Below are 230,856 nucleotides of genomic sequence, written 5' to 3'. Positions count from 1 at the left end.
CTGTCATTTTTAATCAGATCAGCCTGTATTTAATAAAGTCCTATAAACAGATTCCAAATGTATCTGACTTAAGAGCCAGCAGAGGCTCCCATTTTAAACTATAATCCACATATGAGATGTATGAAAACTGAAGTGATGAAATAGAGCAAAGGGTTGGACAGAAGCAGTGTCTAAACATTGTGGTAAGTAAGGAGATTCAGAGATCTAGCACCCAAGTACCCAAATACTCAGTATTTCAAATGCTGTTGGAGTGAGGGAGGGTATAGCTCAGTGGTAGAGTACGTGCTTAACATGCATGAGGTTCTGGGTTCAATCCCTAGTACCTCCATGAAAAATTAAATGAATTAACCTAATTACCTCCCTCCCCCCTCAGAAAAAAGTAGAAATAAATGCTATTGGAGTCCACTTTAGTAACATCACTGACACTGGTCTTAAACTCATCCCTGTTATTACTTGCTGTGTCTGGGTGGAAATGCTACTACCCTCCTTTGGACCTAGGATTCCGCATCTGTAGATCAAAAGATGGGACTAAACGATTTGCAAAATTTCTTCCAGCTCTAGCACTTTGTTATAACTCATTTTATCTTCATCTGTTCATTCCAAGGCATGACAATATTAAAATCGCTGACTTCTGTGCTACATAAAGACAAAGAATTCCCCTACCAAGAGGTGTTTGACCCTGCCCACTTCTTGGATGTTAGTAGCAGCTTTAAGAAGGGTGACTGCCTCGTGGCTTTCTCAGCAGGTAATAAAAGTTACTTTCCTAAGGTACTCTAGGGGACAAGTTACCTTTTGGGGATCACTTGGAACTTAGATAATGACCATTCTGGGGCTGGTAAAATTGCTCGTTTCCCATAATCACAGGTACCACTCTCCTCTCTCATCATCCATCACCAATATTAGAACTTTGAGGAGGTGACCCAGTTCTCCTAAAGTGAGAAAGCTCAAAAATAAGTTGGTTGAATTCTGCCTCTAGATGTATCACTGAGCTACCCACGGGCTCCTCTTAGCAGGTGAAACTCATTTAGACTTCTTTTGCCTGCCATGAGTAAGGTATATAGGTTAACAAGTTTGAGTATTTTCTGTGTGATATCCCTCACTTTCCAGGCTGAGCTCTGGGGTTGCAAGTATCCAAAGCACAGAATGGCACCAAAGTGGCTCACATCCTACTTAGGGAAGCAGGTTAGTAAACAGATCAATGTAATTCATTAAGCATAGTGTTGTGAGAGAGGAGAGCACAGGCTGCCAGGAGACCAGAGGGGAAGCTGCCTGCTTTCTCATCACTCGTACCCCACAGTGAGGCCTCAAATGGATAAGCAGCATTCTAATAGCAGAAAGATAGCTGCCTCAGAGGAACAAGGAAAGAAGAGAGGACAGGGCACTTTTACAGGAACAGGACTTTTCCTGTAGATTGAGAAGATTGGAAACTATCATGGTAGTGTCAGGAAGTTCTTGGGAATGTGGCAGGATACTGTGCAGTGGTTCCAGAGCACCGTGATCTTCCTCCACTCTTGATCAGAGGTCTTGGATGTTGGGTCTTCACAGCTACAGTGTGTGCTGATTTCTGGCTACAGAGCCACCTTCATTTATTCAGTGGTTTTTGATGCCTGCTTTGGGTCTTGCTCTGAGTATACCGAGATGTCAAGGACTGAGCCCTCTCCAAGGAATGCACATTTCAGCATAGCAGAAAATAAATAAGCAGAGAATTTCAACTCAAGGTGATCCATGCTTCAGTTGAAGTGTGAGAGTGATGCTGAGGAAACCCAGGGTGGGCAAAATTCTGTTGCCTGTGAAGATCACAAAGATCATAAAGAGGAAATGACACGGGACCTAGGTCCTGAAGGAAGTATAAGAGAAGTGCATCTTAGCCAAATGGAACAGCACAAGACAAAGCTAGAAACTCCGTGGTATGTTAGGAATTGATGAGTGGATATGGCTAGTGCTGAGACTAGAGGGTATGAAGAATGGAAGGAATGATAGGGAGCATCAGACTGGGAACAAAATATGAAGGACCAGTTTAATCCATATTTGGACCTCATCCCATGGAACAGATGGGAGAGACATTTAATATTTTAAAGTGGGAGAGTGACACATTTCGACACATGCTTTTAAAAGCACAGGAAGGAAAAGAATCTTTGGCTGAGTTTCGTGCCAGAGGTAGAAAGGGAAACAGATAACACAACTTCCCTCCCCTCAGTCCTTCTATCTTCAACCCACCTGGACAAGCAGAGTTGGGGGGGGTGTTTCTACGAAGATTGATGGAAATTGGAAATGGAAAAGAGCAGTTACAATGTGGGAATACATAATGAAGTGCTTGATGTAGAGCTGATATTCAAATATTTGTTGAATTTAATGTTCAGCATATTAGGTGACTAGTGAGTGGCTCCATCCTTCTGTCCATCTGTCTCTTAAACCATCCTTCCAGCCCTCTGTCTAGTCAGTCATTCATTAAATAGTTACTGTGTACATTTTGTTACAGTTCCAAACATACTGGTCTAGGAACAAAACCCCTCTGTGTGTTATTTTCAAGAAAATGAATGTATCTTGGAGAGGGCCTGGCCCAAATGGAGCTGTTTTTATACCTGACCAGTATTTTAAAGAAATTTACCCTGGAATCTGTGGTTGTCCCAAAGGTTATCAACACCACTGTGATTTCTAGCAGGTTTGGCCATGTGCCGCCCTTGTACCAGTACTGCTTCACCAATCCGGCTGCTCCTGTGCTGTTGTCTCTAACTCCCCCTTTTCTTTCTTTCAACCAGGAGTGCTTTCGCTGACCTCCCATCTCATATCTCCTCATTCCATCAATATCCAGTGAACATCCAGCCTCCATTGTAGGTGAGATTCCTGAATTTTATTGAATAAATATATGCGCTAACACTTCTTTTGGCCACCACAAATGCTAACACTTATCTAATACTGACTTAGTACTATGTTATCACTGTGAAACACAGAAGAATGAGGAGTATAAGCCACTACTCAGCCATTTGTCCTCTGCATGTTCTAAATAAAAAACCTCAGTATTTGCTGAGCCTGTTCTCAGACTTTCCTTCTTTGTACGTAATACAGGTAAGAAATGGAAGAAAATAGAGTCCAAAGAGGCCTTACTTCTCCTTAATGGTGAGCACTGAGGTACATAGGGAAAGAGGCCAGAAAAACTCCCTTGGCTGAGTGTCTCCTACAGTTACTTGAGGTTTGGATTTGAAAGTGAGAGAAATTGTATTCAGGAGCAGCTCCAACCTGTAGGGAAACAATGAGAAGATCAGCAGTGGGAGAAATGAACAATAAGGGTTGGAACTCATTTCTTGGCTTTGGTGTCACTGTGAATGCTAATTAAAGACATACCATGTTCTCATTACTACATGTTTCAAGGTTACAGTCAAATATTAACATATGCTTTCATTTTCCTAATCATGTGTTCTAAGTGTTACTCTTTTCTCTGTGAACAAGAACAAAATTTCTGAAAGGCATTACCAAATTCTGTTTTTTTCTATATCCACCAGATTGTTAAGTGTGATAGCAATTTGATGCTATGATCCTGAAGTCTCTAGTTTCATATCATCGTTAAAGCGTAGACAACTGGTAGATAAAGGATATCTTTGGGACTTCTCCCGGAAACACCAGTGGAAATGAGACTTAGAAATTCCTATGGCATTGGTATTAATTTCTTGATTTTGAAGGTTTTATTATTATATGGGAGATTTGCCTTGTTTGAACAAAGTAGGTACTGAAATAATTCAGGTCTTTGGAATCAGGTCAGCAGTTTGCCCTGAAATGTTTCAAAGTAAAATAATTCTTTGTGCATACCACCGAGTTCCCTCTCTGACACATGTGTTTGTTTAAAAAATGTGTGAAGCCAACTATTGGCTCATATCCAGAATAAACTAGTTTTTCGTATACAAAGACTCAGTAACATTAAGTTTCATGGAAATGCAATTAAAAATTTTAATGAGCTATTCTTATACAGCCAACAAAATGGTTAAAATGAAAAAGACTATACTACAGGCTGACAAGAAAGCAAAGCATCTGAAATTCTCAGAGTAAAACTGTAAATTGGCCTAATCATTTGGATAATTTTTTGGCAGTGTTTACTGGAAGTAAACACATGCATGTCTAGCAGTTCCATTTGTAGGGCTGTACTTAACAGAAAAGCAATACATTGGGATCTGAAGAAGACATGTATAGGAATATACTTAATAGCAGCAGTCAGAATAGCCACACATGGGAAGAAACTAAAACGTCCATCACAGTACAATGGAAAAAAGAAATAGAGTCCAAACAGGCCATATTCAGGAAACTTGGAGAACATCAAATAGGAAAAGTACCTCAAAGTCTACATGTAGGCACATCATGTTCAAAGGCAGAATATAAAGACAAAGAAAATACCTTGAAAGAAGCCAGAGGAAGAAGCAACCTAAATGTCCACTGACAGATGACTGGATAAAGAAGATACAATGCAAGATACAATAAACCTCCTAGAAGAAAATATAGGCAAAACATTATCTCACATACGTTTCAAAAATGTTCTCCTAGGGCAGTCTACCCAGACAATAGAAATAAAAGCAAGAATAGACAAATGGGACCTAATGAAACTTACAGGCTTCTGCACAGCAAAGGAAACCATAAGTAAAACAAAACACAACCTATGGAATGGGGGAAAATTTCTGCAAATGAAACCAACAAAGGCTTGATCTCCAGAATATATAAGCAGCTCATATGACTTAATAAGAAAAAAACAAACAAACAAATGGGCAGAAGACTTAAACAAGCAATTATCCAAGGAAGACATACAAATGATCAATAGGCATGTGAAAAAATGCTCAATATCACTAATTATCAGAGAATTGCAAATCAAAACTACAATGAGGTATCGCCTCACACCAGTCAGAATGGCCATCATTCAAAAGTCCACAAATGACAAATGCTGGAGAGGCTGTGGAGAAAAGGGAACCCTCCTACACTGCTGGTGGGAATGCAGTTTGGTGCAGCCACTGTGGAAAACAGTATGGAGATTCCTCAAAAGCCTAGGAATAGACTTACCATATGACCAGGAATCCCACTCCTGGGCATATGTCCAGAAGGAACCCTACTTCAGGATGACACCTGCACCCCAATGTTCACAGCAGCATTATTTACAATAGCCAAGACATGGAAACAGCTTAAATGTCCATCAGTAGCTGACTGGATAAAGAAGATATATATTTAGACAATGGAATACTATTCAGCCATATAAACTGACAACATAACGCCATTTGCAGCAACTTGGATGTTCCTGGAGAATGTTATTCTAAGTGAAGTAAGCCAGAAAGAGAAAGAAAAATACCATATGAGATTGCTCATAAGCGAATCTAAATAAATAAATAAATAAATAAATAAATAAATAAATAAATAAATAAATAAATAAATAAATAAATAAATAAATAAATAAATACAAAACAGAAACATACCCATAGACATAGAATACAAACTTGTGGTTGCCAAGGGGGCGGGGGGTGGCAAGGGACAGACTGGGATTTCAAAATTGTAGAATAGATAAACAAGATTATACTGTATAGCACAGGGAGATAATATACAAGATCCTATGGTAGCTCACAGCGAAAAGAAAGTGACAATATATGTATGTTCATGTATAACTGAAAAATTGTGCTCTAAACTGGAATTTGACACAACGTTGTGAAATGACTATAACTCAATAAAAAATGTAAAAAAAAAGAAAAATAAGACAAAAATAATATTTATTTTTACTTTGGATGCAGAGAATGAGGGTTAGGTCAGACTGTTAGAAGGATCATTGCAGATTCTAAAGAATGGAATATAAAAATATTTTAAGATCAAGAAAAAAATAAATAAATAAAAACTGTCTCTGTTTTCAGATAATATATCTATCTAGGTAGGAAATCCCCCAAACTGAACCCCTTCCCCACCAAAAATCCTCCTAGAGTTAATCAACAATTGCAGCAAGGTTGTAGGATCCATTTTTTGTGTAATAGTCAATTGGTATTCTGTATATCAGCAATGAACATTTGGGGTTTGAAATTTAAATCAGTATTATTTACCTTAACAGAAAAATGAAATACTTAGATATAAAAATGGACAAAATATATATACATGATCTATATGAAGAAACCCACAAACCTCTGATTAAAGAAACCAAACATCTAAATAAATGGAGAGCTGTTCCGTTTTCATGGATAGGAAGACTTAATATTGCCAAGTTGTCAGTTCTCAATTTGAACTATAGATTCAATGCAATCGAATAAAAATTCTTTATAAAGTTTTTTTTAGATACTGACATTTTGATTCTAATTTTAACAGGGAGAAGTGAACATCCCAAAATCATCAATGAAATATTGAAGGAGAATTATTAAGTCAGGGTACTGATTCTTTCTTACCTCAAGGTTTTTTTTTTTATAAAGCTACAGTAATAAAAAAAAAAAGGTACAGTAATGAAAACATGTGGTATTCATGGAAGAATAAGCAAATGGATCAGTGAACCAAAACAGCCCAGAAATAGATCCAGACAAATATAGTCAACTGATGTTTGAGAAAGGAGCATAGGCAATACAATGGATAAAAGGTAGGCCTTTCAAGAAAAGGTAATCCTTTCAAGAAATGTTTATGAAACAACCGAACACCTACTTGCAAAAAAAGAAAAGAAAAAATCTACACACAGATCTTAACTGCCTTTACAAAAATTAACTTAAAATGGATCTCAGGACTACATGTAGAATGCAAAATATCAAAACTCTTAGAAAATAAACTGATAAAAAATATAGATTACATTGAGCCTGTTCATGACTTTTTAAATATATCACCAAAGCATAATCTATTTTAAAAAGGAACCCTCCTATACTGTTAGTGGGAATGTAATTTGGTGCAGCCATTATGGAAAACAGTAAGGAGATTCCTCAAAAAACTAAAAATAGACTTACCATATGATCCAGCAATCCCACTCCTGGGTATATATCCAGAAGAAACTAATTCGAAAAGATGCATGCACCCCAGTATTCATAGTATATACAATAGCCAAGACATGGAACCAACCTAGATGTCCATCAACAGAAGACTGAGTAAAGAAACTGTGGTGTGTGTGTGTGTGTGTGTGTGTGTGTGTGTGTGTGTGTGTAAAATATATATATAATGGAATACTACTCAGCCATAAAGCAGAATAAAATTTGCAGCAACATGGATAGACCTGGAGATTGTCATTTTAAGTGAAGTAAGCCAAAATGAGAAAGAATAATACCATATGATATTACTTATATGTGGAATCTAAAAAAAAGACATAAATGAACTTATTTACAAAAGAGAAACAGACTTGCAGACAAAGAAAACAAACTTATGGTTACCAGGAGGGAAAGGGGATGGACAGAGATAAATTGGAAATTTTAGATTTTCAGATGCTAAGTACTATGTGTAAAATAGATAACAAGTTTATACTGTGTAGCACAGGGAACCATATTCAGTATCTTGTGGTAACCTATAATGAAAAAGAATATGAAAAGGAATATATCTATGTATATGTGTCACTGAAATATGTGTACACCAGAAATTGACACAATATTGTAAACTAACTGTACTTCAACTAAAAAAAAATTTTAAATAAAAATAAAATAAAATTGCTTCAGAAAAATAGTAAAATACTTAGAAATAAACCTGACCAAGGATGTGAAAGATTTATAGCTGAGAGTTATAAAACATAGATGAAGGAAATTAAAGATAATTTAAAGAAATGGAAAGATATCCCATGCTCTTGGATTGGAATAAATATTGTTGCAGTAGCCATAGTACCCAAAAGCAATCTACAGATTTAATGCAATCCCTATCAAATTACACAGGACATTTGCAGATACTAACTACTATATATAAAATAGATAAACAGCAAGGTCCTGTATAGCACAGGGTACTATATTCAATACCTTGTAATAGCTTATTGTGAAAAGGAAAAAAAAATATATATATAAAACTGAATCACTGTGCTGTACACCAGAAACTTACACAGCATTGTATTCTGACTATACTTCAATTTTAAAAGAAAGAAATGAGCTTCATCAGAAGGAAAGTGGAGTAAAGCAGGGACACTCTTTTCTCAAGGAATAAAAGTGTTGCTCTAAAGAAAGTGATGGCATTTACTTTACCTAGAGTAAGCTGGTTGGCTCTTTTAGATTTTAGAGCTCTGTGACAGTGGCAGCAATTACTGCTTCTCTTTGTTCTAAATAAAGGTTACACTGAGTCTTGGACTCGCTCAAGTTTAAAGATTATGAAACTAAATTCTTTGATCCCCATTTTAATCAATTGATACTGTAGCTATTAACTAAATCAGTACATTTGGAAATTCACTGACTAGCATGAGTGAGAAAACATTGGATCATAAAGCACCTTCAGCAGATGTGGTGACCTTGGTGAACTGAATGATTCAGGAGACGCAAGTCCCAGTCTCAGATCTACCACCTACTGTGTCCTTGACACAAGTACTGAATCTCCAAGGCCCAGTTTCCTCATCCATAAGTGGAAATAATTTTACCTTACTCAAAGGAAATTGAGAGACTTTTCAAAAGAGATATGGGTTTGAAAATTCTCTGTTACATGAAGAATAAAACATGAATCCATGTACATATGAGGAATAAAATATTTTGTAATTAGGTCTTGACAAAATCTTATTTTTCCTTACTAAAAGAGCTTAGAAATAACTTCACTAATCAGTTTAGAACAAATAGGATGATATCTCTGTAGAATACATGTTTTGTAAAGCATTGTCATTAGTGATGTATATCATTCCAGTCGTATTTAGATTCTCATCATCACTAAATGTCATCTGTCAGGTCTGCTTGTTGTGGTGGTTCTGTGAGGTAGGTTAGTTTATTGAAGTCCTTGTCCCCCATGCTTCACTGAATCCACACCTACAGTTCAGGCCTATAGAAGTGGAGTCAGGTGGCCATTAAGGATCTGGTCTCAGGCACGTCTCTGCACCAGTGAGAACATGAACTTTCTTTGACCTGTACCAGACCCAAGGACACCACCAGGCATATTCAGAACTACACCTGCCAGCTGCATTCTCTGGTCTCAAAGTCTTCTCCTGGTAACTATGCAACCATTTTGGAATCCAGCCAGTCCTTACTTAACAGGAACCCTTACTTGCCAGCTCCACATATAACTTTTGATAAACAACTCATGTAACTAACTGTAACCTTGCAGTTTTCCCATGTAGAAGCCTCCACAATTTTGTAGTCCAGTGGAACACAATTCAGGTTCTTCTCAAGTCTGTATATTCCAGTCTGCAGTCCTAACAAACTCGCAATAAACACGTTTTATTTATTTATTAAGGTGTTTAAACACTTGAAGCAATTGGGTCTCCATTTTCTAAAATTTTGGTCAACACAGTATATACTTCATTCCATTATTTCTGACAATTGGAGGTTCCAAAAGACGACAGAAGCAATTGTGTCTGGAGGCAACTGGGAGGTTTGAGCCACAGTTTCTTGAGCCTTCCACACTAAATTCTTGTGGTTGGCTCTCCCCTCAGCTACCTGAGCAAGTTTTACCTCTGCAGTGATGGAGAGCGGTGAATCCCTGTCATTTATTCCTTCTCTTGAGAATCTATGACCCTTTTATACTTGGAGTTTTGAAATCAGCTGGTAGAGTCCTTAAGTTCAGAATTGAAGTTCTCAGTGATGCAGAAACATGTCAGAAACCCCATTCATAATGACCATCTGGATTCATTTTGGATCCCTGAACCATAGTTACTCCACCTTGATTTGTAAATGATCTTAGAAATGTCATCACTATTTTATGTATGGGCACATGTAATGTTCGTGAAACAGCCTGGGACCTGGGACCTTTACTGCAGTGCTTGCACCTAGACAAACATCTCTTCGAGCAACACAATACAATGAAACTATAAAAGACTGAAAGTAACTGCATATACTTATAACTGCATAATTGCAGTCAGGGCAATTATGAACAGTAAGATACATAAAGGCAAAAACCCATCTACCAGTTCAGAGCTGCCAGGAGCAAAAGCACAGTACTACACATGACTCCTGCACACAGCACCACCGAGGAGATGGGTAGGCTACCTAAGTCACCCCTCTGGCTCAACCCACTGTTCCACCCCTACCCTCACCTTGCTTAAGGAGCCAGCTTGCCCCTCCTTGGGAAGTGAGCAAGGGAACCAGCTTCTTGTTCTTGCTCCCTTGTTCTGCAGCACAAGTCCCAGTAAAGCCTTGCCTGAATTTCTTGTCTGGCCTCATATCAACTTCTGTTGATTAAACAGTCCAAGAACCTGAGTCTGTAACCTTAGTACAGTGAATTAAAATACTTTAACATCTTTCATTTTCAAGGGAAAAGTAACCAAGTGTTAGATATAGCATTGGAAAATAAACTTTGTAGAATAAATAACAGAGGCATACAAAACACTGTTGTCCTCGAAATCATACATTCCCAACTGGTCATTGATTTGAATCCAGAGTTATGAGCCTTTTTTGGTATCAAATTATTTATGTCAGTGATTCTCAATCCTGGCTGCACAGTGAAACCACTTCTTTAAAAATTATTAGTACCTACACCACAGCCCAGTACAGTTAAGAATCTTCAGAGAGTTGTTACTGAACACAGAGAAAACAAGACTAAAGGACACTTTCTTTTCGTTGTTAACAGTGGGACAAAGTCCACACAGAATAGCATACAAAGTGGGTGTAACTGATTGGTGTCTCCTTATACCTCAGAGGCACAGGCTGAATTAGCAGGGACTGTTATAAAAGCGTTAGATTTCAGGCCCACAGCTGTCTCAGAAGAGGAGGGGGAGGAGGTGTTCATGGATCCAGTTGTGGTCCTGGTGCTCTGTCTCTCCTGTTTGCTTCTCCTTTCACTCTAGATACAGAGCTCTCGGAATGGGAAGCTCCCGCCTGGCCCCACTCCTCTCCCAATTCTTGGAAACATTGTACAATTAGATGTTAAGAACATCAGCAAATCCTTGAGCAATGTAAGTAGGTTTTATGCTCCTCCAGTGTCTTTTAAAGGGTAAGTAAATTCAGTTCAATTTTAAAAATAATACATATTCCTATGGGCACACAGTCAAAATAGGTCATTATGTAGGAAATTATCCCAGCAAATTTTGATATTTCTATTGCCGTTTCAGGTATGTCATTGTCATAAATACAGAACAAAATAGTGTGTTTTGTGGGTAGAGAAACCTTTGGGTCTTCTTAGGATCTTTGTATTTCTACCTCTTCCCCTTTTTATGGATGGGAAACAACATAGTTGGCAAAAAATGACTCCTATCCATTGTGCCCTTTGCTAACTCTGTGTTTCATTTCATTGTCTTTGAGATAAGTTGTGGAATAATAATGGTAATGTGAATGATTCTTTATAGAAATGCGATTTGTATCTTTAGAAGATGCAGTTACTTATTGCCCTCAGGGTATGGACCAGTTTTGTGTTTGTTAAGAATCTCATTTTCTGCATCCTTGATGGCATATGTTTTGATTCTTTGAACTGGTTGTAAATCCCACCAGTTCCCTCATTTATGAGTTAAAGGAAATCATTGACACATGTGTTAATATTTGTGTGAGTTGTGATTTTCCCCTTTTGCTGGCCAAATCTTTGTGTAACTTCGCATATGCCTATTCCTACTCTCTTGGGTCTTTTGTTACTGTTATATTTTTTCTTTTATAGGCCCATGTGATAACCTTCCATTATAGTATTCTCACTCCTGGTACAGGATTTGACCTTGTCTTTATCCCTGCTGCTTTATACAGTGCTTTGGCATGTTGTCAGGCACTTGTGTTGAGTGAGATGTGGGGGGAGGATGGAATCTTGAGCTCTCCAGGTTTCTGGATTCAAGGACGAGAGGGCACATCTTCCTCAAAATAATAAAAGTGGCAAAAGCGGTGAATGTTGCTTCCTTTCTTTGTTCCACAGCCACTTGCTGTGATTTGGGGTTGAAGGTAGTTGGTAAGTGAAGTGTTTTGTGATTAGAGATCTCCTTTTAGGTATTATCTACTGTATAAGCTGTATGTTTTGTTCAGATGGCCACGAAAGTAGAACTTTTCTGAAGAGGCAAATTGTGCCCCATGTTAAGGAAACAGCTTGGGATCAGGACCAGCATAAGTGAATGGAAGAGAGGAGCAATCAGTCAGAGCCCAACTGGTGGTAACAGCGTTCCCGTGGACTCTGCATGAAGCTGCCATTTGTACCCTATGAAGGCTACAGGATGGAAGATACTGTTATTCCATGAGACACTACGTGTCCTGCAGGGCCTCTGTGATGCTTGATCTCTTTCTGTGTTAGTAATACCAGCGGATCTCAGACTAGGCTGGGCATTAGAATTATCTGAATTTATTTTTTTAAACACAGAATTATAGTATTCATCATAGGGCAAGGGAATCAGAATTCTCATCACTGCTACAGGTGATTCTGAAGAAGTCATTTGGGTGTTGATCCAAAGTTGGGCCTTGAGGATTGGTGTATTGATCAAGGATCAGAGGTTGAATAAGAGTTTCAAATTTGAATCCTCTATATAGTAGCCATGGAACGCTGGAAGTGAATTGGAATTCCCTGACCTCAGTTTATTTATAAGTGGGACAAGTAAACCTGCTAAAGGTGCTAATATAAGGATCGATTGTAATCTGTGTACTAATCACTCCGGCCATTGCCTGGGACATCGCAAGTGGGCTCTCTAACAATCACCATCATATTTATGTATTAAGTTCAGAAATATTTTAGGTTGTCTGTGGCAGAATAAAACCACAGAAGTAGGATGATAATACATTCCACATCAGGCACAGTATATTATCGAATATTGACTTCTCTTCTTCTTCCATGCATCTTCATTCCTAGCTCTCAAAAGTCTATGGCCCTGTGTTCACTGTGTATTTTGGCATGAAGCCCACGGTGGTATTGTATGGATATGAAGCAGTGAAGGAAGCTCTGATTGATCTGGGAGAGGAGTTTTCTGGAAGAGGCAGTTTCCCAGTGATTGAAAGAATTAATAAAGGACTTGGTAAATGTGTTTGTGTTTAGGTTCAGCACTGGTAATGGAGGTGAGGAGGGTGGAAAACAGGAATTTGAAGAGCCTCTCCTGCCAAGTGTCAGCTCACTCTTGCTTCCCTAGGACCTCCCTCCTAGTCTCTGTTTCCTTTCCTGGTAGGGATCGTGTTCAGCAATGGAAAGAGATGGAAGGAGATCCGTCGCTTCTCCCTCATGACCCTGCGGAATTTCGGGATGGGGAAGAGGAGCATTGAGGACCGTGTTCAAGAAGAAGCCTGCTGTCTCGTGGAGGAGTTGAGAAAAACCAATGGTGGGTGATTCTGTACTCTGTAACTCTGACTTTAACAGAGTGCTCTCTCCTCCAGTGACGTCCTTAGAACATTTCAGGGGCAGCCACATCTTCCACATGGGTGTGGAGGAGGGAGGGTGTGAAGAAGAGAGAGCCACGGGGGCTTTTGTGTGTTTGTGCTTGTTGTGTGTGTACCCCATGATAGTGCACAGTGTGGGTATGAAGGTCATTTGCTCCTACTGTCTCCTGAACGTTGTTTTCCCATCAGAAATCACAAGGAATACTTTTGAGTCACTTCCTGAGTGAGTAGAGAACAATTTTTTTTTTATAGCATAAATGAGAATTATATATTCCTGAGCACTTCACCAGGGAATACTTGTTCAGTGGACATGGTAGGAATGACACACCCTTACAAAGCATGAAACAAGTGACATGTGCCTTCATTTAATTGGACTATATTTATATGTTCCGTCTCACAGACATGTTAGAGTTACTTCCAGGGCTCAGGCCTACAAATACTAATGCCATTTGTGGTTTTAATTATTTAGGCATATCTTAATGTAATTATCACCAATAGAGATTTCTCTATAAAGACAGCACTATTTAAAAAATACCAGCATTCATTGTTTCCTGTTAACTCAGAAGTCACTGGACTGATTTATATATTTTGAATAAAAATTTACTATGTCATAATTCTGCAAAATGCCAAGTTATAAAATGTTTTATTTAACTAGATTTGAACATTGTCAACACATGCTTACCCTGTTTTCTCTAGGGAGAATTTGGCTCTCTTTAGTTTGCCATCTTTGCCCCATCTTTATTGAATTTTGGTAATAAATGTGTGGTAATTATTTACCTCCCATTGCCAGGTGTGGTAACTTGTAAAGTGTTTGTCACAATGACTCTGATTTTCAGCTCATATTACAACCTACCCTGTTTTTAAATTCTTCCATATTAAGTGAAAGGAAAGACAAAATCAGATTTTACCTATGTATCACAAATACATAAAGAAATACCAAAGGCCTTCTAAGACACCCTCTACCAATCCAGTGAAAATAAAAGTTGTTTTAACACTTCAAGCCCTGGAACATTTAAGAGCCTGGGATAGAAGACACAAACTACACGTGTTTCTTTTATTCTAACTTTTACCATTTCTTCCCAGCACTTTTCGAAAATTTATAGTAAAAAAATACATATAACATGAGGTCTACCCTCCTAACAAATTATTAAGTGAACAGTATAGTATTGAGTATTGTTAACTGTAATCACATTGTTGGACAGCAGGCCTCTAGGACTTTTCATCTTGCATGACTGATACTCTACATCCACTGAACTGGGACTCTCTGTTAGGGAACCAAAAGGCATTCACTTCTTGATGAGTTTTTAATCAGGAACAACACCAAGAGTAACTGTTAAAGTGAAGTTTTAATTTGCAGCAAATAAGGAAACCATGGGGAGTCATTTCTCAAAGCTGTGGCTGCTTCAACATGGAAAGATTAGTAGTTTTATTGGGGCAGGGGATGAATATTCAAGCAGGAAGATTTTGTCATGTGTAAAGGCAGAAGTAATCTCACAGAAGCGCAGTTTGGGGACATATTTCTTCACACATCACATAGTATGTTAACGGGGCTTGAGCTCTGCCTGGGGAGGAGAATTTAACATTCAAATGAAGCAAAGGTAACTTCTGCATGATTTTTGGTTTGTCTGCTCAGGCTCTAGTCTTGTGGTTGGGCCCAAGCTGATTTGAGCTGTTTTTTGAAAATGTATCTCTACCTGGAACCCTCCAAACCTTGAAAAAACAACTGAAAACCACCACCGTCACCAACACTGGGTATTTCCAAATGAGTTCCCTAGGAACACAGTGAGGTTTCTAGATCTCATTCTTTGCATGAGGTGCTCAAGGCCAGGGGTGACTGGTGACATATCCATTTCCTCTTCCTCAGACCCTGGAAACTAGCATTCTACTTTCTGTGTCTATCAGTTTGACTACTGTAGATAATTCATATGTAAGTGAAATCATGCAACATTTGTTCTTCTGTGATCATTTTTTTTCCACTTAGCACACGGTTCTCAAGGTTCATCCGTGCTGTAGCATATGACCAGATTTCTTTCATTTTTATAGCTGAATAATATTTCAGTGTATGTATTTATCACATTTTCTTTTTTTTTAACAGCTTTATCTAGCTTGACATTTTAAGTCACATTGTACATCATCTAGTAAAGCACAGAGGTTCCATGATTTGAGGGTTCAGAAAAATTCTAACATAAATATAATTTATTCATGCAACTGATACCATGAGATTGCATTTGATTGCTGTCTGGATATATCCTCTCTTATGTACCTATATTCTTAACATTCATTAATAGGAAATAGTTTTCTAGTAAAGCCTCTTTAACTTTGGGTGGCAAAACTTTTAGCATTATCAGACCATTATATTCAAGTTATCTGACTCTGAGCCATGCAATTGTAATTATTCTCCCATTTGTGTGTTCCCCACCTGTGGGCATGGGACTTCAGTATATTGTGACTCTGCCCTTCATACTTGCCTCTTTGTGGTTCCTTCTTTATATCTTATTTGTAGGTCTTTTCTGGTAGATTCTGGTCTTTTTCCATTCATGATTGTTCTATAAGTTGCTGTAATTTTGGTGTGCCTGTGGGAGAAGGAGAACTCATGGTTTTTCTGCTCTGCCATCTTCATCAATCTCCTCTCACATTTTCTTTTCTTTTCTTTTTTATTTTCTTTATTTATTTTACTGAAGTGTAGTCAGTTACCATGTGTCAATTTCTGGTCTTGTAGTAATCTTTAATGGAAAAGAATATGAAAACGAATATATGTATATATATGCATAACTGAGACATTATGCTGTACACCAGAAGTTGACACATTTTCTTTTTATCATAATTGTTGGTGGACATCTAGGTTGTTTCCATCTCTTGGCTATTGTTAACATGGGACTTCAGATATCTCTTTGAGATCATGATTCAGCTATTTTGAATAAAAATTGAGATTGCCCAAAAGTGAGATTGCTGGATAATATAGTATATTCTTTTTATTTTTTGAGGAACTTCCATACTGGTTTTCATATTAAACAGTTTGACATTCCACTAACTATATACAAGGGTTCAATTTCTCCACTCCCTCACCAATATTTGTTATTTTCTTCCTTTCTTTCTTCCTTCCTCCCTTTTCCCTCCCTCTGTTCCTCCATTTCTTTCCTTTTTTGCCACGATAATGGCCATTCTAATAGATGTGACATGATACCACTTTGCTTTTGATTTGCATTTTCTAATGTGTACTGTAAACCCAGACAGTTATATTGTTTTTTCTTTTTCATAATGCAGATGCCTAATTTAATCTTTGATTGCCAAGGCATCCATTTTAAAGAGGCATCTCCCTCAAAAATCGCTATCTCAAATAAACACATGCTAGCCGCAGAACTAGATAAAGAGCTTCCACCATTGAGGCTCCTTTATCCTTGGTTATTTCAATTACTGACCATTTGGCCTATTTATTTTATTTCTCTTGTTCTTTAAATTCCCACTCTTATGTTTTAAATTCACCAATAGTGAGCCCTCAAAACCCTAGGCCCCAGCCTTTCCCCCCAGTGAGAGCAGAACCCCAGGCCCGTGTATGAGTAGTCTCTCTCTCCACTCACAGCCTTACGGTGTGTCCTCAGATATGCTGGCAATTTCCAAGTCTCCTGAGTTATAAACTATTTTCTAAAGTTTCTTGATGGTTATTGCTAAAGGGCTTTTTGCATTCCTAATAAGCATCACCAGGTCTGGTCAAACCACACCATTGGTTATTGATAGTCTGAGACCAGTGCAGAACATAATGATTAGAGATGTTGAGCATCTTTTCCTACATGTGTATATATGATTGATCGTTTTTATTTCTTCTTATACTTTTTTAAATGAGCACAAGTTAAAGATATTATTTAATTTATTAATGAGAAAAATCAATTACAACCAGTTGTAATAAGGTGTTACTATCAATTCAAAGGAGAAGGGTAAAAAAGTGCAAACTTACAGTAAAGGAATGTTGATGTGAATGTGCAAATGAAGACAAAACTAGCTTAGGAAAGTCAACTAAACTTCTGCTGGACAGAACTGAGTTTGTATGTCAATAGACAAGAATTATTTTGCATTGCTATCAGTTACTGATAATTTATAAGTTGTTGCATACAGCTCCAAGAAAATTCTGTCAGATAAAGCACAAGGGTGAACTATGGAGAATGTATAGTTTTCTGCTGGAGCACACATTTTCCATACAATGTAGCTGAACTACACCTCTATATCCAAATTTTGAAAAATACACTTTCTTCAAAGGATGTGCTCTAGACTCAGTTTTTTCCCTCATCTTTATTGAATTATAATTGATTATAACATTTTGTAAGTTTAAAATATATATGTTGATTTATGTTTATATTGTACAATATATTTACTACCATAGTACTGTCTAACCACTCCATCAGGTCACATAACTATTATTTCTTTTGAAAACATTTAAGATCGACTTCTTTAGCAACTTGTAGGTATATGACACAGTAATGTTTTCTGTAATCACAATCCTGTGCATTAGCTCCCCAGAACTACTTCTTCTAACTGGAAGTTTATACTCATTTGACTGGTATGTCCCCATCTCCCACACTCCCCAGCTCCTGGTAACCACCCTTCTATTCCTTGTTTCTATGAGTTTGCTTTTTTTAGATTCCACATGTAAGTGAGATCATAGGGTATTCGTCTTTTTATGTTTAACTTATTTCACTCAGCATAATGCCCTGAAGTTCCATCCATGTTTTTGCAAATGCAAGCATTTCCTCCTTTCTGAATGCTGAATGATATTTCATTGGGTATGTGTATGTGGTTGACCCTTGAACAACATGGGTTTGAACTGTGCAGGTCCAATTATATTCGGATTTTTAAAATAAATATATACTACATTACTACATGTTTTATGGTTAGTTGAATCCTTGGATGCAAGAATGTGGATGTGGAGGACTGACTGTAAAGTTATACATGGATTTTTGACTGTGCAGGGGGTCAGTGCCCCAACTCCCATATTGTTCAAGGATCAACTGTATGTAAGTGACAAATATACATCTGTTTATCAGTGGATAATAGGAATAATAATAGGAATATAAAATAATTTTATTTAACCAAACTGAGACTATAGCCTGGGAGACACAGATTCAAGAAGCACTTGAATTGTGTTCTGTCAGGCTTCAAAATGGGGGAGGTTTATAAAGGCAAAACCCATACATAAGAGGTTTGTTAAGAATTATAATTGAAGATGGCAGGAAGTAAGGGTACTTGTTAAGGAAGGACTGGTTTGGGTCTGAAATGGTTGAAGAGACCTTGAGACCATAAGGTTCCAACTGACAGCTGCTAGCAGTTAACTGTGTTCAGAATGGCTGGTGGGTGATAAACTTCAGAAAATTCAGTTCTCAGTAATAAGGATTGTGTCTAAAACTACATCCACAATAGCCACCCAGTCCCATTTTGAAATCCTTAACTACAGTTACTGCATTTTAATGTTTAAATGCATTATATTCTTTAATGGTTAAAGCGTATGTACAGCGTATGTTTAAGACCACAAAAAGCTGTTCTCGGTATTATAAAATTCAAGCCAAATTATGTATAAGCCAGAATGACTTCCCCATACTTCAATATGTGAAAATTTCTTCCATTATGTTACGGACACGTAGGTTGTGTCCACATCTTGGATATTGTGAATACTGCTGCAATTAACATGGCAGCACAGAAATCTCTTTTATATCCTGCTTTCATTTTCTTCAGATACATAGCCAGCAGTTGGATTGCTGGATAATATGTTGGTTCTATTTTTAATATGTGTAGGAAACTGCATACTGTTTTACATAGTGGCTGTACCAGTTCACGTTCATACCAACAGTGGACAAGTATTCCCTTTTCTTCAGAACCCAGCCAACACTGTTACCTTTAGACTTTTTGATAATAGCTATTCTAAAAGGTCTGAGTGATGTCTTATATTTTTGATTTGCACTTCTCTAATGATTATTGATTTTGAGAAACTTTTTGTGTACCCGTAAGCCATCTGTGTCTTTGAAAAAATGTCTATTCAGTCCCTCTGCCCATTTTTTAAAAATTGAAATATAGTCAGTTTACAATGTTGTGTTAATTTGTGGTGTACAGCACAGTGGTTCAGGTATACATATACTATTTTACATATAGTAGTTTCTGTCTGCAAATCCTGAACTCCCAATATGTCCCTCCACCCCCACCTTTCCCCTCTGGTAACTGTAAGGTTTTTTGCTGTCTGAGTCTGTTTCTGTTTTGTAAATAAGTTCTTTTGTGCCATTTGTTTTAGATGTGCCATTTGTTTTAGATTCCACAGATAAGTGATATTGTGTGGTATTTTTCTTTCTCTTTCTGGCTTATCACACTTAGTATGACAGTCTCCAGGTCCTTCCATGTTGCTGCCAGTGGCATTATTTTATTCTTTTTAATGGCTGGGTAGTATTCCATTGTGTGTGTGTGTGTGTGTGTGTGTGTGTAATCACAGCTTCTTTATCCAGTCATCTGTTGATGGACATTTAGGCTGTTTCCATGTCTTGGCTATTGTAAATAGTGCTGCTATGAACATTGGTGTGAATGTATCTTTTTGAATTAGAGTTCCCTCTGGATATATGCCCAGGAGTTGGATTGCTGGATCATATGGTAAGACTAATTTTTGTTTTTAAAGGAATCTCCTTATTGTTTTCCATAATGGCTGCACCAAACTATGTTCCCACCAATATTTTAGGAGGGTTATCTTTTCTCCACACCCTCTCCAGCATTTATCATTTGTGAACTTTTCAGTGATGGCTATTTCTGAGTGGTATAAGTTGATAATTCCTTGTAGTCGTGATTTGCATTTCTCTGATAATTAGTGATATTGAGCATTTTTTCATGTGTCTATTGGCCAATTGAATGTTTTCATTGGAGAGATGTTTGTTTAGGTCTTTTGTACATTTTTTGATTGGGTTTTTTTTGTTACTGTTATTGGGTTGTATGAGCTGCTTGTAATATTCTAGAAAGTAAGCCTTTGTTAGTAGCATCATTTGCAAATATTTTCTCCCATTCCATAGGTTGTCTTTTTGTTTATAGTTTATATGTTTATGTAGTATGTTTATAGTTTCCTTTGCTATAAGGCTTACAAGTTTAACCAGGTCCCATTTGTTTATTTTTGTTTTTGTTTCTATTGTCTGGGTAGACTGCCCTAGGAGAATGTTGCTGAGATTTATGTCAAAGGGTACTTTGCCTATGTTTTCTTCTAGTAGGTTTATAGTGTCTTGTCTTATGTTTTTAAGCCATTTTGAGTTTATATCTGTATATGGTGTAAGGGAGTGTTCTAACTTCATTGACTTACATGCAGCTGTCCAGCTTTCCCAACACTGCTTGCCAAAGAGGCTGTCTTACCTCCATTGTATTCTTGCCTCCTTTGTCAAAGATTAGTTGACCATAGGTGTGTGGGTGTATTTCTGGGCTCTCTATTCTGATCAGTTGATCTGTATGTCTGTTTATGTGCCAGTGCCATGCGGTTTTGATTACTGTAGCTCTCTAGTATTGTCTGAAGTCTGGAAGGGATATTCCTCTAGCTTCATTCTTTTTCTTTGGTATTTCTTTGGCAATTCTGGGTCTTGTGATTCCATGTAAATTTTAGGATTATTTGCTCTAGTTCTGTGAAAAATGTCCTGGGTTATTTGATAGGGATTACATTTAATTTGTAGATTGCTTTGGGTACTGTGGTCATCTCAGCAGTATTAATTCTCCAAATCCAAGAACATAGGATTTCTTTCCATTTCTTTAAGTCATCTTTAATTTCCTTAATCAATGTTTTATAGTTCTCCATGTGTAAGTCTTTCACCTCCTTGGTTAGGTTTATTCCTAAGCATTTTATTAATTTGGGGGATTTTTTTTTTACTTCCCTTTTCTGATGTTTTATTGTTAGTGTAGATAAATACAAGACATTTCTGTGTCCTCTGCCCATTTTCAATTGGATTATTTTTATCCTGTTAAGTTGTATGAATTTTTAAAAATGTATTTTAGGTTTTAACCTCTTATCAGATATATGATTTGTAAATATTTTCTCTCATTTTGTAGGTTGCCATCATTTTGTTGATCATTTTGTTTTGCTATGCAGTAAATCTTGTTTGATGTAGTCTCCTTATTTTTGCTTTTATTTCTTGTGCTTTTGGTGTTGTATTAAAAAAATCCATTGCCAAGACCAATGTCAAGAAATGTTTTCCCTAAGTTTTCTCCTAGGAGTTTTATAGTTTAATGTCTTATATTTAAGTCTTTAGTCAATTTAGAGTTAACTTTTGTGAGAAGTATAAGATAGGTATTATATTTTATTCTCTTGCATGTGAATATCCAGTTTTCCCAACACACTTATTGAAGAGAGTATCCTTTCCATAATGTGTTTTCTTGACTCTTGTCAAATAATAGTTCATAGTATATGTATGGGTTTACTTCTTGGCTCTCAATTCCATTCATTGGTCTATATACTGTTTTTACACCAGTATGATTTTTTTTAGCTTTGTAATATAATTTGAAATCAGAAAATTTAATGTGTCCAGCTTTTTTCTTTGTTATCAGGACTTCTTTGTGTATTTGGGGCTTTTTGTCTTTCCATTTTAATTTTAGGATTTTTTTAATTTCTGTAAATAATGTTATTAGAATTTTGACCAAAATCACATTGAATCTGTAGATGAGTTTGTGTAATAAGAACATATTAACATTGCTGATCTGTGAACACTGTATATCTTCCCATTTATTCATGCCTTCTTTTTTTTTTTGAAGTATAGTGAATTACAGTGTATCAATTTCTGGTGTACAGCACAATGTCCCAGTCATATTCATATCTTCTCTATTTCATCAGTGTCTTACAAGGAAACAGTGTACAGAGCTTTTACTTCTTTGGGTAAATTTAGTCCCAAGTATTCTATTGTTTTTGTTGCTATTTAAATTGGGATTAATTTTTTGTTTGTTTTTCATAAAGTTTGTTGATAATATATAGAAATGTGTGTTTTTTGTATTCTGCAACCTTACTAAATTCATTGAGTATTTCTATCAATTTCTGGTTGAATCTTTAGGGGTTGTTAATATATAAGATCATTGCATCTGCAAACAGATTTTTTTACATTTTACTTTTATTTGGATACCTTTTATTTTTTGTGTGTGATTGTTCTTGCTAGGATTTCCATCACTGTGTTCAGTAGGAGTTGTAAAAGTGAGCACAATCGTATTGTTTCTGATCTTAAGGAAACACTTCTACTCTTTCACCTTTGAGTATGATGTTAGCTGTGGTCTTATCATATATGGCCTTTACTATGTTAAGTAAAGGGATATGGAAGTGTTTTTATCATGAAAGAATTTTGGATTTTATCAAATGCTTCTTCTTCTTCTATTGAGATAATCATATGATTTTTACTTTTAATTCAGTTAATGTGGTGAATCACATTTATTGATTTACAAAAGTTTGAAAGAGTTGGTGAAGGATTGCAAATATTTGCCAGTCCTTAAATGTTTGTAGAATTCACCAGTGAAACCATCTGGTTTGGGATTTTTGTTTTGTTTTGTTTTTTGTTGGGAGTTATTACTGATTTGACAACCTTATTGTTTGGTTTGTCAGATTTTCTGTTTCTTTATGATTCAGTCTTAACAGACTGTGTGTTTCTAGAAATGTATTTCTTCTAGTTTATCTATTCCATTGGTGTATAGTGGTTCATAGTAGTCTCTTCTTTTTTTGTATTTCTCTGGTAACAGTTGTAATGTCTCCTCCTGATTTCTGATTTTATTCTTCGGAGTCTTCTTTCTTTCTTAGTCTAGGTAAAGGTTTGTCAGTTTTGTCTGTTAACTTCTGTACTAGAAGTAGTAGTGGTTTACGTACCACCTCTACATCATTAAAGTATTCTGATTTTGTCTATATATTTACCTATATCAGCTAGCTTTATACGTACAAATGCTTTTGTATTGCTGTTCAGTGTCCTATTGTTTCAACTTTATGGAGTCCTTTTAGCATTTCTTTTAAGATATGTCTAATGGTGATGAACTCCCTTAGCATTTGTTTATCTGAGAAAATATTTATTTGTCCATTATTTTTGAAGAATTGTTTTGCCAGATATAATATTCTTGGTTGGCAGCTTTTTTTCTTTCTTTTTCTCTCTCTCTCTCTCTTTCTTTCTTCATTTTGAATTATTTCATCCCACTGCTTTCTGGCCTGCAATATTTATTCTTAGTAATCTGTTGTTAGTCTTAACGATGCTTCTGTTGAATGTGACAAGTCACTTTTGTCTTGTGGCTATCAAAATTCTTCTTGTCTTTGATTTTCACAAATGATTATAATATAGCTCACTGTATATTTCTTTTGTTCATCATAGCTAGTTTGTGTATTGGCCTTCTAGAATCTGGGTGTCACTTTTCTCCCCAGATATGGGAAGTGTTTTCCATTATTTCTTCAAATAAGCTTCCTACCCACCTCCTTCTTTTTCTGTAATGTATATATTGATCCACTGGTTGGTGTCCCAAAAATCCCTTATTGTCTCTTCACTCTTCTTCATTTTTTTCCTTTTGTTCTTCTGATTAATATCAAATGAGCAAAAATTTTGTGGTATATTGTGCTCTTCAACCTGCCACATTTCAGTTGTTATTTCTAATGTGTTCTGTCTTTGTTGACAGTCTCATTTTGTTCATGCATCATTTTCTTGAGTTTGTGGAGGAGCATCTTTATCACTTTTTAATAAAATTCTGTGTTCAGATAAGTGATGTTGCTTCATTTCTATAGGATTAGTTCCAGAGGTTTATTTTGTTCATTGTTTGAACCATTTTTCCTGCTTCTTTGTTTCATGACTGTGTGTTGGGATCCATAAATTAGAAAAAAATAGCTATCTCTCTCAGTCTTTATGGACCAGATTTACATAGGGCAAAACATTAGCGGTTATCTTGGCCAGAGACTTCTGGGGGCCTCTGAAGCTTTTTTCTTTTGGTGGATGCAACTTCTCTGGGCTTGTGTGTATAATTTCACAACTAGAAAAGCTTGTCAATTTCTTTTTCAGGAGCTGAGAATCTCTTGCTCTATTTGTTGTCTGTCTGTACATTGCAATTTTTCTGATTCAACAGGAGCAAGCTATCCCATCCTCCCTTTTCTCAGTGGCATCCAGCGTTTGTGAGCTCCCCCTCAACAACCTGAGCCAGGGTAGGCATATACCAATCCTTTGGGTAGTCCTCCGAAAAGCCAGAACACCAGATGAAGCTCCACTCCTCTCCCTTCCCCTTGAAGGAACAGTCTCTAGAGCACCTTTTTTAGATTGTGCTAAGCTATGCTGGCCATAGCAAATCACTACTCCCACCCTCTTTTATTCTCAGAGGTCCCAGACATCCAGACTGTTCCAGTCTTATCAGCCCTCCAAGTGAGATAGGACAGAAAACATTTCCTGAATCAGCCCTGGGGTTCACTGGATGGGTGCTTCATCGTTCTCTTCCCTATGATGGAGTAATCACACCTGGGACGTTCTTTTCTAGCATTGAGTTGTCCCATCTTGGGGGAGGTACTGATGAAGGTAAAGTGAAATTGCACTTCTTATCAGTTTCATTGTATCTGTTTTCAGCTTTGTGCTCGCCTATGGTACTGTGACTTCTTAAAGGATTCTAATCAGTGTTTCTGTGGAGGAATGAGGGCTGGGACCTCCTGTTTCACCATCTTTCGGATATCCCTCTCCACTGTACTTTTGATTTAAGTAGTCCTCACTTACATTTATAGATGGGAATATGGGGTCTCTCTCTATATAATGAATTTTCTTTGATGATTTGGTTGCAACAAATTTATTTTACAGACCTCCTACCAAAAGAGAAAACCTTTCCTCTAATATAATTTCTTTACTGGAAATATGATTAACTTGATTTCATTGATGGGAATTTTAAAATTTATTAGATCATACTGTTCTAGCTATACAGGACAGTCAGTATCCCAGAAGTCTACATAGGGTAGCTTTGCTTAAATAAATTAATTTTTGATGATTATTGGAAATGGTGGACATTAATTCTTTTTTCTTTTCTTTTTTTAAAAGAGCTCAGATTTTTATGGAATGTGCTACTAAAGGTTTAGTCAGAAAGACCAGAGCCCATGTCATCATCAGACTCCTTGGATTCTTCTTTCTTTTCTCCCACTTTCTTCCCCTCAGCTGGGTCAGCAGTGGTAGGGGGGGCAGGACCTCCTGCTGGTGCAGCACCGGCTGCTGGGGCAGGTCTGCCAGCCCCTATGTTGCAGATGGAAGCTCCCAATTTTAACATTGGCCAGAGTCTTTGCAAACAAGCCTTGTCAGAAAGGTTCCACATTTACACTGGCTGCTTTAATGAGGGCATTGATCTTACCCTCCATGACTGTCACGTCATCGTTGTGCAGAATGAGGACCGAATAGATGCATGTGAGCTTGGAGACCAAGGCCGTGGCGCGGGAGAGCTCTTAGGTGGGTGCTACTGGGCGCGGTGTTAGTCACCAGATGAAGTGAGGGCCTCACCCCAACGTACCCTTAGCTCCCTTGGAAGTACCGAGCACCTTGGCGACTGCTGAGGAAAGAGGGTAGACATTTAATTCCTTTTTTTTTTTTAGACATTCAATTCTTAAAGTTTCTTTAGCATTGAAATAAAAAAATGAAAGAACCTCAGTTACCAATTTACCTTCACTTATTTGAGATTTTACGTTTTATATTTGGTTTAGAAAAATTCAATTTATAATAATTATTCACTCATATTACATTTTATTGTTCATACAGTATGGATACTTACTGCTTTTGTACATTTGTTTTTTTCAAATACTTGAATTCACCTACAATCCCTTCCTCTCTTTAGCTTTTCCTCTACTAATTCTAACATCATTCTTTCAACCATTCATTATACAAAACCACTTTGAGGTATCTAATTATTCTTTTTCTCTCTTTATCAGTGCCTAATTTTCTATAGGCTTTCCAGACAGATGATATTCAGCCTTGCCACCTTTAGTTATGAAATGATATGAAAGTGCCCTATTAAGTGTTTCTGTCATTTTCCTTGCAAATTAGCAGGCACCTTGAGTGAAAAGGGTACAAGTAAAGGTAGAGGATATGACTTGAATTAAAAAAAAAAAACTATCATTTAACTAGTTAGGTTGAAATGGTGTACTCAGCCTAAGGTAAAAGTGATGTGTCGATTTTATGCTTGTTAAATATTTTGTGGTTAAGAGAATTTGTAGGCGAGAGATTGATTTAAAGTTTCTAACATCATCTTGACCTGTTACCGCAAAGACAGTATGTTTCATATGTATGTTTTAATGGGGTGTTTAAATTGTTTGTTATTCCTTAGCTTCACCCTGTGATCCCACTTTCATCCTGGGCTGTGCTCCCTGCAATGTGATCTGCTCCATTATTTTCCAGAATCGTTTTGATTATAAAAATCAGACTTTTCTAGACATAATGGAAAAAATGAATGAAAATCTCAAGATTCTGAGCTCCCCATGGTTGCAGGTGAGGCCAAGATCCTTTTTTCTCGAGAAATCATTTGTGCTCTTTTCTCCATGAAGTCCAAATCTCTGTGTGCACCACACTGTGAAGTGAATGTGTGCACACCACAGTCCTGCCCAGAGCTTAGCATCCTGGAGTGCTCATCTGGGAAAGATGGCTGAGCCCTTTAATGATGGGTAGGAATATGCATGCCCAGGATTCAGAACTGAAATTTAATGCTATTGACCCTGTTCAATTGTTCTTCCACTAAATTCCAAAGCCCAATTTCCATAAAATACTTTGCTAATTTCCTCAAAGCATGTCTACAGCAATAAAAGTCTTTCCAGGCCCTTCGGAAAAGGCTCCCATTACACACAAGTCTTGTTTTCCAGTCCCCACTTAAGGACTTCTTCAGCCCAATGGTTGGCAGAAATATCCACATTTAGGAAAGAAGAGAATGTCTCCTTCAAGGAGAGAGAATGCTGCCAGGGGACACTGACTAGGTTAGGAGTGTTTGATGTTTCAGTTGGTATCCTAACTGGCAAGGGAATTGTTTTAGAGATGATAAAATGATTGGGTTTTTTTTGGTGTATGAACCATAAACAGGTATCATAGTTGTACCCTGTGCTGAGCTGATGTTCTGCACTCTGCCTAAAAAGATAGTGGTGTGATCTTAGGGAAGTCCCTTACTTGCTCTGCTACATAGTTACTTTATACATAAAATGTTGAGCTGTGTTTCATGGTGATTTTAGGACCCTCTCAGTTCTAAAATACTGATTTCACATTTGAAGCTACTAAACAGAAATAGGAACATCAGGGACCAGCTTTGTGCTCTATGTCAGGTTGTCCAAACTCCCTTAACATCTGTTGACATCTACAACATGTGAATCATGGTATTTCATTCCCTCCTATATTTCATGGTTGCAAGAAAGAATTGATGTAAAAAATGAGATAATTTATGTAAAGATGCTTTTGTACTGTAAACATGATGTATTAGTATAGGAAATAATTATCATCTTTGATCCCCAGTCAGAATTTTCTTCCTCACATATATGTATCAGCATAGAAAATGATGTATTTGTGAAGCAGAGATTCCCCTCAATACAGATATCATATTATATTAATATTTATACCACAGTTTCCAACCAGGGCTTGGTGTATAGTATATAAGTCTTCATTAAGTGTTTTATATTTAATAGACTACTGTTTTCTCTTCTAGATCTGCAATACTTTCCCTGCTCTCCTTGACTATTTCCCAGGGAGTCATAATAAATTATTTAAAAATGTTACTCATGTAACAGGTTATGTTTTGGAGCAAATAAGGGAACACCAAACATCCCTGGACATTAACAATCCTCGGGACTTAATTGATTGTTTCCTGATCAAGATGGAGCAGGTAAAATGTTCATGATGGCTCAGTTGTTTCATTGCTTATGCATTTTATGGGTCATTGAATAGTTCTGTATTTACCAGAGATGTTTTCAGTGTTCAGGCAAACAATGGTGACAAGATTTTAAGTACTCATTGTGTGCGTGAAGCTACACTAATCATTATGGAAGCTATAATATCTAATTGTTAAATAAGTTGAATATATTGATCTTCCTCTTGGGTGTTAATATCTACCCAAGGAGAGACAGCATGACACCTCAGGTGAAATGTAAACAATTACATACAAGTTAGAAAATACAAAATACCATTCCACAATATGAATACGGGCTTTATCACTGCATACACTGTGTGAAAGAATGGAAAAGAATGACTTAATCTAGCTGGGCTTTTTGCATGTCTGTTGGTTGGAAATAAGTGTTAATAAATTTGCGCTGAAGCAAAAGGAAGGGTATTTCAGGTGTGTGCATACTGTACATAGCACTGCAGAGAGATGTGATAGGAAAGAGTTGGTGGATGGAAGAGAAAAGCCTTAGTTGAGTGTAAAATAAAATGAATTGGCATAAATGTGGAGATGGAGTTACATATCTATATGCATGAGTCCTTTATCATTCATTGAAAAGAGTATTTTTCCCACATGAAACATCTTGGCACCCTTGTCAAAAATAAATTGACTGAAATTGTGTGGGTATATTTGTGTATTGTCAAATCTATTCCAATAATCTATATGTCACTTGTTATACCAGTAGTATATCATCTGGTAGCCTTAATTACTAGCTTTGTAGTTAGTTTTGAAATTGAGAAGTTTGAGTTATCTAATTTCGTTGTTAATTTTTAAAGTTGTTTTGTCTATTTTGGGGCCTTTGAATTTTCAGATCAATTTTAGGTTATACTTGTCACTTTATGCAAAGAAATCAGTAGTGATTTTGCTAGGGATTGCAAGAAATCTATAGATCAATTTGCAGTTAACATCATTTAACAAATTGGAGTGAAATTCACATACCATACAATTAACCATTTTAAAGTGTACAGCTTATTGGTATTTAGTGTATTCACAGTGCTGTATAACTACTAGCTTTCTCATTTCAAAACTTTTCCATTACTTTGCAGAAGTATTCAATATCCATTAAATGATCATTATTCCCTCCACCCCATCATGTGTTAACCTGTAATCTGCTTTATGTGTCCGTGGATTTGCCTCTTATGAATGTGTCATATAAAAGGACTCATAGCATTGTCCCTACTGCTTCTGGATTCTTTCACCTAGTATAATGTTTTGGAAACTTAGCTAAGTTTAGTATCTATTAGTACTTTGCTTTTCTCTTTCATGGCTGAATAATACTCCATTTTATGTACATATTATAACTTTTATGCATTTGTCTGTTGGTGGACATTTGTGTTGTTTCTAATTTTTGGTCTTAGGAATGATGTTGCTATAAGCATTTGTGTACAAGTTTCTTCACGGGCATGTTTCCATTTTTGTTGGGTATATTCCTAGGTGCTTAATTGTCAGGACATATAGTAATTTTATTTCTAACATTTTGAGGAACAGCCAAGCTTTTCTGCAATGACTGCAGCATTTATATTCCCACCAGCAATGTACAAGGATTACTATTTTCCCACGTAATTGCCAATACTTACTTTCTAATTTCTTGTAATTGTTAAAGCTAGTCTAGTTAATGTGAAGTTGTATTTCACTGTGGATTTAATTTGCGTTTCCTTAATGAACAATGAGGTTGAATTTATTTTCTTGTGCTGTTCCTCATTTTAATATTTTTTTTGAGAAATGTTATTTAAGTCCTTTGCCTTTTTAAAATTGGGTTGCTTGTCTTTGTTGTTGAGCTGTGAAAGTTGATAGTTCAGGCATCATACCCTTACATATGCATAAAATGGAAATATTTTCCCCCGACATGTAGGTTTGTCATTTCACATCTTTGACTGACTTTTGATACACAAACATTTTTATTTTGATGAAGATAATATGTATCAGGCAACTAGACATACACACACACACACATTTGTTACTTTGGTATCAAATCTAAGAATCTGTTGCCAAATGTGAGTTCATGAAGATTTACCATGACTTCTTCTAAGTGTTTTATAGGTTTACCTCTTATATTTAAGTTTTTCATCTATTTTGAGTTATATTTTGTATATGGAGTGAGGCAGAGATCCAACTTCATTCATTTCCATGTGGTTACCTAGTTGTTCCAACACCATTTTACAGTTAATGTATCTCATAGTAACGAAGTAATTCCAATCCTTCCCTTCCATCCCTTCTATCATGCTGTCATTCATTCCACTTACATAAAAGCGTATATATTTATAGGTAGTATATTCATAAATATTACTTAATCAAATACATTGCTGTTAATATTTTGAACAAACTTTTAGCTGTCAGATCAATTAAGAATAAGTAAAAACTTTTTTTACCTTTACTCATTCTTTCTTTGTAATTTTTCACCTCTTTATGTAGATATATTTCTGACCTATATGATCGTCCTTCTCTCTGAAGAATTTCTTTTAACACTTCTTTCAGGGCATTTCTGCTGGCAACAGATTTCCTCTTTTTTTCTTTTCCTGAGAAAGTCTTCATTTCTCTTTCCCTTTTGAAGCATCATTTGTAGGATACGCAGTCTTGAGTGATGATTTCTTTTTCTTAACACTTTAAATGTTTCACTTCACTCTCATCTTGCTTGCAAGATACATGAGGAGAAATAGGAATAATTCATATCTTTGTTCCTTTATCAGTATGGTGTTTTTTTACCTTTGGCTTTTTCAGAAGTTTTAAGTTTATCTTTGATTTTTTTGTAGTTTGAAATGTATGCCTAGTTGTAGAGTTTTGGGGTTTAGTTTTGTTATTTGGCATTTATATTTAGTGTTCTTTGAGTTTCTTTGATCTGCAGTTTGATGTGTGATATTAATTTGGGTAAATTCTCAGCCGTTATTTTTCAAATATTTCTTCTATTCCTTTCTCTTTTTTTTCTCCTTCTGGTATTTCCATCATGCATATGTTATACATTTTGTATTTCTCCCATAATCTTTATATATGCTTTTTGGTTTTCTTTCCTCTGTTTTTAAAACTCTTTGTTCTCTTTGTTTTGGAGGATATCTCTATCCTCAGGATCAGAGATTCTTTACTCAGCTGTGTCCAGTGTACTAATAAGCTCACCAAAGGCATTCTTTATTTCTGTTACAATGTTTTGATCATAGCATTTTGGGGGGTTCTTTTGGAGGACTTTTTTTCTCTCTCCTTACATTGCCCATCTGCTCTTGCATGCTTTCTACTTCATCCACTGACTTATGAGCATATTATCCATAGTTTTATGTCCTAGTCTAGTAATTCCACATCCCTCTCATGTCAGTTTCTGATGCTTGCTCTGTCAAATTCTTTTTTCTTTTTTGTCTTTTTGTATGCCTTGCAAATTTGTCTTGAACACTGGACATGATGTACTAGGTAAAAGGAACTGTTGTAAGTAGGCATTTAGTGAAATGAGGGTGACATGTGGGAGGAGGGGAAGCATTCTATAGTCCTATGATTTGGTCTCAGATATTTGATGACCTTATGCCTTTGGACTATGAATTTGACACGTGATTCTCACTGTTTTTTCTCCCTTCTTAGGTGGGACAAGATAGGGTGAGTGGACTGGAGTGGATATTTCAATTCTCTCACATGGAATGCTAGAGTTGACTGAATTAAATGTTTCCCTTCCCCCATGTTCCCCCAGGCTCTGATAATACCCTAGCAGGTGAGGCTATTGGTTAACTAGTTTCTCTTGATGGCAGGCCGTATTACAAAGAATACAGTGCCCTGGTATATTTAAAAAGCATTCCTTTTGCCTTCCCTCTTTTGGAAACATGAGGAGATTTTTCTGCAGATTTAACTGCAAGAACTTGCTCAAGCTCCGAGAGGTAAATCTCAAAAAATTGTGGTGGTCCCTGGAAGACAGGGTCACTCTGTAGATTTTCTCTCAGAGTTGTCCACACTAGGTTTTAGGAATTTCTCAATTATAATTCACATTTTCCTCCCCTGACACTGGTTCTTATGGTTGTTTCCACTCGTGAGTCTTCTTTCCTGGTAAGTCTGACCTCCCGTATTCCCCTGTCAATCTTTCCAACCTTGGAGGCAGTGGTTTTCCCTTTGAGTTCACATCTCTTAGGAATCCTTGAAGAGTTGTCAGTATTTCAGTCTGTTCAGCTTTTTACTTGTTCTTAGAAGTGGAAACTTCCAAGCTCTTCATCTGTGAAACTATCAGATTTATTTTTCTATGCTTATGTATTTGTGAGTGTTTGAGTTTTCACTCTGTTACTGATTCCTAGCCTCATTTTATTTCAGTCAGAGAAGACAGTTTGTATTATTTTCATATTTTTCATTTTATTGAGAATTGTTTACAACCTAACATATGGTCTACCATGGGGAAGGTTGTACGTGCACTGGAGAAGAGTATGTTCTGCTGTTGTTGAGTCAAGTATTCTTTATATATTTGTTAGTATATTTGATTCTAGTGTTGTTTAAGTTTTATATTTGTTCATTGATCTTTTGTCTAGATGTACTAACCATTATGAAAAGTTGGGTATTGAAGTCTCCCACTGTTACTGTGGGACTCTCCATTTATCCTTTCAATTCTTTTAATATTTGCTTCATATATTTTGGCTCATACATATATAAAATTATATAGCTTCTGAAAGAATTTACCTCTTTATCCAGTATAAAACATTCCATTCTTATTTGTTCCTTTTAAACTATTTTTCATTAAAATCTATTTTTTTTCTAACATTAGTATAGACATTCCTGCTTTATTTGGCTACTCATTGCTTGCCCAATCTCTTTCCTTTTTTCTCTTTCAACATATTTGTGTCACTGGGTCTCAAATGAGTTTCTTGTAGATAATATAGTTTTCTCACTGAAAATAATTGACATATAGCATATTAGTTACAGCTGTACAACATAATGATTCAGCATATGTGTGTATTGCAAAATGATTATCACAATAAGTATAGTTACCATCCATTACAATAAGTAGTTACAGATTTTATTTATTGTAATGAGAAATTTTAAGATTTACTCTCTACACTGGAATTTGACACAACATTGTAAAAGGACTATAACTCAATAAAAAATGTGAAAAAAAAAGATTTACTCTCCTAGCAACTTTCAAATATACTATACAGTATTATCCATAGTCATCAGGCTGTACAGTACGTCCTGAGGTCTTATTTACTTTATAGCTGGAAGTTTGTGCCTTTTGATTCCCTTCTTACATATTGACCACCTTTCATCTCTGGTAGCCACCAGTGTATTCTGTGTATTTATGAGATCAGGTTTTTAAAATATTTCACATATAAGTTTGATCATATGGTATTTGTCTTTCTGTGTCTGATTTATTTCATTTAGGATAATAACTACAAGGCCCATCCATGTTGTCAAAATGTCAGAATTCCCTTCTTTTTTATGGCTGAATTATATTCTATACATTTATGGATATATGTATATATATGTAATGGAATATTTTATACAAATTTAAATATTGGTTCTTTTAATGTCTGCCTTAAAATGTGAATTTTAATCAAAGCAATTAGTTATATTGAAGGATTTATTTCTTTTCTGTTATTTTTAGCTCTAATGCATTTTATGGTTTTAATTTCTCAATTCTTCCAATATAGCCTTATTTTTTGTTTCATCAGTTTTTTCCTTAGTGTACCTTTTTTATTTCCTCTTCAAATTTTAGTGTATTTTTAAGTTAACTTCCTAGTACTTTTAATGGGGATTACTGTTAACATCCTAAATTTATAAGAACTCAGTATGAATTGACTACACAGTAGCTTCAAATTGCATGCGTTAACTCTGCTCTTATCAAACTTCATTCCCCTTTATTTAACTGGTGTCACAAATTACATTTTTATATATAGTTTTGTGCCTGGGGACATATTTATAATGATTGTTTTATGCATTTTTCTTTAAATAATACAGAAAATAAAAAAGATGTTTTTATACTAGAATACATAATATTAGCATTTCTACTTACTTACATTCTTTTAGAAAATTTATTTAATTGATGTATAGTTGATTTACAATGTTGTATTAGTTTCTGGTGTATAGCACAGTGATTCATCTCTTCAGGTACATATACTCTTTTTCAAATTCTTCTTTATTATAGATTATTACAAGCTACTGAATATAGTTCCTTGTGCTATACGATAGGACCTTGTTGTTTATCTATTCTGTATATAGTAGTTTGTATCTCTTATCATGAACTCCCAATTTCTCCCTTCTCCCCTTTCCTCTTTGGTAACCATTAGTTTGTTTTCTGTCTGTGACTCTGTTTCTGTTTTGTAAATAAGTTTACTTGTGTCATTTTTTTGATTCCACACATAAGTCAGATATGTCTTTCTCTGTCTGATTTACTCCACTTAGTGTGATCATCTCTAGGCCCATCCATGTTGCTGCAAATAGCATTTTTCATTCTTTTTTATGTCTGAGTAGTATTCCATTGTATACCATTGTATACCACAACTACTTTATACAGTCATCTGCCAGTGGACATTTAGTTTTCTCTTATGTCTTGACTATTGTAAATAGTGCTGCCATGAACATTGGGGTGCATGTATCTTTTTGAATTAGCATTTCCTCTAGATATATGCACAGGAGCACTTGATCATAAGGTACATCTATTTGAGGTTTTGTTTTTTTTTTTTTGAGATGGTTTTCTTTTTTTCTTTTAAAATACTTCATTTTATTTCTTTTTCTATTTTATTTTTAGTTTTAATTTTTAAAATGGAGATACTGGAGACTGAACCCAGGACCTCGTGCATGCTGAGAATGAGCTTTACCACTGAGCTATATCCCCAGTCCCCTATTTTTAGTTTTGCAAGGAATCTTCATACTGTCCTTCACAGTGGCTGCACCAATTTACATTCCCACCAACAGCTGTAGGTGGGTTCCCTTCTCTCCACAGCCTGTTCAGTATTTATTATTTGCAGACTTTTAAATGATGGCCATCTGACTTTTGATTTGCATTTCCCTAGTAATTAGCAATATCGAGCATCTTTTTGTGTGTCTGTTGGCCATCTGTCACTTACACACATATTTTTTAAAAGAATATTTATTTACTAATATGCTTTTGAATTTTCATATAGTGCCTTTGATTTTAACCTGAAAGCTGACTCCATTTAGCAGTTTTTGTATGGCTGATCTACTAACCAGGAACCCCTTATCTTTATTTGGGGAGTATCTCGATATCTCCTATTTTATGGAAGGATAGTTGTGCCAGATATAGAATTCTTGGTTGACATTTTTACATTCAGGACTTTAAAATATCTTTCCACTGATTTTTGATCTCCATAGCTTCTGTTGAAAAATGAGCTGTTATTCAATTGTGGACCCTTTTTTCATGATAATTCACTTCCTCTTGATGTTTTAAACATTCTCTCTTTTGCTTTGGCTTTTGGCAGTTTGAATAAAATATGCCTTGCTGTGGGTCTTTTTGGCTTTATTCTTCTTATAGTTTGTCTTGCTTCTTGGATTTGAAGTAAATTCACATACTTCACCAAATTTTGGAAGTTTTCTACCACTCTTTGTCAAGAATTTATTTTCCCTTCCTTCCTTCTCTCTTTTCTGGGACTCCCATAAAGTAGATGATAGTACACTTGATTAAGTTCCATGCACCCCTTAGGCTCTGTTCATTTTTCTTTATTCCTTTTTCTTTTTGATATTCACAGAGGAAATTTCTGTTGTCCTATCTTCAGGTTTGCTGTTTCTTTTTTGGGTTTCCTCAAATCTGCTGTTGATACATTCTGGTAATTTTTTTTTTTTTAATTTCAGGTATTGTACCTTTTAGCTCTAAAATTTCTGTTTGGTTCCTTTTTATAATATCTTTCTTATCATTCCCCATGATTCTTCCACTTCTTTAATTTTCTTTAGTTCTTGTACAACAATTTGAGCATGTTTAAGACATGTATCTTAAAGTATTTATCAAGTCCAATGCCTGGGCTTCCTCAGGAATGATTCCTATCAACTTCTTTTTTTAGCTGTTAATGGTCCATACTTACCTGCTTTTTTGTATGTTTTGTAATGTTTTAATCAAATCATTCCTAGGAAAAGCACAATCAAAAGTTGGCATATACATTTGAAAACTTGGCATTCACTATATCTGATTTGTTTGGAGCTGGGACAGAGACAACAAGCACCACTCTGAGATATGGTCTCCTCCTCCTGCTCAAGCACCCAGAGGCCACAGGTATGACCAACATGGTGGGCAGAGTGATTTCAGAAGAGATATTGCAAAGAGACTGGGAGTGCTTCCTACCTTGTTTCTCCTAGAGAAGTATGTAAATCTCTATTTGAGCAGCTTAATTTTTTCAAATTGAATGAAGGAAGACTAATGGGACGTCTTTACATAATATGAGAGAATGACTGAGAAGAGTGAATACACTGTGGGCAGTAGCAAAATCAACAAAGCAGCATCTGGATTTCATGGGAAGTTATTAGTAGCAGACACAACCTGCATGACTTGGCCTGAAAGTACATCTTGGTTTTATTATAAAGGTCACTTTGATCTTTACTTATTCTCAAAATGCAGTGTCCCAACGCCAAGGCAGGGAAAATGAAATCTCTCCTTCTTGAAGCATAAGTGGAAATCCTAGAATTTTAGTGAGGCTTCCTGAGATAATTTGTACAGCATGGTAAATGCTTTAAAATTTTAGATTCACAAAAAAACTGATGTGTGTATAAAGGAATTTTATTACTCCAGAAGGTTGCTTCCAGAAAAGTGGTTATTGCCAAAATAAGAATTTTGAGAGGTCAATAATTTTGTCTTTCACAAAGAACTTTTTGTTATAAAATAACTTTTAAAGAGTTATGGTCATACACAGCTGATTAGAAACATCCATTATCCTGCCCTGTGTCAGGATCTCACTGCAATGATTATAACCTATGACAAATGAGAATTAGTCTTTTAAAGTTAGAGGGAGGAGGTCAGGAAGCAGCCAACAAATCAACAAATTTTTGAAACACAGAGAGCATATTGAGGGGTGATAATGAAGTCAGCAGAGAGGATGAAGCTGTGACCTTAATGTCAGAAGAGGAGGTTCCACAGTGAGGAAAAGTCACTTGTGTCCTTGCAATCCTGTAAGGCTCAGCATTTGTAAGTATCAAGTTTCAGAGGTGGCAGAGGGAGAAATAGGCTGATAAAGGTAGCTCTCCCCAACATGTCCCTTTGACAACCCTTTTCATCAGGTGACTTTTCCCCCAGTAGAATGAGAGAGGTTTACTCTCTAGAGAAACTGAACCTAAGAGGTCCTACATGCAGGGACACTGGGCAGAGGTAGTGGAAAGTGTGAGGTATACAGCTGGAAAAAAAAAAAAAGATTAGGTAAGAATCCATTTCTTGAATTCAGAGACTCTTAGCTCCTTTCTCCATCCTGCTTCCTAAAATTCAGCAGCCAGACAAAAAACTCCAGAGAGTGAACACTATGGAGAAAAGACCTCCAAATGTACAAATGTACGGCAGAGTGAATGAAACAAAAACATCCACCCCAAGACACAGGGTCATGAAATTTCAAAACACCAGGATAAAAGAGACAATCAGAAAATCTTTTAGAGATACACATCAGGTCGTGCATATAGGATTAGGGTTCGGAACAGTATTGGAAATCTCAAGAGCAACTACCAAATTGCATACTAATATAAACAAGCTATTTTCAGGCCTGTAAGTTTGACAAAACTTTCCCCCTGTTTTCCTTTTCTTATCCAAATGCCTGAAGCCATGTTAGAGGAAGTCATGGGCTCCAGGATTAAAAAACTCATGGAGAATCAAACTGTCAGGGCAGCTGCTAGATACCAGGCCTTGAAAATATCCAGTTCAAATTACATTAGGTACATAAAACAGGTATGAGGGGAGACACCATGACCAAAAGAGAAGGGATCGATTATCTGTGGCTCCCTAATAATAGAGAAATTATTATTAGGAGTTAGAAATATCTACCTCAGCATTTGGAAAAATTCTAAATAAAGATGTATAATTTTGTGAATTGAACAGAGAGACATGGTTAAGTACAAGAAAGTACCAAAAATGAAGATTAATCACTGTTGTCTTAACAGGGAGTATTATAGTTCTATATACACAGGATGAGATTCAGTACCTTGAATTAGCCTATAATGAAAAAGAGTTTGAAAAGGAACACATATATGTGTGTGTGTAATTTATTCAGTATGCTGTACACCAGAAATTACACGGCAGTGTAAGTCAACTATACTTCAATAAAAAAAATGAATATTTTAACAACAAAAAATTGTGGTCTAAATATGTTGGGGAAATGGACTAAGGGGATTTGTGTGTGTGTCTGGGTATATATATTGTATGAAGTGTGGATGAAGATGTGGATTCCAACTCTCATACCAGGAAATCAGGTACTGTTTAAAATCTGGAAGTAAGAAATAGAAACAGAGTCATTATTTAGAAATATAGCATAAATTTCATAAGAAACTGCTAGAATGTTGAAAGTGGTGGCATTTGGCAATTGGAAGAGAGTACCATTGCACACTGCACACACACAATACACAAATACATGAAAACATATATGTTATCATTTGACTTTTCAACTCATGTATTATTCAGAAAGAAAAGTAATATTTGATTCCTGTTTTTCTTTCTGCAGGGACTATAATTCCTTGACATTATGTTTGGTTTATATTTGAAATATTTCATCATTTCTCTTTGTATTATCTTGTATGCTGATACAGAGGTATGTGTAGATGTATCTGAAGCCTAGCTTGTAGGAGACTTATATGTATCTGTAGTATGGCAATTATCTCTATGTCTAGGTGCACTTCTGGTCACATAACTGATGTTTTTAATGATGTTGGGACACCTTCCTGAGGTTTCATGTATTCCTGAATTGGTATGCAAGTGTGTACTTTTCTCTTTTTTCATCAGTCTTAATTGTCTCTTAAATCAGCTAAGGTCCAGGAAGAGATTGACCGAGTGATTGGCAGACACCGGAGCCCCTGCATGCAGGACAGGAGCCGCATGCCCTACACGGATGCTGTGGTGCACGAGATCCAGAGATACATCGACCTGGTGCCCAGCAGCGTGCCTCATGCCGTGACCTGTGACGTTAAATTCAGAAACTACCTCATCCCCAAGGTAAGACTGGTTTCACTTATACTGACCGCAGTGGTCTTGAAGTTCCCTTTTCACAGTATGGGTGCAGTCCTCTGGGAACACAAGATGGAGAAATGAAAAAAAAAAGTCATACATGTGGGTTGTATGCGGTTTCCAGTTTAGTCTATAAAGCTTTATAGCAGGTTTGAGAACTGGCAGTGTAAGTATTCGAAATTTGTTCTGATTCTTTTATATTGTTTAGCTAATCTTAGCTGTTTATATTTCCAAATGAATGTTAGTACCACTTTGCCAATTTACCAAAACACACTACTGGGATTTTTATCAGGTGACATTGGATCAGTTTAGAAAGACTTACTGTGACACATTGAATGTTTTAATGAATGAATATGAAATATGCTTCTAATTTTGAAAGGCTTTCTTTAATTTTCCTAATAATGTTTTCTTTATTTTCAGTGCATTAGCTTCCATATCTTTTGTTTATTTTTCCTTAGGGGTTTATTGTTGTTGTTATAAATATTTTAAAATGCTTTTTCCATTCTTTTAACTGGAATATGGAAATATAATTGAGTATATCATTTGATGACTTTATATGTAGCAACCTTGATAAATTTAAAATAAAATAATTGCTAAAAATATGTCTCTAGAATAATTGCAGTTTCTGCATACATTGTCCTGTTATCTGGGTCAATATATTTTTTCCCCCTTATTTCATTTCTGGTCCCCAGGAGAGTGGAGGTTAACATCTCACTATTGAGAATGATGTTTTGTGTACATTTTGTTATTTTTTTAATCAGATTAGGGAAGTTTACTTTCATTTTTAATGATTTTTTTTTGGTCATGAACATACATTAATTTTTTCATATTGATATCTGTATTTACTTGTATGATTGTATATACTGTCCTCACTTTTTCCAATAAATATATGTATTGTAAGTATGTACATACTCAGCTGGATTTGATTTGTTACATCTTGTTCAGGACCTCTCTGTCCATAGTCATAAGAGAATTTTGGTCTAGAATTTTTTTTCCTCAAATTTTTCTCATTAGATTTCTGTTATCTAGGTAGTGCTAGTATCATAAAACTAGGTGGAAAATGTCTTCCCCTCTTCTTACTTGTGGCCACTTACTTGCATCTTCGAAATGCCTGACTACTTTTTGTTAAATATCAGTTATTACATATGAAGAAATGTAGAATTTCAGAGATATGTATCTTCTTCCAGAAAGGGTTCATCCCTCTCCCACTGGGGAGGTAGAATGATGTAACACCTTCTGTTTTGAGTACAGTTTGGACATTGGCACAGACTAAAATTAACTTTAGATGTCAGCTTGTCTCTCTGAGAACTCATAACCATGGAATATTGAGACACATTTTTGTCTTAGCAGATTTTTTTTTTGTCTTAGCAGATTTCTAATGCTTTCCAACACAATTTCTCTATATATTCAGACTTTCTAGTTAGTGTACTGTGAGCTACTCTTACTCACTTGAAGCCAAGACATTACTATTAAAATTGAAACTAATACAACTGATGTTTGTATTTTGTTGAGGGAAGTAAGTAATGAGATTTTTAAGGCTGCAAGTTAATGCCAGTATTTGGAGAAAACGGTATTGATGACGTTAAGTAAGAGATTATGGGACTTGTCTCAGTGATCACAGATTTGGCATAAAGGGTTAACACTTTAAGTCCACTATTTTTTGACCAAAGGACACAATGGGAGAAAGATTTTTCTTTTCTAACATTGTAGTCTAAGGTAATAATTACTCAAACTTATTTCTCCTCTTATTTCTTCATAAATGGGAAGCAATGTGGTAGAAATCAGAATGGGATTGCCTACCTCTTACAACCACTGAATCAGGAAATGACCATCATATTGTCCTATTCCCAATGTGTATAATGGAAATGGCCATTTCCTTCTGCATGGATATTCCAGGGTATAAATTGGAACACTGGGTGGCTAATTCTACCTTTTTACAAATGGATAAGTGATTTATTTTACCTAAGGCTAAAGCCACAGAGCTAGGTAGAGATAATAGTCTAAGACAGGAGTTTGTAAACTTTTTCAGTAAAGGGCCAGAGTATAAATATTTCAGACTTTGAAGTCTTAGAGTGTATGATTCTAGTACTCATTTGTATTCTTGTAGCATGGAATCTGTCATATGACATATTTAAATAAATGTGAGAATGGCTATATCCCAATCTTTGTGGAAGCTGAAATTTAGATTTCATATAATTTTCATATGTCACAAAATGTTATTCTTCCTTGATTTTTTTCAGTTTAAAATGCTTATTAGCTCATTGTACAAAAACAGGTGGTAGGGTATATTTGCATGTGTTGTTATTTGTCTGTATCTAAAACTGTCTGTCTAATAGAACATTTGCAATGCTGTGGGGTTGATTTGTGGGGTTTTGGGGGGTTTTTTGTTTGTTTATATAAAGAACATTTCCCAGTGCAGGATCCCAAAGATTTACCCTTATCTATTTCTAAAACTTTATGTTCTTAGTGTTTACATTTAAATCATTGATCCATTCGGATCATTTTTATTTATGATAGGAAGTAATAGTTTTCTTTTTTCTATATGAACATTTAGTTGTTGGAACAACATTTGATGAAAAGTATATTGTGTTTTGTATGTTTTTTGTATCTTAAAGATTTTTATCACTTTTATAAAAATATACAAGGAAATAATTAGAAAAATAGAGTAATAGACCTTTTTACATGTTAATGTTAGGGGATGGAAGTTTTCCCCTAATATTAAAATGTTTTAAAACTTACAAATATTAATAACATGTATATGTAAGTAATATATGAATTTGTTTATATATATACTTTTGCAACGTGGGTGGAAAAAATCAATAAGCAATCTATAAAAATAGGAAAGAGTTTTATTTGAGCCAAACTGAGAATTATAGTCCAGGAGACAGCCTCTCAGGTAACTGAGGAACTGCTCTGGAGAAGCATGGTTTTCAGCACAGTTTTGTATCTTTTCAGAACAAAGAACATCACAAGTCAGGGACACATTCGTTCAAGGTCTCAAAAAAAAAAAAAAAAAAAACAGATCAGCATGTACACGGTGAGTCAGTATGACCATGGCACCTGCAAAGGGAGTCATATTGTTGTAGGACTTCCAGCATTGCCATCCCAGGAAGGGAGGAATTTAATCTTTTATTTTTAACATGGACATTCTTTATTTCTGGTCAGTGAACCCTTTAATGATTAGAGGAGATGTACAGTGTATGTTTGATAGGCTACAGACAGGCTATTTTACTTAACATAAAATTTAAGTTAAATTTATGTATAAGCCAGAATGACTTTTCCGTAACTCATTATGTGAAAACTCCCATTAATATCCATTTATTGATCTATCCATCAACACCTCCTTATTTCAGTATGTATATCTCAATGTTTTTGTATGCAGAACAATAAATCATTTATATTCAAGAGTTATCATGGATAAAATAATATTATCTAATGTATAGTCTGTATATAAAATTTCCCAATTTTCCTGAAATAACATTTATAGCATTTTTTTTTCTTTGCAAATCAATATCCAGCCCAGGAACAAGCATGTGATTTGGTTACCTTTCCCTTAGTCTCCTGTTATCAGTTCTCTTTGTTTCCTTTTAGTACATTTAACTTTGTGAAGAGTTCAGTTTAGTGGTCATATAAAATATTCCTTTCATTTTTTGGATTGTATTCTAGAGATAGATTCCAGTTCTGATTTGCAAGAGAACCTCATGGGTGCTTTGTATGTCCCACCGAAATTCACTGAGGAGGTGGAAGGCACATAATATCACTTATCCCATTATTTGTTATGCAGTGCTGTTCACATGATAAAGTAAAATATGCCAGATTTCTCCCTGACAGAAGTCTTTTTTTTTATGTTTCATTAATAAAAATCAATTGCATGGTACTTTAGGGCTTTGTGAGTATCACACTTCTCAGTTATTGACCTAACAGTTTTAGCATTAACAGATAAAACTTGCTTGAAGATCCTAAGCTTAATTGTTGTAAGATGATTTTTCTAATTTTATCATTCTTCCGTTTTCAAATCTGGGATTAACTGTAATGAAATCTACCTTATATTTTTAAATTAAGACAAACAATCTGCTTGGCAATGATAAACACTAATCTTTGTTACTATATTTATTGTTATCACAGAAGGTTATTTTTCATTAGATCAGAAGTCTATTTACAATAGCACTGTGAGCAGATAACTTCAGACATTTCAAGTCCTGTAGAGACTTCCATTTGAAACCATAATCCACATATGAGATGAGAGAAAATTGAAGTGATAATACAAAACAGATGGTGGGAAATACGCCAGTGTCCAAATGTGGTGATAAGCAGAATGAATTCATGAGGTCTGGCACCCTAGGACCCCTGTTCTCAGTACTGCAAATGCTACTGAAGTCTACTTTAGCAACATCCCTGCCACTAGTCTTAAACTTACCCTTGTTTATTACTGAGTATGTCTGGCTCAAAATGCCACTGCCTTTCTATGGACCTAGGACTCCTCATTTATAGATCAGTTGACTGGGGGAAAAAAAAAAGACAAGGTGAGAGTTATGTGTGAAGGTTTATTTTGGGTAAAATGAGGACTACAGTCCAGGAGATAGCTCTGAAGTTCTGATAGCTTTGAGGAACTGATCCCAAGAGGTGAGAGGGGAGATATATATATACACATACATACACACACACACACACACACACACACACACACACACACATACACACACACATACACATACACACACACACGAATTTGGTGAAGTGGGGTACATGGAATGAAGCACACATTTTGGCAGAGGCTTGCTTGCTGCTCGTCACGAGGAACAGATGTCTGCATTAATGATTTTAGTGCTTTTCTAGATATAAGAAGATGCAAGAAAAAGGGCTCATAAGATTTCTTCTTAAAATATCTAACTATCTGCCTGTTTTTCCCAGAGCACAGAGTCCTTCATTCCTGATCTCCACCCTTAACTCTTTTTATGGTGTGTTGAAGGTCACCGACTATAGTGGCTAGGGACTTCATTCTGACAGAACCAGATGGCAAGCGATCAGAAGATTGGGCAAATGATTTGCAGCATTTCTTTTAGCTCCATGACTTTTTCATAATTCAGTTTCTCTTCATCTGTTCTTTCCAGGGCACAGACATACTAACGTTGCTGACTTCTGTACTGCATGATGACAAAGAATTCCCCAACCCAGAGGTGTTTGACCCTGGCCACTTCCTGGATGACAATGGCAACTTTAAGAAGAGTGATTACTTCATGGCTTTCTCAGCAGGTAAAAAAAATTCATTTCCTTCAGTACTTCAGAGGATAAGATGCCTTTTGGAGATCAGGTGGGACTTACATAATTCTGACTCTGGGGCTGGTAGAAATGCTTTTTGTCCACAATGAGGGCCACCAGTCCCAATAAACACACAGTTTCCCATCCATGATACAGCCTCATTATTGGGCTACGTTACTGGAGCTTTGGAGAGGTGGCCCAGCTGTTTCAAATTCACAAACTTTGAGATAGGTCCTCAAAATATACGAAAACTGTATCTTAGCCGAAAGGAACTGTGTGTTATAAAACTTGAAACTTCAGGGTATGTTGGAGATTGATGTAGAGTAGGTATACTTAGAGCAAAGAACAGAGGCTGTGAGGAATGGAAAGAAAGATGTTGGGACCATCAGACCGGGAACAGAAAGTACAGTGAATGTATGTGTGTTCCTAGAAAAAGATTGATGGAAACTTGAAAATGTCAAATTGCAGTTATACTGTGAGAATACTTAATGTAGTGCATGGCATTTTACTGATATTCAATAAATACTTGTTGAAAGAAGGATACCTGTTTAGAGGAGATGTCAGGTGCATAGCATGTGTGTCCACCCTTTGTCCATGTGTCTATTCAATAATCCTGCCTTCCATTCAACCACCCATGAAATAGTTACTTTATCATCTTTTTCTAATAGCCAGAAATCAAAGATATGTATTCTCTGTGTTTGTTATTTTCAGGAAAATGTATTTGTGTAGGAGAGAGCCTGGCCCGCATGGAGCTGTTTTTATTCCTAACCACAATTTTACAAAACTTTACCTTGAAATCTGTGGTTGACTCAAAGGACATTGACATCACCCCAGTTGTCAATGGGCTGGCTTCTGTGCCACCTCCTTACGAGCTCTGCTTCATTCCTGTGTGAGAAAAGGTAGATCATATGGCTTTTTCAGTGCTGTTGTTTTCAACTCCCTCACATCTGGGGTATTATTCACCTTTTCCCAATCAGTCTTTCCTGAGAATGCCTTCTCTGATCAATCCTTTTCTCATCATGTAGTTTCACCACTGAAATGTATCTGCTATTCTTCATACTCTGTAACATCTGTATTGGCCACCACACATGCTGGTACTTCTCTAATACTGAGCAGTACTATATACATAGTACTGTGTACTCAATACAAAATAGAACAAGATAAGTAGTTGATGCCAGTGCAAGCCATTTCTCTTGTTTATATTCTTAATAAAAATTATAATTTGATGAGCCAGTTCTCAGACTTTCCTTCTTTTGTGCATATTGCAGTTAAGAAAAGAAAGAAAAAAATGCAAAGAAGTCATGCTTATCCTCCAAATGATAAGCACAGAGAAGACAAAGGAAATGAGAATAGAAAAGCTCCCTTGGCTGCATGCCTTCTAGAGTTACTTGAGGTTTGGATTTGAAAGTGAGAGAAATTGTTTTCAGGAACAGCTTCACCCTGTAGGGAAATACTGAAATCAGTGATGGTGAGAAATTAAATTCAAAGTAAGCCTCAGAATGTACAAATGAAAATCAGAACTGAAAGCATTGAAATTGTATGCAGGAAATCACTAGAAAAAAAAATCAATGAAACCAGAGCAGATTCTTTGAAAAGTTCAATAGAATTGATAAACCCCAACCCAGGCTACCCCCCAAAAAGCAAAAGGACAAATTATGCAAGTTGTAATTAAGAGAGGGGCTATCTGCTGTAGATATAAAAAGGATAATGAAGGACAATTATTCACAACTCTTATGTCCACCAACTTGATAACTTAATGGAAATGGAACAATTCCTTAAGTACATGGTCTTACAAGAAGCAGTAACATCAGTAATATGGCATAATATTAACCTCTGAACTCTCCTTCCCCCAGTGGGCTCACTGATTCAAAGCAACACATGAATCAATTTCCTAGTAAAAAAAAATCCAGAGATTAGTTGAAAGCCTTCTGTACTCTCAGTGAATGTGAATCCAGCCACATCAAAGCCAGAAAGAAAATCAGAGACACAGTCTCAACATAACTACTAACTCCAGCAAAGTGCTGTATATTGAGAAGGAACCCCTAGCTCCCAGATTCTGCCTGAGGAGCGAATGAATTGGCATGTTCCTCTGGCATTCCAAACGTTAACAGCTTTTGGGGGAGTTACATGAGGAGCTGGCTTCTGTCTTACATATTTTGGAACATTGACAGGACTCAGCATACTCGAGACACTTGGGGATGGCTAGAACAAAAAGAGCAGGCTGGATAGCGTGCAAGTTTGAGAGATCTTCAGAATCTTTGGCTGAGCTGATTGGTGGGTTTCTTCTGTAAGAGACTAGTCAGTGAAGACTATGAGAAGTGACTGTCCATTGAGCAGACAGTAATGCAGTGTGTCAAGGAAAATGAAGAAACAAGAGATATATGATTTAACTGAAAGATAAGTCAAAATAACAGTCATAAAGTTCATCACTGGGGTCAGATGAACAATTAAAAATGATGCAGGAATTTCAACAAAAACACATACAATTTAAATGTCCCAAACAGAAATAGAGCTAAGGAATACAACAATTGAATTGAAAAGTCATCAGAGTGTTCACAACAGACTAGGTCAATAAGAAAGGATCAGTGAACTAAAACATAGGTCATTGGAAATTAGTCAGGGAATGAAAAAGGAAGAAGAGAAAAAGAAAGGAAATTGAAGGGACATGAAGGGGACCAATATATGCAGTATAGGAATACTAAAGGGAAGAGAGAAAGAGAAGAGACTAGAACGCTTATTCAAATAATGGTAGAATGCTTCCTAAATCTGGGAAAGGAAGTGGACATTAAAATCCTCATGTATAAAGAACTTCAAATAGAAAAGAGGAAAAATCCACACTGAGATACACCATAAACAAGTTGTCAAAAGTCAATGACATCAAGAGAATTTTGAAAGCAGCAAGGGAGAGAAATTTGTCACATACAATGGAACCCCCTCAATACTATCAGATTTTTTAGCAGAAACTTTGCAGAAAAGACAAGAATGAGAAAATATACTCAAAGTTCTGAATGAAAAAACCACCAACCTAGAACGTACTCATCAAAACCTTCTTTCAAAAATGGAGAGGTAAAATGTCCACAAACAAACAAAACAAAGTATTCCTCAGCACTTGAACTGCCTCACGGGAAATTCTAAAGGGAGCTCTTCAACCTGAAGTGAAAACACAATAAACAACAAAACGATAGTATAAGAAGGAACAAAACCATTTTGCAGAGGAAAACATACAGAAAAATACAGAATACTATACTGCTGTGATGGTGGTACAAAAATGACATTTCTAGTATAAAGGTAAACAACAGAGTATTAAAATTAAGGATAAGTAAAAATATGTAAATTGTGACATTCATAACAAACTTTAGGGGATTAAAAGTGTAGAGATTTGTATATGATTAAAATTAAGTTGTTATCAGCTTAAAATAGACTGTTATAAGATATTTTACATAAGCCCTATAGTATATAGTAACCACAAAAACCCTGTAGATGTTACATAAAGGAAAAAAATAAAGGAATCAAAGTAGCCAAAAAAGAAGAAAAAACAAAGAAGACAATAGGATAGGAAAACAGGAACAAAAAACTCTAAGACAAACAAAAAACAATGAACAAAATGACAATAGTAAGTCAGTTGCTAGCAATAGTTACTTTAAATGTGAATGGATTAAACTCGCCAGAGACTTAGAATCGCTGAATGGATTTACAAAATAAGATCCACTTTGTGCTCTCTAAAGGAGACTCACTTGAGATTTAATGACACACATAGGCTGAAAGTATATGAATGGAAAAAGTTACGCCAAGCAAATGGTAGCCACAAGAGAGGGATCACTATACTTAGACAAAATAGACTTTAAGTCATTAATAGTTACAAGAGACAGGAAGAATATGATACAGTCATAAAAGGATCAATCCACCATGAATAGATAACAATTATAAATATATATGTACTGAATGCCAGAGCACAAAATATATAAAATAAACATTGACAAAATGGTCAATTAATCTTCAACACAGGAGTCAAGAATATACAATGGAGAAAAGACAGCCTCTTGAGCAAGTGATGCTGGGAAAGGTGGACAGCCACATGTAAATCAGTGAACTTGGAACACTCCCAAACACTACAGAAAAAAATAACCTCAAAGTGCTTTAGACTTAAACATAAGACAAGACACTATAAAACTCTTAGAAGAAAACATAGGCGAAACATTCTCTGACATAAATCTCAGCAGTGTTCTCCTAGGGCAGTCTACACAGGCAATAGAAATAAAAGTAAAAATAAACAGGGAGCCTCATTAAATCTACAAGTTATTACACAACAAAGAAAACTAGAAACAAAACAAAAAGACAACCTATGCGTCAGGAGAAAATATTTGCAAAGGATATGACTAACTAGGGCTTAATTTCCAAATTATACAAGCAGCTCATGTAACTCAATAGCAATAACAACAAAAAAAAAAACAGTCAAAACTGGGCAGAATACTTAAACACCTCTCCAATGAAGACATACAAATGGCCAATAGGCACATGAAAAATGCTCAATATCACTAATTATCAGAGAAATACAAATCAAAACTACAATGAGGTATCACCTCAAACCAGTGAGAATGGCCCATAATTAAAAAGTCCACAAATGACAAATGCTGGAGAGGGTGTGGAGAAAAGGGAACACTCCTACGTTGTTGGTGGGAATGTAGCTTGGTGCAGCCATTATGGAAAACACTATGAAGATTCCTTAAAAAACTAAAAATAGACTTGCTGTATGATCCGGTAAACGCACTCCTGGACATATAACCAGAGGGAACTCTAATTTGAAAAAATTTATGCAACACTGTGTTCATACTAGTACTATTTACAATAGCCAAGATACGGAAACAACCTAAATGTCCATCCACAAATGACTGGATAAAAAAGTTGTGTTAGAAACACACACGCACACGCACACACACAATGGAATACTACTCAGGCATAAAAAAGAATAAAATAATATCATTTGCAGCAACATGGATGTCCCTGGAGATCGTCATTCTAAGTGAAGTAAGCCAGAAAGAGAAAGAAAAATACCATATAATGTCAGTTATATGCGGAATCTTTTTTAAAAAAACACAAATGAACTTATTTGTAAGACAGAAACAGACTTTCAGACATAGAAAACAAACTTACAGTTACCAGGGAGGCAACCATAAAGGGATAAATTATTGAGGGAAAGGATAAATTGGGAGTTTGAGATTTACAGATACTAACTACTATATATAAAATACATAAACAGCGTATTTATACTGTATAGCACAGGGAACTGTATTCAATCTTGTAGTAACCTATGACAAAAAGGAATATGAAAAGGAATATGTATATACAGATGTATGGCTGAAACATTATGCTGTACACCAGAAATAGAAAATTGGAAACTGACTATACTTTAATTAAAAAAAAGTTTTATTGTCTATTTAGGTCTTCTGCCCATTTTTGGATTGGGTTGCTTGTTTTTTTATATTAAGCCGTATGAGCTGTTTGTATATTTTGGAAATTAGTCCCTTAACAGTTATATCATTTGCAAATATTTTCTCCCATTCTATAGGTTGTCTTTGCTTTTTGTTGATGGTATCCATAGCTGTGCAAAACCTTTTAAGTTTAATTGGATCCCATTTGTTTATTTTTGCTTTTATTTCCATTATTCTAGGAGCTGGTTCAAAAAAATGTTGCTGTGATTTATACGTCAGTGTTGTGCCTATGTCTTCCTCTAGGAGTTTTATAGTATCTGGTCCTACATTTAGATCTTTAATCATTTTCAGTTTTTGTGTATGGTGTTAGAGAATGTTCTAGTTTCATTTTTTTACAGGTGGCTGTCCAGTTTTTCCCAGACTGTCTTTTCTCCATTGTATATTCTTGTTCCCTTTGTCATAGATTAACATAGACCATAAGTGTGTGTGTTTAATTTCCGGATTTTCTATCATGTTACATTAATCTCTATGTCAGTTTTTGTGCCAGTACCATACTGTTTTATTACTGTAGCTTTGTATAGTCTGAAGTCAGGGAGCAAGATTCCCCCAACTCCATTCTTCTTTTTCAAGACTGTTTTGGCTATTCAGCATCTTCTGTATTTTCATATAAAGTTCAACATTTTTTTTGTTCTAGCTCTGTGAAAAATGTCATTGGTAATTTGATAGGGATTGCATTGAATCTGTATATTGCTGTGTGTAGTACGGCCATTTTAACAATATTCATTCTTCCAATCCAGGAACACGGTATATCTTTCCATTTGTTTATGTTGTCTTCAGTTTCTTTCATCAGTGTCTTACAGTTTTCAGAGTACAGGTCCTTTGCCTCCTTGGGTAGGTTTGTTCCTAGGTATTTTATTCTTTTTCATGCAATGGTAAATGGGATTCTTTCTTTCTCTGCTATTTCATTGTTAGTGTATAGAAATGCAAGTGATTTCTGTATATTAATATTGATTTAATTAAAAGTTAAATTAAAATTGCACCAATAAAAAAACTACAAATAAACCTGATCAAGGAAGTGAAAGACTTATAGCTGAGAACTATAAAACATTGATAAAGGAAAATAAAGGTGATTTTAAAAAATGGAAAGTTATACCATGCTCTTGGATTAGAATAATTAATATTGTTAAAATAGCCATAATACCCAAAGCAATCCACAGATTTAATGCAGTCCCTATAAAAATTAACCAGGACATTTTCAGATACTAACTACTATATATAAAATAAACAGCTAGGTCCACTGTATAGCAGAGGGAACTATATTCAATACCTTTTAATAGTGTATTGTGAAAAGGCATATATGTGTGTGTGTGTATCTGAATCACTACACTGTATACCAGAAACTAACACAACATTGTATTCTGACTATACTTCAATTTTATTAAAAAAAAAAAAAAAAAAGAGAGAAATGGGCTTCATAAGTAAAGTGGAGTAAAGCTGGGACACTCTTTTCTCAAGGAATGAAACTGTTGCTCTAAAGAAAGTGATGGCATTTACTTTATCTAGAGTAAGCTGGTTGGCTCTTTTAGATTTTAGAGCTCTGTGACAGTGGCAGCAAATTACTGCTTCTCTTTGTTCTAAATAAAGGTTACACTGAGTCTTGGACTCACTCAAGTTTAAAGATTATAAAACTAATCTTTTTGACCCCCAGTTTAATTAATTGATACTGTAACTATTAACTAAGTCAATATATTTGGAAATTCATTGACTAGGATGAATGAGAAAACACTGGGTCACAGAACACATTCAGCAGATGTGGTGACCCTGGTGAACTGAATGTTTGCTTGGAGGGAAGCACCCATGATCCAGGAGACATGAGTCCCAGTCTCTGCTCTACCACCTGCAGGACTGTGTCCTTGACACAAGTACTCAATCTCCAAGGCCCAGTTTCCTCATCCATAAATGGAAATAATTTTACCTTGCTCAAAGGAAATTGAGAGACTTTTCAAAAGAGATATCATGGATTTGAAAATTCTCTGTTACATGAGGAATAAAACATGAATCCATGTAAATATGAGGAATAAAATATTTTGTAATTAGGTCTTGACAAAAACTTACTTTTCCTTACTAAAAGAGCTTAGAAAGAACTTCACTAATCAGTTTAGAACAAACAGGATGATATCTTTGTAGAATACATGTTTTGTAAAGCATTGTCATTAGTATTGTATATCATTCCAGTTGTATTTAGGTCCTCATCATCACTAAATGTCATCTCCTGTTCAGGTCTGATTGTGGTGGTGGTTCTGTGCTGTGGGTCACTTTAATGAAGTCCCTGACTCCCATCCTCCACTGAATACACACCTGTTGCTCTGTGTGAAAATCTCCCTTCCTTGCTGTTGATGACACATTGAAATGAACATGGATTAACCACAGTTCAGGCTTACAGATGTGGAGTCAGGCAGCCATTGAGGATCTGGTGTCAGGCACATCTCTGCACCAGTGAGAACTTGAACTTTCTTTGACCTGTACCAGACCCAAGGACACCACCAGCCATATTCAGAACAACACCTGCCAACTGTACCCTATGGTCTCAAGGTCTCCCCTGGTAACAATGCAACCATTTTGGACCCAAACCATCCTTACTTAACAGGAACCCTCACTTGTCTGATCCAGTTATAATTCTTGCCAAACAGTTTATGTAATTTTGCAGGTTTTGCCCTTATAAGCCTCCCCCAATTTGTAGTCCAGAGGAACACAATCCAGAGTAACATTTGTTGGGAGGGGGTTGGTTTGGTTTTTCTGAACTTGTTCTTGAGGCAGCTGTGGTGTAAGAGTGCATCACGATGGACATCAGAAGATCTCAGTTTCTATTCTAGTTTTATTAATTTCGAGCCATGTGACACCAGAGAGATCTGTTCACCCAGAATCTCCCTTTTCTCCATTTGAAAAACACAGAATTACAATCTCTACCTTTGGATGTTTATTTTGCTGGGGAGAAAGAGGAGATTTCAAGGTAAAAGTTATACAGATTTACTTAGACAAATTATATGTGTTTGGCCATTCAAGATGTTTGAATTATGTTAGTGTTAACCAAGAATTACAAGAATGGAGATCTGGTTGAAACCACGGGGTGTTTATTTGGGGTTTGTTAGGATTGCAGTCCGGGAGACACATATCCAGAAACATTTGAATTCTGTTCCTGGACTGCAAAATTGTGTTCTTCAGACAACAAAAAGTTTATTATAAAGGCCAAAACCATCAAGGGTACATCAGTTTTTATCAAGAATTAGGAATGGAGATGGCAAAAAGAAGGGTGCTTATTAAGCAAGAATTGGTTGGGATTTGAAATGATTATGCAGTTATAAAGCGTGGAAACTGAATATATTTAAGATTTCAGGTAGCAGCTGCTGGAATATGCTGTTTTGAAAATGGCTGTTGGAGTTCCTGAGTCTGAGACAGTTCAGAATTCAAGTTCTCAGTGATGCAGGAACAGGTCTGAAACCACATCCATAACTACCAACTGGCTTCGTTTTGGATACCTGAACCATCGTTACTCCATTTTGATTTTAAATGACCTTAAATATGTCATCATTAACTGTTTTATGTATAGAGAACTATAATTTTAGTACAGTACATTAAAATATTTTAAAATCTTTCATTTTCAAGGACAAAGTATTCTAGTGTTAGATGTAGCATGAAAGACAAACTTTTTTAATTTAAAAAAACAGCATAGAATACACTGATCATTCTCAAAGTTATAAATTGCCAACTCATCATTGATTCTAATCCAGAGTTATGGGCCCTTTTTGGCATCAGATTATTGATGTCAGTGGTTCTCAATCCTGGCTATACAGTGGAACCACTTTTTTTTTTTTAAATTATCTATACCTGGACCCCAACCCAGTACATTTAAACCAGAATCTCCAGAGTGGTCATTGGACACAGAGAAAACAAGACTAAAGGACACTTTATTTTTATCCTCATCAGCAGACAAAGTCCACTCAGAACAGCACACAAAACAGATGTAATTGATTGGTCTCTTTGTACCTCTGAGAGGCACAGGTTGAATTAGCCGGACTGTTATAAAAGCTTTAGATTCCATGCTCACAGCTGTCTAAGTAAGAAGAGGAGGCAACCATGGATCCAGTTGTGGTCCTGGTGCTCTGTCTCTCCTGTTTGCTTCTCCTTTCACTCTGGATCCAGAGCTCTCAGAAAGGAAAGCTCCCGCCTGGCCCCACTCCTCTCCCAATTCTTGGAAATATCCTATAGTTAGATGTTAAGAACATCAGCAAGTCCTTGAACAACATAAGTAGGTTTTTTGCTCCTCAGTGTCATGTAAAAGGTAAGTAAATTAAGCCCAAGTTAAAAAGTAGTATATATTCCTTTGGGCACACTGTCAGAATAGATCATTGTGAAACAAACTACTCCCTGTAAATTAAATTATGGTATTTCTTACTTTTCAGGACTGTCATTGTCATAAAAAGGAATGAAATAATGTGTTTTGTGAGTAGAGAAACATTCAGGTCTTTGTGTGGTAGAATCAAAATAATATACAGTGGCAAAATCTGGGAATGTTGCTTCCCTTCCTTGTTTCACAGCTTTTTGCTGTTTTGGGGCCGAAGGTAAATGGTAAGTGCAGTGTTTGTGCTTAGAGATTTTCTTGCACAAGTCTTTTACTATATAAGCTGTGTGTTTTGTTCAGATGGCCCTGACAATAAAACTTTCCTGAAGAAGCAAATTGTGCCTGATGTTAAGGAAGTAGCTTGGGATCAGGACCAGCATGAGTGAATGGAAGAGAGGAGTAATCAGTCAGGGCCCAATTGGTGGTAACAGTGTTCATGTGGATTCTGCACGAAGCTGCCGCCTGTACCCCATGAAGGCTGCAGGATGGAAGATACTGTTGTTCCATGAGATGCTGCATGTCCTGCATGGCTTCTTTGATGCTTGCTGTCTTTCTATGTTAGTAATGCCAGCAGATCTCAGACTAGGCTGAGCATTAGAATTATCTGAATTTATTTTTTTAAACATAGTATTCTGGCGTCACCATAGGGCGAGGAAATCAGAATCCTCAGGGGTGAGCTGTACAGGTGATTCTGAAGCAGTCAGCTGGGTGTTGGTCCAAAGCTGGGCCTTGAGGATTGATGTGTTGTTTAAGAATCAGAGGTTGAGTAAGATTTTAGATTTGAATCTTCTGTATGGTAGCCATGGGACGCTGGAAATGAACCGGAATTCCCTGGCCTCAGTTGTTTATTTATAAGTGGGATAAGTAAACCTGTAAGGATTAATTGTAATCTATGACCCGGTTACTCTGGTCATTGCCTAGGACACTGAGGCCACATATAAGTAGGATCTGTAATAACCACTATCATATTTACAGATTCAGAAATATTTTAGATTGTATGTGGCGATATAAAACATAAAAGTAGTATGATAATATGTTCTGCATCATGCCCAATATATTATCAAATAGTGACTTCTGTTATTGTTATATCTTCATTCCCAGCTCTCAAAAGTCTTGGCCCTGTGTTCACTGTGTATTTAGGCATGAAGCCCACTGTGGTGGTGCTTGGATACAAAGCCATGAAGGAAACTGACTGATCTGGGAGAGGGGTTTTCTGGAAGAGGTAGTCACCCAGTGATTGAAAGAACTGGTAAAGGACTTGGTAGGTGTGCACGTTCAGCACTGATAATGGGTGTGGGGAGGGTATAAAAGAGGAATTTGAAGAGCCCCCCAGCAGAGCTTGGCACAACCACAAGGCTGGCAAGTGTCAGCTCACTCCTCCTTCCCTAGGACCTCCCTCCTAGTAGGAATCGTGTTCATCAATGGAAAGAGATGGAAGAAGATACGGCGGTTCTCCCTTACGACCCTGTGGAATTTTGGGATAGGGAAGAGGAGCATTGAGGACCATGTTCAGGAGGAAGCCCACTGCCTTGTGGAGGAGTTGAGAAAAACCAGTGGTGGGTGATTTCTGTGCTAACTCTGATGAATGCTCTATCCTCCAGTGACGTCCTTGGAAACATTTCAGAGGCAGCCATATCTTTCATATGGGTAGTGGTTGTCAGCACTTGTGTGGAGGAGGGAAAGAGTTGAGAGCACCAAGGGGGCTTTTGTGTGTCTGTGCTTGTTGTGTGTGTCCACTATGACAGTGCACACAGTGTGGATATAAAGGTCATTTAATCATACTCTCTCTTGCACTTTGGTTGTGTTCAAATCAGAAATCACAAGGAAAGTTTGAGTCATTTCCTGAATTAATTAGAGAACAATGTTTTTCCTATAGCATAAATGTAGGTTATCTATTCCAGAGCATTTCACCAGGGAATACTTATTAAATGGACATGGTAGAAATGACCTCCTCACACTCTTATGGAGCATGAAACAAGTGACATGTGCCTTCACTTAATTGGACTGTATTTACATGTTCTGCCTCACAGGCACATTTCAGAGTTATTTCCAGGGACCAGGCCTATTGTGCTGGTCAGTACTAATGCCATCTGTGGTTTTAATCTGTTCGGCATACCTTAGTGCAATTCTCATCAATTATGATTTCTCTATAAGGACAGCACTATTTTTTAAATATCAGTATTTATTATTTCCTGTAACTCAGTACTCACTGTATTGATTTATACATTTTGAATAAACTCTTGCTACATCATAATTCTGCAAAGTAGCAAGTTATAAAATATTTTATTTAACTAGATTTAAACCTTACCTGCTTACCTTAGCCTTTGCTAAGTGAAATTTGGCTCTGTTTTCAATTTGGGAACTTTGCCCAATCTTACTGGATTATGGTAACAAATGTATGGTAATCATGTACCTCTCATTGCCAGGTGTAATGACCTGTAACGTGTTTGTCACAATGACTGATTTTCAGCTTATGTTACAAATTAACCTGCTTTAAAATTCCTTAAAAGTAAAGGAAAAATAGCAAAGCAGATTTTATCTGTCAGTCAATACAGACTAAGAAATATCCAAGGATTTCCTAATTAGCCTCTACCAATCTAGCTAAAATGAAAGTTCATTTGGTCCTTCTGTGGCTTTATCTTGTTGCTTCGTTTGGAACATGATCCTCTGTCACTTCATTTTCCCCAACTTGCTGCTTTTCTCTCTGTGTGTCTGGTAGGTTGATTATATTTCCTGACGTTGAAGAAATGGCCTTTTGAAGGAGGTGTCCAAAGTGTCCCAGCAGCACACTGCATTTTGTCACTAGAGCTGCATAGTTCCCCTTAGGTAGGCTGCGTTGGTCCTTTAGTTGTGGTGGGCTGACTTACGGTCTGTCTGTTGGGCTTGGTTGCCCCTCAGTCTAGTTGGTTGCCTGTCCCTGCCTTGTGCAGAGGCTATCGGCCATGGTTGGCTGGGCTTTATCAGGAGGTGGCTTGCTGTGGACCCCTGGTGTCTCCGGTGCTAGTGCCGGCCGAGTGGTGGGCAGAATGGGGGTTCAGGAGATTTCAGGCTGGCGCCCAGCACTGGAGGGTGAAGCCAGGTCCTGAGGCTACTGCTGTGCCCCTAGGGGGGCAGAGCTGGGTCCTGCGGACTGGTTATGGGCACCAGGAATCGCAGAGCTGGTGTGGGAATGCTGGTAGGTGGGGCTGGTTCCTGACACAGCAGGTTGTGGGTTCTGGGGTGTCCTGAAGCTTGTGGTGGCCTACTGGTGGGCAGGGCTGGGGCCCAGCCTTTCCCAGGGTTGGTGCTGGCCTGCTGGTGTGTGAGCTGGGTCTGCATGCTGTCGGGCTGTCAGTGTCCTACAGCAGAGTTCACTCTCTGGCAGGTAAGGCTGATCCTGAGGCTAGAGGAGGCTTGCTGGTGGATAGGGCCAGGGATTCTGGGACTGGTGCCTGATCCTTGTGGGTTTGCTTGGTCCTGTGGTCTCTGGCTGCAGGGCCCTGGGGTTCTGGGTTTAGTGCCAGTGCACTGGTGTACGGGGCCAGGTCCATGGCCCTCTGGTGGGCAGGGCTGTATCCAGGGGCAGCTGTGGGGTCCAGGGGTCTTCAGGCAGCTTCTCTACTGGATGGTGAGGCATTGATTTCTGGTCTCCACAGTATCTGTAGAAAAATGAGCTATTATCCTATTGAGGATCCTTTGTACACAATGAGTCACTTCTCTCTTGATGCTTTAAACATTGTTTTGCTTTGGCTTTTGAGAGTTTAAAATATGCCTTCCTTTGAGTCTGCTTGGATTTATCCTCCTCGGAGTTTGTTTAGCTTCTTGGAGCCATAGATTCATATATTTCACCAAATTTTGGAAATTCCCAGCCACTCTTTTTTCAAATATTTATTTTCTGTTCCTTCCCTCTCTCTTTTCTTGGATTCCCATAAAGTGGATGTTGGTACTCTTGATTGAGTTCCATAGATCCCTTAAGCTCTTTTCATTTTTCTTCATTCCTTCTCCTTTCTGATATTCACACAGGAAATTTCTGTTGTCCTGTCTTTAGGTTTGCTGAAAAACTAGCAAACCTGATTCTTAGGCTTCCTCAAGTGTTGTTGATACTTTCTGGTAATTTTTTTTTTTTCTATTTTAGGTATTGTGTTTTTTAGCTCCAGATTTTGTTTGATTTCCTTTTTTAATACTTTTCTCATTATTCCCCACTTTTTCTTTTTTTGAAGTATAGTCAGTTACAATGTGTCAATTTCTGGTGTGCAGCATAATGTCCCTGTCATGCATATATATATTTTTGTTTTCATATTATTTTACATTGAAGACTATTAAGAGATATTGAATTTAGTTCCCTGTGCTATACAGAATAAATTTGTTTTTTAATCTACTTTTATATATAGTGGTTAACGTTTGCAAATCTCAAATTCCCAAATTTATCCCTTCCCACTCCCTCTTTCCCGGTAACCATAAAATTGTTTACTATGTCTGTGAGTCTGTTTCTGTTTTGTAGATGAGTTCATTAGTGTCCTCTTATTTCTTTGCTTCTTTTTGTTTTTGTTTTTGTTTTTTTTTTTAGATTCGACATGTGAGTGACATCATATGGTATTTTTCTCTTTCTGGCTTACTTCACTTAGAATGAGTATCTCCAGGTCCATATATGTTGCTGCAAATGGCTATTCCCCACTTCTTCATACATTTTCTCTGATTTTGTTTAGTTCTTGTACATAATTTTCTTCAGCTCTTTGAGTATATTTAAGACGTGTATCTCAAGACTTTTATCTAGTAAGTCAGATGTCTGGGCTTCCTCAGGAATGATTTGTGTCAGCTTCTTTTCTTGCCTGTTAATGGGCCATACTTACCATCTTTTTTATATGCTTTGTAATTTTTTATTGAATCATTCCTAGGAAAAGGATAATCAACAACTGGAGTATACAACTGAAAACTTGGTATTCACTGTAAATGATTTGTTTGGAGCTGGGACAGAGAGAACGAGCACCACTCTGAGATATGGTCTCCTCCTCCTGCTGAAGCACCCAGAGGTCACAGGTATGACCAACATGGTGGGCAGGGTGATTTCAGAAGAGATATTGGAAAGAGACTGGGAATGCTTCCTACCTTGTTTCTGTTAGAGAAGTATTTAAATCTATTTGAACAGCTTAATTTTTTTCTAATTTAATGAAGGGAGACTAATGGGACATCTTTACATAATATGGGAGGATGACTGAGAAGAGTGAATACACTGTGGGCAGTAGCAGAATCAACAAAGCAGCATCTGGATTTTGTGGGAAGTTATTAGTAGCAGACACAACCTGCATGACTTGGCCTGAAAGTACATCTTGGTTTTATTATAAAGGTCACTTTGATCTGTCCTCATTCTCAAAATGCAGTGTCCTAATGCCAAGGCAGGGAAAATGAAATCTCTCCTTCTTGAAGCATAAGTGGAAATCCTAGAATTTTAGTGAGGCTTCCTGAGATAATTTGTACAGCATGGTAAGTGCTTTAAAAGTTTAGATTCACAGCTCTCTCTTCCTTGGCGCTACTTACAGAGGTGGCAGCCATCTCCTGGTTGGCATCATGGCTGCCCTCAGACCCCCTCGTGAAGCCCAAGATCCTTAAAAAGAGGACCAAGAAGTTCATCTGGCACCAGTCAGACTAGTATGTCAAAATTAAGAGGAGCTGGCGGAAACCCAGAGGAATTGACAACAGGGTGCGCAGGAGGTTCAAGGGCTAGATCCTGATGCACTGCATTGGCTACAGGAGCAACAAGAAAACAAAGCACATGCTGCCCAGCGGCTTCCGCAAGTTCCTGGTCCACAACGTAAAGGAGCTTGAAGTGCTGCTGATGTGCGACAAATCTTACTGTGCTGAGATTGCTTACAATGTCTCCTCCAAGAACCGCAAAGCCATTGTGGAAAGAGCAGCCCAGCTGGCCATCAGAGTTACCAATCCCAATGCCAGGCTGCACAGTGAAGAAAACAAATAGACAGCTCGTGCACATTGTATTTGTATTAATAAAACCATGAAACTAAAAAAAAAAAAAAAAAAAATTAGATTCACAAAAAACTGATATGTGTATAAAGGAATTTTATTACTCCAGAAGGTTGCTTCCAGAAAAGTGGTTATTGCCAAAATAAGAATTTTGAGAGGTCAATAATTTTGTCTTTCACAAAGAACTTTTTGTTAAAAATTAACCTTTAACGAGTTATGATTACACACCTGTTTAGAAACATACATTATCTTGCCCTGTGTCGGATCCCACTGCAATGAATATAAGCTATGATAAATGAGCATTAGCCTTTTAAAGTTGGAAAAGCGGAGGTCAAGAAACAGCCAGCAAATCTCCAACAAATTTCTGAAACACAGAGAGCATATTGAGGGGTGATAATGAAGTCAGCAGAGAGGATGAAGCTGTGACCTTAATGTCAGAAGAGGAGGTTCCACAGTGAGGAAAAGTCACTTGTGTCCTTGCAATCCTGTAAGGCTCAGCATTTGTAAGTATCAAGTTTCAGAGGTGGCAGAGGGAGAAATAGGCTGATAAAGGTAGCTCTCCCCAACATGTCCCTTTGACAACCCTTTTCATCAGGTGACTTTTCCCCCAGTAGAATGAGAGAGGTTTACTCTCTAGAGAAACTGAACCTAAGAGGTCCTACATGCAGGGGCACTGGGCAGAGGTAGGGGAAAGTGTGAGGTACACAGCTGGGGGGAAAAAAAGAAAAGTTAGGTAAGAATCCACTTCTTGAATGCAGAGACTCTTAGCTCCTTTCTCCATCCTGCTTCCTAAATTTTAGCAACCAGAGGAAAAACACCAGAGTGAATACTCTGGAGAAGCAACCTCCAACTTTTGTCATGTAGATAGTAAATTCTTTCAATACGTATAGCAAAGTGAACAAAATTAAAACATCCACCCTAAGACAAAGAGTCATGAAATTTCAGAACACTCGGTAAAAGGGACAATCACAAAAATTTTCAGTTACATATATCAGGTCATATACAAAAGATTAGGATTCACAACAGCATCGAAAATCTCAAGAGCAACTATCCAACTGTGTGTTAATAAAAAGAGGGTATTTTCAGGCCTCTTAGTTTGACAAAACTTTCCCCCTCTTTTCCTTTTTTCATTCAAATGCCTGAAGTCATGTTAGAGGAAGTCATGGGCTGCAGGAATTTGGAAAACTCAAGAAGGAGAATGAAAGTGTCAGGGCAGTTGCTAGATACCAGTTCTCGACAATATCCATTTCCAAATAGATTAGGTGGCTAACACAGGTGTGAGGCGGCACACCATGAACAAAAGAGAGGATTCTGATTGGGGTTTCATAAAACTAGGGGAATGATTATTAGGAGTTTGAAGCATCTATCTCAGTGTTTGGAATTAATTCTGATTCTAAATCAAGATACAGCATTTTACAAATTAAACTAAAGAGACAAGGCTAAGTCCAAGAGAGTACCAAAAGTGAAGCATGATCATAGTTGTCTTAACAGGGACCATTATTTATGGAGTTAGAATGATGTTAAAATGAATATTCTAACAGCCAGAAATTGTAGTCTAAATATATTGGGGAATTGGACTAAAGGGATTTGTGAGTGTGTGTGGTTGCATTTTGCATGAGGTGGGGATGGAGATGTAAATTCCCAAGTCTCATACCAGGAAATCAGATATTGTTTAAAAACCTGTAAGTAAGAAATAGAAACAGAAAGTTGTTATAAATAGGACATAAACTTCTGAATAAACTGCTAGAATGCTGAAAGTGGTGGCATCTGGCACTTGGAGGATGAAGAGAGTACCACTGCAAACTGCACACACACAATACACAAATACATGGAAACACATAATTATAATGTGACTTCTCAACCCCTGTATTATTTTGATATAAAATTAATATTTGATTCTTGTTTTTCTTCTGCAGAGACAGTAATTCCTTGACATATGTTGTTTATATTTGAAGTGTTTCATCATTTCTCTTTGTATTATCATGTATTCTAATACATGGTACCTGTAACTGTATCTTGGGTCTAGCTTGTAGGAGACTTACATCTATCTATATTATGGCAATTCTGTATGTTAAGGTACATTTCTGGGCATATAATGGATGTTTGTAATGATGTGGGGACACTGTCATGAGGTTTCATTTATCCCTGAATTGGTATGCAAATATGAAATGCATTTTTCTCTTTTTCCATCAGTCTTGCTTGTCTCTTATCAGCTAAGGTCCAGGAAGAGATTGACCATGTGATTGGCAGACACCGGAGCCCCTGCATGCAGGACAGGAGCCGCATGCCCTACACGGATGCTGTGGTGCACGAGATCCAGAAATACACTGACCTCGTCCCCACCAACATACCTCATGCCGTGACCTGTGACATTAAATTCAGAAACTACCTCATCCCCAAGGTAAGACTGGTTTCTCTTACACTGACCTCAGTGGTCTTGAAGTTCCATTTTCACAGTGTGGGTGAATCCTCTATGAGCTCTAAGAAGATGAGAAAAGTTAAAAAAAAGTCATATATATGTCATCTTGATGGATTTTTTGTTGTTTCCAGTTTAGTTCACAAAACTTTATAACGGGTTTTGACACCCAGCAGTGAGTGTCTTCCAGATTTGTTCTGCTCCTTTTATATTGTTTAGATAATCTCAGGTGTTCACGTTTCCAAGTGAATTTGTTTGATTACCAAAACACACTGCTGGAATTTTTATCAGGGTGACATTAGCTCTATTTGTAAAGACTACACATCATGACACATTGAATTTTTCAATTACTAAATATGATATACTACTAATTTTGAAAGGCTTTCTTTAATTTTTTCAATAATTTTTTTGGTGCATTGGCTTGCATATCTTTCATTTAGTTTTCCCAAGGTGCTTATTGTTACAAATTTTTTTAAATGCCTTTTCCATTCTTTTAACTGGACTGTGAAATATGATTGATTTCTCATTTTGATGACTTTGTATGTAGCAACCTTGCTTAATTTTAAATAATTACCAAAAATGTCTCTAGATTTTTTTATATATAAACATTTTTTAATTGAGTTATAGTCATTTTACAATGTTGTGTCAAATTCCAGTGTAGAACACAATTTTTCAGTTCTACATGAACGTACATACATTCATTGTCACATTCTCTTTCGCTGTGAGCCACCACAAGATCCTGTATATATTTCCCTGTGCTACACAGTACAATCTTGTTAATCTATTCTACATCAAAATTGTCTCTAGATTAACCGCAATTTCTCTATATGTTGTTCTCCTATCTGGGTTAATATCTTTGTTTTATTTCTAGTCTGTAGGAGAGTGGGGGTTAACATCTCACTGTTGAGAATGAGGTATTATGTACATTTTCTTATTTTTTTTATCAGATTAGGGAAATTTGCCCTCTCATTTTTAATGATTTTTTTTTTTTTTTTTGCTCATGAATGCACAACTTTTTTTCATATCGATATCTGCAACTACTGGTATGTTGTGTATTCTGGCCTCACTCTTCCTACTAAATATACATAAGTATATACACACACAGCTGGACTTGATTTGTTACATCTTGTTCAGGACCTCTCTGTTTATATTCATAAGAGATTTTTGGTCTACAATTTTTCTTTCTGAAAATCTTCTCCTTACATTTCTGTTATCTAGGTAGTGCTGGCATCATGAAGTCAGGTGAGAAATGTTCCCTAATGTGGGTGTATTTCGTTGTGTTCCCCTCTTCTACTTGTGGCCACTTAGTTGTGTCTTTGAAATGCCCAATAACTTTTGGTTAAATATCAATTATTGTAAATGAAAAGAATTACAGAGTTTCAGAGATATTTATCTTCTTCCAGAAACGGTTCATCCCTCTCCTACTAGGCAGTCAGAAACATGTAACACCTTCTGTTTTGAGTATAACTGGGACATTGACACAGATTAAAATCAAGTTCAGATGTCAGCTTGCCTCTCCGAGAACTCTTAACTATGGACTACTGAGACACATTTTCATTTTAGCAGATTTCTAATTCTTTCCAACACACAGTTTCTCTATATATTCAGACTTTCTAGTTGGCATGCTACAGGCTACTCTTATCCACTTGAAGTCAAGACATGTTACTATTAAAATTGAAAAATAATATAACTAAAGTTTGTATTTTTGGGGGGAAAGTAAGTAATGAGATTTGTAAGGCTGCAACTTAATGCCAATCTTTGGAGGAAACGAATTGATGAGTTTAGTAAGAGATTATGGGACATGTCTCAATGATCACAGATTTGGTATAAGAGTTAGCACTTCAGGTACACTACTTTTTCACCAAAGGACACAATGAGAAAAAAATTTTTTTTAATATTGGAGTCTAAGGTAATAATTAAGCAAACCTGTTTCTCTTCTTATTTCTGAGTAAATGGGAAACAATGAATTAGAAATCAGAATGGGATTGACCCCTTCTCACATCCACTAAATCAGGAAATGACAGTTACGTTGTCACTTGCGTGTTCCAAATGCACATATTGGGAATGACCATTCCCCTCTGCATGGACATCCCAGTGTAGAAATATGAACGTTGGGTGGCTGATTCTACCCTTTTACCAAATAGATGACTTCTGCTACTTAAGGTTGGAGCCACTGAGGAAGGTGGAGATAATGGCCCAAGACAGGAGTTGGTAAACCTTTTCTATAATGGGCCAGAATGTAAATACTTCAGAATTTAAGAACTTGAAATGTCTGATGCCTTTGTACACTTTCGTACACAGTGCCGTTGTAGCATGGACGCAATCATAGGACATTCTTAAACGAGTATGGCTGTGTATCAGTCTTTATGGAAGTTGAAATTTAGATTTCTTGTAATTTTTGTATGTCACAAAATCTTATTTCCCTTGATTTCTTTTCAATTAAAAGTGCTTAGATCATGGTCTGTACAAAAACACATATTAGGGTGTACTTGCATACAGATTGTTAGTTATCTATATCCAAGACAGTTTGTCTAATAGAACTCTATGCAATGCTTTGAGATTGATTTGTGGGTAGATTTTGGGGGGGGTGGTTATCTATAGAATATTTTCCAGCACAGGGTCCCAAAGATTTACCCTTATCTATTTCTAAAACTTTATAAGTGCTTACATGTAGATTGTTATCCATTCAGGTAATTTTTACTTATGTTGTGGAGTAATGGTTGTGCTTCTTTTATTTTTTCATGAATATCCAGCTGTTCAAGCAACATTGATGAAAATTTATTAACTTTTGTATCTTATTGAAAGATTTTCATATATTACTTGTATAAATATATAAAAGGGAATAATATCAAAAACAGAATCAGACAAACTTTTATATGACAAACTTAGGGGATAGACATTTTCCTAAGTATGCATTAAATATTTCTAAAACCTAAAAATGTTTAAAACACATGCATATATATGTAACATACAAAATTTGTGTATCTATCTAGTTTTGCAATGATAATGGAAACGATCAAAAAACAATCTATAATAAGAATAGACAAAAATTTTATTTGAGCCAAACTGAGAACTATAGCCCAAAAGCAGCCTCTTGGATAACTCTGAGGAACTGCTCTGGAGAAGCATGGTTTTCAGCAGTTTCTTATGTTGTCAGAACAAAGAACATCAAACAACCTAGGAATATATTCCTTCAAGATTTAAAAACAAAACAAAAAAACAGATCAGCACATACACAGTGAGGCATATGGCTGTGGCACCTGCACACCTGCACAGGGAGTCTGATCATTGAAGGAGTTCAAGCACTGGCATCCAAGGAAAGGAGGAATTTACTCTCGATTTTTAACATGGATATTATTTATTTCTGGCCAATGTACTCTTTTCTTTAGTGATTAAAGCAGACGAACAGTGTATGTTTGATAGGCTATAAACAGGCAGTGTTAGTTAAGATAAAATTCAAGTTAAATCATGTATAAGCCAGAATGACTTCCCCATAACTCAGTACGAGAAAACTATTTCCATTAACATCCATTTATAAATCCATCAAATCCTCACTACTTCAGTATGTTTATCTCAGCAATGATTTTTGTATGGAGAACAATAGTAGCATTTATATTTAAGTGTTACCATGGATACAATATTATCTAATGTACAGCCTATACTTAAAATTTCCCAATTTTCCTGCAATAACCTTTATGGCTTCTTTTTCTTTGCAAAGCAATAGCCAGCCCAGGAACAAGCATATAATTTGGTTACCTTTTCCCTTCAATCTCCTGTTATCAGTTCTCCATTTTTTTTTTTTCAGTACTCTTAACTTTGTGAAGAGTTTAGTAGTCATACATAATTATTCCTCAGGCTGGTTTTGTGCAATTGTTTTCTAGAGATAGATTCCAGTTACGATTTAGTAAGAGAACCTCATGGGTGCTTTGTATGTCCCACTGAAGTTCAGTGGGGAGGTGGGGGGCACATAATGTCACTTATGCTATTATTGGTTTTGCAGTGTTGTTCACATGATAAAGTAAGATATGCCAGATTTCTCTGTGGCAGAGGTCATTTTCTTTACACTTAATAAAAATCTACTGCATGGTACTGTAAGGCTTTGTGAGTAGCATATTTTTCAAACAATCACCCAACAATTTTAGCATTAATCGATAAAACTTGTCTAAATTAAAGATCCTAAGCAGAATTATTGTGAAATGATTCCACTAATTTTATCATCCTTTCAAATCTAAGATTAATCTATAATAAGTGTACCTTGTATTTTTAAGATACACTATCTGCATGGCAATGATAAACACTAATATTTGTTACTGTACTTATTGTTATTAGCAAGAAGAGGTTATTTTTCAATTTCAATTTCTTTTTTTATTTAACATTTTTTTAAATTCAGTTATAGTCATTTTACAATTTTGTGTCAAATTCCAGTGTAGAGCACAATTTTTCAGTAATACATAAACATACATGTATTCAATGTCACATTTTTTTCGCTGTGAGCTACTACAAGATCATGTATATATTTCCCTGTGCTATACAGTATCTTTTTTTTAAACATTTTTATTGAGTTATAATCATTTTACAATGTTGTATCAAATTCCAGTGAAGAGCACAATTTTTCAGTTATACATGAACATATATATATATTGTCACTTTTTTTTTCTGTGAGCTACCATAAGATCTTGTATATAGTTCCCTGTGCTAAACAGTATAATCTTATTTATCTAGTCTACATTTTGAAATCCCAGTGTGTCCCTTCCCACCCCCCACCCGCTTGGCAACCACAGTTTGTATTCTGTCTATGAGTCTGTTTCTGATTTGTATTTTTGTTTTGTTTTGTTTTTAGATTCCACATATGAGCGATCTCATATGGTATTTTTCTTTCTCTTTCTGGCTTACTTCACTTAGAATGATATTCTCCAGGGACATGTTGCTGCAATTGGCGTTATGTTGTCATTTTTATATGGCTGAATAGTATTCCATTGTATAAATATACCACATCTTCTTTATCCAGTCGTCTATTGATGGACATTTAGGCTGTTTCCATGTCTTGGCTATTGTAAGTAGCGCTGCTATGTACATTGGGGTGCAGGTGTCTTTTTGAAGTAGGGTTCCTTCTGGATATATGCCCAGGAGTGGGATTCCTGGGTCATATGGGTAAGTCTATTCCTAGTCTTTTGAGGAATCTCCATACTGTTTTCCACAATGGCTGCACCAAACTGCATTCCCACCAGCAGTTCCCTTTTCTCCACAGCCTCTCCAGCATTTGTCATTTGTGGACATTTGAATGATGGCCATTCTGACTGGTGTGAGGTGATACGTCATTGTAGTTTTGATTTGCATTTCTCTGATAGTGATATTGAACATTTTTTCATGTGTCTATTGATCATTCTTCCTTGGAGAATTGCTTGTTTAGGTCTTCTGCCCATTTTTGGATTGGATTGTTTGTTTTTTTCTTATTAAGTCGTATGAGCTGCTTATATATTCTGGAGATCAAGCCTTTGTCAGTTTCATCTTTTGCAAAAATTTTCTCCTATTCTGTAGGTTGTCATTTTGTTTTACTTATGGTTTCCTTTGCTGTGCAGAAGCTTGTAAGTTTCACTAGGTCCCATTTGTTTATTCTTGCTTTTATTTCTATTGTTTGGGTAGACTGTTCTAGGAGAACATTTTTGAGATGTATGTCAGATGATGTTTTGCCTATATTTTCTTCTAGGAGGTTTATCATGTTTTTGATCCATTTTGAGTTTATTTTTGTGTATGGTGTAAGGGAGTGTTCTAGCTTCATTGATTTACATGCTGCTGTCCAGTTTTGCCAACACCATTTGCTGAGGAGACTGTCTTTATTCCATTGTATATCTTGCCTCCTTTGTCGAAGATTAGTTGACCAAAAGTTTGTGGGTTCAAGAGGTTATTTTTCATTAGCTCAGATGTCTATTTACAGTAGCACTATAAACAGACAATTCCAGACATTTCAAGTCCAATAGAGACTTCATTTGAAGCCATAATCCACCTATGAGATGAGTGAAAATTGAAGTGAAAAAAATAAAACAGATGGTGGGAATGTACACCAGTGTCCAAACTTGGTGATTAGCAGAATGAATTCATAAGGTTGGCACCCTAGGACCCATGTTCTCAGTACTCCAAATGCTACTGAAGATCACTTTAGCAACATCCTGACACTAGTCTTAAACTTATCCTTGTTTATTACTGAGTATGTCTGGCTCAAAATGCCACTGCCCTTCTGTGGACCTAGGATTCCCTATCTATAGATCTGTTGACTGAAAAGAAAAAGAAAAAGTCACAACTTGAGAGTTACAAGTTAAGTTTTATTTTGGGTAAAATGAGAACTACAGCCCAGGAGATACCTCTGAGGCTCTGAGGAACTGCTCCCAAGATTTAGGGATGGGAGGAGATCAGTACACACAATTCTGGTGAAGGGGATACCTGCAATTGAGCTACATTTTGGCAGAGGTTTGCTTGCTGCTATTCATGAGGAGGTGTCGTCATTAATGTTTTTAGTATCTAACTAGATATGAGAAGATGCAAGAAATAGGGCTCATGAAATTTTTCTCCTTAAAATATCTATCTGAAGTCCTCTTCTGCCAGGTTTCCCAGGGCACAGAGTGCCTCATTCCTGATCTCCACTCTTAACTCTTTTCAGGGTGTGCTGGAGGTCACCAACTATAGTGGCTCAAGACTTCATTCTTACAGAACCAAATGGCAAGGGATCACAAGATTGGACTAAATGATCTGCAGCATTTCTTTTTAGCTCCATGTCTTTTTCATACTTCAGTTTCTTTTCATCTGTTCTTTCCAGGGCATAGACATTAATGTCACTAACTTCTGTACTGTATGATGACAAAGAATTCCCCAACCCAGAGGTGTTTGACCTTGGCCACTTCCTGGATGAGAGTGGCAACTTTAAGAAGTGTAATTACTTCATGGCTTTCTCAGCAGGTAACAAAAATCTATTTCCTTTAGTACTTCAGAGAACAAGATGCCATCTGGAGATCAGATAGGACTTACATAATTCTTACTCTGGGGCTAGTAGAAATGCTCTTTGTCCATGATGTGGAGCAACAGTCCCAATACACACACTGTCTCTCCCCATGATACATCCTCATTATTGGGCTAAATTACTCGACCTTGGAAAGATAACCCAGTTCTTTCAAATTCAGAAATAAAACTTAAGCTAGATAGTGAACATAAAAAAGAAGTGCATCTTATTAGCCCAAAAGAACCATGTGTTATAAAACTTGAAACTTCAGGGTATGTTGGAGATTGATGAAGAGCAGGTATACTTAGAGCAGAGAACAGAGGCTGTGAGGAATGGAAAGAAAGATGTTGAGACCATTAGACCAGGAACAGAAAATGTAATGACTATATGTGTGTTTCTAGAAAAAGATGATAGAAACTTGAAAATATGAAATTGCAGTATTAATGTAAGAATATTAATACAGTGCTTGGCATAGTGCTAATATTCAATAAATACTTGTTGAAAGAAGGATACCTATTTAGATGAGATGTTAGGTGCATAGCATGTATGTCAACCCTTTGTCCATGTGTCTATTCAATGATCCTGTCTTCCATTCAACCATTCATCAAATAGTTACTGCATCGTCTCTTTCTGACATCCAGAAACACAGTGTTCAAGGAATATGTATTCTCTGTGTTTGTTATTTTCAGGAAAACGTATTTGTGTAGGAGAGAGCTTGGCCCGCATGGAGCTGTTTTTATTCCTAACCACAATTTTACAAAACTTTACCTTGAAATCTGTGGTTGACTCAAAGGACATTGACATCACCCCAGTTGTCAATGGGCTGGCTTCTGTGCCACCTCCTTACGAGCTCTGCTTCATTCCTGTGTGAGGGAAGGTAGATCATATGCCTTTTTCAGTGCTATTGTTTTCAACTCCCTCTCATGTGGGGTATTGTTCACTTTTTTCCAGTCAGTCTTTCCTGAATGCCTTCTCTGATCAATCCTCTTCTCATCATGCAGTTTCACCTCAGAAGTGTATGTGCTATTCTTCATACTCTGTAACATCTGTATTGGCCACCATGTATGCTAGCACTTCTCTAATACTAAGTAGTACTATATACATAGTACTACACACAATACAAAATAGAACAGAATGAGTAGATTATGCCAATGCAAGCCATTTCCCCTGTGTATAATCTTAATAAAAATTATAATTTGATGAGCCAGTTCTCAGACTTTCCTTCTTTTGTGCACATTGCAATTAAGAAATAAAAGAAAAAAATTAAAGAGGTCATGCTGGTAATGATATGCACAGAGAAGAATAAAGGGACCAAGAATAGAAAAGCTCCCTTGGATAAATGTCACCTAGAGTTACTTGAGGTTTAGATTTGAACATGAAGGAAATTGTTTCACCCTATAAGGAAATATTGAGGTCAGTGGTAGGAGTTAAATTCAAAGTAAGCCAGAGAAACTCACAATTGAAAATCAGAACAGGAACCATTAAACTGTATACAGGAAATCACTAGAAAAAAAAAAAAAAAGAAAGAAAAAGAAACCAAAGCAGATTCTTTGAAAAGTTCAATAGAATTGATAAGCCCTTAGCCAGGCTATCCCCCCAAGATCAAGAAGACACAAATTACACAAGCTATAATTAAGAGAGGGGCCACTGCTTTGATGCCACAGACATTAAAAAGGATAATAAAGGAATAGTATTAACAACTCTTGTCCACCAATTTGATAAGGAACTGCCCATTTCAATTAAGTTAAGTACACAATCTTACAAGAAGGAGTAACATTAGTAACGTGGCATAATAGGAAGCTCTCAACTCTCCTTCCCTCGGTGGACACATTGATTCAAAGCAACACATGAACAATTTCATAGTCAAAAATCCAGAAACTAGTTGAAAGACTTCAGTACTCTTAAAGAATGTGAATCCAGCCACATCAAATGAGAAAGAAAAGCCGAGACACACTCTCCAGGTAACTACCAACCCCAGCAAAGTGCCATCTTTGAGCAGAAATCCCCTAGTTCCCTCCTCCTGAGGAGCAAATGAGTTGGCATCCACCTCTAGCATTCCAAACTTTAATGACTTTTGGGGTGGTTTCATGAGGAACTGGCTTTTGTCTTACTTATTTTGGAGTACTGACAGAATTCAGCATACTTGAGGAACCTGAGGATGGCTAAAACAAAAAAGCAAGCTAGACTAGATGCAAGTTTGAGAGACCTTCCAAATCTTTGGATAAGCTGCTTGGTGGTATTCTCCTGCAAGAGACTAGTTAGTGAAGACTATGAGAAGTGACTGTCTAATGTGCAGACAGTAATGCAGAATGTCAAGGAAAATGAAAACAGGATATTTATGATTTAACTGAAAGATATTTACAGTCATAAAGATCATCACTGGGGTTAGGTGAACAATTAAAAATGATGCAGGAATTTCAACAAAAAGGCATACAATTTAAATGTCTCAAACAGAAACAGAGCTAAAGAATATAGTATTTGAACTGAAAACTCATTATAAAGTGTTCAGTAACAGACTAGATCAAGCAGAAGAAACAGTGAACTACAAGATAGGTTACTGGAAATTATTCAGTCAGCAGAGAAAAAGTAAGAAGGGAAAAAGAAAAAAGTTTAAGGGACATATGGAACACCATGAAGATGACCAATATATATGCAGCATAGGAGTCCTAAAGGGAAGAGAAAGAGAGAAAGGACTAGAAAACTTATTCAAAGTAACAAAGGAGGAAAACTTCCCAAATCTGGGGAAGGAAGTGGACATAAAAATCATGACATATGAAGAACCTCAAATAAAAGAAAAAAACCCTCACACTGACACATACTATAAACAAGTTGCCAAAATTCAATGATGAGAGAGTTTTGAAAGCAGCAAGAGAAAGAAATTTGTCACTTAACATGGAAACCCCTAAATACTATCCACAGATTTTTAAGCAGAAACTTTGCAGAAGAGAATGAGAAAATATACTCAAAAGTTCTTGAACAAAAGAACCAACCTAGAACCTATACTCATCAAAACCTTCTTTCAAAAATGAAGGAGAGGTAAAATTTCCCCACACAAACAAAACAAAATATTCTTCATCACTTGTACTGCCTTACAAGAAATGTTAAAGGGAGTTCTTCAACCTGAAATAAAAGCACCATAAACAGCAACATGATAGTATGAGAAGGAACAAAACCCTTTTGTAAAGGTAAATATATAGAAAACTACAGAATACTGTATTATGTGATGGTGGTACAAAATGGCATTTTTAATATAAAAGATAAACAACAAAGTATTAACATTAAGTATAAGTAAAAATATGTTAACAGATACACAATGTAAATATATATAAATTGTGACATTAATCACATAAACTGGGGGGTATTTAAAGTGTAGAAATTTGTATGTGATTGAAGTTGTTATCAGCTCAAAATAGACTGTTATAAGATATTTTACTTAAGTCCTATAGTATATAGTAACCACAAAAAACTTGTAGGTGTTATATAAAGGAAAAAAATAGAGGAATCAAAATATACAAAAAAGAAGGAAAAACAAAGAATACAATAGGATAGGAAAATAGGAACAAAAATCTATAAGACAAACAAAATAATGAACAAAATCACAATAGTCAGTCAGTTCCTATCAATAGTTACTTTAAATGTGAATGGATTAAACTCACCAAAGACTTAGAATCACTGAATGGATTTAAAAAATAATATCCAACTCTGTGCTCTCTAAAAGAATCTCACTTCAGATTTAAGGACACACACAGGCTGAAAGCATATAGATGGAAAAAGGTACCCTAAGCAAATGGTAGTTGCAAGAGAGGGATCACTATAATTAGGCAAAATAGACTTTAAGTCAAAAATTGTTACAAGAGACAGGAGGAATGTGATACATTCATAAAGGGATCAATCCACCATGAATATATAATAACTATAAATATATATATACACAATGCCAAAGCACAAAATATATAAAATAAACACTGACAAAATGGTCAGTTAATCTTCGACACAGGAATCAAGAATATACAACGGAGAAAAGACAGCCTCTTGATCAAATGATGCTGGGAAAGCTGGACAACCACATGTAAATCAGTGAACTTAAAACACTCCAGAAGACCATATATGGGAATAAATTCAAAATGGCTTAAAGAGTTAAACATAAGACAAGACTTTATAAAACTCCTAGAAGAAAACATAGGCAAAACTTTCTGTGATATAAATCTCAGCAGTGTTCTCCTAGGGCAGTCTACACAGGCAATAGAAATAAAAGCAAAAATAAACAAATAGGGCCTTATGAAATTTATAAGCTTTTACACAGCAAAGAAAACTGGAAACAAAAAGATAACCTATAGAATAGGAGAAAATATTTGCAAATGATGCAAATAGCAAGGGCTTAATTTCTATAATATACAAACAGCTCATAAAACTCAATAACAAAAAAAACCCAATCAAAAAGTGGGCAGAAGATCTAAACAAACATCTCTCCAATGAAGATATAAATGGCCAATAAGCAAGTGAAAATATGCTCAATATCGCTAATTATCAGAGAAATGCAAATCAAAACTACAATGAGGTATTACCCTACACCAGTCAGAATGGCCATCATTAAAAAGCCCACAAGCAATAAATGCTGGAGAGGGTGTGGAGAAAAGGGAATGTGGTAGGAATGTAGTTTGGTGCAGCCATTAAAAAAAACAGAACGTAGATTTATGAAAAAGTGAGTAACAGACTTACTATATGATCCAGCAATCCCACTCCTGTTCATATAATCACAGGAAACTCTAATTTGAAAAGATACATGCACTCCAATGTTCATAGCAAAACTATTTACAATAGCCAAGACACAGAAGCAACATAAATGTCCATAAACAGATGACTAGTTAAAGAGGTTGTGGCATGTGTATACAATGGAATACTACTCAGCTATAAAAAAGAATGAAATAATGCCATTTGCAGCAACATGGATGGACCGGGAGATTGTATTACTAAGTGAAGTAATCCAGAAAGAGAAAGAAAAATATACCACATGATATCACTTATATGTGGAATCTTAAAAATGGACACCAATGAACTTATTCATAAAACAGAAAGACTCACAGACATAGAAAACAAACTTACAGTTTCCAAGGGGCAAAGAGGGTGGTGGTAGAGGGATGAATTGGGAGTTCCGGATTTGCAGATACTAACTACTATATATAAAATAGGTAAACAACAAGGTCTTACTGTATATCACCAGTAACTACATTCAATACCTTGTAATACCTTCTAATGAAAATTCAATATTTTGTAATAGCTTATGATGAAAAAGGAATGTATATAATGAAATATCCCTTTTCATATACTAAGTGAATCATGCTGCTGTACACCAGAACCTAACACAATATTGTAAACTGACTATACTTCAATTAAAAAAAAAGAGAGAGAAGAGAGAACACTTTCAAATTCACTTTATGAAGCCAGCAATTCTGTGATACCAAAGGCAGACAGAGACACCACAAGAAAGAAAAGTTCAGATCAATATTCCTTATGATGACATATGCAAAAATCCTCAGTAAAATACTAGCATAACAAACTCAACCGCACATTAGAAGTATCATACGTCATGGCTACGTGGCATTTATCCCTCTGATGCAGGGATGGTTCAACATGTAAAATTCAAACAATGTGATACACTACATTAGAACAACGAAGCATAAAAATCACATGATCATCTGAATAGCTGTAGAAAAAGCATCTGATCACATTCAACACCCTTTCATTATAAAAACACTCAACAAACCAGGAATAATAAAGGCTATATGAAAACTGAGACATAACATCATAGTGGTGAAAAACTGAATGCTCTCTAAGAACAGGATCAAGGAAGGATCACACAGCTGATGTCCAACATCACACTAGAAGTCCTTGCTAAGAAAGTAGGCAATAAAAGGAAATAAAAGGCATTCAAATCAGAAGGAAGAACTAAAATTATATCTGTTCGGAGATGACATGGTATTATACACAAAAAAATAAAGATTCTACACCTAAAAACCCATTAGAACTAATAAGTAAATTAGTAAATTTTCAGGACATAAAGTCAGCATGCAAAAATCAGTTGCATTTCTATGCACTAACAATAAACCATGTGTAATGAAAATTAGAAACACAACACCACTTATAGCAGCATGGAAAATACTGATATGGTAGAAATAACTAAGGAAATGAAAAGATTATACACTGTACAATACAAAACATTGCTGAAAGAAATTCTGAGACACAAAGAAATGGAAAGACATTTCAAGTTCATAAATTTGAAGAATTAATACTGTTAAAAGGTCCATACTACACAAAGCCATCTACATTTCAATGCAGTATCTATCAAAATACTAATAATTTTTTTTACAGAAATAGAAATCAACAATCCTACAATTCGTAAGGAACCACAAGGTTCCAAATAGCCAATGCAATCTCAAAAAAGAAGGACAAGTCTGAAGGCATCACACGTCCTGATTTCAAAATATATTACAAAGCTATAGTAATTAAAAACTTGGAACTATATTCAATATCTTTTAAAAACCTTTAATGAAAAACAATATGAACAGAATATATGTATGTATATGCATGACTGGAAAGTTGTGCTGTAAACCAGAAATTGACACACCATAACTGAAAAAACACACCATTGGAAAAAAACCCCACCTTATTAGACTAACCTAAAAATAGACACAGAATAATGGAACAGTTTAGAGAACTCAGAAATAAATCCAAGCTTATAGAGTCACCTAAACTTTGACAAGTATGCCAAGATTACACAATGGGCAAAGAAGAGTCTCTTCTACAAATAATCCTGGAAAAATAGATATCTACGTGCAGAAGAATCAAATTAGACCTTATCTTACACCACACACAAAAAGCAACTAAAAATGGGTTCAAGACTAAATGTAAGACCTGAAACTATAAACTTTCTGAAGAAAACGTACAGTATGAGATTCATGATAGTTTTGACAATGATTCCATGGATATGACACTAAAAGCACAGGCAGCAAAAGCAAACTTAGACAAGTGGGACTATATAAAAACAAAAAGCTACACAAAAACAAACAATCAATAAGGTTAAAAGGCAACATATAGAATGGGAGAAAATATCTGCAAGTCATATCTGATAAGACATTAATCTCCAACATATACAGAAACTCTTACAACTCAATAGTAAAGGATTAATCCAATTTAAAAACAGGCAAAGGACTAGAAGAGTTGTATATCCAAAGAAAAACAGCAATGGCAAACAAGTATATGAAAAGGTGCTCGACATCACTGATCATCAGAGCAATGTAAATCAAAACCACCATGAGATACCTCCTTACACCTGTTAGGCTGGATATTATAAAAAGAAAGAAAACAAGTGTTGCAAGGGTGTGAAGAAACTGAAACTCATGTATGCGGTTCATGGGAATACAAAATGGTGCAGCTTCTATGGAAAACAGAATAGAGTTGCATCAAAAAACTAAAAATAGAATTACCATGTAACCCAGAAATTCCACTTTTGACTATTTAACAAAATAATTGAAATTAGGATATTCAGGAGATATTACACTTTTATATTTGAGTTGGCATTATTCAATATAGACAAGATGTGGAAAATCCTAACTGTTCCACCAATGGATAAATGGGGAAAATGTGGTATTTAACAAATGAATATGTACGCAAAACAGAAACAGATTCACAAACCTGTTAAAAAAACTAGTGGTTACCAGTGGGGACAGGGAATGTGGGATGGGTAAATTAGAATGGGGTTAAGAGATACAAACTAAGATTATAAAATAAAAAGCAACAAGCATATATTTTATAGCAAAGGGAATTACAGCCATTATCTTGTAATAACATTTAACATAGTATATTCTCTAAAAATACTGGATCACTATGCTGTATGCATGAAACTAATAAAATAATGTAAATCAACTATACTTCAATGAAAAAAATCCTTTAAAATTTCAAAAATAAAAGAAAGAACAATGGGGAAAATGTAATATGTACATATAATGGAATATTATTCAGCCTTAAAAAATTAGGAATTTATGTAGTATGTTACAACATGGATGAACGTTGAGATATTATCCTAAGTCAACTTAAGTCAGTTACAGAATACAAATACTGCATGATTCCACGTATATGAGGTACTCAAAATAATGAAATTCTTGGGTTAAAAGAATTAAATCATGGTTGCTGGAGGCTGGAGAGTAGGAGAAAGGGTCAGTTGCTAATCAATGGATATATAAAAGCTATAAATGACAAACCTACAGCCAGCATAGTACTCAACGGTGAAAAACTCAAAAGCCTCCCACTAAAATCTGGGACAAGACAAGGATGCCCACTATCACCACTCCTATTCAACATAGTCTTGGAAGTCCTAGCCACAGCAATCAGGCAAGAGAGAGAAATAAAAGGGATCCAAATTGGAAAAGAAGAGGCAAAAGTGTCAACATATGCAGATGACATGATACTATATACAGAAAACCCTAAAAGGTCCACACAAAAACTACCAGAACTACTCGAAGAATTCAACAAGGTAGCAGGTTACAAGATTAACGTTCAAAAATCAGTTGCATTTCTTTACACTAATGATGAATCAACAGAAAAAAAAAAAAAAGTAAAGAAACAATCCCCTTTAGAATGGCACCCAAAGTAATAAAATACCTAGGAATAAATCCAAGCGAAGAGGTGAAAGACTTATACATGGAAAACTATAAAACACTGATTAAGGAAATTAAAGAAGACTTAAAAAAAAATGGAAAGATATCCCATGCTCCTGGATTGGAAGAATCAATATTGTTAAAATGGTCATACTGCCCAAGGCAATCTACAGATTTAATGCAATCCCTATCAAATTACCCAGGACATATTTCATAGAACTAGAACAAATCATAATAAAATTTATATGGAATCACAAAAGACCTAGAATTACCAAAGCATTACTGAAGAAAAAGAGAGGCTGGAGAATTCAGACTTCAGACAATACTATAGAGCTACAGTAATCAAAACAGCATGGTACTGATACAAAAACAGACATATGGACCAGTGGAACAGAATAGAGAGCCCAGAAATGAACCCACAAACTTTTAGTCAACTAATCTTCAACAAAGGAGGCAAGAATATATAATGGAATAAAGATAGTCTCTTCAGCAAATGTTGTTGGGAAAACTGGACAGCAGCATGTAAAGCAATGAAGCTAGAACACTCCCTTACACCATATACAAAAATCAACTCAAAATGGATCAAAGACTTAAACATAAGACAAGATACAATAAACCTCCTAGAAGAAAATATAGGCAAAACATTATCTGACATACACCTCAAAAATGCTCTCCTAGGGCAGTCTACCCAAGCAATAGAAATAAAAGCAAGAATAAACAAATGGGACCTAATGAAATTACAAGCTTCTGCACAGCAAAGGAAACCATAAGTAAAACAAAATGACAACCTACAGAATGGGAGAAAATTTTTGCAAAAGATAAAACTGTTGGTGGCGCGATATCATGTACACACGAACACCGTGTGGAGAGAAGCGAAGCAGTTCTCTGATTATTGATTTTCAGAAAAGGATTTATATAGGACATGCATGGTGCCTCACATATCATCTAAGTTATAACAATGTTAATAATCTTAAGCTATTTAGGTCCCCAAGCTCCTGTAGTAGGCACAGGATGTTACATGATCAAGGACAGATTGTTAGAAAGTTCGTCACGAAACTTCATTAAGTAGGCCATCTCTTATCCAGCCAGCTGTGCCTGTCTTAGGTTGTCCTCCTCTGAGGATCTTACCCGTCACTGGCTATCCAGCCATCCATACTGGATACATTAAGTAGGCCATTTCTTATCCAGCCTCGATACGTGACATTCCTCACAGCTTGTTTATCAGTTCAGCCCATGGTTTATTCTCTAGAGCCTTCAGCTGGGGGCCTACAGAGACTGACAAAGGCTTGATCTCCAGAATATATAAGCAGCTCATACGACTTAATAAGAAAAAAATAAACCCAATCCAAAAATGGGCAGAACACTTAAACAAGCAATTTTCCAAGGAAGAAATACAAATGATCAATAGGCACATGAGAAATGCTCAATATCACTAATTATCAGAGAAATGCAAATCAAAACTACAATGCTGTATCGCCTCACACCAGTCAGAATGGCCATCATTCAAAAGTCCACAAATGGCAAATGCCAGAGAGGCTGTGGAGAAAAGAGAACGCTCCCACACTGCTGGTGGGAATGCAGTTTGGTGCAGCCACTGGAAAACAGTATGGAGATTCCTCAAAAGACTAGGAATAGACTTACCATATGACCCAGGAATCCCGCTCCTGAGCATATATTCAGAAGGAACCCTACTTCAAAAAGACACCTGCGCCCCAATGTTCATAGCAGCACTATTTACAATAGCCAAGACATGGAAACAGCCTAAATGTCCATTGACAGATTACTGGATAAAGAAGATATGGTATATTTATAAAATGGAATACTATTCAGCCATAAAAACCAACAACATAACACCATTTGTAGCAACATGGATGTCCCTGGAGTGACATTCTAAGTGATGTAAGCCAGAAGAGAAAGAAAAATACCATACAAGATTGCTCACATGTGGAATCTAAAATAAATAAATACATACATACATACATACATACATACATACATACATACATACATACAAAACAGAAACAGACTCAGACACAGAATACAAACTTGTGGTTGCCAAGGGGGAGGGTGGTGGGAAGGGATAGACTGGGAGTTCAAAATTTGTAGATACTGACAGGCATATGTAGAATAGATAAATAAGATTATACTGTATAGCACAGGGAAATATATACAAGATCTTGTGGTAGCTCACAGTGAAAAAAAAGTGACAATAAATATATGTATGTTCATACAGAACTGAAAAATTGTGCCGTACACTGGAATTTGACACAACATTGTAAAATGACTGTAACTCAATAAAAAAATGTTAGAATAAAACGAAAGAACAATGGGGAAAATGTAATATATACATATAACGGAATATTATTCAACCTTAAAAAATTAGGAATTGATGTAATATGTTACAACATGGATGAACGAGGAGTTATTACCCTAAGTCAACTTAAGTCAGTTACAGAATACAAATACTGCATGATTCCATGTATATGAGGTACCTAAAATAATGAAATTCTTAGATTAAAAGAATTAAATGGTGGTTGCTGGGGGATGGAGAGTAGGAGAAAGGGTTAGTTGCTAATCAATGGGTATGAAAATTCAGCTATACAAGAAGAATATATTCTAGATGTCTACCTTGTAACATTGTGCCTATAGATAGCAAACCTGCATTGTACACTTAAAAATGTGTTATTAAGGGTAAAACTTATGTTAAGTGTTCTGACCTTAATAAAACACAAATGTAAAAACTCAAGGAGAAATAGATAATCCAATAGGCTTTTTTTCTATTATATAAATTGAATTAATAATTGTTATAGAAGAAAAATTACAACGCCAAGGTGGGTTCACAGGTGAATTCTATCTAACAACTCTCTACAATCTCTTTCAGGATATAGTAGTAGAGGACATTCTCCCTGAATCATATTATGAGGTGAGCATTAGCCTAATTCCTAAATCAGACAAAAACAGTATAAAAGAGGAAAAGCAGAGACCAGTATTTCTCATGAACTTAGATGCAAAAACCCTCAGCAAAATATTAGCAAACCAAATCCAGCAACGTCCAAGTAAGATTTATTCCAGGTATGCAAGACTGGTTCAATATTTGAAAGTCAATGAATGTATCACAACATTTTATATTATGTATGAAAATCATCTGACAAAACTCAAAACTCACTCATGACAAAACTCTCAGCAAACTATGAATAGAGGGAAACTTCTTTGACTTGAGAAAGAACATCTACCAAAAAAAAAAAAAATCACTGCTAACATCATTGTTAAAGTGAGAAACTAGAAGCTTTCCTGCTAAGATCAGGTGTAAGGCAAGATGTCACCTCTCATCATTATTTGACAAATAACTGAAATACTTTGATATAAATCTGATAAAATCTGTACAAGTTATAGTTGAAGAAAACTATAAAACTCTGATGAAAGAAATCAGAGGAACTAAACAACAGAAGTCTCAATATTGTTTAGATATCAGTTCTTTCCAATCTACAGATTTAATGTAATCCCAATAAAAATATCAGCAAGTTGTTTTTTTAGATATCAACAATCTTTTCTAAAGTGTATGTAGACAGGTAAAGACCCAGAAGAGCCAACACAATAATGAAGAAGAACAAAGCCAGAGCACTGACACTGACACTGACACTATCTGACTTCAAGACTTACTGTAAAGCTTCAGTGATCAAGACAGTGTGGTACTGATGAAAGCACAGACAAATGGATCAGTGGAACAGAAGAGTCCAGAAATAGACAAAAATATTGTCAAGTGAACTTTGACAAAGGGGCAAAGAAATACAGTGGAGACAGGGTCTTTTTGATGAATTTTTTCCAACTACTGAATATCCTTTCTCTCTCTCTCTCTCCAATCCACCCCCACACAATCTTACACCTTTCACAAATGTTAACTCAAATGGATCACAGAACAAAATGTAAAATGTACCCAATGAGTTGAAGACTTATATCCCATAAAAACCTGCAAATGAAAGTTTATACTTCCTTTATTCATAACTGCCAAAACTTGGAAACAGCCAAGATGTCTTCAATAGGTGAATGGATAAACAAATTGTAGTACACGCATACAAATGAATGTTACTTTGGTTTGGTTTTGTTTTAAGAAATGAGCTATCAAACCGTGAAAACACATGGAAGAACCTTATGAAAATTACTAAGTGTGAGAAACCAATCTAAAGACTGCATAGTGGGATTCCAAATATATGACTTTCTGGGAAAGGGAAAATTATGGACACAGGAAAAAGATGTGGTTGCCAGGGACTTGGTGTGAGGGAAGGATGAATAAGTGAATCATAGTGGATTCTTAGGGCAGTGTAACTATTCTGTATACTACAGAGGTGGATACAAGTCATAATGGTTTTGTCAAAACACATAGAATGTATGACACAATGAGTGAAGTTTATGTAAACCATGGACTTTGGTTGAAATTTGTGAGTCAGTGCTGGTGCAGTGATTGAAACATTGGCACCACACTGGTAAGCACTGTTTCTAAGAGAAGCTTTGTGGGGAGTATATGGGAACTGTATACTTTCTGCTCAGTTTGGATGTGAACCCAAAACTTGTCTAAAAAATGAATTCTAATTATTTAAAAGAAAAGATCCAGCTCTAATCCACAACTCTAGCCAAGACGAGGTCTGCATTCCTCTGTGACTGTGGAGGGCTTAATGCTGATGCCATCAAGATCACTTGGAGAGCAGTGGGAATTCCATTTCATGTGAGATATCAGTAAAGTGGGTGGTGAACAACCAGGATTCTAAGATAAGGTCTCATACTGATGCACTGGTGACAGTTCAACTCACTGAGACATAACACTGTTCACTTGAAAAAATAAACTTCAAATGAGTTAATCTCAGAGATCCCTTCCATCTTTAAATCTATGATTCTTTCATTCTATAAAAAGAAAGAGCCAGTCAGAGCCTCAATGGAAGGAAGTCGGTGCAGAGCAGGACACTCCTTTCTCAAGGAATAACATGGTTGCTAAAAAGAGTAACTGAGCTTATTTTATTCCAAATAAGCTAATGTGGTTCTATTAGAGTCAGAGCCATGTGAGTTAGACAGCAAATTAGTGCTTCAGTTTTTCCTGGTTAAATTGTTCATGGACACCTGGGTTCACTCAAGTTCTAAAGGTTACAAAACCAAACTTTTCTGACCCCAGTTTAATAAACTGGTGCTGTAATTATTAACTATGTTAATATTTATTTTGAAAGTCACTGATAAGGGTGAATCATGAAAAATTAAACAATGGTAACCCTCAATAAATGTTGGTGTACTCGGCTGAACTGAATGTTTTGCTGGAAGGAAGGGTCTGAGACTAAGGAACATAGGTTCCAATCTGCACTCTAATACCTGTAGTGTGTGTGTCCTTGCCTTAAATACTGAATCTCCAAGACCTGCTTCTTCATGCCTAAGATGGGAATCATTTATATAAGGCAAAGTTAATAAAGACAATCAAATGAAATATATGATGGGCATGAAAATTCTGTGTAAATATCCATCTCCCTGAAAGAATTCACATTTGTACATGTATTATCACTAGTGATCTAGAAATTATGTCATTCCAGAGATATTTAGACCCTCATGAGCATCGCAATTCCTCTCCTGTTTAGTTGTGCATCTTGGGGTGCTTCTGTGCTGTCAGTACATTTAATGAAGTCCCAGCCTCCTCTTCTATAGTGCTTTGCAACTGCTGTTTCTTCCATAATTTCCCTTCTTTGGTATGCATCCATTAGTGCACTATTTCTGACAATGACAGACCAGAAAAGCAGCAGTATGAGCTATGTCTGGATGTGACTGAGATGCAGGGAAAGATATGGTGTCTCAAACTTTCCCACTGAATTGTTTTTCAGTAACACTGAGATTTTGAGGTTGGGTTACTATTAGTTACACTGAGCAAATTTCAACTCTACAGTGATGGAGAGGAAATAGTGTGTATTTTCTTTTTCTTTATTAATTGCACTATAGTTTATTTATAATATTAGTTTCAGATGTACAACACAGTGATCCAGTATTTTACATATACAAAATAATGGCTTTATTTCCCTGTGCTGTACAATGTATCCATTTTGCTTATCTATTTTATACATAATAGTTTGTGTTACTTACTCCCAACCTCTATCTCACCCCTCCCCAGTACGTTCTCTCCCTTGACTACTAGTTTGTTCTCTACATCTGTGAGTGTTTCTGTCTTGTTATATGCATTGATTTGTCTTATTTTTAAGATTCCACATGTGTTAACGTAAAGTATTTGCATAATACTTTAATGCATAATACTCTCCAAGTCCACCCATATAGTTGCAGATAGTAAAATTTCATTTTTTATGGCTTAGTAATATTCGAAAGTGTGTGTGTGTATATGTGTGTGTGTATACACACACATACATATATACCTACTATTCTTTTATCTGTTCATCTGTTTATGTTCACTTAGGCTGCTTCCATATCTTCGCTATTGTAAATGATGCTGCTGTAACTGTTGGTGTGCATGCATCTTTTCAAATTAGTTTTTGGTGTTCTTGGATTTATACCCAGCAGCGGAACTGCTGGATCATATTTTTAGTTTTTTGAGAAACCTCCGTACTGTTTTCCACAGTGTCTGCACCAATTTATACCCCCATCAATAGTGTACAAGGGTCCTTTTTCTCCACATCCTCTCTAACAGTTGTTATTTGTGGTCTTTTTGATGATAGCCATTCTGACAGGTGTGAGGTGATATCTCATTGTGGTTTTGATGTGCATTTCCCTGATAATTACCAATGTTGAGCATTTTTCATGTTCCTGTTGGTCATCTGTATGTCTTCTTTGGAAAAATGTCTATTCAGGTCTTCTGCACATTAACCCCTAATCAGTCATGTCATTTGCAAATACTTTCTTCCATTCAGTAGATCATCTTTTCACTTTGTTAATGGTTTCCTTTGCTGTGCAAAAGCTTTTCAGTTTAATTAGGTACCATTTGTTTATTTATGCTTTTGTTTCCTTTGCCTTAAGAGACAAATCAAAAAAATATTACTATGATTTATCAACATTGTTCTGCTTATGTTTTCATCTAGGAGTTTTATGGTTACAGTCTTACATTTAGGTCTTTAATCCATTTTGAGTTGGTGTACATTGTGTCAGAAGAAATAATGGAAGATAACACTTATTATTATTCTGAATTGATCTAACAGAATAGTCTATCTGAAAATATAATTACAATAATGTATTTTGTGATTATAGATTATGGATAAGTGAAGTGAATGACAGCAACGATATCAGTGATAGGGGAGAGGTCTTAGGCATACTTTGTCAAAAGGAAATTATACTTCATATGAAGCAGTATTGGGTTATTTAAAAACTTGACTTGAATTAGTTATAAATGTATCTGGGAAACCACAAAAAAAGAAGTGATAAAAATAGTTTTAAGTACTATGTTAATAAAGGAGAGAAGCAGAGTCATGTCAGAAGCATGGTGGCTTAAAACATTCCTTCTTTCTCTCCTCTAACAGCAACCAGAGATCTATCCATGAACAAAATGCCTCACTGGGAGCTGTGCAGCCCAGCAAATCAAAACTATAATGAGGTATCACCTCATACCAGTCAGAATGGCCATCATTCAAAAGTCCACAAATGATAAATGCTGGAGAGGGTGTGGAAAAAGGGAACCCTCCTACACTGCTGGTGGGAATGCAGTTTGGTGCAGCCATTGTGAAAAACAGTATGGAGATTCCTCAAAAGACCAGTAATAGACTTACCATATGACCCAGTAATCCCACTCATGGGCATATATCCCTAATTCAAAAACACACCAGCACCCCGATGCTCATAGCAGCACTAGTTACAATAGACAAGACATGGAAATAGCCTAAATGTCCATCAACAGATGACTGGATAAAGAAGCTGTGGTACATTTATACAATGGAATACTATTCGGCCATAAAGGACAACATAATGCCATTTGTGGCAACATGGATGTCCCTGGAGAACTGTCATTCTAAGTGAAGTAAGCCAGAAAGAGAAAGAAGAATACCATATGATATCACTGATGGTGGAGGAGGGGAAGGGGGAGGAGGATGAGGAGGAATGAACTTAAATACAAGACAGAAATAGACTCAGACATAGAATACGAATTTGTGGTTACCAGGGGGTAGGGAGGTGTGAAGTGACAGACTGGGAGCTCGAAATTGGTAGGTACTGACACATATATATAGAATAGATAAACAAGTTTATACTGTATAGCACCAGGAAATATATACAAGATCTTGTGGTAGCTCACAGTAAAAAAGAACGTAAAAATGAATATATGTATATTTATATATGATTGAAAAATTCTGCTCTACACCAGAAATTGACACAACATTGTAAACTGCCTATAACTCAATAAAATCTTTAAAAATTTAAAAAATTTAAAAAAGAACATATGTTTTGTAAAGCACTTTGTGATGTATATAATTCTAGTGATAACTGAGATCCTTATGACCACTAAATTTCATCTCCTGTTCAGTTCTGCTTGTTGTGGTTCTGTGCTGTGGGTCTGTTTAATGAAGTCCCTGACTCCTGTCCTCCACTGAATCCAACCTGTTGCTCTGTGTAAAAAATCTCCCTTCCTTGCTGTTGATGACACGTTGAAATGAACATAGATTAACCACAGTTCAGGCTTACAGATGTGGAGTCAGGCAGCCATTGAGGATCTGGTGTCAGGCATGTCTCTGCACCAGTGAGAACTTGAACTTTCTTTGACCTGTACCAGACCCAAGGACACCACCAGCCATATTCAGAACAACACCTGCCAGCTGCACCCTATGGTCTCCCCTGGTAACTATGCAACCATTTTGAACCCCAACCAATCCTTACTTAACAGGAACCCTTACTACTTGCCAGCTCCAATTGATAATCCTTAACAACAACAAAAACTCATATTCTAATTGTAACTTTGCGGTTTTTACCTTTATAAGACTGTCCCATTTTGTAGGCTGGCTGAACACAGTTCACACATTTACAATTCCGTGTCTCTCAGGCTACAGTCCTAACAAATTCCCAGTGAAGTCCTTTCATTTGAACCTGCATTTTCTAAAATGTTTTATTAACACTGTGCCTGCTTCATTCTAGTATTCCTGACAAAGACAAACTCCAAGAGGCAACAGAAGCAATTGTATCTGGAAGCAACTGGGAGGTGTAAGCCATAGTTTCTCAAGGCTTCCCCACAAAATTCTTAAGATTGGCTCTTCCCTGTTACCCGAACAAATTTACCTCAATGAAGGAGAAAGGAGAATCCCTATTTATTATTTCCTCTCTTGAGAATTGATGATGAGTCCAGGGTCCAGGACATCTACTTAATATGAAGCCCCTTATTTGATAAACAGTCATTAGGATGTATATCCAGAGTAACATGTGTGGAGGGGTTAGTAGAAATTTTCACATATTGAGGTATGGATAAGTCATTCTCATTCATACATGATTTGAACTGAACTTTATGTTAACTAGAACAGCCTGTCTTACGGTCTTGGGTTTATCATACATTAAACATCTACTTTAACCATTAAAGAAGACAATGCATTATCCAGAAGTAGAGAATGTCCAGTCTGAAGACAGAGATAAAAGGCCTCCCTTTTATGGCACTCACGCTAGCAGTCCTTCAAAGACAAGGTTCCCTTCCCAGCTGCCATGGCCATGCTGAATTGTATACATGCTAATCTGTCCCTTTTGAAACCTTGAAGGAATGCACTACTGCCATGATTGATGTATATTCTTTGACATGACAAGATACAAAACACTGATGAAAACCAAGTCTTTCTGGAACAGTTTCTCAAGGCTACAGAGAGGCAGTCTCCTGGGCTATAGTTCTCACTCTGACTTGGATAAAATTCTCTGCTATTCCTGATTATAGACTGGTTATTGATTTTTTTTGTGTGTTAACAGTGGTTCAGTTTTGTGTCGCTAAAGTTTTTCTTAAGGTAGCTATGGTAAAGAGTGAGTATATCACAATGGGCATCAGAAAACCTCACTTTTATTATTCATGAGCTGTATGACATTGGAAAGCTCTCCTGTTCTCCCAGAATCTCATTTTTCCCCATTTAAAAAGCACAAAATAGTAATCTCTACCTTCCAGTGTTTTTTTTGGGGGGGGGGGAAGATGCCAGTGAAAATGCATGTAACTTTAGTTAACTACTTTATTTGTGGCTGGTCATTCAAGATGTTTGAATTATGTTAGTGTTAACCAAGAATTCTAAGAACAGAGACCTAGTTTAAATAAAGAGGTATTTGACTGAGGTTTATTAGGGCTACAGCCTAGGAGACACAGATTAAGAAGCACTTGAACTGTGTTCTGCCAGACTGCAAAGTGGGGGAAGCTCATAAAGGCAAAAATCCACAAGTTACATACATACATTGTTTGTCAAGAATTGGCACTGGCATTAACAAGAAGTAAGGGTTCTTCAGTTAAAAAAAAAAAAACAACTGATTGGGGTTTGAAATGATTCCTTACTTGTGAAGTGAAAGGGTTCCAATCTTTCAAACTACGAGGTTGCAGCTAGGAGCTGCTAGCATATATTGTTTTAAAAATGACTAGTAGTGTCCTTGAGTTTGATACAGTTCAAAAAATTCAAGTTCTCAGTGATGCAGAAACAGACCCACATCCAACAATGGCTCCCCGTTTCTATCTTGGATGCCTGAACCATAATTACTCCACCTTCATATTTAAAGGCTCTTAAACATGTCATTATTGGCTATTTTATGTAGAGGCAGGTGTAATGTTAGCAGAGTACATTAAAATAATTTAAAATCTTTCGTTTTCAAGCACAACATATCCCAGTTTTACATATAGCATGACAAGACACACTTTTTAAATATGAATGGCATAGAATACACTCATTATCCTCAAAGTCATAAATTCAAAATGGTCACTGATTTGAATAGACTTTTGAGCTGTTTTTAACATCAAATTATTTATTTAAGTGGTTCTAAGTCCTGGCTGCATAGTGCAATCACTTTTTAAAAAAGAATTGTCAAACATGAAACTCAACCCAGTGCAACTAAACAAGAATCTCCAGAGTCATCACTGGACAGATGAAAAATAAGACTAAAGAACACTTTATTTTGATTTTCATCAATGGCCAAAGTCCACTCAGAATAGCACACAAAACAGATTAATTGATTGGTCATTTTGTACTCCAGAGAGGCACAGGTTGATTTAGCAAGGACTGTTATAAAAGCTTTAGATTCTACGCTCACAGTTGTCTAAGTAAGAAGAGGAGGCAACCATGGATCCAGTTGTGGTCCTGGTGCTCTGTCTCTCCTGTTTGCTTCTCCTTTCACTCTGGATCCAGAGCTCTCGGAACGGGAAGCTCCCGCCTGGCCCGACTCCTCTCCCAATTCTTGGAAATATCCTACAGTTAGATGTTAAGAACATCAGCAAATCCTTAAGCAAAGTAAGTAAGTTTAATGCTCCTCCAGTGTATTGCAAAGGGGAAGTAACTTAGCCCAACTGTTAAAATAAAACATGTTCCAGTGGGCACACTATTAAAACAGGTCATTATGAAGTAAATCATTCCCTGTAAATTTTGATATTTCTCTTACCTCTTCAGATCTGTCACTGTCATAAATACAAGAGTGAAATGATATATTCTGTGAGCAGAGAAACATTTAGGTCTTTGTGTGGTAGAATCACAATAATAAAGTGACAAAAGCGGGAAATAACACTTCCTTTGTTTCACAGTAATTTGGGGCTGAAGGTCAATGGTAAGTGAAATGTTTTCTGATTAGAAATTTCCTTGCAGAAGTCTTTCACTATAGAAGCTGTGTGTTTTGTTCAGATAGCCATGAAAACAAAACTTTCCTGAAGCAGCAAATTGTACCTAATGTTAAGGAAATAGCTCTGAGTTGAAGACAGGCATGAGTGAATGAAACAAAGGAGTAAGCAGCCGTGGCCCAACTGGTGGTAACAGTGTTCACGCGGATTCTGCACGAAGGTGCTGTCTGTACCTCATGAAGGCTGCAGGATGGATGATATTGTTCTGTGAGACGCTGCATGTCCCACACTGCCTCTGTGATGCTTGCTGTCTTTCTCTGTTAGTAATACCAGTGGATCTCAAAGTGGGTTGGGTATTAGAATGATCTGAATCTACTTGTTAAACTACAGAACTGTAGTGTTCATCACAGGGTGAGGGAATCAAAATTCTCACGGGAAGAGCTCTCTCTACAGGTGATTCTGAAGCAGTCCACCTGGTGTTGGCCCAAAGGTGGGCCTTGAGGATTGTTATAGTGCTTAATGATCAGAGGTTGGAGAAGAAGTGGTTCAATTTGCATCTTCTATGTAGTAGCCATGGGACACTAGAAATCAACTGCAATTTCCTGACTCCGGTCCTTATTTGTAAGTGGGACAAATAAACCTGCGAAAGGTGCTAATATGAGGATTAATTATAATCTGTATAGTAATTGTCTGGCCATTGCTTAGCACATTGCAGGCCACCCATAAATGGGGTCTACAGTAATCACCATCATATTTATTCATTAATTTCACAAATATTTCAGGCCGTATGGGACAGAATAAAAACATAAGCAGTAGGATGATAATGCATTCTGCATCAGGCCCAATATACTATCCAATAATGACTTATGCTATTATACACATCTCTATTAATAGCTCTCAAAAGTCCATGGACCTGTGTTCACTGTGTATTTTGGCATGAAGCCCACCGTTGTGCTGCATGGATACCAAGCAGTGAAAGAAGCCCTAATTGATCGTGGAGAAGATTTTTCTGGAAGAGGCAGGTTACCATTGACTGAAAGAACTAATAAAGGACATGGTAGGTGTTCATGTTTCATGTTCAGCATTGGGAATGGGGGTGGGGAGGGTGGAAAAGAGGAATTTGAAGGGCCCGTCAGGCACAGTTTGTTCTATCCACAAGGCTGGCAAGTGTCAGCTCACTCCTCCTTCCCTAGGACCTCCCTCCTAGTCTCTGTTTCCCCTCCTGGTAGGAATCGTGTTCAGCAATGGAAAGACATGGAAGGAGATGCGGCGCTTCTCCCTCATGACCCTGAGGAATTTCGGGATGGGGAAGAGGAGCATTGAGGACCGTGTGCAGGAGGAAGCCCGCTGCCTTGTGGAGGAGTTGAGAAAAACCAATGGTAAGTGAGTCTATACTCTAACTCTGATAGAACGCTCTGTCTTACCAGACTGCTTTCTCTCAAATGGCATCCTCAGAAAATTTCAGGGGTGGCCACATCTTCATACCAGTAGGGGGTGTCAGCCCTCACAGCAGGGAGGGTGTGAAGCAGAGAGCTATGTGAACTTTGTGTGTATCTCCGCTTGTCATATGTGTACACCTATGACAGTTCATACTCTGTGGTTATAAAAGGTCATTTTTTCATATTCTCCCCTGAACTGCTTTAAAATCACAAATCACAAAGAATAGTTTTGAGTCATTTTCTGAAAGAGTTAGAGTCAAGTCTTTCCTATATCATAAATGTGGCTATCTATTACAGAGCATTTCACCAGGGAATAGCTGTTAAATGGACAGGGTGGGAATGACCTCCTCACACCTCTGCAGAGCATGAAACAAGTGACATGTGCCCTCACTTAACTGAACTATATTTATATGGTCAGCCGCACAGACATGTCTGAGAGTTATTTCCAGGGCCTAGGCCTGCAGTTCTGGCCAGTACTAATGATGCCATCTATGATTCCAACTGAAACCCATCTGAGTGCACTTCTCATCAATTATGATTTCTCTCTAAAGGCAGCACTATTTTAAAGGTACCAGCATCCATTATTCTTGTTATGCAATACTCACTGTATTTCTATTTTGACAAAATATATGCTACAGTATAATTCTGCAAAATACACAAACACCAAGTTACAAAATGTTTTATTTAACTCGATTTCAACCTAATCAATACATCCTTACCCTGTCTTCTCTAAGTGGAATTTGACTCTCTTTTCAGTTTGCTAAACTCTGATCCATTTTTATCTGATTTTGGTAACAAATTTATGGTAATTATTTACCTCCTACTCCCAGGTCTAATGACCTGTAAAGTCTTTGTCACAATGACTGATTTTCAGATTGTATTACAAATTGCTCTGTTTTAAAATTCTTTCTTCAGGATTAAATGAAAGACTGAAAATCAAATATAGACAAAGAAATCCCCAAGGTTTTCCAAAGCATCCTCTACATATCAAGTGAAATAACACTTCTTTTAAAGCTTACAGGCCTGGAATACAAAGGAGCCTGGCATAGAAGCCTCTCAGGATACATGTTCCTTTTATTCTATGCCCTAACTTTTTTTGCAAAACTGAAAAACAAAATTTTATATTAAAAAAAAAACATAACATGACATCTCTCTTCTTAACACATTATTAAGTGTACATTACAATATCATTAAGTATTATGAAACTGTTGTACAGCAGGTCTCTAGAACTTTCATCCTGCATAAGCTGACCATCTCTACCCACTGTACTGTGACTCTCCTTTTCCTCTCCCCCAACGCCCTGGTAACTGGCATTCTACTTTCTGTTCCTATACGTTTGACTATTTTAGCTGCTTCATAAAAGTGGAATCAGGCAACATTTGTCCGTTTGTGATCAACTTCTTTCACTTAGCGTAATGTGCTCATGGGTCATCCATGGTGACAAGATTTCTTTCATTTTTATGGCTGAATAATGTTCCAGTGTATGCATTTACACATCTTTATTCATTAATCGTTGAGGGATATTTAGGTTGTCTCCACCTCTTGGCTACTATGAACATAGGAGGGCAAATATCTCTTTGAGTTCCTGAGTCAGATCTTCTGAATAAAAACTCAGAAGTGGGATTGCTGGGTAATATGGTAGTTCTATGTTTAACTCTTTGAGGAACCTCCATATTTTTTCCATATTACCTGCTGGTACCAGTATTCTACCAACCATGTAAAAGGATTCAATTTCTTCACATCCTCACCAATACTTATTTCTTCTTTTCCTTTTTTATTTGATAAAGGTCACCTGAATACATATGAAATGATATCTCATTGCTCTGATTTGCATTGTTTAATGTGAAGTGGATACCCTGATATTTTTTCTCTATTTGGTAATGCAAGTGCCTGACTTAATGCTCTGATTGCCAAGGCATCCATTTCAAAGAGGCAACCCTTCCAAGTTGGCTATCTAAAACAAACACATTACCAGCCACACTACTAGATAAAGAGGCAGGCTACCTCCTCCGATGGGGTCTCCTTTGTTTTAGAGATCTTGGTTGATTTTAATTACTGACCTTTAAGGGAACTAGATTTAACAAATTTTTCTCTTCTCATGCTTTAAATTCCAACTGTTATATAGCAATCTCACCAATAAAGAGTATTTAATCAACATACTGTACACCTAAAACAGATATGATATTATGAATCAACTATACTTGGATTGAAAATAAGAAACAATTGGGAGCTCCAGATACTCTAGGTCCCTACACTCAACTCCATTATAGTAGAATCCTAGGCTCTCCCTCTCCCTGCCTATAACCAAGCTATGGCCCAAAATATGCTCTGTAATTTCCAGGTTTGGTAAGTAATACACCCCTATTTTTTCAAGATTCCCTAATCATTACCACTGAAGGCCATCTTGCTTACTCAAAATAAGAATGCAAGGGCTGGTCCAACCACAATATTGGTTATTGACAGGCTGAGACCAGCACAAAAGTTCATGCTGAGTGATGTTAATCATCTTTTCATATACCTGTTGATCAGTCTTTATTTTTAAAAACAAACACAAGTTAAAGATATTATTTGACACATTAATGAGGAAATCAGTTCCCAACAATTGTAACGAGGTGTTACAACCAATTCAAAGGACAAGGGTCAAAAGGTAAAAGTTTATTTACAGTAAAAGTATGCTGATGTGAATGTGCAAATGAAGACAAAACTAGCTAGGAAACTCAACGGATCCTCTACTGGACAGAACAGAGTGTGTATGTCTATAGACAAGAATTATTTTGCATCACTATCTATTATTGAAAATTTAGAAAGTTGCAAAATAGCTCCCACAGAATCACAGAAGGGTCACCTATGGACCATGTGTACCATACACCTTCCCTACAATGGAGCTGTAACTACACCTACACATCTAGGTTAAAAATAAAACTCAACTTTCTTCAAAGGGCGTGGTCTACATTCAATATTTTTCCCCAACTTTACTAAGATATAATTGATATTGTGATAATGTGATGCCTTGTGATATTAAGTTTAACGTATACAGTATGTTGATTTGATATACTCATATATTGCAATATGATGACCACCACAGCACTGTCCAACACCTCCCTCAGGTCCCATAACTACCATTTCTTCAGAGAACATTTAAAGTCTAATTTCTTACCAATTTTTACATTTATGATACACTTATGTTAGCTATAATAACAATGCTGTGCATTAGATCCCCAGAAATGATTCATTTCCTAGTTGGAAGTTTTTATTCTTTGACCAACTTCTCCTCATTTCACACTCTCCCTAAACCCTGGGAACTACCCTTCTACTCTCTGCTTCTATGACTTTTTTTTTGTTTTTTTTTAGATTCCACATATTAGTGATATCATATACTATTTGTCTTTGTCTGTCTTATTTCACTTAGCACTATGCCCTCAAGATTCATTCATGTTGTGGCAAATGCAAAGATTTCCTTCTCTCTCCTGGCTGAATAATGTGCCATTGTGTGTGTGTATGTATATACAGTTGACCCTTGAATAACATGGGTTTGAACTGTGTGGGTCCACTTGTATGTGGATATTTCTCACTAACAACTTGCTACAGTACTACATGGTTCGTGCTTGGTTGAATCCTGGAATGTCTAACTACTGAGATGGAGGACCAACTGTAAAGTTATACACAGATTTTCACCTGCATAGGGAGTCAGTGCCCCACCCCCATGCTGTTCAAGGGTCAACTGTGTGTGTGTGTGTGTGTGTGTGTGTGTGTGTGTGTGTGTGTGTGTGTGTGTGTGTGTGTGTGACATCTTCTTTATCCACTCAACTGTGGAGAGATTTAGTTTGTTTTCAAATCTTGGATATTATAAATAATCCTGCAATAAATATGGAGTATAGAAACCTCTACAATATCCTGTTTGCATTTCATTCAGATATATACCCAGAAGCAGGATTACTGGATCACATGGTAGTTCTATTTTTAATATGTGAAGGAACCTTCACAGTATTTCACATAGTGACAGTGTACATTCACACCAACAATGCATAAGAGTTCCCTTTTCTCTACATCCTAGCCAACACTTACTCTTGACTTTTTGATGGTAACCATTCTAACATGTGTGTTTCTTCTGCATTTTCCTGAGGATTCGTAATGCTGAAAATCTTTTCATCCAACTGTTGGCCATTTGTATGTCATCTTGGAAACATGTCTATTCAGTTCCTCTGCCCACTTCTAATCAGGTTGTTTTTCTTTCTATTAAGCTGTATGAGTTCTTTACATATTTCGGAGATGAACCCTTTATCAGATATATGATTGCAAATATTTTCTCACATTTTGTGGGTTGCATTTCATTTTGTTGATTGTTCATTTTACTATGCAGAAAAGCTTTTTACTTTGATGTAGTTGCATTTGTTCATTTTTGCTTTCATTGCTTGTGCTTTGGGTATCATATAAAAAAAAAATCATTGCCAAGACTGATATCAAGGGGTCTTTCCTCTAAGTTTTATTCTAGGAGTTTTATGGCTTCAGGTCTTACATTAAGTCTTTAATCCATTTAGAGTTATCTTTTGTGAGTGCTATAAAATAGGGGGTCTGTTTCATTACTTTGTATGTGAATATGCAGCTTTCCTATCACCGTTCATTTATTTTTATTTCTTGAAGTATAGTTGTATTACAATGTTGTGTTAGTTTCTGTTGTACCTCACAGATATTCAGTTATATATGTGTGTGTGTAGATATATTCTTTTTCATAGGAGGTTATTACAAGATACTGAATGTAGTTCCCTGCTAATCCCTAAATCCCATTTATCCCTGCTCCCCTTCAACATTGGTAACCATAAGTTTGTTTTCCATGTCTGTGAGTCTGTTTCTGTTTTGTAAATAAGTTCATCTGTGTCACTTTTTACATTCCAAATATAAGTGATATCATGAAATTTATCTTGCCTCCCTTGTTGAAGATAGACGGTAGGTGTATGGGTTTATTTCTAGGCTCTCTATTCTGTTCCATTGATCTCTATGTCTTTTTGTGCCAGTACCACACTGTGTTCATTACTGTAGCTCTGTAGTATTGTCTGAGGTCTGGGAGGGTTATGCTTCCAGCTTCATTTTTCCTCAGTAATATTTTGGCAAATCTGGATTTTTTGTGATTCCATATAATTTCAGAATTATCTGTTTTAGCTCTAGAAGAATGTCATGGATAATTGGATGGGGATTCCATTATATCTATAGATTGCATTGGGTAATATGGCCATTTTAACAATATTAATTCTTCCAATCCAAGAGCATGGGATATCTTTCCATTTCTTTAAATGACCCTCAATTCTCTTTATCGGTGTTTTAGACTTTTCAGTGTATGAGTGTTTCATTTCCTTGGTCAGGTTTATTCCTAAGTATTTTTTTTTTGATGAAACTTTAAAAGGGATTTTTTTTTTACTTTCCTTTTCTAATATTTCATCGTTAGTGTAAAGAAATGCAAGAGATTTCTGTATGTTGATCACATATCTTGCTACCTTGCTGAATTCCCTTATCAGTTCTAGTAGTCTTTGTGTGGAGTCTTTATATGGTTTTCTAAATATAGTATCATGTCATCTGCATATAGTGACAGTTTTACCTCTTTCCTTTCAATCTGGTTCCTTTTTATTTCTTTATTCTCTTACGGCTGCAGCTAGGACTTCTGATACTATGTTGAATACAAGTGGTGAGAGCCAACATCATTTACTGAAGAGACCGTCCTTTCCTACTGAGTATTCTTGGCTCTCTTGTCAAATATCAGTTGATAATAAATGTGTGGGTTTATTTCAGAGCTCTCAATCCTGTTCCATTGGTCTGTGTCTGTTTTTACGGTAGTACAATACCGCTTTGATATATTAGTTCTATAACAGAATTTGAAATCAGCAAGTTTCATGTGTTTAACTTTTTTCTTCATTCTTAGGACTTGCTGGATATAGTGGGTCTTTTTCTAATTCCATATGGATTTTAGGATTATTTTTTGTATTTCTGTAAGAAATGCCATTAGAATGCCACTGAATCTACAGATTGCTTTTAGTAGTAGGGACATATTAACAATATTAATACTTCTGATGCAGAAACACTGATACCTTTCCACCCACTTGTGCCTTCTTTAATTATTTTCATCAATGTCTTACGAGACATCAGTGTACAGAGCTTTCGCTTCCTTGCTTTAATTTGGTCCTAAGGTTTTTATCATTTCTATTGCTTTTAAAAATGGGATTATTTTCCTTATTTCTTTTACAGAGACTTCATTGTTAATGTATAGAAATACAAATAATTTTTGTATGTTCATTTCATATCCTGTAACTTTACTGAATTCATTGATTAGTTGTAACAGTTTTGGGTGGATTCTTGAGGGTTTTCTAAATATAAGATCATAGCATCTACAAATAGACATTTTTTAGTTCTTCCTTTGAATACATTTTACTTTTCATAAATGATTGCTTTGGCTAAAACTTTTTTTTTTAAGATTTTTTATTGATTTAGAATAATTTTACAATGTTGTGTCAAATTCCAGTGGAGAGCACAATTTTTTAGTTATAAATGAACGCGTGTATATATATATATTCATTGTCACATTTTTTTTTCTCTGTGGGCTACCAAAGATCTTGTATATAGTTCCCTGTGCTATACAGTATAATCTTGTTTATCTATCCTACATTTTGAAATCCCAGTCTGTCCCTTCCCACACCCTCACCCCCTTGGCAACCACAAGTTTGTATTCTATGTCTACGAGTCTGTTTCTGTTTTGTATTTATGTTTTATTTGTTTGTTTGTTTGTGTTTTTTCTTATTTTAGATTCCACATATGAGCGATCTCATACGGTATTTTTCTTTCTCTTTCTGGCTTATTTCACTTAGAATGACATTCTCCAGGAGCATCCATGTTGCTGCAAATGGTGTTATGTTGTTGGTTTTTATGGCTGAATAGTATACCATCATATAAATATACCACTTCTTCTTTATCCAGTCATCTGTTGATGGGCATTTAGGCTGTTTCCATGTCTTGGCTATTGTAAATACTGCTGCTATGAACATTGGGGTGCATGGCTAAAACTTTTTGAGTACTATGTTGAGTACGGGTTGGAAGAATTGGAGCTTTCGAGGAGGGAGGGTATAGTTCAGTGGTAGAGTATGTGCCTAGCACGCACAAGGTCCTGGGTTCCATCCAGAGTAACTGTATACAAAATAAATAAATAAACCTAATTACCTCCCCACCCCAAGAAAAAAAAATGAAAAAAAAATTTCAAAACAAGAAAAGAATGGGCACTCTCATGCTTCCTCTTAGAGGAAAAGCTTCCAGTTGTTCATAGTTGAATACAAGGTTAGCTGTGGGCTGGTCATATATGGCATTTACCATGTTGAGTAAAGGAGTCTAGAACCGATTTCATCATGAAAGAATTTCAAATTTTGTCATGCTTTTTCTACATCTATTCAGATGATTATATGATTTTTACTTTTCATTTTGATAAAGTGGCATATCACAGACATTTATAAATTTGCATTTCTTTGAGTTTGAGGATTGCAAATGTTTGCCAATCCTTAAATGTTCATAGACTTCATCACTAAAGTCATTTGGTTCTGGGCTTTTTTTGTTGGTGGTGGTTTTTGGTTACTGATTTGACAACCTTATCATTAGTGGTTTGTCAGCTTTTCTATTTCTTCCTGATTCAGTGCTAACAGGTTGTCTGTTTCTTTTTTGAAATGTATCCATTTCTAGATTGTACAATTTGTTGGTGTATAATGGTTCATAGCAGTCTCTTCAACTCTTTTGTATTTCTGTGGTATCAGTTGTAATGGCTCCTCCTCATTTCCGATTTTGAGTTTTCTCTTTTTTTCTTAGATAGTCTAGGTAAAGATTTGTCAATTTTTTTCTTTTAACTTCTATACTAGAAGTAATAGTGGTTTATGCACCACTTCTGCATTACTACCGTATTCTGGTCTTGTCCATATATTTACCTCTATCAGCAAGCTTTATACTTCCATAATGCATTTGTGTTGCTGTCCAGTATCCTACTGTTTCAACTTTAAGGACACCTTTTAGCATTTCTTCTAAGATGTACCTAGTGGTGATGAACGCCCACAGCTTTTGTTTATGTGGGAACTCTTTATTTCTCCTTTTTTTGAAAAGCAAGTATCTGCCAGATATAGCATTTGTGGTTGGCAACTCTTTTTTTCCCGCTCTTTGAATATATCATCCTACTCCTTCCTAGATTGCAACGGCTCTGCCTACAAGTCTGTTGTTGGTTTTATGATGCCTCTGTTGTTTGTGACAAGTCACTTTTGCTGCTATCAAAATTCTCTATCTCTGACTTTTGGTTATAATCTATCTCACTGTGGATTTCTTTTGTTCATCCTGGTTAGTGTGTAGTCCTTCTAGAATCTGAGTAGTTTTTCCCCAGATATGGAATGTTTTTTGCCATTACTTCTTCAAATAAGCTTCTTGCCCTCTCTCTCTTCCCCACAGTGTTCATATTGATCCCATAAGTCCTTTACGCTTCCTCCACTCCTTTTCATTTTTTCCTTTTGATCTTCTGATTGAAAAATATCAGATGACCTGTGCTGGAGTAAGTCCTTAGGTGAGTTGTGTTTTTCAGCTGAACAAATTTCAGCTGTTTTGTTCTTTTTTATGTGTTCTATCTCTTTGTTACATTTTCATTTTATTGACGCATCATTTTCTTGAACTTATGAAGCACCTTTATCATGTTTTCAAAAAATTCTCTGTTCACGTGATACTCTCCATTTCCTCTGAATCCCGTTTCTGGAGATTTATTTTGTACCTTTGTGTGAGCCATGTTTCCTGCTTCTTTTTGTGTTTCGTGACTTTGTGTTGGGATCCAGGGACTTGAAAAAGTTGTCACTTCTCCCAGTCCTTAGGGGCTAACTTTATGTACGGTGAAACCGTTACCAGTCATCTTAGCTAGAGACTCTGGGGGTCTGAAACCTGTTTATTTTGGTGGATGCAACTTCTCTGGGGTTCGGTGTAGAATTTCACAATTAGGGAAGCTTGCCAAATTCATTTCAGGAGCTACTAATCTCTTGCTCCCTTTGCTCTCTGCAGCACTAGGATTTCTCTAGTTCGACAGAGGCAAGCAACTCCACTTTCCCTTGTCTCAATGGCATCCAAAGAGTATAAACACCCCCTTACCAGCCTGAGTCAGATGAGACACATACCATTCCTCCAAAAAGCAGGAGCACCAGATGCAAGCTCCACTCCTCTCCCTTCCCCCTGAAGGAAAGCCTGAAGTGGTTCACCTTCTCTAGATTGTGCCAAGCCATGCTGGGGATAGCAAGCCACTATCCTCACTTTGCTTTATTCTCCGTGGTCCGTGACATCCCTGTACTATGCCAGTTCTGTCAGCACTCCAAGTGAGGTAAGACAGAAACCATTTCCTCAAGCAGCCAGCTGAAGAGCTGGTTCACTGGATGCATGCTTCATCTTTCTCCTTCCTGTGGAGTAATCACAACCTGGGGCATTCTCTTCCAGCACGGAATTGTGCCAGCTTGGGGGGAAGTGCTGATGCAGGTAAAGTGAAACTGCACTTCTACAAGTTTTAATGTCATTGTTCTTAGCTATATACTTGCGTATGGTGTGTAACTACTTAACTGGATTCTGAAAGTCTCATTAAAGAATTTTAGTCCATTTATAATTCCTAAATCAGTGTTTCTATGGGAGAACAAGAGCTAAGACTTCCTATTTCACCATCTTTGTGATGTCACTCTGTCAGTCTATTTTTGATTCAAGTAATTCATACATCAATACATGTGAATGTTGGATCTCTCTACACAGATCTTTCGGATCTTTTGATTTTTAATCGATCATTTGATTGCATCAATTTTATTTCACAGATCTCCTACCGAAAAACAATATTTTTCCTCTCATGTAATTTCTTAACTGGTAATAAGATCATGTTCACTTAAATGATACATTTTAAATGTATTAAAACACACTATTCTATTGATGCATATACAGAATGATGTCCCTCAAGACCACATACGGCACCTTTGTGCAAATAAATTTTTGATGCTGATTGGAAATTATTAACATTTAATTCCTAACAAGGGAATTTCTTAACACTGAAATGAAAAAAAATGAAAGAACTCCATCCATCAATTTTCCCTTTTTGTGTCACCTGGGATTTATGTTTGAAATAAACACTTTACATTTTGTCTATATTTTAGACAAAAAAAATCCTATCTTTTACTAATTGTTCATTTGTATTAGATTTTCTTCTCATACTGCATGGATAGTAGCTGCTTTTTTTTTTTACATCTCTTCTTGAAATACATGAATTCACCCACAACCTTGCTCTCATAAGCTTACCCTTTGCTGACTCTAGAGATGATTCTTTCAAATATACATTACAAAAAAAAATGTTTTGTGGGGAGGGAAATAGCTCAGTGGTAGAATGCATGCTTAGCATGCATAATATGGTCCTAGGTTCATTCCCCAGTATCTATATTTAAAAACAAAAAAAAACAAAGAAAAACACTTTGAGGTCCCTAACTATTCTCTTTCTTTATCAGTGTTTCATTTCTACAGGCTTTGCAAACAGATAATATTCAGCACTAAGAACTTTATATTATTAAATGATACAAAAATGGCCTTTTGAAATGTTTTCTTCTTTTGTCCTTCAAATTAACAGGCATTTGGGTGAAAAGGATACAAGTAAAGATAGTAGATGTGAACTGAAGTTTTTTTTTCAAAAACCATTATTTAACTAGGCTGAAATGATTTATGCAGGTTAAGGTAAAAGCGACATGTTGATTTTATGCGTGTTCAAAACTTTGTTAAGGAAATTCGTAGGTAAAATATTGCTTTAAAGTTTCTAACATCATCTTGACCTGTTACCGCAAAGACAATATGTTTCATATGTATGTTTTAATGGGGTGTTTAAATTGTTTGTTATTCCTTAGCGTCACCCTGTGATCCCACTTTCATCCTGGGCTGTGCTCCTTGCAATGTGATCTGCTCCATTATTTTCCAGAATCGTTTTGATTATAAAGATCAGACTTTTCTAAACATAATGAAAAAATTTAATGAAAATATCAGGATTGTGAGCTCTCCATGGATACAGGTGAGGCCCCCATCCTTTCTTTCTAGAGGAATCATTTATGCTCTTTTCTCCATGAAGTCCAAATCTCTATATCCACCACACTGTGAAGTAAATGTGTGCACACCACAGTCCTGCCCAGAGCTTAGCATCCTGGGGTGCTTACCTGGGAAAGACGACTGAGCCTTTTACAACAGGCAGGAAAATACATGCCCAGAATTCAGAACAGTAATTCAGTCCTAGTCACCCTGTCCAGTGGATTCTTCCACTGAATCCCAAAGCCCAGTTTCAATGAAATACTTTGGTAACTTTCCCAAAGCATGCCCATAGCAATAAGAGGCCTTCCAGGACCTTCTGGAAAGGTTTCCATTACCCACAACTCTTGTCATCCAATCACCACTTAATAACTTCTTCAGCACAATAGTTGGCAGAAATATCTGCATTTGGAAAGGAAGAAAAGGAGGGAGAGTGCTGCCAGGGACACTGACTAGGATAGGAATGTTTGATGCTTCATTGGCATCCTAATTGACAAGGTAATTGTTTAGAGATGACAAAATGATTAGGTTTTTTTGTTGTATGAACCATAAACAGACATCACAGTTGTACCCAGGGCTGAGGTGACATGTTCTGCACTCTGCCTAAAAGACGACAGTATGATCTTAGAAAAGTCACTTGATTGCTCTGCTGCAGTTACTTTATACATAAAATGTTGTGTCATGTTTCATGGTGTCTTTAGAAACCTCTCAGTTCTGAAATACTCATTCTATGTTTGAGTCTACAAAAAGAAATAGAAATAGCAGGGACTAGCTTTGTGTTTTATATCAGGTTGTCCAAACTCTCTTAAGCTCTGTTGTCATCTACAAAATGTGAACCACAGTATTTCATACTATCCCATATTACATGAGTCAAGGGAACAACTGATAATAAGAAAATGAATGAGAAAAATTTTATAAAGATGCTTTTATACAACAAACATGATATATGAGTATACAAAATGTTCATCATCTTTGGTCCCTAGTCAGAATTTTCTCTTTCATATACATCTATCAGCATAGAAAATTATGTACTTGTAAAGAAAAAATTCCCCTAAAAACAGGAATACACATATGACATTACCATTTATACTACTGTTTCTAACCAGGGCTTGGCATATGGTATACAAGTCTTCATTCAGTGTTCTTTATTCATTAAACTATTGTTTTCTCTCCTAGATCTGCAATACTTTCCCCGTTCTCATTGATTATTTCCCAGGGAGTCATAATAAAGTAATTAAAAATAATGCTAATTTAAAAAACTATATTTTGGAGAAAACAAAGGAGCACCAAGCATCCCTGGACATGAACAATCCTCGGGACTTTATCGATTGCTTCCTGATCAAGATGGAGCAGGTAAAATGTTAATGACAGATCAGTTATTTCACTGCTTGTGCATTCTCTGTTCATTGATTACTCTCATATTTACAAGGGATGTTTCAGTGGTCATGCAAACAACGTTGACATGCATTTTAGTACCCATTTTGTGCATGAATATACAATAAACATTGTTATGGAAGACATCATATTTAACTGTTAAATAAGTAGAAAACCTGATCCTACTCTATGGGTACTAATAGTCTACCTACGAAGAGACAGAATGATACCTCTGGTGAAATATAAACAATTTAGAAAATACAAAATGTCATGCTATACTATGAAGATGGGCAGGATCATTGCACACACTGCCTGAATGAATGGAAAAGAATGGCTTAACAGAGCTGGGCTTCCTGTATGTCCAGTGGTTGGAAATAAATCTTAATATATCTGCATTGAAAAACAGGAGAGGGAATTTCAGATGGGTGAGTAGTGTATACAGCAGTGCAGAGATGTGAGGTGGGAAATACTTGGTGGATGGAAGACAGAAACATTAATTGAATGTAAAGTGAAAAAGAACTGGCATAGATACAGAGTTGGAGTCATATGTCTGTGTGCATGAGTCCTGCACCACTTGTTGAAAAGGCTAGTTTTCCCACATGAGTCATCTTGGCACCCTCGTCAAAAATCAACTGACAAAATGTGAGTGTTACAACTATATGGAAACATACTGGACAACCTAGAAGAAATGGACACATTTCTGGAAACATACAGTCCAGCAAGATTGAATCAAGAAGAAATAGACCACTTGAACAGTCCGATCACTAGAAATGAAATCAAATTAGCAGTGAAAAAAAAAACTTCACTACGAACAAAAGTCCAGGACCAGATGGCTCCACTGGGGAATTCTACTAAACATACAAAGAATAACTCTCACCGATCCTTCTCAAACTCTTCCAAAAGACTAAAAAGGAAGGAATACTTCCAAACTCATTCTATGACGCCACCATCACCCTGATACCAAAACCAAAGACGCTATCAAAAAAGAAAATTATAAGCCAATATCGCTGATGAACATACATGCAAACATCCTCAACAAAATATTAGCAAACAGAATCCAACAGCACATAAAAACAGATCTTACACCATGATCAAGTTGGATTCAGCCCAGCATCACAAGGATGGTTCAACATATGCAAATAGGTCAATGTGATACACCACATCAACAAAAGAAATGACAAAAATCACATGATCATCTCAATAGATGCAGAAAAAACATTTGATAAAATTCAACACCCATTTATGATAAAAACTCTTATCAAAGAGACTGTATCTCAACATGATAAAAGCTATTTATGAGAAACCTACAGCCAGCATAATACTCAGTTGTGAAAAGCTGAAAGCCTTCCCACTAAAATCTGGAACAACACGAGGATGCCCACTCTCACCACTTCTATTCAACATAGTCTTGGAAGTCCTAGCCACAGCAACCAGGAAAGAAAAAGAAGTAAATGGGATCCAAATTGGAAGAGAAGAGGTAAATGTCACTATATGTGGATGATATGATACTATATACAGAAAACCTTAAAAGCTCCACACAAAACCTACTAGAGCTGATAAAAGAATTTACCAAGGTATCAGGATACAAGATTAACATACAGAAATAAGCTGCATTTCTTCACACTAACAATGAAATAGCAGGAAAAGAAAGTAAAGAAACAATCCCTTTTAAAATCGCATCTAAAACAATAAACTACTTGGAAAAAATCTGACCAATGGAGTGAAAGACTTATACATGTAGAACTACACAACAATGATTAAGGAAATTAAAGATGCCTTAAAGAAAATGAAAGATATCCCATGCTCTTGGATTGGAAGATTCAACATCATTAAAATGGCCATACTGCACAAGGTAATCGACAGATTTAATGCGATCCCAATCAAATTACCTATGACATTTTTCACAGGAATAGAACAAATAATCCTAAAATTTATATGGAATCACAAAAGACCCAGAATTGCCAAAACATTACTGAGGAAAAATAACAAAACTGGAGGCATAACCCTTCCAGACTTCAGACAATCCTACAGAGCTATAGTAATAAAAACAGTGTGGTATTGGCATAAAAACAGACACGTGGAACAGAATAGAGAGCCCAGAAATAAACCCAGAGACCTACAGTCAAACTACGACAAAGGAGGCAAGAGTATACGATGGAGAAAAGACAGTCTCTTCAGCAAGTGGTGCTGAGAAAACTGGACAATAGTATGCAAATCAATGATGTCAGAATATTCTCTACCACCATACACAAAACTAAACTCAGAATGGCTTAAAGACTTAAATGTAAGGGAAGACACAATAAACTTCCTAGAAGAAAACACAGGCAAAACATTCTCTGACATAAATTTTAGCAATGTTCTCCTAGGACAGTCTACCCAGGCAATAGAAATAAGAGGAAAATTAAACAAATGGGACTTAAACAAACTTATAAACTTTTGCACAGCAAAGGAAACCAAAAGCAAAACAAACAACAACCTACAGAATGAGAGAAAATATTCACAAATGATGTGACTGACAAAGTTTAAGTTGAAGAATATATAAACAGCTCATACAACTTAATAATAAAAAAACAAACAATCCAATCCAAAAAATGGACAGAAGAGTTAAACAAGCAATTCTCCAGTGAAGACAAACAAATGGCAAATAGGCACATGAAAAAAATGCTCAGTATCGCTAATTATCAGAGAAATGCAAATCGAAACAACAATGAGGTATCACCTCCCATCAGTCAGAATGGCCATCATTCAAAAGTCCACCAACAGTAAATGCTGGAGAGGGTGTGGAGAAAAGGGAACCCTCCTACACTGTTAGTGAGAATGTAGTTTGGTGCAGCCATTGTGGAAAACAGTATGGAGACTTCTCAAAGGACTGAACATAGACTTAACATATGATCCAGCAATCCCATTACTGGGCATATATCTGGAGAGCAACACTATATATAATAGCAAAGACATGGAAGCAACCTGAATGTCCACTGACAGATGACTGGATAAAGAAGAAGTGCTATATCTATACAATGGAATACTACTCAGCCAGAAAAAGGATAAAATGATACCATTTGCAGCAAGATGGATGGCCCTAGTGATCATCATTCTTAGGAAAGTAAGCCAGAAAGAGAAAGAAAAATACCATATGACGTCACTCACATGTGGAATCTAAAAAAGAAAAAAAGGATACTAATGAACTCATCTACAAAACAGAAACAGACTCGGAGACATAGTAAATAATCTTATGGTTGCCAGGGGAAAGGGAGTGGGAAGGGATAAATTTGGGAGTTTGAGATTTGCAAATCTTATCCACTGTATATAAATATAGATTAAAGAAAATTTTCTTCTGTTTAACACAGGGAACTATATTCAATATCTTATAATAACCTTTAATGAAAAAGAATATGAAAACAAATATATGTATATGCATAACTGAGGCATTGTGCTGTAATCCAGAAATTGATACATTGTAATGACTATCCTTCAGTAAACAAGAAAACGAGTGTTTATTTGTCCTCTCAACTCAATAATCTCTATGTCAGTCCTTATGCCAGTATCACATCATCTTGTAGTCTTAATTACTAGCTTTGTTTTTAGTTTTCAAATTGAGAATATCTCTTTGTTGTTATTTCTAAAGATTGTTTTGGCTTTTCAGGTCCCTTAAATTTCCATGTGACTTTTAGGATAAACTTGTCAATTCATGCCAAGAAGGCAGCAGTGATTTTAATAGGGATTGAGGATTTTGAGTGAGCCTATGCCTCTGGACTCTGAACTTTACGTATGTTTCTCAGTGTTTTTCTCGCTCCCCAGATGGGGCAGGACAGCTAGAGTGGACTGGAGTTGGGTATTTCACTTCTCCCAGATGGAATGCTAGCGCTACCTGGATTGAATATTTCCCTTCCCTCAGGTCAGTTAGGGTCTGATAAAACCCCAGCAGGTGAGACTTTTTTTTATCTAGTTTGTCTTGAGGGCAGGCCTTCTTAAGAAGAATCGAGTGCTCTAGTATATTTAAAAATCGTTCCTTTTGCCCTCCTCCTGCTGGAAAAATGAAGGGATTTTTCTCCAGTATTTACTGTGAGAACTTGCTCAACCTCCGGGAGGTAAACCTCAAAATACTGTGGTGGCCCCTGTAGGATGGGGCTCCCTGTGCATTTTCTCTCAGAGTTGTCCACACTGAGCTATCAGCAATTTCTCAACTACGACTTAGGTTTTCCTTCCCAGGCACTGATTTCCATTCATGGGGCTCTTCTCTGTTAAATCTGACTCCCTGCATTTCCCTGCCAACCTCTCCAATCTTGGAAGCAGCGGTTTTCCCTTGGTCCTAACCCCTCTCGTGGATCCTAGAAGAGTTATTTACAATTTATTTCCTCTTAGAATGGAACTGAAACTTTTAAGCTCTTCACATGTGGAATTATCAGATTTATTTTTCTATGTTTAAGTATTCATGAATTTAGAATTTTCACTTGTCTATTGATTTCTAGACTCATTTTACTGTTATCAGAGGATAGTCTGTATCATTTTTATCTATTTCAGTTACTGAGAATTCTTTATGACCTAACACATGGTCTACCATAGAGAAAGTTACATGTGCACTGGAGAAGAGTGTGTATTCTGCTGTTGTTGGCACAAGTGCTCTTTATGTCTGGTAGTAGAGTTGATTCTAGTGTTGTTCAAGTCTTACATTGTCTTGTCAATCTTTTGTCTAGATGGACTATGCATTATTGAAAGTTGGGTATTGAAGTCTCCTACTATTCTTGTTCAACTCCCTATTCATTCAGTTCTTTTAAAGCTTGCTTCCTGTAGTTTGGCATCTTATGTTTAGTACAAATACCTGTTTATTGTTATAGCTTCCTGATGAATTCAACTTTATCTTTTTTTTTATCCAGTCTAAAATATCCCATACTTACTTGTTTCTTTTCAGCTATTTTTGATTAAAATCTATTGTTTCTAATGTTAACATAGCCATTCCTGCTTTATTTGGCTACTATTGCTTGCAACATCTCGTTCCTTCTTTATGATTTAATGTGTTTGCATCTCTGGGTCTAAAGTGAGTTTCCTGTAAATAATGCACACTTTTCTAAATTGAGATATAACTGACATAACATTAGTTTCAGGTGTACAACATAAGAATTCAATACATGCATATATTGCAAAGTGATTAATTACCACAGTAAGTCTAGTTAATATCTATCAGCACAGGTAACTGCATTCTTTCTTGTGATGAGAATTTCCAAGATTTACTCTCTTAGCTATTTTGAAATATACAATATACAGTCATCAGGCTGTACATTACATCCCAGGACTGACTTACTTTATAATCGGAAGTTTGTACCTTTTGACCCTTTTTTTGCATTTTGACCACTCATCTCTAGAAGCCACCAATGTGTTCTCCATATTTATGAGTTCAGTGCTTCTTTTATATTCCACGTGTAAGATCATATATTTGATTTTCTCATCCTGATTTATTCCACTTAGCATAATGCCCTCAAGGCCCATCCATGCTTCACAAGTGGCAGGTTTCCTTCCTTTTTATAGCTATATTATGTTCCATCATAAATGGAATATTTATATACACAATTTAAAATGTATTCTCTGAATATCTGTCTAAACTTATGAATTTCAAAATCTGAAGTGATTAGACATAGTGAAGGATTTACTTCTGCTCTGCTATTTTCCCCTAATGCCTTTTGCTTCTCAATTCTTCCAATATATCTATAATTTTTGTTTGATCAGTTGTTTTAGTGTACCTTTTTTCCTCTTCAATGTTTTGCATGTATTTTTACTTAATTTCTTAGATTATTCTTAACATCCTAAAGTCATAAAAACCTAGTATGATTTGATTCCATAGTAGTTTTAAATTGCATGTTAACTATGCTCCCATCAAAATTCATCCCGTTTTATTTTTTTGTGTGTCACAAATTACTTCTTTATATGGTGCATGCCTAGAAATATATTTATAATGATTGTTTAATGCATTTTTCATTTAAACAATATAGACAATAAAGAGATTCATACTAGCCTACAATAATTTTAGCTTTTATATTTACCTAGTTATTTTCATCAAGCATATTCACTTATTAATGTGGGTTTCAATTAACATCTAGTGTCTTTTGATTTTACCCTAAAAGGTTACTTCCTTTAGCATTTCTTTAGCAGATTTATTAATGAGGAATCGCCTTACCCTTTATTTGGGGCATGTCTTGATTTCTCCTTCATTATGGATATAATAGTTCTGTCAGTTATAGAATTCTTGGTTGGCATCTTTATGTTCAGGGCTTTAAATGTGTCCTTCCACTAATCTCTGGTCTCTACACTTTCTGAAGGAAAATGAGCTGTTACTACCATTGAGAATCCTTTGTACAAGATGAGTCACTGCTCTCTTGATTGTTTAAATATCTCTGTCTTTGCTTTATGACATTGTGATTAAAATATGCCTTGCTGTGGGTTGTTTGGTTTCATCTTTCTTGGGACTTATTTAGCTTGTTGGATGTGTAGATTCATTTTTAACCAAATTTTGGAAGTTTTCAGCCATTCTTTCTTCAAAGATATTTTTTACTGCTCCTTCTCGTTCTTCTCTGGGACTCCAGTAAGTGGATGTTTTACAGTTTATTGAGTTCCATAGGTTCCTTAGGATCTGTTCATTTTTACTTATTACTTTTTTTTTCGATTATTCAGACTTCATAATTTCTGTTGTCCTATCATCAGGTTTGCTGTTTCTTTCTTGGGCTTCCTCCAACCTGTGGTTGAAACTTTCTGGTAAATTTTATTTTAATTTCAAGTATTGTACTTTTTAGCTCCTGAATTTCTATTTGGTTCCTTTTTAAAATGTTCTCATTATTGATGTTCCCTAAGTGTTCATATACTTTATTAACATTCTTTAGTGATTTGCACATGGTTTCCTTCCTCTCTTTGAGAAGATCCAAGACATGTATCTTAAACTTTTTATCTAGTTAAGTCCAGTGTCTGGGCCTCTTCAGCAATGGTTTGTGTCAACTTTTTAAAGCTGCTAATGAGCCATAATCACCTATTTTTCATGTGTGCTTTGTAATTTTTCTGTTGAGAAGACAGTATTTAATATATTGTATTGAGTAAGTCTGAAAATAAGATTTTACCCTGTTCCAACAATTGCTACTGTTACTTGATGAAGACGACAATCATTCATCTGTTTAGAAAGTTTTCCCAATTGTTTTTGCCAAGACTGTTTTTCTTATCCTCTGTGGGCACCTGACTCTCTTTTCTGTCATCTCTATAGTAAAGTAGTGACCTTACAGGCATTCTATCAAATACCTAGAGCTAAAGAAAGTAGAAAAGTAAAAGATGGCATTCTCTTTATCTTTTCAATGAAAGCCCTGGAGATTGAAACAATGGCTATTCTCCGTGCCAACCTCTCAGTGATCAAAACCTACAATCCCAATTTTGAAGAACGTGCTCCCGTTGCCCACTCTGGGACCTACTAGCTATACTGACTAGCTGTACTAGAACACAGTCTACACTTTTCACAACTGCCTGCCTTCGAACTAGGTTATGAGGAATGCTAGCCAGTATGCGAGATGTAGATGTATCAACATTTATACTTAAGGACATCAGCTGCAAGTGTTTAGTCCCCAGAGTACCAAAAGAGTTGCTCAGAGACTTTGTGCATGGCCAGCAGTTGTTTCAGTGAACAGATTGATTTGTGAAACTTCCTTCTGCCATCTTTGTGATATTAATCCAGTAATGCTATCATAAAATATTGCGTGTTTTGATCTATGTCAAGGAGTGTTCTTTATCCACGTTTTCTTTTAATTTCATTCAACATTGTTTTGTATAGCGTAATACTGGTAGGCTATGTGCACATAAGCACTGTATCTCCAAATCCAATTTAAGCAATGGAAATACTAATATTGCTTTATGAGTGCACTGCTCATTCGACTGTAGAACAGTTGTGAATTGACAAGCTTAGAGCTTGGGTAGAGCCAAGGGAGATGACTCTTTCTAACAAGTACACAAATTCAGAGTGTTTAGTCTGCCTTGATTCTCTTTATTACTTAATACTAGACATGGCATTGGACCTCTGGAGACTGTAAATGCATCATAAAATCAATGCTGGCCTAGTGACACGTGTGCAAAAATATACTTTTTTTTTACGTTAGTGATCCTTTCCACTCAGCATTGAAACTACCTGCTTGTTGTTATCTATTCCATGTCACATCATGTCCTCACTCCTAAGCTAACATTACTTGTACTTGTCAACTGCTGTCTCTACCAACTTCCCACGACAGCTCCATTCAGTCAGTCTGATACCCTTGGCATTACCCCTACTCTCTTCTTCCTTATGGACAGTGAATGTCCCAGATTCTGTCTTCATGACTGTAGTGGCACTTCAAGTGTATATTTCGATTCATTCCTATATTTGTTTCCTAGACCAAGCTGCTTATTGCATCACATGTGGAATACAATAGTGATGGCCCTGTATTAGCTCTGGGCATCCATTCTCTTTTACTAGGTTGAACTACAATATTAGTTTTTGCACAATTCCAACTTCATGGTGAGTCTGCAAACAATACTGAGTTCTATAACTTTTTAACACAGAAGAGAATTATGAAATCTTGACTTAGGCTTATATCTTTCATGACATAGCCCTAATTTATATTTCTACTAATTAAGATTGTGTTCATGCCAAAGTAAGAGAAAAAATGGCTTTAACAAATAGTGGGATTATTCAGCTCATATACAAGGAGGCTTGTCATCTGTCACTGTAGGGATAGTACTGAACCCCCAAAACATTAGAATTTTAAACACCTTCCATTCTTCTTCACTCATACTTAGAATATAAGCCTTACTTCATGATCAAGCCCTACTGTTCCAAGGTGACGTGTACTCTATCAACTCCCTCAAACACTTCTTTTCAGGTGGAAGGAGAGGAAGCGGCACCAATAGGCTTCTGCTTATATCTTAATGGCAAAAAGTAAGCTGCATAGCCTACTTAAATGCATAAGGGGCTGATGAATGGAACTTTTAGGCAAGTGAGGAATAAGGAGAAAATGATACTTGAGTCAACTCATCTACAGTACTTTTGTTATATCATACAGCAGTTTTTCCTATAACTGCACCTTGTAGTTTATATGTTGGCTTAACCTTAAAGCCGTATGACTTTTGGATTAACAGCAATGCTAGCAAATTAGCTTGTCAAATAATTTTACCAAATCATTCCTAGGAAAAACACAATCAAGAATTAGAGTTCACTGTTGAAAACCTGTTAGCCACGATATCTGATTTGTTTGGAGCTGGGACAGAGACAACGAGCACCACTCTGAGATATGGTCTCCTCCTCTTGCTGAAGCACCCAGAGGTCACAGGTATGACCAACATGGTGGGCAGGGTAACTTCAAAGAAGATACTGGGAAGAGACTGCGAGTGCTTCCACCTTGTTTCTCATAGGGAAGTATTTAAATTTAAATCTCTGAACAGCTTAATTTTTCGAAATTTAATGAAGGGATAATAATGGACATCTTTACATAACACAGGAGGATGACTGAGAGGAGTGAAGACACTGTGGGAAGTAGCAAAGCAATAAAGCACTCTCTGAGGTTATTTGTAGCAGACATAGTGGGCATTAATTAGCCTGGGGCTGCACATTGGTTTTATCATGGAAAGGTCACTCTGATTTATCCTCATTCTGAAAATGCAGTGTCCTAAACAGGGGTGGAAAACAGAAACACTTCTCATTGAAGCATAGGTGGAAATCCTAGAAATTTAGTGAGGTTGCCTGAGATAACGTCCACATTCTGCGAAGCGCTCTCAAATGTACATTCACAAGAATTTATTCTATTCAGGCCTAAGATGCGATAAAGGTATTTTAGTGGTCCAGAATTCTGTTTCTAGAAAACTAGTGCTTGCCAAAATGAAAATTAGGGTGATCAATCATTTTATTTTTACAAAGAACATTATGTTACAAAAGTGCATTTAAAGAGTGATACTAATCCATAGCAATTTAGAAACACTATCTTGTCGTGTCAGGACCCCTCTAAGATGACTATGACCTATTACAAACGAGAATTAGTCTTTTAAAGATGGACAAGAAGAGGCCAGGACACAGCTGACAAATGTTTAACAAATTTCTGAACACAGACAGCTTACAGAGGGGTGATAATGAAGTCAGTATAGAGATGAACTTGTGACCTAAATGTCAGAAAAGGAAGTTACATTATGAGAAGAAATAATTTACGTCTCTACAATCCTATAAGTTTTAGTATTTAGAATCACCAAGCGTCAAAGACAGTAGGGGTAGATATATGGTGATAAAGGTAGCTCTCCCTGCCATGTCCCTTTGACAACCCCTTCTAGCAGGTGATTGTTTTTCCCCAATAGGAAGAGAGAAGTTTACTCTCTAGAGAAACTGAACCTAAGAGGTCCTACACTCAGGGACACTGGGAAGAGGTAGGGGAAAGAGTGAGGTGCACTACTGAAAGAAAGGTTAGGTTAAAATTCACTTCTTGAGTTCAGAGACTCTTAGCTCCTTTTTCTATCCTGCTTCCTGAAAATAAGCAGCTAGATAAAATTCACAGAGTGAACCTGTGATTCGCTCTGGAGAGTGAGAGACAGGAAACACCTCCAAATTTTGCCATGTAGATAGAAAATTCTCTCAACATGTACAGCAGAGTGAATGAAATAAAAACATCCACAACAAGACAAAGGGTCATGAAATTTCAGAACAACAGAATTACAGAGAAAATTATAAAATCTTTCAGAGACATGTCACGTCATATATAAAGGATTAGGATTCAGAATAGCATCAGAATTCAAGAGCAACTCTCAAACTGTGTATTAATAAAATCTTTTCAGACCTGCAGGTGTACTAAAAATTTTCTCCCACTTTTCCCTTTCTCACACAAATATCTGAAGTCATGTGAGAAGTCATATGCTCTAGGAATCAGAACTCATGACTGGGCATGAAAGTGTCGGGGCTGTTGTTAAATATCAGGCCTAGACAAATATACATTTCAAAATGGATTAGGTGGATAAAGCAGGTATGAAGGAAGACAGCAAATAAAAGGGAAGTGATTGTCTGAGGCTTCCTAAAAATAGAAAAATTTTATTATATGGAATTGGGAATATCTACCTCAGTATTTGGAAATAATTCTAGGTCAAGATACAGAAATTTATCAAGTGAATAAAGAGACATGATTAAGTCCAAGAAAATACCGAAACAAACATAATCATAGTCCTCTTATCAGGGAGCCCTGTTTATGCAATCAGAACAATGTTAAAATGAATATCCTAACAGCCAACGATTGTGGCCTAAGTATGTTTGGGATAATAGAGTAAAAGGAATTGTGTGTGTCTATGTGTATTTTGTATGAGGTGGGGATGGACATGCAAATTCTTATCACACATGGGAGGATGTTGTCTAAAAATAGATAAGTTGAAAATAGAAGTGGTGAGTCATCATTTAGAAATAGAACATACATTTCAGAAGGAACTGCTAGCATATTCAGGGTGGTGGCATGTGGGAAGCTGGAGGATGAGGAGACTACCACTGTACATTGCACACACACAATATACAAATACACTAAAATACATGCTTTATAATTTAACTTTTCTACTCCTATAGTATTTTGTAGAAATTAATATCAGATTTGTTTTTCTTTCAGCAAGGACAATAATGTCTTGACTATATGTTCTGTTTATACTTGGAAACATTTCATCATTTGTTTTATCATGTAGGTTAACATAGAGGTATGTATAGATGTATCTTGAGTCTAGCTTGTAGGAGGCTTGTATGTATTTACATTATGGCAATGATCCTCTCTATGTCTAGGTGCAACCTGGTCACATAAGTGATGTATACAGTGATGCTGGGACACCTTCATAATGCCTCATGTATCCCTGAATTGGTATGCAAATGTGGGAGGCACATTTCTCTTTTTCCATCAGTCTTACTTGCCTCTTACCAGCTAAGGTCCAGGAAGAGATTGACCATGTGATTGGCAGACACCGGAGCCCCTGCATTCAGGACAGGAGCCGCATGCCCTACACTGATGCTGTGGTGCACGAGATCCAGAGATACATCGACCTCATCCCCACCAACGTGCCCCATGCGGTGACCCACGACATTAAATTCAGAAACTACGTCATCCCGAAGGTAAGACTGGTTTCTCTTCTCCTGACCTAACGGGTCTTGAAATTCCCCTTTTCACAGTAAGGGTGCAATCCTCTAGGAATACAACATAAGAGAAGCCCCAAAATTATATGTGTGGCAGCTTGATGGATTGTGTGCTATTTCCAGTTAGGTCTATAAAGTTTTATAACAGATTTTGACAGCTGGTAGTGTAAGTCTTCCAAATTTGTTCTACATCTTTTATCTTTCTTCTCTGATCTTAGCTGTTTACCTTTTCAAACAAATGTTAGTATCAGTTTCTCCATTTACTGAAATGCTCTGTTGGAATTTTTTCAGGGTGATATCAGATCTATTTAGAAAGACACAGCATCATGATTTGTTTAATCTTTGAATTAATTAATATGCTACATACTTCCAATATGGGGGAGCTTCTATAATTTTCTCAGGTTTTTTTCAATGCATTGACTTACAACTCTTTTTTTATTTTCTAGGTGCTTAATATTGTTGTTTTTATAAATATTTTAATGTCTTTTCCATTTCTTTTTCTGGAATATGGAAATATAATCAATTTTATCATTTTGATGATTTTATCTGTAGGAAACTTGCTACATTTAAAATCATTGCTAGTAATTTGTCTCCAGATTAATTACAATTTCTACATATATTGTCCTGGTATCTGGGTTAATATCTATGTATCATTTTTGTTTCATTTCTGATTTACGGGAGAGGGTGCTAGCTTAGCATCTCCCTACTTAGCATGTTTTATGTACATTTTGGTAAATTTTTAAAGTCATGTTAAGAAAGCTTACCTTCTTCCTTTATTTTCTGTGATTTTTTTTGGTCATGATTGATACACAATTTCTTTCCTATTGCTTTCTGCACCTATTTGTACGGTTGTATATATCAGTCTAAATTTTCCCACTAAATATAAATAAGTACACACACACACACAAAGCTGGCTTTGATCTGCTGCATTTTGTTCAGGACTTCTCTGTTTAGTCATTGGAGATTTTTAGCCTATGATATTTGTTCCTCAAAATTTTCTCGTCAGATGTCTGATATCAAGATAATGTTGGCCATACAATATGAGGTGAGAAATGTTCCCTATGTGGGTGTATTTTAATTGCCTTTCTGTCTTCTACTTGTGGCCACTTAGTTGTGTCTTTGAAATGCATGATGACTTTTGGTTAAATATTAATTATTATATATATATATGAAAAAAATGCAGAGTTTTCAGAGATGCTTATCTTCTTCCGGAGAGTTCATCCCTCTCCTACTAGGCAGTCAGAATGATGTAAACATCTCCTGTTTTGAGTAAAATTTGGACACTGACACAGACTAAAATTAACTTGAAGTGTCAGCTGACCACTCTGAGGTTCCCCCAACTACGGAATATTAAGACAAATTTCTGGTTTAGCAGAGTTCTAATGCTTTCTAATACACAATTTCTGTATATACTCAGGGTTTCTAGTGGGTATGCTACAAGCTACTCTCATCCACTTGAAGCCAAGACATATTACTATTAATATTAGAAATAGTATAATAACATTTGTATTTTGTTGGAGAAAGAAATGAGATTGGTAAGGCTGCAAGTACTAATGCCAATCTTTGGAGAAGACAGAATTGATGAATTAGTAAGAGATTATGGGACGTGTCTCAAGGATCCCAGATTTGCTACAAGGGTTATGACTCCAAGTCCACTCTTTTTTCACCAAAGGACACAGTGAGGAGCAGAGTTTTCTTTTTTAATATTGGGGTCTAAGGTAATAATTAATCAAACGTCTTTCTAGTTCTATTTCTAAGTAAATGGAAAACAACCCACTAGGAGTCAGAATAGGATTGCCCATCTCTCACATCCAGTGTATCAGGAATGACCATCGTATCGTCATACATATTCCCAATGTGTATATTGCAAATGAGCACTCCCTTCTGCACGGACATCCCAGTACACAAATAGGAACACTGGGTGGCTGACTCTACCTTTTTACCAATAAGTGATTTCTTCTACCCAAGCTGCAGTCATTGAGCAAGGCAGAGATAATGGTCTAAGCAGGAGCTGGTAAACTTTATCTATAATGAACAAGAGTGTAAATACTTCAGACTTTGAGGCCTTGGAGTGTTTGATGCCAGTGTTCACTTCTGCGACTGGAGCATGGAAGCTGCCACAGGACACAGTGAAACAAATGAGAATGGCTATATCCCAGTTTTTATGGAAACTGAAATTTAGATCTCAGTTAATTTTCATGTGTCACAAAAGGTTATTCTCATTGATTTTTTTCAGTTTAAAATGCTTAGCTCACGATCTGTCCAAAAACAGAAGGTAGAGTGTACTTGCACAGTGGTTGTTATTTGTCAGTATCTAAGACTGCCTAATAGAACACTTACAATACTACAGGCTGATTTTTCTACAGGTTTTTTCCCCCTACTTAAAGAATATTTTTCAGCACAAGGTCACAAAGAATTACCATTATCTCTTCCTAAAACTTGATAGTCCTAGCAATTACATTCAGATCACTGATCCATTCAGGTAAATTTTTACTTTCATTGCTGAGTAATGGTTATGCTTCCTTAATTTATTATAAATACCCATTTGTTAAGCAACGTTTGATGACAGCATATTGGCTTTGTAACTTTTTTTGCATCTTAAAGGTAGATTTTCAAAAAAATACGTATTGAAATATATAAGCATGAATAACTTAAAAAATAAGGTTTTAGATCTCTTATATGATAAACTTAAGGAATGCAATTTTCTACAAAGTTTGCACTAAAAATCTTTTAAAAGTAAACATTAAAGACGTGCAGATATATGTAAAATATGAACTTGTATATGTATCTACTATTATATCCATTTATCTGTTCATTTATATGTCAAAACCTCAATCCTTCAATATGTATATCTAAGTAACAACAATTTGTGTATATAGGTCAATATCATTTACACTCAGGAGTTATCATTGATACATTAATATTATCTAACGTACATCCTATATTTAAAATTTCCCATGGGAGGGAGGGGTATAAAGCAAAGCTCAGTGGTAGAGCACATGCTTAGCATGCACGAGATCCTGGGTTCAATCTCCAATTTCACAATTTTCCTGGAATATCCTTTACAGCTTTTTCTTACTTTTCAATTCAGTATCCAGCCAAGGAACAAGCAAGAAATTTGGCTACCCTTACCCTTTAGCCTCCTGTTATCAGCTGTCTTTGCCCTCTTTGTTCCTTTCCGTATATTTCACTTTGAGATGTGTCCAGGCTAGTGGTCACATAAAATATCACTCAGGCTGGTTTTACGTGACTGGTCTCTAGAAATTAGGTATCAGTTATGATTTTGCAGGAGAAGCACATATATGCTTTGTATATCGCTCTGAATTCATTGCAGAAGTGAAGTCACATAATGTCACTTACATCATTACTGCTTATACACTGTTGTTCACATAATGAAACAGTATCTGCAACATTTCTCCATGAACAAAATTCTGCGGTTTTTTACATTTACTTCATAAAAATCTAGGGCATAGTACTAAGACTTTGTAAATACCAGATTTATCACTCACCCAACAATTTTAGCATTAACAGATAAGTTGCCAAAAATCAATGATCCTAAACAGAATTGTTGTAAAATGATTTTTCTAACTTTATCATCCTTTACATGTTTCTAAACTAGGATTAATCTGTAATGACCCTACCACATATTTTAAAATTAATACAGTCTGCAGAGCAATGATAAATACTAGCAGTACTTACTTGTATTATCACAGACGCTATTATTAAATCATATGTCATTTTTAAAAGCCGTGTTAAACAGAAAACTCCAAAAATTTCAACCACTAACAGAGTCTTCCATTTTTAACCATAATCCACATTTGATATGAATGAAAACTGAAGTGATAAAGTAAAGCACCGGGTGGGGACATATCCCAGTGTCAAATGTTGTGATAAGCAGATGGATTCAGAAGGTCTGGCAACCTAGGACCCATGTACTCAGTACTTCAAATGCTACTGAAGTCCAAGTTCACAGTATCACTACCACTAATCTTAAACTTGTTTATTACTTGTTCTGTCTGACTCAAAATGCTAATGTCCTTCTTTTGACCGAGGATTCCTCATCTACATAGATCAGAGATTAGAACAAATAATTTATAACATTTCCTCCACCTTCACAACTCCTTTGTAATAGAGTTTATCTTCATGTGTTCTTTCCAGGGCACGACTATATTAACGTCGCTGACTTCTGTGCTGCACGATGACAAACAATTCCCCAACCCAGAGGTGTTTGACCCTGGCCACTTCCTGGATGAGAGTGGCAACTTTAAGAAGACCGAGTACTTCATGGCTTTCTCAGCAGGTAATAAAACAAATATTTCCTTTCATTACTTCAGAGGACAAGATACCTTTTGGGGGTCACTTGGACCTTACATAAATTCCCACTTGGGTGCTGGCAGAATTGCTCTTTTTCCGTGATTATGAACAGCAATCACCGTGCCAAGGCACTAGCCCTCCTCACGATACACCCTTATTACTGCACTAGATCCCCAGAGCTTTGGAGAGCTGACCCAGTTCTTGGAAATTCAGAGAGAAAATCTGAGCTAGGTACTGAAAATATAAGAGAAATGCATCTTAACCAAAAGGAACCCCATGTTATAAAACATGAAATTTCAAACTATGTTTAAGATCTATGAAGAGTAGGTATAGCTGGAGCAGGGAACACAGGCTGTAAGGAACAGAAAGAAAGATGATGGCAACACCAAACTGCCAACAGAAAATACAACTACACTGTGTGTTTCTAGAAAAAAACGAGATTGGTGAGAACATAAAATGTCTAATTGCATGAGACTACTTAATGAAGGACTTGGCACAGTGCCAAAACTCAATAAAAATCTATTTAAAGGAGGACACCTGTTAAGACACAAAGTTCTATGGATAGCATGTGTGTCTACCCTAGGTCCATCCGTCTATCCAGCTGTCCTGCATTCCATCCATCCATTCAACCATTCATTAAATAGTTACTGCACAGTGTCTTTCTGACAGCCTGAAACATATTTTTTAAGGACTGTGTACTCTTTGTACTTGTTGATTTCAGGAAAACGGATTTGTGCAGGAGAGGGCCTGGCCCGCATGGAGCTGTTTTTGTTCCTGACCACAATTTTACAAAAGTTTACCTTGAAATCTGTGGTTGACCCAAAGGACATTGACACCACCCCAATTGTCAATGGGTTTGCCTCCGTGCCACCTCCTTACCAGCTCTGCTTCATTCCTGTGTGAGGAAGCGACGATCATCAGGCTTGTCCTGTGATACTGTCTGCAACTCCCTCATCTGGGGAATCGTTCATCTCCTTTCCTCTTCCCCATCTGCCTGGGAATGCCTTCTCTGACCTCCCCTCTCATCATTGAGCAGTTTCACTACAGCATTGTGTCTGCTATTCTTCACGCTTTGTAACCTTGCTTTCAGTCGTCACACAGCTAATACATTTCTAATATTGACTAGTACTGTGTAATCTATACAAAATAGAACAAGACGATTGGTGTATGCCAATGCAGAGCCACCTCTTGTGCATGCGCAAAATAAAAAGCGTAACTTCATGAGCCAGGACTCAAGAATTTCCTTCCATTGTGTATAATACAGGTAAGAAATGAAAGAAAATAATCCATAGAAATCATGCTGGTCCTCATAATGATAAGCACAGAGAATGACAAAGGGAATGAGAGAAAAAGCTCTCTTGGCTTCATGTCACCTAGAGTTAATTTAGGTTGGATTTGAAAGTGAAAGAAGGTGTGTCCAGAAGCAGTTTCACCCTGTAGGGAAATACTGAGATCAGTGATAGTGAGGAATGAAATTCAAAGTTGGTCACAAAAAAATAACAAAAAAGTCAGAACAGAAATTGTAAACAGGAAATCAAGAAAATCTCAATGAAACCAAAGCAGGTTCTTTGAAACTCAGTATAACTAATAAACCCATAGCCAGGCTATGTCCCTTAATGATAGAAGACACATATTACACCAGCTGTAATGAAAGGAGGGGCCATCTCTTTGATGCCATGGACATTAAAAGGATAAAAAAGGAATATTGTGAACAATCCTATGCCCACCAATTTGATATATTAGATGAAATAGGTCAATTCATTAAATACACACTCTGTCAGAACTCACCCAACAAGGGGTAACATCAGTACATGGCATAATAGAAAGCTCTGAACTCTCCTTCTCTCAGTGGACACACTGATTCACAACAACACACAAATCAATTCCCTTTGTAAAAATCAAGAAACTAGCTGAAAGACTTCTGTACCCTGCATGAGTGTGAATCAAACCACAAGAAAGCCAGAAAAGAAAAGCAGGGACACACTCTTACCATGACTTCCCACCTGAGCCAAGTGCCATATAACTGGGGAGGAACCCCCAAGCTCCAAGCTTCTCCATGAGGACCAAAGGAGTTGGCCTGCACATCTGGTATGCCAACCGTTCACAATTTACTGGGGAGTGGCAAAGTGAACTGATCTCTGTGTTGCTTGTCTTGGAGCACTGACAGGACTCTGTACACACTGGACACTTGGGGATGGCTAGAAGAAACACAGACTAGACTAGCATCAGGTTTGTGAGACTCTCAGACTCTTTGGTTGAGCTGATTAATGAGGTAATTCTCTTGCAGAGACCAGTCAGAGAAGACTGGGAGGAGTGGCTGTTCTGTCTAACATGCACAGAGCAACTATGAGTGTCAAGGAGGATGAAGAAACAGGCGACACATGTTTTCCCTAAAAGATAATTCAAAATAACAGTCGTAACAATCATTGCTGGGGTCACTAGAACAATAAGGAACTGAAGTAGGAATTCCAACAATAAGACAGACAATTCAAAGTTACCAAACGTAAATTACAGAGCTGAACAATGCAAAAATTTCACCAAAAAAGTCATTAGAGGATACAACAGACTAGATCAAGGAAAAGGACCAGCCAACTTGAAGATAGGTCATCAGAAAATATTCACTTGGGAGCAAAAACAAAGAAAAAAGAAAAGAAAGCTTAAGTGACTCACAGAGCATTATCAAGTGGACCAATATATTCAGTATAGGAATCCTAGAAGAGAAGAGAGAACTGGAAAGTAACAATAAGCAAAGTAACAATAACAGAAAATTTCCCAAATCTGGGGAAGGGAGTGGACATGGAAATGCAAGAAGCATAAAGACCCTCAAGCGGGAAAAAATAAAAGAAATCCACACTGAGACACAATAATCTCAGTTGTCAAAAGTCAGTGACAATGAAAGAATTTTAAAAGAAGTAAGAGAAAGCACCTTCTCACGTACAGGGAACCCCCCATAAGAGTATCAGCAGATGTTTAAGTAGACATCTTGCAGGAGAGAAGGGAGTGAGAAAATATACTCAAAAGTTCTGAAAGAAAAAACCTCCAATCGCAAATCTTTTCCCATCAAAACTATCCTTTAAAAATGAAGAAGAGATAAAACCCCCCGAAACAAACAAAATTGAGAATACTTATCACCACTCCGACTGCCTTACAAGAAATGCCAAAGGGACTTCTTCAACTTGAAATGAAAGCACCACAAACAGCAACATGATAGGATAAGAAGGAATAAAACCTTTTTTGTAAAGGTAAATATAGAGAAAAATACAGAACACTATATTGCTGAAATGATGGTAGGAAAATGACTTTATATAGTGAGTTTAATGACTATTAGAAAAGTTAAAAGACAAAATATTAAGAATAACTATAAGTAAAAACATGTTAATAGAAACACAATGTAAATATACATTAAATTCTGACATTAATAACAAAAAATGTGGGAATGATTAAAAGGGTAGAATTTGTATGTGATTGAAGTTAAGTTGTTATCAGCTAAAATAGACTAAGCTCTTTTGTGTAAGCTCTCTTGCCTTATGGTATTCAAAAGCAAAGATAAAAGAAGTCAAAGTATAGCAATACAAAAAAAGAATAAAAACTGAAGTAAGATTATAATACAAGAAGGCAGGGATAAAGAACTACAAGGCAAACAAAAAATAGTTAACAAAATGAAAATAGTCATTCTTTATCAATGATTACTTTGAACATAAATAGATTAAATTCCCTAATCAAAGACATAGACTGCCTGAATGGATTAAAAAAAAAAATAAGATCTGACTATGTGCTGTCTACAAGAGACTCACTTCAGATTTAAGGACACACATAGATTGAAAGTAAATGGGTAGGTAAAGGTATTCCATGGAAATGGTACCCAAAAGACAGCAAGGATAACTACCCTCACATCAGACAATACAGACTTTAAGTCAGAAAGTATTACAAAAGACAGAAAAAGGATACTATCTAGTGATAAAAGGATCAATCCACCACGAATATAGAACAGTTATAAATATACATGTACCCAATGCCAGAGCACCTTAATATACTAAATAAACACTGACAGAACTGAAGAGAGAAATGCAACAGTAATATAATAATAAAAGAACTGCAATAATAGTAGGAGACTTCAGCATCTCATTCTAATAAGGAATAGGTCAACCAGAAAGAAAATCCACAAAGAAATAGTGCATTTGAACAACACTGTAGATCAAACAGACATAGCAGACATGTATATAACTCAGCTCCTAGAGAGAACTACAGACGTAATAAGCAGACATATATAAAACATTCCACTCAACAGCAGCAGAATGTACATTCCTCTAAGGCACACACGGAACATTATGTGGGATAGATGATGTGTCACATCACAATATAAGTCTCTACTAATTTGGGAAGAGTGAAATCATACCAAAATATCTTTTCTGACTACAGTGGAATGAAACTTGAAATTAATGGCAGAAGAAAAGCTGGAAGTTCATAAATATGTGGAAGTTAATATATTTTTGAACAACCAATGGGTCAAAGAGGAAATCAAAGGGAAATTAGAAAACACACTGAGAGAAAGAAAATGAAAAGACATCAGACCGTAAGTTATGGGATGCAGCAAAAGCATTACTAAGAGGCAATCTTTAGCTAGACTAAGAAATAAAGAAGAATCAGATCAACAAAATCACACAAAAACGATAAACTATACAATTATTGAGACAGAATAAAAAGAACCATAAAAAACTACTATGACCAATTATACACCCTCCAATATACAGAATGGATGGATACCCTGGAAGAAGTGAATTAATTCCTAAAAACATAAAACCCACCAAGACAAGACTGAATCATGGAGAAGCAGAAGGTCAGAACAGAACTTCAATGAATAAAGGGATTGAATCAGTAATCAAAAACCTCCCAACAAAGAAACCCCAGGACCACATAGCTTCATTGGTGAATTCTACCAAACATTTAAAGAAGGATCAGTGGTAATCCTTTCAAACCCCTTCCAAAATTGGGAGATGACAGAACACTTCCAAATTCATTATTTGAGGCTAGCAATTCCATGAAGCCAAAGTCAAAGACATCACAAGAAAAAAAAATGACATGTCAATATTCCTTATGATGACAGATGCAAAAATCCTCAATAAAATACTGTAAGAACTAATTCAACAGCACGTTAAAGGTATCATACATCATGACGAAATGGGATTTTTTTCTCTGCAATGCAGGGATGATTCAACTTAAAAAAATCAAACGTGACACACTACATCGACACAATAAAGGATAAAAATCACATGACCATCTCAAGAGAAAGCATGTGACAAAATTCAACAGACTTTCAATATGAAAACACTCAACAAACTAGGTATACAAGGAATTTACCTCAATATAATGAAGGCCATATGAAAACCGATAACAAGACTGGTGAAAAACAGAGAGCTCTTTCTTTAAGATCAGAAGCAAACAAGGATACCCACTCTCACCACTGATGACAAAACATAGTACCAGAAGTCCCAGCTAGAGAAATTAGGCAAGAAAAAGGAAAAGGCATTCAAATCAGCAGGGAGGATTAAAACGATTTCCATTCACAGGTGACATGATCTTACATGAAGAAAATCCTAAGATTGACACGCACACACACACACACACACAAATCTCTCTTGAGACCAATAAATGAATTCAATAACTTTGCAGGACACAAGTCAACATACAAAAATCAGTTGCAATTGTATCCACTAAGAATAAATGATGTATAAAGTATATTACAAACACTAAGCTATTTATACTAGAATGAAAAAATATTAAAAACTTAGGAATAACTTAACTAAAGAAATGAAAGACTTGTATACTGAACAAGACAAAACATGGCTGAAAGAAATTTTAAAAGAAACAAAGAAATGGAAATGATATCCCATGTTCATAGACTGGAATAATTAATACTGTTACAATATCCATACTACCCAAAGCCATTTACATTTTCAATACAATAGCTATCAAAATACTCATGAAGTTTTACAGAAATAGAAATGAACAATGTTCAAATTCACATGAAACCATAAGGCTCTAAACAACCAACTGAATTTTGAAAAAGAGGAGAAAAGCTGGAGGTACAACACTCCCTCATTTCAAAATACACTACAAAGCTATAGTAATTAAAACAGTATTAATCTGACAGAAAGACAGACACATACAGCATGGAACAGTATACAGAGCCCAGAAATAAACTCAAGCTTATACCTGACTTTCAACAACTTTGCCAACACAAGACTACACAACAGGGAAAGAACAGTTTATTGAACAAATAATGCTAGGAAACTACATTTCCAGGGGCAAAAGAATGAAACTGGACACCTATCTTACATCAACTACTGGATATGTGCACACACATACACACATCTAAACACAAACTTATATCCTTCACAAATGTTAATTCAAAAAAATCACAGGTCTAAAGTTAAAATGGAAAACGGTAAAACTTATAGAAGATAACATAGGAGAAATTACTAGACAACTTGGGTTTGGCAACGATTTTTCTGTACATCATCAAAAGTACAACCAGTGGAAAAAAAAAGAAAAACTAATGATAATTAGGATTTCATTAAAATTAACAAGTTCTGCTCTGTGAAAGACATTGTCAAGGGAATGAGAAGAGAAGCCAGTGACTGGGAAAAAATATTTGCAAAGGACATATCTGAAAAAGGACTGTTATCCAAAATATACAAAGAACTCTTAAAACTCAAAAGTCAAAAATATATCCAAAATATACAAAGAACTCTTAAAACTCAACAGTCAAAAATACAAGAACACAGTTTAAAACTGGACAAAAGATCTGAACAGACACCTCACCAAAGAAGATACACATACTGCAAATAAGCATGTTAAGAATGTTCAACATCCTAGATCGTTAGGGACTTGTAAGCAACAACAACGAGATACCAGTACCCACAAAGAGAATGGTTAAAATCCTAATCACTGACAAAACCAAGTATTGGCAAAAATGTGGAACAACAAAAATTATCAGTCATTTTGGTGGGCATGTAAAATGGTATAGGCAGTTTGGAATATACTTGGCAGTTCCTTATAAAACCAAACATACACGTACCATCTGACCCAACAATCACACTCCTTGATATTTATTGATGAGTTGAAAAATTATGTCTGCAGAAAAACCTGCACATGAATGTTTAAAGTTGCTTTATACATAATTCCTAAAACTTTGAAGCATTTTCAATGTCTTTCAATAGATGAATGGATAAACAAACTGTGGTACATCCATATAATGGAATATTACTCTGTTGTTAGAAAAACATCACACATCAAACCATGAAAACACATGGAAAAACTTTATGAGACTTACTAAGTGAGAGAAAACAATCTGAAGACTATATGCTGTGATTTCAACGACATGACTTTCCAGAAAATGCAAAACTATGGATACAGTAAAAAAAATAAAAATAAAAAAGATCAGTGGTTGCCAGGGACTTGGAGACAGGGACAGGTGAATACATTAATCACAGGGGATTTTTAGGGCAGTGCAGCTATTCTGTATGGTACTACAGTGGTCGATACAAGTCATTATGCTTTGTCCAGACCCACAGAATGTATGACACACACGTTGACACTTAATATAAAGCATGGACTCTGGTGTGTAATGCTGTGTCAGTGTTTGTTTATTGAGTGAAACAAACACACCACACTGGTGAGGGTTGTTTATAGAAGAGGCTTTGTGGGTATGGTATTGGTGGATATAGAAATGGTATACCTTCTGGTAAGTTTTGCTGGGAGCCTAAAACTTCTCTAAAAATAAATTTTAATAATGATCTAAAACTCTGACTCTAATCCACAACTCTAGCCAAGGCAAGGTTTGCATTTCTTACTGATTGTGGAGGGCTTCATGCTGATGCCCTCCTCATCATTTGGAAAGCAATGGAAATTCTATTTGATGTGAGATGTCACTGAAATGGGAGTTGGAAAATCAGGATTCTAAGATAAGGTCTCATACCAATTCCTTATCTCATTGAGGTCTACACTGTTCACTCAAGAAAAATAAACATCAGATAAATTCATCTCCGAAATCCCTTCTGTCTTTAAATTATCAATGATTCTTTCATTCCATAAAAAGAAAGAGCCAGTCAGAAGCCTCAGAAGAAAGAAGGAGGTGCAGAGTAGAACATCTCTTATTCAAGAAACACAGTGGGTGTCGAAAGAGACTGACCGAGCTTTTTTTATTCAAAAGATGCTGGTGTGGTGCTATTAGAGTTACAGCTATGTGAGTTAGTCAAGAAATTAGTGCTTTGTTTTGTCCTGGTTAAAGTGTTCACTGAGACATGGGTTCATTTAAGTTCTAAAGGTTACAAAACCAAACTTTTCTGACCCCAGTTTAATGAGCTGGTGCTGTAATTATTAACTATGTTAATATTTATTTTTAAAATCACTAATGAGGGTGAATCATGCAATACTGAACAATGGCACCATGAAAAAGAATTAAAAACAAAGCCCAGAGTCAGCATAAAGAAGGAATTAACATAGATCAGAGTGGAAATAAATAAAATAGAGACCAAAAGAATGGCAGAAAACATCAATGAAACCAGGAGTTGGGATTTTAGATAAGGTAAAGAAAATTGATAAAACTTTAGCCAGGCTCATTGAGAAAGAGAGAGAGGACCAAATAAACAAAAGTAGAAATGACTGAGAAGTTACAACCATTATCACAGAATGTATACAAAGACTTTTAAAAGAATAGAATGAACAGTTTTACGCCAACAAATTGGACAACCTAGAAGAAATGGATAAATTCCTAGAAACATGCAATCTTCCAAGGTTGAAACAAGAAGAAATAGATAATCTGAACAGACCAATTACTAGTATTGAAATTGAATTAGAGATCAACAAATTGCCAACAAACAAAAGTCTAAGACAGGATGGCTTCATGAGGGAATTTTACCAAACATTTAAAAAAGGCTTAATACGTATCTTTCTCAAACTATTCCAAAAAAGCTGAATAGAAGGGAGCACCCCCAAACTCATTGTATGAGGCCACCATTACTTTGATACCAAAACCAAAGACAGTACCAAGAAAGACAATGACAGGTGAATATCCTCAATGAACATAGACACAAAAGCCTTCAACAAAATATTAGCAAACTGAATTCAACAATCCATAAAAATGATCATACACCATACCTAGTGGGATTCATCTGAGGAAGGCAAAGGTGGTTCAATATTGGCAAATCAATTAATGTGATACACTACATTAACAAACCTAAGGATGAAAATCACATGATCATCTTAATAGTTGCAGAAAAAGCATCTGACAAAATTCAATATCCATTCATGACAACAAACTCAACAAAGTTGCTATACAAGGAACATATTTCAACATAATAAAGGTCATTTATGACAAACTCACAGGTAACATCATATATACAATGGCATTTTACTCAGTCATAAAAAAGAATGAAATTTTATCATTTCCAAAAACATAGATGATCCTGAAGGCTATTATGCTTAGTGAAATAAGTCATATAGATAAAGACAAATACTGTATGTTTTCACTTAACATGTGGAATCAAAAACTGAACAAATGAACACAACAGAAAAAGACTCAAATACAGAAAGTAAACTAGTGGTTACTAGTGGGGAAGAAGTGGGGGAGGGGTAAGATAGGGGAAGGCCATTAAGAGGTAAAAACTACTAAGTCTAAAATCAGTAACATAGAAGAATGTCATGTACAACACATGGAATATGGAATATAGCTAACACATGGAATACAGACAAAATTTTGTGATTACTTTATACGGAGTATAATCCATTAAAACGTGAAATCACTATGTTGTTTGTACACCTGAAACTAATATAATATGGTAAGTCAACTATAGTTCAATCTAAAAAACAAAAGAATTGGGGGAGTGTCAATAATTTTACATTTTAGGAACAACTTTATTTTAGAAATTTACCTTTCAGGAGATTGGGGATAGGCATAGCAGATTAGAAACATATATAATCTTGCCCTGGGTCAGGATCTCCCTGAAATGACTATAACCTTAATTACAAACGAGAGTTTGTCCTTTACAGGTGAAGAAGGGGAGTACAAGAAACACTCACCAAACCCTCAAGAAATTTCTGAAGCAGAGAGAGAAGACTGAAAGGTGATAAACAGCTCAGCAGAGAGAAGTCAATGACCAAAATATTGGAAGAGGAAGACATATAATGGGGAAAAGTTAATTTTGTCCCTACAACCCCCATAGGCTTCTTTGGAAACATCAAATGTCAAAGGAAATAGAGGAAGGATGAGGTTGGGAAGGGAAGCTGTCTCTGCCTAGGTCTCCTCCAGACTCCTTTCATCAGGCAACTCACTTTCCCCCCAGGAAGACAGAGGTTTACTCTCCACAGAAACTAGACCTAAAAGCTCATACACTCAGGGACACTGGGCAGTGACAGGGAAAGAGTGAGGGGCAGGGCTGAAAAGGAAGGTTCAGTAAGAGTCCACTTGTTGAATTCTGACACTCTTAACTCCTTTCTCCCTCCTGCTGCATGAAATTCAGCAGCCAGATTATCCTCTGGAGAATTATCAGCGTTAGAGAAGATACCTCCATGTTTGGCCATGTAGACAGAAAATACTTTACATATGTCCAGCAGAGTAAGTAGAATAAAAACAGCGCCCCAAGATTCAGGGTCATGGAATTTTAGAACATCAGGATTAAAGAGAAAATCATAAAACTTTCTGAGAGAGAAGTCAGGTCATATATAAGGATTAGGATACAGAATAGTATCAGAATTCTCAATGACAAGCATCATCTTGTGCATTGATGTAAAAAAAAAAAAAAGACGTATTTTCAGAAGCAGCGCTATGGGAAAAAATTTCACCCAATTTTCCCTTTCTCATCCAAATCTGAAACCAAGTCAGAGGTACTCATGGTGTCCAGCCTTCGGAGACCCCAGGTAGAAGAAGGGGAGTATCAGGGAGGGTTCTGGGCACCTGGCCTAGAAAGCATTCATTTCAAAGTGGGCGTGCCTTATGAAGAACATGACATGGGAGACACCAAGAACAAATGAGAAATGTTACTCATCTCAGGCTTCTCAACAGCAAGGAAATTACTGTGAGTAGTACTTTTAAACATCTCCCTGAGTTTTAGGAAATAATTCGAAACCAAGATATAGTAAATTACAAATTGAACTAGAGAGACATATAATTAAATCCAAAAAAGTACCAGGAAACAGTAGGTATGCAGTCAGATTGATTACAAATGTATATTGAGAGAAGCAAAAACTGTTGTAAATGTACTGAGAAAAATGGAAGGGAAGTGTGTGTGTGTGTGTGTCTCTGTCTGTGTCTATTTAGTAGGAGTTAGAGATGGAGATGTAAATCTTCAACTCTTATACCAGGATGTCACTAGATAATATCTAAAATGGACAAGTAAGATATAGAAACAAAGTCATTCTTTAGAAAAATGAACATAAATTTCAGAAGAAACTACTAAAAGTTCAAAGTGACCACACTGTGCTCCTTTGTGGAACTGGAAGATGAAGACTGTACCACTGCAAATCGTGTGCGCAACACACACGCACAAACATATAAAAACACACACATATACACCCATTAGAATTTAAATCCATAAATTATTTTAGTATAAGATTAATATTTGATTTGCTTTTCTTTCTGCAAGGATAGTAATTTCTTGATTTTATTAAGTTCTGTTTATATTTTGAGACATACCAAATTTCTATTTGCATTAATTATTTTGTATGCAAATATATACATATATACAGATGTATCTTAATGCCTAGCCTGTAAGAGAGACACAGGTAACTATACTATGGCAGTCTCTCTATTTCCCTTGTTGTACTTCTCGGCATACAACTTTCATTTATAATTATTTTGGGACACCTTCCTAATTTTTCATATATCTCTGAACTGCTATGGCAAATGTGACCTTTTCACCATTTCCAGCTGTTGTTACTTGTGTATTAGCCCAAGTCCAGGAAGAGACTGACTGTGTGGGTGGCAAACACTGGAGCCCCTGCACACAGCATAGGAGCTGCTTGCCTTACGTGGATGCAATGGTCCACGACACCCAGAGATACATGACCTCCTCCCCACCAACCTGTCCCATGGAGTGACCTGACACATTAAATTCAGAAACTGTCACACTTCCAAGGTAAGATCTGTTTCTCTTAAACTGACCTCAGTGCTCTTAAAGTTCCCATTTTCACAGTATGGTTTCAATCCTCTATCAACACAAGATGAATGAAATGCAAAAATAATACACGTGGCAAATTGCTGGAATTTCCATTGCTTTCTGTTTGAGATATAGGGCTTAATAGTATATAATGCTTTTCATAGCCAGCACTGTAAGTCTTTCAAATGTGTTCTGCTTCTTTAATATTAGCTCTCATTACCTGTATATGTTTCCAATGAACATGAGTATCATTTTGTCAAGTTCCCAAAACACTCTGCTAGGATTCTTATCAGGGTGACATGACATCTACAGATCAATTTGGAAAGAACTGACATCTTGACATATTGAATCTTTCAATTCATAGATACAGTATATTCTCCTGATTATGGGGCGGGTAGGAGGCTCTCTTTAATTTTCTCAGTAATTTCCCTTCTCACTCCAATGGCTTGCAAAACTTTAGCCAGGTTTTCCTAAGTAACATCATTTTTCTTATTATAAAAATTTTAAATGCCGCTTCCATTTCTTATATTTTGTATATGGAAGTATAAATGATTTGATAAGTGGGGTGATATATGTAGCAACCTTGTTAAGTTAATAATCATCAGTAATATTTTTTCCAGAGATTCATTTGGAATTTCTATGTACATTATCCTGTACATACGGTCAACATTTGCTTTATTTATTATTTTCCAAGTTTTGTTTTTCTTTCTTGCATTATGCACTCCTAGACATCCCCCGATAGTGCTGAATGGATTCCATGACTGTGAATATCCTTCTTTCATTTCATATCATCAGGAGGATTTGAAGATTTAACACCTCACTTTGAGTTTGATGTTTTAAGAACATTTTGGTAGCTATACTCAATCAGATTTGGAAAGTGTGCCCTCTTCTCTTATTTTGATATGATTTTATTTCATGAATGTGTGTACAAATTTATCAAATTGATTCCCTGCGTCTACAGGTATGGTATATATAACGGCCTTATTTTCGCCACTAAATACGCCTACTTTAAGTATAATACAGAACTGCATTTGATGTGCTACAGTTGGCTCAGGACTTATCTCTTTATATTCATCAGGATTTTGGGTCTACAAATTTTCTTCCTCAAAATTTTTGTTAGGTTTATCATATCAAGGTAACGCTGCCCTTATAAAATTAGGTGAGAAATGTTCCAGAAAGTGAGTCTGTTTTCACTGTCTTCCCCTGCACTGTTGTTCTCCCTGTGGTCACTTAGTTATCTTTGAAATGCCTAATAACTTTTGGTTAAATATCAATCATTATATTCGAACAAATGCAGAGCTGCAGATGATGTTTGTCTTCTTCCAGAAAGGGTTCATCCCTTTCCCACCAGGAAGTCAGAATTATGTAATACCTCTTGCCCTGATTATGATTTGGACATGAACCCAGTCTAAAATTAATCACAGCCATTCATTTACCTCCCTGAGATTTTCCCATCTCTGGAATCTTGAGAAAACTTTCTGTCTAAGCATATTTCCAATGCCTTCTCATGGAAAGTTTCAGACCTGCTGGTGATTACGCTACAAGCTACTCTATTCCAGTTGAAGCCAGGACTATTACCAAAACTATCAGAAATACTGTAAGTAAAAATTACATCTTCATGGGGAAAAAGTAAAGAGATTGCTAAGGCTGTAATTACTAGTGCCATCATGTGGAGAAGATGCAATAGAGACTTTACTAAAAGGAAATGGGGCTTGCCCTGATGTCATGGATTTGATACAGGTTAAGACTTCAAGCCCACTACTTTTTCACCAAAGGACACAAGCAGGAGAAGATTTTTCTCTTTTTAATATAGAACCTCACAGGAATAATTAACCACACTTGTTTCTCCTCTTATTACTAACGAAACGGAAAATCGACTGAGGATTCGTACAGGGACTGCCCATCTGTCCCATTCTCTACATCAGATTTGGGGACCTACTTGAGGGGAACATTGCATCTGCTCACACCACCATTCCTCCTTCTTCCAAATGGCTCATATTGTCCCTGTTGCTCTCTGAGTCTAGAGACCCCATCTGAGGGGATGACCCACTTCCTTCTATATAGTACAGTCCAGTATAGAAATAAGCAATATTGGGGGGCTCATGGTACCCTCTTAACTAATCAGAGAAATGATTTCTTCTACCACAGGATGGAGCCATCGAGCTAACTGGAGATAATGGTTGGACAGACAAACTGTTTTTGGACAGAGAGTAAAGATATTAAGCATTAAGGGCCATGCATGGAGTCCCTGTCATTACAACTCAATTCTGAACTGTAGCACAAGAGCAGTCACGAGTACATGCAAACGAATGATGGTGGTCATCTTCCAACTGGTCCTAGCTTAAAACACACAAGACTTTCAAAATCTAAAAATCAAATTCCAGACTGAAATGTCTATTTCATAAAATTTTCATGTCATAATATATCATTCTTATTTATTTTTTTCCATTTTAAACATTCTTGGATCATAGGCTTTACAAAAAAAGGTGGCAGTGTGGATTTCCACAGCTGTTGTTTGCCAGCCTCTGCTGTGACATTCCTGTCCAAAACAACTTTCTACAATGAGGTGAGGCTGATTTGTGCTTTTGTGTCCTATCTAAAGAACATCTGCTAACACAAAGTCCCAAAGATTTACCTTTATCCTTTTATAGAAGTTTTATTATTTCAGTCCTTAGATTCAGAGCAATGATCCACTTCAGGTTAACTTTATTTTGCTATGGAGTACTGGTCACGCTGTTTTTCTTTTTCACTATCCTGTTGCTGGAGTAACATTTGTTGAAAATGTATCTCTTATAGTATCTTAACAATCTCACATACTACTTCTTTTAAAATATAGAAGAGAATAATTTTTAAAACAAAATTATACATCTTTTATCTGATAGAATTAGAGGATGGAATATTCTCCCAGTTTTATATTTTAAAAATTTTGAATCTGAAAAACATTAAAAAAAAGTACGTATTTTTAATGTGTGTGTATGAAATGTGCTACTATCTATTCTATGTATCTATCTATCCCTCAATACATCACTATCTATGTGCCAAGAACAATGAATTTCTCATACATAACAGTAATAATAGTCACACTCAGGAGTTATTATTAATACAATATCATCTAATATACAACCTGTATTTAAAGAGTTTTAACGTTCCTAGAATATCCTTTATATCTTTTTTTTTTTTCCTTGCAATTCACTATCCAGTGAAGGAACAGGCACATAATTTGCTTATCTTTTCCTTTTGGTCTCCTGTAATCCAGAATAGTTCTCTTTATTTTTTTATTTCCTTTCAGTACATTTACCTCTTTGGAGTCCAGGCTAGTAGGCATGTAAATGTTTGATTGTTTTCTAGAGATTATATTCCAGTTATGGTTTTGGCAAGAGAACTACATAGGTGCTATGTGTGTCCTACTGAATCTCACTGGGGAGGTGGGGCAAGTAATGTCACTTATCATTACTGGCCATGTCAAAGTCCTCACTGAATAAAGTGGTACCTCCCAGATCTCTCCATTGCAGAAGTTCCGCTATTTAATACATAAATACTAAGTATTTATGGCATAGTACTTTGAGGCCTTGTGAGCATCCTACACCCAAAGCATTCACCCAACCGTTTCAGCATTTATTGATGGTCCTAAGCTGATTTGTTGCAAAATCATCATTTTTTTCTATTTTTATCATCGTTCCTGTTTTTAAGCTAGGATCAGTCTGTAATAAAGATCTTCTCCTTACTTTTTAATTTAGGGAAACATATCACATGGCAGTGATAAACACTCCATACTTGTTATTGTACTTGCTCTCATGATCAAGGAAGAGGTCTTTTAATTACATCAGACTTCTATTTACAAGAGCCTTGTGAATGGATACTCTGGACATTTCAGTTGCCAACAGAGCCTTCCACTGTAAAGCACATATGAGGTGAGTGAAACCTGAAGTAATGAAATAAAGCAGCAGATGGGTACCGTCACCAGTGTTCAAGCTTGATGAAAGCAGAATGGATTCAGAAAGTCTTGCAGCCAAGCACCTGTGTACTCAGTACTTAAAGTGCTATGGGAGGCCACTTTCACAAGATCACTGACACTGGCCTTAAAGTCATCACTGTTTATTACTTTGTCTGGCTTAAAATGCCTCTGCTCTTTTTGGACCTAGGTTTCCTCAACTATGGGCTGAGTTGCAACATTTCTTCCAGCTCCATGACTTCTTCATAACACATTCCAAGGCACAACCATATTTACTTTTCTGACTTACGTGCTACATGATGACAAAGAATTCCCCCAACCCAGAGGTATCTGACCCTGCATAAGAGTGGCAATTTTGAGAAGAATGACAGGCAAGAGAAATGTATTTCCTTCAGTACTTCATGGAACAAGATACCTTTCTGAGATCAGATACAACTTACATGGTGCCCACTCTGGGGCTGCCCACTCTGCTCTTTGTCCATAATCAGAAGCACCAGTCCTAACGCCCATGCGCTGCCCCTACTTCTTGATATGCAACCTCATTATTGGGACAGATCACCGAGGTTCTGAGAGTTGACCCACTTGTTCCAAACTGAGAAAACTAGTGTATGAGTTGATTAAATTTCTTCGTCTAGACACATCACAGAAATATACAACAGCTCCTCAGAACATAAAATTCGTTTAGACTTTCCCTATCTGCCATGAGAAAGGTAAAAACTTCGTAACTTCATTGAATATCTTCAGTGTGGTATCCCTTACTCTCCAAGTTGAGCTCTGGGGTTACAAGTATCCACGAGCACAGAATGGGCACAACAGGGGCTCACTTTTCAGTGAGGGAAGCAAGTGATCCCTGTAATCCAGTACAACTAGGGCTGTGAAAGAGGAAAGTACAGACTTCTGGGGGAGAGGGGTGGAGTATCGGTAGAGGGAAAAAAAATATACGCTTCCTCTTACTCTCTCGTACTCTACACACACACAATGGTGCAAGCAACACCATAACAGCAGAAATGATATTGAAGGTACGCCAAAAGAGGCAGAGACAAGAGAAGGCAGGACTTTTTAAAGGAGCTACTGAACCACAAGAGCAGGACATCTGCTCTAGAGGAAGGATGTTGGAACCTTCCGCCAAATAACCATGAGGTCAGGGGAACACTGGGAATGTAGCTGAACACCCTGTCATGATTCCAGAGCACCCTGCTCTTCCTCCAGTCATCATCCTGTATCTTGGATATTGGGACTCCGCACTGGTAATGTGTGTGCTGAGCCATGGACTCCTTTTCTTTTTTTCTATGGTTTTGACTTCTGCCTTGGGTCTGACACGGTAAATACCAACAAGAAGGACAAAGCCCTCCTTCAAGAAGTCATATTTTAACATGGAAGAAAAATAACTAACAAAGATTATGACTCAAGGTGATCCCTGACTCAGTGGAAGAGTGAATATGATGCTGAGGAAACCCAGAGGGGAACAGAATCTATAGCCTGAAGAGATCACAAAGACTGAAAGAGGAGATATAATTTGACTGAGGTTCTGAATGAACTATATCAGAGAGGTACATCTTAGCCATTAGGAACAGCATAATATAAAATCAGAAACTTAACAGTGTGTTGGATATTGATGAAGAGTCAGAGCTGAGAACACAGACTATAAATAATGAAAAAAAAAACCATCATGGAACATCAGACTGGGAATAGGAAACTAGCAGCGTGGGTGTGTTTTTAGAAAAATATTGATGGAAAACTGAAATGTCAAAACAGCAGTTATAATGTGGAAATATTTAAAGAAATACTTTGCAAAGAACTGGTAATCAATAAATATTTGTTGACTGAAGGGTGCCTGTTTAGATAAGATGTTAGGTGGATAGTATGTGAGCCCATCTTTCATCTTTTCCTCCATTTTATCCAACTATCCTTCCAGCAAGCCAGGCATCTGCCCATCCGACCATTTATCAAATATTTTCTGCATATTCTCTCTGACAGCAACTCAGTGTTCAGGAGGATTTACCTCTTCATTTGTCATTTACAGTAAAATGGAGCTGTCTGGGAAAGGAGCTAGCCTGCGTGGACCTGTTTTTATTCCCAACCACCAGTTTACAGAAATTTACCCTGAAATCACTGGTTGACCCAAAGGACACTGACAATGCCCAACTTTCCATAAGCATTAGAATTCATGCACCTACCTTGGTGTTACTGTGAACACAAAATAAAGATTGAGGTATTTTTACTGCTTTGTGTTTCCAACTTAAAGTGAAGTATCAATACGTGCCTTCCTATTGTCTTTCATGTGTTCTGAGTGCTATCTGTGTCTCCCCAACAAGAACAAAATCCCTGGAAGGAATTACCAATTCTTCTTTTTCAGTCTCCACCACACTGTTTATACCTAAGGGCAATGGTTATTTGATGCTGGGGCTCCAAAATCATTAGCCTCATGTTATCTCCAAAGCTTCGACAAATGAACGTTTTATACACAAGTTACAGTCATCTTTTCCCCTTACTTCTACTTCAATCGTGAGAACCAAACGTATCATCACCCATTTCCCTTCTCCCAGCTCCTCTCCTATGGAAGCTCCTTATACTTTGTTAGGCATTTTAAAGAGAATATATGTATACAGACATTACCTTTAGCTCTATAGTTATACGTGTACATGATATACATTCACATCTAATATATATTATAGTCACACACCTACAAAAGGGATTTAATATGGTTCTATAAAACCTCGGTTCATGCTACACATATTTTCTACAACTTGCTGCTTTTCTAAAAGTATGCCAGGAAAAACCCTAAGATAATAAATAGCCTACCTTGATACCGTACTGAAAATTGTCATCTCCTCTCCATCATCAGCTTCTTGAGGCTCAATCTCTCATCTCCTTGTGCTATTTTTGGCTCACTGCATGTTTTCCATTCATCTTGTTCATAAACCTAGGAGGACTATTCTTGCATTAGTTTCCATTACCACTGTAGCAAATTACCACAAAGATCTGTGGCTTAAAACCACACAGCTTATTTTACGGGTCTGAGGTCCAAAGTTCGATACCAGTTTCGTGGGGCTACCATCAAGGTGTCAGCAAGCTTGTTTCCTTCTGGAGGCTGTGGAAGAGGATCTATTTCTTTCCCTGACTGTTTCAGCTTTAAGATGCTGCCAGCATTCCTTGGTTGATGGCTCCTTTTTGCATCACTCTAAACCTCTTGCTTCAGTATCATACCTCCCACTAGAGATGCAAATCTTTTTATCCCCCTTTCTGTTTTAAACTTTAATTTAAAAGGGATATGAAAGAGAAATCTTCCACCTTTTATACTTACTAAGAACATCATTCAAAAGTAATCTAACCTCTGAATTTTATGGTACCTATCCCAGAATTTCACAGGTTTGGTTAATTTTTAATTAAGTCATCAATGAGAAGAAATCACAGGAATATGCAGTGGGGAGAAACTGAAAGCAGGAAGCAATGAGGATGCAACATTTGAAAGAAATACGTGTACGAGCAGTGGGAATGTTTTTGCCTTTTTTGTACGATTGAGAGGAAAGAAAGGGTGTTAAGAAATAAGAATCCTCTACTCCTATTTTCTCAAACTCCAAACCTGTATAGCTTGCAGGGAGGTACTCAGGAGAAGGAACGACTTCAGCTTCTTAGGAATAAGTTGCAAAGCTACACCAGGGTGTCAAGGACAGTCTCCATCATGCCACTGGGGGAGATGCTTACCGCAGCGGCACCGTCCCAATTCCTGCCGCACCTCGTCGGCTGTTCTGTGTGGATCGGCTCGTTTCCTCGCATCGTTCAGTATTCAGTAGTCGTGACCGGTTCACTGGCGAAGCCTCGTTCTCATTCTGTGACTCTGTACCTCAGGATCTTTTGGTTGGTGGGATTAACGAGACACGAGCTGCATCTGTGCATGGCCCACAGTCCTCTTTACTCACTGAAGTTACAGTCAGTTCTGTCGGAAGCGGTTGCTGGCTGGGACTGAGTTGGCGTGGTTATCCAGGTATTCTTGTCACAGGTGGTCTCTTCGGAAAACAACTCTGATTGGCTGTTACGCGTACTTCAAGTGGAATCATCGTCCGCTTGTTTCTTCTGAAAATCACCAAAGCGTTTGGAACAGAGGTTCATAGTCCTACTGGACCCTAGAAGCCGCAGGGACCTCGAGGGGGCAGGCTGGGCACTATGCTGCGCTCACAGCGGAGGCCTCCCCTGGTGCTGGGAGGCTGGGCCCTTGCCCCGTTAACGGAAGGCAGCGGCGGTGGTGGTGGCGGTGGCGGCTGGGCCAGGAACCGCCGGGAGTAAGCAGCGGCGCCGGCGGTCCGGCCCTGAGGAGGGGACGAGAGCGGACCCGGTCCCTGTGGCTCCGAGCCAGGATTCCAAGCCTGCAGCGCGAGGCGGGCAGTGTGGCTCGGCCTGCGAAGAGATGGCAGCGGGGAAGGCGTGCAGAGCTGAGGGCGGGGAGCTGAGGAGGCGGGTGTGGCGGTGAACCGAAGACCGCGAGGGAGAAGGGAAGAACCGGCCCCCTCGGCAGTTCCTACCGTCGCTCCCAGCCAGAGTGAGGTCCCGGTCGTTAGCGCCGGGAAGAACATTAAGGAACCAGCTGACCCTAGAGCAGCAGCCGCCGCGGTAAAGCCCGGGAAAGCGCTTACTCAGTAACGCCGGCCCCGCCCCCTGAGGATGCGCGGACCAACCACCGCCGCTCCGCCCCTCGCCTCCTCACGCGCCCCTCGCCTCCTCACGCGCCCCTCGCCTCCTCACGCGCCCCTCGCCTCCTCACGCGCTCCTTCCGTCCCCACGAGCCCCTCCCCTCCTCACGCGCCCCTCCCTTCCTCACGCGCCCCTCCCTTTCTCACGCGCCCCACCCTTTCTCACGCGCCCCTCCCGTCCCCACAAGCCCCTCCCAAGGAGTCACGTCCATTGCCCCTTCACAAGCGCTGTTACTACATTGGGCCCAGGTGTGGGTAATTGAATATAATCTACCCATGGCGTGATCCTTAATCACAGCTGCAATTTCCTTTTTACTGGGTAAATTAACATACTTTCGGGTTCACAAGTCCCTAATATTGGGATGTAGGCCTCTGTTGGGGGCAGAGTGTAAGGATTGTATTCCGCCTACCATGTTATTATACCCATTTTCTCACCAAATAACCAAGGGAATGCTCTGTTACATAGCTTGTTCAAGATCACACAACTTTTCAGTGGGAGAGCCAGGAGCTGAACCAGGACAATCTGGCTGGAAAGTAGTGGGTGCTAATCACTTTCCTCTTCTTGGGTTTATTCACTCTTGTTTATTTTCCTCCACAGTGATACATGTTCTATGGCCTTCCCCAGTTCCTTGGCACACTTGAGAAAGGGCTGCTGCCTTTCTTCCCTGTTAGATAGGGGCTGCAGAATGGGCTCTAAGGTGGAGGGCCCGTTGGCTGGGGACCCAAACTGGACAGAAGTGCTGTCTGACCTTCCTGCCCAGACTGGGCCACTGGCTCAGCTCTGCAGATGGGCAGAGCTGCTGTCTGGGATCTTTGCTCAGGCTGCAGAAACCGGTCCGGCAAGATCCATGCATGCTCTGCCCTGTGAGTCCTACTCTGCCTCTGTCTCTAGCTGATGCCTGTTTCTCTGGCCCCACTGACTCCTCCAGTGCTCCTGTGAGGCTAGACCTAAGTGGCACTCTCAAAGTGTGCTGTAATGCTAGGCAAGCTGGATGTCCACCTTGGGCTCTTTTTCCCACTGGAGAAACTGGAGGCCCAGGGGGAGGCAGCATTGTGCTGGTCTAAGGGAGGAGCAATCCAGTCAAAGAGAAACCACTCCTCTTACCTTTCTAATGTGGTTTTCTCAGTTTTTGCGGTTCAGGTGGTTGCTTCAGCTCCATTTCAGGGTTCTGTGATTTTTTCACAGAGGCATTTTGCTTATAGATAGATGCTAGTTGGTCTTTCTGTGAAGTGGCCTGAAGTTGGGAACCACCAACATGCCATCTTGCTGATGTTACTCAAAATTTATTTGGAAATAGTCACCCAATGGGTACTTCCCCATACTTATCTTCCTGTACTATCTGGCACTACAAATAAAACTAAAGAAAGGAAAAGGCTGTAATAATGGTGACAAGGATAGTTCATTCATTACCTTTCTTCATTGGGCAAGAATTTCTATAGTACTTTGTTATGTCAAAAGTGTATTAATATACATTGGAATAAAGACAGTCTCTTCAGCAAATGGTGTTGGGAAAACTGGACAGCAGCATGTAAAACAATGAAGCTAGAACACTCCCTTACACCATATACAAAAATCAACTCAAAGTGGATTAAAGACTTAAACATAAGACAAGATACAATAAACCTCCTAGAGGAAAACATAGGCAAAACATTATCTGACATACATTTAAAAAATTTTCTCCTAGAAGAAATAAAAGCAAGAATAAACAAATGGGACCTAATGAAACTTGCAAGCTTCTGCACAGCAAAGGAAACCAGAAATAAAACAAGAAGAAAACCTACGGAATGGGAGAAAATTTTTGCAAGTGAAACCGACAAAGGCTTGATCTCCAGAATATATAAGCAGCTCATACGACTCAATAAGAAAAAAATAAACAACCCAATCCAAAAATGGGCAGAAGACCTAAACAAGCAATTCTCCAAGGAAGACATACAAATGATCAAAAAGCACATGAAAAAATGCTCAATATCACTAATTATCAGAGAAATGCAAATCAAAACTACAATGAGGTATCACCTCACACCAGTCAGAATGGCCGTCATTCAAAAATCCACAAATGACAAATGCTGGAGAGGCTGTGGAGAAAGGGGAACCCTCCTACACGGCTGGTGGGAATGCAGTTTGGTGCAGCCACTATGGAAAACAGTGTGGAGATTCCTCAAAAGACTAGGAATAGACTTAACATATGACCCAGGAATCCCACTCCTGGGCTTGTATCCAGAAGGAAATCTACTTCAGGATGACACCTGCACCCCAATGTTCATAGCAGCACTATTTACAATAGCCAAAACATGGAAACAGCCTAAATGTCCATCAACAGGTGACTGGATAAAGAAGATGTGGTATATTTATACAATGGAATACTACTCAGCCATAAAAACCGACAACATAATGCCATTTGCAGCAACATGGATGCTCCTGGAGAATGTCATTCTAAGTGAAGTAAGCCAGAAAGAGAAAGAAAAATACCATATGAGATCGCTCATATGTGGAATCTAAAAAAACAAAAACAAAAACAAACAAACAAACAAAAACAAAGCGTAAATAAAGGACAGAAATAGACTCACAGACAGAGAATACAGACTTGTGGTTACCAGGGGGGTGGAGGGTGGGAAGGGATAGACGGGGATTTCAAAATTGTAGAATAGACTACACTGTATAGCACAGGGAAATATACACAAAATGTCATGATAACTCACAGAGAAAAAAATGTGACAATGAGTGTGTATATGTCCATGAATAACTGAAAAATTGTGCCGAACACTGGAATTTGACACAACATTGTAAAATGATTATAAATCAATAAAAAATGTTAAAAAAAAAGTGTATTAAGATAGAGGGCTTAGAGTGATGTGGAAAACAATCATTATCTTTTAAATTTTTTAAATTAATTTTTATTTAAAAAATTTTAAAATTTGTTTTATTGAAGTAACATTGATTTGACATTATGCAAATATGTTTATGTGTACAACGTTGTATTTCTACTTTTGTATACACTGCATCATGCTTACCACCAAGAATTTAGTTTTCATATATCACCATACAGTTGATCCCCTTTACCCGTTTCACCCTCTCCCCTGCCCCTTCCCCTCTGGTAACCACTATTCTGTTCCCTTTATCTATGTGTTTGTTTTTGTTTGGCTTCACTTCTTTACTTATTTATTTGTTTTTATATTCCACATATGAGTGAAATCATACACTATTTGTTTTTTTGTGTGTGACTTATTTCACTCAGCATAATACCCTCAAGGTCCATTCATGTTGTCACAAGTGGCAAGATTTCATTTGTTACTGCTGAATATATTCCATTGTGTATATATACCATGTTTTCTTTATCCAGTCATCTGTTGATGGACATTTAGATGGCTTCCATGTCTTGGCTGTTGTAAATAGTGCTGCTGTGGACATTCAGGTGCATGTATCTTTTCAAATTAGAGTTTCCTCTGAATATACGCCCAGGAGTAGAATTGCTGGATATTATGGTAAGCCCATTTTTAGTTTTTTAAGGAATCTGCATCTTGATTTCCATAAAGGCTGCACCAAATTACATCCCCAACAGCAGTGTAAGAGGGTTCCCTTTTCTCCATACCCTCTCTAGCATTTATCATTTGTGGACTTTTTAATGATGGCCATTCTGACTGGTGTGAGGCGATACCTCATTGTACTTTTGATTTGCATTTCTTGCATAATTAGCAATATTGAGCATCTTTTCATGTGCCTGTTGGCCTTTGTATGACTTCACTGGAGAAATATCTGCTTAGGGCTTCTGCCCATTTTCAATTGGGTTGTTTATTTTTTATTGAGTTTTATGAGCTCTTTGTATATTTTGGAAATTAAGCCTTTGTCAGTAGCATCGTTTGCAAATATTTTCTCCCAGTTTGTAGGTTGTCTTTTTGTTTTGTTTATGGTTTCCTTTGCTATGCAAAAGCTTGTAAGTTGAATTGGGTCCCATTTGTTTATTTTGGCTTTTATTTCTATTGCCTTGGGAGACTGACCTAGGAAAACATTGCTATGATCTATGTAAGGGAATCTTTTGCCAATGTTCAACTCTGGGAGATTTATGGTGTCCTGTCTTATAAGTCTTCTAGCCAATTTGAGTTTATTTTTGTCTATAGTGTGAGGGAGTATTCTAACTCCACTGATTTACACGCTGCTGTCCAGCTTCCACAACACCACTTGCCAAAGAGATGTCTTTTCTCCATTGTATATTCTTGCCTCCTTTGTTGAAGATTAATTAACCATAGATGTGTGAGTTTAATTCTGGGCTCTCTATTCTGTTCCATTGATCCATATGTCTGTTTTCGTACCAGGCATCATACAGTTTGGATTACAGTATCTTTGTAGTATTGTCCGAATTCTGGGAGGGTTATGCCTCCAGCTTCCTTTATTTTCTTCAGTATTACTTTGGCAATTTTGGGTCTTGTGTGATTTCATGTAAATTTTAGGAATATTCATTCTACTTCTGTAAAACATATCCTGGATAATTTGATAGGGATTGAATTACATCTGTAGATTGTTTTGAGCAGTATGGCCATTTAAACACTATTAATTCTTCCAATCCAATAGCATAGAACATCTTTCCATTTCTTTAAATCATCTTTAATTTCCTTGATCTATGTTTTATACTTATTAGCTATAAGTCTTTCACCTCCTTGCTCAGGTTTATGTCTAAGTATTTTATTTTTTTGATGCAATTCTAAAAGGAATTTTGTTAATTTTCTTTTTCTCATATTTCATTGTTAGTGTAAAGAAATGCAATAGATTTCTGTATCTTAATCTTGTATCCTGCTAACCTGCTAAATTTCGTCATCAGCTCCAGTAGTTTTTATGTGGAGTCCTTCAAGTTTTCTCTATATATTATCATGTTATCTGCATATAGTGACAATTTTACCTCTTCTCTTCCAATATGGATCTCTTTTATTTCTTTTTCTTTTCTGATTGCTATGACTAGGACTTCCAATAATATGTTGAATACAAGTGGTGAGCGTGGACGTCCTTGTCTTGTTCCAGAGTTTAGCAGGAAGGCTTTCAACTTTTATGTTGGCTGTGGGTTTGTCATAAATAGCTTTTATTGTGTTGAGATCAGTTCCCTATATCCTCACTTTGGTAAAAATTTTTATCATGAATGGATGTTCAATTTTATCTAACTGGACTCCTTTTTTTTTTCTGATAGCCCTCAGAATCTTCTGAAATTCTTTCAGGGTTCTAAAACTCCTACATGACACCTTATAGTCAGCCTTTCAGACTCTCAGCTCCTGATTCCAAATAAGCAATCAACTCAAAGGTAAAATCCCATCAATAACAGGATTCCAATATGAATTTCACAAATCCTCTGGTATCTTATACCCATAAATTCTCCCAACTTTTATCATTTTGCCATGCTGACAAATATACATGTACATATGGCTGTGTATGTGAGCGATGAGTCACACAGAGAAATAGAGAGGCACAAACATAAATATAGATGTTATATCAGGAAATTTCTGGTCATTGCAATGAGATATTACTTGCAGATGATAGGATTTTCTACTTGAAAAATTGATGAAAGGTAACTAAAGATATCTAAATCTACCAAAGAATTCAATCTTCAGTACATAAAAAGGTTTGGTCACATACTCTATTACAATTGTGACAAAAAAATAAATAGCTGCTTAATTTTTAGTGCATTATTTTTTAGTATCTATGAAAAATAAAAGTGTATATATATGTGCAGACACTTCACTTTTATGAAACTATCCTGAAGAAATAGGACACAAATAATAATAAAAGATATATGCATGCCATAGCATCTTTTTTCTTAACAAAAGTTCAAAAATAATCTAAATAATCCTTGAATAGGGAGATTTTTAAAAAATTATTATAGCCATGCATGCGATAGAGTGTTATGAGATACATTTTTTTACATTGCTTGGGAAAATATCTATCTTATGCTATTATATAATGTCACCAACAAATCATAGCTAAAATATAAGTAAGAATTACAAATGTCCACCTACACAGAAAAACACACACAAATATTTCTCCATGTGTGTTTTTCTTTGCCTTAATATGTCTGTGTGTGCGTGTGTGCGCGCGCACGTGTGTGTCTTAACCACTAGGGGAAGAGAGAAAGGACATCCTTGAAAAGACCAGCAAATTGAAGTTTTATCTTATGATATTCCCTGTGGCTGAAATGACCTTCCTCTGCTTTCTCTCTTCATGTACATACATGTACGTATGTATACAAACATACACATCACACACATAGTTACATTTTAATAAACACTGGGAAGAAACAGCAATTATACATGCCAAAGTGTCAAGGGAGCATTCCCCTGGAGAGCTAAATAGGAATAAGAGATGAGTACATTTTATATATTATTTAATATTTTAATGCATAGGATAATTTGCAATTTTAACTTTCATAAAACAAAATATGACATTTATAAGATATCTTTCATTCAGTATACACCGTGGGTGAGACGTAGCTTAAGACCTCAAAATTGTAAGACACAATTTTACTGGCAATGAAACAATGAGCTGTATTTCATGCACGGAAATTTGAACTGAATCTTAAAGAAAATTAGAAGAGGCAGGGCTCAGGAATGTCTTTCCTGATGTTAAGGGGGAGCAGAGTAATAGCTAACACACAGGACAGCGTGCACCTAGCTGGCCTTTGTTCAGACTGGAATGAAACGGACCTCATAGAAGGGTGCTATAGAGCCTATCCCTTTGAGAGCTGGGGTAGTGTCAATGTCTTTTGGATCAACCAGAGATTTCAAAGTGAAATGCTGTAAAATGCTGACCAGGAATAAAAACAGCTCCATGCGGGCCAGGCCTTCTCCAACACAAACTCTTTTTCCTAAAAATGACACATAAATTAGATACTCATTTAATTGTATTTCTGATCTAGCATGCAGGAAGTTTAAATAAATACAGAGTGAGTGAATATATAAATATATATACTAATAAAATACCTATTAAACTATGGCTTCTCCTGTTTACACCAAAACCTGGTTTGCTTCATTTCCTTAGAACATATTTCTATGTGCATGCTATAAGGAAAAATATCTTTTCTATATACCCATGTTGGAATTGCTTGGCTGAGGTTTGCCTGTGACATCTTTTTACACACACTCACACACTTACACACTTATCCTCAGGGGCATGAGAAACACACTACATTTTTCCATCTACCTCTAACCCAAGATTCAACAACAGATTTATTTCTCCTCACCTGGATTCCTAAAACTAATCTTAACCTTGTGATGTCCCTGCTTTCAAAGTATTTCAAGAGCTTACCATTGCCAACAAGAAATATCACACACCAGCTACAAGTATTACTAACTATTCAATAATCCCCAGATAGGCAGTTTCAAATGTTAGGTATCCAGTCATCCCTCCAACTGAAATAGTCTTTTCCTCTGCTCTGCCTGCTGATATTCCCGACACCCTTCTAGGTCCAGCTCAGATGTCATTTATTCTATGCAAACCTCTCTGATGTACTCAGGGGGATATGATCCACAGCCTTATCTGTTTCCCACAACTCATTAATGTGTCTACTACAAAATATTTCACATGAGATTTTAATTATTCCTCTGTCCCACAGAATGGAATTTAAGCTTGGAAGGTAAGGCCTTAGCTCTTGTAATGATATCACAGTGTGAGGACAAAAGCAAGCCTGCAAGTCCTGGGAAATGTGTAGAAATCTCAAGCACTCTTATTATACAACAGTGGGTCCAAAACACAGGAAGAAAGAGAAGGGGAGGAACAGTAGGGTCTTGCTTTGAGATCACCTCCCGGCGTTGTTCATACTCTTGGGACCACAGTACCCAACGGGCACTTCATTCCGATTTTCTTAGATATTCAAGCAGGAGCAAATCTCTCATTTTTGTCCCTCTTTCAGTTACTTCTATAGGAAGGGCCCTTCACCCTCTACTCTTCCCCTAGCTTCTCTTTTGGAGTGTGCTAAACATCTTCTTCATCTTCCTGCCTCCACTGTCTGTTGGTTTGTCTTCTATGCCTACTCTGTGTCCAGGAAGCGGATTTCGATAGACTGCTTAAACCAACAGTTAGGTCCCTTCTTCATGGTCAATACATTCAGAGGACTGCATATTAAAAAGGTTAGAGTATTTATTCCCTCAATCCCAGCCTGCCAGGGCACACTTTAGGCGTTGGCTGTATTCCCCCATCTATAAACCCACCTCCTGTTGAGGGTTCCACTCTCTCTGTGCTAAAGGTCTGCTTGTTCCAGGAACACCCTCCTTCTCCTGACCCTCCCCACACAAGACAGTAATATCTTCCTGCTGGTGCTAGTCTCTGAGTACTTTACCACTCCTTGCTACTTCCCTTCATCCTGCCCACACCTCTGAAAACAGTCTCTTCATTAAACTGTTTTTAATTAATCTTTTTCAGTATCCCACGTGTTTCTTTCAAGGGCCCTGACAAATTGAAAGAAGATACCGTGATGTTTCTTCCTGTAAGAAAATTGCCCTTATCCTCCAACAACTGTGGCCTTGGCCCCTGACCCACAAAAGGCAAGAGTCAGGAGTTCCTCTCTCTGGGCTCCCACAGAAACCTTTCAAAGAGCGTTTGTCTCTGTGGAGTCTCATTGCTTGTTAATTTGCTTTCATCTCTCTTAGAGGATAGATCTGTATCTTATTCACAGTTGGATCCCTGGATCTGAGTGAGCATAGGTCTGCTACATGGGTCCTTAGCGAAGTTTACTGAGTGAACTAGCTTCTCAGGGCAGGTGAGAAAAGTCTTAGGCACTGGACATCTAGGAGGAGTTCTTAAGAACCTCAGTGGTGGGTTGCAGGGCAGAACTCAGTAAACGCAACCTCCAATGCAATAAGAAAAAATCTGGACCTTAGGAGTGGTACCTCTAGCCTCATGCAAATGACAATTTGTCCAAGGCAGAGTAGCTTCCATGCAAAGCCCTTCCTCATCTCATTTGACCCTGATGTACAGATAAAAATGAAGCATGCTTGCCTGCTGAAAAAGTCATGAAGTAGTCACTCTTCTTAAAGTTGCCACTTTCATCCAGGAAGTGACCAGGGTCAAACTGCTCTGGATTGGGAAACTCTTTGCCATCATACAGAACAGAAGTCAGAGATGTTACTATGGCTGTGCCCTGCGATAAGACAAACAGATAAACTGGATTATAGAGAAGGTCATGGAACTTGGAGGGAGAGATGCCTTATCTAATCCTTTTCTTTTATACATCAGGAGAGTGAGGCACAAAAATATTTTTTACTCCATGTCACAGAACAAATTAATGACCAAGCGAACAAGTCCGAAGTCATATCATCCCAGTGCAGAGCGCTGTTAACTGACTCCAAGGCCATCCTCCTCAGTTTGTAGTCTGACACCAGCACTTGCTTTTCAGAAAACTTGAGGGAGCTGCACTTTCGTTGACAAATAAATTGCAGTATTGTCTAAGAGTGCTGATGTCACTGATAATAACTCATTCTCTTCAGAACCAAGTATGATGTCTTAGAAACTCTACCTGAGTGGCCATATTCGTGAAAACCATTTCTTTCCCAGTAAGATGAAAAACTGGAAGGTATCCCTTCCTCTGCTACTTTCCTTCAATGTAATTATTGCATATTCTTGTGGAAATAAAAGGGTATTTCCACCTTCTAGTAAGTTTCCCTAAACTCAGAGATACACTGTAACATCATAATTTGGAGTTTAGTTTTCAGCATCAATCAAATATTTCTCTTAAATTAAGCTCTGTGACCACAGGTAAGTTGTTTAGCACTTCCATGCCTCATTTTCATCACAGGGAAAACATAAACAATACGTTAGCATTGGCTGATTGTAAATATAAAATGAGGTAATACATGAAATACTTTTTACGCAAACATTACCACATGTTAAAGCACTCAGTAAAGAACTTTTCTTACAGTTATGGTAATAATGATTGTATTCACGATATTGTGGGATCTTCATAAAGGTCATACATTTAGTACCCAGCAGAGACAAAATTCAAATCCAGATCCGTCTGAATCCTTCGTGTGTAAGTTTCTAAGAATATATCAATTTTTTCTAGGCTGTCCAATTTGGGGAAAACAGATATACTTAGGAACATACAACCTACAAAGAAAGAATCATGAAGACTTAGAAATTTTGAATACACCAGTCACTAGTGAGGAGATTGAGATTCCCAACAAAAGTGCAAGGTCCAGGTGATTTCACTGATGAATCCTACCAAATATTTGTCTTGGGAACAAGACAAGGATGAACACTCTCACCAATTTTACTGAATAGAACAGGCCAGGATTGGGGGAAATTTTTTTTAAGATGTAAGAGAATTGAGTATGTTTGAATGATAATGGAAAGAAGCCAGCAGGCAGGGAGAGAAGAAAGTGAATGAAAAAAGAAGAAATGATTATTTGAGGAGGATTCCTGAAAAAGGGAGAGGAGAGGGATCCATGATACAGGAAAAAAGATTTACTTTAGATAAAAGGAGAGCCCTTCTCCCACAACAACAAAGTGAAAGAGAAATCAAAGGGTGTGGATGTCACTAAATTTGTAAATCTAGTGCAAGGGAGTTGAGGGAGTTCCCCTCCAATGGCTCTGATTTTCTCTGTGGAAGACCAGGTCACTTGAGAAAAAGTCCATGGTAGAGAACTGGAAGGGGAGAATTCAGGGCTGAAAGTCACTGGCGTGCGTGGCAGAGCAAGGTGAGTGAGATTACAAAGGAAGATTGTTGGGTAAGATTGAGGACACGTGTTGGGATAGTGATAATAATACCAACCTGCCGGGCTGCATGGCCTTTTCCAGAAGAGGTAAGTAGCTCAAAAACAGGCAGGGAAGAAAATTATTGCCGTGGGACTTTTAACAAATAAGTGAAACAGATAGTTATGGAGGCAGGGGGTGGAGCAGTCGGGACACAGGATACTGGTTAAGTGGTAAGAGTAATAAAAAATACACAGGAAAACAGGGAAGTGGACAGAAGATTGGGAGAATGAACAGACAGAGTGTGGAGCTATGAATGTACTGAAAATCCTGTGGGAGTGTAAGCACTATGATATGTATTAAACTGTATCGACAAACTAGGAGCAATGGCGCATGTGGTCAGAGGGTGAAATGTATGAGTTATGATTGTGCAATACCTACAGAAAGTTAGGCAATCTATAATTCTACTACCGTGATAGTTGATAAACTAAGATTCTGAAGGGGGACTATAGATGAAATACCTCTCACCTTGGGAATAATGTATTCTCTGAATTTAACGTCCTGAGTTGTTGCATGGGGCATGCTGCCGGGCACCAGGTCGATGTATCTCTGGATTTCGTGCACCACGGCATCCGTGTAGGGCATGTGGCTCCTGTCCTGCATGCAGGGGCTCCGGTGTCTGCCAATCACACGGTCAATCTCTTCCTGGACCTTAGCTGGCAAGATAGGAAGCAGAATTTATGTCAGGTGATAGACGCTTTTTTAAACCTTCTTAATCATGGTTCCATTGGAAGATTTGTTTGCCAAAAAGATGTATCTGAAAAGAATTTTTTTTGCTTTATAGCTTCTAAAATTTAGGGAGTGAGTCTTTTTGACAAAGATCGTGATTTTGTACAATCAATCCTTACATTGCAGATGCATTTGAACAGAAATATCTTTTGACAAAAATATGTTTATATGGGCTTGGAAAGCCTTTCAAGTAATATCTTTATAGAGAAATAGGAAGGCTAATTCTTTCCAGGTCCTAAGACAACTCTGCTCACTGCCTCGGCCTGAAGCAAGTCAAGGATGCTCCACCACAGCGCGGAGAACAATGACCTCTGCCCTTCAACTCTCTGCTGCCAGTTAAATATTTCACTCTCTTTTTGTACCACCATGTGACTTGAACTTAATTCATCCAGTGGTAGGAGGATGTACTAACGATGGAAGTTTCTCAGGTACATTTTCTAGACAGGTGAAGAGTAGAATCGTCATCAGGGTTGCCTGCCAATTTCTACCCAAAATTGCATTCTGTCCATCATCTGTGACCATACCTGTGACCTCTGGGTGCTTCAGCAGGAGCAGGAGTCCATATCTCAAAGTCATGCTTGTTGTCTCTGTTCCAGCAGTAAATACATCCCATACAGTAGTGATCAAGTTGTCCATGGTAAATTCAGACTGCTTATTGTGCTTTTCCTAGCAATGATGTGTTGGGGATTACTTGATAAATAAAAGAGTCTTAGAAGTAACATGACATAATTCAATATAACATCATTACTTGCTTAATTTGCTTATTTGACAAATTAAGCTAGACATTAGAGAGTGCTATGGCTGAAGGTAAAGTTACATGAGTTGTTAGGACTCCTTTTAAACAGTTAAAATATAATCAGAGTTACAAACTTCCAACAATTCCTTTCTGAGTCTTTACTTTCTCCCCCACGAGAGCAAATCAATTCTTCAATAATTTATTTCTAACTTGAGTCTTACATGTCATCACTGCTATTCACGGTCAATTCAGGCATCTATTTTCTGTTTCATCACATCTAAATTTCTCACTCAAGGCTCTAGAACTACCCACCTACAAACTACACCACTATTTCCAAATTCAAAAGTCATTGCAACCATGAGAGTTCCTCAGTTATGATCAAGATAAATTGTTTGAAATTCCATACACTTGATCACTGCACTTGTCTTTCCCTGAACCCATTTGGTCATCTCTGCTAATCTAAGCCATGGTTTCCTCAAACCCTACCTCACCTGTTTCCTAGAGCCTTTCCGAGGGTAAGCCCTTCTAGATTCCAACCCATTCCTGCGTTCTCTCATTTGTTACATTTTCCATTCATGGAATTTATTTTTTGAAAGAGAACATGCTTTCTATCATTAATCTTGAAGTTGTGTGTGTGTTTCAATCTATCCCCAAATAAAGAATCAGCTTTGACATGGTAAATATAAAATCTTCCAGGTCATTTTCAGTGAGAATTTAGAAATATCTCAGGACATCCACTATGGTTTCCACAAACAAGAGGTTGCACAAGCAATTAGTACATCTTTAAGAAGGAGCATTTGTTTTAATATAGCCGTTTCACTGAGAAGAAACAAGCTATCCCATGAGCCACATCCCATCGCCCACAAAGATGAAGGAGCAAATCAGGGTCACGTTATACCTTTTCCATTTTAATCAGGAAGTAATCAATAAAGTCTTGAGGGTTACTGAGGTCAAGGAATTCTTGGTGTTTCTTTATGTTCTCAAAAATGAACTTTCTTTGCTCAATTATGTTTTTAAATAGTGTATTATGACTTCCTGGGAGATAATGTATTAAAAAGGGGAAAGCATTGTAGAGCTGAAAGAGGAAAGAATCATTCATTAATTCATTTAGCAAACTTTTACAGGCCCATAGTATGTATCAGACACATTGGTATAAAATGAATAGATAAAGATGAATAAGACATGCTTCTTGCACTGGAACACACTTGGGATCTGAAGGAGAGGGAACTGATAAAATGGCCAGAGTTATATAAGTTACCAACCCATTTGAAAAAAAGCATTTCAAAATGCACAAGTTACCATGCAAAAATTGAAAATGAATTTTTAAATTCATTTTCTAGCCATAACTCTCTGAAGAAATTCTGCAGCATACCCCACCTTTCCAAAGGAGGGTACTGAGGTTCGAAAAGTCAACCAGCCTAAACAATGTGCAAGGCTCATACCCTTTTTTCTATATTATTTTTTAGGAAAGTATAGCTAGCATATGATATTTTATTAGTTTGAGATGTAAAAAATAGTGATTCAACATTTACATACATTACGAATTGATCACCATAAGACCAGCAACAATCTGTCATCATACATTTATTGAAATGTTACTGCCTCTATTCCTTATGCTGTACATTACATCCCCGTGACTTATTTATTTTATAACTGGAAGTTGTACTTCTTAATCCCCTTCACCTATTTCATCCATTCCCCCACCTCCTCCCCACTGATGACCACCAGTTTCCTGTATCTATGAGTCTGTATCTGCTTTGTTTTGTGTTAGTTTGTATATTCCAAATATGAATTAAATCATGTGGTATTTGTCTTTCTCTGGTTAACATTTTTCCCAGAGCATAATACCTTTTAGACTCATCCACTTTGTCACAAATGGTACAATTTCATTCGGTTATGTGGCTGAGTAAAATTCCATTCTATGTGTATATACACATACATACACACACACACACACATACACAAACCCCACGTCTTCTTTTTCCATTCACCCATCAATGGACACTTGCTTCCATACCTTGGCTATTGTAAATAAAGCCGCAGTGAGCACAGGGTGCATATATCTTTCCAAATTACTATTTGGGTTTTTTTCAGATAAATATCCAGGGAGTTTTAAACTTTTTGAGAAACACCAAAATGTTTTACACAGTAGCTACAGCAATTGACATTCTTACCAACAGTACTTGAGGGTTCCCTTATCTACACTTCCACCCCAGAACTTGTTATTTGTCTTTTTTATAATAGCCATTCTGATCAGTGTGAGGTTATATCTTATTGTGATTTTGATTTGCATTTTTCTAGTGATTAGTGTTTGGAGCATCTTTACATGTGTGTTTAGCATCTGCATATCTTCTTTGTAAAAATGTCTATTGGAGTCCTCTGCCCATTTTTTAATTAGCTTTCTTTTCTGATCTTTGTGTAGTTTGGATATCAACCCCTTGTCAGATAGATCATCTACAAGTATCTTTTCCCATTCAGTAGGCAGCCTTTTTGTTTTGTGATAGTTTCCTTCACTGTGCAACAGCTTTTATATCTACTTAGATCACATTTCTTTAGTTTGGCTTTTGTTTCCCTTGCCTAAGAAGACATATCCCGAAAAACAGAAAAAGACTGATATCAAAAACATACTGCCTATGTTTTCTTCTAGAATTGTTAGGGTTTCGGCTCTTACATTTAAGTCTTTAATCCATGTTTAGTTTATTTTCATATATGGTATGAGAAAGGTATCCAGTTAGATTTTTTGTATGTAGCTATTCAGTTTTCCCAACACTATTTATGGGTGAAGCTATCTTTTCTGCATTTTATATTCTAGCCTCCTTTGCCATAAATTAAGTGTTGATAAGTGCGGGTTCATTTCTGGGATCTCTATCCTGTTCCATTGATGTATGTGTCTGTTTTTGTGCCAGGACATTACTGTCTTGATTACTGTAGCTCTGTAGTGCAGTTTGAAATCAGGGACGTGATACCTCCAGTTTTGTTCTTTCTTGGCTATTTGGGTCTTCTGTGTTTTCATACAAAAGTATTTGTTCTACAGTTCTGTGAAAATGCCATTAGTATTTTCATAGGGATTACACTGTATCTGTACATTGCCTGGGTACTGTGCTCATTTTAACAATATGAATCTTCTAATCCTTGAACACGGTCTATCTTTCTATTTGTTTGTGTTGTCTTCAATTTCTTTCATCAGTGTCTTATAGTTTTATCCAGTACAGGTTTTTACCTCCTTAGTTAGATTAATTACTGGGTATTTTATTCTTTCTGATGTAATTATAAATGAGATTGTTTTCCTAACTTCTCTTTCTTATAGCTCATTGTTAGTGTATAGAGTTGCCACAGATTTTTGTATAATAATTTTTTATCCTGAAACTTTCCCAAATTCTGAATAGTTTTTTGGTGGTGTCTTTAGGATTTTCTATGTATACTATCATGTCATCTGCAAACAGTGACAGTTTTTGTTTTCTCTCCAAATTAGGATTCCTTTTCTTCCTTATGATTCTCTGCTGTGCCTAGGGCTTCGAATACTATGTTGAATAAAAGTGGTGAGAGTGGGCATCCCTGAGTTGCTCTTGATCTTAGCGGAAATGCTTTCAGGTTTTCACCAGTGAGTATGGTGTTAGCTGTACACTAGTCTTGTGTGGTCTTTATCATGTTCAGTTGTGTTCTTTCTAAATCCATTATGTGGAATTTTTATCATATAAATGGGCAGTGAAGTTCATCAAAAGCTTTCCTGTGTAATTTGAGAAGATCATATGCTTTTTATTCTTCATGTTGTTAATGCAATGAATCACATTGATTGATTTGCAGATATTGAATCATCCTTGCATCCCCAGAATAACTTTGATTTGATCGTGGCATATGTTTTTTTAATGTCTTGCTGAATTCTGTTGGCTAATATTTTGCTGATGATTTTGGCACCTATGTTCATCAAGGATATTGGCCCATTTTTAGCTCTTTTTTGGAGTTTCTTGATCTGGTTTTCGTGTCAGAGTAATGCTGGTATCATAGAGTAAGTTTCAAAGTGTGCCTTTCTCTTCATTGTTTTGCAAGAGTTTGAGAAAGATATCTATTAACTCTTCTTTAAATGTTCAACAGAATTAACTTGGGAGGCCATCTGGTCCTGGACTTTTGCTTGTTGGAGGTGTTTTGATTTCTGATTCAATTTCATTACTAGTAATCCTCTTTCAATCTTGATATGTTGTGTGTTTCTATGCATTTATCCACTTTTTTTAGGTGTCCAATTTGTTGCTGTCTAATTGTTCATAGTGGTTTCTCATGATCCTCTGAATTTCTATGATATCATTTGTAATATTTTCCCTTTCATTTCTGATTCTTTTCTATTTAGACTTTTTTTTTTTTGATGATGATGATTTTCGCTAAAGTTTACCAATTTTGTTTATCTTTTTGGAGAACCAGCTCTTAGTTTCATTGATCTTTTCTATTCTCTTTGTAGTCTCTGTTTCATTTATTTCCTCTCTGATCTTAATTATTTCCTTCCTTCTACTAACTTTGGGCTCTGTTTGTTCTTCTTTTTCTTATGATTTTATGTTAAGGTTAGACTGTTTACTTGAGATTTTTCAAGTTTCCTGAGGTAGGCCTATTTTGCTCTTAACCTCCCTCTTAGAACTGCTTTGGGGCATCCTATAGATTTTGGAATGCTTTGTTTCCATTTTCATTTCTCTTAAAGTTTATATTTCCACTCTGATTTCTTTATTGACCCATTATTGTTTAGTAACATCTTATTCACCCCCATGATTTTGTGTTTTTTTCTAGTCGTCTTCTTATAACTGATTTCCAGTTTCATACCATTGTGATCAGAAAATATGCTTGATATCATTTTAATTTCTTGAACTTATTGATATTTGTAACATAGCATGATCTATCCTGGAGAATGTTTTATGTCAACTTCAAAAGTATCTGCTTCATTTGGTGGGAATGTTCTGTATAAATCTATTAGTAAGTCTATCTGATCTAATGTGTTGCTTAACACGAACGTTTCTTTGTTAATTTTATGTTTGGGTAATCTAGCCATTAATGTAAGTGGTGTGTTAAAGTCCACTATTATTATTGTATTACTGCCAGTAACTCCTTTTATGTCTGTTCATATCATACACTTCTTTTATAATGAAAAAACTGCATTAAAAGATTAAGAAAATGCCTAAATTACTTTGCTTATTTTTAGTTTGATATTTTACCCTATCAGAAATGCACACACTGTCCTTATTTATCTGGCCATTCCCACTCAAGAGTTTACTGGCTCCTTTTTAAACAGTAGCTTCAGGACTTAATATCCTTCTGAAGGCACTGAAGAAATTTATTTGGCTGGGAGCTTGTATCAACCTAATAGAGGATGAAGAAAAGTAGTTTCTAGGCTTACCTCATCCCTTTCCCTGGCTAAGCTACTTTGGAAAATATGCTTAGTATCTCTATGTGAGTTTTTTGGTCTAAAAAATTAGGAGTAGACTATTTGTTCTCTATGGTCCTTTTAAGGTAGAAAACATCATAACCTTAGGAGCCACACAAAATTTAGGTTGTTAATTATTGTACAACACAGGTTGTTGACTTTTTCTGACAGTGTACTATAGTAAAAAATACATTTTACATAAATACCCTTTCCATGTATACACATAAATATCAGGGCGAAAAAAGGTTTCTCAAAAAAACCCACAAAAAACCTTCCTAAACTGTTACACTACGATATCGTATTTTTCTTTCTATTACTGTATTTTTTGCTTTAAAATTAATTTAAACCCATTAAAGTAATTTTATAACTTGCTGATTTGTTATAAATGATAGCTTGATAAACCTTAGTCATTCTGAAATACCACAAAGGGATGTGGTTGGATGAGCAATCAATCTCCTAGGTAATTACTTCTCACTGAAAGACAATCTTGACCTTACCTCTATCCAGGAGGTGCTTGCAAGTCTTGCATTTTCATTGACATATTTTATCAAAGTTAGGAATTCCTCATCACTGTACTCAAAACGGTTCCGGAAGATAATAGAGCAGATCACATTGCAGGGAGCACAGCTCAGAAGGAAAGTTGGATCACACGGAGATGCTAAAAAACAATATAAATGTTAGTGCGCAACTATCATATAAATCTTAAGTGTACTGTTTAAAGTAATTAAGAAGGGTTGACTTCTAAGATTTTTTTAATTTTAGGGGACACGCCATCATCACTATAAACCCAACATGCCTGAAATAAAATTTATGTGTTTCCACAAGCAAAACTGTCTAATCCAGTCTAATATACTTATTAATTTCCACCCAGGTATTCTCCTATTGACTTCATTCTCCAAATAAGAGCCATAAGGTAATTCACAAGAAGATAATTTTAAAATCTCTTTAAAGTCATAAAATTTGGCTCTCAGTGTGGATACTTCTTCATGATGCCCACAGGAAACTGAGCAACATAATAAGAAAATCAGAAGACAGAGGAGATTTGGAATCATATTTTGTAAAAGGCAATTGAAAAAAGTTGGGTGTGCTTTTCTTGTAGAAGAGAAGAATAATGAGAGGAATTGAAGTGACATTCAGATTGTTCAAAAAATATGTTATACTATTAGGAAGAGGCTTCCATATATAATAAAGAACATGACTCCATTTTTTGCTCTTCGATTACTGACAGCTTTGAATACTCATCTTTTCTTCTTCTGTTCACATCTGCACAAGCTATTTTTTAGAAGTTCAGGTGATCCCTTCTTTGGCACAAGGAGGAAGTTTTAACCACAAAGCCCTGATCTATACCTGGGAACCCTCATCCTTACTCCATGCCCTTACCACCATAAAAATCTCAAGCCATTATCCTTTCCCTGCCCTCTCAAGCCACTTTTGGATCTGCTCAGTAACCACCCTGCCCTCCACAGAAAGCCCCATATGTAAATAATAAACCTGTTCATATTCTATTGAGATGTGTGTGGCACCACTAATATCAATGTCTAAACCAAATTGGGGTTGAGAGGTCCATCCTGCCTCTGTGAGGTGACCACAATGTAATACTCCAAAAGGAAAGAATTTAGCAGGGATCAAAAAGCAGAAGTTACAAGGAAAAAAGTTTCTGCACAACATGTGAAATAAACTTCCAACAGTTAGTTATCCAGTGACAAAATGGGCTACCCCAAGAGTATGAGGTCTCCACAGTTAGGTGGGATGGAGCAGAGCCTGGGTGGTCATAGCTCAGGAGGCTGAGGAAGGTCATATTCACTGTAAGAAAAGTTGAGCCAATTAATGATAAGTTCTGCTTGAAATACAAATTAAGTGGATAAAGTCATTTTCCAGGTAATATATATCAAAACCCAATATTCATTGATTTACTAATTCCATTTCCAATATTTTATTCTAAGAAAGTAGTCAGAGATATTCAATCATTAATACGGATTGCGTTTTTTAAAATATTATTAGCAACAAAGAATTTAAAACAGTCTATCTGGCCAAAAGTAAAGACTGCTTAAATAAATTATGATATATTTAAAATAATGGAATACTGTACTATTCAGTTAATAATTTAACAATTATTAACATTTAACAATTAAACGTGAAAACATTTAACAATTAACAATTAACGTGAAAAAAATTTAACAATTTTTTTGTTAAACAAAAAACATTTAACAATTAAACGTGAAAAAAATTTATTTAATATATTAAATTTAAACATAAGGTTAGAAAACCATCTATGTAATATAAGCCTTGTGTTATCACTTCTTCTGCCAGGTCTCCCATCCATTCCTAGGTCATAGGTACGAAAAGTTTAAATGATGTTCAGTGACGCTCTACTGCCATTTCCAGAGACTTATTCTGTGGAAGAATCCAGAATCATACAAATATTTGTAAAAAATTGCATTTTTATATTAATAGCAGCAAGAAAGCAAAGGGGAAAAAAGCAAAGGGAGCAACCTATCTGGACAACAATATAATATTGGTTAAAAAAACACAAGGGCAATTCAGCACTTCATTTAATTTACCATTTAATATAGTGTTATTAAGCTAATCATGTGCTTGAAAGATATTTAAATATTGAAGTTAAAAAACCACAAAGGTCTTATGATCCTGTTCTTGCTCCTTCCCTGCCAAATCTCCTACCCATCCCTTTCTCTTCTACCCTCTTCCAGGTCTGCACGTGCACCCACACATATACATGCTTAGCAGATCTGTGCTACAGCAGCTCCCTCCCTTCACACCGACGGGTGAACTGTAATACAGTCTTGAACACTGAGATTTGGCATGAATTCTACCAGTGAAGCACCATCTTTTGTTTGTTTGTTTTATAAGGTATGATAGACAGCACTGTGTAAGTTTCAGGCACAGAGCATAATGCCTTGACATATACATGTTGCAAAGTATTTTCAATGTTTCTCAAGAAGTTACTAGAGAAGGCAGTTTTTTCAACTTACTGTCACCAAAACTACTAGCAGATTACCAAAATCCGTGTTCTCTTCTTTACCCTGTGCACACCAAGAACTGCATTTCTGAGTTGCTCTTACAGTTAAGTGTGGCCCTGCAACTGAGTTACAGCCCATGGAATATGAAAGAAGTTGTGTGCCACAGCCATGCCTGGCCTATTCAAGGACTATTTGTTCCTGTCCTGGTTCTTTCCTCCTCCCACTACCATTCAAAGAGATGAGCTGTGGGTGCCACTGGAAGCCGTACATTGAAGATACCAAAGACCGTATAAACTTGGTGCCTGATAAGATTGTTACACCAACCACTTCACCTCTTATTACTGTTCTGTGAGCAGAAAGTAAACTTCTGTTGTACTTGAGCCATTATCCCTCTCCAGTGTATCTGTAACAGCATTCAGTCTACCCAAACTATCGCTGTTAATTTCATAAAGAAATACCCACCATTGGTTTTTTTTAATGATTCTACCAAACACAAGGCTTCCTCTTGAATTCTATCTTCAATAGTCTTCTTCCCCATCCCCATATTCCGCAAAACCATGAGGGAGAAACGCCGGGTTTGCTTCCATTTTTCTCCACTGCTGAAAACAATTCCTATGAGGAAATAAAAATAGGAAAGAACAACCTTCATTGTCATGAATTCTAGCTAAGAGTTTTCATCCCAGGAAATGATAATGACACTTAAGCACGAATAGAAATAGAATTGTGCCAGTCTCAAGGAATTTCTACTGAGCCCTACTTCACCTGTCTCCTCTCTTAATCCAGCCTAGTATTCTACTGTCAAGACTCTTGGTTTTACAAATTATCAAACTCCTCATCCATTAGTTCCTCCAAACTTCAGAACAACCAAGTATTCTGTCTCCTATTTACTGACGAGGAGGCTGAAGATGATGGAAGCAAAATGCTTTCTCTAGGATGACTCAGCTAATAAACCATGGAGTCCAAGTTACAGGTTAAGGTTTTAGGGCTGACTTGTGCATTTTAAGTAAATTGTAGAAAAAATAACATAAGGAGTCCATTCTTAAGAGAAGGTGAAACGGCATTTGTGCATTAGAAGGAAGCTCATGAAAACCTATTCCTCAAATAAGGGACACAGCCACAGCTCTTCTCATTTTAACATGCCCCCTCTATTTGTTAAACATCTTTTCTCAAATGTGGCCTTAACACCAGGGAATTTCAATATCAGATTTTCAGAGTCAAGTAAGATCAGAGGAGACAACAACACTCATAGGATACTCGTACAAAAAGATCTTAAAGAACAATGTAGAGAAGGAAATTACCTTATGGAGGCCTTATCTCTTTTTGCAGAAACCCAGTGACCCATCAGAGGACTGGACAGTTTCAGCTACAAAAGTAGTTCAATATTTAACTTTAAAAGCCTTTTTAATATCAACTCCAACTGATATTCCAATTGATACTTATCATGTTTCTCCACGATCCTCTTTTCAGAGCATCTTTGTGCTTTATGTTTAGCAGTCTACTGATTACAAATATTTCTTATGCTTTTTGTTAGAAGAACAAAAAAACTGAAGGCAAGGTTGGAAATATTCCGCACCTTCGTTGGTTCCATGCATAGTATGGAAGCTTCCTAAAATAGTCTCTTAACCACCATGAATATGGCCAGAAAGCAAAATGTTTGATGAATAGGGATAATTTAGTCATTTTCCTCTTTTCTGTTTGTCTCTGTCTCTTTCTCATTATCTTAACTGGCCATAATTTTAAATGAACATGGCTTAGTCACAAATTTGTAGAACATTAGTGGTTAGATGGTTTAATTTCATTGCATTTAATGTTTCAGGGAGACATTATGTCACCATCATTTTAAATATGGATTAATGATCCTTTATAGAAAATGCTGGACTTATGATGTTTTCATAGATTTCTCTAAGTACTTACAATTTCTCAATTCCTTAGCCTGTTTTTTTTTTTTAATTGAAGTATAGTCTGTTGACAATGTTAGCCTATTTGAATCTTTGAAATGAACAAACTGCCACATACTCCCGACATAGAAGCGTACCTAATCCCTGGTTGATTCTGTCTACTATTGGTAAACTGCCTCGGCCAGAGAACTCCTCACTCTGATCAATCAAAGCTTCCTTCACTGCTTCATATCCGTATAACACCACGGTGGGCTTCATGCCAAAATATACAGTGAACACAGGGCCATAGACTTCTGCTAGCTGGAAAAGGAACAGGAGATGCAAGAATAGTGAGAATTTCAACACTGAAAATGTAGATAAGTGGGGGGAATATTTTTAATCTTCTGAAGACACATTTTAATACTCATTCACCCATTAGAAAAGATTTCAATCTCTAGAATCAATAATTTAATAAGAAATCACATTATTCAAATGGTCATTTTCATTATAGTATTAATAATATATGATTATTATTACCATCAATAGTTAGCCTTTATTCAGCTCCTACTATGTGACAGTGGCTATATTATGAATTTTATTCATATTATTAAGTTCTTCTGCCAAACCTGTAACTGCACCAATTTCTACTTCCTTCCTATAAATACAATAAATCTTGCATTTCTCCTCCTGTTTAAGGGAACTTTCTTCCTCTTGCCCCCATGCAGACTATAACCATCCCTCATTATCCATTCTCCACATCTTTTTAGCACCAGGGACCTTTAAGTTTTAATAACACAGAAGAACGTAGTCAGACATTTCCCAGCTTCCTCTTGTGGCAGTGTGACTAAGTTTCCATGAACTGACGTTAACAGAAGTCATGTGTGCAAATCCTACACTTGCATAAATGGTAATTCATGCCCTTCATTTCTCTTTCAACACCTGTGTTGAAATGACAGCTTGGAGATGACTCCGCTATGACTATACGATGAGAACAATAGCTGAGGAGCAAAGAATTGTAAGCTACAAGACTCAGGAAATACTGACTCTCTGAATGACCTCACAGAGGAGAGGCAGCCTACCAGCACTTACCTCTCTGTCATTATGGGAAATAGAAATAAGCTCCTGCCTTCTTTAAGCCATTCTATTATGGGGTCTTTCTGTCATGGCAGCTTATTCAGTTTACTAAATGATATAGAACTAACACTCTTTCAATTTGTCCAGTATTTGAATCCTTCTGCTGTCTTACAATTCACTCTCCATGAAGCAACCAGGGCGATCTTTTCAGAAGGCAAATGTTAAGTAGCATCTCATTGCTCGTATACTAAAGACCAATATTCTTAAAAATCCTTATAAGACCTGTATGTTCTAGTCCCATGTTTACCTCTCCCATCTCATCTCACATCATGTCTTATTTTTTTACTTTCTATGCTACAACCAGACTCGTTCTCTTTCAGACTCCAACAAGAAATTCCCTTCCAGACTGAAGGAGCCTAGAACAAACGTCTACCTGTATTTTATCTGGTTAATGCCTAATTAGCCTTGAGATCTCAGCTTCAACTTCACTTCCTCAGAGAACACTTTGTTGACTCCTCCTACCCCTAGTCTTCCAAGCTATGTGGTCCCTTTCTGTTGTGTTCCTGTTACAGATTGTAATCATACATTTATTTACATGATTGTTTCATAAACACATGCCTACCCTCTAGACTTAAATTCCATAATGTTAAGATCTTTGTTCATTCACTTTTGAAAATCCCCAGCATCTAACATATTTGTTATTGAAAGTAGGTATTCAGTAACTTGTTGAACATATGATATACTCAAGTAACCTGTGCAAAATAATTATTACTCACATTTTCAAGAAATGAAAAATTAAAGCTCAGAGAGATTTCTAAAGTTTGCCCAAGGCTGTGCGTTAACAAGTGAATGAGCTGAGGTGCTGACACAATCTCTTCAAATCCAACGCCCAACACACAGGAAGAAGAGCTTCCAGGGGCAGTGCTCTGGTAACTAGCTGTCTCAGGGAAGTCAGAGTTCAGATAATTTCTTTGAGATTTAGAGAGCAATTGCTCTATAAATAGCTAGGAGCAGAACAGCTATTCGTTCAATCATCGACAAAATGTAACAGAAACTGTGAAATTTCCTCAAACTTTAGTTATTTCCTTGACTTCAAATCAATGTGTGCTTTTAGGAAAATTTTACTATTGTCACTCTGTAAATGTGTCTTTTAAAAAAAAAATTGAAAGCAGTTTCATTGCCATTAGAATTCAAAAAAGAATAATTACTATAAAGGGTACCTACATCACAATATGGACAGGAAATGCCTACTTTGGCAATTTCAACAATCACCTCATGGATTTCATTCCCTTTTGGCAATACCTTTAGGTATATACCATTTAAAATCATGTCTGGGTGTCACACAACATGAGCGAGTGGGATTTGTCCCAGGGATGCCAGGATGGTTCAGCATCCACAGCTCAATCAATGTGATTCACCACATTAGCAAATTAAAGGATAAAAATCATATGATCAACTCAATAGATACAGAAAAGCTTTTGACAGCAGTCACAGGGGAAAAAAAGAAATTAAAAGAATTGAAATTGGAAAGGAGGAAGTAACACTGTCATTGTTTGCAGATGACATTATACTATACTTACAAAATTCTAAAGATGCCACCAAAAAACTACTAGAGCTTTCCAATGAATTTGGTAAAGTTACACAATATAAAGTGAACATACAGAAATGTGTTGCATTCTGTACACTAACGACAAACTATCAGAAAGAGAAATTGAGAAAACAATCCCACTTACCATCACATCAGAAAGAATACAATACCTAGAAATAACCTAAGGAAGTAAAAGACTTGTACTCAGAAAACTACAGGACATTGATGAAAGAAATTTCAGAAAACACAAATAGGTGGCGAGACATACCATGCTCATAGGTTGGGAGAATTAATATTGGTTAAAGACCATGCTACCTAAGGCAATCAACAGATTCAGTGCAATTCCTATCAAAATACTGGTGGAATTTTACACATAACCAGAACAAAAATTGTAAAATCTATATGGAAACACAAAAGACCTCCAACAGCCAAAGCTATCTTAAGAAGACTAGAGCTGGAGGTATCACGCTCCTAGATTTCAGAATATAGCATACATTTTATAATAGCTTTAGCCAGAGTATAATCTATAAAAATTTCAAATGACAACATTATACACATGAAACTAATAGGAAATTGTACAACTATACCTTAATTTTAAAAATATATACATATATAGATAAAATCATGTCCAAGTTTCCAATGGGCACTCCCCTGTAAAACCACTTTTTGAAAATATGGTATCTGGGACCATGAAGTCTAGAACAAGATACAGGGCTGTCTTATTTACTCACTGCAAATAACTAGAAGAAAAATGAGTCATACATACCTTGCTCAGGGATTTGGTGACATCCTTAATGTTTATCTGTAGAATATTCCCAATGATGGGGAGAGGGGTAGGGCCAGGTGGCAGCTTCCCTTTGGCATAGCTTTGGTTCCACAGAAAAAGGAAAATCAAAAAAGAAAGACAAATCACCAGGACTATGAAGAGATCCATTGATGTGCCTTGTGTAAGTGCAATGGAAGGCTTAGAATCCAAAGACTTTTTAAATAGTAGGTGCAAACTCATCAGCAAACACGCAGTAAGTCTTTGAACCCTTGAGTAAATATTGTTTATCATCAGTGCACTTTGGCCTACCAGCAGACGTATAAATAAAAACACTCATCTTGGTGTTGATAAATATCCAAGTTTTCAACGGGAATCCCAACTAAAAAACAACTCACTTCTTCAGCGATGGCCATATTTTAGTAATGAAATTCAAAGCTATCAGATTTCAAAGGGTTGGAATTCATGATCACAACAAATGTTGAAAGAGTATCTCTTACATCAACGTTCATCATCTTATGAGCAGAAGAAGCACTCTCTTAGTGCCTTTTCTCAGAAGATCCAGGGAAAGGCCAAAATTCAAAACAGAAGGAAGGAGGCAGGATAAAAAAGAAAGGTATAGGGAGTTGGTCTTATCTTAGAGAAGAGTAGATATCCGAACATGCTTGCAGAACCCTTTTCTATACGTCAGGAGTTCTGACACCACCTACTCCCAAAGTGGGTGCAGGTCAACAGGCAGTAGCAGGTGAACAGGCAGTAGACAGAAGACAGGAGTAACAAATCTTGAGGATTCCTCAAGTCAAGGGAAGAAATCACTCAAAGACATCGGTGGAAAGTCCCTTGGCTGCACATCGCCCACCACCCTCCTTGCTTATACATTTCCAGTGAGGATCATATATCAGAGCATACATTGCCTGTTCACCCTTGGGAGAGGAAATACATTCCAGTATTCAATACTGTAAATATTTTTAAGTGTCTAGAAACTCACAGATATGAATGAAACTTCAAGACTCAAAAGATATTTGAGGAACTTCAACAGCACAACAAACATCAAACTTAAAAATCAGAAAACTAATCCCTAAAGAATTTAGTGAAAACAGAAAAAATACTAAAATAAATATATCATCAGACAAATTTAGCCATATGAAAAGAAAAAATTTTTAGAAAACTTATTAGAGGTTCTCATTAATTCTCTGGTTGCAAAAATGCTTTTTAAAAAACCTAAAATGATATACCTTTCCTATTAGTAGAGGAAGAGCAAAATGAAAGGAAGAAAGCTTGATCAATCCAACTAAGGATAATATAAAACGAGGTCTATGAAACATAAGATAAAAATCATCACTTTCATCAAAGATTGCATGGGTATTTAAAAGAAGCCTCCTGAATACACTACCCGGTGACCAGTATGGATCAAATAAATATGAAGACCAAAAGCAAATTCCGCGTATAAAAATTAAGTGCAAAATAACAATGATGAAAATTACAAAGTTCAGTGATATGGACAATAGTTCTAGAATGTCCTTCATTGATAGCAAGCACATCAATGACACTTATTTTTGATAAATTTGGATACTTATGTTGGATAACAATTAATTAATCTAATTAATTTCATTAATAATTTTTAAAAAATATTTAAGTAGCCTACTTTCATAGCATGGCTATATCAATATACAACTAGCATATAACTTAACACCACGAGATTGACTGAAGAAATATTTTAGTGGCTCTTCTGTGCCAGATATTTTACAACCTGTTAGCTCGGTTGATCTTCAAAAGATGCTCTGAACAAAAATGTTTCAGCTGAAGACTCCAACTCTTGTTTTATAACTTGTGAACTCTACATTGAAAAGTATTTCAATTCAATTACATTCCACAATATTTGCTGAGTAATTATTATGTTATCTCACAGTCTTATTTTTTTTAATTGAAGTATGGTCAGTTTACAATGTTGTGTCGATTTCTGGTGTACAGCAAAACAGTTCAGTCATACATATACATACATATATTTCTCTTCATATTCTTTTTCATTATAGGTTACTACAAGATACTGAATATAGTTCCCTGTGCTATACAGTATAAGCTTGCTGTTTATGTATTTTATATATAGTAGTTAGTATCTGCGAATCTCGAGCCCCCAATTTATCCGTTCCCACCCCTTCCTCCTGGTAACCATGTTTGTTTTCTATGTCTGTGAGTCTCTTTCTGTTTTGTAAATAAATTCATTCATCTTTTTTTTTAGATTCCACATATAAGTGGTATCATATGGTATTTTTCTTTCTGTTTATGGCTTACTTCATTTAGAATGACGATCTCTGGGGAGGGTGGGGGAAGGTGTAACTCAGTGGTAGAGTGCATACCTAGCATGCATGAGGTCCTGGGTTCAATCCCCAGTACTACCACTAAAAAATAAATAAATAAGCCTAATTACCCACCCCTGAAAAAAAAAGAGGGAATGACAATCTCTAGGTCCATCCATGTTGCTGCAAATGGCATTATTTTATCCTTTTTTACGGTGAATAGAATTCTGTTGTATAAGTATACCACACTTTCTTTATCCAGTCATCTGTCAATGGACATTTAGGTTGCTTCTATGTCTTGACTGTTGTAAATAGGGCTGCTATGAACATTGGGGTGCATGTACATTTTTGAATTAAGGTTCCCTCTGGATATATGCCCAGGAGTCAGATGGCTGGATTATATTTTTAGTCTATTTTTAGTCTTTTGAGGAATCTCCATACTGTTTTCCATAATGGCCAACCAAACTACATTCCCATCAGCAGTGTAGGAGGGTTCCCTTTTCTCCGCACTCTCTCCAGCATTTATCTTTTGTGAACTTTTGAATGATGGCCATTCTGACAGATGTGAAGTGATACCTCATTGTAGTTTTCATTTGCATTCTCTGATAATTAACGATATTGAGCATTTTTTCATGTGCCTATTGGCCACTGTATGTCTTCACTGGAGAATTGCTTGTTTAGGTCTTCTTGCAATTTTACTTTGGCATAAAAACCCATTTAAGATTAAATAGTTATTTTGAGTCAATAATTTTACCATGAGTAAATAAAAATGAGAGTTCAGAAAAGTTTGTCCCTTATTAATACTTAGAACTTCAGGAAGCCAGGATTCAAAGATTTAAAGAACTTGATTTCAACAAAATGCACTTATTAGCTATCCATTCCCATACCTAACATCCACTACCTCAGCACATTTCTGGTACTGAAAGAAGACCAGATTTTTAAATGGTTTCATTCTCTCTTCCTCTTTCTCTCAATCTCTGGTACTGGAAGAAGAGCATATTTTATAACAATTACATTCTCTCTTTCTCTCTTTCTCTCACAGTCTCTTTAGAGTAATCCCTGTGCCTAAGAAACTTGTGTCTTAGCTTTTTCTATGCTAACTGTTTGGGGTCCGTATGCCTGGCCATTTTACCCTTCATACAAGGAAGAATACATAGAAGTTACTAAGCTGGAATAGATCTTTGAAATTATCTAATAAAATTTCTTACTTCCATTTTTTAAGAGCAATGTGATAATGGCTCAGAGAGGTAAAGAGTTTCATATAGTCATAGAGTGGGTTAACAGCAGAGCTGCCAGTCTTTGCTTCCTGAAATATAAGATTTTTTAAAAATCACCTGAATCTGAAGAAATTTTAAATTTATATAATAGTGAATGTAGGAAACACTTGCTATTAAATTTTAACTCTGATACACAAACATGAGAAAACTAAAAGGTTATAAAAGTTTGTGATAAGCTGTCTTACCCTAGATAGCAGGGGCGAAGTTTAGGGAGCAACGATCTTTTACCTGAAATCCTCAATCAGAGCTCAAAAAGAAACTGGGTTGTTAATCTAAGACATATTCTTTTGCCCCTTGCCCTTGGTGACCATCAAAGAGTATGTGGGAATATTGAGTACAGAATCTACTTTATGGGTACCTTGGCTGAGATTCTAGTTTGTGAGTAGGTGGAGGACAGGCATGTTAAAAATCATCCCATCTGTTAACTTCTATACATAAAAACAGATAAAAAATAAATTTCTTCTGTATAGCACAGGGAACCATATTCAATATCTTGTAATAGCCTTTAATGAAAAAGAATATGACAGTATGGAGACTCCTTAAAAGACTAAAAATAGACTTACCATATGATCCAGCAATCCCACTCCTGGGCAAATATCCAGAGGGAACTCTACTTCGAAAAGATACTTGAACCCCAAAATTCACAGCAGCACTATTTACAATAGCCAAAACATGGAAACAATGTAAATGTCCATGGACAGATGACTGGATAAGGAAGTTGTGGTATATTTATACAATGGAACACTACTCAGCCATAAAAAATTAAAATAATGCCATTTGCAGCAACATGGATGGACCTAGAGTTCATCATTCTAAGTGAAGTAAGCCAGAAAGAGAAAGAAAAATACCATATATCACTCATATGTGGAATCTAAAAAAAAAAGACAGACGAACTTATTTACAAAACAGAAACAGATTCACAGACATAGAAAACAAACTTACAATTACAGGGGGAAGGGGGAGGAAGGGATAAATTGGGAGTTTGAGATTTGCATATACTGATTAATATATAAAATAGATAAACAAAAAGTTTATATTGTATAGCACAGGGGACTCTATTCAATATCTTGTAGTAACTTATGGTGAAAAAGAATATGACAATGAATATATGTATGTATATGTATGACTGAACTATTTTGCTGTACACCAGAAATTGACACAACATTGTAAACTGACTATACCTCAATAAAAATATAGATTAAAAAAAGGAAAAGAATATGAAAACAAATATATGCATGACTGGGACATTATGCTGTACACCAGAAACTGGCACACTGTAACTGACTATACTTCAGTTAAAAAAAAAAAATCATCCCATCCCCCAAGCCAGCAATGTTCAGTGCCAAAAGGGAACTTCCCAGCTAGAAAGAGTTCCCCTCACCAGGAAAGGAAGAGTGGAGTGACCAACTAGCTTCTCCAACCTTTTGGGTCACTGGGAAAATGTCCTACTTTGATTTTAGCCCACCAACACTAGCAAAGCTAAGATGTATACAGATGGCTAAGAACAAGGAAGAAACACAGGGGCTACTAATAAGTCACACAGTGGGAGTCACGGCAGTTCACAGTGACCTACTTAGGAGACAAACTCGGCACTGATTAAACCAACATTTGGCGCTACCACCTTGGACTCCCTGCAGATTTCACCAGCTTTTGCCCCACAGGTGCTCACATTTCACTGATGCCAGCCACTGGAGTCCCTCCCCATTCCCTGTTACCCAACCCCGGCTGGAGTCTAAAGACCCCATCAGAAGCCAGCTCATGTTCCTGTGGCTTGTGAATGCCAGATGCAAGCCTAGATTTTCCCAGCTGAGACCCCCTGCTTGGGGGACACACTTGGAGCTAGCCCCTCCAGCTGAGCACCTGCACACCCCTAGCCTGAGTCCTGTTAGTGACCTCAACAGCAGTGCACATGTCCTGGGGAGAATGCACAGCTGTGGAGGAGCACACAAGAGCCAGGGCCCTGCCCTTAAGTTTTCTTTTTTTTTTTTTTTTTTTTTTAGCATTGATTGTGCTTTCCCTAGGAGTGATTAGATGCAATTATTTGACAAAATAATTCCCCAACATATGGCCCAAAACAGAGAAACAATAGTCCAAGATCCTGATGAAGACACCCATCTTTTCAAATATATTGGGAGAATCAGTGGTTTCTTACACCTACCCTATCAAAATGAAGCTAGAATCAAAATAAAATAATGTTGCCCAGAACAACAAAGTTATACTTAACTATAGTATTAGGGAGAGAGCCACCAGTCATTCATATACCCTGGGATAATGAAGAGGCTTTACCGTGTCTGTGACACCTCCTCAAAATGTGTACAGAAGAGCAAGAGCTGCAAACGAGGAAACTTTTCTGGAAATGCAGCTACATTTTTGGGGAAGATTCCCAGAATGAACTAGGACTTCCCAAAGGTTAAAGATCATTCCTTAGGGATGGAGAAGGCAGACATTGGAAAAAATTTTCTTCTTCCTACAGTTCCCTCAATCACATTTAACCAAAATCACGGCATCTCATCAGACCACATGAAACTGGTGCTTCAGATCAAATTCCATAGAAAATCCTTTGAATATAACTCTTTCTGGCCTCCTAGACTCTACCATTTGGGATACTAGGTCTTGTCTACTAACCAATTTTATCATTTTCTCTCAGTATAACAGATAGTAGTCAGTTAAAGTAATTGAAACTTTAGAGGAAGAAATATTGTTCTGCCTCTAGAATGAGCTCTTTTCCACGTGTTCTTGAATCTTGCCTTTCCCATTTTTGTCGAAGCTTTGCACCCACACTTATGTCTTTATAAGTATCTCTATTCCCTTCCTACACAGTTTTTTTCACTTGACCCAACCACTGTTCAAATCTATCATCCAGATCTTTCCCAACTCTGTTTAACTTCTCAAATAGAATATCTTCTCTCATTACTGAAATTTCCCCCACCATTGTCTATTTCCCACTAAACTGCTCTCCTTACTTAGGGTCGACTAGGAAATCCTCCTCACCAATCCAAAGACCACTCAGGTATCCACCTCCCCAGTTAAATATGATTTATTCCTTTTTTTTTTTAACGTATTTCTTCTCCTTTCGCCTCTTTGGACCCACCCAAATGATTATCTTCCTAGATCTGTTAGCATGCCAAAAAGGACACATTTGTCATGTAATTTTCACTCCTCCATCACCAAACTTCTCTGAGTTTCCATGGCTGTAATGATTTATTATCCAGACTCTCAAAATGCTAGGCTTAGAAAGAAAATGGAGATGCCCAGCAGTCCTTTGAACCCCATACTCGCTACATTCCAAACCACTTTAAAGAATTCCTGCATAATTTTTCTCAAATATCACCTGCAATCACATTCTACTTGTCATACCTTGTTTTTGCTCAAATTTCTATCTAATTAAATCAAAAATTTCCAATGCCATATTCAGACTGCTTCATAAATACCAGACTCCAACTTCGTATCAGTCCAAAGACAACTTTACTAAACCATTTAAAGCCCTCTACTCAATCTACCCAGTCTCTGCCAATCCACTTGTCCAGAGTTCAGCATATCTTCACCTAATCTGAAGTTCCCTTCATGCCTTCCATGGCCAATTTATGCTATCACTTCTTTTAAGATTGCACTATGATCAATCATCAATTATAGTTTCACTTTAGAACATGATATTTTGTCTGAGCTGCTTCTAAGAAATTATGCTTCTTTCAACATACAGATGGCTAAGAAGCACATGAAAAGATGCTCAATATCACTAAGTATTAGAGAAATGAAAATCAAAACTACAATGAGGTATCACCTCACACCAGTCAGAATGGCAGTCATTCAAAAATCCACAAATGACAAATGCTGGAGAGGCTGTGGAGAAAGGGGAACCATCCTACACTGCTGGTGGCAATGCAGTTTGGTAGAGCCACCGTGGAAAACAGTATGGAGATTCCTCAAAAGACTAGGAATAGACTTACTGTATGACCCAGGAATCCCGCTCCAGAAGGAACCTATATCCAGATATAGGAACCCTACTTCAGGGTGACACCTGCACCCCAATGTTCATAGCAGCACTATTTACAATAGCCAAGACATGGAGACAGCCTAAATGTCCATCAATGGATGACTGGATAAAGAAGATGTGGTATGTTTATACAATGGAATACTACTCAGCCATAAAACCCGACAACATAATGCCATTTGCAGCAACATGGATGCTCCTGGAGAATATCATTCTAAGTGAAGTAAGCCAGAAAGAGAAAGAAAAATGCCATATGAGATCGCTCATATGTGGAATCTAAAAAACAAAAACAAAACCAAAAACAAACAAAGCATAAATACAAAACAGAAACAGACTCATAGACATAGAATACAAACTTGTGGTTGCCAAGGGGGTGGAGGGTGGGAAGGGATAGACAGGATTTCAAAATTCAGAATAGATAAACAAGATTATACTGTATAGCACAGGGAAATTTACACAAGATCTTATGGTAGCTCACAGAGAAAAAAATGTGACAATGAATATATATATGTTCATGTATAATTGAAAAATTGTGCTCTACACTGGAATTTGACACAACATTGTAAAATGATTATAAATCAATTAAAAAAAAGATACAATGGAGTATTACTCAACAATGGAGTATCACTCAGCCATAAAAGAATGAAATAATGCTATTTGCAGAAACACAGATGGACCTAGAGATTATCATACTAAGTGAAGTATGTCAGAAAGAGATAGACAAACATCATATGATATCTCTTAAATGTGGAATCTAAAATATGATACAAATTAACTTATTTACAAAACAGAAACAGACTCACATAGAAAAGAAACTATGGTTACCAAAGGGGAAAGGGGTTGGGGGAAGAATAAATTAAGAGTTGGGTTTTAGCAGGTAGAAACTACTCTATATACATATGTAAAACTGAATCACTTTGCTGTACACCAGAAACTAACACAACATTGTAAATCAACTATATTTCAATTTAAAAAATAGAAAAAAAAGAAATTATAATTTTTCATCTAAGATGTAAGAATATGTATATTCTGTCTTTCTTCAGTTACAACTCCACCACGTACAAAACAGGGACAATGTCTTATAGTTCTTTAACATTTCAAAACTGAAAATCCCCCATGATGCTTAGTGTAGTTCCGTTCACACAGAAGCTGCTTAAAGTGCTTGTCAAATAGCAGTTGCCCAATCACCTAAATGCCTCCAGAAAGAACAAAATGAACTTCATAACTCAGTTCATATTTTCTTGTTCCATCTTGACTGGAAAGAGTCCTAGAAGTTCTAATGATTGTTAGTGTCCATGAATTTTTGGTATTTGTTTACTTTTTCCAAAACAAATCTATTTAAATTAGCTGTATTGTTAAATAAATTGTTATGGTTTCCCTGGATATAGGGAATGAGGGAGGGGAAAGTATGGTAAGCTTATAAGAAGCCTCATCCATCTAATTTTTAAAAAATAAACATATTGAGCACATTTATACTTATGCCAAGCTCTGCATGAGGTTTGGGGACCATAAAGGTGAATACTGACATGGTCTCCACCCTGTAGGTAAGACTTTTACTGTGCATACAATTCTCTATACTGGATCTCAGAAAGAAACTGAGAGAAAAAAACTGCCTATAATTAAATACAGAACCGTTCCTTACACTCATATATCATTTTGCTGTTTATAATTAATTTACATCAATTGTTTCATTTTTAAATCAACTGTTCACACAATCCTAAGATATCAGGTGTCAGGAATTACTATGACACACAGTTTGCAGATGAGAAGAGAAATTAAGGAAATGTGGGCAACCCTCCACAGAGCACACAGCTAGTCAGTGCTCTTTCTATTTCTACAAGATGACTCTGGAAATACAATCAATATTTTAGAAACAAGAAACTTCCTAAGATATCATGCAATCCAACTCTAGATGAGGTAACCATGGACCACAGTAGGTAAGTGATTTCTCTAAGATCACTCAGTTAATTACCAACTATGCAGAGTACAAAGCATATCAGGTCAGCACAGGGTAAAATTGTGACATGCGCCTCTAATCCAAACACATCCAATCATTTCATCATTTCCCAACCCAGCTACCTAGGGGCTGCCAAGGTCCCTACTGGAGCATCCAAACCCAGCCCTGGTCACTGTATTCCTAGCAGTATCACTTTTCCCGAAGTTTCTTCATCCTCAAAACCCACGTGTCCTCTGTTCCAAGATGGTGCTTCCTGCTTCCCAGGATTAGATCAGCTAAGTAGTTTGAGGATTGGAAACAGAAGCATTTCAGCAAGGAACTTAGGCCACTACTGACTGGTCTGGGCAGTCTGATGAAAGTCCCAGAATACCTTATAGAGCCTTACAGCAGAGTGGAAAAACCCTTGGACAGGAGACCGGTGGTCTTGAGTTAATAACCTTATTTCCTTCTCTTGTTTTTAAAAAAAAACCTTCAAAATGTTGGCTTCATCTTTTCAAAAGTTAATTCCTTATCTATTAAAGAAAAAGCTAGAACTAAGTAATCCCCAGGGTCTTTCCCAAATGAATGACTCTGAGCTCCGAGCAGGATTTTGTCACAGATTGATTTAGATAAATTTTAGACTTGGAAGAGGTAAAAACATGAAAGGTTGCTTCAGAAGAAAGTAACTTGGCCTCTCTTGGACCCATCGCAAGCTCAGAATCCTGATGCTTTCCATTAGTAATTTCTTTGTCAAGTTAACAAAATTTAGATCTTAATAATCAAAATGGCTGTGGAAAATACAGGAACAAGTCACACTGCAGGTAGCATAGCTCATGAAAAAAAGCTAGATCAAAGGGTGGGATAAATAGTGGAAAATATTTTTTTAACCGATAAAGAATATACTGTAACTCCATCTTGCAGATAAAAGTCATTAACTTTTTAAAGCTCTAAAGAAATACCCACTAAAAGAGCCTCATGTCACCAAAAAGTCAACATGTATAAAATCAAACATATCACCTTTCCCTTAAACTTCAATTAACTAGTCCATCCTAGCTCTTTTAATAATAATCTTCCAAATACCCATTCACACGTCCTGCCTTTATTTACATGATTCTGTATGTAACTAAAAGCTATCTGCAAGGCCAAAAAAAAAAAAAAAATATATATATATATATATATATATATATATATATATATATATATATATATATGCACATACACACACACACATATATATAAAAAGGGGTTACTCTTTTACATCCTTATACAAAGTAATTATAGCTATCACCACAGATTCATGGCTGTCTGCAAATCCTGGAGGTAATTAAATATTGACATAAGAAAGAACAGGAATTGTGAAACCCTTTTATATGCTGAGGAGCTGAAATAACTCAGTGTAGGTCTAGAGAGGAGAAGAGTAAAGACAGAAAGAGAAGAAAGATGAAAGCAGAAATCTGAAAGGTTACAGGTAAGAAAGTAAAAGTTGTCAGTATTGCTCTAGAAGAAAAAAGGAGTAGAAATCACTAAACGTACATTTATTTTACTTCCACTTTTTGTATCAAAACAAAGTAAAATAAGATGTTGCATTTGTTTGTTTTTCGAACCACAGGCATTGATTAAAAAAAGAGGTGGGGTGAGAAAAAGGTCTTATTTCCTTGTTTCGATGAAGCAAAAAGCAAATCTGCTTTCCAGGAAGGCGTGGCCATTCAGCTCTACTTTAATAGGGGAACGCTTGCCATCTTGTGGAATTTTAGGATACTGCCATTACCAGAATGCAGTGAAATTTTTATATGTTTTAAAATTTCACCGTAACTTAGCTCAATTCCTATTTTTTACAAATGAACTTATAAGGAATAAGGAAGGGGTTCTGGGGATATAGAAAACAAACTGGTGGTTACCGGTGGGGAGAGGAAAGGGGGAAGGGCAACATAGGTGTAGGGCATTAAGAGGTACAAACCATTAGGTATCAAATAAGCTACAAAAATATATTGTACAACACAGGGAATATAGCCAATATTTTATGATAACTATAAATGGAGTAGGATCTTTAAAAATTGTGAATCACTATACTGTACCCTGGTAACATATAATACTGTACATCAACTAGAGCTCAATTTTTAGAAAAGAAAGGTTTTTTGGAGAGGTACACCTATAAAGTAGGACTATTAAGATAGTGAGGCTAAAAACTGAATTTTTCACTAGCTCTTCATTTGTTTAGATTGAAGAATGAGCCCAAAAAAGTAAAGGGACAATCTGGTATGCAAGACAACAGAGCTATTGTGTGAGTCAAGTCTAGGTTCTTACCTGGGCAACCACCATATGGGTCATGAGAGCTGGCATTGGGGGTTAAAACATTACCACTAAGATTTTAACCCATTATCCAACATGAATTTAAGATAAGCAGTCCTGAGACCAGAACCAAACTATTGACCACGAACAAAGGGAAAGCAATGATTGTTAAATAGTCACATTTATATCCTGGTATTTATTAGTGAGTAATTAAAAAAATTTATGTTCTTAATTTTCATTTAAAGAGAAACCACACTTGATAAGATTTGGCCTAACAGGTACCTAGACGACGAAATCCATTAAAAGTCACTATAATTAGTCTGATGACACCAAATCACCAGAGGCATGGACCCTGTGAAACAAACAAACGTATGTCTGGTCATACAAGTACAATTTTATTAAGTGCTAAATGTATCCTGTGCATATGCTTGCTTTATGCTCTATAGGGATGAGATGGTGTCATTCCAATAATTTCCACATAAAATATTCACTGGTAGCTAACACAATTATTCTGTAAGAAAACACTGCCCTGTAACTGTTAAAAGCATTCAGCTCACTTGCCAGTGCCCATAGAGGTGAACACTGCATTTGGCTCATCGAATGCATCACAGGCCGGCTCATCACAGCCTCCATGTAGCAAGCCTAGGGTCTGCATCTTCCAGACCAGCTTGGGCATGCGGTCCCAGTGGCCCTCAGCGTGGCAGCGCTTCACCTCACTCTCTTATTTTCAAGCCTTGGAGAGTCTTTGACAATGGCTTTCAGCTGAGAATGAAACCAGCACTTAAAATTCACCATAAGTTCTTTTCTCCGTGCTGAAGGAGGTTTACTCTAAAGAGGTACCCGTGAGCACCTCTGCAGCTGCTCAGAACCCCCTTCCCGTGCAGCCTGTTCTGGGCCATCTGTGCAGCAGGTGCCAGGGCGAGGGAGCCAGGGGACCAGCTTCTCCCATCCTGGTAGCAAGGGCCTGGATAAAAACACAGGGCACAACCAAGGGCATAACATGGAGCATCTAGGAGGTGTTGTCAACAAACCAGAGGTGGAGACATCCTCACAAGCACTGCAGCTCCATTATTTCAAAATGCATGATTTATGACAGCAAGAATTTGCTTGAAGGCCCAAAACTCTCCACAGATATCATTCATGTCCAGAAGGAGGGAGGGAATGAACAGGCGCCACCAATGAGCAAAGATGAACTGATCAGCTTAATAGGTGGTGTTTTTGAGAGACGATGACAAGAACAATGACAGATAGATCGACTATGCTGAGCTCACAACATCACTGAAGAAGACGTGATCTGGTGATAACTCTCCTAGTTAAGTGCAAATGAGACCCTCTATAATGTGACTGAACACTTTCGGTAATGCAAGACAATTCATTTCCAAAACACTGCTACAGTACTTTGGTAAAAAACCTGTAGCAATTTGTTACACTGGAGTGAGAAAGAGAAATCAAAGGAAGGAGAAATGGAACATATTGTAATCCCTAAACACTGTTAAATCTCTTATTGGACAAGGATGTTTTGTTTTGTTTTGTTTGCGGGGTGAGGGGGTGGGGGTAATTAGGTCTAATTTTTTCTTGGAGGAGGTACTGGGGATTGAACCCAGAGCCTTGTGCATGCTAAGTGTGCACTCTACCACTTGAGCTATACCTTCCCCACCTTTGACAAGGGATTGATTAAAGAATCCTTTTAAGAATATTGGGTCGGGGAGTGGGGAGGTATAGCTCATGCTTAGCCTGCTTGAGGTCCTGAGTTCAAGCCTCATTTAAAAAAAAAAAAAGAATATTAGGTAATTAGAGCTGAGCATTCAGGAACTTCACTGAAGAATACTGCCACACTCTTGGTTTTAATTTACCTGAAAAGTAAGACAAGCTTTGCTAACTGGACACACTTTTCAGTAACAGTGAGGGAATGGAATGAAAGCCAAATGCTTCCCCTGGAGGATCCTGTCTTACTGGTTTGGGTCGCTGTTAAGATCCCACTCTCGATGCTTAGATGATGGATCCTTTAAATTGGAAAACTCTTCAAAGGTGGTAAATTTTTAGAGAGCTCTCATTATAAACAGCTGTTTTATTGGTACCTACGGAAAGATCGCATTAAAAGGTGGATACAGAGAAATATAATGGCTGACTTTAAGAACTCCCTTAGTTAAAACAAACAAACAAACAATCAAACAAACCCTGTTCAGGAAGCCTATTTGAATTTGTGGTCTCAGCTTCTCCTCAAAGGGTCTTACAGATGCTAATAAAAAATTAGGTTAATTAACAAGGGACTAGAAAGTGTTATTAAGGGGAAAGTCATGAGACTTGCCCCATTGGGATGGCAATCTTGAGATGGTTAAGAAATGAGATAAATAAAGCGGACATTAATGGGATTAAGACAAAGGCTTTGCTACAGCACTGCCGAAGGCTGGATGAGCCAAGAGGGCCCCTTGTTGGTCCCCTCAACATTAAAGGACCCCAAGCAAGCCCACTCTATTTACCTCAGAAATTTAAAGTTTAAATTTACAAGAGAAACTTTAGAAGCTAGAAGGGAAAAAGATTTACATTGAGAAATCTGATAACAAATGCCTGGGGCAACAATTGGGCTGATTAGTTAAGGTGAAGATTGACAAAAGAGCCTTAGTGCCTCGGTCTGACCTCTCACTGGGACCCCCAGGGCCTTTCATACAGGAATGGGTTCAATGGTGGGCGGATAAACAGTAAACATTTCTGGGAATCCTTGTAAGACTGAGACTTGTTGATGAGGTCCAAATGGAGACTAAGGTCAAAAGTAGAAGAGTTGATGGAATTGAGATGAAGTGTATGTTGGGCCAACTGACTTCCTTCAAAGTCCAACCACCCCCATTCCTGGGCTCTCAGACATCCACCTGTGAGCCCTCAACAGATAAAGTACATCCTTTACTGGGTGTGTTTGCCCTAACAAACTAATGGCCCTAAGTAATCCCTAATCTCACAATAGCTCAGCCTGGCTTGTTTCAGCCCAGACCATCAGGGGTCATAGACCCCACTGCCCTTCACAGACCCTAAACCTCTTACCTCACCTACAACCAATCAGAGACTTGTGCACAAGCCAATCAGGCACCTTGGGACCCAACCTTATAAAACACCCCAACAACTGTTCCTCAGTGCTCACACAGGCACCTCTCTGTCTATGTGGCCTGCCATTGTCTATAGCAGTGCCCCCCTCATAAACTCCATCCTATTTCCATATTTTATCTCTGGTAAATTGTTTTACCAACCTGCACATCACCATGCCACAGACTGGCCGCCGCGTAGTGTCACACAACAGTTTCTAAGAAAATTGGTGTATCTCAACAGGCTTTATGTAAGATGGTCTTATCTCTTTTGCCTGATTGTATTGTGAGGACAGACATGATGTCTCACTGGGGAATGCTTCCCCTGCCTGGTATTATACAACAGGGCTTATAAATCTGCCCTTCAGACAATGTTAATTGAACACACTAAAGGGAATCAGTAGGGTTACCTGAGCCCATGGAGTGTGGAGTATAAAATGGGGGCCAACATTCAGGGGCTAATAGAAGCAACAATGGAGCCTCTGACTCCCAGGTAACTTCATCTAGGTTTGACTTGTGTGTTCAGAAAGAGGGCCTTTGTTAAACGCCTTGTGCATTTGAAGGCATGGTACACTGAACCCTGAACTTCTAGCATGTAGACATCTTTTGATTTCCGTTTTAGTCTGAAATCTTCCTGCTGATATAGCAAGCAAATTAAAGAAAATGTAGCTGGGCAGATCAATCTTTCGATATCATTTTGGCAGCAGCCCACTTCTTTGGGGAAATTAAAAGCAACTGTTTTGGTCTGGCAAATCTCTACAAATCAGAAATGTAAAGAGCCCACAACGACCTGACACTGAGCCTAGTTAACTCCATCAGATAGAACCTGAGACCAACAAGAGAGGGGTGGGGAGGCTTTTAAAAGTACAAACTGCTGTGGAAAAAGAGGGAGGGGCTACAACTGAATAAAGAGAGACATTTCCAAAAAAGATCTCAGCTGACTCCAAGAGGAGCTCTAAAAATGGCATGGCTCTTGAGAACTGGGCCAGTCATTGACTATGGACGGCACTGGGAAGGGGCCACGAGCTCCTGCAAGGTGACCGGGCAGTGCAGGTAATTCCTGAAAAAGTTTGACAGCCAAGTGCTGTCTGAGCAGTGTTCCCCAGAGCTGAAGGAATAATTCCTTCAGTCCTGGTGAGAAACCTGGACAGCAGAGCACAACATTTACTACGATTGACTCAGTTATTTCTTAATGTCTAAGGTATGACCCAATAGAATCTTAAATATTCCTCTCTCAGCACACTTACCCTGTTCAATATTTATTGCAGCTCAGTGGTAGAGTGCTCACTTAGCATGCACGAGGTCTTGGGTTCAATTCCCCAGCACCTCGGAAGGAGAAATAATAAAATGGCCATGCTCAGGCTAACTAATTCTTGGCTTTATGCTTACTGCTTGCTTTTAGAATGATCAGCAAACCTGACTGATGGGAGACACTGCTCCCAGCCCCAGGCCCATTGTTAAAGCTAAAGTTATTGATTTCCCCGTTTGTTTTACCTTACAATCACGTTTGGATTCTGAGTCATTCCCCTAGGAAGGAAGCCACGGGACATTGCTCTCAGGAGAACGACCAGACCCTCCAAAGTCCCTCCTGGCACCTGATGAGTATGATCAGATAAAGAAGGTCGCGGGCTAATGACCCTCCAACCACTGGACGGTCCCAGGATGTTGGACAGACTCACTGATTTAGGAAGAAGCTTCACCAGAGACTCTCATTGATTAACATCACCTTTCACGCCCCAATTTGTTCACTATATAATCACTAAGCCCAGACCCTACGGTGGTTTTACAGTTTTGAAGGCACTAGCCTGCTGTGAGTCCCCTTTGCCTGGCAAAGCAGTAAAGCTGCCTCTTCTTCTAAACTCTAAGACCCTCCCTCTGTGTTATTTGTCTCATCAGGGACGGAGGCCAATCTTTCGGCAACACCTCCATTATAAATAAAAATTTTTAAAATATGTACAAGTACAAACTGCGGAGAGACTCCCTCACTCAAAAGCTGACTGAAGAAAACCTCACTTATGCAGTGCGCTCAGTGGTCCCACGGATCTGTCTCTTGTTTCAACAGTGTTTGGACGGAACAGACCCAGGGAACCCAGGGACGCTCCTTGCTCCAGCCTCTGACCAGCCTTCAACCTTTTTTCCAGTCGCAACCTTCAGAACCAGCCACACTGCTATCCTCGGCCTCCGGGACCAGCCAACACCATTTTGTGAGCTTAGCTCCTTATTACCGATCAACCATGAACTCCCAGACTCATCACAATTATTCCACTAAGGTGGAGGCTGCCATCAGCCACCTAGTCAACATGCATCTGTGGGCCTCCTACACCTACCTCTCTCTGGGCTTCTGTTTCGACCGCGACGATGTGGCTCTGGAGGGCGTTTTTCCGCGAATTGGCTGAGGAGAAGCGCGAGGGCACCGAGCGTCTCTTGAAAATGCAAAGCCAGCGCCGCAGCCTCTCACAGGAAGTGCAGAAGATAAGTGAGGTAAAACCCAGGACGCTGTGGAAGCTGCCATTGTCACGGAGAAGAACCTGAACCAGGCCCTTTTGGATCTGCATGCCCTGGCTTCTGCCCACACAGACCCCCACCTCTGTGACTTCCGGGAGAGGTGCTTCCTGGAGGTGGAGATGAAACTCATCAAGAAGATGGCGACCACCTGACTGACCCCATAGGCTGGCTGGTCCCCAGGCTGGGCTGGGTGAGTATCTTTTCAAAAGGCTCACACTCGAGCACGACTAGGAACCTCCAGAACCCAGCAACCTTTGTGGAGCCCCTCTGGTGTTGGGGCTTCTGCCTGAAGGCTCTCTCTGCAGTCACCAGGCAGCTTTTTAACCTCCCTGGAGCCCTCTCCCAAGCCTTGGACCAAATGGAAACAATGGCAACAAGCTTTTTGCAGCGCCAAAAAAAAAAGTGCTTATGAATTAAATATTTCTAAATGTAATAAAAACTAACCCAATTGTTTTTCAAGTTCACATGACCTAAGATAAATCTCTAGTAAATAAAAGCAAATTTAATGTTATTGATTTAAATAGACATGTCTTCGGACTTATCAACATTAAAAAATAGAAATTTTATGCTACCTGGGTTTGATGGTCAAATCAGTTCATGTTATCTCTGTTACGTTTGTCAGCAAGAAAAACAGCTCAGGGTGATGGCTGACTTTGTCTCATAACATTTTCATTGGTAATCTAAACATAAGTTGGGAACAGGTAAATAAAAAGTAAATGGGATGAGCTGAGCATTTTTAGGTTAACTCTTTAAGAATAATTATGTTTATGGCATATCTACTTAAAAATAGTTTCTCCAAACCTTACTGGTAACTTGAAATTTTAGTGTTGATGAAAAATTAATCAATAGTCAATCTAACAAAGAAATGGAACATTTTATTTGAGCCAACCTGAGGATTATAATCCAGGAGACAGTCTTTCAGAAAGCACTGAGGACTGTTCCAAAGAGGTAAGTGGAGAGGCCTGTATACATGTGATTTTGGTGAAGAGGGGTACGTGCAATCAAGGACACATCTTGGTAGGTTACTGCTATCTGCAAGGAACAGATATCTTGGTTTATGGTTTTAGTGTTTTTCTAAGTATGGGAAGATGCAAGAAAACTGGGTTCATAAAATTTTCTTCTGGAAATAGCTAACTATCTGAGGGCAGGTTCTGCCAGTTTTCCCAGGGCACCAAGCGCCTTATTCTGATCTTCACCCTGAAATTCTTTCAGGTTGTATTGTAGGTCAGTGACTGCAGTAGCTAATGATTTGTAGAACTGGATGGTGGGCAAAATTCTTTACAGTCTCCTTTCTTTTGTTCTTAATTTCCGCCAGTGTTTGGGATGTGTTTTGTAAATAATTTGTACCATGGCACTAGAAATCCTCACTCCCAGGTCAGGAGTTGGTGGATAGGCCACTCACTGTGCTATTCCTGGACTGACTAGTCCCTGTTAACAGTAGCCCAAAGCCTCTGGACTGCCAGTCATACTGATACAGGAAAAATGTGGGGCGAGAGGATGGTCATGTCCCAGGTCTCAGGTGAGTCCCTGTGATGCACCCTGCCTAGTGTGGGTCCTTGGCTTCCCACAAGAAACAATTCAAGAGCGAGCCACAGTTGAGCAAAAGTAGATTTATTCAGAGAGATACATACTCCATAGAGTGCAGGCCATCTCAGAAGGCAAGAGAAAAGCCACGAGGTGTGGGGGTTGGGTGCTAAGTTTAAAGTAAAAGCAGATTCATATTCTATAGACAGTGTGGTCAGCCTCACTCAGAATGGAGAGTGGACAGGAAGTATGGAAGTTGTTAGTTTTTATGGGCTCGGTAACTTGAGATGCTAACAAGTGGGAGGATTATTCCAACTACTTTGGGGAAGGGAGTGGAATTCTCAGGAACTGGACCATCACCCACCCTCTGACTGTTTATGGTCAGCCTTAAAACAGTCCTGGCACCTGTGGGAGTACCACTTAGCATGCTACTGTATTTCAGTGAGTGTATATTGAAGCTCGAGGTCTACTGGGAGTTGAATCTTCCACCATCTTGGTGTTAATTGCTGTGTCATTCTTTTAATGGTCATGCTCTGCCCCCTTCCCTCCTATCTCATTACTAGTCTTACGGTCCAGGAAACAGTTCCCTCTTGTTAATTCTTCCCATTGCTAGAGTAACACCATTGCAATCATTGGTCTGACAGAATTATATATCTGGTCAGTCGTTTCAAGTCGCCTAGTCATTGCTATTTTTATCAGAGGCTTAGTCACACATTTGGTAATGCAAGAAACAATTATCTGGTAAAACAGGCAGACTACAAGTAATGTAACTAGTGACATTAACAAGGTCATAAGTAAGAATTTAAGCTGAGAAAGTCCACTAGGTGTAGCCCAGCATATCCTCAGGTCGTCTGACCTGGTCTGTTCTGTACCAATCACCAACGTTAAGGGAAATGATAGACTGACATTTTATATAAAGTTCACCAAAGAATCTGCACCACAAGGCAAGCGGTGGGTCATCCTGACCCCTTACAGGGCTGAGGAATGCACACATCTTTGAAGAAGTTACATGGGGGATGCCAGAAGAAAATTGATCTCTATGTGATGGAGCAGGTATTTCTGGTCAATGCATAATCATTTTACAATGCACACCATGAGGGAGGGAAGAGGCCCAAAAGGACAGAGAAAAAAAGGTTATGTTTAAACTTTGTCTTCCCTTAAAATATGAATTTTATTTCATCATTTTCCTAAATTAAGTTAAATGATGAAAATTTATCGAATATCTAGATCATTCCTAAGTAAAATAAGATATTAATACATTAATTAGTGAATACAGGCTTCCTTTTTCAGAAAAACTAAAGATATTTAGCACTATTAATAAATATATTCAGTGCCACTTTTCAATTTTCACTATTAGCACATTTTTTAAATAAATTATAGTGTTTATAAGTTTGGCATTCTACAGAATGCTAATGTAAAAGACAGTTCATAATTACTTACTTCTTGGTTTTTCACTAGAAATTAAGATTTTTAAAAAATTGTCAACTGAAAAAAGGCCACAATGTGTTATCCCAAAAGGTAAAGACCCCAGTTCTTGTCATACCTGAAAGACAAGTATGCAGTTGTTACCGTGAGTTGTGTAGCGAAAAATTTCAAAAGATTCATTTAAAAGGAAAGGAAAAGTACACTCCCAAGAATGGGAGGCGGGCTGATCCAAGGGAGGAAAAAGGCAGAGGTTGTTGTTCCCCTTTCTCTTACATCCTCGCTTAGAGGTGGTCTATTGATTGATTGACGGCCCTTGTCCCTGGAATACTTAGTCATGTTTGGCCCCTTTGCGCATGTCCTTACCCATGGTGTACACAGAATAACCCATGGCGGGGTAGGGGGCTAAACCACAATGTTCATTATAATACAATGAAACTTGGTCATGTCCGGTTAAGTCCTTTCTGATACCACGCAGTCAATGCTGTTGGGTTTTAATCAGTTTTTTTGTTTTGTTTTGTTTTGTTTGTTTGTTTGTTTTTGCTGGCACTCATTTAGACGAAGTAAAGTCCCTTCATGCTGGAGGCGGGCATAACACCATCTTCCAGACCATCCTCCCTCTCCACCACCTGTCTGCCCGGTGCCCACACTTAATTGCCTAACAACGTGATGTCACTGCCTGAAAGTCTTGCTTCAGGTTTTGTAGATGAGAACTGCGCCTGTCTAAACTGCCTGCAGTATGCCCAGGCTTCAGAGATCTGTAGTGTCAAATCCTAGCACTGCCATCTACCTAGAATCCTTACTGTTGAACACGGACAAGCGAGGCCCTTCCTCAGCAAAGGTGATGAACACTTGCTTAAGGGTAGATTTGCTCTGAGGAAGGGAGGCATGTGGAGTGACCTGTCCCTCTCTCTTAACAAATGGCTTAGTCTGTTTCTAGAGCAATGGGGGTGCCGTTGTTTGAGTAAATGACTCCACTAGTGATTAGTCACGAAGCAATGACCTATGGTGACTTCAGATCTCTGACTCAAGGCCCCTTAATAGCCAGGATTCCCAGTCTCTTCGCTGGGGAGGAGGCATTTGCCACCTTCCTGAGCAATCTGCAGGTTTAGTGCTGCTGGCCACATTCTTGAGTTTGCTTCCCTTCAAAAAAGAGCAGGGTTGTAGTGGCAGCAAACCAGCCTGGGGATAGGCTTTTGGGGAGAATTTTAAGGCCAATTGGTAAAGCTCCCCAGTCATTTCCTCAGGTAGGTCCCAGAGCAACCAGATGTAAAGAAAACATTTCATTACAACATAACTAACTTATTAGCATCAGAGAACGAGAACTTGGAGCAAGCTTTGAAGAAATGTAAGAATATAATTGGTTCAGATGCCAGTTTTCTCACACTTGAAGGAAAAGGCCTGCAAATCTTGGAGGAGTGCGAACCCCAGAACAAGAGGAGAGGCCTCAGGAATCTCACCTGGCTTGAGACAGGAGACAGGACACATGGTCACACAGTAAAGAGACACTGCTTTGCCTTAGAGTCCATTAATTTATTGAGTAAAAACGAAATCATTGTCGGACGTAGTCAGTTTGGTTGGGTTCAAATCTGGCTGATGTCCACTGGCAGCAGAGATGAATGGAGGTGAAGAGAAGACATGGTGATGCTGGCGAGGGAACACTGGACAAAACAACCTTCCCCTAATTATAAAAGCGGGCATCACACAGCCAGTGTGCGTCAGTAGGCAAAGGGGGACACGATGTTTAATGAGCAGGGATAAAACCAAAGTAAGTGAGAACTTTCAAGAAAAGAGGCCAAAGCTTTTAGAGAACAGGATGCAGCAGGGGCTCGACGGAGAACAGCATTTGGTGCAGACCGGCCGGCTCACTTGGGGAACACGGTGATCACGTCGTAGCCCTCGGGTGGAGTCACCCGCTCCCGGGCGTGCTTTTCACAGTAGATTTGATCCTCCACAAAGAAATGGCCCTTCTGTTTCAGGTTGGTGCCACAGTCGGTGCACACGTAACACTCAGGGTGGCGGTGACGGTCCCGCAGCTTCACAAACACACCGCTACAGGAGGGAGGGAGGAAAGGGGCTCCGTTAGTGATGGGCACCTGAAGATGGCACCAGGCGAGGGGCTCCACCCAACAGGCCCATCAAAGGGTAGATCAGGCCTCCCAGCTGGCCTCCAGTCATCAAGGGGCTGGTCAGTACTGGGGTCCAGAGACATTACTCTTGAAGCCTTCTGGAAGTCTTTCCCATTTCAGGAGAGCAGCCCTGTTCTTTCTAGTTTTACATGTTCATACCCTAAGAGTTCCATGGCCAAGGAAAGCCTTCATCACCTGGCTCTGAGACACAGGATCTACCTGGACTCTGTGCTCCATTTTCCAGGCAGGAGTTTTTCCCCCACCACACCCAAAATGTGCAGTATCTGGCACTTTCCACATGTTCATGGTTTACCCAACCTGCAGGGCCTCCGATGCCTGGGGAAGGCAGATACTCACACAATGCCGGTGCCACATTTGTCACACATGGGCAACTTCTGGGCATTTCCAATTGATGCAGCCACTTTGGTGACTGGAGCCTTAACACTTCTGAATCCTGAGGGTTTGTTGGGATCCCCTAAAAGGAGGAAAACACTTGGGTTGTCCATGAAGGGCAAGATTGCCTAAGTACCACTTAGCTCTTTCAGAGTAACTCAAATACATATTCCAGCAAGGTCATGGGCACTGGAGTCAGATTTGACTCTGCTGTGTGATCCTGGGCAAGTCACTTAACGTCTCTGATCCAAAGTTTCCTTTGCTATAAAATAAGAGATCGTTTTCCATTTCACAATGATACAAAAAGATCTCAAGACACATAAAACTCTCCCACAAAAGCTGGCACACAGCCCTCAAAACACAAATCACATTACATTCTGATTAAATACACATATACGGGAACTTCAAAATGCTTTACATAGATGGAATAAATAAATAAGTAAATAAAAATATCTGAAACTCAAAAGATGGTGTAATTCGATGCCAAAAGAAACCCAGTTCTCGAGAAGAACAAAGTGGTTGCAGTCGAGCATGCTACACATAACCAGATATAACACTGCTACAGAGCAGAGCCAGCACCCTCCTGCAGTCAGCTTTGTGTGTATAAAATAAGTTCCTAGTTGCTGGGGCTGAACTGCCTACAGCCTGGTTCATCACGTAGGCAAAGCCCTGTATCGTGGTAGCTATTAATAATGGTAAGCTACTAATATTACTATTATTGCTATATATTTAGCAGGCTGTGTTTCCACATCACTTATTTACTTATTTATTTTGCTGTGATGTGGCCTAGCAAGTATTGTTATGTTTGTCAGCTATTTACATGTGTCTCTCTGTCTAAACTGCAAACTGTTGGAGCACAGAACCCCATTTTATATACTTCTCAATACTCCACAGAGCCCACCACGGGATTAGCAAATAACAGAAGCTTAATCAATACAGAAGAAATAAATTACGAAACATGACAAATGCAGGATGGTCAATCCTTCCTCCCAACATACTAGGAGGCTAGAGAAGTCTGCACCAGTGGTTCTGAATGGGCATCTGTGAGCATCTCAGGCACCAGGAGGGAGTTTATGAAATTCACAGACCGAACTCTACCCCAGACCTGCTGAAGGAGCATCTCCAGGGACGGAGCCCCAGGAGCTCCTGTTCTACCTTCCAGGTTAAAATCCACATCTTCAGACTAAAACTGCTGTTTGCAGACTTTGCTGTGCATCAGAATCACCAGGAGGGCTTATTAAAAACACTGATTGCTGGGCCCCAGCTCCCAGAGTTTGACTCAGCAGGCCTGAGGTAGGGCCCAAGAAGTTGGATTTTAACATGTTCTCAGCTGCTGCCGTTGCTGCTGGTGGTGGCTTTGGAACCACACTTTGAGAGCCACAGGACAAGAGTGAAGGAAAAAAAGGCTTTGTGTGTGAGGTGAGGGGGTGAGAGGAGGGTCATCCCTGAACTGCAGCTACACTGGGGAATCCTGAGGCTGACAAATGAGGACCCTCACTCTCCTGAACTTCTAGAAAATGAGTCCCCATATGCTGACCGGCACTTCTGAACTGAAAACTGAGGTGTGTTCAAACAAGGGGCATTTACAGTTGGCTGAGCGTGGCAGACTATGCATTCTGTCCTCCATTACCCGTACCCTCCCTACCCTTGCCACGCTCCCCAGCAGGTCAGTAATTCTCCACTGGGGGTGAACTTGTTCCTGAGCAACAATTTTTGTTGTTGCAACTGGAGGCGGGTACGGGTCAGGAATGCTGCTAAATGTCCTAGAACGCACACAACAGCCCCACCACAAGGACTCATCTGGGCCAAAACGGCAACAGCACTAAGGCTGGGGAAACCCACCCAACCCACTCTGGGTTCGGCCAGGAGACTTGCTCTGGCCAAGGGAATCTGCCCGCCTCTTTGGGCAGAAGCACTCAGTGCGCTTGTGTGATTTGGTCCTCCTTTCACTGAGCTTCTGCCCTTTGCCGTAAGAAAATTTGCCTTTTGTAACAACCTGGATGAACCTGGAGGGTATTATGCTCGCTGAAATAAGTCAGACAGAGAAAGACAAATGCTCTAGGTTATCACTTAATGTGGAATCTAAAAAAATTTTAAAAAAGAATGACTATAACAAAACAGGAACAGACTCATAGATAAAGAGAACAAACTAGTGGTTATTACCAGTAGGGAGAGGGAACGGGGGAGCGGCAAAATAGGGGTAGAGAATTAAGAGGTACAAACTACTATATACAAAGCAGCAGCTGCTCACCTGAGCCTGCCCACTCTCCACTTGACAGCATCCTATCACTAAGTAAATCCTATCACTTTACTTTCTTGAAAAAATTTTTAAAAATAAATAAAATAAGATAAATAGGCTACAAGGATATATGGTACAGCACAGAGAATACAGTCCATATTTTATAATAACTTTACTTTTGAGGGGGTAATTAGGTTTTTATTTATTTTAATGGAGGTACTGGGAATTGAACCCAGGACCTTGTGCATGCTACAAGGTCTACCACTCATAGACCACTCTACCATTGAGCTGTACCCTCCTCCTATGACTTTAAGTGGAGTATAATCTATAAACACTGAATCACTATGTTGTACATCTTAAACTAATATAATATTGTAAATCAACTAAAATTTTTTAAAAAAAAAAGGGAACAGCAAGCCCTAGAGAGTGACACCTCCCTCTGCTAGGCTCCCACAATGAAAAGTCATGGAGCCAGGCCCCCGCCTGTCAGAGCTCACCAGCAGCCCTCATATAACAGAGCAAAAACGCCTTTGCTGCTGCAACCCACTTCTGACTAACATACTGTGAGAGCTAGCTTGGGAGACTTTGCTGCCTTATGGAGAACAAGGAGGAATATTTAAAAGCAGACTGGGATTTTTAGTGGCCCTATCATGGGTGTTCAGGGCACAGTCTCGCAGGTTTCCCTACCAGACCTGGAAACCTCCGGCATGGGGGAGCTGAGGAACACGGATGTCTATCCGGCAACACATGAGAACGAACAGGGATTAAAAGGCACCAGAGTTTCCACTGCTTTCAGTGCTATGGCTCGGCTTGGGGAAGACTGGATGCTGGCCCATCACAGGGCATCGGGGAAACCCCCTGTTGCTTCAGTTACCCGAGACCAAGGTACCTTTGTCACTTTCCAAACCTTCCTCTCTCTTGGCCACAGCCCCAGCTTTGTTCATTATAGGATTTTTTTTTTTTTGCATTAATTTTGACTTTTCAAAAATGTTGCATTAAATTATCATTTTTGTCTTGAGTTCTTGGGTACCAGCTTAAATTCTGTACCCAAAGCAAATGCCCCCCTCACCTTATCCTGATCCTGGCCCTGCCTAGAGGGATCTCAGAAGGTGGGTGGGCAGCTCACGTTCTGGGTGTTGGTGCTGGAACCACTTTGGCTGCCTACCCCTGTGAAGAGAAGGAAATGGCAGCATCTCTGCACATCTAGACAGTCTAGGAAGGAAACCGTGCGGAAGGGACCAACTCAATGAGGTCGGCATCTCCCACGTGATGGGCTGGTTCTCACAGAAAAAGAACAGCCAGGAGAGGGTAGGAGGTGCAGGAGGGTAGAAGGAGAGAAGGAAGGAGGGACACAGAGACCTATTTGGTAGGAGGAAAATCCACATTCCTTTTTGAACAAAGAGAAATGAAGTGGAAGAAGTCTGACTCAGGAGCAGAGGTTGGCTGTGTGCTGGTTCAGTTCTGCAGTGCCACCTACTGGCTCGACTGTCTTCTCTCACTCATTCAGTCAACACTGCAAAGATTATTTCCCTTCCTTCCCTCTCCACTAGCTTACAGTAAAAATATTAGCTCCCTTCAGACTCTGGGCAACTATAAAAATCTGCAAATCTCTCTTCTTCCAGTGAACCTTGCATCTCAAAGCTTTCTGGAAAAAAGTGAAAATGAATGGAGTAAAGCACAGCCTTTTTTCTTTCCACTTCACCACTCAACAAAGCTCCCTCCCCTGAGGCCTTCTGTACATGGTGGATGTCTAGACTGGAATTTATGCTGTTTCATTCAGTGAAAATTTAATGCAAGTGCGTTTTAAGAGATAAGGGAGCGACTACAAAATCTTTTATCTCCCTCTTCCTTTTTATTAAAATTTTTGTTTTCTTTGGGGCAAGAAGATATCCAGCCCAGGGGAGAAAAACTATAATTCTCAGACTCTTTTGCAGCTAGATAGGGCCATGTGACTAAATTCTGGTCAAAATATAAATGGAATAGTCATGTGGGACCTCTGGCAAAGAGAAAGCTGGTTCATCTGAAAGGGGAACGGCCCAGATAGCCCTTTCCCCCTTCTTTCTTCCTGGTGCCTGGGAGTGGGCATGATGGCTGGAGCACCAGCTGCCAACTAGCACCAAGAGGCAACCTTGAGAATGGAAGCCACTGGCTTGGTGGGTGGAACACAGGATGGAAGGGGTCAAGATCCTGATGAGCGGGGAGCTGCTGCCTCACAGCAGCTCAGAGATCCTGGGCTTCACGTCCTTCTCTGTGACCCCTGTGACTGGAGGGCATTCCATGAGATGAGCCCTGCAATGTCTATGTCCTCCTTTGGGCTGGAGGACTTTTCCTCTCTTAACTGTAGCCATGTATTCAGAGTAGAATAAGTTGCAGTTTCTCACGTATTAACCATCATCCTCGAGTGTTGGCCCCCCAAGTCACCTGTCAGTTGGCTAATACTAGAACTGAATACAGAGTATGACTCATCCCTTCCAAACTGCACAGGTACTCCAAGCAAAGGGGAAAACTGCTGTTAGAACAGGATCCTTTTAGCCTAAAAGAAGAATTTTCCTAATTTCCTATGCTTGTAAATTGCCAATTCTCTAAAGAACCCACCCAAATGGGGAGGAGGCCTGGGTGCTGGGTGTGTTCAGTAAGGAACTTTCAGCTTAGGAAGAACTCCCAGGAAGCTGGAACTCCACACTAGAGGCTTCCAGGAGGAAGGGTCCTCTTCCAGAGGGCACTCAGCTCTGCGCCTCTCTGGCTGCCCTGAGCAAAGAGCCAGTCCCTCTGGAGCCTGGCTAAAGCAGGTCTCACTAGCAGAACCACCAAGTGTCCCTCCCAGAAGTACCCACTGTCTCTTCACCATGGGCATCTGGGAAGAGGAGGAAAGCAGGAGAGGGCAGGACTTCATCAAGCGTCGAGGAAACCGACCGGGCAGAATGCGGACGGCTGGCTGTCGCCAAGACTAGGAAAGGGTGCAAAACCCAACTCTCTGGAAGTCACTGGTAGCTAGGCTGACGGTGAGAATAAGAAGGCACTTGTGAATGACCACCTGGGAGATCGGTCAGCCTGAGAGCTGCTGCTCACAGGTCACCTTTGTGAGAAGAGGAAAAAGCATCCCTTTGGCAACACACCCACATGCCTCAAATTTCTCATAATGCACTGTTGCTGTTACACTGAGATAGCTTGCTGCTATCCATTTGAAAATTATTTTGTTTTTTAGACACAGTATCTGATGTCTGTGGTGCAAAGACATCTTCTGAGACCTGCAGAGGCACACGGGGGGCCCTGGGCACCAAGGGCATCAGAGCTCACGTGGACAAGCAAGCGAAGGCTGGCCTGGAGTGTCTTGATGAGGTTTCAAACATCGTAATGGTTAAGAAGCACCTACTTTGTGCCATTCATGGTGATGGGTGTTTTGTGCAATTTATGACATCTGATCCTCACACTCTTAGAGGAAAGGATTTTATCCCCAATTGATAGATGAGCAAATAGGCCTGGAAAGGTTCAGAGACTCACCTAAGGTCACGTGGTGGAGGCCAGGAGGGTATGTGTGACCAGACGGGGGGCCCTCAGGCTCTCAGGAGGCCGTCCACCTCAAAGCAGGAATAAGCACATGGCCCCAGAGGGAGGCCCGGCGCCTGGCTTCCCTATGCTGCTGACTCATTTCAATCTGTGTGTCGTAGTCCACAGCCTCCACCCACCCACATGGGCCACCTGGCACAGGAGCAGGGTGTGTGGGCTCAAACCAAACGAGCGACCTGGGGGCAGACCAACAGAGTCCCCAACAGTCAAGCTCACCCCGCCTCCACCACTCAACGCTCCTGTGACAGGAAACAGCGAGCCAGGTCCGGCTGGGGGCTCACGTCCTCTCTCCTTAAGAGCTTTTGCACTTTAAGGGCCACACCATCCAAAGCACACAGTGCCATTTCCACCCACTCAGGGCTGTGTTCACTGGGTTGCAGCAAGGACTATCCCTCGCCCCAGGCCTTGAACAAGAGCCTCTGACCACACACACGGCTGGTTACCTTTCTCCTCAGACTCCAGGATTTCCTGCAAAACCAGGAATGAAGTGGACTGTTTCGGAGGCTCATTTAACTCCTGTTTCTCCTGAAGCATCTTGTAAACTTCAGATTCTCTGTCGATGACGAGTCCGCTGGGAAGCTGAGAATGGTCTAAGCTGTAAGGAATGTGCGTAAGGTCATTAGAACGTGTCACTGGGCACCCCCATCTACGCGAAGATGCCGCCAAAGGAAGGGTGAACAGAAAGTATCCCAATGGACAGAGCCCTCTCTTCACACAGCCTCAGACTCCAGCCAACGCTGTGGGCTGTCTGTGGGCAGAGCTTCCATGCACTCTCCCGCACTAAGAGGCTATTTTCCCAGTAGTTTCAGTAATTCAATTACTTTTTGGCCTAATCCCATGGAATGGTGATGCTGTGCTTCTTTCTGAACACAGAAACAACATAAATGTTACATAAACAACATTATGGCAAAAGAAAATTTAGAAGAGGGAAAATGTCAACCACGGCACCTGAGCACTAAATACTCAGCTGGGTCCCCTCCATGCGGGCCACATGCGTTCTTTCCCCAGGGCAGAAATCAGTGTTCTTTCTTCCTGATGCTATCAAAGTGCCTTCTCTGTCTCTAAAAACTCTCATAATTCTCATGGTGGGGCTCTGTGGTCTCTTCACCTCCCACGCAGAGGTCACAGTGTCTGCCCTGCCCCGTTCACAGATGGCTGGCAAGGATGAGAAAGGCAAGTGCTTTGAAAACTGAAATGCTGTTGCAGGTCAGGAAGCGGGCAGAGGCCCCAGCTCAGGCCGGAGACTGGGCGAGCCAGGCCTTGCTGCCCACGCCGCCCCTGTCCTTCTGGGTTCCCCACAACAGGACGAGACAGGCAGAGCTGGGAGCCTCGTTCCCCGGGGTCCAGGTTCCAGGGGAGGAGCCATTGCTGCCTGGTCTCTGGAAAGGAGGAGTGAAAGGGAGGTGGACTCCAGTCAGCTTTACCTGGACCGGCTATCCCGAGTCCCACCCCTTCTCACCCCGCCCCTCCGCCACCTGTCCCAGCCACGCCATCCGTGCACAGGACAGCTGACTGGCTTCCTAACTTGTCCTGCTGCTGCCACTCTCAGCCCCAGGACAGCCTTACTTTTGACCAGAGGCCGGAGTGATTACATTTTAAATGGGAGAATCAGACTGTGTCATGACATGCCTTAAGTGTTCTCATCTGACTGAGAACCAAATATTTACAGTTTTAATAACAAAACACAAGCTTAACCAAATTCATATCCTTTGGAGTAAATATTCATTACAAAAAGTCAAAAGGCCCTCAAAGATGGGGCTCTGCTTCCCTCTCCAAACACAAAGCTTGTCACTCCTTGCTCATTCCAGGCAGATAGGCCTTCATGGGGTTTCTACAACACCAGCCTCGGGGTCTTTGCACGTCCTCCTCCCGCTGCCTGGAACCCTCCCTCCCCAGATAGCCCTGTAGCCCCCACGTTCCACTCAGCTCTCTGCTCAGACGTCCCTCCTCAGATAGTCCCTGACCCTCAACTTAAAAGAGCCCCCACCTCCATCACTCTTCCCCCTTGCTCTGCTGCATCTCTCCCCATGTCGTTTCCCACTCTCTTGCCAGCTTATACTTGTTTCTTTATTTGTCTGTCTCCCCCCTGAAAGTAAGCTCCAAGAGGGCAGGGCCCTGGCCAGTCCTGTCACCATCATATACCCCCCTGGATCAGTGCCTGGCACAGGGTCGGGGCTCAGCAGGTGTCCGGGAAGTGAATGCAAGTTGGCAATTGGATCAAGTCCCTCTGTCCTCTTTGCTGCACCCTCTCCCTCCTCCTGCGGGGTCACAGGGAATCCCCCAGGGCTGTGCTAGGGAACTGGGCAGTCCACTCTCCTGGGCTCAGACCACCTCCTGACTCTCAGCCTTATTTTTCAAAAGCTAACACTCTCAAGAGAAGAGGGACAGTGTGCCCAGTGGAGCCAAAATGGAAATACCAGCGGGTGGTGCAATTTATCACCCACCCATTGTGTAATTAGTTCACATTCCATTTTAAATGCAACTCAAGTCCCCGGCTGGGAGTAGGGTCGCTCGCCTCGATGAAGCTCCAGGTTTTCTCTTTAATACAACCAGGTTCTCACAATAGAGGACAAAGCCCTCAGAGAGTGACGAATGCTCTGCTGCTGTCAGGGCAGGTCAAAATTCAAGTGGAGAGACTCACTAGCTGGTCACTCTGCAGGCTGCAGTAGGGGGAAGGGATGCCACCACCCCTGCCGGCCCACAGCTGCGGGTCCCTGCCCATGTCTCTCTCCCTCCCACCCACAGGGAACTGTGGGAAACTCCCATCCCCCAGGTAGGCGACGGCCCACCTTGAGTAGCTGGAACCAGGGGCCATGGTCTACCTCTGGCCCACCTTTGCAGCCCTGTCAACTGAGTTACATGCCTCTTTCTTTGGGTCTTGAGTTCTGAGCTTGCCCTATAATAAATGTATTACGTTATTTTGACAAATATTTTTTTCTATTACACTTGGAACTATTTTAAAATCAAGATCAGACCATGGAATGTTCTTGGGGAGAATTTTTCCCCTTCTTTGGTGTATGTTGTTATGTCTGGAAGCCACCAAGGGAACGCTAAAAATGACAAACCCAAACCACAAGGTCATCACATATTCTTCCAGCAAACAGTCTTGCAAAATATTTCCATGATTACAAAAAAGAAACAATTTATTATTTATTCTCAAATAATGATGATATCTTTCTACTACTTGACAACTTATAAAGCACTTTCAATACCCATCACCTTATGTGAACCTTTGATCTGCTTAATTTAAAAATCATATCCTAAGACACAAAGCCTAACTCTTGTCTTCAAGTATGGACAAATGAGACCATAATGTATTACAAAAAAATTCTAGGACAAAAACATGCATTGGAAATGGATCCCCCCCAAAAAGCACTCTCTTTTTTATATATAGTAACAGCAGTGAAAGAAAGAATTCAGTAGTGATAACGTTTCAAAAAATGTAAGACACATGACTGAGTCACCAGAAGAAAAATTTGTGAGGGTGGAACACTAAAAGTAAGCGTAGTCTTTATAATTTTAATAGCAAAATATAAGAGTTTAATCAAGTTCAGCTCCTTTGGAGTAACTATCCATTATACTCTTTGTGCTTCCTAGTTCGTGTTCCTCCCTGAGTCAGACCCATCGCTGAATGTACATCAGTTCATTAAATGTTTAATATTTTCTCCCACTCTTTTAGACCCCGACCTCAGGGACTGCCTCCCCAGGGACATCACAGCCAGGCCACTCCCTGTCTGACAATGTGGCTCACAGAGCCAGGCGTGTAAGGCCGGTGGTCTTTTGAACATCAGAAGAAAACTCCCCGTGAGCTCGTCTCCAGGAGGATTTCAGAGGCTGAGCTTGCAGACCTTCTATGACCCAAAGGTTGGCTCCAGCCAAGTGAGTAGCTGGGCGAAGGTCAGAAGGTCAAGGGGGACAGAGAAAAAGCACACTCGTGGTCTGGGACAGTAACCCAGGGATGAGAGTCTACTCCATCAAAACAGTGAAGTGACCAGAGTGGGAACATAAGGGGCTCTTTAACTTTCTTTTAAACTTAAATCAGTAATCAAAAATCTCCCAAAAACAAACAGCCCAGGGCCAGATGGCTTCACTGGAGAATTCTACTAAATATTTAAATAAGAATTAACACCAATCCTTCTCAAAGTCTTCCCAAAAGAAACTGAAGAGAAGGGAACACTTACAAATTCATTCTATGAGGCCAGCATTACCCTGATACCAAGACCAGACAAAGATACTACAGGAAGAGAAAACTGCAGACCAACACCCCTGATGAATCTTGATGCAAAAATCCTCAGCAAACTGAATTCAACAGGACATTATAAACTATGAGTAAGTGGGATTTACTTCTGCAAGGCAAAGATGGCTCAACATACAAAAATCAGTCAATGTAATTAATACACTAGATTAACAGAGTGAAGACTGAAGACAAAAACCACATCATCTCAATTGATGCAGAAAAAGTATGTGACAAAATTCAACATACTTTCACGATAAAAATGTTAAACAAACCAGGAATAGAAGGAAACTACTTCAACATAATAAAGGCCGCGTATGACAAGCTTATACCTAACATCATACTCAATACTGACAAACTAAGTTTTTCCTCCAAGATCAGGAAAAAGGTAAAGGATGCCCATTCTTAACACTTCCACTCGACATAGTACTAGAAGTACCAAGAAAAGGAAATAAAAGGCATCCAAGTTGGAAAGAAAGAAGTAAAACTGTATCTGTTCACAGATGATATGATCTTATATGTAGAAAATCCTAAAGCCTCCACACACCAAAGAATTGTTAAAACTAATAAAAAAATTCAGCAAAGTTACAGGATATAAAATCAACACACAAAAATTGATTGTGTTTCTATAAACTAACAAAGAATCCAAGAAGACAATTAACGAAACAATCCCATGTATAATAGCATCAAAAGAATAAAATACTTAGAAATAAATTTAACCGAGGAGGTGAAAGACTTGTACTGAAAACTATGAAACATTGATGAAAGAAACTGAAGACACAAATAAATGGAATACATCCATGTTCATGGATTAGAAGAATCAACATTGTTAAAATGTCCCTACTACCCAGAGCGATCTACAGATTCAGTGCAATCCCTATCTAAATCCCAACGGCATTTTTTGCAGAAATGGGGGGGGGGGGGAATCCCAATATTCATATGGCATCTTAAAGGATCCTTAATAGCCAAAAAAAAAAAAAAAAAACCAAACCTTGAGGAAGAAAAATAAAAGGTATCATATCTCTTGATATCAAAACATATTGCAAAGCATGGTATTGGCATAAAGATAGACATATAGACCAATGGAACGGAATACAGAGCCCAGAAGATAAACCCTGGCATGTAAGGTCAAATGATCTTTGATAAAGATGTCAAGGATACATAATGCAGAAAGGACAGTGTCTCCAAAAAATGGTACTGAGAAAACTGGACATCTGTGTACAAAAGGATGAAATTGGACCTTTATCTCACCATATACAAAAATCAACTAAAAATGAATTGAAGACTTAATGTAGGACCTGAAACCATAAAACTCCTAGAGAAAACAGGGGAAAGCTTCATGACACTAATCTTGGCAATGATTTCTTGAATATGACACCAAAGGCACAGCCAACAAAATCAAAATTAGACAAGCGGGACATTAAACTAAAAAGCTTCTACACAGCAAAGAAAACAATCAATAGAGTGAAAAGGCAATCTATGGAATGAGAGAAAATATTTGCAAACCATATATTTGATGAAAGGTTAATACCCAGAGTGTATAAAGAATTCCTACAACCCCAAAACAAACAAACAAAAAACCCAAATAACCCAATTTCTTTAATGGGCAAAGGACTTGAACTGACGTTTCTCCAAAAAGATACACAGTGGACAACAACCATGTGAAAAGATGCTCACTAACCATCAGGGAAATGCAAATCAGAGCCATGAGATATATCACCTTACACCCATTAGGGTAGCTGCTACCTAAAACCAGTAACAACAACAACAAAAACCCAGAAAATAGTAAGTGTTGATGGGGATGAAGAAATAGGACCCTGTGCACTGTTGGTGGGAATGTAAAATGGCGCAGCACCATGGAAACCACTATGGAGGTTTCTCAAAAAATTAAAAATAGAACTACCATATGAGCCAGCAACCCCACCTCTGGATATATATCCAAAAGAATTAAAATCAGGCTCTCAAAGAAATCTCTGCATACTCATGTTCATTGCAGCATTGTTCACAAGAGCTGAGAGGTGGAAGCAACCTAAATGTCCGCTGACAGATAAATGGATAAAGAAAATGTGTTATATTCAGATAATGAAATATTATTCAGCAGTAAAGAAAAAAAAAGGAAATGCTGTCACATGCTGCAACATGAATGCTGAGGACATTATGCTAAATGAAATAAATCAGTCACAGACTGTGTGATTCCATTAGTAGAACTTTCTCAAAATAACAAAATTAGAGAAATGGAGAGAAGATGACAGGGCTGCCAGGGGTTAAGGGGGGTCCCGGGGAGGGAAGCGGGTGTGACTATAAAAGGGAATCTGAGGAATCCTTGTGGTGACAGAAATGTTCTGTATCTTGGCCATATACATGTCAATATTCTATTTTTGATATCGTGCTATAGTTTTCCAGATGTAACCCTTGATGGAAACTGGGTAAAGGGTATAGGGGATCTTTCTGTATTGTTTCCTATAGCTGCATGTGAATCTATAATTACTGCAAAATAAAAAGTTCAGTTAAGTTTAAGAAAAGTTTTCCCCCAAAGACGGAAATGATGGAGAGGAGACTGTGATACTCAGATTTTATGTAGGTGGGGATAAAGGATGTAGGCTGATTCAGAAAAACCCTTCATGCCTGAGCTGCACCAACCTGATAACACCAGTGTTCACCGAATACGCCAGTCTGAGAAACCCAACGTGACCATTTTGGGAAGGGCAGCCTGGCCAGAAAGCTCCCTAAGTTTCGGTTTTCAAAGGCCTAGACGTTGGCCCTAATGAGAAGCCCAAGGAGTAATGGCGCACCAGGAGAAGAGGCAGGACCCCGGCCTCCAGAGCGAGTTCTCTGAGGCAAGTTTACTTAGAGGGGCACGTCACCACCTTCCCCACAGGTTTTCTCGTGACCCAGCTCCAAATAAGTCAGGGCTAATATAATCCTTCTGACAGCATTTGAACAAAGAACACCGAATGCACCCGTTTAGTTCCACTGCGGCTGCTTAGAAATCTGCCTCATGAGTCTATAGGGGGCTTGCCTGAGAGCACAGTCTAGACGAGCTGGTATCTGGTGGTTATGGAAGCCTGTGAAGAGGTGACCACCCCGTCACAAGGTAATTAAGTGTACTGGATGGCTGCACTGAAGCTACTATGCTGGGAAGTGAAGAAGTCTACTGGTAAGTTAAAGCCAAGTCTTCTCCACGATGCTTGTCTACGTGGTTCTACCCTCTGCAGCCCCTGGTTCTCAGAAGGGATGCACATGGAGCTCCATGGGGGGAGGTGAAGTCCGTAATAACTAGCATTTACTGAGCACCTGCCAGGGGCCAGGCACCACGCTGGGTACTTTGCACATCTTACTGAAATTTCTCAATAACAGTGGTCAAATAGTTTGTATCATTGGCTTCATAGGAGAAGAGATAGAGTTTCAGAAGTTACGTGGTTTGCCCAAGGTCACACAGCTAGCAAGAGGTACAGCTGGAATTCAAGCTCAGGCGCCTCCATCTACCAAGCCTGCACCTTTAGGAAAGTATCCAGTAGTATCACATATATAAAGAAATCCAGGCCCTAAATCACCAGAAAATGATCAGAGCCTCTCGACTCAGTGGAAAGAGGTCAGAGGGCAGGTGACAGCCTTCTCCTGAACAGAGCAACACTTCCTCCACCCACGTGGTACACAGTAGGCACTCAATAAATGACTATTCAGCTGACCTGACTCAGAGGTGCTCCCACTCAACAGTGTGTGCTGGGAGGTTGGGCACCCTCTCACACCCTCTCGCCTGCCTTCCCATTTCCATGTGGAAATGGCAATGTTGTCTGTGTTCTTGTCTGATGGGGCCGGGGCCCTGGGAAGTCCCACCAGACAGACAGCCACACACATACCAGGCTGCTCTGAAGCGCAGGGGACAAAGAAGCTCAGAGCGAGCCCCCGGGAATCAGTGATGACCTCAGATGCAAAGTATGAAGTGAGCAGTATGAAGTGCTGGAACCTCAGCGAATTTCACAGACTAAACAGTTGGGGGTGAGCGCTTGGGACTTGTGCTGACGGAGCAAGCGACATGATCTGGTGGCTGCTGGGTTTGCACGAGAAATTTCCTTTGCTGATGTGCACAAGTGGCCTCTCTAGGACCAGACCAGTAGGCGGAGACCCAGGCGCAGGGAGCACAGCCCTTCTTCTGCCATGGGCTGCTGGTATTCCCACTGTTTCTGGATTCATCTGCAGAGACTTGTGGGTGGAACAGAAGCTGGGCCCCCTCTGCTGAGAGAATCTGGAAGGAGACTTTGGATAAAGACTCAGAGGCTGCTGTAGCCAAAAAGTCTGTGACAGGAGGGGACAGGGGCTGGAGGAAAGGCTTGCACAGTGTCCAGACAGTTCAGATTTAATTGTGTTGGATCGGAGGATGGGGAGCAGGCGGGGAGCATGAGAGAAGAAAGAAGACATTAATGAAGGCATAACAGCCGAGGCCATACCAAGAATACTTCCCAGGCACATATTTCTCCCAATGCGTAGCAGCTCTTTCAATTAAGGATGTGTCATTTCCTGGGTTATTAAATCCAGATCATGGAACATTCCATGCTGAGACAGTAAAAGAGGGTCATGTTCTCAGCCTCCCCCAGCACCAAAGCACCAGAGAACGGGGATCACGGTCCTCCATGTTTCCACCACTTGACTCTCCACTGAGCTGCTTGAGAGAAAGCGTCCCTTCAGGGTGCATCCATGGAAAGCTCGGGGGGCCAAATATGGCACTCTTTCTCAGGTGTCCCAAAGGCCCCCACAGTCACCTTGAAGGGCAGCATCATCAGAACTGGAGGAAGAATCATTAGTAATCACTCTGCCCTGGTTACCACAATAAATGCCAATGACCACTAACATCTTGTAAAGCCAAATTCACACGGTAAAAAGTCTCCCCTACTAGGCCTAGGCCAAGAAGCTTAAAAGGAAATCACAGGGCCCTCTTGGTGCTGGGCACAGGGCCCTGCATGCAGTGGGTGCAGGTGCCTAATAACATTTCCCTCTTCTTCAGGGAAAAAGGACCATATGCACACTATGGCCAAGAAGCCTTTGAGAGGGTCCCCATAACAGCTCTTTCCAAACATTTAAGCAGTTTGGAACCTCTCATGCCTTAACCTGTCCTAACCTGCATCTGGAGCAATGGGTTTGCCATTTAATCACCCTAAGAGCTGGACAGATTCTGGTCAAAGGTGAATTGAAGAGAAACTGAATAGCAAAATGGGCTTCAGAGTGAATACAAGAACTGAGGACTCCACGTGGGAGAGATCCTCTGAGATCAGACAAGTTTGGATCACATGGTTTTTGCCAACAAATTCGACTGTCACTAACATCTAAAAATCAGATTTCACATAAGAGAGGCTTTCTGACTTCTGTTTCAATGAGATTAATCATTTAAAATGAGAATCATTAAAAAAAAAAGGCATATGAAAAAATTCCCAAATATTTGCAAAAAGAAAGAAAGAAAGAAATGGGAATGCTAGGCCTGCATGTGGCATCCAGCCGGAGCCAAGGAGAGGCTGCCCCTCTGGACGGGTAATGCATGGTCTAGCTGCCACGGGCCACTCTGTTCCCTGCTGTTTGCACTCAGAGCCCTGCCTTTGAGTCCTTGTCTTCCCTGCCACCTTTGGGCATATAAGATCGCAACTCGTAACCTAGTCCGTCACCTTTTCACCCACAGAGAACTGGTCCCATCTCTTACTCTCCATCCTCAAACCCAGTTCTTTTGTGAGGAGCTGCAGTGTTCTCAGTGTTTCTAGATTCATCTTCAGAGTTTGGTATGGAGGCAACTCCAGGGCCCCTCTGCTGGGAAGACACAGGGGATACTTTAAATAAAGACTTAGAGGCAGCTACAGCCAAAGGGGACAGGCCTCCCCAGTCCTGAGCAAGACGCTTCCCTAGACCTCTCTACCCCGTCTACCTGCAACCCCACCTCTGCCTCTGCCCCAGATCTGAACCTGTTCCAAAGACACATATTTATATCCTCATGGACTTCTCTTGTTTCTATTATTTCCACTGGGCCACTCTAGGGGAAAACAATAAACACTGCTTCACCAAAAATTGTATCATGAGGTACTGATCCCTTGCTCAGATCAGATGGTGAACACAAGCAGAAACCCCCAACTATAAAAACTGGATTTCTCAGGAAGCATCAGGGCTATCAAGGAAGGAAGATGGGTCACTTAGAGGAAGATGATGACCACAGAAATCAGGACAACAGTAACACAGGTCTCCGTGAACTGGTGTGTCAGACATAGTACTGGGCATTTTGCAAATTACTTCTAATTTCACAACAACCCTACAAGGCGGGTGGTATCGCCCTGGTTTTAGAGGTGAGGAAGATGAATACAGAAAGAGTAGACACTCTTCTCCCTGGGCTAGTGGCTGAACCTCCTCCCTGCTGCCTGGACGAGGGAGGCCTTGGTGTGAAATGCCTCTTCCAGGACTGGCCTGGAGGAGAACGCAGGGGCCTACTCACGCTCTGCCATTCGGCTCCTGCCCGCTGGCTGCCGTCTTTGACTCCAAGGCGTTGTTGAAGTTGGAGATGTTTTCAGAGGAATAGAGGCCAGCTGGGTTGTTGTACTGGTTTGTGATGACCCTGGGGGCAGAGCTGGAGGCAGGCGAGGCGGTAAAGGGCATGGCACTCCGGTTGTGGGCGCTTCCTATGTGTAGGACCTCCTGCAGGCAGAGTACAGAAGAGAAATCAAGGGGGCATCCAAAAGGCACCCCTCGATGGACGGTGCAGGCTGACTCCCAGAGAGGGGTGTTCCGATGAGCTACATTGGCCCTGGCTCAACGCCAATCTCTAGCAGAGGGGCTCTGACAAACCCATCAGACACAGGGCAAGCCTGGAGATGTCACGCAAGCCAGGCACGTGTGCAGGTGTGCAGGTTCTCCTGCCAGCTCTACCTCCTGATTTTCCCCGGAAGCCTAGCAAAGCCTGATCTCCTGCTGGGTAGCCCCAGGCAGGACACCCCTTGATGCTCTGGGCTGTCAGGATCCAAGGTGGAGCTGAAAACACCCTTTCAAGGCACATTCCATAGGAATTAAGTACCAGGAAGAGAGGAATCGGCATCACACTTCAGCCAGTGCAGAGTAGGAGACGATAAAAGGTGAAGATAAACTCCCCAGAGCAGAGCAGTTTAGACAAGCAAGATAAGAGGGATGTGGTGTCATCAGTGAAGCAGCTGCTGACTAGGCAGAGAGGCTGCGGGGCTCTGACAGAAGGGGGCTTTAGGGGCATTACCAGGGGAGAAGGCCAAGGCCAGATAGAAGGCGGGAGAGAAGGAGGGATGGAGATACCTGTTTCAGGGCGGTGCCCAGGGGAGCTGCAGGAAAGGGCTCTGAGTTAGTTCCTCCTGTGCTCAGTCCCCTCTTTCTGTAATTTGAGAGCACGCCCTCCACCCCCATGGAATGCCAGGATAATTACTACAGCTACAACACCTTGGAGCTTCTTTACAAACACCCTGAAAAACTTCTTAAACTAATCTCCCTTAAAAAAAAAATCATGGCTTTTCTGATGACTCAGTTATCAAGGGGTGTTCTGCTCAACCCCCGGCTCCTGGGTGAGACCGTGCTCCTGTCAGCCTACTAAACTCAATGCACGTCCTATTTTCTGGGTTCTCCAGAAATCTTCCTGAACCCTGGCCTCTTTCTTAACACTCAGGCCCAGAAGGATTGCCCTCAAAGAGTTCCTGCCCTCTGTTGCTCTTCCTCTTTTTTCTTTCTTCACTAAAACCTTCAAGTCTTTCATGTTTTCTTAGAAAATGATGATGAAAAGCACCAGCTTCACTCACTGCGTACTGACTGACTTCCCTAAAACAGGACAACATGAGGATAGGTTGATGATGAAGGTTTCTTTTTCATTGTTCAGATAGGCTCTTCCACACGTCACAATCGGTGCAGTTTTACAGTATAAATTACACTGAGTTGACTTTATCCATTTTGGACAAAACTAAGCATGTACAGATAACTCACAAAAGAGGAAGTATAATTAGCTAAGCAAATAACTTCAGCATATTTCAAAGAATGGTTAAGTAAGTTTTACAGCACAACTATCCCAAGGCATAATAACAGGTCACTAATGGCAACAGGCTTCCAGACGGGTGGCCTGGCCTCGGGCCCACGTCAGCAGCTACACGGCGGCACAGTGGGTCAGACACACGGTGGCAGCCTGGATCCCGGTCCTCCCCTCCTCTCTCCTTCCCCACAGCAACTCCTAGGAGCAGCACAGGATGCTGAGCACCAGGGAAGGGCCCTCATGTTTCTGTCTTGGCTCCGTTTTATCCCTGTTGCTTCTTGTTCAGCTTTGGGCAAGTTATATCTCTCTCTGAGCCCCCAGTATAATGTCATTCCCTCCTTCCTCCGCAGAAACACATTTTCAGTAGAATGGAACTTAGTAGAAAATGCCGGTTGGAAATTCTGATTTTCACTTTCTAGAGAACCTCCCAAGAATATATCTCTTTTGTACATAAAAGGAGTTATCTCTTTATCCCATGTGAATACTGGTCTTTCCAGAAGTCAGGCGGTTAATTCAGGGCCGGCCTTCTGGAAGGGATGATGTAATTGTTTGGGCTTTGTATGTATCAGTCTCCAAGGAAACTCAATAATGAGGAAATATAAACTAGGTGTGTAACTACAATGACCTCAGATAAGCTGGGGTGTTGGCTGGCATTACATGAAGGAACAGATCCTTTAATTATAGATGAACTCTGCTGTTACTCACTCTATTTCAGAATGACTGGAAGTGGAAGACTGGAAAAATGAGAGGTGGGAAGTTTTTCATACAAACAAAGAATTACTGGAATCAAAAGGAAAACACACTCAAATTAGATGTTAAAGTGTTGGAAAATTTTTTTTAATCTGAAGGAAACCACCTTCGAACTATTAATATAGGTATTCAGATTATATGTTTAAGATGAGAATTCAAGTATAATGCATATAAAAACTAAAACTAGAATTTAAGTCTTGCCTTATTGAAGTGAAATTAGGATTTTAGATAAACCAAATTAAAACAAAGTCATTCCTTATGTATTATAAAACACATGAGAACTTAACACATTAAAAGCTCACATTCAATGTAAATCTAATGAAGTGGCTGAGAGCTAGCTCCCCGGGAAACTGGAATTGACGGTGGCATGTTATATATTAGTTCATACAACTGCCAATTTATAGACTGAATGCCTCTTACGAACTTTCCTTAGAGGAGCTGTACAGAATAGTACGGTCATATCAGTTTTGAAATGGCAGATACAAAATGATCCTTAAAGTGGCTCTTAGGATTCTTAAGTATGATTTTTATTGTATTAATGGGAAAAATTTTGTGTGACTGCATTTCTGACATTTTAGCAGAAGCCATCTGAGAAACTATCACTTACACACACTCAATTCACTCACACTGAAGTACCCAGTGAGTTCATGAGTTCAATTTCATACAAGTTTCTGCTTTATGTATAAAAGATAGCTATGTGTTATCTTTTGATTATTTCTCAGTACACCATAAAAATGAAAGTGTCCAAAATTTAGGAAATAAATAATTAAAAGTTCAAATCTTCAACTGGCCCTAAATGTAGAACAATCACAAACCAGCCTAAAAGTTTTCAAAAGCCACTATCAACTTGCCTACTAAGGCATCACTAATAATTAATTTATTCAATAGACACACTTTGTGAAAAGTAGCATGTCAGGGTGAGGAATTTCACAGAGATGTTTAAACATTCTTCACGTTTTTCCCTTGAATTGTGCACTGACTCCCTAGCACATTTTCCAATATGAATGATCACTTTTAGTAATTTTAGGGTCTCACTGCAAGGAAACTAGAGATCTCCACTCTAAGGCTCGTGGAAACCAGACAGTGAGACAGGATTACTACTAAACTTCCCTGGAGTTCCTCTAGGCTCCAGGCCTCAGGGCCCAAACTTCTCTTATCCCTGGCACGATTCATTTGCATCTGACATCCATCATGAGCTGAGTCAACACCTTTATTCTCCACGGTCCTGCCACCCAGCTCTATACAGGAAGGCTTCCACCCGCTTCCCATATCCCCTTCCTAACCGCTATGTCCAGCCCAGGTCCTGGCGTCACTGCCCTGGGGTTTTCCAGCCCTTTCCTCTTGCAGTTCCCTTACGGGAAGAAGTTAACAAGAGCCAGGTTCCAGAGGAGGGCCCTCCCCGCCCTCGTATCCCCAGGCCTCCAGGGCAGGAAAAACAGGAGGGTGCTGAGCTGTGTCAAAAGCGGAAAGGATGCTGGGTGGTGAGAGCGATGGCCTTGGTGACCAAGTACTTACTTGGGGTTCAGAGGCTAAATTCATCTTGTATGGGTGACGTTTCCCTTCCTCTGTCACCAGAGGAGACCAGATTTTCTGTTCAGATCTGCAACAGATCAACAAAGCTGTTGTTCATGCATGCTAAATAAATAATATATACAAAAAACGGGGTAGGAGAGTGTCCCTCTTGCTTGTCTACTAGCCTCTGAACTGGTACTCTGCTGCCCCCTCCCCCTGCCTTCCCCTCCAATTTGCCCCCAGCATGATTTTCCAAAACACCAATCTAATGACGTCATGTCTATGGCTGCCTGTGCTCAGCCCCAAGGGATTTCCCAAGATGCTGGCACTTCTCCTAGCCTCATCCTCCCCGACTCCTCTCTGTGTCCCTGATCCCCAGCCACCCTGGTCTCCTCTGTGCTCCTGAGCGTGCCCCATGCCACCCCACCTCTGCCCAGGATGGCCCGAGCTTCTCTATCTTTCCCAGTGTTCTTGACCCAAACCAAATAACCAACTTACTCATGAAGCATGTCTGGACCAAATAAAAGTGATGCCTCCTTTCCTGAGCTTGGAAAGGATTTCTTTGTACCAGTCACAGAGTAACACTCTCAGCCCTGTCTCCGTTTTCATGAGTATAGCATTTTCTCAGTCTTACAGATAGAGAATGTTTGTGCTTATCCTTGTATTGCCAGACTGCCTAGCACAGTGCCAGATAGACGTAAGATGTAGCTTTTCAATTTGTTGTTAAATGGATCCAAAAAACCAATTAACCTATGAATGAATGAATGGGTAGATGGATGGATGTCTTGAGGGAGAGGATTTGGACTAAGATAGAAATGAAGACAAGAGTAAGAGGTAAATGTGTTTTTGAGAAGACATAATAAAATGGTGCACCTCCCATGGGGGTAGGTCTCTAAGTGTACAAGATATTCTGACATCCTGCCCCATATGTGGTCTCCCGCCAGTCCTGGAGCATAAGAGAGAAGAAAGCAATAAAGCTTCTGTGCAGATGAGAGCAAAGGGTTCATGATGAAGTACCATGAGAGCTAAGGTTAATGAGACATTAAAGACGCGGTAACAGGAGATCAGAACGAAGAATGTGAACTTGATCCAACAGGAAACAGGGAGCCACAGAGGTTGAACCAAATCACTTCTGAGACCCTGCCCTCGCAGGACACTTGCCAAGACTAAACGGAAAAGGAATGGGCGTTCTGCCCCAGTTACAGCTCCCAGTGGGTTCTCCTCACTCGCTGGCCTGTGGAGAACGCTTGCCCCAGCTCTCCTTCCTCACAGTGAACTTAAACTTACACTCCGCACTTTGTCTAAGGTGTCGCAGTCTTTCTGCTACTGTAACCTCCTGTCACTGCTCTGTGTGGCGTGGCAGGAGCAGCATCCGAAGTAGATTCTTCATGGTGTCCAGGAAGAAATCTTCATTTCATTAGACCTGACAGTATGTAACTGATTTCCTTTCCTCAAAATTCTGGTCAGTTGTGTTGGATCAAGTGAAAGAGCAGGTATCTTAGCGAAAGATGCCCACCCTACGGGAAGCCCTGTGCAACCAGAGAGGAGAACGCGCAGCCTGAAATTCCAATTCCACAGGCCTCTCAGCCTGCCCACAGCACACGTGGCACGGAGCTGGGGGTGCTGGGGGTTCGGAAATAGCTGAGGCAGTCCCTGCCCATGAGCAGCTTCAGCTCACCCAGAAATGAACGAGTGTTTCCACGGGCCTCACCTGGCTACTGTGAGCGTCATGTTTTCTGTGCAGCCCTTGATTTTGTTCTGAGCTTCCAAGTGTGTCATATGGCTGGTATTTTCCCCATCGATGGCTGTGATCACGTCTCCAATACATAAATTAGCAATAGCAGCCTTGCTTCCGGGAGTAACCTAGGGAAAGAAGAGAGCAAGCTAGTTACTACTTGTCTCCAAGGAAACCACTGAGTAAGTAACCGCTGGCTTAAGTATTCACTGATGTGGATCAAAGTAGTTAAAAAGGAATGAGGGCTGAGATCATAAGTTTCAATAATAACAATCCTGTGTGGTTATGTAACACATTATGGTTTACAAAGAGTCCTTTTCTACAAACCATCCCATCAGATCCTTACAATAACCCTGTGAGAAAGGCCAGCAAGTATCAGTTCCCTCACAGGTCCCCATTTTAGAGACCAGAAGACTGAGGCTTAGAAAGATCTGTGACTTACCTGGGATCACCCAACTAGTACACTACTGTATTACTAGTCATCCTACTAGTATAATACAGAGCCAGGACTCAAACCCTAAACCAGACCAAAATATTCTTCCCAGAATCTTGTTACTTCCTTAAAATAAGTCACCAATTACATTTAAACACCACACACACACACACTTAGAGAACATTATATATCTATTAAACAGAGAGACATCCTATATCTATTAAAAATCTTAATAATCAATGTTATTTATGCACAGAAAAAAAGTTGGAACATTGCATACCAAATTGTTCACAGTTTCACATTTCTGCAATGTTTTTGGTTTTTACAGTGAGCTTGAATTACTTTTATGGTTGAAAAGAGCAACAAAGAATATTTTAAAATATGATAGTATAGGTTTATACTGGTTCATATGCTCTCAGACAGGAAGCTGACTATTAGGGTCGGGCCCTCTGGGTGGCTGATTTTCTACAGGCCAAAGCTTCTAAACCATGGTTCCCAACTTATGGGCCACCAATGCTTGGGGGAAGCCAACCAGTGACTGCGGTGGGTTGTCAAATCCATCTGCCTACTGAGCACTGCACGTGACCTGAATAAATATCTTGCCTCACACAGAGATGCACAACTATTTTTCAAGTGAATATATAAACTCATTTTGAAGTAGTACTAACGTCAGAGTTATTTTTACTGTTAGGTGTTTTCTAAACCAAGGTACACTAAAAATAAAAATCATTCCAGAGTCAGTCCCGTGACTTTGACATTAAAAGACCTTCCTTGATGGGAAGTCCAAGCCATCCCAGAGCAGAGTGGTGGTAACATACCCAGACTCCCAGGCCCCACAGGGTTCTGGCCTCGCCTTGGAGAAGGCCCTTGACTCCTGGCAGCCCAGGGAGGAAGATCTTGTGAACACCTGGGTGTCTCCATAAGGCTGAACCACAGGCAAGAGGCCTTTCAAGACACTGAACCAGAACACAAGGCTTTTGCTCTAAGCCTCCATATCTGACACAGTTTTCAGGAGCCAGTCTCCAATCAGGTCTTGCCAAACTGAAGACCCTTCTAAGGTGGCTGGTGGGATGCTGCTGTCACGGTCCATCCCCCCACCAGCGCCCCAACCCCACAAAATTAGGAGTGGATAACTTGAGGTCCCTTCCGGTTCGGACACATTATGACTTTATCAGGCAAAACACCCCTGGAATGTAGCAGGATGTGGAAACCAGTGCAGAGATCCTGACCTTCTAACCTTCCTTTCTGGCTTTCCCATCATCTGTTTACCAGAGATCTGGCCTTTAGAAAATGAAAGCCCCCAATCCAAGGTTCAGATCTCCTTCTCACACAGCCCCTGGGAAAAGGCATTTTATACAGGCGAGCGTAGGCCTCCCTTCTTTCAGTTGACTTCAGGGAGTTAGCTCTGAGTCACTCAGTACGTGCAGTAAAAACAAATTCCTCTCATCTTCTGCCTGTCTTCCTGAGAAGACTTAGCTGGTGTGACTACATGTATATTTCATTTTTTTTCTAAAGAACAACACAGACCCCCTTGTTTCCAAAATGGCCCTAAGTATCACTTTATTTGGGATTAGCTATAGTTTTGGGTTGGTGAACTCTGTCTCCAGGGAGAGCAGCCTGATGGAAGTCATTCATCATGATCAACTCTTTTGGTGTTAGAAGTCCCCTTGGATAAAATCCCAAATCATTAAGTGAGGCCCCTAAGGACCATGCCTCCCTCCTCGCCCTCACTAGGCCATTCCTCCACCAAGCTCTAGCTACAGGGGCTTCCTTACTTTTTTTCCTGCCTCAGGGCCTTAGCACCTGCTGCAGCTACTACCTGACTAACCTCTCAGCTTAAGTGACCCTTCCCACAGAGGCTTCCCTGACATCCAATCTAAGCTGGATCCCCTGTCACCCTTTCATACACTCTCTTCTTCTTCAAGGCACTTGTCACATTAGGTTTGCATATCTATTTTGTGGATTTCTTTATGTAATGTTTGAGAGCCTACTAAATGGTAAGGTGTGTGAGGGCAAGATTTTGTCTGCCTGTGGTGCTGGGGTATCCCCAGTGCCTGGCACAGTGACTGGCATGTAGTAGGTGCTCAATAAATGTGTCCAATGAATAACTGAATCCAAAACATCCAGCGTTGTTAAATATGTAATTACGCTGCCCTAGTTTATCCATTAAAAAAAAAAGAGACTATTTCAAAAAGAATCAAATAACCATTTTCCCCAACACTGCTTTCCTGGAATGTGACCACTCACAAACTAAAATGATGAAATTTGGCGGGTGGTAAAAAGCTTGAGAACATGAAAATAGAAATTCTTTTTACGTTCATATGCTCAGTTGCTAAGAACTTTGGAATTTTCAGCGTTTGGTTCAAACTGTCTTGTAGGTGAGGCATTTCTGCTAAGTACATCCGGACAGGTCCTGGACAAGCTAGAACCAGTCTTAAGAGCCCTAACTCTGAGTAATCAAGGCCTAGCCATCCTATCTTTCGGTCTGATTTTTTTTTTTTTAAGTCAAACTCATGGGAAGCCAAAGGAAATCTCAAAAAGTTACAAGATAACATCATCAGACAGGACTCAGGTGGAATGGCACATAAACAGACTAAGTCCACATTCTTTTATGAGCCATCTATTTCTGGGGAAAAAATAGATTTAAACGAAGTATGGGATTTGCCTTTTATAAAGCTCCTTCAGATACAATGTCCTATTTGAGATAGTAATAACAATGACCTCACCAGCAACATAGAAGATAATTTTACAGATGAGGAATCTGAGACTCACAGAGAAGCTGTGACTGACTCAAGTTCACACAGCTCAAGGCTTGAGCCTGGACTTGAAACCAGATCTCCTCACTCCAAATTCCATTCCCTTTCTGCTTTACCACAATGCCACAAGCAAAAGGCTCCAAACCCCACTGTCAGAGTCAAAAAGAAACCCCAAAGTGAGAAGACTCATCTGCCGTGATCTTCTAAGCAAGGAACTGGAGTGTCAGAAACCCCTGTCCCTCCACCCATGGGACCGTCACCTCCATTGCTCTGGCCTCACCTGGGCCCCTTATAAAATACCCAAATCAGAACCGAAAAGACCTCAGGAGAGAAGGGCTGGCTATGCCTCCAACTCCAGTTACTTCCAGTCCTGGACAGAGGATTCCAACCCTTACTGCGCACCATAATCATAACATCATCATAATCATAACAATATCCAGCAGCTGATGAGTTTAAGTGTCTGGCAAGGGTTAATTTACCGATCCTCTCCCGATGCTATCAGGTGGCCAACACTATTTGCATCATCACAGATGAGGAAGTGGAGGGACAGGGTTAAGCAGTTTGCCTGCGGTTACACAGCTGGTGAGTGGTGGGCTGTGGGGCCCCAAAGTTCATCCACTTAACCCAGTACACCACACTGTCTATTCTAATTTCCTCCTGACCGCCAAATTCCATCAGAACCAGCTCATAATGGAGTCAGCTTCAATTTTTAAAAAAGAAATCCTATACTCTTCACCAAAGAAACGGGCCCATTAGCTCAACGGATATCCTCAAAAACCCTCTTGCAGCTTTCTTCCCCAGACACCATACAACTTGCTCACACAACTCCTGCTGCATGAGAATAAATGGGTTTAGGCACAATCTCCATAAATGAACAATCTGCTGTTTTCTGCAGAATTCACTCACATCTCCCTCATCCTTTGCTCCATCCCACCCTCCTAGGCAGACACTTTGCTCAGGGGCCAATCTGTACATCCACCCCATCCTGCAAGTTCCAACACACCTGCAAAGCCTGTGCATTGCTGCTCAGCTCCTGAGCACATAAGGTTCATAGAATTTCACTTCTAAATGGCATAGAGTAGGACTACAAGGTAGCTCTCCCACTTTCTTCGATTTACATCTAAGTAACGAAGTATCACTGTTATACAGAACTGGATGCATACTCACTGGCTGTGACAAATTAAAAGATTACTTTCCTCCTCTGTATAAGGGCATGTATCTATTTTATCCCTCCTCTGTTACCTCCTCCTTTCTCTCATTCATTTACTCATCAGACAGACGTTCCTTAAGTACACACTGAAAGACAGTGTAGCTAACTGATTAAGATGTGGCATCTCAAGTCAGATGGCCAGGATTCATGTCCTGTCTCTGGCGCTTGGGAGCTAAGTATCCTCGAGTGGGATATTACACCTCTGTGTGCCTCACTCTTCTCATCTACGAAACAGGAATGACAACAGTCCTGACATCAGAAGGCTGTCATGAGGATTATATGAGATGATTCAGGCACTGTCTAACTCAGAGAGCAGTTATCTCCTGGGGCAGACAGTTATGTACAACAGCTGATTAATGCTGGACCAAAAACAAGTAAACAGACAATGGGAGCCTAAAGGTGGAATCAGGGGAGACTCCCTGGAGGAGGTGTTGCCTAAAATTGTGCAAAGGCACTATAGGAGGCAGGGAAGACCATGCAGCTTACAGGAACAGCATGTGGACTAGCATGGATAAAACACAGGAAGTGAAGGGAGAGGAAGGGAATGAGCCTGAAGATGTCAACATAGACCAGGCTGTAAGAGCTCTGTTATTTTCTAACAAGCCTGTACTTCATCTGGGAAACAATGGGGAACAACAAAGAAAATTAAACATAGCCTCTGACTCAACTGCCCAGTTACTGCCAAGAAACAACCACTGAACCTCAGCTCTGCTGAGATGAAGGTGCCTGCCTCGGACAGCTGTTCTCTTATGGCAGCTGCAAGAAGCAGACCCATTCAAGGGGTCGTCCACTCAGCCTCCAGGCCAGCCATTCTGAGGCTGGCTTCCCCAGAGGACCTGTCAGAAGGCAGTTCCACTTAAACTTACATGTTCTATTGACAGCTGGATGGGGATCCTTTAACTCCCTAGGCTCAAGATCAAAAGCTGGAGGCCCATGAAATGAACCCAGGCTACAATCTTGGCTCTCTTTTAATTTAAATGACTCTGCCCTCTTGAGCAGAGGCAGACACTCTGCATTTACTCACAGTCCTCACCACACTCTACTACCCCAAACACAGAAACCTGGGACCAGTCACCATGTACCATTATTCTTACAGCTATTAATTTAATTTTTCTCTACCTCACTCTTGAGTCAAAACTCTTTTATGATGCCTCCTGATCCCATCATGCAAACATACCTGCGACCACAGCTTAGCTAAAAAGTTATGTAAAGTAAAACTACGTATACAAACGTTTTCTGACAAAGATTACAAAGCACCCTGGTTTGCCCAGGACAGTAACATATTTTCCCAGCTTAACTATCAAAAGCATTCCATTTCATTCTCAACAGTGTTCCAGTCTGGATCGTAAATTGTACTGTCATTCTTTTGAGGATTTCAACCAAATATTTGTCAAATAGTTTAAACAGTGCTGATGCAGGGTTGTTTTTTTTTTGTTTTTTTCTCCCTTTTTAAGGAAAAAAAGTGTCCCTCTTCAGAAAGTTCTTCTACCTGTGGACAGGAATAGAGGTCAATTTCCTGCGTGTTCACAGAACATTGCTAACCCTGACGCTTGGAACTGGCATCCAAACTTCAGGCCAGAAATTGACCCAGCTCACAGATAACTTAGGGGGAACTGACATTTGCAAGGATGAGGCAATGGTTCCCAAACAAGTTGGTTATCGGGTTTTAAAACTATAAATAGATCTCCACACCCCACTTCAGATCTACTGAAGACAGTCTACACAGTGGGACCCAGGAATCTATATATTTTTTTAAAGCTTCCCGGAAAATTCTGACGCTCACTAGGTTTGGAGATGTGGGCCAGCCTTTCCCCCGAAGGTCTCTCCCTGAATGAAGTTTTCATGTAAACAAAGAATACGTAGACCCTAAAATCTCAGCGCTTCCAGAAACAACAAGGGCTGACACTCTTATTAAAACACATAGAAGGCGTTTAAAAGAAACATCCACTAGAATAGTACTTCTCTCTTATTAAAACAATTAAAACAAAAAAAGTCCTTGTCCTATTTATTGGTCAACATCCTTGAAGGTGCTATACAGAGTATTGTAGAAGTCATTTCATTCCAGATGTCTAAATAACTCAACACGTTCTATTTTGCCTCAGTCAGAAAACTCACAGCTAAATGTAGTGTGCAATTATAGAAACCACCTAATTTAAAGGTCCTGGGGCATCTCTTTCTTCTTCTATGTTCTTAATTTTTTGTTGCATCTTATGATGTGTGTTCTTATGTTTGAAATTTTGTAAATATGTATTTTGGATTGTAAGTTACCTTAAATACATCCCACAAGTTGGGTATATTAAATTAAATATTAAATGATGGTGGTTTAGCATTTTTAGAATTGTATGAAACAAGACTGGAATAAAGAAATTTGGAATTCAAGTTCAATCTCGGGGCTGTGTACCTTTAGGGGCAACCTCCTTTGAACTAATGGCCGTGTCAAAGTATTTGGGTGCAAATTTAAAAGACGCTGATCTGAGTGACAAAGTAGAGCCCAGGCCTGCACTGTGCCATTTAGATGTGGAATTTGAACTCTTAGTCAGACTTCTGATCTAATTTGTTTGTGGGCCCAGGCTCCAGCACAGACTTTGAAGTCACATTATAGCCACAGAAGTGGTATGAACTTATTCAAGTTGGCCTGTAAACCCCAAGAATGTTTCAAAATGTTCTTGCTTACTTTATAACCATTTTCTCAAGAAAATGAGGCAATAAAGTAGTTCAGGTACTTGTAGGTTAGCTGTGCCTTAATCCAGCCTCACTTTATGCTTGGTGCAAAAGGAAGACACTAAGGGGTGGCAGAGCCAAGTCAGAAAGACCAGTCATCATTTTAGAAATGTGATTAAAAAGCAGGCAGCAAAGCAGAATGCCCTGAGTAATTTATCAACACGTCATCGGTCTCTCACGGTGTCTCAAAGTCCCCATACATGTCCCTATGCACCCCTCTGTATAGCTTTTTAAATAGCTCCAATAATGACCACCCTTAACCCAAAGCCTGGATTATTCATGGTTATTCACTGAACACACAACCTTGAGCAGTTATACCTTCTATGCCTCCATTGCTTCATTTACCAAATGAAATTTATAATAGTATCAACTTCATTTGTTGCTAAGAGAATTAAATGAGATTACATCTGTAGAGTTAGAACAATGTCTGACCCATATGAGCACTCAACACAGTAGCTACCATTATTTTATTTTATTTTATTTTATTTTATTTTATTTTATTTTATTTTATTTTATTTTATTTTTACCACTACCACTGTATCTCTATGCCTTGTTTGTGTTAGCCATAGTGCTAGGCTCTCTCTGCACACCATCTTAATCCCCATCACAATCTTTGAAGACATTCCTGCTTTACAAGCGAGGGCACTGAAGTTTCAGGGGCTAATCCTGCCCAAGGACACACAGCTAGTCACCGGACAAGACAGGGTTTGAACACAGAGCAGGCTGATACTGAGACTCCATTTCCCATCAGGATGGCTATAATTCTTGATTTGCTGCATTAAAAATAAGGCAAAAAGTACAAAGCAATGACATCTAAATGGTTCACCGTGACATGGTAAACTGATGTTTAAAATGCTACACGAATGGGAAAAAGTCTGGAAAGTTTTGCAGCAAACTGTTAAGTGTTTACCTCTGGAAAGGAAGACTGGGGAAAGGTGTGGGGAATGCTTTTACCTTGGGCTGTCCACATTTTTATATTATTTGATCTTTTATAATTAGCACAATGGTTTTTATGTAAGATTTTTTTGCGGTATAGCATGCATACAGAAAAGTACACAGATTTTAAATAAACAGCTGGATAGATTCCCATAAAGAAAGTGCACCCAGGGAACCAGCACAACTAAAGAAAACAGAACATTACCTGAACTGGCCAGAGTCCCCTCATGCCTCCTCCCTGTCACTAACCTCCTGGCAAAGGTTACCCTGATCCTGACTTTGAACACTATAGATGAATTTTGCCTGATTTTATATAACTACAATCACATGGTATTTACACTTTGTCTGCTCATTTCTCTCAACATTGTGCATGTCTGTATCGTCCATATCACTGTGCAGTTACAATTCCTTCATTCTCACTGCTGCAGTGTTTTATACCATTATCCATATGATATAAGTATGTTGATTTATATCTATATACCACCATTCATTCCTTCATTCCACTGTTGTTAAGACATTTGAATTGTTCCGAGTTTGGGGTTATCATGAATAGCGCTGCTTTGCAGATTCTTGACTTATCTTTTGGTGCCACGTGGACATTTCTACTGAGCCTTTAACTAGGGAAATTGTTGGATCATGGAGTCTGGTCATGTTCAGCTCTGAAAGCATAAGTATTTTTTATTATTCTAAAAAAGAAACAGATGTAAATCATTGCTACATTACCTGAATTTTGTATGCATTTAGCATCTTTTCCCACATAAGTCATACCTATGTCTTTATTTTCTTATTTGATATGACATGAGTAGTCATATCTATTAAAATCAGGCCGAGTCTGAGGTCAAGAACCTGGCCTCCTACAAGACCAGAGTGTTCTTCAGAAAGTCACTGTTCTTTTGATGGCACTTATCAAGAAGGCAGTGTACTTACATGGAAAAATACACCACAGACCTCAGTTACGGGTGAGCTTTCCAGTTCACACACGATGGGGCTGATAACAGTATCAACAATCACCATACAGAAATTACCCTTTTCATCTTGGGTTCTCCTGGGTACATTTTTGTTCTGGAATTGGCTTCCTGCCACTTTCCTGGCCCATCCTTGGCTGGGCAAGGCGGGTCTGTCCACTCCCTGGTCATTTTCATTTGCCACAAAAACTGCCCCCAAACCCACTCTGAGCCACCCAGGCAGGCTTTTCTCTGGCTAATTCCCCAATTCCTCTGCTCTTCTGTTCCTCCCTGTCCACACAGCCATGGAATCCCAGGCCAGATGTCAATTCTCCTGGGGCCGGGGGAGGGGGCACAGCTTGTGGCTTTTCAGGTGGAACAGAGAAGCGAGGCGCTGCTCTCTGGGATGCTCTGAACTCCAGGAGCACTTGGGCTGAGGCCACAGAGCACCTGGGACCCCACTCCAGCCACGCTCATGCACACGAAGGACTCTAGGGTGAGGATCTGAGAAGGGTCCTATGCGCATGTTGATGCCTGCACCACCATTAGCACTTCTCAGACCTGGGTGCTGGGTAAAATTATTACCAACGAAATAGTGACAGTTACGGCTTATCAGGAGGCAGAATATAGTGAAGGCTGGTCTGGAAGTCAATCTGCCTGGCTTCAAATCCCAGCTCTGCCATTTACTGTCTGTCCTCTGTCTCTGTGTCAAGGGTTGTGGCAGGGGCAGAAGAAGATAATGCAAGTGCACACCTAGCACAGGGTAGGAATTCAAAAAATATTAGCTACTATTAAAATATGATTATGACATGGAAGCCAGACCACTCAGCCAAATTCCAGCTCTCCCACTCACTGCTGTATGACAAGGGCAAAGTACTTAACAATTCCATGGCTCGGTTTCTTCATCTGTAAAATGGGTATCTTAATTGTATCTACCTCACAAGATACTTGTGGGGATTACTGAAAGGATATATTGAGCACTTAGAACACTGCCTGGCATATAAGAAGTGCTATATACAACTGGCCATTGATACAAGCCGATCAAATAAATAGTTCTCACACAAAACTTTCAAGTGTAAGCGGAGGCCCTGGTGATTAACACAAGAGTCATTTGGGCATAGATACTTACAGATGAATAACAACACAAATTCATTAGAAAACATTTCTGAATTTATAATATGTTTTCTCTATCAACTCGTGGTTGAAAGTACAACTAATGTCATGAGAGGCTGAGACACTTTTTAACAATAAAAAAGTGGGTCCTCACATTCAAAGGGTACAATACCATTGGTTTGCTTGTTTATTGTTTTATTTTATCTTCACAGAGAACTGAGCCCCCAAGAAGGCACACAACACGCCCGGGGTCACCTGGTGTGTTCAGAACTGGAGCTCAGCCTGAGTTCCTGCCCTGAACATTCTACCAGGCATCATACAGTTCTGGCAGCTTCCCCAGGCTCTCCTCTGAGACAAACTGGAAGTCAAATTATCTTTTAAAAATTAATTTTCTGACATAGCCACTTTTGCTCATTTTCAATGAGCCTTAACCTTTTCCTTTACAAAAAAAGTTAAGTAGTTCAACCACTGAAAAATTTTGTAAATTCAAATTACCTAACCTATGGGCACTGAGCTTCCTCCCTGTAAAAGGCAAAGAACACCTGCTTTCCTCTCCTCCAGGGAGCAAGAAGAGCAAGGCACAGCCTAGGGAACGAGCCCAGCTTGGAAGCCAGTCCTAACCTCGTCCTAGCACAAGAGTAATTCTGGTGCTCTTCCCAGTCCTGATCAGACTGGGATACTGACCTCAGTGATTAGATATAATCTCTCAGCCACCTGCCCCCGTGGCAATACCTTAACGCCATTCTTCCCTGCTCTCTCCTCCTCAAAGACAAGTCAACAAGGCTGGCATCCGCGAGTGTAAGGGGCAGGGTCTCTGGTCAGCAGGTAGAACATGACTTGGTGAATTTCAAGCCAGTAGGTTCAGGCATTCACTTACATGCCATTCCCATGAATTCATCCTCTTCCTCCTCTCTTAGATTAGCTGGAGCAGCTAGTATTTCCCAGGTGACCAATTTCACAGAATGAGGGAGTACAGAGCAAGAGCCATTAATGCATAATGAACCTTTAAGGACATGTTTTGCTTTTCATAACCTGACAGATATGAATCTGCTTAACATGATGTAAACCTACTTGAGGCTGTGTATAACACTGTTAAAAATCAGACAAGACCCTCTGGCTACAGAGTATCCATTATTAAGCACCCCTCAGGATACCTGAGGGAAAACCAGAGACTCTTAGCAAAGGCTTCTCAGGGACTCAAGAGGCAAATGAGCAACTCGTCCCACCAAAAGCACCCCCTTATCTCTGGCCCCACCCCTTCCTGTCTTTTGTCAGTTGCTGGGAGAGAAAAAAAGTCAACATAAACCAAGCAGCAATTTTGGCCTGGGTGTGGATTCTCTGAAGGCTTTCCTTGAAAGCCAAGTTGAGGAAATAAGAAATTGACATGGGGAAGAAAAAAAAAAAAAGAAGAAGAAGAAGAAGAAAACAAAACAAAACAAAACAAAACCTCCAGGAGATACACAACTGTAGATTTGGAGCAGGAACTGACAGAAGAAAAAATTTCAGGGGATAGTTGCAAAAGTGAGTCTGGGTCATCAGGGAGTCCAAGGTAGAGGCTTAAATGAGAAACTAGGAAAAGGAAGGAAAACAAGGTGATTCCCAGAAGTCAGGATAGGGTTATGTGTAGTGAGCTGCTGGGGTGCTGGCAATGTTCTGCTTCTTGACCTGAGTGGTAATTCTACAGGTATTTACTTTGTAATCATTTGCTATGCATTTATATTTTATGATTTTTTAATTTCACAATTTAAAAATAAGTTAAAAAAGAAAAAAACAATTTCAAGTCACAAGATTCCAGAGTTATATTCGAGCTTTAGTAGTTTAACGAAAGACAAGAGCCAATGCCAGAATAATTCATTCAAGAGAAAGCAAACATGGTTATTTAAATAAAAGGCACTCCTCTCCCAGCCTAATTTTATGGTTTGCTTTGGTGTGGAGACTCAAAGTCTGCACATACAAAACCATAGCAAACTGTATCTGCCTAGGAAAATAAATGTAGCACACCTACCAACCGGAAGGTGTGGAGAACTTTGTGGATGCTCACACCTCCTCACTGCCGTTCACTGTTTACAGAGCACTCTCACATACCTTAACTCACAGCCAATGGCTGGAGTCATCCATTGCCAAGATAAAGAAGGCAGCCTCACACAACAAAAGGCTCACCCCAGATACAGCTCAAGAAGCAGAAATGAGACCCACACCAGATCTCGGATGGCCACTCAGGGACCCTTTATATATGACAATGATTCTCCTATTCCCAGGAAGTGAGGAGACCCACATTTTTTCCAGGTGGAAATAATAAGATGAAGTAAATTACTGTCGGCATGAGAATGTCACCTCCTGAGCCACTTTAACTTTTCAACTAAAGCACCAGCCAAGGGCATTATAAAGATGAGCGTCCCTCACTAGACCTTGAACACCTTGAATGGAGCTGTGTCTTCTCCTTTCTGGGACTCTAGGGCTTTGCACAGTTTCTAGAATATGCTCTATGCTCATGAGACATGTGCTAATAAACAAACAAACAAACATACAAACATGAGGGTACAAACTATGAATTCACAGAATTGTGTTTTCCACTCCATACCATCATTCCTGCACAGTGCCACTTGCATTAAGTCTTTTAAAGGCAGCTAAAATGACAGGCAGTAACTGCCCTTTTAATAGATGGCCAATATATTCTCCAATTTTTAAAAATTTATCTTTTAATTTTTTTTTCATTTTTAGGGAGTAGGTAATTAAGTTTATTCATTTATTTTTTTTTTAATGGAGGTACTGGGGATTGAATCCAGGACCTTATGCATGCTAAGCATGCACTCTACCACTAAGCTATACCCTCCCCCCCTTATCCTCCAATTCTTAAGAAAAGGTTTCATGTCACACATAAATTCAGAAGTGGAGAGGGCTGACAGGTTAATTATAGACACAAAGAGCAGGGACAAATGGACTATGAGGTAAGCGAGTCTAAATGTGCCTTCCCTGGACAAACACTTATTAATAAACCTGCAAAGATTTACTGGGCACAGATAAGTTCAGTTTGGTGCCAGGCTTGAGGTGGGGCGGGTGTCCAGATTTGGGGAAGACACAGTTTCTGCGCTTGAGGAATTCGGCTGGTGGCTGGAAAGACAGCATGTACCTGCAAGTATTAATAATCACAAGAGGTCCCCCTGAGACAGCAGGTGGAAGATAGGAAGAAGATAGGGCCTAAGAACTGAGGCATCTACCCTTTTTAGGGGTGGGATGGTCAGAGAAGACCTCCTTAGTCCACTAGGCCCACCTAGATGGAAATGTAGGTAGGACTGTGGCTGGCAGATAAGTCAAAGTGAGGGGTCCCAATTCTTTTCCTCTTGCACCTCCCACCATATTCTTTCAGCTGCTAGAGGCAGGTACTTAAATCAAAAGGACCCATAGGGATCTCCCCCTTTCCTCCACACTCCTTCTCCAAGAAAAAAGAATGTTCAGATGGCTGGGGAGGCAGGTTTAGGGTCACCTTTAGCAGGCAGATGAACCCAAGAATAGATCTTGAAGTCTAGCAAGTCAAGGATACCAGAGAGTGCCTTTTGCCCCCTTCTTTCATTCAATCAAAAAATCTTTCTTGGTCTCCTTCTAGGGGTCACAATGAATGTGGTAATTCTTAGTGGAAGATCAAGACAGCCTTTAGCCCAGACTAGATGACCAAGGCTTGGGCCTCCAAACACTGAGTCTGGGTCTCCCTCGGGTTTCTGCTTTATTTGGAAGCGATGGATCTGGAGTTTCCGATTGACTCTGGGCCCTTTCAAACTGATGAGGCCCCACTAAGAATTTTTCAAGCACCAACTCCCCTCACTCCACCCCGACACACACACAAGGTGGGAACCCCATCCCCAATTCCTGGGGGAAAAGGGGTGATTGGTTAATAGTCCCGAAATGCCAGGCGGAAATACGGCACGGCCACCTCCCGCTTGGGAGGGAAATGTCCAAGAGGGTTTATTCGTGTTTGTTTCCAAAATCCCGCCATTTCTCCAAAAGACATGAGGGAGGTGAAACCTGGCCATGGATCAAGTTCAAAGAGAGAGAAACTAGTCGTTTCAATTGTCTTTAAAGTTAATCTCACTAGCTTGCCACCCCCAGTAAACTTCTCGCCCACTCCACCTCACTTTCCAGGTCGTTTCTGCTACTTCCAAGCTGCATCCCGCCACTCTGCGGCTTGTGAAGAACAGGGAAGTGCCATCTCCCAGCGTGCGGGTTCTGCCGGGACCCTCAGCCTCTCTCTCGCTGACAAAGCGCATCCACAAGCCGGCCACGCTTCTGGGGCGAAGGGACGAAAGCCGCCCGCTCTTTCTCGCGGACGCGGTTAAGGGGGTGCGTTCCCGCCGGCCGGCTGGCCTGGGAGCGCAGCGTGGGGGAAAGCGGCGGGGGCGGCGGGCCCCAGGCGCGCGGAAGGCATTCAGCGCTCGGCGCACCTGGCGCACCTGGGTGCGCCCGGCCGTCCGGCTCCGCCCCGGGCTCGCGAAACCGCCGTCTCCGGCAGCGCCCGCGGGGCCCCAGCCGCCACAGGTCCCCTCCGGGACACGCCGCTCCCCAGCCTGGGATCGCCCGGCTCCCCGCGAGTCCCAAGCTGCTCTTACCCGGGAAATGGCGAGCGGCTGCTCGAAGTCCTTGCCCCCCACGAGGCGGAAGCCCCACGGTCCCGGGCCCTGGAGGACTATCTGCTGGGTGGTCATGGCGCGGCGACGGAGGGCAGCGACCCGAGAGACAGAGCGGGCAGGACGCGGAGCGGCGTGCTGGGCTCCCCGGCGGCTGTCGGAGGAGAGCGCGGCGCGGCCCGGGAGCCTGCGGTGGGCGGGAGGAGGGTGGGGGCGGCTCCGCCCAGGCCGCGTCGCAGCGCCCGCCCCGCCCGTCCTCCCGCCGGCGGCCCGCAGCCGCTCCCCGCCCAGCGCGCCCGCAGAGGGCCTCCGCCGGGAGTCGGGGGGAGAGAGCCCGGGGTCACTTCGAGGGGCTCGGCATCTTAGCAGCCCCGCCCCGGCCCCCAGCAGCACCTCCCTCCCGCCCCACGCGCCGCCCGCCTGCGGCTCCCAGCCCCGCCGCCGGCGCTAGGTAAGAGGCGAGCAGGTTCAGACGACCGCGGAGGACACCAAGCTTGGCCGCTTTAAAAGAGTTTAGAAGGGCTGTGCAAAGTCAACCCCTTGAGGTCGGCTCCTTTTTCACATTTGCTTTCTGTGAACGCCAATGATGTTTTAAAGGTGCTTTCGAGTGATCTCCTTTGAAAATACGAAGCAGTCAGGGCAGTGATAGCCCCATTTTACACATGAATTAACTGAGTCAGCCTGACATTAGAAGACTTGCTGGAGGCCACACAGCTCGTTAGCGTTTCAACTGGATCGTCGCCCGGGGCCTCGGTGCTAAGCCCCACACTGGAACTTTTCAAATGCCAATGAGGCCTTCACATGAAGTTACAAGGGGACTTCAAAACCTTCCTAGAAACCTTTAATTCTGGCTGGATTCGCTAAGGGTTGTGACCTTCCCAACAACCCGCACCTCAAGTCTGGGGCGGGCCGAGGGCGTGGAAACGGAACTGGGTTCTCAGCCTGCCACTAGCTTCCTAACTGTGCTCCCTGTCCCCTCGCCCTGGAGTCCATTCTCCATGCCAGATCAGACCACGTCTAATTGTCCACTGGGTCTCTTGCTTCACTCTCTGAGTAAAGCTGAAATCCCTAAAAATGCTTGTACGGCCACCCACAGAATGACCCCAGCTCCGTCTCTGATCTCACCTCCTGCCGCACTGGCCTCCTTGCTTCTGCCTCAGGGTCTTGCATCAGGGCCTCTGGAATGCTTTTCTCCCAGGCATCCTAAGGCTTGCTCTTTGTTCAAATGTCGTCAACTCAATCAGGCCATCTCTGAGAGCCGCATTTAAAACCCCGTCTCTAGAACACCCTGTCACCTTCCCCTGCTTTTATTTTTCCATTGTATTTACCATCATCTGACATACTCAATTGTTCACTTATATGTCCCACCCTCACCCCTAAGCATCTGTTCCATGGAGTAGGGATTTTTTATCTGTTTGGATCCCTGCTGTATCCCAGTGACTAAGAATAGTGCCTGACACATAGTATTTAATTAATGTACTACATTGACCAACCTTATGACCTCTGGGGCCCAGGTTCTTTGTAGTTTTCTTTGTTCCCATTCTTCCTGGCACCTGAGCCCCAGTGCTCTGTCTCCTTGTGATCCTGGCCTATCTACCAAGGAGTCCTGTGCACAGATTTACACACAAAAGGATCATCCTACTTGTCCGATTGTGTCACAGCACACATGCCTAGTTTGGGAATGGTTTGCTTGAATTTAGAAATCAAAGTGGATTTATGTTATCTATCCATTCCTCTCATCTTGCATCCTGATATTCTTGAATCTGGGAAAAAGGAATGGAGTTACAGCCCACAAGCCAGCCACCTGCTTCATCAAAGCCAAAAATTATACTCTCTTTGATTAAGATTCTCCTGATCAAAAAAAAAAAAGCCTTATGTTTCAAGTCCCTTCAAAATTTGAGAGAATCGCTCAATTCTGGGTCTGCCCATAGATGTTTAGCAGTTTTGAATATTTTGTGTCCTAGGAATGGAAAAAGGTGGAAAAGCCACAGCTTCTATGCTCCCCTCAAGGTGGGAACTGCTTCTCATTCATCCTCAGGTGTCCAGCTAGCATGGACCTGACACATCGTAGTCACCAACAGTGTTTACTCTATACAGTATTCTTTACAGATATAGGACTCATTTGTAAGGTTGCTTCATTTAGTTATTAAATGTTCTCAGTTGCAGTCTGGTTCTACAGAGCAAGAACTGTAAAACAGTCAACACTTTGACCTGGTCATCCCCTTTCTGGGCACTGATTCCAAGAACAGAATTTAGAAGAAGAAAAAAAGCTATAGGTACAAAGATATTTAGAGCCACATTATTTATAATGACAAAAAACTGGAATTACCAGGAACAGAAAAGTGGCGAAAAGTGGCTAAATGGCCATATGAGGGAATAGTCTGCAGCATAAAAATCATAATTGTGAAAATGACGAGGCAGGGAAATGTGTTTTCAAAATAAATTAAAAATTATTTGTAAACCAATTTTTATTATTTGTAAACAGAACTATTTATAGATTTTATATTAAAAATAAAAATTATATCTACCTATTGCTGAAAATTAGATGGTACAAACACGAATGCTGTATTGTGAGATGGAACTGGAGGAAAAAAATGTTTTAATAATTTTCTCTAAAGTTTTCAAAATAAAAATCAATTAAATGACCTCAGCTCCCTGGGTGGAGACTAATTGCTGGTCTTTCTGGAGATAGAGAACCTCATCTTCTATCTTTTTTATCTCCCTCCCTCTCCTCCAGTGAGCTAGTTCTGAGCTGAGCACACTGCATGTACTCAGAAGATACCCAGGAATGGACTGACAGCTCTGACCCCCAAACACAAGCAAGCTTGTTTTATCTTAAACATCATTACTTATTAATCAAAACTCTCCAGTTTCCTCAGACCCTTGACTCTTGTAGAGTACTAGTTGACCTGGCCTTAAGCAACCTGCCTGAACTTCAAGTACCTTGTTGTTGTTATGCATTCCATAAAAGTGTGTTGACCTAAACAGCCTTCATCAAATATCTGAGTGGGAGGGGAGGGGGGGACAGATGTAGGAAAAATGGAAGCAAGGAGGACAGGAAAGGGACTGGAGGAGTATTGGTCCAGGAAGAGGGGGACACAGCTCTTTCCAGCTCTCAGTCCAGTTTTACAATGTAGACAGGGTGGGAGGCATCTGCTGGCACATTCTCCCAGCCTGGCTTCTGCAGAACTGACGACTCCCACACCCAGGGTGCCATTGCCAGGACCCTCCAGAGCCACTGTGCGGAGACTGCTTCCTGGAACAACAGCCCCATTTCTTAAGGACAGCGAGACTAGGACTGTGCTAAGGCTTTACATACGGTTTTATTTACTCTCAAAGACAAGTCCTGGACTTGCCCAGCTAACTGCAGAATAACCATTCCTAGAGATCACGGCCATGACCCACCTCCGGGACCGAGTATTCTGGCCGCGACCAACAGGGAGCGTAGGTGACGCCCAGGCTCCAGGCCCTGGGATCTGAGGCCGGCTCAGCCCAGGAGCCAGAGAGCCAGAACTCTGGTCCCGCTGACGCTGGGCGCAGAGCTCACAGAGGTTCCCCCATTCCCAAACCTGTGCAGCTGCCCGGGGACCCTGGTCAAAAGACATGAGAGTGATTTGCTTCTCTTTTCTCTAAAAAGAACCTCGAAACCCAAGCTGAGAAGTTGGAAAAACAAAGACCACTTTTCACGCCGAGTCTTACCCGCCTATCTGGTCCCCATCAGTCCTCAACCCCGCTCCGCTCCCAGGGTCAGTGCGTCCTGTACTAGGATCCCACGCGAAGCCGGTCCCCGCAGCACTCCAGGACAGCCGGCGGCGGGACCGCCGGGGGAGGTGCCCTCGGCTACGCCCGGGACTAAGCAGAGGATTGGGCGTCCAGTTCTTTCCTCTCTCCTGCTTCCTGCCCCTGCCCACTGGTGTGGGGTGGGGAGGTGGAATCTTGAAGTGGCTGTTTGGGATTGGGCGTTTCTGGGATTCCTCTTGGTTCAGAGCATGCTCCCGTGGCACGTGGGGCCCTAGAGACACCTGGACACCTGACCTGGCTGAAGTCCCCTCTGGGCTGATAAGGTGTGTGGACAGGTGAGCGAGTGGATCTGAGG

The 230,856-nt window shown here is 38.7% G+C and overlaps 6 protein-coding genes, 1 long non-coding RNA gene and 3 pseudogenes across 14 annotated transcripts; 6 read left to right on the top strand and 4 right to left on the bottom strand.

The window, feature by feature from the left end:
- Positions 1-609: 609 nt before the first annotated feature.
- On the top strand, positions 610-45,800 carry LOC105081811 (cytochrome P450 2C18-like). Of its 4 annotated transcripts, none has more exons than XM_074373917.1 (11): positions 610-745; positions 2,760-2,835; positions 10,871-10,978; positions 13,145-13,294; positions 26,634-26,794; positions 27,990-28,166; positions 31,779-31,793; positions 36,252-36,393; positions 39,113-39,300; positions 44,424-44,565; positions 45,283-45,800. In XM_074373917.1, the coding sequence occupies exons 4-11, from the start codon at positions 13,198-13,200 to the stop codon at positions 45,462-45,464; spliced, it is 1,104 nt and encodes a 367-aa protein (XP_074230018.1). In that variant the 5' UTR covers positions 610-745; positions 2,760-2,835; positions 10,871-10,978; positions 13,145-13,197; the 3' UTR covers positions 45,465-45,800. The 4 variants fall into 4 exon arrangements, with proteins under 4 accessions (XP_074230018.1, XP_074230017.1, XP_074230016.1 ...); XM_074373916.1 differs by having other exon boundaries at positions 10,871-12,997; XM_074373915.1 differs by adding an exon at positions 12,835-12,997 and having other exon boundaries at positions 2,760-10,978.
- On the bottom strand, positions 14,680-144,019 carry LOC123613150 (uncharacterized). 4 transcript variants are annotated; one of them, XR_012510195.1, is made up of 7 exons: positions 140,295-144,019; positions 139,392-139,512; positions 70,533-70,627; positions 45,362-45,456; positions 25,668-25,862; positions 15,817-15,925; positions 14,680-14,910 (listed from the first exon to the last, which is right to left on the bottom strand). XR_012510195.1 is itself a non-coding variant. In XM_074373919.1 (6 exons), exon 1 carries the CDS (start codon positions 141,158-141,160, stop codon positions 140,714-140,716), a length of 447 nt encoding a protein of 148 aa, XP_074230020.1. In that variant the 5' UTR covers positions 141,161-143,898; the 3' UTR covers positions 14,680-15,925; positions 25,668-25,862; positions 45,362-45,456; positions 70,533-70,627; positions 139,392-139,512; positions 140,295-140,713. The 4 variants fall into 4 exon arrangements, 1 of the variants encoding a protein (XP_074230020.1); XR_012510193.1 differs by having other exon boundaries at positions 14,680-15,925; positions 25,668-25,859; positions 140,295-144,014; XM_074373919.1 differs by having other exon boundaries at positions 14,680-15,925; positions 140,295-143,898.
- LOC105081874 (large ribosomal subunit protein P1 pseudogene) lies at positions 16,066-26,094 on the bottom strand (annotated as a pseudogene).
- On the top strand, positions 54,778-70,595 carry LOC105081896 (cytochrome P450 2C8-like). Its single transcript, XM_074373115.1, has 7 exons — positions 54,778-54,956; positions 55,723-55,959; positions 57,330-57,574; positions 57,630-57,763; positions 59,274-59,415; positions 62,571-62,758; positions 69,429-70,595. Exons 1-7 carry the CDS (start codon positions 54,778-54,780, stop codon positions 69,510-69,512), a joined length of 1,209 nt encoding a protein of 402 aa, XP_074229216.1. The 3' UTR covers positions 69,513-70,595.
- On the top strand, positions 59,587-62,582 carry LOC123613143 (large ribosomal subunit protein eL32-like; annotated as a pseudogene).
- LOC105081810 (cytochrome P450 2C19) lies at positions 89,588-121,706 on the top strand. Its single transcript, XM_010971187.3, has 9 exons — positions 89,588-89,823; positions 91,038-91,200; positions 91,373-91,522; positions 102,490-102,650; positions 103,838-104,014; positions 113,220-113,361; positions 115,960-116,147; positions 120,327-120,468; positions 121,204-121,706. The coding sequence occupies exons 1-9, from the start codon at positions 89,656-89,658 to the stop codon at positions 121,383-121,385; spliced, it is 1,473 nt and encodes a 490-aa protein (XP_010969489.1). The 5' UTR covers positions 89,588-89,655; the 3' UTR covers positions 121,386-121,706.
- On the top strand, positions 132,826-139,367 carry LOC141579123 (uncharacterized). The gene is made up of 3 exons (XR_012510196.1): positions 132,826-135,203; positions 136,375-136,548; positions 136,780-139,367. It is a non-coding gene; the product is annotated as an uncharacterized LOC141579123 (long non-coding RNA).
- A 3,499-nt stretch (positions 144,020-147,518) lies between the features above and the next one.
- Positions 147,519-167,356, bottom strand: LOC105081809 (cytochrome P450 2C21-like). Its single transcript, XM_074373913.1, has 9 exons — positions 167,150-167,356; positions 163,880-164,042; positions 162,307-162,456; positions 159,364-159,524; positions 154,364-154,540; positions 153,254-153,395; positions 152,469-152,656; positions 150,249-150,390; positions 147,519-148,119 (listed from the first exon to the last, which is right to left on the bottom strand). Exons 1-9 carry the CDS (start codon positions 167,315-167,317, stop codon positions 147,938-147,940), a joined length of 1,473 nt encoding a protein of 490 aa, XP_074230014.1. The 5' UTR covers positions 167,318-167,356; the 3' UTR covers positions 147,519-147,937.
- An 11,925-nt stretch (positions 167,357-179,281) lies between these two features.
- On the top strand, positions 179,282-180,229 carry LOC105081895 (multiple coagulation factor deficiency protein 2 homolog pseudogene; annotated as a pseudogene).
- An 8,750-nt stretch (positions 180,230-188,979) lies between these two features.
- Positions 188,980-230,605, bottom strand: PDLIM1 (PDZ and LIM domain 1). Of its 2 annotated transcripts, none has more exons than XM_074373912.1 (7): positions 230,460-230,605; positions 212,005-212,156; positions 210,297-210,381; positions 206,490-206,689; positions 196,233-196,384; positions 189,948-190,065; positions 188,980-189,513 (listed from the first exon to the last, which is right to left on the bottom strand). In XM_074373912.1, exons 2-7 carry the CDS (start codon positions 212,070-212,072, stop codon positions 189,327-189,329), a joined length of 810 nt encoding a protein of 269 aa, XP_074230013.1. In that variant the 5' UTR covers positions 212,073-212,156; positions 230,460-230,605; the 3' UTR covers positions 188,980-189,326. The 2 variants fall into 2 exon arrangements, with proteins under 2 accessions (XP_074230013.1, XP_074230012.1); XM_074373911.1 differs by lacking the exon at positions 230,460-230,605 and adding an exon at positions 226,743-226,991.
- Between the last annotated feature and the right edge of the window lie 251 nt (positions 230,606-230,856).

Source organism: Camelus bactrianus, chromosome 11 (genome assembly GCF_048773025.1).
Source record: "Camelus bactrianus isolate YW-2024 breed Bactrian camel chromosome 11, ASM4877302v1, whole genome shotgun sequence".
NCBI classification, from domain to species: Eukaryota; Metazoa; Chordata; class Mammalia; order Artiodactyla; family Camelidae; genus Camelus; species Camelus bactrianus.
The sequence above is the reverse complement of the archived record's forward strand: the minus strand, read 5'-3'. Positions and strand labels throughout refer to the sequence as shown.

Coding starts and splice junctions, on each gene's coding strand:
- LOC105081811 (XM_074373916.1), top strand. CDS start 12,877: ATGAAGCCCACGGTGGTATTGTATGGATATGAAGCAGTGAAGGAAGCT. Junction 13,295..26,633: donor GGAGTTGAGAAAAACCAATG/GTGGGTGATTCT, acceptor GTTATTCCTTAG/CTTCACCCTGTGATCCCACT. Junction 44,566..45,282: donor CTTCATGGCTTTCTCAGCAG/GTAAAAAAAATT, acceptor TGTTATTTTCAG/GAAAATGTATTTGTGTAGGA.
- LOC123613150 (XM_074373919.1), bottom strand. CDS start 141,160: ATGTTCTTCCCGGCGCTAACGACCGGGACCTCACTCTGGCTGGGAGCG.
- LOC105081809 (XM_074373913.1), bottom strand. CDS start 167,317: ATGGATCTCTTCATAGTCCTGGTGATTTGTCTTTCTTTTTTGATTTTC. Junction 164,043..167,149: donor TCACCAAATCCCTGAGCAAG/GTATGTATGACT, acceptor TTCCTTTTCCAG/CTAGCAGAAGTCTATGGCCC. Junction 152,657..153,253: donor GAAGCACCCAGAGGTCACAG/GTATGGTCACAG, acceptor CTATCTTGCCAG/CTAAGGTCCAGGAAGAGATT.
- LOC105081896 (XM_074373115.1), top strand. CDS start 54,778: ATGAGTGAATGGAAGAGAGGAGTAATCAGTCAGGGCCCAATTGGTGGT. Junction 59,416..62,570: donor GAAGCACCCAGAGGTCACAG/GTATGACCAACA, acceptor GTCTCTTATCAG/CTAAGGTCCAGGAAGAGATT. Junction 62,759..69,428: donor GAAACTACCTCATCCCCAAG/GTAAGACTGGTT, acceptor AACTCTTTTCAG/GGTGTGCTGGAGGTCACCAA.
- PDLIM1 (XM_074373911.1), bottom strand. CDS start 226,838: ATGACCACCCAGCAGATAGTCCTCCAGGGCCCGGGACCGTGGGGCTTC. Junction 212,157..226,742: donor AGCCGCTCGCCATTTCCCGG/GTAAGAGCAGCT, acceptor TTCTTTCCCTAG/GTTACTCCCGGAAGCAAGGC. Junction 190,066..196,232: donor CCTGGAGTCTGAGGAGAAAG/GTAACCAGCCGT, acceptor TCCTCCTTTTAG/GGGATCCCAACAAACCCTCA.
- LOC105081810 (XM_010971187.3), top strand. CDS start 89,656: ATGGATCCAGTTGTGGTCCTGGTGCTCTGTCTCTCCTGTTTGCTTCTC. Junction 91,201..91,372: donor AAGAACTAATAAAGGACATG/GTAGGTGTTCAT, acceptor CCCTCCTGGTAG/GAATCGTGTTCAGCAATGGA. Junction 104,015..113,219: donor TCCTGATCAAGATGGAGCAG/GTAAAATGTTAA, acceptor AATCATTCCTAG/GAAAAACACAATCAAGAATT.